The sequence below is a fragment of the Bubalus bubalis genome, chromosome 12 (assembly GCF_019923935.1).
Source record: "Bubalus bubalis isolate 160015118507 breed Murrah chromosome 12, NDDB_SH_1, whole genome shotgun sequence".
NCBI lineage: Eukaryota > Metazoa > Chordata > Mammalia > Artiodactyla > Bovidae > Bubalus > Bubalus bubalis.
The window spans coordinates 1-237,734 of NC_059168.1; the positions used below are offsets into that span (position 1 = coordinate 1).

Here is a 237,734-nt window from a genome sequence, read left to right on the forward strand (position 1 = left end):
CTCATGACATTTGTCACGAGTGGAATGTCTCTCGCTGGCTCCCGGCAATCTTCCATTGCACCAAACGCAGTGGAGTCCCGAGAGGCCCCTCCCAACACCACAGTATCAGTGTCTTCTCAGAGGCACCCTGAGCAACTCCCTGAGGTCACCGGCACAAGTCGAGGGAACACAGGGTGTCCTGCCGCAACCCGAGAAAGACCTCAAGAGTCCGTCTTCAACGCGTCTTGAGGCCGGATTCCCCTACCATGACTCGAGAGCAATGACACGCTCCCCCTCGCCATGCGCATGGACACCTGACTTCCCTGGCGCCACATGAGAGGCTCCCTGAGCTCCCCGTCATACCTCGTGAGAAACCCCACACTGGCGCCGCAGCTCGGGAAAACCCACGAGACGCCACCGTCATCGCGAGATTGGGGACTTCTTTTCCTGCCTGACCTGGAGAGCAATCCCTGGTCCTTTCTCCAAACTTCACAGGAGGCTTTACTCCCTTTAGGCCACTCAATGGGCTCCAAGAGATACCTGTCGCGACTTGAGAGGAGAGCAGAGTACTTTGTTTCCCCTCGAGATGAGGCCTTACCTCGGGTGAGTCTGGAATGCAACCCCGAGATCCCTGTTGCCCCTGGAGAGGAACATTATGTCCTGGACAAAAGCCTAGATGAGGTCTATTTTGCCCTACAGTGACTCGAGAGCAACACCCATCTCTCCCTCGCAATTCGAATGGAAGATTGGTCTTCACTGGGCCAACACAAGAGGAAGTCTGAATTTCCCGTTGTAACTCGAGAATCCCGCCGCAACTCTTAAAAACCACGTGGTTCCCCATTCATCGCAATATGAGGCCTTTGCCCGCTACAGAGTCTCAAGAGAAGTCCCATGTTTCGTCATAAAGTTCGAAATGCTACTTGGCACCCTTGATGCGACCCCAAAAGTTCCCCAATATACCGGTCTCACTCCAAGGGAACACCGAAGTTCCTGGCACCACTTCATTTGAGCCCCTTCTCCCCTCCTGATCACGGCAGGAAGGTCGATTCCCCTGCTTTGTCTAGAAGGGGTTCACAACCTTCATGGCGCACCTCAGGATGAGGCCAGTCTCACGAAGAAATTCGAGATGTAGCCTCAGTGTTGGTGCCACGTGCCGAAAGACCCCGATTTCTCGGTCTTGCTCTTGATAAGAACCCGATGCCCGGACACCTCTTCTAAGGCAACCCTGTGGATGAAGGCACTACACGAGGGGGCACTGGCAACCCTGTTCATCGTCCGGAAAATCCCACAGGATCCACATACAGCTCCACAACTGGCCTGTCACCCCTTAAACAACGAGAGAGGCAAGCGGAGTTCCCTTCCTCAGACAAGACGAGGCCTGAGTATCCAATCCCAACTCTGCAGGCACGCTTCGATCTGAGTCAGAAATGGAGAGGAAACCTGAGGTTCCTGCCTCAACCCGAGATGAGGCCCTCTTCCATTAAAACAAACCCAGTGGAGTCCCGAGAGGCCACTCCCATCTCCACAGTATCCCTGACTTCTCCTAGGCATTCTGAGAAGCTCCTTGAGGCCACCGGCAAAAGTCGAGGGAAATAAGGGTTTCCTGCCACAACCGAAGAAAGACCTCGAGAGTCCTTCTTCAATGCGTCTTGAGGTCAGATTCCCCTACCATGGCTCGAGAGCAATAACCCGCTCCCCCTCGCCACGCACATGGAGACCTGACTTCCCTGGCGCCACACGAGAGGCTCCCTGAGCTCCCTGTCGTACCTCGTGTGAAACCCCACACTGGCGCCGCAGCTCGAGAAAACCCACAAGACCCCTCCGTCATCGCGAGATGAGGGCCATCTTTTCCTGCATGGCCTGGAGAGCAGTCCCAAGTCCTCTCTCCAAACTTCACAGGAGGCTTGACTCCTTTAGGCCACAAAGTGGGTTCCAAGAGGTGCCCGTCGCGACTCGAAAGGAGAGCGGAGTCCTTTGCTTCCCTTCGACACGAGGCCTGACTCCCTGGGTGAGTCTGGAATGCAAACCTGAGATCCCTGTGGCCCTTGGAGAGGAACATTAGGTCCTGGACACAAGCCTAGATGAGGTCTCCTTTGCCCTGCAGTGACTCGAGCGCAACCCCCAGCTCTCCCTCGCAACTCGAATGGATGATTGGACTTCCCTGGCCCAACACAAGAGGAAGCCTGAAATCCCCGTCGTAACTCGAGAATCCCGCCACAACTCGAGAAAAACCACGTGGCTCCCCCGTCATCGCAAGATGAGGCCCTTGGCCGCTACAGCGTATCAAGAGAAGTCCCACGTTCCATCCTGAAGTACAAAACGGTACTTGGCACCCTTGATGCGACCCCCAAAGTTCCCTGACATACCAGTCTCACTCGAGGGAAACACCAAAGTTCACGGCACCACTTCCTGTGAGCCCCTTCACCCCTCCTGATCGCGACAGGAGGGTCGATTCCCATGCTTTGTCTGCAAGGGGTTCCCGACGTTCCCCGTGAACCTCCGGATGAGGCCGGTCTCATGAGGAAATTCGAAAAGTAGCCTCATGGTTGGTGCCACATGTTGAAAGATCCCGAATTCCCGGTCCACTCTAGATAAGAACCTGACGCCCGGACATCTCTTCGAAGGCAACCCTGTGGATGAAGGCACAACACGAAGGGACACTGACATCCCCATGCATCGTCTGGAAAAACCCGCCGATTCCACTCACAGCTCCAAATGTGGACTGTCACCCCGTGAACAACTCGAGAGGCAAGTGAAGTTGCATTCCTTCACACAAGACGAGGCCTTACCCTCCTGGCCCAACTCTTCAGGGACCCTGCGATCGGAGTCAGAAATGGAGAGGAACCCTGAGGTTCCTGCCTCAACTAGAGAAGAGGCCCTCTTCCATTGAACCAAACTCAGTGGTGTCCCGAGAGGCCCCTCCCAACACCACAGTATCCCTGAATTCTCAGAGGCTCCCTGAGAAGCTACCTGAGGTCACTGGCACAAGTCGAGGGAACCCAGAGTTTCCTGAAGTAACCCGAGAAAGACTTGGAGAGTCCTTTTTCAACGTCTCTTGATGCCCGATTCCCCTACCATGACTCCAGAGCAAGGACGCGCTCCCCTCGCCACAAGCAGGAAAACTGACTTCCCTAGTACCACACAAGAGGCTCCCTGAGTACCCCATCGTACCTCGTGAGAAAACCCACAGTGGCGCCGCAGTTCGAGAAAAACCACAAGATGCCCCCGTCAAGGAGAGATGGGGGCCTTCTTTTCCTGCCTGACCTGGAGAGCAATCCCTGGTCCTCTCTCCAAACTTCACAGGAGGATTGACTCCCTTTAGGCCACTCAGTTGGGTCCAAGAAATACCCGGTGCGACTCGAGAGGAGAGCGGAGTCCTTTGCTTCCCTCGAGACGAGGCCTGACTCCCCGGGTGAGTTTGGAATGCAACCCCGAGATCCCTGTCGCCCCTGGAGTGGAACATTATGTCCTAGACACAAGCCTAGATGAGGTCTATTTTGCCCTACAGTGACTCGAGAGCAACCTCCATCTCTCCCTCACAATTTGAATGGAAGATTGGGCTTCCCACGGTCAACACATGAGGAAGTCTGAATTTCCCATCGTAATTCGAGAATTCAGCCTCAAGTCTTAAAAACCATGTGGTTCCCCCTTCATCGCAATATGAGGCCCTTGCCAGCTAGAGTCTCAAGAGAAGTCCCACGTTCCATCTTAAAGTTCGAAATGCTACTTGGCACCCTTGATGCGACCCCAAAGTTCCCCAACATACCGGTCTCACTCCAGGGGAACACCGAAATTCCCGGCGTCTCCAGGGAAGTCCCATGTTCTGTCCTTAAGTGCGAAACGGTACTTGACACCCTTGATGCGACCGCAAAAGTTCCCGACACGCTGGGTTCCCTCGAGGGGAACACCAAGGGTCCCGGCACCACTTCATCTGAGCCCCTTCTCCCCTCCTGATCGCGACAGGAGAGTCGATTCCCCTGCTTTCTCTGGAAGGGGTTCCCGGCCTTCCTGGTGCACCTCAGGATGAGGCCGGTCTCAGGAGGAAATTCGAGACTAGCCATGTGTGAGGTGCCACGTGCCGAACGACACCGATTTTCCGGTCCGCTCTTGATAAGAACCCGATGCCCGGACACCTCTTCGAAGGCAACCCTGTGAGTGAAGGCACAACACGAAGGGGCACTGACACCCCCGTGCATCATCCGGAAAAACCCGCAGGGTCTACACACAGCTCGACAAGGGGCCTGAGACTCCCGGAACAACTCGAGAGGCAACCAGAATTCCATTCCTCAGACAAGACGAGGCATGACTCTCCTGTCCCAACACTGCAGGGACCGTGCAGTCGGAGTCAGAATCGGAGAGGAAGCCTGAGGTTCCTGCCTCCCCTCGAGATGAGGCCCTCTTCCATTGCGCCGAACCCAGCAGAGTCCCGAGAGGCCCTGCCAACTCCACAGCATTCCTCACCTCTCAGAGGCACCCTGGTAAGTTCCCTATAGTCCCCTGCAGAAGTCGAGGGAAACGAGGGTTTCCCGCCGCCACCCGAGAAAGACCTCGAGAGTCCTTCTTCAACGCGTCTTGAGGCCCTAGTCACTTCCCATGACTCGAGAGTGATGACCAGCTCCCCCTCGCCATGCGCATGGAGACATGAGTTCCCTGGCAGCCGCACGAGAGGCTCCCTGAGGTCCTCGTCGTGCCTCGTGAGAAAACCCCCACGGGCGCCGCAGCCTGAGGAAACCCATGAGATGCCCCCGTCATCGCGAGATGAGGGCCTTCTTTTCCTGCCTGGCCTGGAGAGCAATCCCGAGTCCTCTCTCCAAACTGAAGAGGAGGCTCGACACCCTTGAGTCCACTCAGTGGGCTCCAAGAGATCCGTGTCGCGACTTGAGAGGAAAGCGGAGTCCTCTGCTTCCCCTCGAGGCGAGGCCTGACTCCCCGGGGGAGTCTGGAATGGAAACCCGAGATCCCTGTCTTCCCTTGAGAGGAATATTAGGTCCTGGACACACGCCTCGATGAGGTCTCTTTGGCCCTGTAGTGACTCGAGCGCAACCCCCAGCTTTCCCTCGCAACTCGAGGGGAAGATTGGGCTTCCCAGGGCCAACCCAAGAGGAAGCCTGAGATCCCCGTCGTAACTCGAGAATCCCGCCGCAACTCGAGAAAAACCACGTGGTTCCCACCTCTTCGCAAGATGAGGCCCTTGCCCTCGACGGCGTCTCAAGGGAAGTCCCCTGTTCCGCCCTGAAGGGCGAAACGGTCCCTGACAGCCTTCATGCGACCCCCAAAAGTTCTCTCTTTTCACCCTGTTCACGGCGAAAAGAGAAGTGCCTCTCATCGTCCATACCCCGCGGTGCTTCATGCCGCCTTCTTCCTCCTTTGTCTGCTCCGGCCTCCTGATTTCCTTCTGATTTCCTCCTCCTCCCCCTGCTCCCCCTCCTCCCTCTCCTCCTCGCCGCCCTCCGTCTCTTTGAGAAAGCACACACTCTTTCCATGTCCCCTTGTTGGCGCACGGGCGAGGGCTCCGTTGTGTCTAGAACGTCCATGCTTCCTCCCTTGGCTTAGTGGAACCTCCTCCCTAACAGTAGCGGGGGTACACTGTCCGTCCCCTTTCACGGGGATCTCCAGGGCACTTGGGCTGGGGCGACGCGGGCCTCAGGCTCCACATGAAAAAGCCCCAAATGGCGTGAGCTGCCGTTCGAGACGCTGGACCTTCACGTCTCTGGCCGGAGCCTTGAGCTCCAGGCCACTCAGAGCCCTGGGGGTGGCGGTCTGGGACTGCTGCAGGGACAGGACGCCAAGAGGGCACGGAGGAGTTGGGGAGGGGCGTGGGAAACGGAGGCAAGGAAAGCGAGGGATCTAGGTCGAGGCACTGGAGAGAGCGTCCAGTGTCCCTCCATGCCTCGCAGGAGCCGGCGGGGGCAATCGAGGCCAAGGGACGTGTGGAATGTGAAAAGGCGGGAAAACCCAGAGGTTTGGAAGGCAAGGCAGGCTGGGGAAGGGGGCGTGGCCGGCCACGTCAAAGGGACCCAGGGGAATTCCCGGGCAGTTCGCTCTGTGGGCACTGCTGACGGCCCCTGGGCCCGGGGTTGATCCCACCCGCTGCGTGGGAGGGCCACAAACCAAAGCCCCCGAACTGCCCGCCCAGCCCAGCGGCGGACCTTGGGGGTCTGGGGCACGGGCCCGGCCCGTGAAAGCCCACTGGCTCCCCGGGATTCTTGTCCAGGGTCTCTCCTGGGAAAGAGGCCAGGGGCGCCCCCTCCATCGGACGCACCCGCCCCTATTTACATAAATAGGGGCGGAGCCGCCTCCCGCTCTCCAAAGTCCTGAGCCGCTGGGTCCCGGCCCACTAGGTCAGCAGTCTGCAGCGTCCGTGCGGCTCTCCCACCATGGCTTCGTCCAGCTCCTCCAGCACCTCACGCGGTACGTTTGCCCTCGGTCCCTGGGGTCGGATCCCATCTCAGGGGACCCGTGGATCGCCTCGGCCACAGGTTCACGGCAAACGGGTCGGCCCACCACCGAGAATGGCAGGGACCGATTGGCTGGGGCCACGGTTCCCAGGAGTCAGGTGTGCCCAAACGGGCATCGTTTGTTCGTCTTGCTCCTTTGGCACACACGTGGCTTCTGCCTTGTCTTTTCTGGGAAGATGGTGTTGTTTGACGGGGGTTGGGGCTGGGGGGTGTGGGGTTGCGGGGGCTGGGATGGGGCCCTTTATCCTCATCATCCTGCGGGAATGGGAGTCGGGGAGCTCTGGGGCTTTGCCTCCTTCAGTGGCTTCCTCCCCACAATGGCCTGGTGCCTTCTGCCATTGAGGGTTGGGCTTCGCTTCGCTTCCCTTTCCTTTTCCGCTCCTGGCGGCAAATATGGCCAGTGCTCCGCGTTAGCCCGGAGAAGCCAGGTCCCCTCCCGTCCGCATCGTGATGGAGGGAAATCTGGGAGAAGCCCCATCCAGACCTTTCCCGGGCATCTCCCCCAGACGGGTGGGAACATGCGGCGGGATAGTGTTGTGGTCTTCGGCGGGCGGGACTTCTTGCCGCCTCTGTGTCGGGGCTGGGTTTGGTTTCCTTTCTGCCTGCTGGCGTTTCCTGCATTCCGGCCTGGGTGGGGGTCGGGGGTACCGCCCTTGCCTCTCAGCCTGGCTGTCGGGGTGTAGCCAAGCGACTTCCAAATGCACACCCGTCCCCGGGCCCCCGGCTCTGCTCAGGCACAGGGGCAACTGCCCCTGGGCGGGGAGCATGCTTGGGCTCCTCCGCCGAGTCCTCCCCCAGGTGCTCTGGTCTGAGACGCTTCCCTTTCTTCTCTTCTTCCACAGGCCCCATCGCCACAGGATCTCGAAGGAGGAGGCTCGCTCTGAAGCCGAGCCAGAAGGACGCCCTGCAAGCGCTCTTTCAACAGAACCCCTACCCTGGGATAGCGACCAGAGAGCGACTGGCCCGAGAGCTCGGCATTGACGAAAGCAGAGTTCAGGTAGGCCCCCGCCTCTCCACCCGTTCTCCCTTTCAGGCTCTCCATGCCGATCCAAGGCAGCTGAAAGCATCTGGCGGCCTTTCTCCTGAGAAGGAATTCTCTCTGTTTGCCCCTAGGTCTGGTTTCAAAACCAACGAAGAAGATGGTCAAAGCAGAGCCGATCGCCGTCTGAACACGTGCACCAAGAAGGGGAAGGGGGGCCAACGTCGCCTCCTCGACCTCAGTCTTCCTCTCAAGGTAACTTAGCCAGCGTTCTCTCCAAAGGCAAGTCCCCCAGAGGGGGTCCCGAACCCTCCCCCTCTTGCCAGAGAATTCTCTCTGCTGGTGGATGAGCACGGGAGGCCCAGAAACACCAAGGGGGCGGGGGAGGCGGGGGGGGGGGGAGGTGCGGGAGGAGGGGGAAGGTGAGGAGGAAACAGGGCTCTGTGGTTGCTGCCCCTGTCAGTGTCCCAGATCGGGGCAAGACGCCCCCAGCCGGCGTGGGCGGGCAGCAGTGTTCCCCCTTTGCACCCCCTCCCCAGCCCCCGTCGGGAACCTTAGGCTCCGGCTGCCCTGGCAGCCTTGGCCGAGGAGCACGCTTTCAGGGCACTCGGCGGCAAGGCCGGAGGAGGGGAGAGACACACAGGGACATGCATGTGTGGGGAGTGTGCGTGTGTGCGCGTGCACACGCACGCGTCCACGATGGACCCAGGCACGCGATCCATCTGTGGGTGTATTCCTTAGAGCCCTGCCCCGGCGGCAGAGCCACCTGTAGTGATTCAGGGGTGTGGGACTCCCCCTCCCCTCCACACCATCTAGGGTATCTGTGCTGTGAACGTTCCACGGGCCTTAACGTCCTCTCCTCTCGGTGTGTTCTTTCGTGGGTAGAAGCCTCGGCCAGAGAGGCCCAGAGAAAGAGGACAGTCATCTCTCCTTCTCAGACAAGGATCCTCGTGCAAGCCTTCACGAGGAATCGCTTCCTGGGGATTGCCGCCAGGGAGGAACTGGCTCGTCAGACGGGAATCCCAGAACCTCGCATCCAGGTAAGTTCTCCAGCCAGTGCGTGGGCCCAGGACGTGGCCCAGGAGTAAGGAGGGTTCAGCCCTGCCAAGCGTCTGGAGCTGGATACACGTAGGCTGGGGCTGGGGCTGGGGCTGGGGCTGGGGGGGAGGGGGGCCGAAAGTCGGCAGGCTGAGTGGAGGGTTTGGGGCCGCTTCTGGTCGCGCGGGCACGCCTCATTTCCCAGGGCCAAAGGATTCGTTTGCAGAAAATGGGCCTGCAGAAGTCGCCCTGGGCCTGACAGCCCAGAGGCCGGGCGGCGGGGCGGGCTGTCGAATGGGCGCCGCGGAGGCGCCAGCACGGTGGGTGATCTGGACGGCCACGGCTTCTGATGTGCCTGTCTGCCCTTTGCTCCCCTAGATATGGTTTCAAAACCGAAGAGCTCGGCACCCCCAGCGGAGCCCAAGCGGGCCCGGCAACGGCCGGGCCCAGGGGCCCAGCGGCGCATCAGCCACGACGACTCCTGCTCCAGAGGACCGAAGGGCCCCACCCGCTGTCCAGAGCACCTCTCCTCCCCTTCGCCCCTCTCAGCCACAGGAGAGCATGCCACCCTTGGCTGCAGCTGCTCCTTTTGGGGCCCCCACTTTCTGGGTGCCCGGGACTGCCTCTGGGGTCTGTGTGGGCCAGCCGTTGATGATCTTCATGGTCCAGCCCAGCCCGGTGGCTCTCCAGCCAAGTGGGAGGCCACCACCTCCTCCCCGGGGAGCAGTTCCCTGGGCCGCGCGCTCCCCTGCCGTCACGGCCCCCGGGCAGCCTGGGCAAGGGGCCATCCTGCCGCCTCCACAGCCAGAGACACACATCCCGCGGTGGCCGGAGTCACCCTACGGTGAAGGCACGGCCCCTCCGCTAGAGCCACAGCCCCAGCCCCCCAGCCTTCCGAGCTCCACGAGCCTCCTAGATGAGCTCTTGGCGGCCACGGGCGCCCCGGACACGCAGGCGCCCGCCCCGGGGGCCGCTGCCGACGAAGGGGTGGACCCTGCCCTCCCAGGGCCACCCAGCTTCCTAGACGAGCTCCTGGCGGCCACGGGCATCCCGGACACGCCGGGGCCTTCCACGCGGGCCTCTGTCGTCGCAGCACAACAGCCGGCTCTCGCCGGCACGCCCAGCCTCTTAGAGGAAGTCTTGGCTGCCACGGGCATCCGCGCCACGCCGGGGCCTTCCCTGGGGCCCTCTGCCGATGAACGAGCACACCTCGCCCTCCCAGGCGAGCTCCTGGCTGCCCCGGGCCTCCCGGGCTCGCCGGGTCCTTTTCCGGGGTCCTCTCCCGCCGTCGCAGGGGCCCACCTCAATAATTGCTGTTTTACTGATGATCCCATTCAACTTATTCATTCTTTCTTTTTTGCATGTGTTTGTGTTAGTCATGCATGTGAATGCAATAAGTTGAGATTTTCCATCTTTTTTGCATTTTTCTTATTATTTTAACTATATTACTAACTTCTTTTGTTTTTCCTGTAGATCTTTTGGGGCAATACTTGGTACATCTCTTCCACTAAATGTGATTCAGTAACTTCTAGACTACATTAAAGATGAATCAATTTGATTGCTTCTTTGGAATTTCCCCCAAGGTATAAGAGCCCAGATAGCTCAGTCAGTAGAGCATCAGGCTTTTAGCCTGAGGGTCCAGGGTTCAAGTCCCTGTTCATGCAGAGGTTATTTTGGGCTTCCCTGATAGCTCAGCTGGTAAAGAATCTGCCTGCAATGCAGGAGACCCTGGTTTGGTCCCTGGGTTGGGAAGATACACGCTGGAGAAGGTATAAGCTACCCACTCCAGTATTCTTGGGCTTCCCTTGTGACTTAGCTGGTAAAGAATCTGCCCACAATGCGGGAGACCTGGGTTTGATCCCTAGGTTGGGAAGATCCCCTGGAGAAGGGAAAGGTTACCCAATCCAGTATTCTGGCCTGGAGAATTCCATGGACTGTCCATGGGGTCACAAAGAGCCAGACACAACTGAGAGATTTTCACTTCATTTCCAAAATATAAACATGGATTCCCACTGAAAATGTAAATCTCTCCTTCCTCTCTTTCCTGTTAGAGATCAAGCATACTTTTCGTGGGGCATGCATGTGTGTATATTTAGAAATTATACTCTTTTTACTCATTCTTGCAGAAGTAGTAAATTGCTTCATTGTTTTCAGCATGTTATACATGTATTTTCATATTATATGTTAACTTATTCGAAAGCCAAGAGAAAATAAATCACTGAAAATAAGATACACAACTAACTACATATTCTAAGGGTATTAAGTGAGGACAAAAGTCAAGATTTCTGCTGCAAAAATGTAGACAAACATAGGGTAGAACCAATAGTCCATGCAAAAGCAAGAATACTGGAGTGGGTTACCATTCCCTTCTCCAGGGGCTTGTCCCCACCCAGGGGTCAAACCCAGGTCTTCTGCATGGCAGGCAGATTCTTAATCATCCGAGCCATCAGGGAAGCCATATACTATTTATATATGTACCATCTACAATATCTTAAACTACACAATACAGTACTAAAGATATTCAAACTTTTCCATTATTATACAATTCTCTCAATAAAAATGTGATTGTTAGAAATGTAAAAATGCTATGAATGAGTCTTTTAAATGGTCAGAAGCTAGTGGCTGACAGATGCATTTTATATGAGTCTATACAATCATGCCACCTTTTTTCAATACCTTGTCCCAACACCTTTACCAAATTTTATTCACATACTTAAATCAATGTAGAGTCTAGTACTTGGATACTGATTAAAACTGCTTATTGAATGAATCATCAATCTTTTCAGCAAACAGCATGCACCTATATTTGATGAGCCACCCATTTCCCGCAGAAACTGTCATCTGCTTTATTCTTTTTATTGTATCTGCTGTTTATGTATGTAAGGTTTTCTCTCATTTTTTAATCCCCTTTGTAAATTATTCCTTGCTGTTCAGGTAGAATAGTACATTTGAAAAGCATACTGAAACTAAGATGTCAAGGAAAAGCCTGAAAAAGTAAGAAAGCAAAACTTAATATCAAGAATGGAGTGTTCCACATTTATTAAAATATTTTTTGTTTCAACTTTTTATTTGTCAAATGGAAACTTTTTATGAATAGTAAATGGAATTGTCAGTATAAAACCATTTCTAAAGTAAAAAATACTATAATTATTCAAATTCTATACAAACTGTACTTATATTCTAAACTCAATCTCAGGTTCAAAGATTTCCTCAAATCTTGTGACAAATTTGTTGGTTTCTATGACTTATAAAAACTGTCAATGCTTCTCTTTATACAACTCAAAGAGAAAATCACTATATCAGATCAGATCAGATCAGTCGCTCAGTCATGTCTGACTTTTTGTGACCCCATGAATCGCAGCATGCCAGGCCTCCCAGTCCATCACCATCTCCCGGAGTTCACTGAGACTCATGTCCATCGAGTCAGTGATGCCATCCAGCCATCTCATCCTCTGCCGTCCCCTTCTCCTCTTGCCCCCAATCCCTCCCAACATCAGAGTCTTTTCCAATGAGTCAACTCTTCGCAGGAGGTGGCCAAAGTACTGGAGTTTCAGCTTTAGCATCATTCCTTCCAAAGAAATCCCAGGGCTAATCTCCTTCAGAATGGACTGGTTGGATCTCCTTGCAGTCCAAGGGACTCTCAAGAGTCTTCTCCAACACCACAGTTCAAAAGCATCAATTCTTCAGCGCTCAGCCTTCTTCACAGTCCAACTCTCACATCCATACATGACCACAGGAAAAACCATAGCCTTGACTAGACGGACCTTTGTTGGAAAAGTAATGTCTCTGCTTTTCAATATGCTATCTAGGTTGGTTATAACTTTCCTTCCAAGGAGTAAGCATCTTTTAATTTCATGACTGCAGTCACCATCTGCAGTGATTTTGGAGCCCAAAAAAATAAAGTTTGACACTGTTTCCATTGTTTCCCCATCTATTTCCCATGAAGTGATGGGACCGGATGCCATGATCTTCGTTTTCTGAATGTTGAGCTTTAAGCCACCTTTTTCACTCTCCACTTTCACTTTCATCAAGAGGCTTTTGAGTTCCTCTTCACTCTCTGCCATAAGGGTGGTGTCATCTGCATATCTGAGGTTATTGATACTTCTCCCGGCAATCTTGATTCCAGCTTGTGTTTCTTCCAGTCCAGCGTTTCTCATGATGTACTCTGCATATAAGTTAAATAAACAGGGTGACAATATACAGCCTTGACATACTCCTTTTCCTATTTGGAACCAGTCTGTTGTTCCATGTCCAGTTCTAACTGTTGCTTCCTGATCTGCACACAAATTTCTCAAGAGGCAGGTCAGGTGGTCTGGTATTCCCATCTCTTTCAGGATTTCCCACAGTTTATTGTGATCCACACAGTCAAAGGCTTTGGCATAGTCAATTCAGCTAAATAGAGCCACTTTTGTTTTTTCTCAAATAATTCATGCTTATTGTTCTGGTATTTCCACTGAAATGACAATTTTCTTTGATGTAGAGATTATGATATCGTGTAAATCAGCTATATCACAATGCATTTAATACTGTTTAGAGCAAGTTTATGAAATCAATTTGAAATAGGAAATGGAAACCTAAAATTGGTGAATGCAGTTCAGAGCCTGCTTCCTTTTGGATAAAAAGGAAAACATGCCAATATTACTTTAATGTTTTCTCATTCATTTGCCATAGAATTTAATTTTAACAAACAAATGATTCCCTTGGTATTGAATGAGAACACATTTTAATAACTTCTTTTACTATCATACAACTTAGTTAAATAATTTTTAAAAATTTTTTGTGATATATCCTGATTTAATGCTACATGCAAACTACTTAAATGTATGCTTACTGTGTAGTAATCACTTAATAAATCTTAATACTGAAGATGACTGATGATAATGAGGTTGTAATCTTTGATATATTGGCCAAATATACTACAAGACATTTCCTGGTGGGTCAGTGGTAAAGAATCTGCCTGGAATGTAAGAGATGAGATAGGTGGGTTCGATCCCTGGGACAGAAAGATCTGGAGCAGGGCATGGCAGCCCACTCCAGTACTCTTGCCTGGAGAATGCATGGACAGAGGAGCCTGGTGGACTACAGTGCATAGGTTCCCAGGGACTCAGAAGACTGAAGCAACTGAACGCACATGTGTATTACACAGTACTCTGTAATTTCTCACTTGATAATATAATGGTGAGAATGAGAAAAGTAAAAAGATTATCTGAATCAGGGTTTTCTAAACTAATTAACAGTAAGGAGAAAGGACCTATTTTTAATTCTTCTGAAATGAATGCCTTTTTTGCTGATGCTAAATATACATAGATATTTGTAAAGCTAAATTTGCTATTGGAAAAAATGATTCGTGCTTACCCATTCAAATTGAAGCTAAATGCAATGCTTACCTTTACAGATAGAGTTAAAAGACATAAAAAAGTGAGACCTTTTTTGTTTTGGCAATTAGGCAATTTACATTTATTTGGAACAGAGGCTAACCACAGTCTATAATATATTCCTTGTCATAAAAAATAGTGCTCTTTAAATAGAAAATATTCTTTACCCTTGCTGCTGCTGCTGCTAAGTCACTTGAGTCGTGTCCAACTTTGTGTGACCCCATAGACGGCAGCCTATCAGGCTCCCCCGTCCCTGGGATTCTCCAGGCAAGAACACTGGAGTGGGTTGGATCAGCTTATTCCCCATGTCACTTCTTAATTAAACTAAACCTTTCTGTCTGCCACTGGAGGAGTTTGGTACGACAAGCAAAATCATATCTGTCCATTGTATTCCTTAAAATTTTCTACCTCTGTGCTTGTATTTTGTCATTATTAAGAAATGGGAGCATTGTAAAATCAGAAATTTATGATTGCATGTTACTGATGCTATAAAATAAAGATGTTCTAAAAAAAGATGTAAATGAACAATGTCTTGAAGAGAATTGTCTTTGTCATTAACAATTCAAAAGTAAGAAATCTAGAAGACTTGAGACAGCTAGATCATGTTCAACATGAATTTTCCATCTCCACATTCACACTAACCAGGTAGACCTCACCGTCTCCTAGACTACAGAAAGGGGAGTGAGGGAAAGAGGAACACACACTTATTCCTTTTCAGGTGTACGAGCTGAAAGCAAGAGCCTGGTGGGCTACAGTCCAAAGTGTCCCAGAGACAACTAAGCATGCACACACATAAGCAGGAATAAACAGACTTGTATAAGGAATAATGGAAAGAGAGTTAGAACAATACATTTTAGAAATATTTTGTCCATGCATTGAAAGCAATCACTATTGAACGGTTATATGTTATGTAACTTTTCAAGTATCTTGAGGTCTTCCTCTTATTGATCTACATTTTTACTTAATATAAATGTAACATCACAATCTATGAGATGCAGCCAAAGCAGTACTTAAATAAAATATTATAGTACTGAACACTTAGAACATTAAAATAACATCTTAAGTCAATAAATTAAATTTTCACCACAATAAATTCTAAAAGTCATAGTAAAATAAATCCAAATCAAACAGAAGGAAGAAAAACAAAAAGAGTAGAAGTCGCCAAAACTAAAAAAAAAAAAAAAATAGAGAGAAAGGCAATTGAGTAAAAAGCTGATACTTTGTAAATTTTATAAAGTAGATATGATTTTTTAAAAATAGAAAATGAAAAAAGACATATCACATGTATTAAACACAAAGAATGAGAGATGGAACATTGAAATCTATAGATATTATTAAAGGGTTAATAAAGATGCTTTTAATAACTCTGTGTCTATAAAATTGTCAATAAGATGAAATGGACTGATTCCTCAAAGCTCACAAACTATCGGGATCTTTCCGATCCAGGGATTGAACCTGCATCTTTCAGGTCTCCTGTATTGGCAGATGGATTCTTTACCATTAGCGCCACCTGGGAAGCCATAGAATAGTTCTATCTGTATCTGTATCTAGATATCTAATCTATGTCTGTATATGTTCAGTTCAGTTCAGCTCAGTCGCTCAGTCGTGTCCAACTCTTTGCGACCTCATGAATCGCAGCACCTGTCCATCACCAACTCCCGGAGTTCACTCAAACTCACGTCCATCGAGTAGGTGATGCCATCCAGCCATCTCATTCTCTGTCGTCCCCTTCTCCTCCTGCCCCCAATCCCTCCCAGAATCAGAGTCTTTTCCAATGAGTCAACTCTTTGCATGAGGTGGCCAAAGTACTGAAATTTCAGCTTTAGCATCATTCCTTCCAAAGAACATCCAGGACTGATCTCCTTTAGAATGGACTGGTTGGATCTCCTTGCAGTCCAAGGGACTCTCAAGAGTCTTCTGTATCTGTTAATATATATTAATTTTAAAATATTCAATTGTTAAATTTAATGAGAAATTACAGCAAACCAATTGGGGCAGCCTGAGGATCACAAAGAATCAGACAGGACTGAAGCAACTGAGCACACACACGTGCACACACAGCCCCCGGAATCATACATCCAGTTTCTGGAAACGCATCTGTGTGTGTGTGTGTGTGTGCATGTTTGCAAAAGACTGAGGGAAAGAGGGAAAGGGAGCAACAGAGGATGAGATGGGTGGATGGCATCACCATTTCTCTCCCTCATTCGATCAATTTTGAGTTAATTTTTAAATAAGGTTTTATGGTTTATATGGAAGTTCAGGGGTTTTGTTGTTGTTGTTGTTTGTTTCTTTGGATTTGCATGTACAATGCTTTAATAACTTTTTTAAGACAATATATTTTTTCTTAAATATATTGAATGATTTTGAACCTTTGTCAAAAATCAGTTAGTATTATTTGTGTTGGGAAATTTTTTAAATGTCTTAGATTCCATTGGTCTAGTACCTACTCCTCCATCAACATTAGATGTCCTAATTCCCCTCGGATATTTATGTGCTTGTGTACTAAGTAGCTTCAGTCATATCCGACTCTTTGTGACCCAATGGACTGTAGGCTGCCAGGTTCTCTGTCCATGGGATTCCCCAGGCAAGAATACTGGAGTGGGTTGCCATCTCCTTCTCCAGGGGATCTTCCCAACCCAGGGATCAAACTGACATACATCTGCATTGGCAGGCGGATTCTTTACCACTGAACCACCTGGGAATCCCATCAATTTTATACATAGTATCAATAGTATATATGTCAATCCAAATCTCCCAGCTCTTCCCACTCCTGTCTTCCTCTTTGATATCCATATGTTTGTTCTCTATGTCTGTGTCTCTACTTCTACTTTGTGACTAACATTATCTGTTCCATTTTTCTAGAATCCACACATATGGGTTAATATTCAATATCTGTTTTTCTCTTTCTGGCTTCCTTCACTCTGTATGATAGTCTCTAACTCCATCCACATCTCTGCAAATGACCCAACTTAGTTCCTTTTTCAGAGAAGGCAATGGCACCCCACTCCAGTACTCCTGCCTGGAAAATCCCATGGACGGAGGAGCCTGGTAGGCTGCAGTCCATGGTGTCGCTGAGGGTCGGACACGACTGAGCGACTTCACTTTCATTTTTCACTTTCATGCACTGGAGAAGGAAATGGCAACCCTCTCCAGTGTTCTTGCCTGGAGAATCCCAGGGATGGGGGAGCCTGGTGGGCTACCATCTATGGGGTCACGCAAAGTCGGACACGACTGAAGCGACTTAGCAGTAGCAGTAGCAGTTCCTTTTTAGAATCTGCCTGCAATGCAGGAGACTGGGGTTTGATTCCTGGGTCGGGAAGATCCCCTGGAGAAGGAAATGGCAACCCTCTCCAGTATTCTTGCCTGGAAAATCCCATGGACAGAGGAGCCTGGCGGGATACAATCCTTGGGGTCGCAAGAGTCGGACATGACTTAGCGACTAAACCACCACCACCAGTATTCCATTACATACATAAACCACATCTTCTTTATCCATTCCTCTGTTGTCACTAACTTCACTAATAACACATTCTGTTTCTCTGAGTTCACCTGACACAGTCCCCTTCTCATCAAAGCCTTCTGACACAAGCACTTCCCAGAACTGACCTCCCAGGTTGGCCAGTGTTCAGACAGGGAGAAGAGCAGGCTCAATCAGCCCCTGTTACTGCTCCTATCCATGGAGGGCTGTCCACTGTCCTGTTGCAGGCTGCTTTCCCCAGGGTGTAGAGTAAGGCCTCACACTTCACGGTTCCTACCACAGGGAAGCACTCTCCTTCACACACACACACAAGCTCAGTGCACTGGAGACAGGGGGATGGTGGTCCTGTCTGGAGAGCTACCCCTGTGGGATGGCAACTGGAAAAGGGAGAGTCACCATCCATAAATTTCTGCTCCACTGGCCACTCCCTAGCTGGGGTCAGAGACGCCCTCCACATGGCCCAGAATATCACTTCAAACCGTGAGCCTCTGAGGCCTTGGAAATGAGCTTGTGCATCTTCTACACACTTGTCACAACCTGGAAATTATTTTTTTTCTTTTTTAATTTATTTGGCTGTGCCAGGTCTAAGTTGAAGCATACAAGATCTTTAATGGCGGTGTGTGGAATCACAGTTCCTTGACCAGGTATCGAACCTGGGCCCCCTGCATTGGAAGTGCAGAGACTTAACCACTGGACTGCCAGCGAAGTTCCTAACCTGGAATTTCTTTATTCCAGCTGTGGGCTCTCCAACAGAGTCCTAGCCTCCTTCACTATTAAAGAGCCTGGAGACACTTCTTATTTTGGATGCTTAGGGTCCCTGAGAGTTGAATATGAGACATGAGTTGAATATTTCATTTCCTATCCCTTAGTTCAAGGCCCACCAAATCACATATTTGCCACTTTTGCCCTTGCTTTTAGTCACTGCAGTTGAGTCTTAGTCTCAGTTGCATTCTCTCCTTTCTCTTTGTGTCACCTACTCTGGGACCCCATCTGGGCAGCCTACTGGCCCTCAGTGTATAGGTCTGTCTCCAGGAAGGGCTCTGGCTTGCCCCTCCCAGCATTCAGGGGCATCCCAATCTGTCTAAAACAAGGTCAACAGTTTTCAGAGGGTGGGGAATTATTGAAGATGAAACACAAAAAAAGCCAGGTGACTCCCCAGTATGCACTAGCACAGAAAGTCTAAACTCTTAGCCGCTCAAGTTCCAGGATGTCATCTTACTCATCTTTAGAGCCTTCAGGACAAGCACAGGTGCACAGTGAGTGATTGAGATTGCTTGTTAAGATGCTAGAAAAGCTGAGAAGTGCAGACAACATTCAAATTTGGGGCAAAATGGTCATGGGAAGGATGGAGCAAATATGATCGATATGTCCTGAAAGGAGTGTGGTCTTGAGTTGAGCTTCAAAGAAAGTTGGGATTTGCATTTTCCAGGAAGGATGGGAAGGACATTCTAGGCAATAATAGCTCCAAATAGCTCCAGTTTGCAAGTGCCTATGGGTCTGGGTGGAGGGTGGGGGGAGTGGCAGGGGCAGCGGCGTGCATACCTGTACTCATCTTTGCTCCCAGTGTAGAAGTTAATACTTAATGGTTGGAGAGGAAAACAGTCTATAGTTAATCCGTCACTATGGATACCTTGCACCACCTTTAGCCATCCATCCACCTGGCTGGTTGCTGTTCTCAGCCTCTGGACAACTTCTGAGTTGAACCTGAGTGATCAGGACTCTTTGCCCATGCTTGGCAGCTGTTGCCTCTGCTTGCTCCAGGGCCAAGCTTGGGGACCCATGTCCCAGGCAGGTCACCTAGATCCCAGCCTCCATGGTCTCCTGGCCCCAGACTCACATATGTCCCCTCATCTGTCATATGGCAAATGCTTACATAAACACCCACCTGAGCTCTACAGCTACAGCCAATGGATGCAATTCACCCAACCCTTCCTCGGGTCATTGGTCTCCTGATTCTGCATTGTTAGCCCAGTGACCTTCCTGCATGCTTGGCAGTGAGAAGAGCATGACAAAGACTGAACAGAGAGGCCAACAAGGTGGGGGTGAAGGGGACATGTGCCTGGAGCAGTTACCCTTTGATTTCCACTCTCCTTCTGGTGAAATATTTGCTACATATACAGCCTCAGATCAAATGGAATCATGAATGTGTATCTCCCAATGTAAATAGAATTTGCTATCACACTAGCATTTCTCCAACAATTATATTGTGGCCCTTCTGAGGTATTAGTGTGCTACGATGGGGTCTTGTGGGAGAAGCTGGTGTACAGGAAGGCCCAGAAGTTTTTTCCACCCCTATTCTCCTTTCCATCTGCATCCAGGAGCTCAGGATCTGGTGGGTGAGGCCGAGGGATGATCAAAGCCATTGTTGCTTTTGGATTTACCTTCCCTGATGCCTCAGCAGTAAAGAATCCACATGCCAATGCAGGAGATGCAGGTTCAATCCCTGGATTGGGAAGATCCCCTGGAGGAGGGCATGGCAACCCACTCTAGTATTCTTATCTGGAGAATCCCATGGACAGAGGAGCCTGGTGGGCTACAGTTCATGGGGTCCCAAAGAGTTGGACACAACTGAGGGACTAACATTTTACCTTCAAGTGCAGAATATCTCATCTCAATTCCAGAGTCTGGAAAAGGCTTAGGGGAGGCCCCACCCAGCATCCAAAAAAGACTAACACAGCCTCTTCCACAATGGCGGAAGTTTTTCTCACTAGAAAATAACAAGCAAGTTAATGGGGAAAAATAATTATTCATATCAGAACTGTAAAATCCTATCACATAGAATAATTGATATGAAACTATCCCAAAGTTGGGACGTTCAAGGATTCCTGAATTTCTTCAAGAAGGTAGAGATTCTCCTTTCTCCCAGGTAAGGCCTGAAAATTCACTGAGGGAAAGAAAACGTGATGTTTTAACTATACTGGGATTCAGTCTGCTGGTTGGCAGTTTATGCAGATTCCAGATGCATGGAGCACAGAATTAACAGGGATTCACTGTTTCCTCTTCTCAGTATTTTCCTAAGTATTTGGAGGAGACTGCCAAGAGCCGCTGGCATGTGGGGATCAGGATACCTTCTTGATACCCACTCTTAAAAATGGTGGAGAACCAGACTTCCCTGGTGGTCCAGTGGTTAAGAATCCACCTACCAATGCAGGGGTCAAGGGTTCCACCCCTGGTCTGGGAAGATCCCGCAGGCCAAGGGGCAATTAAGTCAGTGCCCCACAACTACTGAGCCTTAGAGCCCTAGAGCCTTGGGCTCTGCACAAGAGAGACCACCACAATGAGAAGCCCCACACAGTGACTAGAGAGTAGCCCCTGCTCTTCACAAATAGAGAAAGCCTGAGCACAGCAACAAAGACCCAGCACAGCCAAAAAATAAAGTTGTTTTTTTAAATGATAAAAAGGCCATTAACACCCCCACTGCAGTCCAAAGGTCTGAGCACCTGGAATGTCATCAGTCTCACCCTGTCTTCTTCCTACAGCAGCAGCAGAGTGGCACCCCTGGCAGCCACCCCCAGCTGCCCAGCCTGGTTGCAGGCAGAAATGGACCCGCCCCTCGCAGAGGACGGCTCCAACCAATAGTGGAAACAGAATCACCCAGATTACCCAGGAGATGGCCAAGGAGGTGTTCCTGATGGCTCAGAGTCTGAGGAGGAAAGAATGCATCTTAGTACTTAACCTTCAACGGGCAATAGGAGGATGGGACACTCCTGGGGAAACAGGAATCCCAGCTGCTGCCCCACAGGAGCCAGGCCAGCCAGGCAGCTCCCAGCCATGCTCGGGGCTGTGGGGCACATAGCATTGTTAGATGCTGTCTTCTCTATCTGGGGGTATCATAGAGCTCACCTCATTTCTCTCTTCCCTCCTCCTGTGGGCTCGTTACTAAGACATTGTCTTGGTCCATCAGGGAAGATGATTTGCCAGAAGTTGCAACTTAGTAAAGTCAAGGACTCTTTCATATCCCAGAGGATGAACTGAAGGGACCATTTATAAAAATTCCCCCAACATAGCGGTAACAGGGCTGCAGGATGGCCTGCATCTGAAGGATGGCCATTCAGCCCAGCACATCCTGGAGGTCAGGGGCTGCTTTCCAACTTCAACCACAAGTCAGCTATTGTTATTCTCTGGATAATGTTAACAATGTTGTGATCGTTTCAGGTGGACAGCAAAGGGACTCAGTCATACATATACATGTATTCATTTCCCCAAAAAAAGGGCTTCTCAGGTGGCATTAGTGGTAAAGAACCCACCTGCCGATGCAGAGACACAAAAGATGCAGGTTTGATCTCTGGGTCAGGAAGACCCTCTGGAGGAGGGCATGGCACCCCACTCCCATGGATAGAAGAGCCTGGTGGGCTACAGTCCATGGGATCACAAAGAGTTAGACACGACTGAAGCGGCTTAGCATGCACACACATTCTCCCCCAAACTCCCCTCCCCTCCAGACTGCCACATAACATTGAGCAGAGCTCCCTGTGCTGTACAGTAGGTCCTTGTTGTTTATCCATCTTAAATATGGCAGTGCGTAACTGTCCATCCCAAACTCCCTAACTATCCCTTCTCTCCATCCTTTCCCACCACCTGCAATCATAAGTTCGTTCTGTAAGTCTGTGAGTCTCTTGCTGTTTTGTAAGTCAGTTCATTTGTATCATTTCTTTTTAAATTCCACGTGTAGGGGATGTCATGATACTTCTCCTTCTCAGGCTGACTTACTTCAGTGTGACAGTCTCTAGGTTCACCCATGTTGCTGCAAATGTCTTCAGCCCTTCTCTTGATTCAGTGTAAGCATCGTTTACCATCAACCCACCAACACTGAAAAAAAAAGTCCATTTACTGAATGTGAGCACTAGAAGGGATGAGATAGGATGCCATCAAGAGCCATTTAGAAAATGCCTTCCAGCACAGGTCTGCCAGGTTAACTACTGGTCCCCAAACCCATGGCTGGGCCCAAGGGGTACAGGAGGGGGCACCTCCAGACTAGGTGAGTGCAAAGGGAAACCCAGCAGCTCCCATCCCAGCCTCAGCACCACAGACACTGCCCTCATCTTTCTCCCAACTCCCGTCCACCTCAGCTAGTTTCTCATGGGACACTTATCCTGAAGGCATTAGGTCAGAAGTGACAGCTGACAGCTTCCAAGCCCCACCCACGCCTCCTTCTCCTTGAGCTCCAAAAGGGAAGTCAACAAAAAAGCCCAGGCATGGTCTCCTTTGGTGCCAGCCAGAAGTTCAGACCACACGAGCCCTGTGAGTGGAGACCCTCACCCTGGCCCCATCCCCTGCCCACAACAAAGCCAGGCCAGTCTCCTTTCCTTGTTCTCTCAAGCCTCTTCAGATGGTTAGGAGCCTGCCCTCCTCACTCTCCCCTGAAACCTTCAGCGTCTGTGTAACAAGGCTTTTTTATACCTTCATGCTTCATGTTTGGCATCATCCAAACCAAATTCTCAGAGGAAGGGTCCATCCTTGTCTTGGCAGAGTGGCTAAAACAGCAGGACCTGTGGCATTTCCTGGGTTTTCCTTTTCCAAGCTACATCTGCTTTCCTATGGCCACTTACCTGCTCATCCCAGACAAGCAGCTGAAGTTTTGGTTTGAGTTTCACATTTGCTGGAATAGCCCATCTTTTATCTGTATTAGTTGCCTCAACATTTACCATTATGTTTAAGATCTTTGTTAAAATCTTTTAAAAAGTATTTATTTTCTTATTTTATGTGGAATCTTTCGTTGCCAGAGCAGGGACTCTGTAGCTGTGGGCCGGGCCGTGGGCTCCGGAGTGCAAGGACTCAGTCATTGCTGCAGCGCATGGGCTTAGCTGCCCTGAGACATGTGGGATCTTGCTTCCCCCACCAGGGTTCAGACCTTCATCCCCTGCATTACAAAGCAGATTCTTAATCCCTGGACCACCAGGGAAGTCCCTAAGATTTTCTTTGAATAAAGTGTTCTGTTGTTTTGTTTTTTAAGATGAAGAAAGGAAACTGCTGATATTGTCCAAATTTCTATTTTCAAGTGAAGAAAAATAAGGTCCAAAATGATCAAAATTTCGAATCAGGTAAGAGGTGGCTTCTGTCACCAACACTGCTGCTGCTGCTGCTGCACATTATTCATCAATTCCCAGCTCTACGCATCACTGCTATCCTTTGCCCCTCTGGTCAAGCCAAGATCTTTGAGCTGCATTTTCACCACACCTGGCCTTTCTCAGGGGCCTCGTTTCTGCCCTGGGCCTGGTGAGAACTGTCTCTGAGCTCATGCAGGCCACAGCTCCTGTGGAGAAAGTCTAGATCAAGACCAGGGGACCCGGCCAGGCTCCCTTCAGCAGCCCCCCACGGACAGATGGGCCCAAACCGCCTTGTTCTGTGGTTTTCAGGAGAATAAGCTTCTTATTAACCCAGAGTGGCTGGACTTAAAGCCTGTGGCACAAGTTCAGGATCATGGTTTTAAACCAAATGCAATATTGGATTGGCCAAAAAGTTCGTTCAGGTTTTCCCATAACATCCCATGGATGTTCATCAATGAACAACCCAGTATGTTCATTCTGGGGCTGAAACCAGTTGTGCCAAGTGAGTTTGGGATGTTTACAATTTGTCACCGATTTCCTAGGGAAGACCTGTGAGGGTGTTGTTGACCTGCATGCGTGCTAAGTTGCTTCAGTTGTGTCCGATTCTTTGCAACCCCATGGACTGTAACCTGCCAGCCTCCTCTCTCTGTGGGTTTTTTCAGGCAAGAATACTGGAAATGGGTTGTCATTTCCTTCTCCATTTATGGAGAATATACCTCAATTTTAAAAAAAAATGTATGATAAAGATAGGTGGGGGACTGGCAGTCAGAACTCTCTGCCCATACTGTCCTCCTAGACACGTTGAAACTCATGTAGGAAGATAGCATTTGGTGGTCTCTTATCTCTGCGTGTGTGTGAGTGCTAAGTCACTTCAATCCTGTCTAACTCTGTGTGATTCCATGCACTGTAGCCCACCAGGCTCCCCTGTCTATGGGATTCTCCAGTTAAGAATACTGGAGTGAGTTGCCACAGCCTCCTCCAGGGGATCTTCCCCACCCAGGGATCAAACCCACACCTCTACCTACTTCTACTTCTTTCTCTTCTTTTGGTACAGACCAAAGATCAGTTCATTGCCTCTGCTAGAAAAATTGCAACTTTTGGGCAGACCTTCACCAAACTTATCCATATCATTGCTAAGAACTGTGTAGACCACAGATGTCCCCAGGAGCCCTTGTGTGTGGTAGAGCAGACTGAGACAATGAGCAGCCAGCTCCACATCTTCTCCAGGTAGAAAATGGCTCTGGGGGAAAACTGCCCAGGCTGATTAGGGTAAGCGAATAGTGGCCCTGGGGAGTGTAAGAGCTCCATAAAGAAGATGGTTGAGGGTGTGAGCTTGGGATCAATTGGTTTGCATGTGTAAGTGCACTTGTAGCCAAGTGGTTTACTGCTTCTGAAAGCGTTAGTTGCTCAGTCATGCCTGACTTTTTGCGACCCCATGGACTGTAGCCCGCCAGGCTCCTCTGTCCATGGGATTCTCCAGGCAAGAACACTGGCTGCTGCTGCTGCTGCTAAGTTGCTTCAGTCGTGTCTGACTCTGTGCGACCCCATAGATGGCAGTCCGCCAGGCTCCCCCGTCCCTGGGATTCTCTAGGCAAGAACACTGGAGTGGGTTGCCATTTCCTTCTCCAATGCATGAAAGTGAAAAGTGAAAGTAAAGTCACTCAGTTGTGTCTGACTCTTAGCGACCCCATGGACTGCAGCCTACCAGGCTCCTCCGTCCATGGGATTTTCCAGGCAAGAGTACTGGAGTGGGGTGGAGTGGGTAGCTATTCCCTTCTCCAGGGGATCTTCCTGACCCAGGGATTAAACCTGGGTCTCCCACATTGCAGGCAGATTCTTTACTGTCTGAGCCACCTTGGCTAACCCTGGGAATGAGCAGTCTTTCCAACATCAGATGTCCCTAATGTAGAACATCAGAAATATAGAAAATGAAAAGATGTGATTAATACAGGTATATTTATCAAGCTTTCAGTACTCTAAAGGATCCAGAAGTCCTGAGATTTTTACCAAAGTTAGTCACTTACATTTCACAGCATCTTCATTTTTTTTTTAATTTTTTTTACTGAAATACAGTTGATTTACAATTTTGTGTTAGTTTAAGGTGTACAGCAAAGTGACTCAGTTACATCCATTTATCTATCTTTGTCATATTCTTTTCCACCATTGGTTATCACAAGATATTGAGTACAGTTCCCTCTTATATAGTAGGTCCTTGTTGTTTACATATTTTATAGACAGCATCTTCATTTTCATTGCTGAAAAATAACTTGTCTCACTAAATTCAGTTACACTCAGTTTAAAGCAAATATCACTGAAATGTGTAATTCAATTAAGAAATAACAGTCTGGGACTTGCCTGGTGGTCCAACGGTTAAGAGTCCATGCTCACAATGCAGAGGACCCGGGTTCCATCCCTGGTTGGTAAGTTAGACCCTGCATGCTACAACTCAGAGCTCACCGCATCAACTAAGATCTGGCACAGTCAAATAAATTTAAAAAAAAAAACAAAAAGAACCACCAGTCTTATCTTTGATTACAACTTTTACTTTAAGTCCTGCCTGCAATTCTAACAAAATTTCTTGTTCCTTTCCATTACATATGTATGTCGGCATTTATCCTTCACGTTCTCTTCAGCTATTTTCATTAAAAATACTTCTTAGACACACAGATATAGAAAATAAACTAACGGTTACCAATGGGGAGAGGGAAGTGGGTAAGGGGAATATAAGGGTAGGGGAGTAAGAGATACAAACTATTATGTGTAAAATAAACTACAAGGATATACTGTACAACAGGGGGACTATAGCCAATGTTTTATAATAACTATAAATGGAGTATAACCTTTAAAAATTATAAATCACTCTATCGTACACCTGTAACATAATATTGTGCATCAACTATACTTAAACAAAAACAAAAAAATACTTCTTGTTAATTTCAAGATGACTCATGCTTTTTTTAGTATCAAAATTAAAATGTGATGTTAAATTATACCTTTAGAACTTTCTCTGAATAGTCCCCACAAAGGCATCCTACTTTCCTGGAAGAGGCTTACATTGTAAATTCTGGTGTTTATTTGAGATTATGCCTTTACCTGGTGTCCTGTTAACGGCTTTCCTCCTGCCAACTCCCAAGTGTAAAAGCCTCCCTGACAAGAAGCAAGTCCTCTGAAGAGCTCCTGGTGGAAAATGCACAGCAGCTCCTCCGTGCTGTCTCTAAGACTGTGAGGGCGACAGAAGCTGCACGTCTTCAGGTGGGTGGATGCCGGCATAGAGTACACACTCACAGGACCATGACTCAGGTCACAGGCTGAGAGGAACACGGGAAACTGCAGCATTCCTGAGGAAACTCTACAGCTTCCTAGCTACTAAATTCAACTTCACTTCTAACCCAGACCTGTGACCTAATTTCCTGTGTGCTTTAGATTGGCTAATTTCTATCAACCTACCTTCAGTTGCACTTTTTCTTCAGTTGTGTCCAGTCTACTGATGAGTTATCAAAGCATTGTTCCATTTGTTGCCATCTATTTTTTTTCATTTTAGCATTTCCATTCAATTATTTCTAGTAGTTTTGTGTCTCTGCTAAAATTCTCCATCTGTTTATGCATTTTGTCTACTTTTTCTGACTAAGTCATTAATATATCAATCATGTGAAAAGGACTTCCAACTTGTTCCAATAAAGTCATTAATACATTAATCATAGTTATTTTTAATTTCCTATCTGATGGTTTCAACATGTGGCTTATATCTGAGTCTCATTTTTTTTATCGCTTTGTCTCTCTTTTTGTACCAATTAAAATTAAAGAGTACATAAAATAGACAATGAAAAGCATTTGAAAAATGTGTTTTAACTACAAGTTCCAGAATTTCTCGACTATAAAGAAGGCTGGCAGAAAAGATCAGGACTGGTCCTATGGATCCATGTCTGTCCTGCCAGCATGCCGGCACGGCCACAGCCACAGACTCCCACTGATCCAGCGGCATCACCCAGGGCAGGGCCAGACCCCAAGTTCCAGTGCCCAGACCATCCGAGTGCAGGAGAACCTGAGAGTGAGGCTGAATGCTTGCAGTGTACACCTGCGTCCTGACTCTGCTTAGGCTGCTGGCCAAAGACCCACGGATTGTTTGCATAAAGCAAAACGAATAAAACAAGATCCAGAATGAGACAGAATTTGGGTCATAGAGAGAATGTTTTTTAATTGACTACTGTCCCACAACATTCTATTATGATAGACAAGATCCTTTGCTCTGTTGTGCTTCTCCTTTAAGAATGAGTGGACTCTGATTCAGAGGACCTCTCCAGTCATGATTCCTTGCTCTGCATTAAATTAGGTCTAGAATATCAGAAAACCAGCCCCAACATCACTCAGAAGAATGGCCTAGGTACTCCGATCGGCTGACACCAGGAAAGAGTACACAGCGTCTCCTAGCACTTAATCATCTTTCTCTCCTCCAGGGTTTCAGATAAACTTCCCCAGACCCAGAGGAACCGGAAGTTGCTGCCTTCTGCATGCAGTGGAGAAGAAAACTGCTAAGGCACAGACTTCAGGAAACCTCAAACCTGGTCTGTGATGAGCTGGGCCTGTGAAAAACCAGCACCAAAGGGCCCTCAACACTCACAGCCCTGCTTTAAAAAGCACTGTAAAAGCCGAGTGATATTCTCCAGCTTGTGTGCACTGTGCCCAGGACTCTGGGAGCCCCTGGGAAGTGCCTCTTAGGCCAAAGCAGCCTGTAGGGACATAGGGTGAGTGGGGGGTTGCATGGGTGCAGGGTGGCCAGGGCCAGGCCTTGAGCAGAGCCGTCCAGACAGCATTCTCAGTTAAGGGGACAGCTCTGGGTCCCTGGTGAGACTGCTATCCTCCTGGCAGGATATTTAGCTTTCTGGCTTCAAAAGGAACCTCAAATGTAGATTGTGAAAGGATGCAGGAAAAAACATCCAGGCCCCATTATCTGAAGCCTTTATTAAGATACTTCAATGTGAGAACAGCCCCAGTATGTTCTTTAGGGAGCCAGGAACTAAAAGATGTATGGATTAGCTTGGTAGGCAGTCAGAGCACACCCAGCTTGAGTAACTTGGCAGTGTTCAGATACTCAAGGTGTGGGAAAGCTGAAGATGTGTTGCTTTAGGACAGAGGGCAAGAATCTGTGAATCTGAAGGCCCTGAGCTGTGATTTGGTGAATCTGGGTTTAGCATTTGGGACAGAGAGGAAGAGCTGGGTGTTAAGGTTTTGGACAGTCAGTGGGTATTTTCCAATTCTCAGTATCTTTCACAAAACCTATTTGGTAAAGGAATGAGGAAAATGAGAGTGAGGCGACCAGTGACCTTCACCTCGGGGGTTGAACTGCATAGGCCAAGAGTGGAGAACTGAGTCTGGAGGAGGGGGCCACAGACAAGGACTGTGGGCGTGGAAGCAGGGGTGCCCTGGGGGCTGGGGTCCTGCTTGTTTGGGGGACATCATGCCAGCCTCTTAGATTCTGGTGCCGCCCACAGGAAGGAGGGCTGACACTAGTTGAGGCTGAATTTCCCATAATCCAGTGGGATCATGGCTCAGATTTACAGTTTATAAAGGGATTTCTTTCCATTAAAAAAAATACAATATGTTGAGTTTTGCCTTATATACACCCATTCAACCATCGCCACAGTCGGGATAATGAATGTATTTGTTGTTTGTTCAGTCACATCTGACTCTTTTGCAGCCCCATAGACTATAGCCCACCAGGCTCCTCTGTCCATGGGATTCTCCAGGCAAGAATACTGGAGTGGGGTGCCATTTCCTTCTCCAGGGGATCTTCCCGACCCAGGGATCGAACACATGGCTCCTGCATTGGCAGGCGGATTCTTTACCACTGAACCACCAGGGAAGCTCTAATGAATATATCCATAACCCCAGAAATGTCCTTATTCTCTCCTACCCCTCGGTTTCTCCCCGCAGTGTCCTATAATGACGGATCTGCCTTGTCACTTAAAGATGAGTTTGATTGTCCTGCGCTGTGCTAAATCACTTCAGTTGTGACTGACTCTGTGACTCCATGGACTGTAGCCCGCCAGGCTCCTCTGTCCATGAAATTCTCCAGGCAAGAATACTGGAGTGGGTAACCATTCCCTTCTCTAGGGGACATTCCCGACCCAGGGATTGAACCTGTGTTTCCTGCAGTGCAGGCAGACTCTTTACCATCTGAGCCACCAGAGAAGTCCTGGAAAATCCCAAAGACACCACCAAAAAAGTATCAGAACTGACACATGAATTCAGTAATTTGCAGAATACAAAAGTAATATAACAGAGATTTGTTGCATTTTCATACACTAACAACAATATATCTGATAAAGAGCTAATATCCAAAATCTACAAAGAACTTAAACAACTCAGCATAAAAAAAAATTAAAATGGACAGAGGACCTGAACAGACATTTTTCCAAAGACATATAGATGGCCAACAAGCACATGAAAAGATGCTCAATATCACTAATTGTCAGGCAAATTCAACTCAAAACCACAAGGATATATATCACCTCACACTTGTCAAATGGCTATTATCAAAAAAAAAAAACAAAAACAAATAAGTGTTGGTGAGGATGTGGTGAAAAGGGAACATTCATGCACTGTCGGTGGGAAGGAAAGCTGGTACAGCCACTATGGAAAACAATATAGAGGTTCTTCAAAACATTAAAAATAGAACTAGCAAATGTCCAGCAATTACACTTCTGGGTATTTTTCCAAAGAAAACGAAAACACTAATTTGAAAAGCTATATGCAGCCCTATGTTCACTGCAGTACTACTTACAATAGGCAAGATATGGAAGCAACCTAAGTGTCTATTAACAGATGAATGGATAAATATACATACACAATGGAGTATTACTCAGTCATAAAAAAGAATGAAATCTTACCATTTGCAACACAGAGGGCATTATGCTAAGGGATAGAAGTCAGATAGAGAAAGACAAACACATACAATTTCATTTATACATGGGGTTTAAAAAACAAGACAAATAAACCAAACAAAACAGGAACAGACTCTCATAGTTATGGAGAACAGATGGGTGAGAACCGGAGGGAAGGGGTGAGGAGATAAGTAAACCAGGTGAGGGGATCAAGAGGTGTAGATTTCAATTGTAAAATAAATAAACCACCGAGATTTAATGTGCATGATAAGGGATATAGTCAGGAATACTGTGATGACTTTGTACGGTGACAGGTGGACACTAGCCTTACCATGCTAATCATTTTTTAATGTAGAAAGAAATCGAATCACTACACTGTACATCTGAAACTAATACAATATTGTAAATCAATTATACTTCAATTAAAAAGATTAGTTTGCAGTATATAGGACTTGTGTAAAAATAGATTCATACAGTAGGTGTTCTTTTTCCCCCTCAGGATTCCTTCATTCAGTGTAACTTATTTTGAGATATCCATAATACTATGTATATCATAATTCATTCTTTTTCATTGCCTAGTAGTATTTCATGGAGAAGGCAATGGCACCCCACCCCAGTACTTTTGCCTAGAAAATCCCATGGACAGAGAAGCCTGGTGGGCTGCAGTCCATGGGGTCGCTAGAGTTGGACACGACTGAGCGACTTCACTTTCACTTTTCACTTTCATGCAATGGAGAAGGAAATGGCAACCCACCCCAGTGTTCTTGCCTGGAGAATCCCAGGGATGGGGGAGCCTGGTGGGCTGCAGTCCATGGGGTCGCTAAGAGTCGGACACGACTGAGCGACTTCACTTTCACTTTTCACTTTCATGCACTGGAGAAGGAAATGGCAACCCACTCCAGTGTTGTTGCCTGGAGAATCCCAGGGACGGGGGAGCCTGGTGGGCTACCGTCTATGGGCTCGCACAGAGTCGGACACGACTGAAGCGACTTAGCAGCAGCAATAGTATTTCATTATATGGATATAGGACAATTTTTTTATCCACTCACCTGTTGATGGACATTTGTATTGCTTACAGTTTGGAGCTGTAACAGATAAACCTTCTATGTTTTCATTCCTTCAGGAAAATTTCTAATAGTGGAATGGTTGGATAGTAGTATAAGTGAACGTTTAACTTTTACGGAAACTGCAGAAGTTTATTTAGGTCACTTCTCTCATTCCTGATACTGGTCATTTGTCTTCACTCTTCTTTCCCTGATAAGTCTATATAGAGATTTATCAATTTTATCTTTTTATATAACCAGTTTTTGATTTAGCTTTGTCTAAGATTTATTCTCTATTTCATGAATTCCTTCTTTTTGATATTTCTTCTGTTTCAATTTTCTCTTCTTTTTCAAGTTTATGAATGTCAATGGTAAGGTCATTATTTTGTGGCAATATTTTCTAATATAGGCTTTTACTGCTGTAGATTTCTAAGCTCTATTTTTGCTTCTTCCCACCAATTTTTTTTTCCTTTCTCATTATACAATCTAATTTTCTTTTACAATTATTTGCTGACTCATGGGTTATTTGGAACTGTACTTACTTAGTTTCAAAATATTTGTGTGGGGGGGGGGTGGAATTTCCAAAGATTTTCTGTTTTGATTTCTGATTTAATTCCTTTGCAGTCAAGAAGCATACTTTGTAGTTCATAATCCTTTTAAATTTATTGAGCCTTGTGTTGTGGTCTGGATTACAGCCTATCATGACAAATGTTCTACGTACACTAGAAAAGGAAGTACATTATTCTATTGTTAGTTGGAGTGTTCTATAAAAATCAGTTAGGTCAAGTTGACTGACACTGTTGCTCAAGTCTTTCATGTCCTTAGATTTTCCTTCTACTTGTTCTATCAATTTTTAAAATAGGATATTGAAATTTGCAACTGTATTTGTGAATTTTCTATGTTACAGTTCTATCAGAGTTGCTTCATTTATTTTTAAAGGTGTGAAAACATTTATATCACTTTGATGAATTAAATCTTTCATCATTAATAAAGCAATCTCTTCATTCCTGGCAATATTATTTGGTCTAAAATTTACTTTGGTTTTTAAAATATTTCCTAAGCCTTTACTTATGAACTTGTGGGATACAATTTTGATAATTTTTTTAAATATCTTTGTCTCTACAAATTCTTATATCTGTGTCAGTTCTCAACTGCTTTCAATAGATTCATTTGCCTCCTGACTGTGAGCAATATTTCCTGACTCTTCGCGTGCCTGGTGACTTTTTACTGTGTGCCAGACACTTGTCTTGTTGGGTTGCTGGCTATTTCTGTGTTCCTATAAATATTCTTGAATTGGTTCTGGGAGACAGTTACTTGGAAACAGTTTCCTATTTTCTGTCTTGCTTTTAAGATTTGTTAAGTGGGATGAGAGTAGGGTTCAGTCTAAGGTGAAATAGTTCCTTCTGAGGCAAGACTCTTCTGTGTACTCTGTCCAACACTTTGTGAATCATGAGGTTTTCCATTCTGTCTGGTGAGAACAGGTGCTTCTCTTGGCCCTGTACTAGCCCGAGGCACAATTATCTCCAATCTTTTCAGCTCCTGGTAGTTTCCTCACAGATATACATTCATCAGTACTCCCTGAAACCGCTGCAGATCCCCCAAAGTTTTGTGCAGCTTTCTCCTCTCTGGTACTCTATTCTGCAAAATCCTTTGGTTTCCCAGGTCTTTCAGCTTATTCTCATTTAAGGAAATTGCCAGACTCTTCCTGGGCACTTCCTGTTTCTTTGCATGTCTGGTAATTGTGATTGGATGCCAGTCATTGTGACTTTTAACTTGAATATGTGTTGGGGGGTTTAATATCCCTGTAAGTATTCTTGAAGTCTGGGATGCAGTTAATTTATCTATAAACAGTCTGGTCCTTTCAAGTCTTAATTTTAAGCCTTTTTTTTTTTTTTTTTTTTTTTTTGGATAGGATCAATGCTGTGTTTCTTCTAGAATTTATTTGCCTCACTACTGAAGCAGTGTTTTTCTGAATGCCTTTTCCAATATCACTTTGCTTACATGATTTATCCATTCTGGATGATGGCAAGAAACCTCTGTTTAAGCTCTGGGGAATGTCTCCTCTAATCCTTTTCATGACCCCAGGAAAGTTTTCTCATACACATGTGTTGATGAGTACATAGCTGAAGACGTGTGGCTTTCTGAGCTTTCTCTCTGTGTATCTCTCATCTTCTCATTCTCCACCCTACAGACTAGAGCTCCCTTGTGTTCCCTGGACTCCCAACTAGGTCTTCTCATGCTGAGACTGCTGGCTTCTCCCTGGATTCCCCCTCAGCTTACCACAGCTTGGAAACTCTCCAGGAATTAAGCTGGCTTAGTCAAGGGCTCATCTTTTTTTTTTTTTTCTGTTAAGAATTGTTGCCCTAGAGTGGGACAAATTGAGAGAGTAGCATTGACATATATACACTTCAGTTCAGTTCAGTTCAGTTCAGTTGCTCAGTCATGTCCGACTCTTTGCGACCCCATGAATCCCAGCACACCAGGCCTCCCTGTCCATCACCAACTCCCGGAGTTCACTCAAACTCATGTCCATCGAGTCGGAGATGCCATCCAGCCATCTCATCCTCTGTCATCCCCTTCTCCTCCTGCCCCCAATCCCTCCCAGCTCATCAGAGTCTTTTCCAATGAGTCAACTCTTTTCATGAGGTGGCCAAAGTATTGGAGTTTCAGCTTTATCATCAGTCCTTCCAATGAACTCCCAGGACTGATCTCCCTTAGAACGGACTGGTTGGATCTCCTTGCGGTCCAAAGGACTCTCAAAAGTCTTCTCCAACACCACAGTTCAAAAGCATCAATTCTTCAGCACTCAGCTTTCTTCACAGTCCAACTCTCACATCCATACATGACCACTGGAAAAACCAAAGCCTTGACTAGACGGACCTTTTTTGTGTAAAATAGATAGCTAGTGGGAAGCTGCTGTATAACACAGGTAGCTCAGCCTGGTGTTCTGTGACAACCTAGAGGGATGGGATGGGGTTGGGGGTGCGTCAGAGGCTCAAGATGGAGGGGATATATGTATATTTATGGCTGATTCATGTTGTTGTTCAGCAGAAATTAACACAATATTGTAAAGTGATTGTGCTTTGCTTAGTTGCTCACTCATGTCCGACTCTTTGTGACCCCATGGACTATAGCCTGCCAGGCTCCTCTGTCCATAGGGATTCCCCAGGCAAGAATACTGGAGTGGGTTACCATTCTCTTCTCCAGGGGATCTTTCTAAAACCCAAGGATTGAACCCAGGTCTCCTGCATTGCAGGTGGATTCTTTACCGTCTGAGCCCATAAAGTTATTATCCTCCAATTAAAAAAGAAGAAGAAGAATCATGGTCTTATGCTGCCTGATGTCCAATACCTGAAGACCAATGTTTTATATATTTTGATCAGTCTTGGCCAGCAGAAGTACTTACTCTCTCTTTTTGGACTACCTTCCCTTTGGTTTATGTTCAATTCTCTTTTCTTGGGTAACATTCACTGGACTTTCTCCTTCCAGTTACATTTCTATAAGTAGATTTAATCTGTCTTTGCAGTTTTTATTACCATCCATAAAGTCTTCAAAAATCTGGCTTAGTTTTTCATCTTTTTCCAACTTGTCAGATGAAATGTGATCTCAGAATTCAGTCTCTTAAGAGTTCTTGACCCATGCAACCCTAATGATTACTCCCTTCTTGACACTCTGTTCTCCACTGGCCTCCTTTCTGCAGTTTTCATCTTTGCTGTTTATGACTTTTGACTCCCTTTTGCTTCATTGCACCTGCACTGCTTATCTCTTCCATACTTTTGCCATTTTAACCACTCTGATTGGCAACTTTATTCATGCCTCCTTTTGGCTTCAAATCCTTCAGTGACCTTAACTGCATATGAGATACAGTCCAAAATCCTTTGCAGGACTTACCAGACTTGCCATGAAATATCTATGTTATCTACTCTCCATGCCTCCCAGACAGACAGACACACCATTCCACTTAATTTCCATCTGTGCTCTAGCCTTATGAGACCAGTAAGAAAAAATCACTTGTAGACATCTGAATAGATATTTCTATTTCATACTTCCATGTTTTTGCTCTCACCCTTTCCTCTTCATAAATCCCTGTTCCAATCCATCTAACAAACATATTTATTTTAAAGAAATCAGATTAACTGTATCCTTTTCTATTAGGCATGTTTTTTGAAGATACACAACATTTTAATGGGCTTCCCTGGTGTCTCAGCTGGTAAAGAATCCACATGCAATGCAGGAGACCTGGGCTCGATCCCTGGGTTGGAAGATCCCCTAGAGAAGGGAAAGGCTACCCACTCCAGTATTCTGGCCTGGAGAATTCCATGGACTGTATAGTCCCTGGGGTCACAAAGAGTCGGACATGACGGAGCGATTTCCACTTCACTTCACTTAAACATTTTAATACGGTAGTGTTAAGAATCAAAATGAACTCATAAATGCATAATGAAACAGACATCAACATTTTTAATAAAGACAGGATCAGATTCCACCCTTGCATAGCCCTGACTGCTTGCATCACTCCGATCCTGGCCCTTGTCCCAAAAAACTTTATTTACAAGACTAGGTGGCCACTGTAGCTACCAGTTTCTTTTTGATGATGGCTGCCTTTGCCAAGTGCCAACTGGGCACCCACTAAATGTAGGAGGCATTTCTCTAGCCCAGACACACATTAACAACTGTACTTGCAGCAACAAGCCCCTCTTGTATGTTTCCTTTTCTTTCACCAATTCCTCCCAATTCTCAACAAAATCTGTGAGAAGACATGTTTGACCTCATTCTGGCCTCCTTCTCCACCTTCAGCCTTTCACACCCTGTTCTCTCTTATTCTGATCCAACCACACTACCCTCACTTCACTTCCTCAGATACAGAAGTCCTGCCTCAGGGTCTTTGCACAAACTGTTACCATTCCTTAGAATGTATCTCTTTCTGGCCCACTCAAACATCAGATTTCAGTTTAAAAATCACCTTAAATATGTATATATAATTTATTTATTTGGCTGTCTTGGTGTCAGTTGTGGCATGCAGGATCTTCTGTTGATCCTGATGGGTTTTTCTCTAGTTGTACTGCATGACCCCCAGAGTGTATGGGCTCAGCAGTTGTAGTGCATGGGCTTAGCTGCCCCACAGCATGTGGGATCTTAATTACCCAACCAGGGATCAAACCCACGTTCCCTGCATTGGAAGATGGATTCTTAACCAATGGACCACCAGTTCAGTTCAGTTCAGTCACTCAGTACTGTCTCTTTGGGACCCCGTGGACTGCAGCACCCCAGGCTTCCCCGTCCATCACCAATTCTCGAAGTTTGCTCAAATTCATATCCATCAAGTCAGTGATGCCATTCAACCATCTCATCCTCTGTTATCCCCTTCTCCTGCCTTCAATCTTGCCCAGCATCAGGGTCTTTTCCAGTGAGTCAGTTCTTCACATAACGTGGCCAAAGTATTGGAGTTTCAGCTTCAGTCTCAGTCCTTCCAATGAATATTCAGGACTACTTTCCTTTAGGAATGATTGGTTTCATCTCCTTGCTGTCCAAGGGACTCTCAAGAGTCTTAACACCACAGTTCAAAAGCATCAGTTCTTTGGCATGCAGCTTTCTTTATGGTCTAGCTCTCATATTCACACATGACTACTGGAAAAAACAGAACTTTGACTAGACAGACCTTTGTCAGTAATGTCTCTGCTTTTCAATATACTGTCTAGGTTTGTCATAGCTTTCCAAAGAGCAAGCATCTTTTAATTTCATGGCTACAGTCACCAACTGCAGTAATTTTAGAGCCCAAGAAAATAAAGTCTGTCACTATTTCCATTGTTTCCCCATCTATTTGTCATGAAGTGATGAGACCAGATGCCATGACCTTCGTTTTTTGAATGTTGAATTTTAAGCCACATTTTTCACTGTCCTCTTTCATCAAGAGGCTCTTTAGTTCCTCCTCACTTTTGGCGATAAGGATGGTGTCATCTGTGTATCTGAAGTTATTGATATTTCTCCCAGGAATCTTGATTCCAGTTTGTCCTTCAGGCTCCAATTTGATCTCTGGTTCCTCTGCCTTTTCTTAAACCAGCTTGAACATCAGGAAGTTCACGTATTGCTGAAGCCTGGCTTGGAGAATTTTGAGCATTACTTTACTAGTGTGTGAGATGAGTGCAATTGTGCAGTAGTTTGAGCATTCTTTGGCATTGCCTTTCTTTGGGATTGGAATGAAAACTGACCTTTTCCTGTCCTGTGGCCACTGCTGAGTTTTCCAAATTTGCTGGCATATTGAGTGCAGCACTTTCACAACATCATCTTTTAGAATTTGAAATAGCTCAACTGGAATTCCATCACCCCCACTAGCTTTGTTCGTAGTGATGCTTCCTAAGGCCCACTTGACTTCTCATTCCAGGATGTCTGGCTCTAGGTGAGTGATCACACCATTGTGATTATCTGGGCCGAGAAGATCTTTTTTGTACAGTTCTTCTGTGTATTCTTGCCACCTCTTCTTAATACCCTCTGCTTCTGTTAGGTCCATGCCATTTCTGTCTTTTATTGTGCCCATATTTGCATGAAATGTTTCCTTGGTATCTCTAATTTTCTTGAAGAGATCGCTAGTCTTTCCCATTCTATTGCTTTCCTTTTTTTTTTTTTTTATTTATTTTATTTTTTTTTAATTTTATTTTATTTTTAAAATTTACATAACTGTATTAGTTTTGCCAAATATCAAAATGAATCCATTGCTTTCCTCTATTTCTTTGCGCTGATCACTGAGGAAGGCCTTCTTATCTCCCCATGTTATTCTTGGAACTCTGCATTCAAATGGGTATATCTTTCCTTTTCTCCTTTGCTTTTCGCTTCTCTTCTTTTCACAGCTATTTTGACCCTAAAGAGTTCTTTTTCTACTCTGAGCATTACACTTGCTAGAAATCTCTCAGATTCGGATCTTTTTAACAGAAAATTAATAAGCTAATGTAAGAGACACTTCCTTACATAGAAGAGGACCTTAAATGCTGTTTATCTGTGTGATTAAGTAAAGTACAATCTCTGTGCACTAAGAATAAACTGAAGGATGGCTTACTGCTATGTTTTTTCAGGAAGGCCTGGAGGCTTTCCATCTACAAACTCTCATGAGGACATGGATCCCTGACAGTCCAGCTTTAACTATTGAATATTTATTAATATTAAAGCAAAGCAATGCACTGTGAGACAGATATTATTAGAAATATTTTTATTTAAAGTCAGACAATAGAAAGATGTCACAGAAGAAAACTACAGAAACTTGCAACAACAGAATGCAACTTGGAAAAGTTACTAGTAAATGAGAAGGGGGAAAAAAGATATTCCTGATGTTACCAAGGAATTTGTTAGTCCTGGAGTAGAATAATTTATCAGTTCAGCAAAGTATACCCTTTGCTGGTATCTTTTGAACAGACAATAGATTAATGATTTAGTTAATCTACTAAATTAATAGCTACTGAAATCCTCCAAAGTGAAACAGTCAAGAAAGCATTTCCCCAACATTTGAGATACATGGGGAATTGAAATAATAACTGTAGGAAGTTTTTTTTTTTTTATTAAAAAACACTACTTCATACTGAATAGGTCTAATCTGGATTTCAGCTTACAGATGGTGCTTATAAATCTCATAGAAAAAGGGTGACCAGAAATCTGGACATGGCACCACCCCTTACCAAACACACACTACATCCTAGGACACAAGTGCATCAGTGCCCTTACCATGGGCAAGCACAGCAGCCTAGAAATGACAAAAAGTGAAATGACCTGGGCACTGGAACCCTGGATCGATACTGAGCCCTTTCTGAATCCTTGGTGGGGGAGCAGTGGGTTTAAGATAAGAAACACAAAAATTTGTTTTAAACTTTGGCAAGTAAGTATAGAAATGACTATTTCTCGATTGTCACTTTTAAAGGAAATATTCTACCTCAGGAAAAGATTTTCTCCTATCTTATTTGACTTCTCTCTCAAATATTTGGAGGGCAAATTCCTATAAAATAGAGGTGGACTAAAACCTCTTATCGGTAATAATTATTTGCCACCTTCTCTATTTATTTATTTTTATTTTATTTTATTTTTTAACTTTACAATATTGTATTGGTTTTGCCATATATCAAAATGAATCTGCCACAGGTATACATGTGTTCTCTATTTAAAAAGCATATAAAATGTAGAGTCTATCATTAATGACAAATCCCCAAGACCTTGCTTGTAATGGAAGTTTGGAAATGTGATTAATTTTTTAAAAATTGGGCCTCTTTGTATTTAATTCCTTTACAATAATCTATATATCAGACTCCTGACAAAATAATATTACCTAATGCAAATTTCATCACTCCTCTCAACCTTAACACCCTCACAGAGGTATTAAAATTAGTAGAGTCCTGACTACCCTGGTGGCTCAGACAGTAAAGCGTCTGCCTACAATGCAGGAGACCCGGTTTCAATCCCTGGGTAGGGAAGATCCCCTGGAGAAGACAATGGCACCCCACTCCAGTATTCTTGCCTGGAAAATCCCATGGACAGAGGAACCTGGTAGGCTACAGTCCATGGGGTTGCAAAGAGTTGGACACGACTGAACGACTTCACTTTCACTTTCACTGAGCCAAGGAACAAGGAGCTTGATAATTTACAAGGTTGATTTTTTTTCTAAAATGCTATAACTAGCTCTATAATAACCTTTTTCTCATAAATTTTAAGTTTAAAAAACAAGAGATTCAATGATAAACCAGGCTATAATATATTATTCCAAGAACTCACAGTCATTGGGACAAACAGATTTTTTTTATGCCCACAATGATTTTGCCAACTGTAACAACTGACTGTTGTATTCCAAAGGGTAATGAAGTGTGTTTAAGGACAAAACACAAGACTCAAATTTATTCATGGTGTTAGAATAAAATGCTATTGGAAATTCACTAGGTTAGGCATATCTTCATAATTCTGGTTGAATTTTGAGGAGAATCGGAAGGGGAAAATTAGAGAAACAAAGTTTAAAATGAAAACATGAGACTTTCATATGCAGTTCTTTCAAAGTACAGAAAGAATCCTTCATAGATCTATGGGAATAAATTATTGATCTAGTCAAACTTCCACAATGAAGTAGTAAAATCATCTTGTAAAGCTTGGAGAATTCTTAGAATCATGAATTATTGTAGAAACATGTTAACTCTTAAATAAAAGCTGCCTTAACCCTACGCTCACATTGTTTGGGTGGGTGGTGGGGAGAAGAGACAAGAAAAGAGAAGGCTGGTGCCCTATGTCTAATCAAAGAGGCATAATTAATGACCACACTCTTTCTAATAAAATCCTGGAGTGGCTCTACCACATCTATTCTGACAGATGGAGGCACCTGCAAAATCTAAACTCAGATGGACGTTGGGAAGCAATCAAGAAGCACTTAACAAAACACCTACTGCATGCACAGAACTAGGCTTGTTGCCGGGCGGAAACAGAAGAACAAGCAGACGCATACGGGTTCAGCCTCCAAAAGCATAAATTTTAAGACATACTTTTCATTTCTTATTTTAAAATCAATGTTATGTTGTCATTAACTTAAAGTCCTTTCTTAGGTCTGTATCCTTTTCAAGAAATCCAGGTTAAATTTGGGTTTTGTTACAACTGGTAGGTCCTGCTGATAAATAACATACTCAGAAACGTAACCCCAGCAGTACAGCAATTGGTAACCACTGACGCTGGTTCTGCAAATCACATGAAGTTACTTGGGGGAGAAGGCATTACATAAACACGAAGTCATAACACATAAGTGAGGAAAAGAACTTCAAACACTCAGACACTCTTCGGTTACATTTTGTCAAGGCTTACACCTCCTAAACTAAGCCTTATTTAAACTAAGAAAATTTACTAATGATTACTAAACTTTGAACATAATATTATCAAGTGCTCCCAAACCATTTCTGAAGAGATGATTATAACTCTTCATCCTAGAAATTCCCAGAAGGCCCGATACTGAAGGAGGCAGGGACACTATCGGTGGGCTGCTTGACTGCAGATCAGCCCTCCACGGTACAGCCTTTCACACAGACAGCCTCTGCGAGGCGCAGTCCTCAGCCCAGAAGAGTGAACTCAGGGAGGGAAAGCGTCTCTATCACAAGACTCTGTGCTGTGCAAATGGAAATACATTGACAAGCCCTAACCTCCAGGTCATTGGGAATTTCCAAACTTCAAGATGCCATTAACCAAAGAAAAATGCACCTTTTTCCAACAAGTGATCACTAAGAAAGATCTCAATGTCACATGCTTGCAGAAATACATATTAAGAGGTGGGAGTAAATATCCTCATTGTTTCTAAAAGCCAACAGCCCCCCACTGACTGAGGTGGCCACTTCACCCACACCACACATGCTATGATTTAAGCAAACATGTGAGTCACAGAACACGAAGTCATAACACGTAAGTGAGGAAAACACAACAGAGACCATCACAGGATTTTCACCTTCTGTCAATATCCAACCTGTCTAAAGTGAGCATATATGTCAGACCCTGAATAGACACTACAAGCCCAAAGAGCTCTAAAGTAGAAAAAGTCCTGTGACTTACTGATACACAAAATGTTCAAGGAAATTGCTAACTTGATGGGTTAATACTCCCTGAAACAACTTCTCAGGCAATTCTACTGTGTCTTACTATCATCTGAAACTTCACAGAATTGATGAACCACACAAACCACATTATATTATTTTTGAATCTGTACAACTTAATGTAAACCCAGTGGGAATGTAATGATTATGTGTATGAAAGTCATAAATCAATTTTATATTTACAAATATTTTAAAATAATAATTCATTCACTCCTTACATCAAATCTGTGAAGTCAAAATCATACCCATTTCACAGATAACAAACTAGACGCTGAGATAAAACACCTATAAATCAGTTCAGATAAAGAATATGAATTCCCTGTCATAAACCTCTAACCCTCATAAGTTCTTTCCTCCCTCTCTCTCTTCTAATTAATTCAGCAAGTAGCTTATATGAACATTCATAAAGGATTTTTTTACTAATCAATTATCCTTCGACTTGCTTCCAAAGGACAGCAAGTCAGAAAATACTTTCTATAATAGCTGTAAATTTCAGTTTTTAACCATAAAATGTTATCCAGAATCATTTTAGGCAACAACGTAACCAAAGTAAAAATAGTAGGAACTCACATTCCCTTGAACAACTGTCCTTCCACTTAGAACACAATGAACTTCTGAGGTAGACAGGCATTGTTCTTGTTCACTTAACTGCAACCTCATTTCAGCATGGAATCAGAGCAAAAAAAGCAAAAAGTGAAGATGGGAATAGGAAAGATATACATTAGTATTAAGCCATGTGCTGAGCTTTAGGTTCCCACACAAAAATTTGGCTGTATATTTTAAAAATCACTTCTCAAGAGCTGATTTCCTCTACTTCCATTACCTTTTACAATGAAACGCTCCTTTTAAATTACTTACTGGAGTTGTTACTAGCAAACACTGTCAGATACCTCTAGTTGAAGATATTAATATATACACTTAGCCTGAGACTTAAGTGTAATTCTTAGTTTTAGTTATAAATAATATATGTATAAAGTAAGTAGGGTTGCCATTATTTATATACTGCAATAAATATACAAGAATGAATGCAAATTATTTTTCATAAAAGTACAATTTCAAATCCATTGAGGTGGTTTCCAAACTATGAGGACATTAAATACATTAAAACACCAAGCAGTCTCCTCTGTTATAGAATGCCAGTCAGGTGAGATCTGAAAGAGTCTTTATTGATAGCCATATACAGTTGACTATACCATCTCTGTGTTTTCTCGCTATTTAAGAAAAAATATAGAACCTGCACACTTAAAACATTATCAATGCAATAAATCACTACAGACACAGTGGATCTTTTAAAATTTTGTTTAAAACTGCCAAAGTCATGATGAATACAATTATTGCAGCTACACAATTTGAAAAAGTAATATAAATTATGCTGCTAAAGACAAAGACATCAAAATGCATAAACATCATAACAGCAATAACTCATAACTATTATTATGAAAAATTAAATTTAAAAAGTTATGTTAGAGAATTTGGAAATTTTTTACTTTAGCAAAACATTCTATTTATATATCTCCAACTTCTATGATACAGTATACCATAAAATACATTTAAAAGATATGACATTCAAATGCTTCATTTACACAAATAATATTGCCAGTAATAATAAAAGTGATGCCCTTAAACATGAACTGCTCTGCTAATATTAGATTAAAAAAATGTTTTCTTTACTTCACTTTACATTTTAGCTAGCAGTTAGCATTACATATTAGTCAGTTCTGTTTGACAAATTTGAGAGGATCCTAGTCAAAATACTGTTTCTGAAAAGTAATGTACATTATATTGCTTGAAACTAACAACCATATAAAAGTGGTGATCATTTATCTAAACACTGATTATGAAAGACAAGTGGCATATATTCAGGCAAAGTGTTGAGTTCATGATGGTTTATTTACAATAAAAGTACTTTTACTGAAACTAACATGATATATAGGTTTCTATGTCAACGACTACAGTCTCTTAAAATTATAAAAATACTATATAAAATACCACAGGCTTTGGAGGATATAACTTCGTGTGGTTCTGATACTAGCAGCTGAAAAGTGTTTATAATTTAAAAATAAATAAACTATAGAGGTAAAACAGTTACAAAACAGCAGGGGACTGCCAACAGTCAGGAGAGAGAAAAGAACTGCTTGTTTATACAACAGCTAACAAAATGGTGAAGCTGTTGGGTCAAAAGTTTTGAAAACCTCCTTCAGAGATTTGTCATCTGTTTCTTTGCTGGGAGCATCACCGGGGGTGGGGCTCACCTGTCCCAGGTGTTTTGACTGCCTGGCATCGCTGTACTGGGGTCTAATTAAGCCTGTTAATGCCTGGATTGGAAGGCTGTGCACTGCCGGGACTTGAACGGTACCGGAACTCGGGCGAATGTCCGTCTGTGGGTCAGCTGGGCGGTCAACAGGGACGTCCACATTTGGAGCCATTTTCTGTGGTAGGATTGATTCTCCAGGAGGAGGCTCATTTTTGTCACTACATTTTAAACTCCCGCCTTTTTTCTGGTTCTCTGCATTTTCTGCTGCTAGCTCTGATGTAGAGGAGGAACCTTGCTCCCTGGGGTCATACAAACTAATACCGCTAAGGACTGAACCCGGAGTGCCCAGGGGAAGGCCAGTTGAAGATGAGAGTTTGGGGGCATATGGAGGTAAAACCCCAGGACCAGAACTGCTAGGTACTGCCCCTGAGGGCTGTGATGACCCCAGGTTTGACCTGGTCCCTAAAGGAGGGGCAGTCTTAGACATATGGGGGTCCTTCATAACTGCTTGATGAGGCTCTGTATTGTGCAGTCTGTGAAGTCTAGGATCAAAATTTTTTTGCAGCCTAGGATCTCCTAATTTACTTCCTGAACTATGTGAGTCTCCAAATTGGTCTGGGTAGCCTTCTCTGTTTGCTGTGTTCATTTTGGCTTTGGCTGCTAGTTTTCTATCAGTGGGCACGGTGTCTTGACGAAGATCACTTTTTGTATTCCACAACCTACTGAGCCTCTGGTCAGCTATAAGAGGGGGCAGAGGTAAATTGATTGAAGAGACTGGATCAGGTTTAGGTAAAGGAACTGGTAGTAAGTCTTCTGGAGCCCACACGATGTGTTTGGCAAAGTTGGGTTTGGTTAGGGTAATATCCATTTTAATGTGACTAAACTGTCTCAGTTGTGACCTTGGGTCCTGCAGCATCACACCAGGGGAAGAATCCAGAGGTATTAAGAAAGCCTTTTCTCTCAGTTCTCTTTCTGTATCTTCATCATCATCATCTCCTCTTTTGTGTCTAATGTTAGGGCCAGTGTTGCCATGATGTGAATCAAACTTGGCTCCACCAGCAGAAGAACTGCCATGACCGCTTCCATTCCCTCTTAATTTCCTGGGATCCCAGGCAAGTCTGAGATCCAGTGGGGCAGACTCAGAAGATTTTCTAATGTCTTGCCTTGAGATAGTCCTGAGTCTAGGGTCGACGACCTGGTTTCCTTTATTCTTCTCTCTAGCAAGTCTCGGGTCAGTAGGAGTGCCAAGCTCTGTGGAAGGCTGCTGCTGACTCCTCAAAGTCTCTGTTTGTTTCTGTAACGTTCTCAGTATTGACTTGACGCTGCTCCCTTCTTCCTCTTCACTACTGGAGTACCAGTTAACAGTTTCATCTAAATGCAGACAAAAACTATTGTAAAGAGTGAAGCATTCATATTTGGCTTTAATTAAGATTAAAAAACACATAGACTATTTCTGAAATAAGGGTAGTCTAACTTCAAGACAATGCATCATTGAAATGACAGTTTCAACACCGGAACAAGATGTGATATAACAACTAACAATTCAGTCACTGTACTCGATAAAGAAAGAAGTGTGGCATCAGAACATGTAAAATGTCCTTCCAGTCAGAGAAGACTCTGGACCTTTCATTCCAGCTGGCCAAAGGGAACTCAGAAAGGTGTGGGAAGACAGGGGTGAGGGAGAAGGGAAAACACTCTAAAAGAGAAATACCAAAATGTGTTGCTGCTGCTGCTGCTGCTTAGTCACTTCAGTCGTGTCCGACTCTGTGCGACCCCATAGACGGCAGCCCACCAGGCTCCCCCGTCCCTGGGATTCTCCAGGCAAGAACACTGGAGTGGGTTGCCATTTCCTTCTCCAATGCAGGAAAGTGAAAAGTGAAAGTAAAGACGCTCAGTCGTATCCAACTCTTAGCGACCCCATGGACTGCAACCTACCAGGCTCCTCCGTCCATGGGATTTTCCAGGCAAGAGTACTGGAGTGGGGTGCCATTGCCTTATCCAGATAATGGCTCTCTTTAATTCAAAGTGAAAGTGAAAGTGAAGTCACTCAGTCGTGTCCGACTCTTTAAGACCCCATGGACTGTAGCCTACCAGGCTCCTCCATCCATGGAATTTTCCAGGCAAGAATACTGGAGTGGGTTGCCAATTCCTTCTCCAGGGGATCTTCCCGACCCAGGGATCAAACCCAGGTCTCCCCCATTGCAGGCAGATGCCTTACCATCTGAGCCACCAGGGAAGCCCTCTTTAATTCAAGCAACCCCTTAAATTTCATACCTCTGGATTTATCAGATAACAAGGGAGAGCTATTTAAAAAAAAAAAAAATCCTGGATAGAAAACAAAACGCTAACAATGATGGTTAGGAAAGCAAAGGGAACTGAGCATATATGGGCCCCAGGCTTTTCTCTCATATATTTTTAAATGTTTGACCTTGTGAATATATTACTCAAACACTAAATTAAAAGCAAAAAATGCAACTAACACCATAAAATTTACATACTTTAACTTTATAAGAACTTTGGGCCTTACTCTTAAAGCCTATGTAAATTCAGCGTGAGCCATAATGTTAAGAAGCTTAACCATCACAGGTCTTCCCTCTAGTAGAGAAGGAAATAAAAACTGATGCCTCAGGAGGGTGGGTCTCCTTCCTCTCCATTAAAACATACATAGATTATCTCTGAATTAGCTATGTACATGTATATATGTACACACACACACTTATGTATATCATAGAACATCTTGAATCAATAGAGTAGCATATATATTCTCACTTTTATCTCACTGCTCACCAATGCATTTCTGTCGCATGGAAATTTAGCATTACACAGTTAGTTTGAACAGAAGAATGCTACAGAACAAGCACACATTTAGGGGAGGATGTGCCTTTAAAATAGTATACACTATATCACAATGGCAAAAACTTTAATTCATACCTCAGTGTCTGAAAAAAACTACTTCTAGACACTGGATCTCTCTTTTTTTTCTCTGACCTCCAGGAAGTCTAGAGCTAGACCTGTGGTTCACTTTCAACTGTTGTAGTTATTCTAAACATTTCTGTGTAGGAGTTTCACTCCTCATAGAATTTGGTACTTAATCCAGATCCAATCCAAATAGGTAAGATGCTATTTAATTTTCACTTTCATATAAACATATTTTATAAACAGTCTTAAATTCTTTTTGGAATAAGAATGAATATGGAGCAGAAAGAAAGTAGAACAGCAGAGAAGTCAGTGGAAAGCAGGTATTAGAAAATGATTAAAAGGTTCCTATCAGCTTTTTATCAAAGGACAAATAAATTCACAAAGGCAATAAAATTTGTAAGAATGAACACAAACACAAAAAAAATCTGTTTAAGATCTTTTCTGATTCCGAGAAAACAAGCCTTATAAAACATTACCAATTTTATAGTATTATATATAAAATTTTATGTCATTTAGAAAAGTTTTAATTTTTTTCTTTATGAAAATATAAGACTTTGTTACATTTTAAAGAAAGATTCACATTAAAATGATTATTTCTCAAAATTAGCACCTAAAGGAGTAAATATAAATTATACAGGAAATTAACTTATTAGAAATTCCTCATTTCCCTGTCATGTTAAATAAATGAAGGTTTAATACTATGTTTGCAAATGTAACAATGTTTATATAACTTGTGACTACTAGCGTTATCCAGTTTTACATAGTTATTCATAGATTTCATGTTTTGCTCATCTTTGGCCATGCCTCACAGCATGTGAACTTCCCTGACCCCTGCAGCAGAAGCATGGATTCTTAACCACTGGAACAAGGGAAGCCCTTAATTTCATGTTTAAGAGTGGCCAAACATATCAATTTTTTAACTCATAATAACAACTGGTTGATTTCAAGTTTTCTCCCCTTAACTGAATTAACTAATTGCTGTAGACTTATCAGTATCAAAAATACTAAGGGAAACTTAAAATATAATCTTTTATATTAAAAATAATATCCTTTAATAGTATAGCAGAACCTGAAGGAAACAGCCTCTGCCCATAAAAATCTAATAACCAAATAATTTTGAACTTGAGTTACAAGTTAAAATTCTTAAACTCAAGGCTATCCTGTTTCTGTTCTATTTCTCTTCAAAAGCAAAGCTTAATAACAAGTGTGCTTCCAAGACCTCACAGTCCAGTCTGATTTATTGCTTCAAATCAAACCCATTGCAATTAATTACTAATGCATCAGTGGCACTGGAAATGACAATCAATCCCAAGAAGATAGTAGCTGTAAGGTAGCTGGAAATAGAATATGTAGATCCAAATAGATATGATGCTATCGTGACACCTGACGCACCTTCTTCCTTGCTTGGTGCCCTCTGAGGCTGGGTGCTGCTTGGCTCTTCATCTTCTTGGTATTTCTGAGTAAGTCTAACAAAAAGAGCTCTCTGGACAGCAGGGAGGAGACCCAGTGCAGGCAGGGCACCATGGCCTGCCACCTTACTGCTGCTGTCGGACCCACTACCACGGTTAGGTGAGTCTGGAACAACTGGAGCCTGGTGCTGGGCAAAGTCACCGTGCCACACGCCGTCTATATACACAGCACAAAAAGACACAAGACACTGATTGAGTGCAAAACTCCAGGAGGCAAGTACCGCTGAGCCTTGTAAGAAACTGATTTACAACAATATCACATTTGATTATTGGATTATCATGTAACAGTAAGCACTGTTTAAAGTTATCTCAACGTCTACTGTTACAAATATTTGGTTAAATTGAAAACACATTTTAATATTTCAATTTCATCATATTTTCCTTTATTTAAAACACACATGCCTTTCTTGTTGCTAAAGAAACATAGGACTCCAGATATTTTAAGTTAGAAATGAGTTATTTAGAAAGGTAAACTTACCACCAGAGTGACTGGGTGGCTGAAAATTATGGACAGCATGCTGTGAATAGTAATGATCATAAAACTCAGCGGGATTTTGTAAGGACTCATAGCTGGTACTGAGCTGCCTTTCACCAAGTGGGTGCGATGAGCCTGGAGAGCAGTGATTCTCTCTAGGTACTTTCATCACGTGTTCTGGAAAGCCCGGGCAGTGGTAAGCACCACTCATATTTGGTGGTGTCAAAGGCGTATCCGGTTGACCAAGTACTCCGGCTTGACCGTGAGGGCCCACAGTTCCTGGGGGGCCAGGCAGCAAAGGTGGGCTCTGTGGCACTGGTAGGCCAGGACAGTGTCCGGGGGAGCCTGGGTGGATCACAGGACTGCTGTGTCCCTGAGACATGTTAGGGCCAGGACCTGGACTGGACCCAGAACTATAGACATGTTGAGGATGTGGGCTGCTTTCCTGAAATTGTGGTCCTGGTGGTGAGGCACTGTTATAAAATGCTGGTGGCCTGTGGACAAAAAAATAATATTTCTTAGTTCAAAGAACAGAAGCAAATAAGAGCATTACATCTCTAAATAGATATTGGACCTTTGCTGACAAAGGTCTGCCTAGTCAAGGCTATGGTTTTTCCAGTGGTCATGTATTGATGTGAGAGTTGGACCATAAAGCAAGCTTAGTGCTGAAGAACTGATTTTTTTGAACTGTGGTGTTGGAGAAGACTCTTGAGAGTCCCTTGAACAGCAAGGAGATCAAACCAATCAATCCTAAAGGCGATCAACCGTGAATATTCATTGGAAGGAATGACAAATTTAACTTACTTCTTTCCAATTTTATGTGCTAAATCCACAGTAGGTTTTACAACTATTTCAAAAAGAGATGGAATTTTCTTGAAATCATCAGAGAGATCTGTCTGAAAACCATCTTCAGGATCAGAAAAGGGAAAATGCTCCAGTGGGGTTGGCAGAAGTCCAACTCCTGGAGGTGGTTTGGGAAGAGGAGTTATGCCATGCTTTCTAAGTTCTTCTAATTCTCTTTCGTCTTCATTTGCAGCTTCTTCAGTATTCAACACCTAAAGATAATTGGCCAAGATTTACTATTTCCAAACAAGCTTTCTTCCTTGCATTTAAAACTGAGAAGACTTGAATAAACTAGTTTTGTTAACAGAAAAATATAGTATTAAAGTTGAAATAGATCAGAGATAGTGAACTACTTTTTTATAAAGAATATGAGGTTCAAAGAGGTAAAGGATATTTCTCAAAGTAAATTAGCTTTTTTAGAGATCACATTTTGTCGTTACCAAAGGCAGAGGAACGGGATGACGGTACTAAAAAGGTACAAACTTCGAGTTATAAGATAAGTAAGTACTAGGGATGTGAGGCAGAACACGGTGAGTATAATTAACAGCGCTGTGCCATTATACACGAAATCTGTTGAGGGTGTTAAGTCCTAACACCCTTCTCAACATGGAAAAAAATCTTTTCTTTTTCTTTAATTTCGTATTTCTTTGAGATAATGGATGTTTGCTAAGCTTGCAATAATTTCATGATGTATGTAAGTTGAATCATTATGTTGTACACCTTAAATTTATACAGTGTTGTATACCAATTATATCTAAATAAAATTGGAAAGTAAACGACATTTGAACAAGAGCTCAACCAAGAAAAATAAAATTTATGATGGACTGGTTGAAAAAATTTGTGGTGGACTGTTTTTTAATGGCAGAACAATGATAAGAACAAAAGATTTTTTTTTAAGGTTAAGGCAATTATATTATTTGCTATCATTAATAAGTAAAGAACTGTAATAGGTGCCACTAACTGAGCTTTTACTCTTTACTAGGAGTGGTACAAAGTGTTTCATGTACATCACAATTGAATCTTATAAGAACAAAATATTCTTAATTCTTAGTCCAATATTCCTGCTTTTCTAACACACTACATTAACAGAATAAAACATAAAATAGTAAGTCCTTGCTTTCTCAGCAAGAAAGTGAAGTTGCTCAGTCCTGTCTGACTCTGTGCGACCCCATGGATTGTACCCTGCCAGACTCCTCTGTCCATGGGATTCTCCAGGCATAAAATATGACTTATAAAACATGATGAAAGTCTAATGAATCTGTAATCAAGGTGCAAAAATATTACTCACTTTGTCCAAAAGTTTCTTTGTTTCTTTAGTCAGATCATCATGTGAAAATTTACAGTTGTCTCCTTGGTAACATTTTGCTCCACTATGATAGAACTTACATGGAAATTCATGTAAATAAAAATATTAAGGAACAGACCAAGTAAAATCAAACTCTCATATTTTAAAACAAAAAATACAACTGTGAAATCAATATAACTTTATTACCATATATTGTACTAAATTTTCAACAGTCACAGATTATTTAATTTTTAATTTTAAGATTAAATATTTTAAGTATGCTGTCGCAGAACATTCAAAAATTTTGTCTCTTCTACTCTATTAGAACTAGAAAACAATTTTTTAAGAGCTTAATTTTTTTGTTTTAAAAACTTGACTGTACAAACTGTATTATTTTTTCTGTCAGTGATAGATATTTATGTCTTCTATAATAGTAGAGTTAGTAATGTGGGTAATTAACACAGACTTCCTTAAAAAGAGCTCTCGATCAAGATTTACAAATCATCTCCCAAATTACCATGGTAAATAAATTACGTCTAAAATTTAGTGCAAATTCTAGCTGTTTTCACCACTGATCAAGAGAGTCATGTTAAGGTTTCAATAGTTTGTTGACAGTACCATGCTAGGAAAATGTTACATATAAATAGAGCTTGGATAGTTAGCTAACTCCACTAATACTTCTTCTAAAATGTCACTCATTTACTTACACTCATGTTTGCTGCACTGGGCCTTTACTGTGGTGTGCAGGCTCTCTCCAGCTGTGACTGGGGCTGCCCTCTAGCTGTGGGGCACCGGCTTCCCACTGCACTGGCTTCTCCTGTTGCTGAGCACGGGCTCTAGGGTGTGCAGGCTTAGGCAGTAGCAAAGCATGGGGCGCGGTGGTTTTGGCATACTGGCTTAGCTGCCCCACAGCATGTGGAATCTTCCTGGACCAGGGATTGAACCTGTGTCCCCTGCCTTGGCTGGTGGATTCTTTTTTGTTAGTTACACCAATTTTTTTTTTTAATTGGAGGATAATTGGTTTACAGAATTGTGTCAGTTTCTGCCATACATGAACATGAATCAGCCATAGGTATACATTATGTCCGCTCCCTCTTGAACCTCTCTCCCACCTCCCTCCCCATCCCACCCCTCTTGGTTGTCACAGAGCACCAGGTTTGAACTTCCTGTGTTCACACAGCAAATTCCCACTGGCTATCTATTTTACATGTCATAATGTATATGTTTCTGTGTTACTCTTTCAATTTGTCCCTCCCTCTCCTTCCCCTGCTGTGTTTACAAGTCTGTTCTCTATGTCTGTGTCTCCATTGCCTTGTAAACAGGTTCATCAGTACCATCTTTCTAGATTCCATATATATTTGTTTTTCTCTTTCTGATTTACTTTACTCTGTATTCATCCACCTCATTAGAACTGACTCAAATGAGTTCCTTTTTATGGCTGAGTAAAACTCCACTGTGTATATGTACCACAATTTCTTTATCCATTCATCTGTCAGTGGACATCTAGGTTGCCTTCATGCCCTAGCTATTGTAAGTAGAGCTGCAATGGACACTGAGCTTTCTTCAATAACCATTTTTTAAAAATTGAAGTATAGTTAATTTACAATGTCATGTAAGTTTCAGGTATACAGCAAAGTGATTCAGTTATAAATATGTATATATATATATCTACTCTCAAGAAAACAATTTTTAAAGTAAAAATGGCTATAGCTATTTATAATGGCTATGGTATAATTTAATTATGTAAACTCTGTTACTTTCCACAATAAAACAAAATACTGAACAAATAAATTTTGAGCAAATGTTTATATCTATGAAGAAAATAAAGGGGTCTGATATGTCATGTTAAAGTTAAATATCCCAACAATCAAAACCACAGGCTAATCTTAAAATTTTGGAGACAAAGATCTAAAGAAAATATTAAATCCAGAAGTATAGTGAAAAATATACCATTTCAGCTGGTATATGTTCTGGGAATTTCTGAGTAGTTTCTGGAAATTTATTACTGAAATCACCACACTGATAAGGTCAAGAAATAAAAATCATGTAATTATCTTAGCAGATACAAAAGACAACTGATAAAATTCAAGTTTTTTTAATATTAAAACCTTTTAGTAAAATAAAGATATATATTAGATGTTGTTGTTTATTCTCTAAGTCATGTTTGACTCTTTGCAACCCCATGGACTATAGCCTGCTAAACTCCTCTGTCCATGGAATTTCCCAGGCAAGAATACCGGAGTGGGTTGCCATTTCCTTCCCCAGGAGATCTTCCTGACCCAGGGATCGAACCCGAATCTCCTGCTTGGCAGGCATATTCTTTACTACTGAGACACCTAGGAAGCCGAAGGATTTACATACCTAACTCGATTTTTTAAAAAATCAATCTTAAAATTGTAGCCACAAGCCAAAGCAAAAGGGCATTACCTTTGAAACATGTTTTATGCTTCACAATACCTAGTATTTAACATTTTTTGGAAGTGTAGCCAATACTATTAAAATTGTCATGCCACAGATGGCATGACTATGGAGAAAAATATAAGAATAGATGGAAAGATTTCAGAAACAGTTCAATAAGGTGTCTGGTTTCTAAAGAAATTTTAAAAATCTTAAAAAGAATTGTTTGAATAAGACAAATTTATTATAACATTTTGATACAAAAGGAGTATTTGCCCTTAGTAAGTATCAAACATACTATTACTGAGCAGAATGGTCAGATAGCACAAGGTATAATGGTATAGTACAGAAACAAAATTATGTTCGCTGAAAACTTAGAATATGGGCAGGTGACCTTTTAAATCTGTGAAGAGGAGACAATGAACTAACCATTTGGAAAATAATAAGGTCTTTACCGAAGGAAATGTTTTATATATTTTTTTTTAATTATTTTTAACTGAAGGATAACTGCTATACAAATTGGTTTTCATACATCAACATGAATCATATATATATATGGACCATATACAGTGAAATGCCACATGGGTAGAGGCAGGAATACAATTTAAATGTATCAGAAGTAGGGAAGAATATACAGGGTAGTGCTTACCATTAGGTGGTAAGATTTGACAATACTTGAATTTTATAATTTCCAATAATGATAATTTATTACTTATGAACACAAGTAAATAATTATTAAGTCACAGAATAAATATGTTGCCAATTCCTTCAGAAAGCACAGCCTCTTGAAATACTTATAAATATTATTTAAAGTATGTTTATTTCAGGTTTTTTTTTCCAAAGGGAAGTCATTTCATTTCCCTAAAGAAAAAAACTCAGTTGACCTTCTGAAGTACAAAGCCTGAAGAGATCTGGTTTACATAATGTGCTATTTTAAATTTAAAACCAAACTAGGTCTAACACCATACACAAAAATAAACTCAAAATGGATTAAAGATCTAAACGTAAGACCAGAAACTATAAAACTCCTAGAGGAGAACAGAGGTAAAACACTCTCCGACATACATCACAGCAGGATCCTCTATGACCCACCTTCCAGAATATTGGAAATAAAAGCAAAAATAAACAAATGGGACCTAATTAAACATAAAAGCTTCTGCACAACAAAGGAAACTATAAGCAAGGTGAAAAGACAGCCCTCAGAATGGGAGAAAATAATAGCAAATAAAGCAACTGACAAACAACTAATCTCAAAAATATACAAGCAACTCCTACAGCTCAATTCCAGAAAAATAAATGACTCAATCAAAAAATGGGCCAAAGAACTAAATAGACATTTCTCCAAAGAAGACATACAGATAGCTGACAAACACATGAAAAGATGCTCAACATCACTCATTATCAGAGAAATGCAAATCAAAACCACTATGAGGTACCATTTCATGCCAGTCAGAATGGCTATGATCCAAAAGTCTACAAGCAATAAATGCTGGAGAGGGTGTGGAGAAAAGGGAACCCTCTTACACTGTTGGTGGGAATGCAAACTAATACAGCCACTATGCAGAACAGCGTGGAGATTCCTTAAAAAACTGGAAATAGAACTGCCTTATAACCCAGCAATCCCACTGCTGGGCATACACACTGAGGAAACCAGAATTGAAAGAGACACGTGTACCCCAATGTTCATCGCAGCACTGTTTATAATAGCCAGGACATGGAAGCAACTTAGATGTCCATCAGCAGATGAATGGATAAGAAAGCTGTGGTACATATACACAATGGAGTATTACTCAGCCATTAAAAAGAATACATTTGAATCAGTTCTAATGAGGTGGATGAAACTGGAGCCTATTATACAGAGTGAAGTAAGCCAGAAAGAAAAACACCAATACAGTATACTAACGCATATATATGGAATTTAGAAAGATGGTAAAGATAACCCTGTATACAAGTCAGCAAAAGAGACACTGATGTATAGAACAGTCTTTTGGACTCTGTGGGAGAGGGAGAGGGTGGGAAGATTTGGGAGAATGGCATTGAAACATGTATAATATCATATATGAAATGAGTCGCCAGTCCAGGTTCGATGCACAATACTGGATGCTTGGGGCTGGTGCACTGGGACAACCCAGAGGGGATGGTACGGGGAGGGAGGAGGGAGGAAGGTTCAGGATGGGGAACACGTGTAAATCTGTGGCAGATTCATGTTGATATATGGCAAAATCAATACAATATTGTAAAGTTAAAAAATAAAATAAATAAATAAATAAAACCAAACCAGGCTTTCCAGATTGTACTTAAGATTTTTAAAGCCTCAATGACAGTTTAAAACTGCAATATTTTGGTTAACATTTTTAATAAAGGATATTATGCATATAAATGCAGTTCTCTCCTTTGGTACAATATCCTTGTAAATAAAATTTGCAGATCTCTTTCCTCTTCTCCAACTCTGCATCATGATCAAATTTACATTGATCTCCCTGTTCACAAAAAAAGAGAAAAAAAAAGAAACCATTGAGTTGAATTTTCTCTGCGGTGTTTCATGGTAGAACCATGGTCATATCTCCAATCTTTAAATAATGAGCTCACAGTAATTCAAACAATCCCTTAGAATTCTTGCCCAGGATAGTGGAGGTGGCTTTGGGCGGAGAGGCAGAACAGTGAACATGACCTCAGACACTGCTTGGCTCCAGCACTCACCATGTCTGGCTGAGCTACCCTGGGGACTCATTTAACCTCTTGGTTTAACCATGATTAAAATGAGAATAATAACAGTAACTGAACTTTACTGCATCATTGTAAACATGAAAACATTTAATATTAGTAAGCCAATTTGAGCATTACGTGCCACATAGCATCATGTGTCAGTAAAATAAAATCTGATTTCAACAAGCTATATTATTGTCCCAGAATATAATTATATGAGTTCTTATATACAGTACTCAATGCAAGATCCATTTTGAAGAACTAGTTTTATTCCAACTATATGAGAAAACACTCACCACCCCCTAAAATGACCTTAAATTTTAAAGATTATTTCAGAAGTTAAAATGACTTATGATACCCCTATAAATTTACCTTAATACATCTCCCTTCCAGAAAGTATTTGCAGATTTGTTTTCCTTTATGTTCCACTGTATGTTGATTAATAAATTCCTGAGTCATAATCTTCCATTTTTTCCCTGGTTTACTATACTGCAAGAAAAAAAATTACTTAAATAAAACATATGAAGTATTTAAAAAGACATTAAAATTCGTACTGAAATGGATCTAGAAAGCAGTACACATTGATCATTAAAAGTGGTGAAGACTGAACATTATGATGCTATTTATTTATCTGGAGAGAGGCGATGCATGCAAGCATGCTTTTAGAAAACTGCTTACTGGTACTGGTAGTTGCAAACAACCCTGTCTCTAATTTAATGAAGACATCTAACTACATTTTTCAAAATAAAATTGTGAGAACTTTAAACTTAATAATAATACTCAGTTTGGGCAAAGACACAATAAAATATGCACTTTCATGTAAAGTTGGTTGAAAACTTAAAATATCAATATTGTTTGACACAAAATTTGTACTTTTCAGCACGAAATTCTGAAGGAATTTCCAGGAAGAAATTACCAGGAAGGCACATGAAGATTTATCCACAAAAATAACCACTGCAGAATTATTTACAAGTAAAACAAACAAAAGCAGGAAATACTCTACACATGTAAAACTAGAACACAAATAAAACACATTATGGTACATCTAGAATATTATAAAGTCATTTAAAAAAATCATGAGATGGAAAGACAATCTGGGGACACAAAATGTTCACAATACCTTACCAAGTGAAAAAGTGATCCTAGTTTATAATAATAAAGACAAAGAAAAAAACAACTAAAAGAATATACCCCTACCTTTAAGAGTGTGTATCTCTAGATGAATTTCTACAAAGTGATAGATTGCTTGCGTGTGTGGTTATTTTGTACTTTCTTTAGGGAAAATATTGAGGATATATTACCTTTAACTTTTAAATTTAAGAAAATTAAGAAAAACTAGTATATGATATGGAGAAGGCAATGGCACCCCACTCCAGTACTCTTGCCTGGAAAATCCCATGGACGGAAGAGCCTGGTGGGCTGCAGTCCATGGGGTCGCGAGGAGTCGGACACGACTGAGCAACTTCACTTTCACTTTTCACTTTCATGCAATAGACAAGGAAATGGCAACCCACTCCAGTGTTCTTGCCTGGAGAATCCCAGGGACGACGGAGCCTGTTGGGCTGCTGTTGGTCTACGGGGTCGCACAGAGTCGGACACGACTGAAGCGACTTAGCAGCAGCAGTATATGATAGGAAATCTCACAGCCCTACTTGCTTTCCTTCGTTCTCCTCAGGCCCCTATTCAACTTTTGCTGTAAGTATAAGAAGGTTGAATAACAACAATGAGCTCTATAAAAGAGCACTGCTTTTCAAGCTCCTAGCAGGCACAGTGCCTTGCACACTGTAGGAGGTTCATAACTATTTACTTTTCTGAATTGATATCAGTTTTCCTTTTTCCCTCAATTTGCTAGACGATGGAGAACAAAGCACAATCTACTGAAATCTCTCATAGCAAACACCTGAGGCAATAGATAGGTAAAGTTAAATCTGATCCTCAGAGCTCACAACTGATGAATGATATAATTCACCAGATGTCTGGGGAAAAAAAAAAAAAAGTATCAGAATACCAGGAAAACATAATCTTTGAGTTTCTTTTTAAAAAGTATATATAGATACACACATATACACATATATACATATATATACACACATACACACACGTGTGTATCCCATGAAAATGCAAAGAAACTGATTATACTCTACTCCAATAGGATTATTTTAAATGTCTTCAGTTCAATTCAGTCGCTCAGCCGTGTCCGACTCTTTGTGACCCAATGAATCACAGCACGCCAGGCCTCCCTGTCCATCACCAACTCCCGGAGTCCACCCAAACCCATATCCATTGAGTCGGTGATGCCATCCAACCATCTCATCCTCTGTCATCCCCTTCTCTTCCTGCCTTCAGTCTTTCCCAGCATCAGGGTCTTTTCAAATGAGTCAGCTCTCCACATCAGGTGGCCAAAATATTGGAGTTTCAGTCCTTCCAATAAACACCCAGAACTGATCTCCTTTAGGATGGACTGGTTGGATCTCCTTGCAGTCCAAAGGACTCTCAAGAGTCTTCTCCAACACCACAGTTCTAAAGCACTGATTCTTCAGCACTCAGCTTCTTTATAGTCCAACTCTCACATCCACTCATGACTACTGGAAAAAACATAGCCTTGACTAGACTGACCTTTATTGACAAAGTAATGTCTCTGCTTTTTAATATGCTGTCTAGGTTGGTCATAACTTTCTTTCCAAGGAATGTCTTTTAATTTCATGGCTGAAGTCACCATCTGCAGTGATTTTGGAGCCCAAAAACATAAAGTCAGCCACTGTTTCCACTGTTTCCCCATCTATTTGCCATGAAGTGATGGAACCAGATGCCATGATCTTAGGTTTCTGAATGTTGAGCTTTAGGCCAACTTTTTCACTCTCCTCTTTCACTTTCATTAAGAGGCTCTTTAGTTCTTCTTTGCTTTCTGCCATAAGGGTGGTGTCATCTGCATATCTGAGGTTATTGATATTTCTTCCAGCAATCTCGACTCCAGCTTGTGCTTCTTCCAGCCCAGCATTTCTCAGGATGTACTCTGCATATACATTAAATAAGCAGGGTGACAATATACAGCCTTGACGTACTCTTTTTCCTATTTGGAACCAGTCCATTGCTCCATGTCCAGTTCTAACTGTTGCTTCCTGACCTGCATATAGGTTTCTCAAGAGGCAGGTCAGGTGGTCTGGTATTCCCATCTCTTTCAGAATTTTCCACAGTTTATTGTGATCCACACAGTCAAAGGCTTTGGCATAGTCAATAAAGCAGAAATAAATGTCTTAAACCCACGTAAATTTTATTTACAAACATTTTCTATTTCTATGGGAAGCTTCCATAAGCCTCTTATCCTTATCCATCAGGGGGCAGATAGAATGAAAATCACAATCACAGAAACTAATCAAACTAATCACATGGACCACAGCCTTGTCTAACTCAATAAAACTATAAGCCATGCTGTGTAGGGCCTCCCAAGATGGATGGGTCATGGTGGAGAGTTCTGTCAAAACGTGGTCCACTGGAGGAGGGAATGGCAAACTATTTCAGAATTCTTGCTTGAGAACCCCATGAATAGTATGAAAAGACAAAAAGATATGACACTGAAAGATGAACTCACCAGGTAAGTAGGTGCCCAACATGCTCCTGGAGAAGAGTGGAGAAATAACTTCAGAAAAAATGAGGCAACAGAGCCAAAGCAAAATAATGGCCATTTGTGGATGTGACTGGTGATTAAAGTAAAGTCTGATTCTGTAAAGAACAACATTGCATAGGAACCTGGAATGTTAGGTTCATGAATTGGAAGTGGTTAAACAGGAGATGGCAAGAGTGAACATTGACGTTTTGGGACTCAGTGAACTAAAATGAACTGGAATGGGTGAACTTAATTGAGATGACCATTATAACTACAACTGTGGCCAAAGATCCCTTAGAAGAAATGGAGTAGCCCTTGTCATCAATGAAAGGGTCTGAAATGCAGTACTTGGATGCAATCTCAAAAACGACAGAATTATCTCTGTTCGTTTCCAAGGTAAACCATTCAATCTCACGGTAATCCAAGTCTATGTCCCAACCACTAATGCTGAAGAAGCTGAAGTTGAATGGTTCTGTGAAGACCTACAAGACCTTCTAGAACTTACACCAAAAAAAAATCTGTCCTTTTCATCATAGGGGACTGGAATGCATAAGCAGGAAGTTAGGAGATACCTGGAGTAACAGGCAAGTTTGGCCTTAGACTACAAAATGAAGCAGGGCAAAGGCAAACAGAGTTTTGCCAAGACAACGCAGTGGTCATAGCAAACACCCTCTTCCAACAAACAAGAGAAGACTCTACACGGACATCACCAGATGGTCAATACTGAAATCAGACTGATTACATTCTTTGCAGCCAAAGATGGAGAAACTCTATACAGTCAGCAAAAACAAGACCAGGAGCTGACTGTGGCTCAGATCATGAACTCCTTATTGTCAAATTCAGACTTTAATTGAAGAAAGTAAGGAAAACCACTAGACCATTCAGATATGACCTAAATCAAATCCCTAATGATTATACAGTGGAAGTGAAAAATAGATTCAAGGAATTAGATCTGATAGACAGAGTGCCTGAAGAACTATGGACAGAGGTTCATGACACTGTACAGGAGGCAGTGATCAAGACCATCCCCAAGAAAAAGAAATGCAAAAAGGCAAAATGGTTGTCTGAGGAGGTCTTACAAATACCTAAGAAAAGAAGAGAAGCTAAAGGCAAAGGAGAAAAGAAGAGATATACCCATCTGAATGCAGAGTTCCAAAGAATAGCAAGGAGAGGTAAGAAAGCCTCCCTCAGTGATCAATGCAAAGAAATAGAGGAAAACAATGGAATGGGAAAGACTAGAGATCTCTTCAAGAAAACTAGAGATACCAAGGGAACATTTCATGCAAAGATGAGCACAATAAAGGTGAGAAACGGTATGGACCTAACAGAAGCAGAAGATATGAAGAAGAGGTGGCAAGAATACACAGAAGAACTATACAAAAAAGATCTTTATGACCCAGATAACCATGATGGTGTGATCACTCACCTAGAGCCAGACATTCTGGTGTGTGAAGTCAAGTGGGCCTAAGGAAGCATCACTACAAACAAAACTAGTGGAGGTGATGGAATTCCAGTTGAGCTATTTCAAATCCTAAAAGATGACGCTGTGAAAGTGCTGCACTCAATATGCCAGCAAATTTGGAAAACTCAGAAGTGGCCACAGGACTGGAAAGGTCAGTTTTCATTCCAATACCAAAGAAGGCGAATGCCAAAAATGTTCAAACTACCACACAATTACACTCATCTAATACACTAGCAAAGTAATGCTCAAAATTCTACAAGCCATGATTCAACAGTATGTGAACCATGAACTTTCACATGTTTAACCTGCATTTAGAAAAGGCAAAGAAACCAGAGATCAAATTGTCAACATGTGTTGGATCATCAAAAAAACTAGAGAGTTCCAGGAAAACATCTACCTCTGTTTTACTGACTATGCCAAAACCTTTGACTATGCGGATCACAAGAAACTGTGGAAAATTCTTAAAGAGATGGGGATACTGGACCACCTTACCTGCCTTCTGAGAAATCTGTATACAGGTCAAGAAGCAACAGTTAGAACCAGACATGGAACAATAGACTGGTTCCAAATTGGGAAAGGAGTATGTCAAGGCTGTATATTGTCACCTTGCTTATTTAACTTCTATGTAGAGTACATCATGCGAAACACTGGGCTGGATGAAGCACAAGCTGGAATCAAGATTGTCAGGAGGAATATCAATAACCTGGAATATCAATAACCTCAGATATGCAGATGACACCACCCTTATGGCAGAAAGAGAAAAGGAACTAAAGAGTCTCATGATGAAAGTGAAAGAGGAGAGTGAAAAGTTGGCCTAAAACTCAACATTCAAAAAATGAAGATCACGGCATCCGGTCCCATCACTTCATGGCAAACAGATGGGGAAACAATGGAAATAGTGACAGACTTTATTTTTGGGCGGTGCCCAAAATCACTGCAGATGGTGACTGCAGCCATGAAATTAAAGGACGCTTGCTCCTTGAAGAAAGCTATGACCAACCTGCTACTGCTACTGCTAAGTCACTTCAGTCGTGTCCGACTCTGTGTGACCCCATAGATGGCAGCCCACCAGGCTCCCCCGTCCCTGGGATTCTCCAGGCAAGAACACTGGAGTGGGTTGCCACTTCCTTCTCCAATGCATGAAAGTGAAAAGTGAAAGTCAAGTCGCTCAGTTGTATCTGACTCTTAGCGACCCCATGGACTGCAGCCCACCAGGCTCCTCAGTCCATGGGATTTGCCAGGCGAGAGTACTGGAGTGGGGCGCCATTGCCTTCTCCGATGACCAACCTAGACAGCATATTAAAAAGCAGAGACCTTGCTTTGCCAACAAAGGTCTGTCTAGCCAAAGCTATGGTTTTTCCAGTAGTCATGTATGGATGTGGACCATAAAGAAAGATTTGGACCATAAAGAAAGCTGAGTGCCGAAGAATTGATGCTTTTGAACTGTGGTGTTAGAGAAGACTCTTGAGAGTCCCATGAACAGAAAGGAGATCCAACCAGTCAATCCTCAAGGAAAGTAGTCCTGAATAATCATTGGAAGGACTGATGCTGAAGCTTAAAGTCCCAATATTTTGGCCACCTGATGTGAAGAACTGACTCATTTGAAAAGACACTGATGCTGGGAAAGATTGAAGGTAGGAGGAAAAGGGGATGACAGAGGAGGAGATGGTTGGATGCCATCACCAACTGATGGACATGAGTTCGAGCAAGCTCCAGGAGTTGATGGACAGGGAATCCTGGCGTGCTGCAGTGGGGTCACAAAGAGTCGAACATGACTGAGCTACTGAACTGAACTAAAACTTTTTTTTATAAACATTTTCTATGTCTAGGCTCACTTAGAACAAGTAGATATAAATGACCAGTTCACATATGCCTTCTCCACAAGGATTGTGGCTGTAATAAATAGGCAGCCAAAGAGTGCACCATGAGAAGTCAAAGAGCCAACTTGAGGAATATAACTCTGAAATCAAAAAGTAAAAATATTAGGTAATGACCCCCCCCCAGTAAAACCCACTGAAAAATGCACCAAGTTGTACTATGTAGCCCATCAGGCTCCTCTGTCCATGGGATTCTCCAGGCAAGTATACTGGAGTGGGTTGCTGCGCCCTCCTTCAGGGGATCTTCCCAACCCAGGGGTCAAATCCATGTCTCTTACGTCTACCTGCACTGGCAGGTGGGTTCTTTACCAGTAGCAGCAACTGGGAACCCCTTTAGTCGCTCAATCATGTTTGACTCTTTGTGACCCATGGACTATAGTCAGCTAGGCTCCCCTGTCCATGGGATATCCCAGGCAAGAACACTGGAGTGGGTTGCCATTTCCTCCTCCAGGGATCTTCCCGACTCAGGGACAGTACCCGCGTCTCCTGCTTGACAGCCAGATTCTTCAGGAAAGGAAAAATGTCCTAAATCTGATAAATGCACAAGAAAGAATTTATTCTGATTTTCTATTACAAGATTAAGAATTTTTTTAGTTGCAAGCTAGATCTGGAAACATCTAAAATGTTAGTGCTTGAAGGGGCCATTAGAGTTAATTTAATACTGTACTCTAATATTACAGGTTAAGCAAACTGAAGCTCAGAGATAGGCAGTAAGTCCCTCAAAACCATACTTTCTTGGAAGCTAATATTTTTTCATGTATGGGGTATAAGTACTGAATATAGGAGAAGGTTTACTCAGAAAGTATTCACATGAATTTGGTCTACTGAAAGCAGCACATCCTAGACAACCACAGCTGCCTAGAAAGATGGGGAGGCAGGTTAATTTCCCAGAAATTCTAAGCTTATTTGCAAAGCTGTTATTCCACAGAATAGTGAGTTAAGAGTGAATGTTTGTAGGTGTGTGGGGAAAAAAAGAGTTCATGGTGAAGTAAATTTTAGAAATGATGGGTTGAACAAAGTCATACAGACTTCTTTCTGCCTAACCTGCTCAGAGCCTTTAAAGTTCATGTCGACTAAGAATCACCAGGAGTAGAGTAGTATGTGCTGGGTTTCACAAATTTATTTGGTCCTAAACTTTTTTTTAAGGTCATACTTGCTAGCAACTCCCTAAACAGTATACTAAGAAGTATATTAAAAAATCTTTGCCTGTTATCTTTAAACCCAGAGATTAGAAAACAGAGCATTTTCCAATTACAATGTTACTCTCCCTTTTCTATCAATCAGGGTTACAGCTATTGATAACCCACACTTGCTCTGCATAATTCAATCAAATCTTACTGGAACAATGGCAGAATACAGAAACTGGATCACTCTAATCTAGAAAGTCACTACAAGGTTGAAATGTATTTGTTCAGAGTTCAGTTCAATTCAACATACATTTATTCAGTCTCTACTGTACACATGGTTCATAAATTGACCCTTCCAAACATTAATACCTCCTTTCTTCTCTTTCAAGGATTTCAATTCTAATAAGTAAGTGAATTTACCACTGTCTCCCTTCTTGGTCCTGCCACATATTGAGCTACCAAGCATTTTACTGCCATTTGCATCTAGGGAAGATGACCCCTAGGAAGGAAAAGTACAACAGAGAACCTACAGAACAAAAACGTTTGCTTTCAGACATATCAATTTTATTTTGAAGTGCTCTCGAACTTAGCAGTTTTATTTCAATGTCACCTAAACGTGCACCTGTATACTAGCATCATAACTAAGTAAAACAAAACTTTTATTTGGAAATTCATATATATTCATTTGATCTGAACTAGAAATTTTTCATTTACTAGGAAAGTAGCATTAAAATCACAATGCTTTATTTGCAGCCAAGTAAGTTAAAAGGTAGAATCCTCGATATATATAAATTCTCATTACCTCATGATAGTCATCAGTTCCTGAAAACACATTTGGCCCTTTGTTGACCCTTCCGCCACGGTCTTTGCGTTTGATTTTTTTCAGCAAACCTCGTCCACGAGCAACATTAAAACTTTTAACCCTCTGCTCAGTACCTACAAAAGTTAAAATGTACTCTAGACATTATAAATAAAACAGCACACCAACCTACTAGTTTACAGAGAATAGCATATTTTAAATAGTCTACAATGTACAATGCATTCTTTTTTCCCTCTAGATTCAATGAAAAAACTAATTCCATCTTTACATTTTACTTATTGTTTTGTTTCTCAAGTGATGTTAGCAACATAAGGAAGGCAAGGAACAAGGATACACATGGCTGGAGAAGTCAAATCTAGTTTTATCCTTCTCATTGCTCCTTAGAATACACAATTAAGGAAGTTTTCTGTTTTTTAAGAGAATTAAATATTACATTCCTCTCTAAGGAAGACAATGAAGTATTATTAGTGATTAATTTGTAGCAAATTGTTTCTATTGATAATTCTGGATATCACATATATTGCCAAGCAAAATTCATAATTGTCTTTTACTTTTGAAAAACTTGATGTTTAAAAGTACCTTAAATTATACCTAAATTATAAAAATGCTTAAATTATAAAAATTATATATTAGGGTAGTAAGTTACAATACAAAGTGATTTCTCATCTTACCAAAGTCATATTGAACTATTAAGTTTTGCAATGATCTTAAATCTACAAAACAGCCAATAAATGCATGAAAAAAAGTTTCACTTCATTAAAAGAAATTAAAAATTAACATACCAATTTTCACCTCAAAGAATAACGGTGGTAGGGATTTGGAGAAACTGGCATTTTTGCACACTGGCAGAAGTGTTATAAATTGCTATAATACTTTTTTGAATATCAGCTTGGTATATGGCTCAAAACTCTTCAAATGTGCCTATGCCTTTTGACTCAATTCTACATTTCAGCATTTATTATTAGGAAAAAAGTTTGCCAAGATGAGATATGTATAAATATGCAGGGTTAATCACAGAATTTTTAAAAAATGGATGCAACTTAAATCTCAAATAATTACTAACAAACAAATTTAGCAATTTAATAGATAAATTATGGTGCATCTATTAGAATGTAGGCGTTAGAATCTAATCATTAATGTAAGAATGACAAATACAATTCACAGTTAAAGAGAAAAAAAAACTAGTTTTAACAGTGTATAGTTTTTTGTTAAAAATAATTCTCAAAAATTCTAGAAAAATGTTTGCCAAAAATATTAATAGTAATTGTTCCTGAGTGTAGAGATTCAAATTGTTTTTATCTTTGATCTTTGCTGTGTTATCATTTTTTACACATAGAAAAAGTTTTCTGCATTTGTCTATATATTACTTTCATAATTCTGGGGGGAAAAATGAAATTCAGAATAAATTGCAATAGTCAATTCATTAACAGAACAAAAAGAAAGAGTCTGAAAGGAGAAACCCCAGGTAGGAAGGGATGAACAAGGACTCCACATTCCCTTTATTCCGCAAGTGGAATGACCCCCAACACCACTATGTCTGACTCCAGCACAAACGTGCTAATTACAATAGCACATATATAGATAATTCCTTTCTCTTCAGTTCAACAAAGCCTCGGTTCACATTTTTCAAAAGAATTTTGTTAGGAAATCAAGAAAAAATAAAGCCATAAAAATAACCAAATTTACTCATAATGGATTCTTTTTTTCAGCGCTAATTAAAAGAAGTGAAATGAATCGCCAGTCCAGGTTCCATGCGTGATACAGGATGCTTGGGGCTGGTGCACTGGGATGACCCAGAGGGATGGGATGGGGAGAGCAGTGGGAAGGGGGTTCAGGATAGGGAACACATGTGCACCCGTGGCAGATTCATGTTGATGTATGGCAAATCCAATACAATATTGTAAAGTAATTAGCCTCCAATTAAAATAAATAAATTTATATTTTTAAAAAATAAAATAAATAAATAAAATTTTAAATTTACATTTTAAAATTAAAAAAATTTAAAAAAAAAAAGATAGTTATGTAGGGTTTGGGTTTCACCACTTCACCTCAGCCTCATCTTGCACCAGTTTTCTTGAAGCAGACATGCTAACTAGACAATTTTTAAGGCTAATTTGACCCTTATGTGATCCATAATTTCTATGGAAACTTGTCCTGGTTTCCCCAGGGATGATGTACCTCAATATAACAGATGAATAGGTTATCATTCCAAAAATTTCTTTACGTTTTGTTCTTACTTCTGATTCAGAAAAATGTGGATAGTCCTTGGTTGGGTGGATGAAACATATGCATGTATGCACTTCCATTTACCACATCACTCTGCTTGACTCCACCCCCCCCCCAAATTGTAGTTATTTTATATTGTTAAGTTAATCCATTATGTTCCCATTGTTCCCATTATGGCTTGCAATTGTAATTCTTTTATTTTTTGTATGGCTATTGATTGTGAAAACTGATAAATATCTTTTACTCTTGTGATTATGTAACTGTTACTCACTTAATACCATTATATCATGATTGGTCAACAGAAAAATAATAGAACTCCATATCACCCAAACTAGGATCTAACAAAAAGACCTGTAATCACTTTTTAAATTCCAGATGCATATCAGAGTTATCTTGAAACTTTTTGAAAAATACAAATGCTCAGGTATTGCTTTTTTTCTCCAGAGCTCCAGATTAGTTTCTAATGAGCAGTCATGTTTAAAAATGATGCTTCTGAACTGTGGTGTTGGAGAAGACTCTTGAGAGTCCCTTGGACTACAAGGCGATCCAACCAGTCAATCCTAAAGGAAGTCAGTCCTGAATACTCATTGGAAGGACGATGGTGAAGCTGAAACTCCAATACTTTGGCCACCTGATGCGAAGAACCAACTCATTGGAAAAGACCATGATGATCAGAAAGATTGAAGGTGGGAGGAGAAGGGGATGACAGAAGATGAGATGGTTGGATGGCATCACCATGCGACAGACGTGAGTTTGAGTAGGCTCTGGGAGTTGGTGATGGACAGGGAGGCCTGGCACGCTGCAGTCCTCCTCTTTGGGGTTGCAAAGAGTTGGACATAACTGAGTGACTGAACTGACTAAACTGGACTATATGATGATCTTTTATTTTTACCTAGTTTGTTTCACTTTTTGTATTTCATATTCAGTGCTCCCATTTCATTAGTTTATATTTTCCAATTTCTTGATCTCTACTTTTTTATTTTTACTTTTTGATGTTCTTTCTCAAGCCTTTATCAAGTATAGTAGAAAAGCTTTTGCATACTTATGTATAAACATGTATGATACATATAGTTTAGAAAAATTATGAATTTTTACATAACAAAAAAAATTATGACATTTTGATTTCACTTGTTTGGCTTAGTATGAGTAGAATGCTAGATTTCTAGCATTTATTTAGGTTTACTGTATAGCATAGGAAACTATAATCAGTATCTTGTAATAACCTATGATGAAAAATAATTTCAAAAATAGTATTTGTGTATTTGTATAACTGAATTATCTTGCTGTGTACCTGCAACATTTTAAGTCAACTATATTTCAATAAAATACATATATTTTTTAAAAAGTCTATAGTCTTGAGTATATTTAAACAGCAAAGATGATCACTATATTTTAAACTCTAATAAAAGAATAGCTTTCCAGGATCCTGTCTTTATAGGGTCTAAAATATAAAGTAACACAAGGTAACAGTTGAAAAGCATAGGTAATTTTTTTTTCAGTATACTGATACCATATAGAAGAGAGGGGAAAAGACATAACAGGAAAGTTGTTCTACATTTTATATACTTTAAAAATATTAGGAAATCTATTAAATGAAAATTTTAAGATATCATGCAGATTGAAATATCTATAGATTTTTGTCCTCAAGGTCTACAAAATAAAGAAAAACAAATTCAGGAACCACAGGAATAAACTGACCATAACAAAGGGCTAAGAAATTTAAGTTTTTACTTCATAGCTACCTGTTTATCTTAATAAAGTTTTCATAGTCAAAACCAGACAATTTCAAACTTACCTTGTTGAATTCCTTTCAATCTTTGTTTTTTCCCTGGTTCTTTAGAAAAAGATGATCCTAAAGAAGTATTCGAGGTTTCTTTAGCTTGCCTGTATTGTTTCAGCTGACTGGCAAAATCTTCCTCTGTTTCCTGACTGTAGCTACCAAAGTTGTCATCACTGTAGGTACTGTACTCATCATAGTCTTTACTTTTAAATTTTCTGTTATGTTGACTCTTCTTTGATGCCATGTAGCTTCCTGATATATGTCCATGCTAAGTGAAAATGAATAACCATTGTCAGGATTTTTCAGTTACATATAGAGGAGTTGATCGTAACACAGGACACCTTCCCCCACCCCTCCACCCCCAGAAAGCTGGGAGAAGAAGGGGAAAAGAGTTGTTCTGTCTTGTGGTTAGAATTTATCTATGGAACTATTTAAAACTAAGTTTAAAAAGCTAAATGCTACCCTGATGTTATTAAACACTGTAATGTTCATAAAACCTGGCTGGTGAGTGTGTCTTGTTCACTTTGTTTTCCATGCCCATGTCTTACATTTCTCATTCTCCATATCTCAATATTTGTATCCACAAGAGTACTTTAAAATCCGTATCAACATACACGAATTCCTTCTCCAAAAACCCAAAGAGATCTTTTTGAAAATAGAAACAAAAAATAGTAAAATAGCTTGGAGAAAGGGTAGAAAATATGCAGAGTCTCCTTAAGACTGAAAAATTCCCAAATGACGTGTTTAAGCATATTATATTTAATAAAAAATATGTAAGGTCAAATTTGTAAAAAGAAAATACTTGTGTATGAGATTTAATAGGAAAAAAATACAGATGTCCCTAATAATGAAAAATATCTAATGAATAAATTGCTCATTAGAAACTATTTATTGCATTTATCCATTATGAATTTTATTGCTTTTTACTAAAGCATGTAAAAATAAAAAATACATTGTAGTCCTAGAAGTTTATTTAGTGATAGTATGCAAGTACTTCTCTATTCACTGAAATATTTTTTTTCTTCTTCTATCATATCTTGTCAATTTTTTTATAAGAAAGCAAGAAAAAAAAATTGCACATAATTACAACTTGAGGATCTAGAAAAAGTCAGACCATGACTCATTTTCAGTTTAGTACATTTTAAACGTGATATAAAATACTACCCTGGCAGAATACCAAAATGAGACTGCATTTTTAATAAAATACAGAGAAATATTAAGTCCTTTCTAGTAATTATAAAATAGAGAAAAAGTACATACTAACTGAAGCAATCAAGAAAATCAATTAACATCGATTTTGAATTTTGAAGACATTGTATTAGACTTCCAACATTCTTTTTTTAATATAAATTTATTTTTTAATTTATTTATTTTAATTGGAGGCTAATTACTTTACAATATTGTATTGGTTTTGCCATACATCAACATGAATCTGCCACAGGTGTACACGTGCTCCCCATCCTGAACCCCCTTCCCTCCTCCCTCCCCATCCCATCCCTCTGGGTTATCCCAGTGCACCAGCCCCAAGCATCCTGTATCATGCATCAAACCTGGACTGGCGATTCATCTCACATATGATATTATACATGTTTCAATGCTATTCTCCCAAATCATCCCACCCTCGCCCTCTCCCACAGAGTCCGTAAGACTGTTCTATATATCTGGGTCTCTTTTGCTGTCTCGCATACAGGGTTATCGTTACCATCTTTCTAAATTCCATATATATGTATTAGTATACTCCAGTACTCTTGCCTGGAAAATCCCATGGACGGAGGAGCCTGGTGGGCTACAGTCCATGGGGTCGCGAAGAGTCAGACACGATTGAGCGACTTCACTTTCACTTTTCACTTTCATGCATTGAAGAAGGAAATGGCAACCCACTTCAGTGTTCTTGCCTGGAGAATCCCAGGGACGGCAGAGCCTTGTGGGCTGCCGTCTATGGGGTTGCACAGAGTCGGACACGACTGACGCAACTTAGCAGCATCACTGTATTGGTGTTTTTCTTTCTGGCTTACTTCACTCTGTATAATAGGCTCCAGTTTCATCCACCTTATTAGAACTGATTCAAATGTATTCTTTTTAATGGCTGAGTAATACATTGTGCATATGTACCACAGCTTTCTTATCCATTCCTCTGCTGATGGACATCTAGGTTGCTTCCATGTCCTGGCTATTATAAACTGTGCGGTGATGAACATTGGGGTACATGTGTCTCTTTCAATTCTGGTTTCCTTGGTGTGTATGCCCAGCAGTGGGATTGCTGGGTCGTATGGCAGTTCTATTTCCAGTTAACATATTGAAAAGCAGAGACATTACTTTGTCAAGGCTATGGTTTTTCCAGTGGTCATGTATGGATTCGAGTGTTGGACTGTGAAGAAAGCTGAGCGCCGAAGAATTAATGCTTTTGAGCTGTGGAGTTGAAGACTCTTGAGAGTCCCTTGGACTGCAAGGAGATCTAACCAGTCCATTCTAAAGGAGATCAGTCCTGGGTGTTCTTTGGAAGGAATGATGCTAAAGCTGAAACTGCAGTATTTTAGCCATCTCATGCAAAGAGTTGATTCATTGGAAAAGACTCTGATGCTGGGAGGGATTGGGGGCAAGAGGAAAAGGGGACAACAGAGGATGAGAAGGAAGGATGGCATCACTGATTCAATGGACATGAGTTTGAGTGAACTCCGGGAGATGGTGATGAACAGGGAGGCCTGACGTGCTGCGATTCATGGGGTCGCAAAGAGTCAGACACGACTGAGCAACTGAACTGAACTGAACTGAAGGAATCTCCACACTGTTCTCCATAGTGGCTGTACTAGTTTGCATTCCCACCAACAGTGTAAGAGGGTTCCCTTTTCTCCACACCCTCTCCAGCATTTATTGCTTATAGACTTTTGGATAGCAGCCATCCTGACTGGCGTGAAATGGTACTTCATTGTGGTTTTGATTTGCATTTCTCTGATAATGAGTGATGTTGAGCATCTTTTCATGTGTTTGTTAGCCATCTGTATGTCTTCTTTGGAGAAATATCTGTTTAGTTCTTTGGCCCATTTTTTTATTGGGTTGTTTATTTTTCTGGAATTGAGCTGTAGGAGTTGCTTGTATATTTTTGAGATTAATTCTTTGTCAGTTGCTTCATTTGCTATAATTTTCTCCCATTCTGAAGGCTGTCTTTTCACCTTGCTTATAGTTTCCTTTGTTGTGCAGAAGCTTTTAAGCTTTTAATTAGGTCCCATTTGTTTATTTTTGCTTTTAAATCCAATATTCTGGGAGGTGGGTCATAGAGGATCCTGCTGTGATGTATGTCGGAGAGTGTTTTGCCAATGTTCTCCTCTAGGAGTTTTATAGCTTCTGGTCTTATATTTAGATCTTTAATCCATTTTGAATTTATTTTTGTGTATGGTGTTAGAAAGTGTTCTAGTTTCATTCTTTTACAAGTGGTTGACCAGTTTTCCCAGCACCACTTGTTAAAGAGATTGTCCTTTCTCCATTGGGCTTCTCTGGTGGCTCAAAGGGTAAAGCAGCTGCCTGCAATGTGGGAGACCTGGGTTCGATCCCTGGGTTGGGAAGATCCTCTGGAAAAGGAAATGGCAACCCACTCCTGTACTCTTGCCTGGAAAATCCCATGGACAGAGAAGCCTGATAGGCTACAGTCCATGGGGTCACAAAGAGTTGGACACGACTGAGCAACTTCACTTCACTTTCTCCATTATATATTCTTGCCTCCTTTGTCAAAGATAAGGTGTCCATATGTGCATGGATTTATCTCTGGGCTTTCTATTTTGTTCCATTGATCTATATTTCTGTCTTTGTGCCAGTACCATACTGTCTTTACTGTGGCTTTGTAGTAGACCCTGAGGTCAGGCAGGTTGATTCCTCCAGTTCCATTCTTCTTTCTCAAGATTGCTTTGGCTATTCGAGGTTTTTTGTATTTCCATACAAATTGTGAAATTATTTGTTCTAGCTCTGTGAAAAATACCATTGGTAGCTTGATAGGGATTGCACTGAATCTATAGATTGCTTTGGGTAGTATACTCTCTTTCACTATATTGATTCTTCCGATCCATGAACACGGTATATTTCTCCATCTATTAGCATCCTCTTTGATTTCTTTCACCAGTGTTTTATAGTTTTGTATATATAGGTCTTTTGTTTATTTAGGTAGATATATTCCTAAGTATTTTATTCTTTTTGTTGCAATGGTGAATGGAATTGTTTCCTTAATTTCTCTTACATGAAGGAAATGCAGCCCCTCAGTCTCAAGAGTGGGCCGCGCAGACAGCCGATCCCATTCCGCTCCATGGCAACGAAGCCCCAGCCGCCCTGCACCGCACACGCCCAGCCCAGTCAACGCAGGCCTTTGCCTTCCAGTGGGCCCCTAGTACACATGGTGCCAGGGGCCGGCTTTCCGGCCTCCCGTGACTTCCAACATTCTTAAAGCAACATTTTTAAAGTTTATCAACTGTTCTCAGCCTAGCACTTCAGAAATTCAGAAGTGGATTTAGGATCATAGCCAAAAGGCAGTGTTTCTTACATTTTTTAAAAAGCCACTATTAAAACAAAAAAAATTGTTTTGATTAAGCTGAAGATTAATTCATTGAATGGTACTTACATTTCCTTTTATTAAAAATGTGATTATATTAATTTTTCAATGATATATTTCAATGCTTAATTACTAAAGATTACTGTTAATGGGCAACTTTGAATTTTTCTCTAGAAATTAGATGCTTTCCACAAAAGCTTTTAAGCATTAATATTAATCCAGTTCTCTTGATTTTTCACAGCCTTTACAAAAATAATCTCCATAATTCCTACTTTTTCAAGCAGAATTACCCCTAAACTTTCAATTCATCCCTCCCTTGATTTCCCAAGTGCAAATAATCCTATCCCTCTTATGATGCAAATCTCCCATCTCAGGGCTCCTTCTGCAGTGACAGACTCTAACGTGCCTGCCGCAGTGCTTAGTGTTTACATCAGGGCACCACCCAAGCTTTCCTGGAAGTGCTAAATGGACTGAGGGGTTACAGAGCAGCCCCAGAGAAGAACAGCTCCTCGTGCTTCACAAGCTCATCATCTGGAATGAACAAAATGTACTCACCAGCAAGGATCTAGCAAGTATTTTTAAAAGCCCTCCTAAAGATAAAAGAAACAAAAAAGACTATAAATTCTACCAAAAGATATAATTTCTCCAATCATTTTGCTTATTGATTATTAGGCTATATACCTGCTAGAATGTCTGTGGGGGCACATTTGGTTTCTGTAATACAGGCTATCATTATAAACATGAAATAAGACTACAGGAGACCCTGAACAAGGATGAGGAAAAAGGAAAACATATTAAGCATTTCAATTTCATAGTTAGATGCTAATACTATATTCTATTATTGCCTTTTAGAGTAAAACTTACATATAGTACCTACTTGTTATCTCATTAAATGAGATTTTTAGGACATACTTATGCTAATACTATATTCTATTATTGCCTTTTAGAGTAAAACTTACATATAGTACCTACTTGTTATCTCATTAAATGAGATTTTTAGGACATACTTTCTAATCTCAGTGAGTCAACCCTAAAGCTTATGTGAAGGAAATGATCCTGAACTTTCTTTTCTAATGCCAGATTAGGTAATTTAATTCAGATCAGCCCTTCTCCTAAAAATATGCAGAAAATGTAGACAAAATATTTTTTTTCAAACTACTGTAGACGTCAGAGAGCTAACAAATTAGTAAAGGATTTCTGGACCATTATTCATGGAGTAGCTGAAAATCCCCAGAAGTGAGCAGTACTTGGAGATGTTTTTGCTCTGAAAGCATTAGCCCATCATGAAAAATCATCTGACAGGTTCAACAATACTTTTGACTATCCTTTTAACCTTTGGGAACAAAAGGAGAAGTCCAGAGTCTGGAAAACGTGGAAACCTTAGTAATCCCCAGCTGCAAAAACTCAGAAAGTCTGTGGTTTTTAAGGTATATGCACACTGACCTGAATACTCCTCAGTACTCCTGAGAGTGCCAGGATTTTTCCAGCACAAAGTAATTATTTATATTCAAGTCTTGCTCATACAATGCAATATACTTAAGGAAGATATAAAGTATATCATATTTTACTTTTTTTTCTGTTTAAAACACAACAAATAATGTTTGCACTTGAAAAGGTAGATGGCACAAAATTCATATATTGAAGCCCTAAACCTCAATACCTCAACATGTAAGAGTGTTTGGAGAAAGGGACTTTAAAGTGGTGATTAAGTCGCAATGAAGATGTTAGGGTGAGTCCTGATCCAATTTGACTGGTCTCTGTCTAATAGGAAATTTGAACACACAGAGGAACCAAGAGTCCACGTGCACAGAGGGATGACCTTACAAGGACAAAGCAGCAAGTAGGTCTACAAGCCTACAAGTCTACAAGCCAAGGAGAAAAGCCAAACAGATCCTTCCTTTGCCCTCAGAGAAAACCAATCCTGCTGGCACCTCAATATTGGACTCAGATCTAGCCTCTGGACTGTGAGAAAAGTAAATTTCTGCTGTTTAAGCCACCAGTCTGTGGTATGTTGTTATGGCAGCCCTAGCAAATACATAATGTATTCTTTATGTTCAAAGATTTGAAATTTGTAGCATGTTTTATAGAATATTTTTTTAAATATCAGAAAGCAAAGAATGAAATTGAAAGCTTAATTCTTCTCTTTAAAAGGCAGTAATTGAAAAGATATCATTTCACACCCATTAAGAAGGCTCCTGGGCTTTCCAGGCGGCTCAGTGGTAAAGAATCCACCTGCAATGCAAGAGATGCAGATTCAGTCTCTGGGTTGAGAAGGTCCCCTGGAGGAGGAAATGGCAACCTGCTCCAGTATTCCTGCCAGAAAAATCCCATGGACAGAGGAGCCTGGTGGGCTATAGTTCATGGGGTTGCAAAGAGTCAGACACAACTTAGTGACTGCACACATACGCACAAGAAGGCTCTTATCCAAAACAAAATATAACCAAAAACAGAAAATAACAAGTTTGACAAGGATGTGGAACAATTAGAAAAGTCTCAAGCATTGTTGGCAGAAATGCAAAATGGTGCAGCCTTTGTGGGAAACAGTTGGTAGTTCCTCAGAAAGTTAAATGCAGAAATAACATATAATCAAGCAATTTCACTCCTAGGTCTACACCCCCAAAGAACTGACAGCAGAGTCTCAAAGAGATGTCTATACACCCATATTCACAAAAGCATTATTAACAACAGGCAAAAGGTGGAAGCAATCCAAATAACTATCAATAAAGGAATAAATAAACAATGTGGAATATACCTATAATGGAGTATTATCCAGCTTCAAAAAGAAAGGAAATTCTGATACATACTATACAACATAGATGGAAAAAATTTTTTCAACAAAGATGAAAAAATTATGCTAAGTAAAAAAAGTTAGACACAAAAGGACAGTGTGTGAAGTGCCTAGAGCAGACAAATTCAGAGAGATGGGAAGAATAGTGGTTACCAGGAGTGGGGAGGGGAGAAATGAGGCATTACTGTTTGGCAGATACTGCTTCTCTTTAGAATGACAAAAATGTTCTGGAAACGGATAGAAGTGATCGTTGCAAAACACGGTAAATACACTCAATGTCACTGAGTAATTGTTATTTTTAAATGGTGAAAATAGTGAGTTTTTCCAAAGAAGATATACGAGTGGTCAACAGACACATGAAAAGAGGCTCAATATCACTATCACTAATCATCAGGGAAATGCAAATCAAAACCACAAGGATATATCACCTCACACCTGGCAGAATGGCCATCATCAAAAAGATAAGAAATAACATGTACTGGTGAAAATGCGGAGGAAAGGAAACACTTGTACACCGTTGGCGGGAATGTAAATTGGTGCAGCCACTACAGAAAACAGTACGAAGGTTTCTCAAAATATTAAAAAATAGAACTATCATATGATCCAGCTTTCCACTTCTGGATATTTTCCCAGAGAAAATAAAAACATTAATTTGAAAAGATATATGCACCCCTATGTTCACTGCTGCATTATTTACAGCGGCCAAGATACAAAAACGACCTAAGTGCTCATTAATGGATGACCGGATAAAGATATGTAGCACATATACAATGGAATATTACTCGACCGTAACAAAGAATGAAACCTTGCCATGTGCAACAGCGTGGACGGACCTACAGGGCATCATGCTAAGTGAAATGACTCAGGCAGAGAAAGATAAATGCCATGTTGTTTCTCTTATATGTGGAATCTAAAAACCAAACAAATGAGCAAACAACAAAAGAGAAATAGATTCGAACAAACAGGTGGTTGCCAGAGGGGAATGCAGATAAAAGAAATAGGTCAGGGAGATTAAGAGGTAGAGCCTTCCAGTTGTAAAGTAAGTGAGTCACAGGGATGAAATGTACAGCATAGGGAAAACATAGTAATGTAATATCTGTGTAGGTGACAGCAGAGATGAATGGATAAAGATATGTAGCACATATACAATGGAATATTACTTGACCATAAAAAAGAATGAAACCCTAGAGGGCATCATGTTAAGTGAAATAAGTGAAAGTCTGGTAACCAGACTTGTGATGGTATCATTTTGTAATGTACAGAAATAATGAATGCTATTATTATAATACATTGTGTACCTGGAACTAACATAGTGTTGTAGGTCAATTCTACTTCAGTTTTTAGAGAAATAAAAATAGTTAAAACTGTAAATTCTATGCTGTGTATATTTTATGACAATAAAAATAAAGAAATACCTGAGAAAATGGAATGTCATAATCTCTGTAGAAACCAGATCTTTTTCTGTGGGAAGTTTCTGTATGTTCGACCTCTGAATCAAGGCTATAGTCTGAACTATCATCACTGGATGGAGAATTATGCTAAAAGAAGGAAAAACCAAAACTGTTACATTTACAAAAGGAAGAAAATTTAACTAGTAACTGAATAAGCTTATTTCAACCAGAGGGCCCAACCAATAGATTATATTATCCTAGTAGGTTCTGAGGTATTAACTAAAAAATTCTTGCTCCAAAGACCACCTCCACCCCAGCTTCTCCAAAATTTTCTGAAGGAAAGTACATATTCCTCTTTTCTAAGAGATTTTATGGCAGCATTTTCTCCATCATCCCTTTGGCCCAAGGACTTCAAACAGAAAATATGCTCTAAAGGTATCTTAAATTTAAGTTAATCTTAAAGGAAATAAAATTGGTTCCTCATCACCAAAAAGGTCCTAGAACATGAATTGAGTATGAATTATTTTTTTTTTACCTAAAACGGCTTTAGAGTTCTTAATCTATTGTATAAGTACCCTAAATCTAGAAGATACCAAAACATTCCAAATCATAAATATAAAATAAATCCAATCCACAAAATTGAACAAAGATGAAATGCAAACCACAAGTAATTGATAGTGATTGACAAATATCATGAGTAAGTTTTTTCAAGTATGAATGTAATTTCATTCATTCAGATCACCAAATCTCCTCCATCTAGTCAAAATAATTACCTTCCCAGGTTGAGCATCCTCTTTAAAAATATTTTTTAAAGTTCTTATCAACAAAGACACTGGCTCTGTATTTTATTGTCCTTGCATTTCCAGCATGAAGGTCTAGAACAAACTCAGTAAAAATGTGCCAAACTAAATTGAGCTCTTGATACTTTGACAGAAGGATCTGTTTTCCTCGATTTCATTCTTATATGCTCACTTAAGATGACTGTTTTCCTCTACATTGTTCTTAAATGCTCCGGGGTTTAGTTTTGTGGTACTGCTCTGTTTATTTGATAGGTGATAAGAAGATCTTTTTATAATTATGCTATGAAACACTTCAAGCTTAAGTATCTAATCTTTTTGGTTAGGATTTGAAATAAATATTATCGATTTAAAAGCCAAATTTGCTGTGTTACTAGCAGAAGTCAGCTCTGGCTCAAGACAACACTTCTCATTTGAAAAACACTAAGAAGACTCGCCTAAGAAGAAGTTCAAACAAGGGCCTTGCTTCAGGAAGAGCCATCAGAGAAGAGAAGATTCTGCTGAAAGAAGAAGATTCTTCAGGCTATCCCCCCGCAAAATGAGTCTAGAATACAGATTTAAGAACCCATTAGGTAGGCTATTATAAAAAAAAAAATACACTATGTAGTTCATATATAGTAATAAGTAAGAGTAATTATTAACCTGAAATTAGCAACTAGACTACATTAAAAATAGCTAGAAATAGAAGAGAGTAATTAAAATTATTACATTTTTAAGTGAAAAGGATAGTATACTTTTTAATTTCAGAATTTTTGTGTTTCTTTTTTTGGGGTATTGTTTAGTATCTGCTTAGTGTTTGAAAGTGTTCCTTTAATTTTGTTTTTTACTTATAATACACTGGTGGATTATTTCTTTCAATCCACTTGGTTGCTAAGTACTAAAGTTCAAGTCTAAATGATTATGTTTTCTGTAGGACACTTTAACAGCATGACACCACATCGTGGTGAGTAAAGAGGGCAAAAGACAGATAGTAGAAAGCTGATTAACAGGACAGCCACTTAGTGAACCCTTCAAATATTCAGTGCCAGAAAGACTTTAGAGACTTCAGTGACTTCCCTGAACATAGCAGACTTTTCACACTTTTTTGCTTTTGTATTCTTTGTGTCTCTTCGGTCAACCAACTAATTCCTACCTGTCCTTCAAAAATCTACCACAAATGAGGAAAATAGTTTTCTGTTTCACTGTCTATTTTTCCATGTACCAGTATCACACTGCTTTAAGGACAGAAGCATTAATGTGCTTTAATATGTTAGGGTCACCCCATATATTCCTCCTTTGGGGGTTTTCCTATCTGTTCTTGGATGGTAGTTTTAAAGGTAAAGTCCACAAATTATTACTCCTGTCCTCAAGAGGTAAAGATTAATTCTTCTCCCCTTGAGTGAGGCCTAAACTTAGAAGCTTGTTTCTAGTAAACAGATTTTGTCCAAAGTGCTTAGGTTAAGAAGAAGACTGTAGCCGTCATCGTGGGTGCTCTCACTTGCTCTCACTGTTGGCTCTCTTGCTTTGGAGGAACTGAGCCAAACCATGAGGACGCTGCTGCGACATGTAAAGAGGCTCACATGCTGAGGAGCTGAGGCTGCCAAGAGCCTCATGACTGAACTTGGACAAGGAAATGACTGCAACCTCACAAGAAGTGCTGAGCCAGAATCACAAAGTTAAGCCATACCCATGTTTCTGACCCACAGAAACAGAGAGGCAAACTTTCCTTGTTTTAAGCTTCTAAGTTTGGAGTAGCAATCTGTGCAGCAATAGTTAGCTAATACAGATTCTGGAAATGTGGTGCTGCCAGTACAAACATCTAAAGGGCAGGACTGGTTTTGGAATCAGGCAAGGAATAGATCCTGGAATGACCTTAAAGTAGCACTAGTGAGAGCCTGCTGCTGCTGCTAAGTCACTTCAGTCGTGTCCGACACTGTGTGACCCCAGAGACGTCAGCCCACGAGGCTGCCCCGTCCCTGGGATTCTCCAGGCAAGAACACTGGAGTGGGTTGCCATTTCCTTCTCCAATGCAAGAAAGTGAAGTGAGAGTGAAGTCGCTCAGTCGTGTCCGACTCTTAGCGACCCCATGGACTGCAGCCCACCAGGCTCCTTCGTCCATGGGATTTTCCAGGCAAGAGTACTGGAGTGGGTTTGCCATTGCCTTCTCCAGTGAAAGCCTAGATCACTCTTAATGATCATTAGTAAAATTTTGAAATTTGGGGTCAGGAAAGAGAGAGAGAGAGATCTTATTAAAAGTGGAGGGGTTTCCCTGGTGGCACAGTGGTTTGATCCCTGGTCTGAGAAGATTCCATATGCCATAGGGCAACTAAACCGGAGTGCTACAAGTACTAAGCCTGTGCTCTAGAGCTCGGGGACCACGCCTACTGAGACCACGCACTCTGGAGCCTGTGCTCTGCAAGAGAAGGCAGGGCAATGAGAAGCCCGTGCACTGCAGCCCCAGCCGCCACTTGCCGGAACTACAGAAAGCCCATGCAGCCACAGACCCAGCACAGTCAAAAGTAAATAAAGGAGTGGCGAAGGGAGATCTCCGTTCTATAATGCAGATACCTGACAACACTGTTACATTCAGTAAAACGGAAAGTAGGAAATAGCCTAATGAACTAGTTAAGATTTTCAAGCAAAATGTTGAAACGTACCTCTCTATGAGGGAAGATATATAACTTGAAGAACTGTTAAAAAGGAACCAGGGCATGATGGTTTTAAAAGTTCTTAGCCTCAAAATATCTAACTTTGTTTTTGCATCTCCTTTTTCTTGACTAGTTTGGCCAATAATTTATATATCTTGCTGATTTTTTAATAAAACTGACTTTATAAATTCTGCTTGTAACTTTAAGTTCTTCCTTTGTTTCTCTCTTTTCTGTTTTCTAGATTTTAATACCATAATAATTTTTATTCTGATAATTTTTTAGTTATCCTCCATATGTCAAAGTTTTATCATTATATTCCTGAAATCCTGCAGTTTTAATCTGTGTTCAAAGGCATTTCTGGTTTCTGACTTTGTTATTAATGTCTTATTTTATTGCATTGTGGTTTGAGATTGCTCTTTATATTATTTCTACCCTACTGAATTAACTGGAGTTTGTTGCCTATGACATGGTCTGTTTTTGTGAGTATTCTAAGTATACTTGAGAGGAAGCTATATTCTCAGGATTCAGAGCTTACTATATATTTATAATATTTATTTAATATCTTTATCAACTCTTCATACATTTGATTGATGTCTTTGGGATAAGAGAGGTTACTAGTGTATCTCCTTTTATTACTATTCCTATTTCTTCTCATACTTCCTATAGTTCCTACTTTATTAAAATTTATATTTAAGGGAATATAAAATATTAACAACATAGCTTCATTGTGAATTATAATCCATAACATTATAAAATGCCCTTTTTTGCTTCTTTCAATGCCTTTTTTAAAAAAAATTTGTTTTTAGTTGGAGAATAACTGCTTTACAATATTGTGTTCTCTTCTGCCATACAACGTGAATCAACCGTAAGTATACATATGTCTCCTCCCTCTTGAATCCCCTCCCCTACCTACCTCAACACGGCACTCTGTTCAATACCTTTTTGACCTAAATTTGACTCCTCTTCTGCCACACCCCTACAGCAGGCAGGATCTTAGTTTTCAGACCAGGGATTGAACCCATGCTCCCTGTATTGGAAGCATGGAGTCTTAACCACTGGACCACCAGGGAAGTTCCTTGACTTTTTCACATATCAACACTGTGACTTCTGCCTTCTTTCTTTGCATTTGCCTGGTATTTCTTTACCCATTTTTTAAAATCTTTCTCTTTTACATAGCTTAGAATTAGATTTTGCATTGTTGGGGAGTGTATCTTTTGTATTAAGAAGGTATTTGGTATTAGGTATTGGTATTTTTGTTTCAATTACTTCTTTCAGACTGCTTTTTTCCAATAACCTGAGTCCCTGTCCCTTCTTTGCATATTATTTGTTTACTAGAAGAACTAATGTTGACATTAGGTAGTAACCTCTTCTTCTCTTTCCTCTCTTTCATTCTCAGGATAATAATTTGAGGTATATTTTAAAATTCTCAGTTAATACCTATAAAGCTACCAATAAAGTTATCTTGCTTACAGTATTTTCTTCTGCTTTTCCTGACACCTTCTATAGCTGTAATGTTTCGATACATAATATTCTGCCCTGCTTATGTTCATTATTTATTTTTAGTTTTATAGACAAATATGCAGTGTATATAGATCACTCTTGCTTTATCACTCAGTCATTTTGGATATCTGAACTTGTTCTCTAGTAGATTTTATGAGAAGGCTTATGACACTGTTTCCTGATTTCTATTATATACAGTTTTTCTGAGGACATTATATTTGAAATTTGGTAAGTACCTGGATATAAAATGCTTGGCTCACATTTTATTCAAATATGTTACTCCATGATCTTCTGGCACAAAAGAGTGACATCAAAAATTTTTTAGAAATCTGATTTCCCTTTCTTAATCAGTGACTTGATCTTTTTGCCTAAATGTTCAAAGGATCCCCCTGCAAATTCTACTGATGCTGTCTGATCATAGTTTGTATTATTTTCGTAATTTTTAAAAATAATTTCGAAATATTAGGTTAAGTTTTTCATGCTTTGTGGGCACGCTTTCTTTTCTGGAAGAATGTTATTCTCTCCATTTTCCTTTTTCTTTTTAATAACAGTAACTTGTATGGAATGTGATCATGGTCCAATCTTGTTGCTCATGTATCAAAGGAAGAATGGACCAGGAAAACTGCCCCAGCTTTACTCTCACGTTGTTAACATGAAGCATGTTAACAACATATATGGCTGTATATGTTCTGAGATAAGCCACCCCTGCTCTCTAACCCATTTTTCTTTCCTTAGCCCTATTATTCTTATCCTCTCAATCTAGATTCTACTCCCAGCAGCTGTCTCTTCAGGTGGGACTCTGTTCTAGAAGAAATCTAGTTGATCAGCATTATGAGTTCATGAGACCCAGACCATCCCAGCACCGTCCAGTTTTACCCCGTCACCTTATACGTACGCAGGAATTGGAAACTAGTACAGGCCCCTCTCGGTTTCCAGTGAGGTGTCTCAGTTTGGCCAACAGGCTTTCCACATTCACTGGGGACTCTTTCATTTGAGATGAATACCTGTTGGTAATCTGTTTTCTGGGAATTTCTTTACCTTTTCTCTGCTTCATTTCACACAGCTGCTGATCCTACTCTAGTCTTGAGTCTGTGGTTTAGCTTTATCCTTTTGTATTTTTGAGGTTTGTAGAGATAACTTGTTACTTCATTTTTCGGTAGATGTTGCCAATGCATTTTTGGTTTTGCCATCCTAACTGCTCTGTTTTTGGGGGGAAATTCAGGGAGTTTAAAAAAATTACCCCACTACTACTGCCAACATTAGTTCTCTGTCAATATAAGTTCTCTCTGCTCAACCCTAATCCACATCATTCTGTATCCAGTACTCAACTATTCTCTTGATAACATTTGGCTTTCAGTTGTTTCATGCCTCTCTCCTTCTCATTTCAGTGTAACCTCTGTAAGAGCAGAGACTGTTTCATTCATGACTGTAACCCCCAGCATACAGCACAGAGATTTCCACAGCAAGCATGTAGTAATACTTATGAATGAATAAATAAATGAATGGGCAAACAAGGCCAGTGCTGACAATCTACATCTGTGGAGAATGAAATTTTCTTTCCTTAAGCTTTCAGTATTCTTGCACACAATCTTCTATCTATCTAAAAGGTTTATTCTAATTTGTATTAAAATTTACTTTGATTACTTTTAAATCTTTAAGATATTTCATATAATCTTTATATTAAGAAAATCTATTAAGCACATAAATCAAAAGATCTAATCCACATATTTTATAAGAAAATAGGCAATGATTTATACTCTCTAATTTTCAGTGCAGTGTTTTACATTTCATAAAAATTTACCAAAGAAACAAAAAATAGATTCTAACTAACCTTATGCTTCTCACGTTTTCTCCTTTTGGACTTTTTCTTCTCTTTTTCTTTCTTGTGTTTTTTCCTTGATTTTCGGTAGGCTTTCTGATTTTTCTGCTTTTCATCCTCTTTTGCTTCCTGTTCCTGTGTTTCTTCAAATCCTGCATCATCTATTTCACCATCTTCTAATTCACCATCTTCTCTGTAAAAGGCAATGAAAGTGTCAATTTTCAAATGTCAACTCTAAAGGGAATATTATAGAAACATATCCAAAAGAAAAGAAAAATGAGTCAATTTTTAAGTTATACTCAGTAAGATTAGGGATTGGCCAATTTTCTATAAAGGGTTGCTACTGCTAAGTCGCTTCAGTCATGTCCGACTCTGTGCAACCCCATAAACAGCAGCCCACCAGGCTCCCCCATCCCTGGGATTCTCCAGGCAAGAACAATGGAGTGGGTAGCCATTGCCTTCTCCGATGCATGAAAGTGAAAAGTGAAAGTGAAGTTGCTCAGTCATGTCCAACTCTTTGCAACCCCATGGACTGCAGCCCACCAGGCTCCTCCATCCATGGGATTTTCCAGGCAAGAGTACTGGAGTGGGCTATAAAGGGTTAGATAGTAAATATTTTAAATTTGCAGGCCACATATAGTTTCAGTTGCAAATCCTCCTTTTTTAAAAACACCCTTCAAGAATGTAAGCAGCAATTTCAGCAGCTATAGTTTGCCAAACTTTGATTTAGATTAAAAGTATTGAATCTCACCAAACAAATGAATGAATGCATAATGCAATACTGCCCAAAAGTAATACTGCAATAATTATTAGGTTGCTGCAAAAACAATTGTGGTTTTGCATTGTTGAAATTTGCCATTTGATACTGGAATACATTCTTAAGTAAATGTGGCTATGTTATACATAATTTTAATGTGCATTTCTCACTTTATGTTTCTTTGCTAAGGACTTATTGCTGCTTATTTTATATTTATTTCAGACTACGGAAATGATGTTAGACAAAAAGCAAATTTGAGTGATTTTCTTATTTTAGTTTAAAATGGGTCATAAAGCAGCGGAGACAACTCTCAACATCAACAATGCATTTAGACCATGAACTGCTAATAAACATACATGAAGTAGTGGTTCAAGAAGTTTTGCAGGGATGCAAGGATTCTTCAATATCCACAAATCAATCAATGTAATACACCACATTAACAAATTGAAAAATAAAAACCATATGATTATCTCAATAGATGCAGAGAAAGCCTTTGACAAAATTCAACATCCATTTACGATAAAAACTCTCCAGAAAGCAGGAATAGAAGGAACATAACTCAACATAATAAAAGCTATATATGACAAACCCAGAGCAAACATTATCCTCAATGGTGAAAAATTGAAAGCATTTCCTCTAAAGTCAGGAACAAGACAAGGGTGCCCACTTTCACCATTACTATTCAACATAGTTTTGGAAGTTTTGGCCACAGCAATCAGAGCAGAAAAAGAAATAAAAGGAATCCAAATTGGAAAAGAAGAAGTAAAACTCTCACTATTTGCAGATGACATGATCCTCTACATAGAAAACCCTAAAGACTCCACCAGAAAATTACTAGAACTAATCAATGACTATAGTAAAGTTGCAGGATATAAAATCAACACACAGAAATCCCTTGCATTCCTATACACTAATAATGAGAAAACAGAAAGAGAAATTAAGGAAACAATTCCATTCACCTTTGCAATGGAAAGAATAAAATACTTAGGAATATATCTACCTAAAGAAACTAAAGACCTATATATAGAAAACTATAAAACACTGGTGAAAGAAATCAAAGAGGACACTAATAGATGGAGAAATATACCATGTTCATGGATTGGAAGAATCAATATAGTGAAAATGAGTATACTATCCAAAGCAATTTATAGATTCAATGCAATCCCTATCAAGCTACCAACAGTATTCTTCACAGAGCTAGAACAAATAATTTTACAATTTGTATGGAAATACAAAAAACCTCGAATAGCCAAAGCTATCTTGAGAAACAAGAATGGAACTGGAGGAATCAATCTACCTGACTTCAGGCTCTACTACAAAGCCACAGTTATCAAGACAGTATGGTACTGGCACAAAGACAGAAATATAGATCAATGGAACAAAATAGAGAGCCCAGAGATAAATCCACACACATATGGACACCTTATCTTTGACAAAGGAGGCAAGAATATACAATGGATTAAAGACAATCTCTTTAACAAGTGGTGCTGGGAAATCTGGTCAACCACTTGTAAAAGAATGAAACTAGAACACTTTCTAACACCATACACAAAAATAAACTCAAAATGGATTAAATATCTAAACGTAAGACCAGAAACTATAAAACTCCTAGAGGAGAACATTGGCAAAACACTCTCCGACATACATCACAGCAGGATCCTCTATGACCCACCTCCCAGAATATTGGAAATAAAAGCAAAAATAAACAAATGGGACCTAATTAAACTTAAAAGCTTCTGCACATCAAAGGAAACTATTAGCAAGGTGAAAAGACAGCCTTCAGAATGGGAGAGAATAATAGCAAATGAAGCAACTGACAAACAACTAATCTCAAAAATATACAAGCAACTCCTACAGCTCAACTCCAGAAAAATAAATGACCCAATCAAAAAATGGGCCAAAGAACTAAATAGACATTTCTCCAAAGAAGACATACAGATGGCTAACAAACACATGAAAAGATGCTCAACATCACTCATTATCAGAGAAATGCAAATCAAAACCACTATGAGGTACCATTTCACACCAGTCAGAATGGCTGCGATCCAAAAGTCTACAAGTAATAAATGCTGGAGAGGGTGTGGAGAAAAGGGAACCCTCTTACACTGTTGGTAGGAATGCAAACTAGTACAGCCACTATGCAGAATAGTGTGGAGATTCCTTAAAAAACTGGAAATAGAACTGCCTTATGATCCAGCAATCCCACTGCTGGGCATACACACTGAGAAAACCAGAAGGGAAAGAGACACGTGTACCCCAATGTTCATCGCAGCACTGTTTATAATAGCCAGGACATGGAAGCAACCTAGATGTCCATCAGCAGATGAATGGATAAGAAAGCGGTGGTACATATACACAATGGAGTATTATTCAGCCATTAAAAAGAATACATTTGAATCAGTTCTAATGAGGTGGATGAAACTGGAGCCTATTATACAGAGTGAAGTAAGCCAGAAAGAAAAACACCAATACAGTATACTAATGCATATATATGGAGTTTAGAAAGATGGTAACAATAACCCTGAGTACGAGACAGCAAAAGAGACACTGATGTATAGAACAGTCTTATGTACTCTGTGGGAGAGGGAGAGGGTGGGAAGATTTGGGAGAATGGCATTGAAACATGTATAATATCATGTATGAAACGAGTTGCCAGTCCAGGTTCGATGCACAATACTGGATGCTTGGGGCTGGTGCACTGGGACGACCCAGAGGGATGGTATGGGGAGGGAGGAGGGAAGAGGGTTCAGGATGGGGAACACATGTATACCTGTGGCGGATTCATTTTGATATTTGGCAAAACTAATACAATTTTGTAAAGTTTAAAAATAAAATAAAAAAAAAAAAAAGTTTTGCAAAGACGAGACCCTCAAAGATGAACAGCATGGCCATTGGAAGTTGACAATGAACAACCGAGAGCAATCATCGAAGCTGATTCTCTTACAACTAATCAAGAAGTTGCCAAAGAACTCAACATAGACCATTGTATGGTCATTTGGCATTTGAAGTAAGTTGGAAAAGTGAAAAAGCTTGATAAGTGGGTGACTCAAATAAAAAAAATTATCATTTTGAAGTATCATCTTCTCTTATTGTATGCAACAACAAACCATTTAAGTGTATTTTATATTACAATCAGCAACCAGTTTCATGGCTGGATTGAGAAGAAACTCCAAAGCATTTCCCAAAGCCGAACTTGCATCCAAAATATGTGATGGTCACTGTTTGGTGGTCCACTATGAATCAGGGCTAAACCATTATATCTGAGAAGTATGCTCAGCAAATCAATGAGATGCACTGAAAACTGCAACACCTGCAGACAGCCTTGGTCAACAGAATGGGCCCAGTTCTTCTCAGTGACAATGCCCAACCTGACTGCATGTCCCACAACCAGCACTTCTGAAGTTAAATGAATTGGGCTATGAAGTTCTGCCTTATCTGCCATATTCACCTCACCTCTCACCAACTGACTACCACTTCTTCAAGCACCTAGACGACTTTTTGCAGGGAAAACACCCCCAACCAGCAGGATGCAGAAAATGCTTTCTAAGAGTTCTTTGAATGCTGAAGCATGGATTTCTATACTAAGGGAATAAACAAACTCATTTCTCATTGGCAAAAACGTGTTGATTGTATTGGTTCCCTTTTTAATAAAGATGTATTGAGTCTACTTATAATGATTTGAAATTCACAGTCCGAAACTGCAATTACATTTGCACCAACCAAATACCAACTACTAAGCTACCATAAAAAAGAAAAGAAGGAAGGACAGAAGGGAGAAATTAAAATACTTTAGGAAGCAAACATTCTAACTACTGGAAGGAATTTTTAATTTATTGGCCCACAGACAGCTATGTATATTAGTTCTCATCATAAGAGTAAACTTTAATACGAAAACAAATTTTAATAGTAGATAAGTAATAAAACCTGAACCACAAAAGCAGAATAAATACTTCAACTTGAATCTGTAAAAATGTACAGGTTTTTATATTATGACATTTTTATAGTTATAGAAACACAAATGTTCAATGACAACATTTTAAATTGCAAATTAATCAACTGGTCTACATGGAAGATGTGGGTGTGTTACTCAATCAGTCGTGTCTGACTCTTTGCAACTCCAGGGACTGTAGCCTGCCAGGCTCCTCTGTCCATGGAATTCTCCAAGGCAAGAATACTGGAGATTGCCATTTCCTTCTCCAGGGGATCTTCCTAACCTAGGAATTGAACTCACCTCTCTGTGGCTCCTGCTTGCATGCAGATTCTTTATCGCTGAGACACCGGGAACTCCTCCATCTTAAGTACTCCCCTAACAATTCTCAGTTGTTTATATCTGCACTCTCTATATATTATATATGAATGACTTGCTTATTGTTTGGTGAAGCAGAGTATGTGACTGTGTCTTTCATAGCTATATCTCTAGGTTCTGGCACAGTGCCTTGCTGTTTACTGAATGACTGAATGGAAAATATCCATAACCCTTGTCATTTTAAAACAGGCACACAATATCACCCTAAGATGATTCTGAAGTCAGTGTTATTCTTCCCCAGTTTCTATCATAAAATCAGAGGTATATGTCTAATTTAGGTTGATGTGAAAATTTTATGTGAGACAGGTTCAGCATACTGGCTATTTTAATTTAAAAAGTTTTGAGCTTTTATAATACTATAATATCTTACAGCCTAAGAAAAATGAGTGCATATACTCACCAAAGGACAAGTATAAGAAAGTTTTTAACAGTTTTAGTCATAATGGTAGAAAATTGTAAACCCGAATATCCATCAACAAGTGAATGGATAAATAGTGCTTTATTTATATAATGGAATCCATAAAGCAAAGAAAAAATTAAATATTGTACCAATAAACACAATATGATGAATCTGTGCTGCTGCTGCTGCTAAGTCACTTTCGTCGTGTCCGACTCTGTGCAACCCCAAAGATGGCAGCCCACCAGGCTCCGTCGTCCCTGGGATTCTCCAGGCAAGAACACTGGAGAGGGTTGCCATTTCCTTCTCCAATGCATGAAAGTGAAAAGTAAAAGTGAAGTCGCTCAGTCGTGTCGGACTCTTAGCGACCCCATGGACTGCAGCCTACCAGGCTCCTCCATCCATGGGATTTTCCAGGCAAGAGTACTGGAGTGGGTTGCCATTGCCTTCTCCGGATGAATCTGTAGACATAAGCAAAAGAAGCTAGACATAAGAGACTACTGTGTGATTCCATTTATAGGCACTTCAAGAACAGGGAAAACTAATCGATGGTGATGTAAGTTAGAATAGTAATTACCTCTTGGAGGTTTATAACTAACAAAAAAGACTACTAAGGAGCTGTATAGTACATTAAAATATTCTCTATAGATGGGTACAGTGATTACTACATACACACGTTTCATCAGGTCTGAAAAATTCAATTAAGAACTGTGTATTTCACTGTCTGTATGTAAAATTCTAAATGCAAATAATAAAACCTAGAGGTGTGCATCTTTTCTTTAACCACCAGTCTCGACCAGCTTAAGTTCCTTAAAGTGTAAGACCTCTTATATCTTAAAATCACTCATTCATATTTAGAATTCTGACTAGAGATACTGAAAATATTAAAGAAAGCAGGGAAGAAAGTAGGGAAAACCACTAGACCATTCAGATATGAGCTAAATCAAATCCCTTATGATTATACAGTGGAAGTGAGAAATAGTTTCAAGGAATTAGATCTGATAGACAGAGTGCCTGAAGAACTATGGACAGAGGTTAGTGACATTGTACAAGAGGCAGTGATCAAGACCATCCCCAAGAAAAAGAAATGTAAAAAGGCAAAATGGTTGTCCGAGGAGGTCTTACAAATACCTGAGAAAAGAAGAGAAGTTAAAGGCAAAGGAGAAAAGGAGAGATATACCCATCTGAATGCAGAGTTCCAAAGAATAGCAAGGAGAGGTAAGAAGGCCTTCCTCAGTGATCAATGTCAAGAAATAGAGGAAAATAATAGAATGGGAAAGACTAGAGATCTCTCCAGTTCAGCTATTTCAAATCCTAAAAGATGATGCTGTGAAAGTGCTGCCCTCAATATGCCAGCAAATTTGGAAAACTCAGCAATGGCCACAGGACTGGAAAGGTCTGTTTTCATTCCAATCCCAAAGAAGGGCAATGCCAAAAATGTTCAAACTACCATACAATAACACTCATCTTATACACTAGCAAAGAAATGCTCAAAATTGTCCAAGCCAGGCTTCAACGGTACATGAACCATGAAATTCCAGATGTTCAAGCTGGATTTAGAAAAGGCAAAGGAACCAGAGATCAAATTGCCAACATCCGCTGGATCATCGAAAAAGCTAGAGTTCCAGAAAAACATCTACTTCTGCTTTATTGACTACGCCAAAGCCTTTGTGTGGATCACAACAAACTGTGGAAAATTCTTAAAGAGATGGGAATACCAGACCACCTGACCCGTCTCCTGAGAAACCTGTATGCAGGTCAGGAAGCAACAGTTAGAACTGGACATGGAACAGACTGGTTCCAAATTGGGAAAGGAGTATATCAAGGCTATATACTGTCACCCTGCTTATTTAACTTATATGCAGAGTACATCATGAGAAATGCTGGGCTGGATGAAGCACAAGCTGGAATCAAGATTGCTGGGAGAAATATCAATAACTTCAGATATGCAGATGACACCACCCTTATGGCAGAAAGCAAAGAAGAACTAAAGAGCCTCTTGATGAAAGTGAAAGAGGAGAGTGAAAAAGTTGGCTTAAAACTCAACATTGAGAAAACTAAGATCATGGCATCTGGTCTCATCACTTCATGGCAAATAGAGAAACAGTACAAACAGTGACAAACTTTATTTTGAGGGGCTCCAAAATCACTGCAGATGGTGACTGCAGCCATGAAATTAAAAGATGCTTGCTCCTTGGAAGAAAAGTTATGACCAACCTAGACAACTTATTAAAAAGCAAAGGCATTACTTTGCCAACAAATTTCCATCTAGTCAAAGCTGTGGTTTTTCCAGTAATCATGTATGGATGTGAGAGTTGGACTATAAAGAAAGCTGAATGCCAAAGAATTGATGTTTTTAAACTGTGGTATTGGATAAGACTGGAGAGTCCCTTGGACCGCAAGGAGATCCAAGCAGTCCATCCTAAAGGAAATCAGTCCTGAATATTCATTGGGAGGACTGATGTTAAAGCTGAAACTCCAATATTTTGGCCACCTGATGTGAAGAAGTGACTCATTCGAAAAGACCCTGATGCTGGGAAAGACTGAAGGCAGAAGGAGAAGGGGATGACAGAGGATGAGATGGTTGGATGGCATCACCAACTCAATGGACATGAGTTTGAGTAATCTCCAGGAGCTAGTGATGGACTGGGAGGCCTGGTGTGCTGCAGTCCATGGGGTTGCGAAGAGTCAGACAGGCCTGAGCAACTGAACTGAACTGAAAGTCTCCTGCGAATAAGGAGACAGACACAAAGGATCCTGCTACAAGCTACAGATTAGAAACTGAGTCTTCTGGAAGAAACACAAAAGCCTCAATAAAAGAGTATATAAGTACTCTGGAGGGATGATATTACAAAGATATTACTCATGAACACAGCTTCTTGGGATAAGCTGTTCACAACAAAAAAGACATTTTTCAGAGTAGACAACAGAAGTAGACTGCTTATCCTAAAACCAAGAGAACACAAATTCTAGATGCTTGAAAACTATTGCCTGTAGCACTTTTCCTGCTTTGTTCTAATTCATTCTGTCACTTCCTCCCTCACCATGGATGATAATGCTGGGAAACTGCTCTGCACCAGCACCCCCCTGACCACCATACATGTCTCCACACAGACCACACAGGCAAGGCTTAATCACAGGCTGATGTAAGCCTGAGCAGCCGCCCTGTGATCCTCCCCATTATGAAAAGGAAAGTGCTGCTGCAAGGCTATTTCTCACCTGCCTCCTTATTTGGAAGGAGGCTGCTGTAAGGCAATTTCTCATCCACCTTCCCTGGTTTCAGTGAGGGCTTAGATTTTCCACCTTGCCCACCTCTTACCAAATAGCTGTAGACTAAGAAACTGCAAAGTTGCACTACAGAAACTGCTCCTCCGTGGCACAGTGCCCTGTCACGCACTTTGCCGACGCCTCTCTGTCTTCTTTGGTCTCAGTGTTACCCTGTCAGAGAAGGGAGGTGAGGAGCTGAGCCCGTGCTGAGCGGGCATGTCCATCTGCGTATGAGATAAGCCGTCTGAATCTTACTTGCTGAAGCTGTAGCAGGTGTCACAAAAAGCCTGCTTGAGTCTGGGATTTGCCTGTGCCTCCAACCTGTAGAGCTCACGTATGATCCTCTAATGATTAAGCTTTAACCTAAATCCCTACCCTAACCTCAAAAACTAGGTATTTTCCCTTAGAGAAAATACTGGTTGGCTATACTGGTGTCATGGAAGAGCTCCCTGACCTGAGTTTTTGTGATTTTTGTTTGTTTGTTTGTTTATAAATGGTTAAGGTCCCAAGCTGGACATTGAACATTTAAAAAATGTTTTAAACATTTAAAAAACTAGATGGTTTATCTTATGTGTTCCAGAAAAAGGTTTCTCCTTACAAATTACCAGTGGTAAAATGTTTATCTACAAGCCCTCAAATCACTTCTATGCTTATCCTTTACCCAATACATTCTTACACCCTCTAGAATGTATTTGGCTTACAGAAACTAGCTTATTCCTTTAAAAGACTATCTACAGCCATGACAATTTTCACTTGGTTTGTTTTTTTCTCCAAGTTAGTCTTAGAACTTAGTCCATCTCTAACAAAATACAAATTCCTTCAGGAATGCAACTTTATATAAACATATGGGCAAAATTACATATTTTAATTAGCCTAATATCATTCATAGTCATATGACAACCTTTGCATATTTTGTTTAGTTCTATATATGTTATCTGTACTCCGGAGATAACTGAGAATTCCTTTCCTACTTTTGTTATAAGTAACTGCTCTTTTGTTTTTAAAACTATATGTGGTCCTTCTAATCTTTATTTCCTGTATCAACAACACTCTTTATCATATTTACTTCATCAAAACCTCACTTGCAGGACTTCCCTGGTGGTCCAGAGGTTAGACTGCACTTCCTGCAGGAAGCACTGGATAGATTCCTAGTTGGGGAACTAAGATCTTGCATGTCAGAGGGACCAAAAAAAAAGAAAGAAGGAAGTAACCTAACTTGCATATATAGGTAAATATATATATATAGCAATGAAATAATTAGATATTTTCTTCTCATCTCCTTCAGGAGACCACTCTTCTCTGGGACCAATGGACATTGATCTGAAGGGGTACTAACCACCCTACAGGAAAAAAAAAAAAGTTACTCCCTTGAAGTTGGAATCATTAGGGCTCTGTCTTCAACTAAGGGGGTCATATAATTAGAAAAATTAATAAAAAGTGTGTTATTGACATTGACTGAGAAGATAATATCGTAAAGTCCTAAAAGAACAACAAACTAAAGTCACTGATCCAAGTGGTTGTAGATAACTGCATAGCCTTGGATTTCTTCCTGGCAAGCCAAGAAAAATATATAATATATAGCTAGCACTTCCTGCTTCTCATGGAATAATTCCATAGGGGAAGTTGATCAATCTATACTCAAACTAAAAGACAACTTGGCTGTCAAAAGTGGACTCAGAAGGGAGTTTTATCATCTGACCCGCTGGTCAGGAAAGGCGTCTCTGGTTGTCATTCTAAAGCGACTTTCAGTTTCTCCTTATGACAGTCATGGCTACTCTTACTGTTCCTTCAGCGCCTTGTCTCCAGAGACAGATGTGCCACTGCACAGCTGCTATTTCATCAAATGGTACAAAAATCAATTTTTATAACAGAAGGAAAACAAAGGAATTCAGTTAAACCAAGGCAGAGTTCCCACAAAGACCAAAACCTACACAGCAGTAAACATGTAACTTGCTGTTTATCTGAGTAGGAGTAAAGGGAGATTTTTGTTAAAACTTTGCCAAGCTCCCAGCGTGTATATACAGAAGAGCTAAACTGTATGCCCCTGAGCCTAACAGATACTTTCATAACCCTCCTAAGACATCTTCATAAAGTAATGCCTGTGCTTTTGTGACATAAGCAGAAAAAAAATCAAAAGAACTTCCATTTCCCAAATTAACCAATTAGAACTTAATACCCAGAATTCCTCCCAACATGTAATAAACATTTTATATCCCTCTTTATCCCTTCCACTTTCAGCATGGAGACACACTGAACTTGTTTCCTACCAGCAAGCAGATTAACAGATTAATTTTTTCTTTTTTAATAAAGTTCTAATTAAAACATAAATTTTAAAAAATAAAAAAAGAATTTTAAACACTTGGGGGAAAAAAGAGAAATTCTCCTCTGAGCCCTTACAAAGACAATATCATTGGATACAACAGGCAGTACTTGATGTAATGGACAGTATCCTCAATAGTGTCCATACAACCAATACAACCATTTATCATTTACAGTATACCCCAATTTGAACCAAGGTCATACTGCCAAAGTTCAACTGAGAAAAAGCAATTATATGAGGAAATAAAGTAATAGTGTCCAAGTGTTCAACCACAACCATCTGATGTTCTGATTTAAGCCAGGGATGAGAACCACAACTCTAGAGCAACAATTCTCAAAAGCTATATAAGAATCTTTTGTCCTCCTAGCAAAAAAAAAGAAAAAAAAAAGCACCATTCATTCATTCAACATATTTATTCACTGCTAGTTGGGGATACAATGGTAAACAAAAAAGATACGCTCTTCTTCTCTCATGAAGTTTTCAATCTAGTGATGGGGGAGCCAGACATCCATCAAAGAATCATACAAATAAATATAATAGCCATATATTAACATGAAGGAGATAAAAGTGCTACCATGGAGACACTGAACTTGTAGACAAGTAGACTTGTGTAGACACAATAGGAGGAAATCATCTGTCAGGGAAGTCTGGAAGGCTTTCCCTGAGAGAGCCGTGAATGAATTGAGAGGAAGAGTCAGCCTAGGAGGTAAGAGGTAGGGGAGGGTCTCTGGCAGACAAAGAAAACAGGATAAACAACATTTCCTTGTAGAACTGAGATAGGAAGGGAGACAAGGCCAATGTCCCTGGGTCATAGAGGAAAGGGCAGAAGTTGGCTCATCACACTGGAGTGATGGGATAGCACTAGGTCATGCAGTACTTTTACCATGTTTGGAGTGTATCCTAGAGAAATGAAAACACATTTGGAAGTATTTCTAGGAAAGGAGGTGATGTAACTAGATTTCTGGAGAAGGAAATGGCAACCCACTCCAGTACACTTGCCGAGAAAATCCCATGGACGGAGAAGCCTACAGTCCATGGGGTCGCAAAGAGTCAGACACGACTGAGCAACTTCACAACTAGATTTCTATTCTGAAATATACATTTAATTGAGAGTGAAAAACAGATCTAGAGGAAAGACAAAACAGGTGCAGGAAAAGCAGGATGCCACTGTGACAATCCAGCATGAGTCCAAAAGAAGAATGGAACATATATGGGAATTCTGACACTAGAGCACTACACTCGCGTATACTCACTATTACTAATGGGAATGTTTTTTCTCCCACAGTCTTGAGGCAAAAAACAAAAACAAAACAAAACAAACAAACAAACAAACAAAAAAACGCTGAAAACTACTCATATAGAGAAATGAATAGATTGTCCTTCAGGCAACCCTCTATGAATACTACAAACATTCCCATGAATTATACCTTTAAAATGTCATCTCATTATTGCTGAGCCCATTCCTTTGAAGAGGATCAAGATTTCCCTTAAATATAGTAAAGGATATGGATAAATATATGCTAATCTTCTCTATCACAGCAGCACATAATCCCAATCAGTTAAGCCTTAAAGTATTCAAAGAAGACATAATTATCTGATGCAGTAATTAATATATCAGTAACATAATAAAGAAACATCTAAATTCAAGCAATGTAACTTACCAGTGAACTTCCCAGTATAAATTTATACTGTGCATACTACCATTTTACAGAGCATACCACCAAGTCATTAAATTAAAAAACCTGAGCAAAGAAAAAGAGTCCTTAGAGGGAGACTTCAGAGAAGCCAATGGCAACAGCAGCAACAGAGGGAGACTTATGCTTTTATTTAAATATGTTTTCGGGAAATAATAAAGATCAAAAACAAATGGACTCTACATTCAACTAAAGAACTAAAAAAGGGGAAAACTGAAAATAAGAAGAGTGAAAATAATAAATATGAGGACAGAAATCAAAATAGAGAACAAAAACAATAGAAAATACAAATAAAGCCTTCTTTAAAAGGCTACCTTTTAAAGAAGGATTACTACAGTACCAGTTTGTTTTAGTCCTGCAATCATTCAAATCTAGATATCAAAAAGAAAATGTAAATGATTCCATTTTAGCTGTAATAAGTTAACTCTGTTTCCCCATAAAGACCAAAATATTGCTTGGAATCAGAACCTTTAAAAAGCTTGGGGCTATCAGAGTATTATGGATACATGACTTTAACAGATAAAAATATCTCTCAGCAATTTTTAGTCTACACTTTCTATCATCTAATTATTTCACTATTTGCCTATCTTCAATTCCAGCTGTGTTCATAACAAACTAGTATTAATTCTGAAGTAAAGTAACATCTCAATCCAAATTTGTAGGAAAAAATAAAAATTTTATATCATCATATATAATATGATATTTAACAATTACTGAGCACTTACAAGGCTGCCAGGCATGCTGGATCAGTTCACTTCACCTTCATGTTAACTCTATGAAATAAAGTTGACCCTTAACAATGTGTGATGTGACCCTCTGCACATAATTTACAGTTGGCCCTCTATATCAGAGGTTCTTTGAAACCTCAAGGTTCATAACTGCAGATTCAACCAACCTAGGTTTGCATAGTACATAGTCTTTATTATTGAAAAAAAAAAAAGTAAAAATGTACCCACACAGTTCAAACCAGGTTTGTTCAAGGTTCAAATATAACTATTATTATCCCCATATAACTGGTGAAGAAGGGAGACAAAGAGCTTAACTAACTCTGTTAGTATTAAGTTGGCCAAAAGGTTTGCTCGGTTTTTTCGGTATGACGGCTCTAGTAATGCTGAGTTGTCATTAACTTCATTAGAAACAATTCCCCTAGACTGCATTGTGACAGGTGACATATCAGCATGCACTGAAAAACAAATCAACACCGGTGAATTTTTGTGTAGCCATTTCAATATGGAAGGAAAAAAGCAGCATTTTTGGCATACTATGCTTTATTATTTTAAGAAAAGTAAAAATGCAAGTGAAACACACACAAAAAGATTTGTGCAGTGGACGGAGAAGGTGCTGTGACTGAGTGAACATGTCCAAAAGTGGTTTACTAAGTTTCGTGCTAGAGATTTCTTGCTGGACAATGTTTCATGGTCAAGTAGACCAGTTGAAGTTGATGGTGATCAAATCAAGATATTAACCGAATGGGGAGGGAGGAGGGAGGAGGGTTCAGGATGGGGAACACATGTATACCTGTGGCGGATTCATTTTGATATTTGGCAAAACTAATACAATTATGTAAAGTTTAAAAATAAAATAAAATTTAAAAAAAAGCAAAAAAAAAAAAAAAAAGATATTAACCGAGAACAATCAATGTTATACCATGCAGAAGATAAATTTACATACTGAAAATATCCAAATCAAGTATTGAAAATCATTTGTATCAGCTAAGTTATGCTAATCACTTTGATATTTGAGTTTCACATAAGTTAAACAAACAACACCTTTTTGACTGTATTTCTATTTGTGATTCTCTACTTAAACATAATGAAAACATTCCATTTTTAAAACAAATTGTGATGGGCGATGACAAGTGGATACTGTACAACAATATGGAACACAAGAGATCATGGGGCAAGCAAAATAAACTACTACCAACCACATCAAAGGCCAGCCTTCATTCAAAGACGATGATGGTGTATATATGGTAGGATTGGGAGCCCTCTATTATGAGCTCCTTCCAGAAAACAAATGATTCATTCCAAAAAGTACTGCTTCCAATTTGACCAACTGAAAGCAGCATTCGGCATGAAGTATCCAGAATTAGTCAACAGAAAATGCAAAATCTTCCATCAGGATACCGCAAGACCATATTTCTTTGATGACCAGGCAAAAACTGTTACAGCTTGGCTGGGAAGTTCTGATTCATCAGCCACATTTACCAGACATTGCACCTTCGAATTTCCATTTATTTTTGTCTTTACAAAATTCTCTTAATGGAAAAAATTTCAATACCCTGACTATAAAAGGCACCTGGAACAGTTCTTTGCTCAAGAAATTAAAAACTTTTGGGAAGATGGAATTATGAAGTCACCTGGAAAATGACAAGGACTCCCAAGTGGCACAGTGTAAAGAATATGCCTGCCAACCCACAAGATGCAAGAGGCGTAGGTTTGATCCCTGGGTTGGGAAGATTCTCTGGAGGTGCAAGTGACAACCCACTTCAGTATTCTTACCTGGAAAATTCCATGGACAGAAGAGCCGTGGGCTATGGTCCACCAGGTTGCAAAGAGTTGGACATGACTGAGTGACTAAGCACTGCACAGCACAGTGGAACAAAACGGTGAATACGTTGTACAATAAAGTTCTTGGTGAAAATGAAAAATGTGTCTTTTATTTTACTTAAAAACCGAAGGAGCTTTTTGGCCAGCCCAACAAATGACAGAGCTAGAATCCAGTCTAAGCCATCTGATTTCCAGATAATACCCCAGTTAATATCTTTCTTAACTTTGCTGCTCTAATAGCTACAAATGGTGCATAGCATATGAAGGTGTTTACTGTAAAATTCTTTCAACATATTTGTAAGTTTGAAAATGTTCATACTAAATTTTAGGAAAAAGAAACTTCATGATTTAGGTGGTGTTTTAAGATACGATACAGAGAAACTATTGAGGTCCAGAAGTTGCATTTCTGACATGTAAAAGTAAATGTGTTATATTCCAATAAAAATTAACTAAAAAACCAGTAAACATGAGTTGCTTCAATTCCACAGGCATTATTTTAACATTTGTCAGGAAACATGTTATACCAGTTGGAGTGACAAAACAGAGCTTGGAGTTATGAAATGCTATAGGGTTTCCTTTTTATTGAATACCATGTTTTTAAGTGCTCTAAAGGTAACAGTAAAAAAGCAAATTTATTGAAAAGATTTTTAAAAAGAGGTAAAAAGACTTGATCAAATCATGAGCGCTGGAAAATGGTCTCCCTATTTCTTTTCAGGGTCCTCAGCAAGTTGTTAAAGGTGGTGCAGTTCAGGTAACAGCCTACTAAGTGAAATTCTCTACATCAAAGTCAAAAGAGGGGAAGAAAAGAGAGGAATGCTGGAAAAAATGAAAATTGCTATGTTATTACCAAGTTTCCACATTCAATTAAAACAAGAAGGGGCCCAACACAAACATCCAGAAATGAACATGAAATACTTAAGGTAGTTGGCTTTGACCCAAACCAAAATCAAACAAACAAAAACCTTTCTTATTTAAAGAGAACCCAGGACTCTGGCAAAGTGAGATCACCTGAACCTGGAAATTAAATTAGGAGTGTTAAACAAGAAAAATAACCAACAACAGACTTCTTAAAATGATAATTTAATGCTTTAAATTTGTGTCATTTTACAACCAAATACTTAAACAAACAAACAAAAAATCATAGTAGTGTAGAAGAAAAGCTCTAAAGCCAGAAGGATGTGGGTTCAAGTTCTGCTTCTCAGTTATACACTAGGTATATGAACTTGAACAAATTATCTCAACCCCTAATATTCATTTCCTCATCATTGACTCAAAGGACCTGAGTTCAAGCAAACTCCGAGAGATACTGAAGGACAGGGAAGCCTAGCATACTGCAATCCATGGGGTCACAAAAATTAGACACCACTGAGTGACTGAACATCATCTACAAAAAGGGATTAATCAATTTACCACCAGAGTTAAGGATTAAATGAGATAAAGTTAGCTAGTGGAGGTGATGGAATTCCAGCTGAGCTATTTCAAATCCTGAAAGATGATGCTGTGAAAGTGCTGCACTCAATATGCCAGAAAATTTGGAAAATTCAGCAGTGGCCACAGGACTGGAAAAGGTCAGTTTTCATTCCAACCCCAAAGAAAGGCAATCTCAAAGAATGCTCAAACTACCGCACAACTGCACTCATCTTGCACGCTAGTAATGCTCAAAATTCTCCAAGCCAGACTTCAGCAGTACGTGAATTGTGGACTTCCAGATGTTCAAGCTGGTTTTAGAAAAGGCAGAGGAACCAGAGATCAAATTGCCAACATCCGCTGGACCATCAAAAAAGCAAAAGTTCCAGAAAAACATCTATTTCTGCCTTATTGACTATGCCAAAGCCTTTGACTGTGTGGATCACAATAAACTGTGGAAATTCTGAAAGAGATGGGAATACCAGACCTCCCGACCTGCCTCTTGAGAAACCTATATGCAGGTCAGGAAGCAACAGCTAGAACTGGACATGGAGCAATGGACTGGTTCCAAATAGGAAAAAGAGTACGTCAAGGCTGTATACTGTCACCCTGCTTATTTAACTTATATGCAGAGTACATCATGAGAAGCGCTGGGCTGGAAGAAACACAAGCTGGAATCAAGATTGCCGGGAGAAATATCAATAACCTCAGATATGCAGATGACACCACCCTTATGGCAGAAAGCAAAGAAGAACTAAAGAGCCTCTTGATGAAAGTGAAAGAGGAGAGTGATAAAGTTGGCTTAAAGCTCAACATTCAGAAAATAAAGATCATGGCATCTGGTGCCATCACTTCATGGCAAATAGACAGGGAAACAGTGGAAACAGTGGCAGACTTTATTTTGGGGGGGCTCCAAAATCACTGCAGATGGTGATTGCAGCCATGAAATTAAAAGATGCTTACTTCTTGGAAGGAAAGTTATGACCAACCTAGATAGCATATCCAAAAGCAGAGACATTACTTTGCCAACAAAGGTCTGTCTCGTCAAGGCTATGGTTTTTCCAGTGGTCATGTATGGATGTGAGAGCTGGACTGTGAAGAAAGCTGAGGGCCAAATAATTGATGCTTTTGAACTTTGGTGTTGGAGAAGACTCTTGAGAGTCCCTTGGACTGCAAGAAGGTCCAACCAATCCATCCTAAAGGAGATCAGCCCTGGGTGTTCATTGGAAGGACTGATGCTAAAGCTGAAACTCCAGTACTTGGGCCACCTCATATGAAGAGTTGACTCATTGGAAAAGACCCTGATGCTGGAAGGGATTGGGGGCAGGAGGAGAAGGGGACGACAGAGGATGAGATGGCTAGATGGCATCACCGACTCGATGGACATGGGTTTGAGTAGACTCCGGGAGATAGTGATGGACAGGGGGGCCTAGCGTGCTGCGATTCATGGGGTCGCAAGGAGTCGGACACGACTGAGCGACTGAACTGAACTGAATAACTTAGCATTGTACCTACTAGACAGCCCTCAACAAAAGTTCCATTTCTTCTGTGATCTACTTGAAATACAGGCATGTGAATAAAATGGGTATGCTAGACTGAAGGAGGAAACAGAATAGGCTCTATGTTGAAAGCAGGACTCCATCTTGGGCTGATCTGCGGACTTTGCGCTGTATGCCCAGTATCTATGGAAACCACATACCAACTGGAAAACCAGGCCCCTGCAAGGAAGAGCCCCAGGGCTCTCCATCACCTAAAAGAATACCCTAATTATCTGGGTGACCGAATAGAATCATACTTTCTATTATGCTTATTGGGTCTATTATGCTTATTGGGGAAGGACCACATACCTGTTGATAATTGTCCACTGTTAACTACCCAGGTTTAAGGCATAAGAATCACCAGTTGACTTTGATTGTATCTTTCTCTTCCTTTGTTCAGACTAGTTTCAGGGAATTTGGGGAGGTGGGTTTGGGCATGTACACTTAGGGTATATAATGTTTTCACAGAAACTGGTCAGGGTCCTTGGCTAAGAGGAGACCGCCTTGGGCCCGCCGGTGTAATAAACTGCACTCCACTATCTGCATTGTCCTTCTGAGTGAGTTTGTTTCCCGGAACGTGTGGCTACAACAAGACTACAGGAACTTCTACACAAATTGGGAAGGGTTATAAATCCCTGGAGCATGGATTCTAAGGGGAAATTTCTTTTATTTTCCTTCTGAGAATAACAATGAAACATTATCCAAAACAAGTAAAAGGGGAAAGGAATCTAAGCTAGACCAAGTTTGAAGTCTGTTCCTGAGGGTATTTCTATAATACTTATCCTATCATTAAGCAACAGGTAGCAACAACAGTCTGTGTGAAAGCTTCCGAATTTCCAAAGTCTCCTGAATTCAACAAGATGCAAGATGGAGTAGAATACCTAGTATTCAAAGAGATAATGACATCAACACATGTTCATGCTAAGCAACCAAAAAAAGGTTAAATCAGTAAGTCTATAGGGTAAGACAGGAAGGCATGCCACGCATTTTTTTAAGAGTTTCGTAAAAAAAAAAAAAAAGAAAAAAAAGGTTCCTTCAAAAAAATTCACAAATTTGGTTTCCTATAAAATCTTTGTTAATCCTTAATTCCCTGCTCACATCCAATGCCCACCAGAAAAGGTACTGCAGTGTATTAACTTATGAAATTAAAATTTTTAATCCATCCTTAAGCTTGTTTACCTAATATCCTGAGAGAAAAACACACCACTCCTCAAACATCCTTTATGCCATGAGCAGAGACTATTACATCATTAAAACTGAATTAGCTTGTCATATTTCTTTTTGGACTGCACTTTTTAAATTCCCTTTTTTTTTTTTTTTTTTTGGCCCTGTCTCGCAACTTCCAGTATCTCAGTTCCCCAACCAGGGATTGAACCCAGGCCCGTGGCCTGGGTTCCTAACCTAGAAAGCCTAGAATCCTAACCACTAGGCCTCTCCCTAAAATTTTTTTATATGTCATTTCCTATCTCGGCTACTTCACTAAGCTAAAATTCACATACTTTCATTCCCTTTCAGTTTATCCTTTCTCTGTTGTAGATCGGAGAAGCTAGACATTCAACAGAAACAAATCTCAGCAAATAAAATACCCTTAGAATCTGAAAGCCAGAAAACAATTTTCTCAGCATCATGTCAAAACAAAAAATTGAAGAAATCTTTTTGGATGAATCTGTAAGACGAGCCAGGTAAAATTGCCTATGACCCAATAATATCCAAAAAGGATATCTGCTATGTAATTGTCCAATATCCCAAATTGATTGATAACCAGATTAACTATAGTATGAGGTACCAGGGCTCTGGGATTTGGTGAGTGTGGTGGGATCAGACTTTTCTTTGATCCAAAATTAGGCTTTGCCTGAAGAAATTTTTCTTATCTCTCCTTGCTATTCTTTGGAACTCTTCATTCAGATGGGTGTATCTTTCTTTTTCTCCTTTGCTTTTAGTTTCTCTTCTTTTCATAGCTGTTTGTAAGGCCTCCTCAGACAACCATTTTGCCTTTTTGCATTTCTTTTTCTTGGGCATGGTCTTGATCACTGCCTCCTGTACAGTGTCACGAACCTCAATCCATAGTTCTTCAGCCACTCTGTCTATCATATCTAATCCCTTGAATCTATTTGTCACTTCCACTGTATAATCATAAGGGATTTGATTTAGGTCATACCTGAATGGTGTAGTGGTTTTCCCTACTTTCTTCAATTTAAGTCTGAATTTGGCAATAAGGAGTTCATAATCTGAGCCACAGTCCGTTCCCAGTCTTGTTTTTGCTGACTGTATAGATCTTTTCCAGTGCTCAATGAGGAAAGCCTTCCTCAGTGATCAATGCAAAGAAATAGAGGAAAACAATAGAATGGGAAAGACTAGAGATCTCTTCAAGAAAATCAGATACCAAGGAAATTTTTCATGCAAAGATGGGCACAATAAAGGACACAAATTGTACAGACTTAACAGAAGAAGATATTAAGAAGAGGTGGCAAGAATACACAGAAGAATTATACAAAAAAAAAAAAATCTTCATGACCCAGATAATCACGATTGTGTGATCACTCACCTAGAGCCAGACATCCTGGAGTGTGAAATCAAGTGGGCCTTAAGAAGCATCACAATGAACAAAGCTAGTGGAGGTGATGGAATTCCAATTGAGCTTTTTCAAATCCTAAAAGATAATGCTGTCAAAGTGCTGCACTCAATATGCCAGCAAATTTGGAAAACTCAGCAATGGCCACAGGACTAGAAAATGTCAGTTTTCATTCCAATCCCAAAGAAAGGCAATGCCAAAGAATGCTCAAACTACCACACAATTGCACTCATCTCATACGCTAGCAAAGTAATGCTCAAAATTGTCCAAGCCAGGCTTCAGCAGTTCATGAACCGTGAACTTCCAAATGTTTAAGCTAGATTTAGAAAAGGCAAAGGAACCAGAGATCAAATTGCCAACATCCGCTGGATCATTGAAAAAGCAAGAGAGTTCCAGAAAAACATCTACTTCTGCTTTATTGACTACACCAAAGCCTTTGACTGTGTGGATCACAACAAACTGTGGAAAATTCTTAAAGAGATGGGAATACCAGACTACCTGACCCACCTTCTGAGAAATCTGCATGCAGGTCAAGAAGCAACAGTTAGAACTGGACATGGAACAGACTGGTTCCAAATTGGGAAAGGAGTACATCAAGGCTGTATATTGTCACCCTGCTTATTTAACTTATATGCAGAGTACATCATGAGAAACGCTGGGCTGGATGAAGCACAAGCTGGAATCAAGATGGCTGTGAGAAATATCAGTAAAGTCAAATATGCAGATGACACCACCCTTATGGCAGAAAGCAAAGAAGAACTAAAGAGCCTCTTGATGAAAGTGAAAGAGGAGAGTAAAATGTTTGCTAAAACTCAATATTCAGAAAACTAAGATCATGGCATCTGGTCCCATCACTTCGTGGCAGAGATGGGAAAACAATGGTAATAGTGACAGACTTTATGTTTTTGGGCTCCAAAATCACTGCAGATGGTGAGTGACTGCAGCCATGAAATTAAAAGATGCTTGCTCCTTGGAAGAAAAGTTATGACCAACGTAGACAGCTTATTAAAAAGCAAAGGCATTACTTTGCCAACAAATTTCCATCTAGTCAAAGCTGTGGTTTTTCCAGTAATCATGTATGGATGTGAGAGTTGGACTATAAAGAAAGCTGAATGCCAAAGAATTGATGTTTTTAAACTGTGGTATTGGATAAGACTGGAGAGTCCCTTGGACCGCAAGGAGATCCAAGCAGTCCATCCTAAAGGAAATCAGTCCTGAATATTCATTGGGAGGACTGATGCTGAATCTGAAACTCCAATACTTTGGCCACCTGATGTGAAGAAGTGACTCATTCGAAAAGACCCTGATGCTGGGAAAAATTGAAGGCAGGAGGAGAAGGGGATGAAGAGGATGAGATGGCTGGATGGCATCACCAACTCAATGGACATGAGTTTGAGTGAACTCCGGGAGTTGGTGATGGACAGGGAGGCCTGGTGTGCTGTGATTCGTGGGCTTGCAAAGAGTTGGACACAACTGAGTGACTGAACTGAACTGAATTTCATGAGGAGAAAAAACTCCAGTTATATTCAGCATAATCAATCATGTTTGCCCCAGATAATTAAATATATATATATGAAAATGTTAGAGGAAAAAAAAGTTCCCTCAACTACATTGTATTCCACTAACCTCAGTGGGAAATGATCCTCCTTCACTATCGTGTGCATTGCAACAGCAGTCACAGGAGCAACCTAACAGCAGGCAGTGCTTAAAATGATTGTTACTGTACTCTCGTGTCCTATTTTAAGAGAGAGATCACCAAAATGTCTAATAACAAATTATAATAATTTGAGGGACAATATTTCAGATTTATCCACATATTCCAAAAGTTTAATCTATGGCTTCAGCCCTAGCTTTAGTCAAATACTGGTTTTCGCACTTGGACATTTAGCAACAGAAAAAAAAAATAATGTGTGTATCTGCATTTATACTGTCAAATATGTAGGTATTTCTAACTTACATGCATTATTTTACTTTTCATTTGCTTGCACAAAACATAATTTTAAAACAGATTCCCAAGTATTCCAAGAGTACAGAAATCAACCCGCAACCTCCTTTATAGGGCACAGAGGTTATAAAGAACTTAACCCCAGACACAAGCACCAGCAATCTAACATTTTACTGTCAGCTGCCAGTATTCAAGCAAAGAGGTGTTGGTTCTTCTGACCTCTTATGAATCTTCAATTAATTCCCGAATCTTCAATGAATGCCCGTAACAGTTTGAAACTTGTGTTTTCTATAGTTAAAAATGTGTAGATTTAAGTTAGTTCATTTAACTCATTTCATAACCTCTTTAAAAATAATGTGAAAAAACAGTATTCTTTATAAATTTCATTTTTAAAACATAGAAAAACCCTTAGTCATGTAAGATAAATTTATAATGAACTCAGATGAAAATTATCCATGATCAAGTAATACTTCAAAACAAAACCCTTTCAGTTGTCCCAAACCCAACCCAGTATCTGATATCAGATTTCCTAACTTTATAAGAAAATGGAGGCAACACAGAGTAGTGAACTGAAAGCTATGAGACAGGCTGTGTTTCTCAGGCAGCTGCTCAGTCACCATGGCCAAGTTCTGTATCCTCTAAATCTGTTTCCTAAATTATAAAATGAAGACACGAATATCTGTTCTGTCTATATGGTCCAAATCAGTGTTCATTATGAACAGCAATATATGTATAATATTGAGTATCATGAGTTCTAAATCTAGGCTTTTTATTTTTGTAACACTTTCATAAACAGATTGTTATTTTTATGTAGTTTTGTAATTTTAATGATTAACTTGGGACTCCTTTTATCTAATAGCTAACTGGCATTCTTTTATATATATACATATTTTCTTGTGATGAAGATGTCTACTCAACCACAAAAACTGTAGACTCTGGAGTCAAATTATTTGCGCTCCCAGTGATTTACTCTGCTTATTTTGGATATTTACTAATCTCTTGTTATCTGTTTCCTCATTTGTAAAAAGAGGGACTACTCCCCATGGTTGTTGTGAAGATTAAATTCATGAAAAGCACACAGAACAGAACCTGTCACACAGTAAGCACCAAATAAATGCTGCTGCTGCTAATTCGCTTCAGTCGTGTCCGACTCTCTGCGACCCCATAGACGGCAGCCCACCAGGCTCCCCCGTCCCTGGGATTCTCCAGGCAAGAACACTGGAGTGGGTTGCCATTTCCTTCTTCAACGCATGAAAGTGAAAAGTGAAAGTGAAGTCGCTCAGTCATGTCCGACCCTTAGCGACCCCATGGACTGCAGCCTTCCAGGCTCCTCCATCCATGGGATTTTCCAGGCAACAGTACTGGAGTGGGGTGCCATTGCCTTCTCCGAAATAAATGCTAGCCACTGTTAATATTTTTGAGCATGAATTAACATCCCCACGTCTAATCTGCTCTGAGACTGATCGATTTCTGAATCTGAAAACCTAAACCTGGGCCACGGTGTTAAACACCTCCAGGGGCATCTATGCACAAAAGAATATTCTGGCAGCCCCAGACTGAAGGACTGACCTGGCAAATTCAAAGGCACCCATCTCTTAAGTTTTGTGGTAGTTAGATCACCAGTCTTTTCTGGTGAACACTTCACTGCGTAACAAGAGGTCACAAACTCAAATCTCTTAAGTGGCCAGGCAGCTTACCAAATGAGGAAAGCAGACCTCGTGTGCCAAGTATGAGTGACAGGACTATGCAGGGTTGGAGAACAAGAGTCAAGCCTAATGGAATTTATCTCCAGTTCTGTTAACTCTAAGAAATAATCTCATGAATGTTGCCTTTTGTCTGCTTTCTCATTGCCAATTATTTTGATCAGGTCTTCATTGCCCAATTCCTGCATTTCCACATTTTCACAGTAGCTTTGCCTTCTTTCTTCTTTCATGCTACACATCCATCCATCAGCAAATCCTATTGGTTCTACCTCCAAACCATACCAAAATCCAACCATTTTCACCTCCCTGGTGTCACTGCAGCACCTTTTTTTTTTTTTTTTTAACCACTCTTTTACCACATTATTACCCTGCCCCTCTCTGCTCAAATCCTCTGCTGCTGCTGCTAAGTCGCTTCAGTCGTGTCCGACTTATGCAACCCCACAGACGGCAGCCCACCAGGCTCCCCCGTCCCTGGGATTCTCCAGGCAAGAACACTGGAGTGGGTTGCCATTTCCTTCTCCAATGCATGAAAGTGAAAAGTGAAAGTGAAGTCGCTCAGTCCTGTCCACCTCTTAGCGACCCCATGGACTGCAGCCGACCAGGCTCCTCAAATCCTCTAGTGGTCCCCAAACTATTTAGAGGAATGTCTAAGTTTCTTACAATGGCTTACAAGGCCCCACACAACTGCCCTTTTGCCCATCTAGCTTTGTCTCTTATTAGCATGTTCAAGGACTTCCCTAGTGGCTCAGTGGTAAAGAATCTGCCTGCAAGGCAGGAGACCCAGGTTCGACCCCTGGGTCAGGAAGATCCCCTGGAGGAGGGCATGGCAACTCACTCTAGTATTCTTGCCTGGAGAATCCCATGGACAGAGGAGCCTGGTAGGCTACAGTCCAAGCGGTTGCAAAGAGCTGGACACGACCAATTCAGCACGCATGCACGACGACCCTTGCTCAAAATTTCTCTAGCCACACTGCTGCTAAGTCACTTCAGTCGTGTCTGACTCTGTGCGACCGCATAGATGGCAGCCCACCAGGCTCCCCCGTTCCTGGGATTCTCCAGGCAAGAACACTGGAGTGGGTTGCCATTTCCTTCTCCAACGCATGAAAGTGAAAAGTGAAAGTGAAATCGCTCAGTCGTATCCAACTCTTAGCGACCCCATGGACTGCAGCCTACGAGGCTCCTCCGTCCATAGGATTTTCCAGGCAAGAGTACTGGAGTGCGGTGCCGTTGCCTTCTCCGTAGCCACACTGCTCCCTTGATTTTTCCTTAATTACATGAAGCTCATTCCTGGCTCCAATCTCTGTTCCCTTTATCTGGAGTGTTCTTCCCCCAGATGTACTACACTTGGATTGCTTTCATTTGAGGGCTTGGCTCAAATGCTTCTTTTTCATTAACTGCTTCCCTAAATACTCTATTTAAAATAGAAACATCCTTCCTAAATGCAAAGGACACCCCATCTCCCTTTCTGCTTATCTAACACATTTGTTTTTAATGTTTAGTGTCTTTCTCTGTCTCCAAAGAAAATGTAAGCTCCACTAGGTAAAGAATTTTTTCTTTACTGCTGCTGTCCAGAATAATACATATTAAATACAGGGTGCTTGATATTTAATAAGAATGACTGAAAGCTACCTAACTTCTTCTACTGATCTCTCCTTCCATACTTGCTTCTTTCCCCCAGGTATCGTATCATCTGATCATTTTCCTGCTTACAAAGCTTTGATGAGATCTTTACATCCTTGATCTGACTCCTAATTCATTTCATCCTCTTCCTCATTCCCCAAAGTATGTTGTACACATTTCACATACTAACACTTTTATCATCCCCTACCCTACCATGCCATTTCATTTCTTCAAGCTTCTCTTATATTTCTGCCTCCGCTTAGCCAAACTTTTACTCATCCTCCAGACCCAGTTATTTCATACCTTCCCGAGGCCCCATTTATGCCACCACTGCACGCAGTCTCTACCTCCATTCTGGTGTTAAAAATAACTATGTATTTATCAATCTGTTTATCCTACTAGATCATAAGATCCTGGAGAGCAAGATCAGTGAAATTATATTCAGATTTTTTCCCACCAATGCTTAACACTATATTTGGCATAGAAGTCTTTTCAATGAAAATTTAATGAACAAAATTTAAAAGTGAATTAAACAATTCATGAGGGGCTAGAAGAAAAACGTCTTCATAAAAGTCAAAGTGCTTTCCACATCAAACCTGAACATGAGGTATACCTTGAGTGCTTTACATTTGCTAAAGAAAAACTCACTTTGACAGTTTTGATAGTAAATTAGTAGATTCGGGAATCAAAAATAATAATAGTGTTTCAGTTTTGCAAGATGAGTTCTGGAGATTGGCTGCACCACAACGTGAATATACTTAACACTACTGAACAGTACACTTAAAAATGGGTTTATTAAAAATAAACAGAAGAGGGAGGAGGAATTGGATTAAAGCAGGTATAAAATAAATAAGTACTAAGGCTATTATGTAGGAAATGGCAACTCACTACAGTATTCCTGCCTGGGAAACCCCAGAGGAGCACAGTCCATGGGGTCATAGAGTCAGATACGACTGAATGACTGAGCATCCATGAACACGCACAGGGATGTAATGTACAATAAGATAAATGTAATTAACACTGATGGATGTTATATATGAAAGTTAAGAGTAAACTCTAAGAGTTCTCATCAGAAGGAAAAGAATATTGTTTTCTATTTCTTTAATTTTGTATTTATATGATGGATGGTCACTGAACTTACTGCCATAATAATTTCATCATGTATATACAATCAAATCATTATGCTGTACTGCTTAATCTTATAGTGTTGTATGTCAATCACACTCAATAAAACTGGAAGAATATATAAATTAATTAATTGCCTAGTGAGGGGAGACACTTACTCCAGTAAACATATTTGCAAACCAGATGATGTGTAGGGCATCAAAGTGAATTCCAATGTAAGAAAAGCCATCTGCAATTTTTTTTAATTAAAATTACTGACTTCTTAAAGTAGAAGAGTTTGGAAGTAATTTAGTTCAACCACCTTATTTCACAAACAAGAAAAATAATCATGGAAAAGAAAAGAGCATTAACCAACCTAGAGGAAAAACTAGGATCAGAACCAAGGTTTTATTCAGAATACAGGGCTGTCTTAAATATACCACATTATAATCCCAAACAATTCAAGAACTAAAGGCTAGAATTTATTGAATTAATTCCCCATGCTTAACTAATGAAGAGTTAAAAATAACATTGTAGGTAGGAGTTTGTGGTCCTGAATTCTCACCAGGGCTCTATCTGTGGGACCTCAGACAAATCACTGAGCATTGCAATACTGTATTACTTCATGGGATTAATGTGAGAATCAAAGGAAAGCCCAGTTACAAAAGAAAGTGTAACCATCTTCATCCTCATCCCTTCACACTCTGGTGTCAGGTTTCAATCACTATGTAAGGCAGGGAAAGGAACAGTTCATATAAACTAGTACAGTTCTGACTAGCTGGAGTTTTGCTATTCTGGGTTTACATGAGGAAGAAAGGAAAGCAGGGAGAGAATGGGAAGGTGGGAAGGTTGTTCCTAATGGGCAAAGAACACCCTCCTTCCAAAGGAAGGTACTGGGAATCCCTGGTGGCTCAGCAGTGAAGAAATCAGCCTGCAATGCAGGAGACACAGGTTGGATCCCTGAGTCAGGAAGATCCCCTGGAGTAGGAAATGGCAACCCACTCCAGGCTTCTTGCCTGGAGAACCCGTGGACAGAGGAGCCTGGGGGCCTACAGTTCATGGGGTCGCAGAGTCAGACACACCCAGGAGGAGCACAAAGGAAAGTACTACCCACACCTCCTATCAACTAGACTCTGAGACTCACAAACTTTCATACAATTCATGTTAAAATTATCTTTTTTCCCAGTGTAGGGCCTATAAAACTTTTTACCTTTAGCATATTTCCAAAAATTATGTAACAGTTACTTGGGTGTATATTTTATCTTTCCTTCTCAACTACAGATGTGTTCAGCAGGGACTCACAGTATCAAGCCTTTAAGAGTTATTTCTGAGTTGTTTTTATTAGGTCAACATTCCAGCTGAAATATAAAGGTAGGCACCTGGAGTTGTGCTTAAAAGAACTGGATGAAAGGGAAGACCTGAATGCAAAGAGAGACAAGAATTTTATCTCCCTTTGTCTTGCCCAACTCCTTCTCCCCTCTATGATTTAATTCTAAGCAGAAGTCCTCTACTAACAGTCTACAGAGCCACAAGTTTATTTATAGGTATTTTTATATTCATAACACTTTATAAAAATACAATGTTTTCACTCCAGGAATGAAACTATTTAAAGGAAAGTACAAATGGGTATTTTTTAATAAGTTAACTCATTGGGCAAGCAAATTTTATGCAAAATGTTCACCATATAAAACAATTTTTAAAAGAAAAAAATTGTGCATTGTCAATTTCCACTTACATGTAGAATTTCATGTAAACTATCACAGTAATATTTTAATTTGTATAATTATAGCAATTGAACATAAAAATCAGATTTAACTTTTTTCCTGCACTCACACAATATACCTTAATTTTCAAAATATCAGAAAAAGAACATCCTTGAGACAAATGCCAAGCTCCAAATACCAGAAGTCATATATCTTTCCCACCTAATTCACGGAAATTTTTACTACAGTATAAAGTAACTATAACATGGAAACAGAATATTTGGGGATTCCACAGATTAGTCCATTTTTTTCCACAAATTTCTTAAGTACTACCAAGGGAGCTTATAAAAACTACAGATTACAATCCTTCCCTAGAGATTCTGATTCAGTTGCTCTGGGCAGGACAAACATCTTTATTCCGCAAAGTGATTCTGATGGTTAGCTAAGATTAATATTGATCTCGTAGACTGGTTTTCAATTTGGTACATACTAGACCTACTGAGCGACTTGACTTTCACTTTTCACTTTCATGCATTGGAGAAAGAAATGGCAACCCACTCCAATGTTCTTGCCTGGAGAATCCCAGGGACGGAGGAGCCTGGTGGGCTGCCGTCTATGGGGTCGCACAGAGCCGGACACGACTGAAGCGAATTAGCAGCAGCAGCAGCAGCCCTACCTAAGGGCTTCCCTGGTGGCTCAGATGGTAAAGCGTCTGCCTGCAAGGTAGGAGACCGGGGTTCCATCCCTGGGTCGGGAAGATCCCCTGGAGAAGGAAATGGTAACCCACTCCAGTACTCTTGCCTGGAAAATTCCATGGACGGAGGAGCCTGGTAGGCTACAGTCCATGGGGTCGCATGGGGTCGCAAAGAGTCAGACACGACTGAGCGACTTCACTTTTCACTTTCAGACCTTCCTGAGGAGCTTTAAGAAATCTTCAGCTCAGACCAATGGAAATGACTTCAATACTTTTTAAAAAGGTCCCCAGGGAAGGATGAGAACCTCTAACCCCTCTGCACATTAAGAAACTAAGCTTGCTCAAGTTCACAAAGCTAAAAATAGCAAAGTTGGGAGTTAGAACCATTTCTCCCAACTCCTGGTTCACTTTGTTTTTAGTTATTTTTCATATAAGTTGACCAAAACAGGTGTGAAAAAGAAAAATCTATATTCTTGCCTCAGAAAAATGCTGTCATTTAACAAATGGATAAATTAAAACTGAGCTAATCCTACTGCTTCAGAAATTACCAGAAAATAGTTTTCTTAATCCTAATACAAAACAATAAAAAAAAGACTAAATACATTACTGCTTAATCTTTAGTTTCTACTACTAATCTGGTTATATATATCTTACAAAGAACTGTTTAAAATTTAATTTTTAACTTCTGACTCAGTAATTTTATTTGTATTTTAAAACAAATAATTTTTAAAGTCTGGCATCACTGGTCCTTACTAGCAAATTAAATCAAGATCTGTAAAGTTTGGCAACATGGCTTCTTCCTTATGTAGAATACATAATTCTACATACTGCTCTGTGAACTAACAGAGTTCCTTCTTCCACACAAAAGAATGAATTTTAGGCTGTATTAGCAAAACTCCCATCATTGGTTTGTCCACAGATCCTCAGAGTGCGAAACTTGTCAAAGTATTGATTAACCCCTTTCAAGAATTTTCTCATTTTAGTAACAGGATAATGGAAAATAATTATGAAAAATGTGTCAAGTGCAAGCTTACCTGCCCATAATTTTTCTAAGAGCATTTTGACTTTCTAAAAATTACATGTTTACTTGACTTGCTTTCTGGTGACCTTCATTGATTATTAGAGTACCAAAACTGTTAAAATAACATTTTTATTCCTCTCAAGGTTGTCAGATGTTTTGATATTTCAAATTTCTGGAATGTTTCTGATTTCTGCTTTTAGATTTAAAAGTGTTTGGTATACTTTACCAAAAGCAGGTCACATTACTCCACAAGTAAAATTTCAGCAATCTGTATACAGCCTAGAGTACAATGTACACTTTTGATTAATTCATTTGCAAAGGAGTAATTTGCGAAGTTCTGGATCTTTTAAATATTCTAAACAAGAATCAGATGCAATGGATTTTGTTCCAGCAGTTTAATGAATGAAAGCACACCCTTTCTTTTTTATTAAGTTGGATAGCAACAGAAATTAAAAAACTAACCAAAAGTTAAGTGCACTATTTAAAATATGTAAACACCCCCAAACCGTTCCTTGGAACCAAGAATGGGCCTCTTAAGTCACAGTAAAAACTAAAAAAAATCCCAAATCTCAGATAAATGTTTAAATGATACATAGTATTTAGAAAATCGGGCTAGACTGGACGATCCATGGAGTTCGCACAGTAGGAGAAAATTGTGCTACACTGAGCAGGTTTGCAAAATCTTAACTATTTTGTATTCAACATCTGAAACTTGCCATTTCCAATTGCGAGAGGTAAGCCTGTAACAGATACACGGCTTTGGGGATTGCTTAAAATTTTTCCTAAAAAGAGACAAAAAAAAAAAAACACGCATGTTTATTTTCAGGAGCTAGGGTCGAAGTCAAAAGAAATCACCAGTTACTGACAATTCTTGGCGGGTCCTCGTTGTGCAGGGAGGCCGGACCCCGCACCGGGTGCCGCCTCCTCCGAGCGCGGGCTGGACCGCAGCCCCGAGCCGCGCGCAGCAGCCGCCCGGCGCCGCCGCCGAGCCCGCCCGGGGGCGGGGGGCTCGCACGTGCGACCGGGGGCGGGGCCGGCCGGGAAGGCCCCCGCGCGGGAAGGCGGGCGCGGCCGGGCAGGCCTCCCCGCGGCCGCGGGCCCGGGCTTTCCGTCCGGGCGCACGTCACGGGAACGGATGGAGCCACACAGAGACGTCTAAGTCATGCAGGAGGCGCGCGGCCCCGGCCCGCTCCCGCCGCCCCAGACCCCTCCTCTCCGCCGACAGAAAGACAGACAAGAAGGGTTCCCGACCTGTCGTGCCCTGCATGTTCAGAGTCTGTCATGTTTGGTCAAGAACGGGGCGGGGCTGGAGGGCAGGTCTGCGAGGCCGGCGGCGGCGGGGCGCGGGGAGAATCCCTGCGCCGCCTGCGGGTACCTGTTCCCGGCCGCCGCCGGGAGGTGACGAAGTGGTAAAAACTCACGGTTACTAGTGAGCGACACAGACACAGACTTTCCAGTCTATTAACAACCACGCCAGAGAGGTGGGGCTCTAACTGCAAACACTGGGCCACGGCCCCGCGCTGCCGGCGCTGCCGCTTTAGTCTCTATTCGCCGCCGGTGGCTGAGGCTTGGGAGCGGGCGGGCGGCGCGCAGCGACGCGGGGATTTGGACAGTGGCCGTAACGGTGATTTCTCCTCACCAACATGGCGGCACCCGAGACAGGCGGCTCGATAAAATGGCGCCTGCCGCAACACCTAGCCCGGGACTAAAGGGCAGGAGAGATTCCTCCGCGTGCCGCGGCCCTTGCCCAGCCCGCCGGGGCCGAGCGCGCCGGCCATTGGAGGACGCGGCCCGTCAATCACCTTCGAGAGCGAACTCTCCCGCTTCCCCTGCGAAGTGGCGGAGGAGGCAGTCTCTTATGGCGGGGCCGGGCGGCGCCTGGAGTAGTCAGCATGGGGGAGGCGTCCCGGGGGATCCGCTGTCCTTCCGCGCCTCCCGGGCCGGTCCGCGGCGATTCGCGGTTTTCTCTGCGAGACTTCGCCTCCAAAAGACAGGGAGTTACAGACGTGCCCTACCGAACGGGCCCCATAAAGCCATTATCCGCGCGCTGCTGCCGAGTCGTCATTTAAAAAAAGAAAAACAAAGACCTTCGTTGCTTAAGTAATGGGAAAATGTACTTTCTCCTTAAAGGTTGTAATGAATATCTGTTCTTGTACAACAACAACGATTCCTGGGTCGGGAAGATCCCCTGGAGAAGGGCATGGCAGCCACTCCAGTGTTCTTGCCTGGAGAACCCCATGGGCAGAGGAGCCTGGCGGGAAAAGAGTCTGACACGACTGCGCGACTAACCACAACACAAACACAACAACGTTTAATATGCAGAATCAAAAGGAAAGACGACGTTTAAAAAAAAAATAATAATCATTTTTTGAGAAAAACAGCTTGACATGTAGCCTTTTCTGATATTTAATCCTAAATTTACCTCTCTGGTTAATAATGACAGAACACTCGCTAAAATAATCAAAACAATCACTATTCTATATGCAAAACACATATGAATAGTTTATAAATAAAACAGCTATCATATTTCTTTACACTTCTGGACGGATAGTTCATGAAATTCTCTAGGCCAGAATACTGGAGTGCTCAGCCTTTCCCTTCTCCAGGGAATCTTCCCGACCAGAAATCCAACTGGAATCTTCTGAATTGTAGGTGGATTCTTTACCAACTAAGCTATCGGGGAAGCCCCTGTCTTTAGAAAAGGAATTTTTAAATGACCACATTTTGGCGTAGTTAGTGTGCTACTTAGTTTTGAAGCAATGTGCTTGTTTTTTCACTAACATGATGGATTGATTATTCCTCTCAGATATCTAACTTCCTGTGGGTTAAACGTGTTTTGTAGTGTTGTAGGAGGAAACAGACAGAACAGGCTCCATCTTGAAAGCAGGACTCCATCTTGGGCTGGACTGTGGACTTTGAGCTATGTGCCCAGTATCTATGGAAACAACATATCAACTGGAAAACCAGGCCCCGTGGATGGAAGAACCCCAGGGCTCATACCTAGACTCTCCATTGTCTAAAAGAATACCCTAATTATCTGTGTAACCAAATAGAATCATAAATTCTATTATGCTTATTGGGGTATGACCACAGGCCTATTGATAATTGTCCACTGTTAACTACCTAGGCTTAAGACATATGAATCACGGGTTAACTTTGAAAGTATCTTTCTCTTCCTTTGTTCAGACTAGTTTCAGGGAATTTGGGGAGGTGGGTTTGGCCATGTACACTTAGGGTATATAAGGTTTTCACAAAAAATGGTTGGGGTCCTTGGCTAAGCGGAGACTCTGCCTTGGGCCCGCCAGTGTAATAAACTGCACTCCACTATCTGCATTGTCCTTCTGAGTGAGTTTTTCCCGGAACGCATGGCTACAACAGTGCATTTAGAAGCAATTTCAATTAGATTTTAAAATTTGAAATGTGGATATACATATTGAAAAATAAATTACATTTCTTTTTTTCTAAGTTGAATGAAGCCATGGACAGGAGTTGTACACTGGTGGATTATTCTGCAGGCACTCCCCACCTTTGGATGTGATACATTTCTAGGAATCTTTCAAAAGCAGATACATTTTGTCTGAAGTAACAATAATTAGCATTTTGGAGTTACATTAGAATTTGAGTGCTCAGTCCCTCAGTCGTGTCTGACTCTTTTGTGACCCCATGGACTGTAGCCCACCAGGCTCCTCTGTCCATGGAATCCTCCAGGCAAGAATACTGGAGTGGGTTGCCATGCCCTCCTCCAGGGGATCTTCCTGACCCAGGGATGGAACCCAGGTCTCCTGCATTGCATATGGGTTCTTTACCATCTTAGATCTTACTGTAGCTAAAGGGAGTGACCATGTGGGTGGTAGGCAGGACAGGAGGCATGCTCCTTTAAAAGCTATGTGTTTGGAATCTAGACATGCTCAGAGATGTCAGATAAAACATTTAAGGTGAAGACTAAACCAAACCCAGCTTTCTTTTTTTTTTTTTTTTTTTTAATTATTTATGGCTGTGCTGGGTCTTCATTGCTGCGCAGGCTTTTCTCTAGTTTTGGTGAGTGGGAGCTTCTTTCTGACCCCTGTTCCTTTGGTTCTCCCACAATACAAGAGTGTCTTTCTCAGGGACCTAAAAGCCATTCATTTGAAATGTAATCATCAGGAAAATAAGCCTCTGCTGCCGAGTCTCTGTAGGAAGAGGGGTCTAACTTCCGTCATGGCAAGCAGGCAGATACAGCTGGATTAAAAGAATTTACAATTAAAAGAATTGCCCTACCCAATCACTGCAGATGATGACTGCAGCCATGAAATTAAAACACGCTTACTCCTTGGAAGGAAAGTTATGACCAACCTAGACAGCATATTAAAAAGCAGAGACATTACTTTGCTAACAAAGGTCCGTCTAGTCAAGACTATGGTTTTTCCAATGGTCATGTATGGATGTGAGAGTTGGACTATAAAGAAAGCTGAGTGCCGAAAAATTGATACTTTTGAACTGTGGTGTTGGAGAAGACTCTTGACAGTCTCTTGGACGGCAAAGAGGTCCAACCAGTCGATCCTAAAGGAGATCAGTCCTGGGTGTTCATTGGAAGGACTGATGCTAAAGCTGAAACTCCAATACTTTGGCCACCTGATACGAAGAGCTGACTTATTTGAAAAGCCCCTGATGCTGGGAAAGATTGAGGGCAGGAGGAGAAGGGGACGACAGGGGATGAGATGGTTGGATGGCATCATCGACTCGATGGACATGGGTTTGGGTGGACTCTGGGAGTTGGTGATGGACAGGGAGGCCTGGCGTGCTGCAGTCCATGGGGTCGCAAAGAGTCGGACACTAGTGAGCGACTGAACTGAACTGAACCCTTTGTAATTTTGCACGTTTGCCTTGCCCCTGCCGCTGCCACTTAGTTTTGTGTTTAAAACAAAACAAAAACAGCTTTATGGGTAAAGTATATGCTATAAAATCCACCCATTCTTAAATGTACAATTAAGCGACTTTCAGTAAATTTGCCAAGTTGTGCAGCCATTTCGAGCATTCCGTTTTAGAAATTCCATCAACCCAAGTGCCTATGTCCTGTCTTGCCACCCCTGCCCCCAGGCAGACACTACTCTACTTTCTATCTATAGATTTGCTTTTTCTAAACATTCGATCTAAATTGAATTATACAATATATGTTTCTTCATCCTACATTCTTCCTTTAACGTGCCCAGTCACTTCTGCACAAGTCGAAATGGAGATCAGTTCTTTCCTCTCTGGTCAGTAGTTACCGAATAAAATATGTTTTCACTGCTTTAACTAGTATCTGGCTTTGTTTATTTTTTACAATAATGCTCATCTCCAATGCACGTGCACGCGCGCGCGCGCACACACACACACACACGAAAATGGTAATTGACGTAAAGGGGTCAGTATTTTGCCAAATAAAGACTTTAACAAACCTTATCATGGTTATTTTGTAAAAGAAAGGACATTTTAACACAACAATATGTTTAACTTTAAGAAAAAATTCACTTCTTTTTGTTTTGCCCCAGGGCAGTAAGAACAAGCTCTGTAAACCATATTCCCAATTATGGCAAAATTTTCAGTGGTCTAATGTGACCTGGGCTTCCCAGGTGCTCAGTGGTAAAGAATCTGCCTGCCAAAACAAGATACCTGGGTTTGATCCCTAGGTTTGGAAGAGTCCCTGGAGGAGGAAATGGCAACCCACTCCAGTATTCTTGCCTTGAGAATCCCGTGGATAGAGGAGCCTGGCAGGCTACAGTTCATGGGGTTGCAAAAGATTCAGATATGACTTGGATTCCATAACAAAAATGATGTGACTGAGAGAGACTGGTCAACCTTGGACAAAAACGATCTCCAAGGTGATCATTCTAAGTGGAGGATTAGGGGGCCTTTTCCTCAATCTTCCTGTGAGCTTGTAAAGTTCCTAACTGCTTGTGGGGCTCAAGGTACTGGTGGGGGGGAACCCAATACAACTATGATTTTTGCGTATCTCACAGAATGGGGACGTCAGGTTGGAGTCAATTTGTGGGTGGGGAGATTCCCTATATGGTACACTTAAAGGTTACAAATAAATATCTGTTTTATTCACATTCTTTGGAAATTTTCCCAAACCCCCCCCCCCCCCAAGCACTTGGATATCAGCCCTGGCTTTGCAAAAGTGCTTCCAAAATGTTGCTTCCAAATGAGATGAAGATACTGACATGCATGGCAGGCTCCATCTTCTCTAGTTCATGCTCTCTGACAGCCTCAGATGGTAAAGGTTGGGATCGGTCCATAGTACACTTCAGGTGTATGTCTCAAAGGTAGAATTCAGAAGTCACTGAGTCATATTAGAGGAGTTCCCTGGGGGCCCAGTGATTAGGACTCTGTGCTTTCACTGCCAAGAACAAGGGTTCAACCCCTGGTCAGGGGACTGAGATCACCAAGCCCCACAGGACGGCCCCCCCCACCACCAAAAAAAAAGGCATTTCAGAATATCAGATCTTCCTTACACCTGCTTCTTAACTATCTTTGTTGTTTAGTCACTGAGTCATGTGACCCCCATGGCCTGTAGCCCACCAGGCTCCTCTGTCCATGGATTTCCCAGGCAAGAATACTGGAGAGGGTTGCCATTTCCTTCTGCAGGGTATCTTTCTGACCCAGGGATGGAACCCTCGTCTGATGCACTGGCAGGAAGATTCTTTACTACTGAGCCACCAGGGAGGCCTGTTTCTTAAATACCTTCCTCCAAATTCTTTATTATTATTCTGCAAAGATAATGAACTCAGTGGCAGCTCTCAGCAGTTGTGAAAGCATTTTCTGATGCAAAAAAAAAAATAGTCTTTATTTTAAGATATCACTTACATTCATCTGCAGTAGAAACGTGATGTTTATTTTCCAGTAGTGAAAGTATGTACTGAGCTCTATCTATCCCCACCCCCAGCATCTTAATCTTGGGAGCATTGATTCACTCATTTGTTTATTCAGGAAAGATGTATTGATCATTATGCTTGACATATCATGCTATCTTCTGAGCAAAGTTACAGATATACTACCTGGGATTCTCATGGAGCTTAGAGTCTAATAATTTGTACTTGTGAAGCCTGCACTTATCAAAATGCTAAGTGGGGTCAAGGATACCTACTCAGTTGAAATTGAACTTGATTGCATGTAATGAAAACTCAACTACACGGCTTAACTAAAAACAGGTTTTAAGTTTCTTTAATAACGAGATAGCTGTTGGTAGGGGTCCAGGACTAAACACAGGCTCTGGTTAGGTTCTTGCTCTGCGATTCAGTCTGAAGTTTTCATCCTTCACTTCTTGTTCAACTACCGTGTGACCAAGGCCATGATCTGTATAATATCTATCTTTAAAATTTGTTGATGCTTTATGTACATGATTAATTTTTATAAATACTCCATGTGTGCTTAAGAAAATAAAATTCTCTCATTGTTGGATGCAGAACTGTTAATAGCTGTCCATTAGGTCTAGCCTATTAACTTCAAAACATTAATTAGCTATATCCTTGCCAATTTTTCTCTGTCCACTTAATAAATCAATCAAGTAAAGGATGTTAAAATCCCTCACTATGATGTTGGCATTACCAGTTCTTCTCCTTCATATATTATAAGGATATTTTATTAGGTACACAGATGTTTAAAGTTGTTTTGTTTTCCTAGTTAATTATTGAGTAACATTCCATCAAGCCATCAAATTTACTTCTTTTTCTGTGGCTACTTTAAAATTTTTCTCTGGTTTTCTGCAGTTTTATTGAGATGTGCCCAGGTGTGAATTTCATTTAGTGATCTTGCTTGGTATTTATTGAGTGATGTATACACATTTCTTGATGTGTAGATTGATGTGTTTCATCAGTTCTTAAAAATCTTAGCCTTTTCTCTTGAAATATTTCATCCACCTTTTTCTCTTTCTCTTCTCGTCTTGTGGTTAAAATTAATTATATTTAGACATTTTGACTTATTATTGTTATTTATAATAGTCTCTTTTTAGATTCCTTTCTTAAAGGGGGAGTATCTCTGGATAATTTCTTCTGACTTGTCTTCCGGTTCACCCGCTTTCCCCTTCAGTCCTGTCTAGTTTTCTATGAAAGGCCATCTTATTAATCAAGTTTCTCTCAGAGAAGCAGAATCACTAAGAGACAGATTTACAGGCAATTGGCCTTATGCAATCGTAGGAACTGTTAAAAATAATCTGTGTAAAGCTTTTCTCTGAGTCTAGAACTTAAGATCTTCAAGGCAAGGACTCAGGAAGGGGAGTTGGATGTAAAGACGGAGAGTAGAAATGAGCTAGAATCCCTAGGAGACAAATAAGAACCTATCTTCATCTCTTACCACACCCAACTTTTGTGATGTGGGTGCTCTGAAGGAAAATCTTGTGCCCTTTATCTTGAAGTTAAACATACCTTGCCCAGAATTTGGAGAAGCTGAAGGAAGATCTGTGAGAAGGTGGATCAGCTAGAGGTCTGGTTGTTGCCCCATAGCAAGAGGGTGAACTAGCAGATAAATGATAATGTGCATGTATTGCACCAACATCTGTCACCCCTGCACTGACCTTCTGAACATAAAAACAATATGACTGCTATTTCACTTCCACCTTCCGAATTTTGTGCAAAATCTCTCTTATAGCCCACTCGAACTGGAAATATGCAAGAATAGGAATCCTGCACAACATAGAGCAGCCCAGCCAAGACGACACACTGCAGAATCACCAACACACACTTTTCAACTAGGCACCCATATGTACCTCTTTCACTGGTACTTAACTTCCATCCAGATTAAAGACAATAGTGGGGACTTCCTTGGTGGTCCAGTGGTTAAGAATCCACTGCCTTCCAGTACAACAAACACAGGTTTGATCCCTGGTCGGGGAACTAGGAGCAGGGAATGGCAACCCTCTCACTCATTGGCAGCCTGAAACATGGAAGAGGAGCCTGGTGGGCTACAGTCCATGGGGTTGAATAAAGTCTGATACAACTGAGCGACTGAACATGAATGGATAGATGGGAAACTAAGATTCCCCCATGCCATGAGGCAACTAAGCCTGCCTGCCACAACCACTGAGCCCTCACATCACAACTAGAGAGACGCCCAGGCACCACAACAAAGACCCAGGATGGCCAAAAAAAGAAAAGACAATAGCAAAATCATAGTTTGGCCTATTATGGTCCTACTACACCATGTTCAACCAAAAACATGTTAACCCTCTTCCCTAAAAAAGATAAAAAGTCTCCTTTCCATTTTTGGGTTATGTTTATTCTTCTAATTTTTCTTTTATTTAAGTCACACTCCTCCTTTCATATCAAATAACTTGAGTAAAGAGAAGCAAAGTTAACTACTATTAATACATTATGTGTTAGTAGGGAAATGAGAGGGGGAAGATGTCATATATTTTTTTTATGTATCAGATCAGATCAGATCAGTTGCTCAGTCGTGTCCGACTCTTTGTGACCCCATGAATCGCAAGCACGCCAGGCCTCCCTGTCCATCACCAACTCCCGGAGTTCACTCAGACTCATGTCCATCGAGTAAGTGATGCCATCCAGCCATCTCATCCTCTGTTGTCCCCTTCTCCTCCTGCCCCCAATCCCTCCCAACATCAGAGTCTTTTCTGATGAGTCAACTCTTCGAATGAGGTGGCCAAAGTACTGGAGTTTCAGCTTCAGCATCATTCCGTCCAAAGAAATCCCAGGGCTGATCTCCTTTAGAATGGACTGGTTGGATCTCCTTGCAATTATATTTCACACACATTTATGTGTACACATACACATTTATCCCTGGAGAAGGAACTGGCAACCACTCCAATATTGTTGCCTGGAGAATCCCATGGACAGAGGAGCCTGGCGAGCTACATACAGTCCATGGTCACAAAGAGTCCAACACGACTGAGCGACTAACACTATAAACATTTATATCAAATAGAGGATGAAATATTCATAACCGTTACAATCATTTTTGCTACTGGTCACACGGTTGTGTTGTTTAATAACTGCCTCTTCCCTTTACTTTTTGTTACATTCCCTTTGCCCTGAGCTGTTTTTGGCTCCTTCTTGGTGAATAACTCAGATCTTCATCCCTAAAGGTTTTGGGCCATTAATAGTACTGCTTATGGGTTTTTGTTTTCTACTGACTTTAATAATAGGGCATAGAATTAATTAGAATACCTCCAAGAATTCTCCTGAGTTTCTTTAACCTCATTGTACAAGCAGGATGACTTGATCATTACAATTAATCACCCCAGCCAGTATAAAAAGCTCTTTCTTTATCTGTTGATTCACTGGCCTAAGAAGTTCTAAGTGGCCAAATGGCTGTCTCAAGTTTAATTAAACTATCGTCATGTCCCAAGCGTTCCTGCTTTGGGAATTAATCACTCTAGACCGGTGGTTCTCACTATGGGGATGATTTGCCTTCCAGAGGACATTGGCGATGTCTGGACACATTTTTGGTCTCACAACTGTGGAAGGAGTGCTACTGGCATCTAGTGGGGAGAGGCCAGGGATGTTGCTAAACATCTTATTATGCACAAGACTGTTCCTCACAATAAAGGATTTATTACCCAGTGCAAAATTCCCTATACGGTACATTATAAACCTGTGACTTACCTATTTTTGAACTGAAAGTTTGTACCTCTTAATATCCTTCCCTTACTTCACTCCCTTCTCCTCTGGCAACCACCGATGAGTCTGTTTCTGTTTTGTTATGTTTGTTTATTTCTTTTGTTTTTCTAGATTCCACACATAAGTAAAACCATATGGTATTTGTCTTTCTCTGTCTAACACTTCATTTAGTGTGATACTTTTAGGCCCATCTATGTTGCTGCAAATGACATTTCTTCATTCTTTTTAATGACTGAGTAGTATTCCATTGTATATGTACCGCATCTTCTTTATCCATCCATCTGTCGTTGGGCATTTAGGTTTGCTTCCCTGTCTTGGCTATTGTAAGTAGTGCCACCATGAACATAGGGGTGTGTGTATCTTTTCAAATTACAGCTTTCATCTTTTCTAAATATCTTCCCAGGAGTGGGATTTCTGGATCATAGGGTAACTCCAGTTTTCGTTTTTAAGGGACCTCAATCATGTTTTTCATAGTGTGGCATGCTATTTTCGCTGCACACTATAGTTAGTGTTAAGTCCAACTCAGATTAAGGAAGATTAAACAGGAAATGAAATACAGTCCATCTTGGATGGGAGGAGCAGCAAAGTCATATTGTAAAGGATGCAGATATAGGGAAAGGTGGAGAACGGGGGCCACTGGAGGAAATCAACCTACCACAAACATATATAGCCTTTTATAGTCTTTATATAAAAACCTAGTATCTGATGCCTTTTCAGGTCAGTTTTTCCTGCTTCCTGATTTTGCTAATTTCTTTTTGGCCATGCTCTGAGGCATGTGGGATCTTAGTTCCCCCACCAGCGATCGAACCCACACCCCCTGCACTGGAAGTTCAGAGTCTTAACCACTAGACTGCCAGAGAAGTCCCTTATCTATCATTTTAATTTCCTTTTGTAGCCTGATTATCTTTTGCTATATGATGGACATTTTATGTCAAAAAGTATGCATGGTAATACTTTGAGTTTTGTAGTAACAGCCCTTTCCTCCAATAAAAGGTTACTACCTTAATTCAATTTTCCCCCTAGTAATGCTTCATGTGTAAAAGAAGGTGACTGCCAACAGCATGAACAACAGGGGAAGATACAACTTCCCTGGGGAAAATGTCTGGCTTCAGAGAATTTCCCTTGGCTTGTCTGTGAAGTAGACCCTGATTTGGGCCAGGAGTCAAACAGTCCTTCCCTAAAAGAAGAAGCAAGTGAGGCTATCATAGGGTGGGCCAATCTACCTTTTGAGATTTCTTTTTCATGATTAACCTTATACTGGCATCATATTAAGCAAAACTAAAAAATTCCCAATTCCCTATTTTTCAAATATGTGCTTTATTTTCCTGACTTGATACATTTCTGTCTGCATATGATGCCCATTTACCTCTAACTTCATCTCTTCCAATGGAAATTACCTCAAGACAAAGCTCAAATAATATCGCTTTTCAGGAGTCTTCTCAACCAATGTGCTTTTTTCTCTTCTGTATCCTCTTGGCACTTAATACCCACCCTTTTTTCCCCCTCCAATTAACCCTGAGCATCTTCATTTCACAAAAGTCCCCTATCAACAGTCTTTTTAAAATAGACTTTGTTTTAGAGCAGTTTTAGGTGTACACAAAAACTGGGAAGTACAAATTTCCCTTGCCCCCCAACACAGTTTACCCCATTCTTTACATCTTAGGTTAGTGTGGTACATTTGTTACAACTGATGAACCAAGACCAATACATTAACATCCATAGTTTACATTGGATTCACTCTGTGTTGTATTCGGGACAAATATACAATAGCACGTGTCCCTCATCACTGTGTACAGAATAGTTTCACTACCCTAAAAATCTGCTGTGCTCTACCTAGTCATTCTTCCTTCCCTACCCCACCCCCAGCCCCACCCTTGACAACTGCTAATTCCAAATAATTGACCAAAAATCCTGGAACTAACAAGCAATTAAAGCAAAGTTGAAGCATACAAGTCATACATGACTAGTTCATACACATTAGTCATGAATAATTGAAATTTGAAATAAAAAAGTTATATGAAGACCAAAAAAAAACCCCTAGGTATAAATCTAACAAAATATGTACATGAATCGGTATGAGGAAAGCTACAACCTCTGATGAAAGAAAATTAAATGGGCATTCTTTCATTTTTTTGAATTTTAAAAGCCAACTTTCCACGTGTTGAGAATCAGTGACCAGCAGAACAGAGGGGAAACCATTCATTCTAGCCTTTGATAGACTTGGGCTGGCTACACAGGACCCACCTTTCAAATCAGAGATTCAGAAACTCCTTCCTTCTCAATGACGGTTAACAAAAAATTCTTCAAAACAAAGGTAGACCCACAGGTATGCAGTTACAAATGAAAAGCTCAGGGTCCCAACCCCTGTCTGCTGCAGCAAGAAAAGAGGCACCAAGATAAAATATAAATAAGTGTTTAGTATATGTAAGTCCTAAATATTGCATGGGATGTGCTTGAGTGCGTGCTTAGTCGCTGAGTCGTGTCTGACTGACTCTCTGCGACCCTATTGACTGTAACCCACCAGGCTCCTCAGTCCATGGGATTCTCCAGGCAAGAATACTGGAATGAGTTGCCATTCCCTTCTCCAGAGGATCTTCCTGACCCAAGGATCGAACTCAGGTGGCCTACATTGCAGGGGGATTCTTTACTGTCTGAGCCACCAAGGAAGTCCGCTGTAGAGTCTACCAGTCACAAAATCTGTCCACAGCTCTGTTTACTCAAGTGTAGAAGGTATATTCCTTAGAGGGCTGTTTTGAGGATGAGGTGAGCGAAAATGTGAACTGATGCTTGGTACAAAGTGAGCGCTCAAATAAACATCAGCTAGAAGTGCACAAGCGATTTTGCCTCTCCTACCATCTTGCTGGGGCTTCTCCTTTGCCCTTGGATGTGGGGTATCTCCTTAAAGTCGCTCCAGCGCCTCACAGCCGCAGCTCCAGCTGGGAATACCAGACCACCTGACCTGCCTCCTGAGAAGTCTGTATGCGGGTCAAGAAGCAACAGTTAGAACTGGACATGGAACAACTGGTTCCTAAGTGGGAAAGGAGTACATCAAGGCTGTATATTGTCACCCTGCTTATTTAACTTATATGCAGAGTACATCATGAGAAACACTGGGCTGGAGGAAGCACAAGCTGGAATCAAGATTACCAGGAGAAATATCAATAATCTCAGATATGCAGATAATGCCACCCTGCTGGCAGAAAGCGAGGAAGAACTAAAGAGCCTTTTGATGAAAGTGAAAGAGGAGAGTGGAAAAATTGGCTTAAAACTCAACATTCAGAAAACTAAGATCATGGCATCTGTTCCCATTGCTTCGTGGTAAACAGATGGGGAAACAATGGAAATAGTGACAGACTTTATTTTGGGGGGCTCCAAAATCACTGCAGATGGTGATTGCAGCCATGAAATTAAAAGATGTTTGCTCCTTGGAAGAAAAGTTATGACCAACCTAGATAGTATATTCAAAAGCAGAGACATTACTTTGCGAACAAAGGTCTGTCTAGTCAAAGCTATGGTTTTTCCAGTAGTCACGTACAGATGGGAGAGTTGAATTTTATTAAAGAAGGCCAAGCGCCAAAGAATTGATGCTTTTAAACTGTGGTGTTGGAGAAGACTCTTGAGAGTCCCTTGGACTGCAAGGAGATCCAACCAGTCCATCCTAAAGAAACTCAATCCTGAATATTCATTGGAAGGACTGATGCTGAAGCTGAAGCTCCAATACTTTGGCCACCTGACGGGAAGAACTGACTGGTTTGAAAAGACCCTGAGGCTGGGAAAGATTGAAGGCGGGAGGAGAAGGGGACTACGGAGGATGAGATGGTTGGATGGCTTCACCGACTCAATGGACATGAGTCTGAGTGAACTCCGGGAGTTGGTGAGGGACAGGGAGGCCTGGCGCTGCAGTCCATGGCATCGCAAAGAGTTGGACACAACTGAGCGACTGAACTGAGGAGCGCGCACGCATAATTGGTATCATTCCTTAGAAACACTGTGACTTCGGTCGAACAGTCTACACCAAAGTACAGTCTCAAGGACTAAGTTTTAAAATTCTACTAACGATTTGAGATAAAGTATTCAAAAAGTGTTGGTACATGTAACTGAACAGAAGTAGCACAGCGCCTGCGCAGAGCGGCGGGGGCGGGGAGAGCGGCGGGGGCGGGGAGAGCGCCGGCTTGCGCAGCGCAGGGATTGAACAGCGCACGCGCGGTGTGACCTACGGGCGGTGAGCTGCGTCGCGTGGGACCTCCTCGCGCAGAGCTTGTTTCTTGGTAGCTGCCCTGCGCCGGCGCCGAAGAGAATGATGGATTTTGAGAATCTTTTCTCCAAACCCCCAAACCCGGCTCTTGGCAAGAAGTCCACCACGAATTCTGACCAAAGGTGACCGCTAGTCTTTTCATGCTTTTAACGCAGGGACTGCAGCCGGGTTCCGCCTCAGTTGCTCAGGGAGTCCGCGGGGGCGGCGCCGTGAGGTCTGGCGTCCAGAGGTCGTTCGGGGGCAGGAGTTAGAAGCCGGGGTTGGGTCCCGGTTCGTAGACCGCCGCGGCCAGAGGCCCGGGGAGCGGCGGGGTTCAGGCGGCGAGCGGGGTGGGGGCGGGGGAAGTTGAGTATGCTCCCTTTTCTCCGCGCCCAGGTCCCTCTGGCTGGGAGGGAGCCCGCCTGCGGCCCCTGTAGCATTTGCCTTCCAGACCGTCAGCTCAAGGAGGACAGAGATCATTTGTGGTTCTCACTACACGTGCTGGGCGCTCTTCGGTAGAAAAGATGAGTCGTGAAGGATAAACAGCGAGTAGTCTGCCTTTAGTCTCCCGATTTACATTGAAAAAGCCTAAAGACCATAATAAAGCAGCGAACTACATTGCGGTGCATTATTTCCTTTATGTTTAAAGAGGTATTGAGACTGCCGTGGAGAAAGTGAAAGCTGGATAGTGGGTGAGGGAGGATGGGATGGTAGGGAAGATGTAGATCTTTTAAAGAAGGTAGTTAAGGAACGTTTACTAATAATATTGACGAGGAATATTTGAGTAGGGGCTCGAAGGAAGCGAAAGAGGTTGATTATCTAGTGGGAAGAATATTCCGCTGTGATGGGAGCAAAGGGGCCAGAAAGACAGCTGCAGTGGAGAGGAAGAATGGTGGGACTGGAAGAGAAGAACCTGAGAGGTATTGGAATGGGGGGTGGAAGGGAAGGGGCAGATTGTGTAGGGACTTGCAGTTACCATAATAAGGACTTTGGCTTTTACCTTGAGTGAGGTGAGGGGTAAGTATTGGAGGGTTTTTAGCTGAGACTTACACATTAGCAGGACCATCTGGTGGTTGAGAGTAGACTGTAGTGGCCGCTAGTAGTTAGGGTTAGTAGCAAGAAGTGGTCAAGTCTGGGGCTTCTCTGGTGATCCAGTGGTTAGGAGTCTGCCTTGTAATGTCTGGGAAACTGGTTCAATCCCTGGTCAGGGAAGATCCCACATGCCCCAGAGCAACTGTGTGCACCACAGTTACTGAAGCCTTTGTGTCCTGCAGCAAGAGAAGTCACTGCAGTGAGATCCCAGAGCTCCAGAACTGAAGTATATGCTGTAGCAAGGAAGACCCAGCAAAGCCAAAAATAATTAAAAATAAATACTATTTTTTTAAAGAGCGTGTTCAGTCCAACTCTTTGAAACCCCATGGACTGTAGCCCGCCAGGCTGCGCTGTCCATGGAACTTTCCAGGCAAGAATACTGGAGTGGGTTGCCGTTTCCTCTTCCAGGATCTTCCTTGACCCAGGGATTGAACCTGGTGTCTCCTGCATTTGTCAGATGAATTCTTTACTACTGAGCAATTGGGGCGAAGCTCAATGAAGAGCACATGGCTAGATTTTTTTTAAAAGGTGATCAGGTAAGGCTGTATTTTGAAAACTGGATGGGGAATATGAGAGAGGAGTTAAGGTCGACTTCAGGGTTTTTGGTTTGTGTCATTAGGTTAGAGTTGCTGTTTAAGATTGTAGGGTGATTGGATCAAGAGTTCAGTTTTGGATATAAGATTTTGTCTAGTAGATATTTGGGGCTTCCCTGGTGGCTCACATGGTAAAAAATCTGCCTGCAATGCAGGAGACCTGTGTTCAGTCCCTGGGTCGGGAAGATCCGCTGGAGAAGGGAATGGCTACCCACTCTCGTATTTTTGCCTGGAGAACCCCATAGACAGAGGAGCCTGGCGAGCTACAGTCTCTGGGGTCGCAAAGAGCCGGGCCTGACTGAGTGCCTAACACTGCTACTGCTAGTAAATATTTTAATTGCCTTTTTTTCTTTCTTTCTTTTGGCTAAGTCACATTCGAGATCTTAATTCCTCGGCCGGAGATCTTAATTCCAGGCCAGGGATGGAACCCTTGCCCCCCACAGAGGCAGTGTGAAGTTTTAACCACTGGATTGCCAGCAAAGTCCCTAGTAGGTACTTTGAATAGGAAGTTGGCTCTGCCTGCCTGAACTCAAATCTCAGTTCTGCTCTGCTAGATTTCTGACATGTTTTGTAAACATTCTGTGTTCATTTTCTCATCTGTAAAATGGGCTTTTTAACAATAGCATGTACGTGGAGGGCTGTTGTGGTGTGTCTAATGTGCATGGAGCAGCACCTGGCACAGAGTAGGCGTAAAGCACGTCAGACGCTGTTACTGTTGCTGTCGTCATTATTGCTCTGCCTAAGGAGCGTTTGCTTCCTATATAAGACAGTTCATGACTGGAAACTAGACCAGTGCTAATCCACAGTATTTGGTTTATTGGCTCTCGTAACAATGGCCTTGATCCCTCTTCTGATGGATGTGACGGAAGCTCTGACGCAGGACAGATGAGTGTAGTAACTGTTGGGTTGGATGAAACTAACGTTCCCAGCTCCTGCTGCAACTCTGAAAGAAGTGCAGAGTCACTGTTCACAGTCCTGTGCTGGCGGCACTTTCCACGTGCAGCATGTTCTTCTGAAATTGTCTAGTCCTTGCCCTTGTCTGGCGTGTAACTCAGATCTTAAGCTTTTATCACGTAATCACTACTTGTCTTCAGCCCCCTGTGTCTGTGTGTGTGAGTCGCTGGGTCGTGTCTGATTCCTTGCAACCACTAGTCTCCTCTGTCCATGGAGTTCTCCAGGCAAGAATACTGGAATGGGTTGCCATTCCCTTCTCCACCCTGTGTCTACAGCATCTACCATTATTTAGGTTTAGCTGTATATTTTACTGGCCTCTTTGTTTCTTGTAGTTGCCATTTTCATCTTTCTTAGGTTTGTTTTTAGTTTTGTTGGAATATCCTCTAGTAGTCATCTGAGACAGTCTCTGCTTGTTCAACTTCTCAGTTCTAGTGACCTTGAGAACAACTTTTCTTTCTTTTTTTAAAAAATATATTCTTAGCCACACCATGCAGCATATGGGATCATAGTTCCCCAGCCAGGGATCGAACTGCATTGAAAGCAGAGTCTTAACCACCAGACCGCTGGGGAAGTCCCAACAACATTCCTTTTTGATCTTCCCACTTGAATGTAAGTTTGGCTCTCTTCTGACCTCAGAAGGCACCCTGAATTCTACCTGAAATATTTTTCTCCCTGACATTCCTCTTTGTTTTCAATTCTTATGTATCTTTTAGGTTCAGAAAACCTTTGGTCCCCATATCTTAGGTTTAAAATGTTCCTCATATATACACCAGTTCTTATCACCCCATACCGAAATTTCTTTCTTTCTTTCTCCCAAGTAGATAGAAAGTTCTCAGAAAGTGCGAACAAGGTCTTTTTCATTGTTATATCCCAGGATTTAAGACCCAGAGCCTGGTATATGGTGGATTCTCAGTATTTGTTGAATGAATAGATGCTTTATATAGCTTCTAATAGTTGACTATTAAGGTTATGTAGAGACATTACTTTGCCATCAAAGGTCCATCTAGTCAAGGCTATGGTTTTTCCAGTGGTCATGTATGGATGTGAGAGTTGGACTGTGAAGAAGGCTGAGCGCCGAAGAATTGATGCTTTTGAACTGTGGTGTTGGAGAAGACTCTTGAGAGTCCCTTGGACTGCAAGGAGATCAGCCCTGGGATTTCTTTGGAAGGAATGATGCTAAAGCTGAAACTCCAGTACTTTGGCCACCTCATGCGAAGAGTTGACATTGGAAAAGACTCTGATGCTGGGAGGGATTGGGGGCAGGAGGAGAAGGAGACGACAGAGGATGAGATGGCTGGATGGCATCATTGACTCGATGGACATGAGTCTGAGTGAACTCCAGGAGTTGGTGCTGGACAGGGAGGCCTGGCGTGCTGGGATTCATGGGGTCGCAAAGAGTCGGACACGACTGAGCGACTGAACTGAACTGAAGGTTATGTGATTTAAAGTTTCAGCTTTGCAGTTTACTCATAAACGTATGTTGACATTTACTGCTTATCATAATTTTGTACATTTCTCTGAAATATTTGGAGGAGAATCTGATTTTGGAATTTCTTTGAGGGCAAGTTGAAGGTAAACCAAAGCAGTGGATATTAATGCTGTGATATGAACCCTTTTCAGGTTGAAAACCCTTTTGTGTTATTTGATATTTTTGCTACAGAATCGGTGGTGAAATAGATGATACAGAAGTTGAAGAAACACAAGAAGAGAAAATAAAATGGAAAGTAAAACTGGAATGTGAGCAAATGCCCAAAAAAGTAAGATTAAGTTGGTGTATTGAAAAAAACAGACAGGAAAGGGTGTGAGAAATTAATTAGAGATTCTGTTTGTCTCATTTTAGGCAGCATTTGAGACCAGGTTACTGGAAACCTGTTTATGCCTTTTAAAAAATTAATTGTTTAAGAACTTTGTTGTCGTTTAACATGAACTGATTATCTCTGTGAAGTGGTTGTAAACAATTTCAAAAACTTCTTTCTTTTCAAATTAAAGTTTTGATTTGCTACCTTAGCTAGCCTTAGTGACTAACAGCTTAAAGACTGTATTAGTTTGCTAGGACTGCCATCACAAAGTACCACATACTGAGTGGTGACTTAAACAGCAGAAATTTATTGTCTTGTGGTTCTTGAGGCTGGAAGTCCAAGAGCAAGCTGTTAGGAGGGTTGGTTCCTTCATAAGGCTGTGAGGAGGAGTCGGTTCCATGCCTCTCCCCTAGCTTCTGGTTAGCTTGCTGGTGGTCTTTGATCCCCCTTGGCTTGGCTTCCAGAAGCATCATCTTGATTTTTACCTTCATGCTCCAAAAGGCATTCTCCCTGTGTGAATAGGTCTGTGTCTAAATTCCCCCCTTTTATAAAGACACTAGACATATTGGATTAAAGCCTATCCTAATGACCTCATCTTAACTGTGGTATGATCTTAAATGTGGTATGTAATTATACATATAATGACCCTATTTCCAAATGTGGTCATGTTCTAAGGTACTGGGGGGTTATGCTAAGTCACTTCAGTCGTGTCCGACTCTGTGCGACCCCATAGACGGCAGCCCACCAGGTTCCCCCGTCCCTGAGATTCTCCAGGCAAGAACACTGGAGTGGGTTGCCATTTCCTTCTCCAATGCATGAAAGTGAAAAGTGAAGGTGAAGTCGCTCAGTCCTGTCTGACTCTTAGCGACCCCCTGGACTGCAGCCTGCCAGGATCCTCTGTCCATGGGATTTTCCAGGCAAGAGTACTGGAGTGGGGTGCCGTTGCCTTCTCCGACTGGGGGGGAAAGGACTTCAATTTGGGGAAGACACAGCCAACCCACAGCAAAGCCAATATCTGCTTCTGTCTTGCTTTTTCTCTTTTGGAACCTTTGTTATTGTGAACTTTAACACACTACAAAAGAATGAGTTCAAATTGGCAGTGAGATCTGCAAGACACACATGGCCTTTAATATGATACTGTTATACTCAGCTTTATAAAAGGATACAGGGCGGAAAGTACAGCATCTTCATCTCAGAAGGCCTCTCAGCTACCCAAGTACATAACTTCTTTTGCCCTTTGGGGCATATATGGCTGCCGTAGACGAGAGCCCTAGTTAAAACTGAGAAATGATAGCTTGAATTTCCCAGACATTTTTAATACTTAAAAAAATTTTTTTAACTTCCTTGGTGGTGCAGTGGATGAGAATCCGCCCACCAAGGCAGAGGACACGGGCTCGATCCCTCCTCAAGGAAGATTCCGTATGCTGCAGAGCAACTAAGGTTGTGCTCCACAACTGTTGAGCCTGTGCTATAGAGCCGGGGCGCTGCAGCTACTGAGCCCACGGGCCACAACAGAAGCCACTGCACTGAGAAGCCTGAAACTAGAGAAAGGCCTGGGCAGCAGCAAAGACACAGCACAGCACAGCAAACACTAACTTGTGCACCACTACTACTGCACGCATGCTCAGAGCCCACAAGCCCGTGCGTCTAGCGCCTGTGCTCTGACGAGAGGAGCCCCTGAGATGAGACGCGCATGCGCTGCAGATACCCCCCCCCCGCTGCTAGAGAAAGCCTGCGCACAGCGGTGAAGACCCAGCACAGCCCAAATAAGTAAATAATATTACTTTAAAAAATTTTAATATTAATCGCATAAGCCCCAGTCCTTTGTGCCCACTTAAAGTTCCCTGGTACATATATGACCCCATACAGGATACAGGCAGATACAACCTTCTGTGGTTATCTTAAGGAGTTGCTCAGAAACAATACTGTGAGAATGTAGACGCCTAGGTTACTTGTCAGTAGGCTTACTTCAGGCCAGGCTCTTTCCTTACAAGTGTATAAAACATAAGTGTATCACAGCTAATTAAAAAGTGAACTCAAGTGGACACTGTGCAGCTCTCCTTTTCTCAGTCGTGTTCCTTTTTCTCCTTCCGGAGGTGACTACTATCCCAACTTGTGCACGAATCGCTTGTTCTTTGCAGTTTTCCTACTAATGCTGTCCTCCTTAAGAGTGCCGTTTTCTCGTGGCTGTTTTTGCACTTGATAGAATAGTGTTGTATGTGTCCTTTTGTTTCCTTTCTCTTAACATTATATTTTTAAGACTCATAGTATGCATAATGTATACTTATAGAATATGCATAGTGCACACAAGTGGTGTATTCTTATTTGTTCATTTTCTCAACCGCATAGCCTTCCATTATTTGAGTATACTAGGTGCTGGCATTGGTAGACATTTGGCTTCACTTCCAGCTTTGGAGGTTGTGATTACATCTCAGTTGTATCCTGCCTCACATCTCCTCTGCAGTTACCTTGGAGTAGAACCACCGGGTCTTAGAGGATAAGCATCTTTCCCTTTACCATGATGCCAAGCTGTATTCCAGAGTCGTTCTACTGATTTTTATTCCCAAAGGCGGTGTAATGAGACTCTGTATTTCTACACAAATATCTCCACACTTTCTTAAATTTTGCCATCTGGTGAGATACCTTCATTGTCATTTAGTTTGCATTTTATTGATTACTTTTAAGATGGAGCATCTTTTCATATTTGTCCAATTTAGATTTCCCTTTTTTGTGTGCCAGTTTTAAGTCTTTTTACCTTTTTTCTTTTTTCTTTATTCTGGATATAGGGGATTTTTTTCCCCCGTGTGGATTTATGTCTTGCAGGTATCAGCTCATTTTGTAGCTTTTTTCCCAATAGCAATTTTTGATAAAAGGTTAATTATTTTAATGTATTCAAGTTTATTAATATTTTTTTCATAGTTAATGCTTTATGTGGCACATAAAGAGTTAAGGACTATTATGCTGCTGGACGGAGAAGGCGATGGCACCCCACTCCAGTACTCTTGCCTGGAAAACCCCATGGACAGAGGAGCCTGGAAGGCTGCAGTTCATGGGGTCTCCAAGAGTCGGATACGACTGAGTGATTTCACTTTCACTTTTCACTTTCAGGCATTGGAGAAGGAAATGGCAACCCACTCCAGTGTTCTTGCCTGGAGAATCCCAGGGACGGGGGAGCCTGGTGGGCTGCCATCTATGGGGTCACACAGAGTTGGACACAACTGAAGCGACTTAGCAGCAGCAGCAGAGGGGACAAATTTTGGATTACTTTTTTTTCCATTATCCTACCCAGTTGTTCCAACACCATTCACTGGGGGAAAAGGCTGTTCTTTTCCCCCATGAATCTTCAGTGTCACTGTTGTCAAAAATCAAGTGTTTGGGAAAAAAAAGTGTTTGTGTTCTGATGGATCTGTTTCTAGAGTCTCTGTTCTCATCCACTGATTTATGTGTCTACCCCTCCCCTCAAGACCACATTGTATTAATTAGTACAACTTAATTATGAGTTTAGATATCAAGCAACTAAGTCATCTCACGTTTTTCTTCTTTAACTGTCTTGGCTATTCTCAGCCCTTCGTATTTCCATATAAATTTTAGAAATAGTTTGTCAAGTTCCACAGAAAACCCTGCTGGGACTTTAACTTGGGAATGCATTGAAACTGTAGATCATTTGGGAGAGAATTGATATCTTTAGAATATTAGATTGTCCAGTCTTTAGGTCCTCTTTTAATTGTCTTAGTAGTGTTTTATAATTTTGTTTGTAGATACCTTACATACCTTTTGTTAGATTTAATGCTGGGTGTCTGATGAGGCTTCTGTGAATTACATCTTTTTTTTTTTTTAAGCACTATTTCTAACTTATTTTCATTTAGCTGGCATATTCTGTTATATACGAATGCATGGGATAAAGCTTTTGAGTTCTTGTAAACGTTTCTGAAAATACTGACTTTATCCTCACAGCTGGTAGGTATTTTGGCTGAAATAGACTTAAGCTTGAGGTTATTTGCCCCATTTTCTTCTGCTATCCATGTCGCTAGTGTGAGTCTTGCCAGTCTGGTTCTAGTCACTTTGTAAGCATCCTGTTCTGGGAGCTTTTAGATTCTTCTCTTTATTCTCAGTATTATTAGAGACTGTGAATCTTCTCATTCATTTTGCTTAAGTATTTGGTGAGACTATTCATACCCTTCATGCACAAGAAATGTGTTTTATTTTTATTCTTTGTCTTTTATCTTTTTATTCTAAGGAACTTACTCTTTCTGTTTATCTTCATTTCATGAGTCATAATTTAATGATTCAAGAGTTCTTTCTTGTTGTGCTGTCTTGTTATAACTTTATAGCATTAAAAAAAAAATACCATCTTGATACCTTTGTGTATTTGTTTAAAATTTTTGTATTCTTTTCTTTTTCTTGAATTGTATTTCTTCTTCTGGGTCAGGTTTTCTCTTTTTCCTGCTTTTTTGTTTTATTCTCTAGATCTTTTTTGCTTTGTTCTCAGGTTTCTCATTGCAGTGGCTTCTGTTGCAGAGCATGGGTTCTAGAACACAGGCTCAACAGTTGTGGCTACAGGCCTGGTTGCTCTGTAGCATGTAGGATCTTCCCGGATCAGGGATTCATCCTGTGTCTTCTGCATTGTCTTTACCACTGAGCCACCAGCGAAGCCCTGCTTTTGTTTTTCTTTGCTGCTAAGTCACTTCAGTCGTGTCGGCCTCTGTGCGACCCCATAGACGGCAGCCCACCAGGCTCCCCCGTCCCTGGGATTCTCCAGGCAAGAACACTGGAGTGGGTTGCCATTTCCTTCTCCAATGCCTGAAAGTGAAAAGTGAAAGTGAAATCACTCAGTCGTGTCTGACTCTTGGAGACCCCATGAACTGCAGCCTTCCAGGCGCCTCTGTCCATGGGATTTTCCAGGCAAGAGTACTGGAGTGGGGTGCCATCGCCTTCTCCGTCCAGCAGCATAATAGTTCTTAACTCTTTATGTGCCATGTATCCCCTTTGGCAGTCTGGCAAAGCTCTTGGACCCTTTCTCAGAATAATGTTTTTAAGTGAATAAAATAAAAGATGTTGGGTTATAATGGAAGTTGATTTTATTGAAACACAGTTATCAAAATATTAAGAAATGAGGTAAGAGTAATTTCTTACACAATTATTTAGTGTATCAACAAAGATACACAATTATTTAGTATATCTTTGTTGATACACTAAATAATTAGATCCAACAATAGGTTTCATTACTATGTTTTAGGTCTAAATATTATGTTGACAAAGTGATGACCATAACACATAATGTACTTTGAGATGTGCAGTAAGTATAATGTGTAAAGGTCCCTGTGATTCTGTTCGTGACAGTTGCAGCTACCGCTGGTACTACTGTGGTTTGCAGCCAGTGTTCAAAACAGAAGGAAAGGCTAAAATGTCAATTTAGAGGTTGATGAAAATTAACATGTGGTTTTTATTCTCATCCAAGTCCATTGAATTCTATCATTCTGTCCATAGACCCTTGGCCAGGGGCAGGTGGGAAGGGGGCGTGCATCTCTGGACAGCAGGTTACGAACCCCTGATACAGAATAGAGGATGGAGTGTTTTTCTGATGGAAGTTGTTCCCATATGTCAGAATGTAAAGGATTTCATTCTGGGGTCTTAGTACTCATACAAGAAGACTTGGCCTTTTTCAGACATTTTAATAAATTTCTTTAGAGACTAACCCTCATTTTTGCATGGGGTAAATTTTTGTTTGATTATATTCTGGGTTGAGAGGGGGTGGTCAGAGATAATTTGTTACAATAGCTTTGTTTTTGGTTTTTTTATATAGCATTTTAATTCATTCTCGTTTATAGCCCTATTTCTCACACTGCAACCTAAGCCCAACCTCCAAATTATAGCTTGCTTTATGTTTGTCAAAAATTTGCCAGGAATTTGTTGAACCCTTCTTAATTCCTTCCTGACAAATTGTACTTCATTTCCCCCGCTCCCTATGCACACACTCTTTTGAGACTATTAATTTCTACGTTTCTGTACTTTTATTTCTGTGGAATTTCAGGAGGCCATACTAGTTCTATAAACCATTCTGAATCAAGCACAAGAAAATCTTTCACTTAAAAGAGGAGACAAATACTTCAGACTTTCTTATGAAAGGGGGAAGTTGTAATATTGTATTCTTATAGTTTCTAAGTTATATAGAGAACAACAGACATCAGAGCAATGAGTTTATAGCAGCTGCATGAGGACATATTTAAGCAATCATTGTATTAATATCTTGTATATCTCAGTGACCTCTGAAAAGAATGTCAGTTAGAAATGCTTCTCTAATGTATGGGCTTCCCTGGTGGCTCGGATGGTAGAGAACCTGCCTGTGAATGCCAGAGATATATAAGAAATGTTGGTTCAATCCCTGGGTCAAGAAGACCCCCTGAAGGAGGGCTTGGCAACCCACTCCAGTGTTCTTGCCTGGATAATCCCACGGGCAGAGGAGCACATTGGGCTACAGTCCAGGGGGTGGCAAAGAGTCGAACACGACTGAGCGACAACACTTTAACTCTCTCTAATGTCTAATAAAGCATCATAGCTGATGATCGTCCTGGCTTTATAATGTTACCAAGTCATCTCATCTCTTCATTTAATACAAGTAAGTCACTTTTGTTACTGCTTGTAGTGAAAAGGGTCAGCTTCAGGATTGCAGGCCTGTGGGTCTTGTGGGATGGGGGTGAGGTCGGGGGACATGTGATATCACTCATCTGGATCCTTGTAATGTCTTGATTCAGATGCACTGAATAGAATCCCATGGTTGTGCTAAACTTCATATGCACTATTGCACTTGAATGATTTTTTTGGTTCTCCCTATGCCTGCTAAATAATGTGAAAGGCTGAAATGAAAGTAAACGTAGTTATCCTCACAGCCCCACCCATCAACAGAAATTTGGATTAAAGATGTACTGAGCATGGCCCCGCCCATCAGAACAAGACCCAGATTCCCCCACAGTCAGTCTCTCCCATCAGGAAGCTCCCACAAGCCTCTTGTCGTCCATCAGAGGGCAGACAGAAATGAAAACCACAGTCACAGAAAACTAACCAAACTGATCACATGGACCACAGCCTTGTCTAACTCAGTGAAACTATAAGCCATGCCGTGTGGGGCCACTCAAGACGGACGGGTCATGGTGGAGAGTTCTGACAAAACATGGTCCACTGGAGAAGGGACTGGCAAGCCACTTCAGTATTCTTGCCTTGAGAACCCCATGAACAGTATGAAAAGGCAAAAACACTGAAAGAGGAACTCCCCAGGTCGCTAGGTGCCCAATATGCTACTGGAAATGAGTGGAGAAGTAACTCCAGAAAGAATGAAGAGACGGAGCCAAAGCAAAAACAATGCCCAGTTGTGGATATGACTGGTGACAGAAGTAAAGTCTGATGGTTTAAAGAACAATATTGCATAGGAACCTGGAATGTTAGGTCCATGAATCAAAGTAAATTGGAAGTGGTCACACAGGAAATGGCAAGAGTGAATATCAACATTTTAGGAATTGGTGAATTTATTTCAGATGACCATTATAACTAGGACTGTGGGCAAGAATCCCTTAGAAGAAATGGAGTAGCCCTCGTAGTCGACAAAAGAGTCTAAAATGCAGTTCAGTACGGTGGCTCAGTCATGTCTGACTCTTTGTGTGATCCCGTGGGCTGCAGCACACCAGGCTGCCCTGTCCATCACCAACTCCCGGACTTTACTCAAATTCATGCCCCTTGAGTCGGTGATGCCATCCAACCATCTCATCCTCTGTCATCTCCTTCTCCTGCCTTCAATCTTTCCCAGTATCAGGGTCTTTTCAAATGAGTCAGCCCTTCCCATAAGGTGGCCAAAGTATTGGAGTTTCAGCTTCAACCTCAGTCCTTCCAATGAATCTTCAGGATTGATTTCCTTTAGGATGGACTGGTTGGATCTCCTTGCAGTCTCTAAAGAGTCTTCTCCAACTCCACAGTTCAAAAGTGTTAATTCTTCAGCACTCAGCTTTTTTTATAGTCCAACTCTCACATCCATACATGACTACTGGAAAAACCATAGCTTTGACTAGATGGACCTTCATTGGCAGAGTAATGTCTCTGCTTTTTAATATGCTGTCTAGGTTTATCATAACTTTCCTTCCAAGGAGTAAGTGTCTCTTAATTTCATGGCTGCAGTCACCATCTGCAGTGATTTTGAAGCCCCCCAAAATAAAGTCAGTCACTGTTTCTACTGTTTCCCCATCTGTTTGCTATGAAGTGATGGGACTGTATGCCGTGATCTTAGTTTTCTGAATGCTGAGTTTTAAACCAACTTTTTCACTCTCCTCTTTGACTTTCATCAAGAGGTTCTTTAGTTCTTCTTCACTTTCTGCCATAAAGGTGGTGTCTGCATATCTGAGGTTATTGATATTTCTCCTGGCAATCTTGATTCCAGCTTGTGCTTCCTCCAGCCCAGCATTTCTCATGATGTACTCTGCATATAAGTTAAATAAGCAGGGTGACAGTATACAGCCCGATGTACTCTTTTTCCTATTTGGAACCAGTCTGTTGTTCCATGTCTAGTTCTAACAGTTGCTTCCTGACCTGCATACATATTTCTCAAGAGGCAGGTCAGGTGGTCTGATATTCCCCATCTCTTTCAGAATTTTCCACAGTTTACTGTAATAAACTTGCAATCTCAAAAACAACAGAATGATATCTGTTAGTTTCCAAGGCAAACCATTCAATATCACAGTATTCCAAGTCTATGCCCCAACCACTAATGCCAAAGAAGCTGAAGTTGAATGGCTCTATGAAGACCTACTAGACCTTCTAGAACTAACACCCAGAAAGATGGCCTTTCATCATAGGGGACTGGAATGCAAAAGTAGGAAGTCAAGAGATACCTGGAGTAACAGGCAGGTTTGGCCTTGGAGTACAAAATGAAGCAGGGCAAAGGCTAACAGAGACTTGCTAAGACAATACACTGGTCATGACAAAAACCCTCTTCCAACAACACAAGAGACAACTCTACATATGGACATCACCACGTGGTCAATACTGAAATCAGATTGATTATATTCCTTGCAGCCAAAGATGGAGACGCTCTATACAGTCAGCAAAAACAAGACCGGGAGCTGACTGTGGCTCAGATCATGAACTCCTTGCCAAATTCACTCTTTAATTGAAGAAAGTAAGGAAAACCACTAGATGATTCAGGTATGACCTAAATCAAACCCCTTATGATTACACAGTGGAAGTGAGGAATAGATTTAAGGGACTAGATCTGATAGAGTGCCTGATGAACTATGGATGGAGGTTTGTGACAAGTATAGGAGGCTGTGATCAAGACCATCTCCAAGTAGAAGAAATGCAAAAAAAGGCAAAATGGTTGCCTGAGACCTTAAAAATAGCTGAGAAAAAAAGAAAAGTAAAAGGCAAAGCAGAAAAGGAGAGATATACCCATCTGAATGCAGAGTTCCAAAGAATAGCAAGGAGAGATAAGAAAGCCTTCATCAATGATCAGTGCAAAGAGATAGAGGAAATCAATAGAATGGGAAAGACTAGAGATCTCTTCAAGAAAATTAGAGATATCAAGGGAACATTTCATGTAAAGATGGGCACAATAAAGGACAGAAATGGTATGGACCTAACAGAATCAGAAGATTTAAGAAGAGGTGGCAAGAATACACAGAGGAACTATACAAAAAAGATCTTCATGACCCGGATAATCACGATGGTGTGATCACTCACCTAGAGCCAGACATCCTGGAATGTGAAGTCAAGTGTGCCTTAGGAAACATCACTATGAACAAAGCTAGTGGAGGTGATAGAATTCCAGTTGAGCTATTTCAAATCCTAAAAGATGATGCTGTGAAAGTGTTGCCCTCAATATGCCAGCAAATTTGGAAAACTCAGCAGTGGCCACAGGACTGGAAAAGGTAAATTTTCTTTCCAATCCCAAAGAAAGGCAATGCCAAAGAATATTCAAACTACCAAGCAATTGTACTCATCTCACACTCTAGCAAAGTAATGCTCAAAATTCTCCAAGCCAGGCTTCAACAGTACGTGAACTGTGAATTTCCACATGTTCAAGCTGGTTTTAGAAAAGGCAGGGGAATCAGAGATCAAATTGCCAACATCCATTGGAGCATAGAAAATGCAGGAGAATTTCAGAAAAACATCTATTTCTGATTTATTTACTATGCCACAGCCTTTGACTGTGTGGATCACAATAAACTGGGGGAAATTCTTAAAGAGATGGGAATACCAGACTACTTGACCTATCTCCTGAGAAATCTGTGTGCAGGTCAAGAAGCAACAGAACTGGACATGAAACAATGGACTGGTTCCAAATCGGGAAATGAGTATGTCAAGGCTGTATATTGTCACCCTGCTTGTTTAACTTACATGCAGACTAGTACGTCATGCGAAATGCTGGGCCAGGTGAAACACAAGCTGGAATCAAGTTTGCTGGAAGAAATACCAATAACCTCAGATATGCAGATGACACCACCCTTATGGCAGAAAGAGAAGAGGAACTAAAGAGCCTCCTGGTGAAAGTGAAAAAACTGGCTTAAAACTCAGCATTCAGAAAACAAAGATCGTGGCATCCTGTCTCACCACTTCATGGCAAATAAATGGGGAAACAATGGAAACAGTGAGAGACTTTATTTTCTTGGGCTCTAAAATCAGTGCAGATGGTGACTGCAGCCATGAAATTAAGACACCTGCTCCTTTTAAGAAAAGTTACGACAAACCTAGACAGCATATTAAAAAGCAGAGTCATTACTTTGCCAACAAAGTTCCGTCTAGTCAAAGCTGTGGGCTTTCCAATAGTCATGTATGGATGTGAGTGTTAGACCATAAAGAAAGCTGAACGCTGAAGAATTGACGCTTTTATACTGTGGTGTTGGAGAAGACTCTTGAGAGTCCCTTGGACTGCAAGGAGATCCAAGCAGTCCATCAGTCCTGAATATTCATTGGAAGGACTGATCGTGAAGGTGAAAGTCCAGTACTTTTGCCACTTGATGCAGAGCTGACTCATTGAAAAACATCGTGATGCTGGGCAGGATTGAAGACAGAAGGAGAAGGGGACCACAGAGGATGAGACGCTTGGATGACATCGCCGATTCGATGGACATGAGTTTAAGCAAGCTCCGGGAGTTGGTGATGGACAGGAAAGCCTGGCGTGCTGCAGTCCTTGGTGTTGCAAAGAGTCAGACACGACTGAGCGACTGAACTAGACAACTGGGCCTTTTACACATAAACTGTTTAATTGAAATGTATCGTCTGTACTGGTTGTAATAATAAATCTGGATTAACCCTGGTGTCTCCAAGTATGGACACCTGTAACCCATACTTGGGAATGTTTCTGCACCAAGTGCTGGAAGGTGTCTGCTGCTTGGGCTGCTTGGCAGTTTCTTGTCATCATTGCTGCTACATCCCCTGCCAGCAATGCTTGGAGTTAAAGGGAGGAAGTAGACTTTGGTAGCTGGTGAGGTGGATTTCCAGTTGGGCCATTTTAGTTTACTTGCTCTCGATGACAAGTTAGTGAATTAAACCATGTGAAAGGATAGTCGATGCAAAGGGAGAAATAAAATGTGGACTATATTACTGTAGTTCTTTTATAGCAAATAATTAAGTTGTGGGGCTTTAGTCTTTCAATCTAGTAAAGTACACACAGTGAACAGATTGAGTCTTCCCTCAAAGCATCTTTTAAGTATGGATGCATGTGTTTTTGCTTTTGTTTTTTTTTAATTCCAGAAAATTTCATATACATACAAGTGGAAAGAATAGCATATGAAACCCTTGTGTTCTCATCCGTCAACTTTAACAATGATCAGTTCACAGCCAGTCTTTATTTCTCCTTCATGACCAGATTGTTTCAAATCATGCTAGGTTTTTAAATTTGAAAATTTAATTTTTACTTAGTTTAGGCACTCTAGAAGCTCTACATCTCCGAAGAATTTGCAACATAGGAAATCAAGAAGTAAGGACTATGATGCATATACTGATGATGACATCTGCAATCAGGAGCCAGAGGATAATTTTGCTAAGGAGCTTCAGCAGTACATACAAGCTAAAGAGATGGCAAGTGTTACTCAGTCCTTACCGTGTCCTGAAGAATCTGTGAAGAAAGAGACAGCAAAGGGGACCAAGAAAGGTAAGAGTCAAATTGTTTGATCATTTAAAGTAACCTGGAGGAGTAGTCACCATTGTCCATGGTTGGAGTTGGGGGTGGGATCTGCATTTTATCTCATGATAAGATCAGATTTTCTTGGATCTTGACATCAAATGTGAGCTGGTCACTTGGTGTACAAATGCTCAGTTTGCAAGAGGAGTGGAGAGTGCAGCAGAGTTTTCAAAGGATGACTACTTTGGAACTCCCCTGGTGGTCCAGTAGCTAAGACTCTGAACTCCCAATACAGGGTGCCCAGGTTCGATCCCTGGTCAGGGAACTAGATCCTATATGTGGCACCTAAAAATCCTGTGTATACAGCTAAGGCCTAGTAAGGCCATATAAATAAATAAATAATTTTAAAGGACATGACAGCTTTGCAAGGGAGAATGCTAAATCCTTGGCTTCAGCATATGTGAAGGACAGGAAATACCTTTTCTGGTTGCTTTCCTTTGAAGAAGAATAGACTGGGATAAGAGTGTATGAGACTAAACTCAGGAATATATTCCTTTTTATAAATATTTATGTTTGGCTGCATCAAGTGTTAGCTGCTTCGTGGCGTGTGGGATCTTCGTTCCGTGACCGAGGGCCAAACCCATGTTCCCCACATTGCAAGGCGGGCTGTTAACCATTGGACCACCAGGGAAGTCCCCCAGGAATATATTCTTTTAGATTACTAACATTAAGCCATAGATATGACAATAAGGGACAATTGTAAGTAAAATTCTTAATCCTCTCATTTTTTTCCCCGTTGAAATGTTTTTCTATTTAAAATGGATCTATAGATCAACTTAATCTATATAAAATGTTTTCAGTGAATAATCTGACAGCCATATTTGAGATCCTTTGAAGCTTTTACTATTGCAGCGCTATAGCAGTTCATAATGAGATCCGTCGTACTTTGAACACTTAAAAAGAATCTGAGCTGGTGTCTTGCAAGAACGATTTTGTTAATTATCTTGCTTTTTTCCTGGCAGTGCCTTATATATTTTCACAAGGAATGAATTTGGGATCCAGAGTATATTAATCCCAGAGCTCCTGGAAAGACAGGTCCACATCATCCCAGTTTTCACTTTTTGAATAGTGGAGAACTTTTCCTGCATTATTATAGAATATCCCTCTTAAGAGTAAACTGCTATTGTTGTTTTATATTGTCTTTAAGTTAAATTGTTGTTGTTGTTGTTGTTTTTAGCTATTAAGCAAAAAAATAAAAACCTTAAAGCTGGTGACAAGAATGGTAAAAAGAAGAAAATGAAGCGAAAGTGTCCTGGCCCAGGAGACAAAGGAAATGCTTCCCTGAGGAGCAGTGGCTCACAGGACCAGGTATGAGAATCCATGTGTCTCGGAAGGCACTGCATCTCACACCTCAGTGGGGCCTCCTTTACCCCCAGCGGGCTCCCCACATGCTTCCTTCTCACCGTTAGGCTCCCTTCCTCACACTCAAACCTTAGTGTCGTACCTGCTGCCCCTGAATACATACGCACAAGCCCCCTGATTTCTGAGTGCTGTGCTGTCAATGGCTGTGGAAAAACAGATGTGGTAAGCAAGGAAAAGAGAAGACAGCCATGTGTGCGTGTGTGCTCAGTCACGTCCAGCTCTCTGCGACCCCATGGACTGTAGCCCGCCAGGCTCCTCTGTCCATGGGATTTCCCAGGCAGAAATACTGGAGTGGATGCCATTCCCTCCTCCAGGGGATCTTCCCGACCCAGATTGAACCCACATCTCTGTGTCTCCTACACTGACAGGTGGATTCTTTACCACCACGCCACCTGGGAACCCCAAACCACTGGACTGCCAGGAAAGTCCCTAGATAGCTGTGAGGGCATTCCAACGGCCATTGGTCTATTGGTTTTTGACTCCCTCTGGAAATTGAATATTTTTGAGACACCCCCTTCCATATACCAGATCCCCCACCCCCTCTGGTATTTTGATTTTGCTTTCTAGAAGTTTTTCCTTGGTCTGCAGATGTAATCACAGTAGAGCAGTAAGTGACTCTTTTGGACTCTACTTTTCTGAGGGCTTCTAAGCTGGATGGCAGCCATTTGTTAGGCTTGGTTCAGGAGACAAGAGTTAGGGCTTGGTAAAATATTAGAAACACAAAATATTATAGACTGAAATGTATTTACATAAAATATATTTTACAAAAGACGAATATGAAGCCATAGGGTTTAGGTAACTGTCTATAGTCCCCCAGGGCCAGGCAGGGCTGCACCCAGACAGTGTTCCCTTTCCTTTGGTTTAGATTGACTCGTGATTATTCCACCATAACTGACAGCTCTTCTACATGAGAAACAAATTGTAAACATGTTTGTCAGAATTCAATCACATGATCAAATAAAACCGAGAATTAAAACTAGCATACTTGTTAGCACATAATTTTGATAGTGCTGAGTGGAGTTTTGACATTATTACGGAGCAGCTCACATAAGTGTGCAGTCAGCTCCCTTCTTGTACCTGTGGAATTCCTAAGACCGTATGTGGGAATACCATATGTAGATGCTGTAAGTTGTACCACAAGTTAACACGCTGAAAGTGATTTGTTTCTAAAGACCTGTAATGAAAGTCCCCTTTTGTTTTCATACCTTTATCACCATCGTTGAGGGTCTGTTTTTAATTATGTTTATTAATTTGAGCTCATCAGTATACTCAGCTCACACCTAGTGGGCCTGTCATTGAAATGAAAGGTTACACTGCTTTTGGTTGCTTTACCTGTTGATTTTGAGGTTTGTCCCCAGTGTTCTAAAGAGCCTTGTTCTTAGACTTCACTGTTTATCACAATGAGTGGAACTTACCTTTTAAAATTTTTTTAATTTTTTAAGTGAAGGCAAGTTCAGATGGTGCAGTAAGAAAGAATTGGTAGGTAAAGAATCCACCTACCAATTCAGGACCTGCAGGAAACTCACGTTCGATCCCTGGGGTTGGGAAGATCCCCTGGAGGAAGAAATGGCAGCCCACTCCAGGATTCTTGCCTGAAGAATTCCATGGACAGAGGAGCCTGACGGGGTTCGGGGTTGCAAAGAGCCAGACACAGTTAGCATGCAGTCAAGATACAATAAAAATTCAGATTGCATAAACACTAATGTTCAGTGATGGAATGATACCAAAACTGACAACCATTCATTTGTTTCAAATGATATACAAAATTCCAAGTCTAACCTAAAGGGCAATTCAGAAGAGTTACTTTTTAATGTTTTAAAAGGTGGTTTAAGATAATTTTGTACAATGGAATCAAATGTTTAATCTCTTATTTTTCACATTTAGTTTTTTGTTTTTGTTTTCATAGAATGGGAAATCTAAAGAGCAGCAGCAGCCTGTGAGAATGAGTCAGGGGTTCATCAACCAACATACGGTGCAACGCCAGGGAAAGCAAATTTGTAAATACTTTCTTGAAAGGAAGTGTATTAAGGTATAGTGTAAGCAAAAATACATTAAGATGTAAGGTATAGCAAAAATGTTCTAAAACCAGCTTCTGTTAGACACTCCAAAAGCATACCTGTATAATTTTAGAACTGTTTTCTTTCTGGAAAGGTTTCAAGTAGAAAATTTTACTGAAATATTCTTTTGTATTTAAGAAAGTAGTAATGTAATTCCACCGTGATAAGAGAACAGACTCTGTATGATTTTAATATCAGTAGACCATGAAATTCTTGTACCTTGTTTTATGTCTCTGAAAATAGATAATTTTTTTAAAATGCTTTGTGTTAAAAATGTTAAGGACTTGACAAATTACAAGCCAATATATGTAATACAATGCGGTTATAATAGCTCTTTAAAAATCAGACTATACTGCTTCTAACTAAGACTTTGTTTTCTTCTGGAATCATTTGCTTATCCAGAATTAAGTAGGAATTGTAATGGCTTAACTATGAGAAATAATGGCTTTTCCTTGTTTCTTCCTTTGGCCCAGGGAGACCAATGTAAATTTGATCATGATGCAGAGATAGAGAAGAAAAAGGAAATGTGTAAGTTTTATGTACAAGGATATTGTACCAGAGGGGAAAACTGCCTATATTTGCATAATATCCTTTATCACAAGATGCAGTAACTTTACTTTTCATGAATGTTTACATGAATGTAAAATTTTGAATGAAACCAGTGTTTTAACCATGGCAAAATTTTATTATCTAAGCTCAACTAGGTATTGAAGTGATTAAATTGTTCATAGATTCCTACTCCACCCCCTTGCCCCAAGAAAGAGTCTTTAGAAATTCTCTCAAATGTACATCCTCTCTGGGTAGTGTAACAGGGTCATGAGACCTTTCATTTTAGGTCTCAGGAAAACTTTCTCAGAATTTCTGCTGTGACATCCATGAATTGAATGTGTATTCATGAAATCTACTTCGTAAAAGAGGCAGGAATTGCATAGTTTGGGACTACTTCTTTTCTGTTATACTCTGTGCTGTATAGAGATTAATTGTCCCTTAATTGAAGAGTAACCCTAACTCTTGAGTATAAATGGTCTAGACATGCTATGAAAACATGGAACATAACATTTTAGGATAACTGCACATTTGGTCACCACAAAAGTTGTTTTCCTTTAAGTCATTCAATATAAGGAATCTCAAACCTGAACTTGAGAAATTTTTCCTGGATTGGAGTTGTATATATGGATCCCATTTTAAACAAGTCTACTATATGAAGGATCCAGATTTGCAAGACACATCATTGTTATTGACTTTAATTCCCTCACCCCAAAAGAATGCTTTAAAAATAGTCAAATTTCTCAAAGTATTTAAAATGCACATCTCTTCTGTCTTATCAGTGAAACATACCTGTAGTTCAAGAATAATTATGAGGGAGAAATTTGTCCTGTGATAGCCAATAAACTTATGTATATAATCATCCTAAAGTTAATTTTCTTGTAACCCAGTTAATAATTTATTGTCTCGTACTTTATTTTATTAAGAATGGATCTTTTTATTTTTAATTCATTAATTTATTTGGCTGTCCTGGATCTTAGTTGCAGCACATGGGATCTTTAGCATGTGGGCTTTAGTTCTCTGACCAGGGATCGAACCTGGGACCCCTGCATCGGGAGTGCTGAGTCTCAGCCACTGGACCACCAGGGAAGTCCTGTTGTCTCATATTTTACATAGAGAATTTAATGTTTCTACTAGTAGAAAAGAACTTCACATAGGAAAAATAAAGTTATTAGATTAATAATAAGTTATTTTAGCAGAATTAAAAATTTTTTCTTCCTTAACACTTGAGTTACATGAATATCCTTGCAAGTTTTACCATACAGGAGCAAAATGTTATCAGGGAGAACATTGCAAGTTTTCACATGCTCCATTGACTGATGAAACACAAGAACTGTTGGCTAAAGTAAGTACAATTTTAATTTTTGTTTTTCTTTTTTAAAGAATACGTTTGAACCTAAGGGTGGGAATTTCAAAAGACACTTATTTAAGCAGAGTGCTTCATGGGTTACCATATGGGTTATATTAGGACTGATAATTTAACAACTTACTTCAGTATAGAAAATTATTATTCATTTGTATGTTTTCCCTTGTAGCTTAAAGGAAAATTTATACTGTTGCTGGTATAAATTGGAATGTTCTTAAAAACTTCAGTGTATTTAGTGACCTCAGTAGCTAAGTCAGCAAATGGAAAACAAAGCAGATAGGAGAAATAGTACTCCTGATATACTCTTAGAAGGAAAGTTAAGGATCATTGGTTGATAAATATTTTAGAGTTACATCAAAGCATACTCAAGTGATATTTCAAAGTTTTCTTCAAAAGCTCTTTCAGATTGTAAGAAAAGATAGTTGAAAAATAATGGTCGTTCATGTCCTTTCATTTCCATGTATGAGTTGGAGCTAATCTCTTCAAAATTAAATTGAAATGTGAGTGAAAAGAAAAGATTCTTTTGAAACCAAACTGTTTAATCTTGCGGCAAAAACTCCCTTGAGCATATGCAAATATTGGAAAGTCAAAGGTCCTTATTTCTGGATGCTTTTAGTTTTGAATTAGGAAGAGTTATCCTGTAATTAGAAATTATACCAAATATTTGGTTGTTTATTACCATGAAGCATATATGGAAAAAATGATGTATGTAGAATTCATTTTTCAATTCCCCTTCTAGTAAATATTATTAGGTGATTACTAGGATTAATGGTTTAGGAATCTTTAGAAAATTACAAGAAGAAAAAAAAAAAAAATTACAAGAGTATTATGATGTACCTGAATTAGATAGTACATGAAAATGATTGTGAATTTTTTTCCCTCTGTATTAGATTTTGGATCCTGAAAGGAAGTCATCATGAAAATAAAATAGATGAAAAAGGTAAAATTAAAATTTAACACTTTTTTCCCCCCCTCTGAAATGTCTCTAGAAATTGGCATGGGAATATATATTTTCTCAAATAGAAGTCTTTTTCTCGCTCCTACCCCACTTAAAAATTATATAATATTTGATACATATAGATAGATAGATATGTGGGTCTCTCTGGATCTACTTCCCACTCTGGATTTGTCACTATCTTTTTGTATTTTTATTCTCTTGTTTTATTCTTTGTAGATTTACCAAACGTGTAAGGTTAACTGAATATTGTGCTTGGGTTTAGTCGATATTTATTGGTGACTTGCTATTCTTACTCATCATTATGCTTCTAAGATTCATTCATGTATATGTGTGCAGCTGCCATTCATTTGTATTCTTGTATAAAATTTTTTTCTATGAGTATATTACAATTTATTTATACATTCTACTGTTGATGGACATTGAGGTTATTTTTAATTTTTAAAATACAAACTCTTATTATAAATAAGTGTTTTACCTGTCTTCTGAGGGAAATATGTGTGAGTTGTCCTGAGTATGAATCAGGAAATAGAATTGTTCTATCATCTTAAAACTTAAGATAATGTGTATACTTATGCTTGATTTACATTGTGGTACAGCAGAAACCAATACAACATTGTAAAGCAATTTTTTTCCAGTTAAAAAAAAAAAACTTAGGATACTGCCAGTCTTTTCTAAAGTAGTTCTTACAGTTTTTATTCCCACCAACTGTGTAAAAGAAATTCTGTAGCTCCACCTTCAGAAACGGTATGGACCTAACAGAAGCAGAAGATATTAAGAAGAGGTGGCAAGAATACACAGAAGAACTGTACAAAAAAGATCTTCACAACCCAGATAATCACGATGGTGTGATCACTCACCTAGAGCCAGACATCCTGGAATGTGAAGTCAAGTGGGCCTTAGGAAGCATCACTACAAACGAAGCTAGTGGAGGTAATAGAATTCCAGTTGAGCTACTTCAAATCCTAAAAGATGATGCTGAGAAAGTGCTGCCCTCAATATGCCAGCAAATTTGGAAAACTCAGCAGTGGCCACAGGACTGGAAAGGTCAGTTTTCATTCCAATCCCAAAGAAAGGCAATGCCTAAGAATGTTCAAACTACCGCACAATTGCACTCATCTCACACTCTAGCAAAATAATGCTCAAAATTCTCCAAGCCAGGCTTCAGCAATAGGTGAACTGTGAACTTCCAGATGTTCAAGCTGGTTTTAGAAAGCAGAAGAACCAGAGATCAAATTGCCAACATCCGCTGGATCATCAAAAAAAGCAAGAGTGTTCCAGAAAAACATCTATTTCTGTTTTATTGACTATGCCAAAGCCTTTGACTGTGTGGATCACAATAAACTGGAAAATTCTGAAAGATATGGGAATACTAGACCACCTGACCTGCCTCTTGAGAAATCTGTATGCAGGTCAAGAAGCAACAGTTAGAACTGGACTTGGAACAACAGACTGGGTCCAAATAGGAAAAGTAGTATGTCAAGGCTGTATATTGTCACTGTGCTAATTTAACTCCTATGCAGAGTACACCCTGAGAAACACTGGGCTGGAGGAAGCACAAGCTGGAATCAAGATTGCCGGGAGAAATATCAATAACCTCAGATATGCAGATGACACCACCCTTATGGCAGAAAGTAAAGAAGAACTAAAGAGCCTCTTGATGAAAGTGAAAGAGGAGAGTTAAAAAGTTGGCTTAAACCTCAACATTCAGAAAACTAAGATCATGGCATCTGGTCACATCACTTCATAGCAAATAGATGGGGAAACAGTGGCAGACTTTGTCTTTTGGGGCTCCAAAATCACTGCAGATGGTGATTGCAACCGTGAAATTAAAAGACACTTCCTCCTTGGAAGGAAAGTTATGACCAACCTAGACAGCATATTAAAAGAAGAGACATTACTTTGCCAACAAAGGTCCATCTAGTCAAGGCTATGGTTTTTCCAGTAGTCGTATATGGATGTGAGAGTTGGACTATAAAGAAAGCTGAGTGCCGAAGAATTGATGCTTTTGAACTGTGGTGTTGGAAAAGACTCTTAAGAGTCCCTTGGACTGCAAGGAGATCCAACCAGTCCATCCTAAAGAAGATCGGTCCTAGGTGTTCACTGGAAGGACTGATGCTGAAGCTGAAACTCCAATACTTTGGCCACCTGATGCAGAGAGCTGACTAATTTGAGAAGACCCCGATGCTGGGAAAGATTGAGAGCAGGAGGAGAAGGGGATGACAGAGGATGAGATGGTTGGATGGCATCACTGACTCAGTGGACATGAGTTTGGGTGGACTCTGGGAGTTGGTGATGGACAAGGAGGCCTGGCGTGCTGCAGTTCATGGGGTCACAAAGAGTCAGACATGACTGAGCGACTGAACTGAATTGACCTTCAGCAATGCTTTAATTGTCAGGATTTTAAATTTTTGACCAATTTATTGGATGTAGAAATGGTGTCACATAGCTTTATTTTCATAAAGTTGTACATCTTTGTTTATGCTTACTAGCTTTTGAGCTTCAGCTTTAGTGAAATGCTGTTAATCTCTTGCCTGTATTTGTATATTGGACTGATTTCAGGAAAAAGAGAGTGGCTATGGGTGTAGGGAAAATGGAAGAATTAAGACTAATTGATTTTTTTCTAAACAGGGTGTGCAATAAAGACTTGATTTTCTTTTTTTTTTCCCCCATATGGAAAACGAGTCTCCCAGACCATTCAACTGAAAAGACTGCTTTTCCCCACTGATTTGTAATAGCCCCTGTGTTGTATATTGAGTTTCTTCAAATGGAGGTGTATTTCTGGGATCTCTCTCTGCTCCTTTTGTCCGTTTCTCTGATACTCTACTGCTTTAATTACTGGAGCTTTACTGGATTTTGATATAGATTGATAGAGAATCTGCTGTCAATGCAGGAGATGCGAGACGTGGGCTTGATCGCTGGTTGGGAGGATGCCCTGGAGTAGGAAATGGCAACCTGCTCCAGTATTCTTGCCTGGAAAATTCCATTTACAGAGAAGTCTGGTGGGCTACAGTCCATGGAGTCGCAATGAGTCCAACATGATTGAGCAGCACACCACATAGTTTGATAATTTTTCTAATGTTGTTCTTCAGGAGCATCTTGACTATTTTGGACTCTTTTACTTGGTTAGTTTAGTATAGTTTTTTTTTGTTGTTGTTGTTTTTTTTCAGTAGTTTAGAGGTGGGGTGTGTGGCTAAGTTGATAATTTTAACCAGCTGATATTTTTTTTTGTCTTGGTCTTTTTGGCCACACTGTGTGGCATGTGGGATCTTAGTTCCCCAACCAGGGATCAAGCCTCTGCCCCCTGCATTGGAAGCACAGGGTCTTAACCACTGGACCACCAGGGAAATCCCCAGCTAATGTGTTTTTGTTTTTTCTTCTGTAGCTTTGTATGGATGAAGAGTGCTTGTGTCTGTGCCTGTTCGAGACTATTCAAGACTTGATTTGGAGTGGTTTACAAGATTCCTGATGTAGAGCGCCCCCTTGTGTCATTACAGTGAAGTGCAACTCTTCCGTGGACAGTGCAGAGGGACAGAATGTGGTGTCTAATAAGTGAAGGGTTGATCTCCACCAAGATGGTTCCAGCCATTGAAACAGGAGGAGTGTATATGACAGAGATACCAGCTGGTGGGCAGATGTTATGGTAGTAGGTTGCAGAGGTCTCTTCTGAGTGATTGCATGTTCTCAATAAAATAGGAAGCAAGGTTAGACTGAGTAAGGATGGATGAAGAGGTATAGGAGTTTGAAGAGAGAAAACCATCAGGTTTCTCATAGAAGACATCCGGATAGTAGACAGTAAATACAGTTAACTCTTTTCATGTCATTAAATACATTCACAATATGTTGTTAATGGTTGCTCATAGCTTTGTTTTAAATTATGGTTTGATGATGTTTTAAAAACCCATTTCCTGTTTTTGGACAAAAAAGTTGTTTCCATTTTCCTACCATTGTAAATAAAATGGAACAGTGTCTCTTGCTATACCGTTCTTTTTTTTTTTTAATAGAAATTCCAGTGATGACATTTCGTTCCCTGGCTGCCTCACAGCCACTCGCGCTCTGCTGCCCTGGCGCAAGGGCGCTCGGCCTGTCCCCGCCGAAGCCTGCCCCCTGCGCAGGCCGGGCGGGACGGAGCTTGGCGGGCCGGAGCTTGGCGGGCCGGGGGTGCGCGCCGACACCGTTCCCCAGCCGGCGACCGGCCGAGGGAGAGCAGAGCGGGCAAGGAGCGCGCCGCGAAGCGACGGCCGGGGCTTCTGCTATGCCATTCTTAAGCCTGGAGTTCCTAAATCTTTTGTGGATAAGATAGAAGAATGGTTATCTTTCTCATTGGTTCATAAACTGCAGTAGAATGTAAAGTTTAGGAGTGTGGTGATATCTTAATATAATATTCAAATGCAGAATTTTCCAAGCACAAATAATAAGCTTATAAGCATGTACTTTTGTTTAGTAGTACTGATTATTAGAAAAATACAGTGAAACTGAAACGATCATCATTATATATAATAGGATCACTGACGTGCTGTGTACAGTAGAGGCCAGCGTTAGTCACGCTTGTTAGCAAAGCCCTGTTTGAAAATATGAGTCAGAATTATTTTGGTTGTAACCTAACCCCATAAAAGCCAGAAAGGAAATTGAATATACTCAAGCAGAGGTGTATCGGACAAGACCTGGGAAAGGAAGAAGCAAGGATGGGTCCTGGGCCCTTAGCATGGGGAGTCTGTGCAGGTCATCTCTCAGCTCCCACTGCTGTCTGCCAGGCTCACTCCATGGCTGTGATGGGGAGGAGGGAAAGAGAATGCACTAGAATCGCCCATAGGAAGCCACATGGGAGAGATGCTGAGTCCATGCTTTAACAAGGTTCATTATAAGAACCTTCTGTAACTTAATGACATTGTTCAATGGAGTGATTATGTTACCTGTAGAATTGATATTTTATATCTTCTTTAAAGATCACACACAGTTGAATTCAAGATCTTGTCTTGGACAGTGGTAGAAGGGACGTTTTCTGGCCAGCCTGTATGTAAGCTCACACTGGCTATTGTACAGTAAGCGAACATGAGCACATACTTAGCATGTGCAGGCGCTGGGCTATTTTATTCAGTACTGTTTGACTTTTTATAATTTAAGCCTCAAAACCTTTTGAGGTGGATAATGGGATCCATTGCTTAGAAAAGAAAGAAAAATATTTAGCTTATACTTTTCTCTCTTTTCGTGAGCCTTGAAAATACTTGTATTTAATCTTATATGACAGTTTTTAACAATTTTTTCTTTATGTAATGTCTAGTTTAAATACACATATAAAGATTATGTATAAGAAAAAAGTATTTGTTTTTCAAAGAGGCAGTACCCACCTCACCTCTGAACTTAGAAGCCCAAGCGGAGGTTGGAGGGACTGAGAGTCATGGAAATTTAAATAGCTACAGCTATTATTATTATTTTGAAGAGGCAAGCATCTCTGTGTCAGGGGAATCTTAACTTGTGGCGTCAAGTCAACCTGAAGGAGAGACGTATTCGCAGGTGTGCCCTGTGCGCCTAAACCAGCCTCAGGCGGTGGGTCGCTTGCATGGGGGTTACTAGAGCCATTTTCAGCTGGTCTCCAGCCTCCAGTTTCCACTTGCTTCTCTTTTCCCCAGTTAGAGCAGGTTTTCCAAGGCACTGCTGCAGTCAGGCCTCTGCGCTGTTGTACCTTGAATCAGGGTCTGTCTGCCTGGTTTTAAGCACTCTGAAGCCTGGGCATCAGCAGGCTGAAGTGCCTGCAGCCACTGCTGCTCCGCTTGGCTTCCTCCTGTAAATTACTGATGAATCTCACTGACCCTTGAAGCACTTGCAAGCAAGTACATGTATAATAAAACCATAGCCATAGATCTTCATGACTCAGGTATCAAACCCAGGTCTCCTGCGTTGCAGGCAGATTCTTTACTATCTGAGCCACTAGGAAGGCTCATAATAAAACCATACTTTAAAAAAAATCTGAACCAGGGGAAATAATAAAAAAGTTGTAATGGGGACAACTGTACATGGATTAACACATCGTTTGGTCTGCATGGTTACGGCTGTATTAAATGTATCTCTGATTTTTTTTTTTTTTTTTTTGGCCATGTTGCACAGCATGCAGAATTTTAGTTCCCTGACCAGGAATCGAACTGGTGCCCCCTGCAGTAGGGGCATGAAATCCTACCCACTAAACCACCAGGACAACCCTATCACTGATCTTTTTTTAGAGCCCTAACAAAAACGATGAAGTGATTATCTGTTTACCTCTTATTTTCAGGAAGGAGAAAAGGCATAAAACCTAACTGTTCTAATAATAGTTTCATAAAAACAGTTCTTACAAAGGTCTTCATTATGGAAATCGCTGAGTGGAATGTCAACAGATTTCTCATTTCTAAGATTCTTTGTGATGTTTCATAGAACTTTTTTGCAGTCAGTTACTAAAAGACACACGATAGCAAAACTCAGTGTTTGTCAGTTGGTGAGACAATATAAGTCAAGTGTGTAGTCTTCCAGCCATGAAATTAAAAGACACTTGCTCCTTGGAAGAAAAGCTATGACAAACCTAGACAACATATTAAAAAGCAGCGACATCCCTTTGCTGACCAAGGTCCGTATAGTCCAAGCTGTGGTTTTTCCTGTAATCATGTACGTATGTGAGAGTTGAACCATAAAGAAGGCTAAGCACCGAAGAACTGATGCTTTCGAACTGTGGTGCTGGCAGAGACTCTTAAGAGTCCCTTGGCCAGCAAGGAGATCAAACCAGTCAGTCCTAAAGGAAATCAACCCTGAATATTCATTGGAAGGGCTGATACTGAAGCGGAAGCTTCAATACTCTGGCCGCCTGATGTGAAGAGCCGACTCATTGGAAAAGACCCTGATGCTGGGAAAGATTGAAGGCAGGAAGAGAAGGGGACGACAGAGGATGAGATGGTTGGATGGCATCACAGACTCCATGGACATGAGTTTCAACAAACTCGGGGAGATAGTAAAGGACAGGGAAACCTGACGTGCTGCGGTCTGCGGGGTTGCAAGAGTTGGACGTGGCTTAGTAACTGAACGACAGCGTAGTCTTCCAGTGTGTTAACGTGACCCAGTTGTAGAATTTAGTAATTTCAGGGGCAAGAGTGTTGGATTACCTGCCCCCGGTCTTAATAGGATTCCTGACGTCCAGCACGGTTACCTCAGTTCACCGAGTAGTTTTATTAAACACAACCATTCAGGGGTTAAAAAAATACTGATGCGTGGGGCCCACTCCAGGCAGAAATTGTGATTTTGGAGTTTTGGAGGGAAGCCTGGGATGTGTGAACCTGAGGTTTTTTCAGTAGCTCTCAGGTGACTCAACAGCACAACCAAGGTTGAATACTACTGGTGTCAACAACTAATGGAAAAGTCGTTCTTGCCATTAGTTGGCTTAAGCTCGAAATACAAATTCAGGTCCTCTGCTGCACTCCTGGAAAAGCTACCATTTCTTGATTTACTTGGTAAGGAACTAGATGTTGCCATGTCTAAACAGACACCCAGAACGGACGCAGCTGTCTTAGGATCTCAAGGGGAGCCAGCTCGCCAGTGGAAGATGACAGAGGAGAGAGTTGGGAAGAACCTGGGTCCTTAAGAACAACTGAGCCATGGCATTCACAACCCTTAGAAGAGGAGACAGCCAACATTCAGATTTCATGTCATGTCATGTGAAATCATATATTCTCTTTACTGTTTAGACCATTTTGATTTAGGCTTTATGTTACCTGCAGTCAAAGACAAGCTAATCCAAAAATAAACTATTTGTTGATCCAGAGGCCACGAGTCCTCACCCACCACTGTCCTCACCTAGACTGTTCACCACGTCAGCTCCTGTAGGCAGCACAGTGAGAAACAGTAAGAAACAAGCGTGCTTTGTTTAACAGCCAGCATCTCTGAAATCGGGATGTACTTTACAGCTGATGGAATATCACATTTTCATTGACCATTATTTTTTCTTACTGGTACATTAAAAATGGTGGCTTTTATTAAGTTACCAACATTTCAGTTTGAAAATGCGGGAGGCGGTATTCTAAGGCAGCTCCCAAAATTTTTTATCCCAGTGTAAACACCCTGCATAACCCTATCCATTAAGATCTCCGATCAGTTGGTTCTGAGTTCATCGAAAGGAAGATGATTCCAGGTGGGCTGTAACTAGTCAGATGAATCCTTAAAAAAGACTAGGACATTCCCAGGTGGCCCTAGTGGTAAAAGAACCCGCCTGCTAATACAGGAGACATAAGAGGCGTGGGTTCAACCCCTGGGTCAGGAAGATCCCCTGGAGGAGGGCATGACAGCCCACTCCAGTATTCTTGCCTGGAGAATCCCATGGACACAGGAGTCTGGCGGGCTGCAGTCCATGGGTTCAAGAGTGGAACATGACAGCATGCATGCACCATCTCTGCCTGGTCTTGAGACTGCATACTGGATTTCAGTTGTTATTTTGGGAGCTCTTGATCTTCAAGGCTGCTAGGGAGAGAAGAGTGAGATTAGGGCAAGTCATTGCCACAAGACATTTACCCAAATTCATCTGTTTTTTCTTTTTTGGCTGTGCCACATGGCATGTGGGATCTTAGTTCCCCAACCAGCGATTGAACCTATATCCCCTGCATTGGAAGCGCGGAGTCTCAACCACTGGACTCCAGGGAAGTCCTTTCAGCTGTTTTTCTTAAGTAAGATTCTCTTTGAATTGCTGTAAGCCTTTAATTTCCAGAATTCTGAAAAAAAATTTAATTTTCACAATTTTGGTCATTGTCCTCTCATACTCTTTGTGAAGCAGTAGATTTCAGAGATCCTTTGTGTGTCCTTCCAGGAGTGATGACAACGGTTCACTACTAAGTGTTGTTGACATCTTTTTCCCCCATGTCTGCACTTTAGAAATGCTGATCTTTGCCTGGTATGAAGACTGCAGGTGTCCCATCTTCTAGTCTTTTATTTCAGAATCCCCCTTTCCTGCCTGGCGGTCCAGGAACTCACCTTTCCAGCCTGATGTTCCTCATTTCTGAGTGGGTAAGGCCTTCACTCCTGCTCCAAATATTTAAACTGCCTTTTTCAGGGGTTCCACAAAAGTGGCCTTATTTACTATTCACACAAGTCTTAAGTAAATACAAGTTTTGAATCCCAGCTGTATCCTGCACAAAAATATTTTAAATTTATTTGCCTGGATGTGTTGCTTGGCAGGTAAGCTTGTTACATAATAATATAAACTGGACTTAATCTTGGACTTCCTGAACAAATTCGTGATTCAGCCCGTATCTGCTGACACACCAGCCTTTCTGTGTACCCGAGGACCGTAAGCCAATTTCAACTTCCTCATGTCGCTGGAGCTCAGTTTGGTGAATCCAGATTCAACAGAAACGCTCCTTTTTCAGCCAAAGACGTATAAAACGGTCACTTCGGTGTGAAAAGAAGGAAAACCTGGTCCCAGTGAATTCCTGATTGTCTCGGGGGCTGAATGGCTGTCCTTGTGTGGCCGTGAAGGGTTCTATGTTCTCCCCAAGCTGCGGAGGTGATGTGAGCTGCCCCTCAGGAAACAGAAAGCTGCCCAGCCTCCTGCAAGACTGCCATCAGCTCTGCTGGGCTGAATTCTTGGGGATGCGCCCTCCAGCTAAATCTGCACCAAAAAAAAAAAAAAAAAGGTAGAAGTGACCTTGACTTTTGAATGGGATATGCAGGCCCCTCCAGGTGGAGGACTAGAGGGCAAGATGGGGAAGGGAGCATCCTGGAACAGATGGGGAGGTGGCTGCTCCCCATGGCCTTGGTTCTGGTAGATCTCAGCAAGAGGGCTTCCGGTGGCTCAGTGGTAAGGACTCTGCTTCCAATGCAGGAGACATGGGTTCAATCCCTGATCCAGGAGGATCCCACATGCCCTGGAACAACTAAGCCCGTGCGCCACCGCTACTGAGCCTGTGCTCTAGAGCCTGGGAACCACAACTACTGAAGCCCAAGTGCCCTAGAGCCTGTGCTCTGCAACTAGAGAAGCCACCACAGTGAAAAATCTGCATGCCACAATTAGAGCGTAGTCCCCACTCACTGCGTCTAGAGAAAAACTCGTGCAGCAGTGGAGACCCAGCACAGCCAAAAATGAATAAATTAAAAAAAAAAAATCTCACAAGGTACTGTGGCTGTAACAAGATAGAGCTGCACGAAGGACCCTCTCTTCTGAGGCCTCACCCAAATTTTCTCTGGTGTCGGGTGCCCTCCCTGATATTCTGAAATTGGCACATACTGACTTAGCTGCCCCAAGGCATGTGGAATCCTCCCAGACCAGGGATTGAACCTGTGTCCCCCACACTTGCAGGTGGATTTGTAACCATTGGACCATCAGGGAAGCCCAGCAAGAGTTTTTGAGTCAGTCCTGGGGTGGGGCAGATTTTGTCAAGTACAGAGTTGCTGGACAAGCTGGTGGTCAGGTCTCTGGGAGTGAGCAGGTGTTGGAAGTTTATGCTTAGGCAGTTTGTGACGCTCACATCTGAATGGGTGCAGTTTCTGGGTGGTGTAAGTCCCAGAGCAGCCTGTTTGGAAAAGCCACAGAAGCTCTGGCTTCTGTTTCCATTCTCGGTTTCCCCGCAAGGCTGGCTGACAGCTGAGCAGTTTTTCCCTCTTACCAAGGAGAAACTATGGCAAATGAGAGGTGGAGCAATCCTAGGAAGTGACCTGTCTGCCTGTCAAGTAGCCAGTAGGTGCTGTGTGCAGTGATGCCCATGGACTTGGCAAGGTTGTTTCTCAGATTCCAGGAAGGCCCTGACTTTCCAGGAACCCTCTGCAGAATTCCCGTCCATTTGTCTTTTGATTCACACACACACATATATATTGGCCATGCCCCACTTTGTGGGGGATCTTAGTTCTCCGACTAGGGCTCAAACCTGTCTCCCCCACACTGGAAGCATGGAGTTGCCAAGTCTTAACCACTGGACCACTAGGGAAGTCCCTCTCACTTTTGGTCACGATTATGATTTGTGTTCCCCTTCTGTGTGTACCCGAGGAAAAGGAAATGCAGGCCTTGCAGTCATTTTTAGGGCAGAACCCAACTTTATCTTGTCCTTCACTTGCTCCATGAAGCCCCCTGATGTGAGTGACAGCAGTTTCGTTCACGTAGACCACAGAGGAGGGGCTTCCTAGGCCGCACTGTAAGGGGAAGGGCTTCTTCACCTTCTGCTGTAGGAATCTTTTTTTTTTTTTAATAATTTTATTTATTTACTTACAGCTGTGCTGGGTCTTCGTTGCTGCACAGGCTTTTCACTAGTTGTGGTGCACGGGCTTCTCTTGTTGAGCAGGAGCTCTAGGGCATGTGGGCTTCAGCAGTTGCAGCTCCTGGTCTCTAGAGCCCAGGCTCAGTCATCGTGGCCCCAGGCTTAGTTGCTCTGCGATGTCGGATCTCCCCAGATCAAGGATTGAACCCATGTTTCCTGCATTGGCAGGCAGATTCTTTACCACTGAGCCACCAGAGAGGTCCTTCTGTAGGAATCATGCTGGAGAGATGATGGGGGTTGGGGGGGGCGGCCAGGTAGGGACTGTGGGGAAGTGGGGGATGAGGGTTCGGAGAGGAAGTTTTTGGTCCTGCAGACCCTGAGGGGAGAATGGTTTTGATTTCGTGTCCAGTCTTCTAGCCTAATAATTCAGGGTTGGGATTAAGAATCCAAATTCCTTCCATATCCCTGGAGTCAATGAATTTATGAAATATTTATGAAATATGCTGATTGAGCTGCTTGTTTCAGCTCTGACTGCTGAAATAAGTAGAATTATGTCACTGCTAGTTATAAAATCAACCAACTTCTCTTTTGTAAAGAGAAAAAAGGCCACAGTGTTTGAAAATTAGCCTCCTGAATGTCCCATTTTGCATTCACTGCAAAATGGTCTTCTCTCAGTTAAGCAGGAATTTCATGAAGGAGGTGATTGTTTTTATCACTTTTTTAAAAAAATGGAATTTCATCTCGGTACATTGGACTCCAGACACCTGAGGGCCTTCTCTTTTTTTAAGATTTTAAAATTTATTTTATTTTTGACTGGTGGGTCTTCACTGCTGCATGCAGGCTTTCTCTAATTGCAGCAATCAGGGGGCTACTATCTGTTATGGTGTGCAGACTTCTCATTGCCGTTTCCTCCATGTTGCCAGGAAACCTACCCCAGACTTTGAGACCTACCATTGTAGCCCAGTTTTGCAATATAAGATATCACTTGTGCGTGTGGTTTTTCTGTTTGGTGTAAAGCAGGTATAAGGAGTTGAGTGCATGCCATCCTTCAACCCATAGCATGATCTCATTGTTACTGATGGAGGGATTCCTCCTTATTTTTTTCTCGCTTTGCATTGTCAGGATAGTTATGCTGGAGTAACAACTCTAAAATCTCTGTGGGACTTCCCTGGTGGTACAGTGGATAGGAATCCGCCGGCCAATGCAGGGGACACGGGTTTGGTTCCGGGTCTGGGAAGATCGCACATGCAGTGGAGCAACTACTGAGCTTGCGTGCCTAGAGCCTGTGATCTGCAGCAAGTGAAGCCACCGCTCGCCGCAAGTAGAGAAAACTGGCATACAGCAACGAAGACCCAATGCGACCAAAAATAAATAAATAAATTTTAAAATAAATTCTCTGTGGCTTGGGACCATATTTTGCTCATGCCGCGCACATTATGTGCCAGCAGTTCACCTGCGCTGTCAGGGGGGCCTCCACCTGAGTGGAGATGCCAGCTTGGAGGGGAAAGAACTCTGTGATACTGCGACCCAGCCACAAGGGGGCAGAAGTGCACAGAGGTGGGAGAACAGGCGCCTGCCTGTGCTTGTTGTGTGCTCGCTCAGTCGTGTCCGACTCTTTGCGACCCCAGGGACTGTGGGGCTCCTCTGTTCATGGGATTCTCCAGGCAAGAATACTGGAGTGGGTTGCCATTTCCTTCTCCAGAGGATCTTCCCGACCCAGGGATCGAATCCGTGTCTCCTGCGTTGGCAGGTGGATTCTCTACCACTGTGCCACCAGGGAAACCGGCCCTAGAGATACAAAGGCAAAAATGCACAGAGACAAGCAAGTATTGCTGCAGTGTTTAAATAGCAACAGACTAGACAGAAGCCAAATGTCAATCAAGGGTGACTGGTTGAATAAATAATAATACATCTTCATAAAGCAGCATTTTATAGAAGAACATTCTATCTGGTTCTATGGATTCATAGTCAATATATCATTAAGGGGGAAAAAACCAAGATCAGGGCAAGTGTTAAATGAATTAGTATGCTATCATTTATCATGTGTTTATATGTTTTTAAATGGAAGGGTAAAATGGAAAAAAACTTGATTACAATAGGAGGAAATAGGGTGAAGGGGACTATGATAGGATATAGACGTCTTTGATTACAGCTCATTTTGTGGATTTGACTTTATAACCATGTTACACGAGTTTTAAAAATTAAAATGAAAAAAATCTAAAAGTGGAAGCAAAACAAAGTGAATAATCCTAACCCTGATTCACGCTTGGGCCATAACCACAGAGAGAGGAACTATTCTAAGTTATTTGATTGTACATCCTCAATATCATAAACCCTAAGGACAAAAAAAAAAACTGCAAAAGAAAAATCTTAACTTTTTCAGTAATTTTTTCGTGATAATTTTGGCATTGTTATCCTGAGGGTTTAAAAAGTCCCTGATGCTGGGAAAGACTGAGGGCAGGAGGAGAAGGGTGTGTCCGAGGATGACATGGCTGGACGGCACCACCAACGCAACGGACATAAACCTGGGCAGACTCCAGGAGATGGTGAGGGACTGCGAAGCCTGCGGGCTGCAGTCCATGGGTTGCAAAAAGTCGGACAGAACTGAGTGACTGAACAACAACGGAATTATTTTGGTCATTTTTGAGAAGGAGGTCTTCAGAATGACAGAAAGAAGAGCAGATGTAAGATCAACGAAGTTACGTTAAAAACCCTGTAGTCTTGAGTTGAATTGGGAGTATCAATATAAACTAATGTAGAGTTTCTTCTTTAAAAAAATGGATAGTACCTATTTCCCAGCTGTATTCATTGAAACCAAGAAACAATGACTAAACCACTACCAACGAGCTCTCCTTACACTCAGATTTGGATCTAATGACCATGCCCCACCGAAAGAACATGGACGGATCCCGGGGCAGTGGGGGGGATGAATGACTTCAGGCTGGAGCATAAAATAAATGAGACAAGTGTGAAACATCTTGTCATGCAAGATAACTACAAAATTACCAAAGACTAGTGTGTGTTAGTCCCTCAGTCGTGTCCGACTCTTTGTGACCCCACGGACTGTAGCCCACCAGGCTCCTCTGTCCATGGGATTCTCCAGGCAAGAATACTGGAGTGGATTAGACCAGTAGAGTCATATCAAAAGGAATTAGTCAACTTGAAGTAGTTCCTAAAAGCCAAATGGGACAATTTGAGCAACAGTAAAGATAATAACATCTATGCTGCTGCTAAGTTGCTTCAGTCGTCTCCGACTCTGTGCAACCCCATAGATGGCAGCCCACCAGGCTCCGCCATCCCTGGGATTCTCCAGGCAAGAACACTGGAGTGAGTTGCCATTTCCTTCTCCAATGCATGAAAGTGAAAAGTGAAAATGAAGTTGCTTAGTCGTGTCCGACTCTTCGCGACCCCATGGACTGCAGCCTACCAGGCTCCTCCGTCCATGGGATTTTCCAGGCAAGAGTACTGGAGTGGGGTGCCATTGCCTTCTCCAATAACATCTATAGATTGAAGCATATGTCAAATATGTCTAAGCCACGAGTTCATAATGTATCCAAGAAGAAAACAACACTCACTGGAAAGCTCAGAAAGATGCCAGGGAACCACTTTGGAAACTGACAAGGGGGAAAAAGTAAAAAATTCATTGTCTTGGGCTTCCCAATGGTGCACTGTTTAAGACTCTGCTTTCCAGTGTTTAAGACTCTACTTCCACTGCAGGGGACGCAGGTTCGATTCCTGGTTGGGGAAGTTCTGCATATCTTGAAGTGCAGCCAAATAAAAAAGGAAGAAAAAGAATAGGGGGGAAAAAAATTAAGAAAATTCTATCCAATCTTTCCTGTACAAACCAAGCCTCAGGGTAGCCAAAAAACCAAAGAAAGGAAATTTCTCCTTGGAAGATATGCCACTAATGAACAATAGCACTAGAATATTATTTGCAACTCCTAAGGAAGTAGTGGATCTATGCAATAATCATCAGGAGCCGCTGGCATCAGAAAAGAGAGGCAACCGGGGATAATATGGCTCCACTGGAAATACCTGTCGTCACCAATAGAGCAGTCCTGTGAGAATTAACCTAACCGCACTCTAATTGGATTTCTAGCTATAACTACTGACATATAAAAAATAGCGAGGACAGAAAAGTGAAAGTGTAAGTCACTCAGTCATGTCTAACCTTTTGCAACCCCATGGACTGTAGCCCACCAGGCTCATCTGTCCATGGAATTCTCCAGGCAAGAATACTGGAGTCAGTAGCCATTCCCTTCTCCAGGGGGTCTTCCCAACTCAGGGATTGAACCCGGGTCTCCTACATTGCAGACAGATTCTTTACCACTGAGCCACCAGGGGAGAGAGGACAGAGGGCCATGTTAAAAGAAGCTACAGAGATGCACTCAAGAAAACCTAGACCGTGAGGAGTACTCAGGACAAAGGACCCAGTACTCGGGGTTTGTTCGGTTTTATTTAATAAAATGGGTTTTTTAGAGTTTTTGTTTGTTTTTGGCGGTGCCGTGTCTCCGCTGCTGCACTGGCTTTTCTCTAGTTGCTGTGAGTGGGAGCTGCTCTTCGTTGCAGTGTGCTGGCTTCTCATGCAAGTGGCCCCTTGTGTGCGGCACGGGCTCTGGGTGAGCGGCCTCAGTAGGTGCAGCACCCAGTCTCAGTAGCTGTGGTTCCCGGGCTCTAGAGCACAGGCTCAGTAGGTGTGACTCATGGACTTAGTTGATCTGAGGCACATGACATCTTCCTGGACCAGGGATCAAACCTGTGTCTTCTACACTGGCAGGTGGATTCTTTGCCATTGAGCCACCAGGGAAGCCCCAGTGCTCTCTCTGTCTTTTAACAAGCCTCCAAGTTATTCCAGTATATGCTAAAGTTTCAGGACCACTGCTATGGGTTAGAGTTTTAAGAAGTGAACCAGCAAATTATAGAGAATGGACCTAATTCAAACAAACAAACAAACAAAAAAGGATGAGCCACTCAGAAACGTGAACAATGAATAAATATTTAAAGGTGTTATGGAATTATTGCTGATTTTTTAGATTGGATTGTTATCCAGGTCATGGTTTTTTTTTAGGTTCTTATGGTTATACATAAGAACATTTAGATATACATGCTGAAATATTTACTGATGAAATGTGAAGTCCGGAATCTGCTTCAAAGTTGTCATGGCATGGGGTTAGAGCAGAGATGAAACAAGATTGTCTGTGAGACTATTGTTGAAGCTGCTGATTTGGGCATGGAGTTCATTCTATTATATGTACTTTTGTCTGTGTTTGCAACCATGTCTAATAAAAAGTTTTAGAAGCCCCCTGCCAAGTAATATGAAACTATATTACGTGAAAAGGGCTGCAAATTAATACCTGTTGTTAGGTTAATCACTCAGTCATGTCCAACTCTTTGTGACCCCATGGACTGTAGCCCACCACACTCCTCTGTCCATAGAATTTCCCAGGCAAGAATACTGGAGTGGATTGCCATTTCCTTCTCCAGGGGGACCATCCCCACCCAGGGATCGAACCTAGGTCTCCTACATTGCAGGCAGATTCTTTGCCATCTGAGCCACCAGGGAAGCCTCCTAGCTATTCTGACCTAGCACAGATTGGAGCAATGAATAGGCAATGGAGAAATTGGTTTCCATAGGGGAAAGTTGAGAGAGGCGAAGAACAGGACGTCATCCAGGGAGGAAGGTCCAGGCATAATCCACAAGACAGTGGGTTCAGGCAGGCATTAATAGGTAGGCGCTGGGCTCAGCATGGTATTTCAAAAATGGAAAACAGGTTTGATGATGGTGGATTGTGATGATGGAAATTTTGGGTTTTGATTTGGCCTATGTCATCATCCTACACAAATTAGGGAGGGCATCTGCTCTGTAGTCCCCCAAATCACTCCTGATCTACTTGGCACACTCGTCCTCCCCCCAGCAAGAAGGAAGGTCCACACATCTGTCACATTGCACTTTCAGGAGCATGGCCACGCCTTGGTCCCTCCCACCTGGCGTTCTCCTAGGGATCGGGTGACAGGTAGGCTTCTGACCCATCAAGCACTATTTGGAGACACAAGGCCATGGATGATAGTTTTCTTTCTTTCTTTCTTTTTTAATCTTTTTATTTTTTGGCCACATGGCACATGGAATCTTAGTTCCCCAACCAGGGATTGAACCCGTACCCCTTCATTGGAAGTGTGGAGCCTTAACCACTGGACCACCAGAGAAGTACTCTTTTGTTTTTTTTTTCCTGGAATGATAGGGTTGTTTTTTTCCTTCTGAACTTTTTATTTTGTTTTGGGGTATAGCCAATTAACAATGTTGTGATAGTTTCAGATGAACAGCAAAGGCACTCAGCCATACGTATACATGTGTTCATTCTCCCCTAAGCCCCCTCCCACCTGGATGGCAGTGTAACAATGATCTGTAACAACACGGGGAAGCAGATTTGCGGCCCTAAGCTCTGTTGCTGGAGAAGTCACAGCTGATCCCAGAAGAGTCAGAAGGAACTCTTGACTGTGTTTCACTCTTTGACGTAATACAAAGAGAGGTGTCCTAGGAACCACCTTGGTGTAGGGCTCGATCGCTAAACTGGCAACACACTCCCTCAGGCGCCACTTCACACCAAGGGCAATACAAAGAACTGTTCAACAGGACATCTGGGATGAAATCTCACCTGGATGAACGTGATTTCCCGATGACTCAGCTAGCATCTAAGTTGTCTTTTGAACCGTCACCCACCCCGCCCCCAACTCCCAGCCCCAGAGAGAGTGTTCGAAACTCCGTCACTGGAGGGTGTCAGCACTGGGCTCCTCCATCAGGAGTAGAGGGCCCTGGAATCAATGGTTTGCAACGCATGCGTGCTCCGTTGTGTCCAGCTCTGTGACCCCATGGACTGTAGCCCACCAGTCTCCTCTGTCCATGAGATTCTCCAGGCGAGAATACTGGCTGGGTGGGGGGGGCGGGGGGTGCCATTTCCTTCTCCAGGGGATCTTCCCAACCCAGGGATGGAACCCGTGTCTCTTTTGTCTCCTGCACTGGCCGGCAGATTTTTTCCCAGCTGAGCAACCGGGGAAGCCGGGACCCAATGGCGGCGTGAGCCTTTTCTTAAACTCTCCGTGGGCAGATGTTGCCTTACCAGGCTCCCACACAGCCAAGCCAAGTTCCTATTGACAGAGCAATCCTACATCACCTCTGTGTTTCCTTTCTCATTTGTTTATCCCAGTTTATTCCAGCCTAGACAGGAGAGGACTGGGTACCCCCTCCTGGGAGGAACTGGGCTAGCTCACGGTCAGGGAGAGGCCAGATGGACAGGGACAAGCAACAGACTTTATTTTTTCAGTTGTAATACCAGGTTATGTTTTGAGATATGGTTTCTCAAAAGGGAATTCATTCAGGCAGAATCTGCACATAAACTCTGGCTCCTTGGTCCGGAAGAATCTGCGTGGGGGTCCAGCCCTGCCGTGGCTCTCTGGTGAGAAGGCCAGCCGCGTGACACAAAGGGGAGTGCAGACAGAAGAACGGGCCGAGTCGTGGCAGGAACCCGCCCCCCACACCACAAGCACGGGGCATGATTCACCCTCAGTGTGCCCGGAACCTCTGCAATAACAATACAGACGCTGGGCCACCCTCTCAGACACAGGCCACAAGCTCCTCCCTCCCCAGCTTGAACCAGCTCGTAATGCTACTCGTGCAGCATTTTGACAAGCTGCCCATTCCCCTGTTAAAAAGAAACAAAGATCTGAGAAAGTGCATCATCTAATGGGAGGCCGTAAAGCAGAAGAACATACGACGGCAATAGTTTGGGCTGTGGGTTTGCACTTCAGTATCATGGGATGGCGTGCAGTGCTGTCCTGGGAGCCACGGGGACAGGCAGGCGGGGACAGATGTCTGCTGCGGCCCATGCCCACAGCTACGCCTCTGCGGAAGAGAAACGAGCCCAGGCTGCTGCACCCCGTGACCCCAGGACCCCCTCAGAAATCATAAGGGGACACAAAGATGGTGACCTTGGACACGTGGCTGGCCTGGAAAGAGCGGTCCAGGTATTCGGACATGTCAACGTCCACCTCCAGCGTCTGAGGCCCCTCCAAGGTCTGGACCAGAATCAGCTCCCCAGTCTGGCGGTCTGAGCGCTGCATCACGAAGTGGCCACGGCTGTTCCCACCCACGATCCCGAAGCGCAGGCTGTTGGGCCCCGGCCGACCAGGGGCTGAGGCTGTGGCCATGCGGAAGAGTGTGATGGGCGTCTTCAGGTTGGAGGGCAGAGACAGGTAGTGGAAGGAGATTGTCTTGGGCATGTGGCGGCAGGGCCTGCTGTCCATGGGGCAGGGGTTCCGCTCACACTGGCTGGAACAGAGAGGCAAAACATAGGGGACGCTCAGCCTTGGGGAAAGTCAGCAGGGGCTGCTCTGACCAGGCAGGTCTGTCCCACCTGCCTTCCCTAAAGAGGCTCTGGAGTGACTCCTCCAGTCATGTGTTCTTTGACACGGGCACTCCAGAACCACAGGCCAGGGAGCATGGCTGGTGTCAGGCCAGGAAAAGGTGCTTCCCTGACCCATCTGTCCATGTACGTCTGGGTGTGCGTGTATGTTTATATATGCTATTACTACCATTTACATACTATGCTATTACTACTATAATAAACTATTACTACTGTTTCGGACTCTCTGCAACCCTCTGGACTGTAGCCCACCAGGCTCCTCCATCCATGGAATTCTCCAGGCCAGAACTGGAGTGGGTTGCTGTTCCCTTCTCCAGGGGATCTTCCCAACCCAGGGATCAAACCCAAATCGCCTGCATTGCAGGTGGATTCTTTACCGTCTGAGCCACCAGGGAAGCCCTTTTGCTTTCACTGTTTCTGTAGAAAAATAAAGCCGGGAAAGATTCAATAACGATGGTGCTAGCATTCAAACCAGGTGCCCCTTCTAGCCTGCTGAGACCCCAGCGGTTAGCTGCTGACATCCTGAAGTGTGGTTCTCCACATGTGGTGAGCTTACTAAACACCCAGTGTTCGTTCTTTCTTTTTGACAGTGTCTCATGGCTTAAGGGGTCTTAGCTCCCCAACCAGGGCCTGAACCCAGGCCACAGTGGGGAGAGCACTGAGTCCACACTGCTGGGCCAACAGGGAATCCCCCAGTGTTCATGCTTAAGCAGGACACTCTGCTTTCCTTAGGTATGTGGAGTCAAGGTCCTGTGAAAGTGCTTTGATAGTTTTTTTTTTTCTTCACCTCATTCAACACAAGCGTTTGAGTGCTAAGTTGATTCAGTTGTGTCTGACTCTTTCCGACCCCAGGGACTGTGGCCTGCTGGGCTCCTATGTCCATGGAATTCTCCAGGCAAGAATACTGGAGTGGGTTGCCATGCCCTCCTCCAGGGGATCTTCCTGACCCAGGGATCAAACCCACGTCTCTTAAGTCTCCTGCACTGGCAGGCAGGTTCTTTACCACTAGCACCATCCAACACAAGAGACAGATGCAATTTAGCGATTCTGGTGACTCAGATCATCCCCGTTAAGGAGGTCAAGCAGCACTTCTGGCTGTTCATCAGGGATGCCTGCCAAGGCCTGACATGCAGGTCCCCCTGCCCCTTCACGATGTGGCACTGCAGGAAGACCCTGGTGTCTTCGCTCTCGGTGAATGACTGCCACCAACCTTCTGGCTGCTTCTAACCTGCTGCAGCCCCCACAGCTATTCGAGGAGCTGCTTCACTGGGTCAGTGCATTCTAAAGACAATGCCAAGGCTCTTGTGATCTCTCTTTCAGAGAAAATATGTGTCATTTGTGATAGTTGCAGTTATTCTCCTTAAAAGCCTGTCTTCACCTTTTGAAGAAAAAAAAAAAAGTGTGTGAGGGGCTGAGGTTACTAGAAATCAAAACTCCTAGTAGCAGCAGAAAAGAAGAGTGATATAATGCAAAGTGTACAGGTACCCTGTGAACACAGGAAGTGATCCTCTTCCGAATCTGTCCCATACATACCTTCTGGCAGCCTCACCACTGCCCTCTTCCCCCCAGTGGCCTCCCTGTCCTCAGGGGAGCGCTCAGGAACATCATTCCTACTACCCAGGGCAGCAGCACATTCAATGTAAACCCTAAAAGGAAAGAGATGGAAGCTCCAAGAAGCCAGACACAGCGCCTTGCCTTTCAACAGAAATACTTGTACCTTCTCCCGAGAACATCTAGGAAGAATGCAGCCCACCCCTGGGGAGGCCTGGGTGAAGGGTGAACGCACTCAGCTGAGGGTGGCCCTAGTCATACTCACAACGGAGATGTCTTCACATAGCTCACGTTGCTGCTGCCCTCGGGGCACTCCGGGCTGACGCACTGGAAGCCTCCGCCTGTGTTGATGCACACAGTCCCCCGGGGGCACACAGGCTGTGCGCTCACACATTCATCAACATCTGAAATACCAGGTGAGGGCAGGGTGCCGGTAAATGGAACTTGGGATGAACATATGCACAATACTCTATATACAACAGACAACTAGTAAGAGCCTACTGTGAAGCACAGGGAGCTCTACTCAATACTTGGTCATGATCCATATGGGAAAAGAATCTAAAAAAGAGCTGGTCTTCCATCACCAAGTCGTGTGACCCAAAGGACTGCAGCACGCCAGGCTTCCCTGTTCTTCACTATCTCCCTGAGTTTGCTCAAAGTCGTGTCCATTGAGTTGGTGATGCCATCCAACCATCTCATCCTCTGTCACCCCCTTCTCCTCCTGCCCTCAGTCTTTCCCAGCTTCAGGGTCTTTTCCAATGAGTCAGTTCACATCACGTGCCCACAGTATTGGAGCTTGAGCTTCAGCTTCAGCATCAGTCCTTCCAATGAATATTCAGGGTTGGTTTCCTTTAGGATGGACTGATTTGATCTCCTTGCAGTCCGAGGGACTCTCAAGTGTCTTCTCTAACACCATAGTTCAAAAGCATCAATTCTTTGGCACTCAGCCTTCTTTATGGTCCTATTCTCACATCTGTACATGACAACTGGAAAAACCATAGCTTTGACTATCTGAACCTTTGTCTGCAAAGTGATGTCTCTGTTTTTTAATATAGTGTCCAGGTTTGTCATAGCTTTTCTTCCAAGAAGCAATCGTCTTTTAATTTCATGGCTGCGGTCACGATCCGCAGTGAGTTTGGAGCCCTAGAAAATAAATCTGCCATTGTTTCCCCTTTTTCTCCTTCTATTTGCCGTGAAGTGATGGAACAGGAGGCTGTGATCCTAGTTTTTTGGATGTTGAGTTATACGTGTATGTATAACTAAATCACTTTGCTGTACAGTAGACACTAACACAACATTGTAAAGCAACTAAACTCCAATAAAAATTAAAATAAAATCCATGGAGGTAAAAAAAAAAAAAGAAGAAATAGTGGGCACCCAATGAGGAAGAAGATCTCCTGCCCCCCGGCCATCACTGATGGCCCGCATGAATGGCAGCAGCAGGCACTGCAAGAGGTGCTGCACACGCAGTGAACTTTCCAAAATGCCCAACGCTGATTCTGATAACTGGAAGCCCTGTCGCTCCTAACTATTAGAAATCCAGGTCTGATGGCAGTCCTGCGGAGCTCCCCTCCCCAGGATCCCGTCCTCCCCCTCAGGACGTGACAGGTTACAGAGGTGCTGGAGGGCACGAATGATTGCCACTGGTCACAACACTTCTCTCGGCCTGCCTCCCCCTCAGTCGGCGAGACCCGGAGTCTGCCCTCCGTGGCTAACATCATGCCCTTTATATGTCCTCTGCTCTTTACATATTCGATGAGCTTCTGGCCTGGAGGCCAGGCTTCTTTTCAAACCCCACACAATCCTACAGGGGCCTTGGGGAATACTCGTAGGATAGAAGGAAAGGTGGATAGATGATGGATAGATGGACGGATGATGGATGGGAAGATGATGGCTATCTGGATGCCTTCTTTCTCTAGTCCCAGGTTACCCACTCCTCTGAGCACAGCCATGGGGCCCCACTAGGACGTCACTGGGCAGCTCCCTGTTCGCTTGGATTCCATGTCAGTCCGTAGAGGAGCCCTCTGCCCTCCCCTCCTCCCCCAGTAGTTCCGAGCCACGGTCTGGGACCACCTTCCTCTGCCGCAGCCTCACTCACCCTCACAGCTCTTCCCATCAGCCAGAGTCCGGTATCCACTGGGGCAGACACAGCGGTAGGAGCCGGGGGTGTTCACACAGGCGTGCATGCAGAGCTGGGGGCGCCCCTCCTGTCCATAGAGCTCGCATTCGTTCACATCTGGGGACAGAAGTGCCCAGTATGACTCCAGGAGCCACCAGTGGGCGGCCACCAGCCGTGACCCAGGATGGCTGCTGCGTCACCATCGGTGGCAGCTGTGGCTAACGGGCGGGGTCTGCAGTGGCCGCCAAGGCCGATGCCCTGCAGAAGACTCGGAAGAGAAGCAGGAGTGCTCCCCGTTCTCCCAGGCCAAGGACCTGGAGGGCCGAAGGGCGGAGGTGAGGGAGCTGATACGGGCGGGGACCCTGGGCCGCTCTTCTAAGGCTGATGACTACCTGGGCAGACCCTGCGGAGGCTGCCAAGTCCAACCTGGCAAGTACCTTGCTCCCCCGGGAGCAAAGCACTGGGCGGCGGACCCAGACTTCCGCCCTGGTTCCCCGCCCCGCCTTAATCCTTCTCATCTTTGGGAACGGGTGTAAGACGGTTTCTGTCGCTGTAAAATGAGGCCGTTAGCAGCAACTATGCAACTCTTAGGTTGGAACCGCTGGTTTGAGTCGTTTTCAGATGGAAGTCTGATAATCCAGGAAGAGGTTTGCAAAGTGGGCCAGTCAGTAAGACTAAGCAGAGAGGGGCCCAGAGAATGAGCCCAAGCCCCTGCACAGCTCTGGGGACAGGGATGGGGTACGGTGAGGGGCTGTCATTCTAGCTCCGCCCTGCCACCTGCCCTGCAATCCTAGCCGGGAGGGAGGGGCACTTCTACAGGAGTGCGCATGACTAGGGGTAGACCGGGGACCCCTGGATGCTTTCTTAGAACCGCTCCCGAGGTCTCCGCGCTAGCTGTGTCCTAGCAACCATCAGGTCCACACCTACTTACCTAAGCAGCAAGGTGCGGGGCTTCTGAGACCATGTCCAGGAAGCCACCCTCCCACTCGCACCTACACCTGAGCGCGGGGGCACTCCCCGGGAGGGCTGCAGGTAGGAGCCTCTCTCCCCACGACCCCCGCGTCCCCTCCCCCCGATGGAGCCCGCGCCTACCCTGGCAGAGGCTGTCGGCGGCGGCGCCGCTCAGGTGGAATCCGGCTTCGCAGCTGCAGTGCTGCGTCCGCTCCACCTGCGCGCATCGCGGCGCGCGGCTGAAGGCGGCGTCCCCTGCCTCGCTGCCCTCGGGGGCGGCTGCGGGGAGAAGACATCCTCAGGGCCGGGCCTGGCGCACCTGGGCCTGACCTTGGGGGAGTCCCGAGATCGGGGCGCGGCCCCTTCTCAGAGCTTACTCTGGAGTAGGGAGAGGAAAGACACGGAATTAACCGAAACTCAGCCGGTGATCCAGTGCCCACCCCAAACGGGCGGAAGTCAAGGGGACGCGCCCGAAAAGAACGATGCGCGAAAAGCAGGCGACACAACTGCACCCAGAGGACCACAGTGAGGTGAGATCCGCGTTTCACTTTCAAAGGCTCAAAGCACCAGGACCCTAGCAGTGATCACTGGAGTTAAAACTATGGAGTTTATCGAAATAATGCTACTGGCAGCCACATGGATGGACCTAGAGATTGTCATTCTGAGTGAAATCAAAGACAGATATCATATGATATCACTTATTTGTGGTATCTAAAACCAATGGTACAAATGAACCTATTTACAAAACAGAAATAGAGTCACAGCTGTAGAGAACAAATTTATGCTTACCAAGGGGTAAAGAGGGGAGGGATAAATTGGGAGATTGGGATTGACTGTACACCCTACACTACTATATAGTAGTATATATGTGTGTGTATATACATATATATGTTTCCCTGGTAGCTCAGTGGTAAAGAATCCACCTGCCAATGCAAGAGATGTGGGTTCAATCCCAGGGTCAGGAAAATCCCCTAGAGAAGGAAATGGTAACCCACTCCAGTATTCTCACCTGGAGAATTCCATAGACAGAGGAGCCTGGCGGGCTACAGTCCATGGGGTCACAAAGAGTCAGACACCACTGAGCAAACAAGTCAATCCATATAATATATATATATATATTTTAGAAAAGAATCTAAATAAGAGTGGATATATGTATATGTATAACTGATTCACTTTGCTGTATAGCAGAAACTAAATCAAATATACCCCCAATGAAAATTAATTTTAAAATACTTTTTTTTTAAATCTATGGAGAGACTTCCCTGGCAGTCCAGTGGTTAAGACTCTGTACTTCCCATGCAGAGGGTGCAGATTCGAAACCACACTGCATGGCATGGCTAAAAAGTAAAAATTCAAAAAAAAAAATCTACATAGCTTAAAACACTACCTTTTTTTCTGTGTTCTTTTTTTTGTATTTTTAAAATATTTTCCTAAAGTGTCGAAGGTTTTTGTTTCAACCAAGAATATAAATCAATGTTCTAATCAGTAAAAAAAAAAAAAAAAAAAAAAAAGTGTTAATTTTTAAAAGCTTTCAAAGGATTTCGGACTCTCCATGGTTAGAGGGATTGGTGGTAAATGTTATCTGATGCACAAGAGGACACTTAGTCATCCCACTGGAGTCATCAAATTCATCCAAACAGAGAACAGAATGATTACTGGGGAGATGGGAAGAAGTTGTTTCATGGGCACAGAGTTTCAGTTTTGCAAGGTGAAAAAAGTTCTAGAGGTGGATGTTGGTGATTGGTAGTTAATGCCTCTGAACCACACACTTAAAACGGTAAATCTTGTTATGTATATTTTACAATGTGAACAAAAATGGTGAATGTGTTTTGTTTTGTTTTTAAGTAATCAAAGAGAGGCTCCCCTTGGGAGCCTGAAAGACAGGGGCAGAGCTGATGAGAAGGAAAACTGTAGGCTGGGGGACCAGGTGAGCAAAAAGCCAGGGGTGTGCCGGGCTGTTGTTCACATTGTTCACGGGGATTCTGTAAGGACATAAACTAGCTTCAGATGCGCCTGCTCATTCCCTCCTTCCACTTCCTCGCAGAGATTCCTGTCATGGGGATAATTTCTACATTAACTGTGCCCTGGACCTGAGGATCCAGGAGCCTGAGGATCTGTGCCCTGGAGCCTGAAGTTTCCAATAGCGGACGCCTAGACATGTGGGGCTTAGATCCAGTGTCCAGGATCAACACAGTTGGGCAGCTATTTCTTTTTCCTTCCTGGTACTAAGTAGGAGGAGGAGTGGGGCTGTTTCCACGCAGGGCAACTCCAGGGGACAGGCACTGTCAGGGGACCTCAGGCTCTCCCTGAGAAAGCACCCAGAAGGGTGACTCAGCTGAACGGAATCAAGACACATTAAGCAGCAAATCTGTGGGAACAAAACTTAAACTGGACCTTGAGCTGGCTCCAATGGAAAGATATCAAGTACTGACAAAGCTTGTTCTCTGCTAACCACCAATTCCTTCCCCTATACTGAGATTCCACTCAGAAGACAACCACACAGACACCCCAGGCTTTTCTGGCAAAGGAACAGGACATCTTTAGGGTTTGACTTTCTTATATGAGAAATGTTGGCTCAGGGAATCCCCTGGTGGTCCAGTGGTTAGGACTCAGCTTTCACTGCCGAGGGCATGGGTTCAATTCAATCCTTGGTCGGGGAAGTAAGATCCTACAAGCTACGCATGGGGGAACCCAAAAACAAAAAGATGGTTGCAGCATAGCATGGCACCCCCAGCCCCCATCTCCCATAGACTCCTTATCATCGGATTTTCTTGGCACCTGCAAAAACAGCCACCATGTGGCACCTAGACCTCTGGCTGAAGAAATTCTGGGACATCATAACCTCATCACCAGTTGAACATCATTTGCCCAGCTCTGAAAATACTATATCAGTAACTATGAATTTTGCATGGCACATTTGCAGAAGAAGCTGTTCTGCTGATGTGCAGAGGAAAGTCAACCACATGAAGGTCGCAGCAAGGAAGCTTCTCAGGCCAAGTTCCAAATCTGGAGGGTTTTAGGGTGGGACTCAGTCCTTCCACTTGCATCTTTCCGTGTGTGTGTGTGTGTGTGCTCAGTCATGCCTGACTCTTTGCAACACCATGGACTGTGGCCCACCAGGCTCTTCTGTCCATGGAACTCTCCAGGCGATAACACTGGAGTGGGTTGCCATTTCCTACTCCAGGGGCTCTTCCCAACCCAGGGATTGAACCCACTTCTCCTGCATTGGCGGGTAGATTCTTTACCACTGAGCCGCCTGGGAAGGACCAAAACTCTGGTTCCACAAGAGAACTAAGTGCCATCCCAAACAACCATCTCAGGGAACCAGAGGGATCTATGATGTAAACCAGAGAGAACATCCCACTGGTCTGCCTTTGGTGACCCGTGGCTAGGGACCTCCCTTCTCGATAACAGACTGTCCTCCCCGGCCCCATGGCTGCTACATACCAGTCTGGGCCTGATGCTGACAGCGGCTCCCAGTCCTCCCGGGAGGACAAATGCATTTGTACTGGTTGACACCTTCCACACATGTGCCCCCATTCTGACAAGGCTGACTGGAGCATTCACTGATATCTAGGAAAACAAGTAAATTTCAAATATAGGCATGAGTTCTCATTCCAAAACAAAACACCAAGGTGGGGTCACTTTCTTTTCATGACAGGATTACTCCAACTTGTGACCACTCCCCACCCCACTCTGTCCTTGCCTCGCCCCCTTCCAGCAACAGCAAGAGCTGGGAGGGAGCCAGTGGGCTGAGATGTAGCCTACCATGCATGCAACAAGCCACTGACCCTGGCACACACTGTGCCCACCTGGAGCTCTGCCTGCGAGAGTTGCCCATCTTTCAGCCCAGTTCCACCCAGAGGCGCCATTTTCTAATTTGCAGTGTAGACACTGCAGCTGGGCAGAAGGAACCAACGTTGTCCTGGGCCCGCACTGCCTTCAAGTAGAGTTTACTGCCTCTCAACTCCGCCCCTATCAGCCAGTGCCCAGGCAGAACCCTCTTTGAACAGGAACTCAATTCAAGGGGTTATAAGAGGGAGAGATGGCCCATAAGAGTGGTCAGAGATGGAGAACAATAACTCTTTCCAAATTCCCACCCTGTGCGAATAGGGAGGAGTTAACCAGGACCCTTAATTTTTCCTTTTCCTGAAAAGGAAAACGTTCCTTGTTTATACACAAAACAGTCCTGTGAAAAATGTATGAAAGTGAAAGTGAAACTCACTCAGTCATGTCCAGCTCTTTGCTATCCCAGGGACTATATAGTCCATGGCATTCTCCAGGCCAGAACACTGGCGTAGGTAACTTTTCCCTTCTCCAGGGGATCTTCCCAACCCAGGGATCAAACCCAGGTCTCCTGCATTGCAGGTGGATTCTTTACCAGCTGAGCCACAAGAGAAGCCCAAGAATATTGGAGTGGGTAGCCTATCCCTTCTCCAGCAGATCTTCCCAACCCAGGAAGAGAACTGGGGTCTCCCACCTTGCAAGCGGATTCTTTACCAACTGAGCTATCGGACAGATATATTAAACATGTTCAACAATTTAATAGGTTTAGTGAATTCTCTGGCAGTCCAGTGGTTAAGATTCTGTGCTTTCACTGCTGAGGGTCCAGGTTCAATTCCTGATTAGGAAACTAAGATCCTGCAAGCCACATGGAGCAGTCATGAAATAAAATAAATATGTAATAGATTTAATAGGCTTTAATAGATTTTTCTCTGTGTGATAGATTATGGGTAATTTTTCTTTGTTTACTGACAATTATTTTATTTGTTGTTGTTCAGTCGATAAGTCATGTCCAACTCTTTGAGACCCCATAGACTGCAGAATGCCAGGCTTCCCTGTCGTTCACTATCTCCCAGAGTTTGCTCAGACTCATGTCCTTTGAGTCGGTGATGCCATCAACCATCTCATTCTCTGTCACCCCCTTCTCCTCCTTTCCCAGCATCAGGGTCTTTTCCAATGAGTCAGCTCTTCCCACCAGGTTGCCAAAGCATTGGAGCTTCAGCATCAGTCCTTCCAATGAACATTCAGGGTTGATTTCCTTAGGATTGACTGGTTTGAGCTCCTTGCTGTCCAAGGGACTCTCAAGAGTCTTCTCCAGCACCACAGTTCAAAAGCACTTTTTTAACAATCTTCCATTTTTCCACAGTGAACATTTCTAAATTTTCTAATGAGGAGACAATGATTTTAAACCCTCAGGCCACATCCGCTTGCTATGAGTTCCTTAAGCCCAGATTCAGGGCACAGGCCATTTCCACCAAGAGGAGCGATTTGTCAGTTCACTGACCTGACCACCCCATCTTGGGAAAGAAATTGGAAGCACTTCCTTGTTGGCCTCAGAGCATCCTTTCCTGCTGTGTCTATCAGGAGGCAGAAAAAGGTGCTTTGCTCCTGATGAGAACAGCAGCCTTCCTGTGGGTGGGTTGGCAGGGACTCTGGCTTCCCTCAGCCTCCTTGTAATTGGGAAGTTATGCAGACAATTACATGGATTCTGTTCATTGTGAAAGGACCCAGACCATCCGAAATGCTGGTTCTCCCTGGGGAAGGAGCCATTCCAATTTCTCAGTAAACTCGGCCTGGGGAGGGAACCTCAGGTTCCTGCCCCCCGCCCACGCCCCCCCAACCCTGCCAATACGTTCTCTCTGCCAATGACCAGTTTTCAGGCATATGTCTGAAACAACACAAATGCACCAGAGCATGGAATTCCTGTTCCTGCCATCTTGCTCCCCAGCATAGTCTGAAAGTGGGCCGGCCGCTCACTAGGCTGAGCGCCAAAGAGTATGAACCTGAGAATCTTTCAGTCTGGCTCTGCAGTGGGCTGGGGACCAGCATCAGTGTGAGTCCCCCGCAGGGCCTGCGGTGGGAGGCACTGAGCCTGGCTGTACTTGGCTGGTGTGGGTGAGGATAGGGTGGGGTGGGATGGAGTTGTTGACGGGATAGAGAAATGAAGAGATGCCCCATGACCCTGTGTGCTAGCACCTGTCTGGATCTTGTCACCCAGGATTTCCATTTCATAGACGGGCTCCATTCAGACTCGCATTTCTTATCTGGATTCGCTGCCAGGCGCTGCATGGCCCAGCTGGCACCCTCTGTGTCCTGATTTAAGTGCAGCCGTCGTTACATTCGAGTCCGTCCAAGCCGTGGCACTTAGTTGAGTGCATGGCGACTTCAGAACTGTAAAGAGGACTGACCTAAGTAGACATTTCTCTGAAGAAGACACAGATGGCCTACAGGAAAGTGAAAAGATGCTTGACATCACTAGTTATTAGAGAAACGCAAATTAAAACTACAATGAGATACCACCTCACACAGGTCAGAATGGCTATCATCAAGAAGTCTACAAACAGCCAGTGCTGGAGAGGGTGTGGAGAAAAGGGAACCCTCCTACACTGTTGGTAGGAATGTAAGCTGGTACAGCCACTATGGAGACCAGTATGGAGACTCTTCAAAAAACTAAAATTAGAACTACTATATGATCCAACAAACCCACTCCTGAGCATATATCCAGAAAAGATGGAAACTCTAAATCAAAAAGATACATGCACTCCAGTGTTCATAGTGGCACTGTAGCATCCATCAACAGACGAATGGATAAAGAAGATGTGGTGCATGTATACAGTGGACTATTACTCAACTACAAAGAAGGATGCCCAATTGCAGCAGCATGGACTGACCTAGAGATTACCATGCTAAATGAAGTCAGACAGAGAAAAACACCGTATGATATCACTTACATGTGGAATCTAACAAAATAATACAGATCAACTCATTTACAAAACAGACACAGGCTCACAGACATAGAAAACAAAATTATGGTTACTAAAGGGGAAAGGAGGGATAAATTAGGAGCATGAGATTAACAGATACTAGTTAGTATATAGGGCTTCCCTGGTGGCTCAGACGGTAAAGAATCCGCCTGAGTGCAGGAGACCTGGGTTCAATCCCTGGGTCAGGAAGATTCCCTGGAGAATGAAATGGCAACCCACTCCAGCATTCTTGCCTGGAGAATCCCATGGACAGAGGAGCCTGGAGGGCTGCAGTCCAGTTAGTGTATACAAAATAGATAAACAACAATGTCCTATGGTATAGCACAGGGAACTCTACTCAATATCTTATTATAACCTATGACAGAAAAGAATCTGAAAACTTTCAGATTCCAAATTACCTTGCTGCACACCTGAAACTAAAACAATATTATAAACCAACTACCCTTCAATTTATAAAAGGAGGACACTAACAGAGGCTGTGGAGAGGCTGGCAAGCCAAAAGCATGGATTATGATTCTCTTTTAATCTGTTTACTGAGCACTTGCTATTTTCCCAGAACTGAGCTAAATGTTCCACATGCATGATCTGATTTTTTCTTTTTTCTTTTTGTTTCCTGTGTTTTGTCATCTTGCTTCAAATTTTCCATTTCTTTAATCACCTCATTTCTAAGGCTTTCTGATTTTTACTTATGTTGTCCTTTCATCGTTTTTATATTTTTTAAATTTCTTTCCACTTGTTGGGAAGTACTAGGTCATGGTTTTCATCTTTTGTATGGGCATGTCTTTCTGGGATTTCTTCATTGACTGTAGAGAGTTTACTTTGTTTTCTTATAATAATTTGGACAGCATTTGGCAAGAGTCCTTTTCTGTTACTCATATTTAGGGGAAATAAGTTTGCCCATATAGCTTTTCTAACTTTCTGACTATTCATTGGAAGGACTGATGCTGAAGCTGAAGCTCCAATATTTTGGCCACCTGATGCAAAGAACCAACTTATTGGGAAAGACTCTGATGCTGGAAAAACATTGAAGGCAGGAGAAGAAGCAGAAGACAGAGGATGAGATGGTTGGATGGCATCACTGACTCAATGGACATGAGTTTGAGCAAACTCAGGGAGATAGTAAAGGACAAGGAAGCCTGGTGTGCTGCAGTCCATGGGGTTGCAAAGAGCTGGATATGACTTAGCAACTGAACAACAAGAACTTCCTGACAGCCTCTCCCTTTAGTTGTTTTTTAAGGCAGCTCATGCCTTCTCCGCTCCACTCTGTCCTCTCCTCTCTCACTTTTATCTGGACTATCTCTTTCATTTGCACCAACTTTCCTTGTTGGACTTAATTGGATTCTCTATCCATTAGAGAATGGACCTTTAAAGGTCTTGAGAAGTTTGAGAGATCCTTGGGGCCAGACTTTTCGAGCCACTGAAACTTCCTGTTGCAAAGATAAACCCCACATCTGAGACAACCAACCCAGAAATGCTGGTACTGTTCCATGTCCCCATACAATTATTGGATTTTCATGAAAAAGAAAAAACATTCTTTGGTCAGCCTTATGATAGAAATAACAGTTAAAACAGGAGATGTGAAAGAATATATTTAAGATATTCAAGAAAAGAAAATCTGAGACAGGTGTTTTATGTCCAACTGAACAGTCATTGTTGGTAATGCTGTGTAAGTTTTGAAAGTGTAAGAACTCAGGAACTGCCCTGTGAGTTCCTCTTGAGAAGTCTTCTGGACAGAGGTCAGGGTGAGGAGGGCAGTGATGCTCACCAAGGCTCAGCATCACAAAAGGAGAGATGGACCACAGGGGCTTCCTGGCAGAAGTGTGTACTTCCATGCTGCGCAAACGATAGAAACATCTCATCAGAATCAGGTCAAGCCTCTGGAGTAAGCTACCAGTTTATAAGAAATACAGAGACCAAAAACTTATAAACTTCCAGTCATAAGTACTAGGCATGTAATGTACAATATGAAGATTATGGTTAACACTGCTATGTAGTATATTTGAAAGTTGTTAAGGGAGTAAATCCCAAGGAAAAAAAAACCTATTTTTTTTTTATATTTGTATGAGATGATGGACATTAACTGAACTTACTGTGGTCATCTTTTCACAGTATATGAAAATCAAGTCATTATGCTGTACACCTTAAACTTACACAGTGCTATATGTCATTTTATTTCAGTGAAATTGGACCCCAAAAAAGAGAAATGCAGATCATGTTAAATAACCCCACAGGGATGCAGTGAGCAAAATCAAGGTTGTGGGAGGCTTCCCTGGTGGTCCAGCAGTTAAGAATCCACCCATCAATGCAGGGCACACGGGATTGATCCTAGTCCAGGAAGATCCTACATGCCACAAGGCAGCTAAGCCTGTGCACCTAGAGCCCACACTCTGCAACAGGAGAGGCCGCTGCAATGAGAAGCCTGCTCGCTGCAACTAGAGAAAGTCTGAGTGCACCCACGAAGACCCAGTACAACTAAAAAATAAATAAATAATTTTAAAAATTCAAGGTTGTGGGAAACAAGCCATCTTCTTCAACAGATAAACTTCAAAGGAATGGCAGACAGAGAGGAAGAGCAGTCTTCTTCAAGACGACTATGGATTAAAAGGTAGGAGACACAGCAACCAACCGTAATGTGCACAACTTATCTGCATCCTGGCTCAAAGTGTTAGAAATACGAGAGACACATGCAGAAACATTTACCCTGACTACAGATTTTAAGATATTAAAGGATTTGCTGTGTTGATAATTACTGGACTATGAGTACATGACGACCATTAAACTATTCTTTCTACTTCTGTGTATTTGAATTTTTCCATAATGGAAAAGCATTAAGATTGCTTGTCTTAATGAATGGATAAAGAAGATATGGTATATGGTATATATATATATATATGCTGTACTGTGCTAAGCCACTCCAAATTGTGTCCGACTCTTTGTGACCCTATGGACTGTAGCCCACCAGGCTCCTCTGTCCATGGCAGTCTCCAGGGAAGAATACTGGAATGGGTTGCCATGCCCTCCTCCAGGGGATCTTCCCAACTCAGGGATCGAACCTGAGTTGCCTGCATCTCCTGCATTGGCAACTGGGTTCTTTACCACTACCGCCACCTGGGAAGCCCATATATATATATGATATATGTATATATGTATACACACATATACAATGGAATACTGAAAGTAAGTGAAAAGTGTGTATCTGTATATATACAATGGAATATTGTGTGTGTGTGTTCAGTTCAGTTCTGTTCAGTCGCTCAGTCGTGTCTGACTCTTTGCAACCCCATGAACTGCAGTACACCCGACCTCCCTGTCCATTACCAACTCCTAGAGTTTACTCAAACTCATGTTCATTGAGTCGGTGATGCCATCCAACCATCTCATCCTCTGTCATCCCCTTCTCCTCCTGCCCTCAATCTTTCCCAGCATCAGGGTCTTTTCAAATGAGTCAGCTCTTTGCATCAGGTGGCCAAAGTATTGGAGTTTCAGCTTCAGAATCAGTCCTTCCAATGAACACTCAACACTGATCTCCTTTAGCATGGACTGGTTGGATCTCCTTTCAATCCAAGGGACTCTCAAGAGTCTTCTCCAACACCACAGTCCAAAAGCATCAATTCTTTGGTGCTCAGCTTTCTTTATAGTACAACTCTTACATCCCTACATGACTACTGGAAAAACCATAGCCTTGACTAGATGGACCTTTGTTGGCAAAGTAATGTCTCTGCTTTTGAATATGCTGTCTAGGTTGGTCAAAACTTTCCTTCCAAGGAGTCTTTTAATTTCACAGCTGCAGTCACCATCTGCAGTGATTTTGGAGCCCCAAAAAATAAAGTCAGCCACTGTTTCCGCTGTTTCCCCATCTATTTGCCATGAACTGATGGGACTGGATGCCATGATCTTAGTTTTCTGAATATTGAGCTTTAAGCCAACTTTTTCACTCTCCTCTTTCACTTTCATCAGGAAGCTCTTTAGTTCTTCCTCACCTTCTGCCATCTGTGGTGGTGTCATCTGCATATCTGAAGTTATTGATATTTCTTCCGGCAATCTTGATTCCAGCTTGTGCTTCCTCCAGCCCAGCGTTTCTCAGGATGCAGAAGTTAAATAAGCAGGGTGACAATATACAGCCTTGATGTACTCCTTTTCTGATTTGGAACCAGTCTGTTGTTCCAAGTCCAGTTCTAACTGTTGCTTCCTGATCTGCATACAGGTTTCTCAAGAGGCAGGTCAGGTGGTCTGGTATTTCCATCTCCTTCAGAATGTTCCACAGTTTATTGTGATCCACATAGTCAAAGGCTTTGGCATAGTGAATAAAGCAGAAACAGATGTTTTTCTGGAACTCTCTTGCTTTTTCGATGATCCAGCAGATGTTGGCAATTTGATCTGTGGTTCCTCTGCCTTTTCTAAAACCAGCTTGAACATCTGGAAGTTCACGGTTCACGTATTGCTGAAGCCTGGCTTGGAGAATTTTGAGCATTACTTTACTAGCATGTGAGATGAGTGCAATTGTGTGGTAGTTTGAGCATTCTTTGCCTTTCTTAGGGATTGGAATGAAAACTGACCTTTTCCAGTCCTGTGGCCACTGCTGAGTTTTCCAGATTTGTGTGTATGTGTGTATATATATAAATATTCTATTCAGATAAAAGTCAGAAGGAAATTGTTTTAAAATATAATCCCCCATTCATTCATTCAATCATTCAAACATTTGATAAATCAGCCAGCCAGTTGGTTTCACAGTAACCAAATATCAAGGGGCTACTCTATCAAAGGCAGCTCTTTCAGATGTTGTTTAAAGGTCTCTGAGGAAAGCCTCATGATCCAAAAGTAAGAGAACCAAAGCTTTGCTCTATCTATCTCAAGATAACCTTCCAGATACCAAATCTGGTGCAACACCTCGATTTCTGCAGTCTCCCTGTAGTCTGCCTCTGCAGGCTCTGCCTGCCTCCTTCACCCTCCTTTGTCTGGTTCTGAGCTGTGTCTTTTCTCTCTCTGCCCTCTCCTCTGGGTGCTCTGATCGCTGTCCTGGATTTAAGCAGCTCGCGGCAGTGCTCAATGGCTCAGTCACGTCTGACTCTTGTGCAGCCCCTCAGGACTGTAATCCACCAGGCTCCCAGTCAGTGGGATTTCCCAGGCAAGAATATGGGGGCTGGTTGCCATTTCCTTCTCCAGTGGATCTTCCTGGACCAGGGATCCAACCCACATCTCCTGCATTGGCCCGAGGATTCTTAACCACTGAGCCACCAGGGCAGCCCATTTAAGCACCATCATCACGCTAATGTAATTACTCCGAACTGCATCTGTGCGACCCTCCTTTGCCCTTGACTCTAGACTTTACATCCAACTGTTCACTTGGCTGTATTGAGAAAGGTAGTCTCTGGCCCCCCACTGGACCTGGCACCTGCCCTCAACATGAGATGAAGCATTCCTAGGGCCTGTGCTGGGTTTACCACCTCATGCGGCCATATATTTCCCTTCTTCCTGCTCCACAAGTGCTGTTCAGTCCTGCTGAGGTTGTATGCTGATGGCTCTCAGGTTCACCTGAAGCTCCAGTGTTTCAGATTCCTTGGTGAAGTGGGGAATCCTTCCACTGCACACGAGCAAGCTGCCCTGGGCAATCGCTACTGAGAGACCTGCCCACCCTGGGGGATGGACGCCCTTGGCTGGAACTGATCTTGCACTGTCCAGAAGCATGAAGATAGCGCTGCTTCATCCAGGGCCCGACCGCCTTGTATTTTCCTGGGTGACTCCAATATTAAGATGCAGTGGGCAGAGTGCTTAAAGCCTTCCTGAGACTGGTAACCAGGGCATGATGCTGGGTGTGATGGTCCCTGTGGGTTTAATGAATGGATCTCCACTGCAATGTCACACAGACATATTAATATAACCAAAATGGTATTCTGATCAACGACCTACACACAGGTTTAAAAAAAAAACATCCCCACCATTTACATCCCCACTAACAGGAAAAAGAATGAAATAATGCCATTTGCAGCAACATGGATGCACCTAGAAATGATCATACTAAGTGAAGTCAGTCATACAAAGACAAATATTACATGGTAACCCTTAAATGTGGAATCTAACTAAATATTAATAATACAAGTCAACTCACCTACAAAACAGAAACAGACTCAGACATCGAAAACAAAATTGTGGTTACAAAGGGGAGAGGTGTGCAGGTGGTGAATGAATTTGGAATTAGCAGATACATACTACTAAATATGGGCGTCCCCAGTGGCTCAGTGATAAAGAACCACCTGCCAATGCAGGAGACGCAGGTTCAATCCCTAGGTCAAGAAGATCCCCTGGAGAAGGAAAGGGCAACCCACTCCGGAATTCTTGTCTGGGAAATCCCATGGACAGAGGAGCCTGGCAGGCTACACAGTCCATGGGGTCGCAAAGAGTCAGGCACAACTCTAGAGACTAAACAAGAACAACAACCACTACTATATATATATATATATATATATATAATAAACAACAAAAATTTACTGTGTAGCACAGGGAAGTCTATTCAGTATCTTGTAATAACCTACAATGGAAAAGAATCTGAAGCTGTACATCTGAAACTAACATACTACTATAAATCAACTATAGTGAAATAAAAACAAGAACAACCAAAAATAAACCTACATCTGTTGCTGGGTCTTCATTGTCTCTGTCCATGGCGCCATGCACCCTGTCACCCCAGATGGAGTCTGGGAACCTTGCCCTCTTTTCCTGCTCACATCCCTAGTGGGATAAGTTCCATGATGCTGTCTCCCAGCTCACTTTCAATCTTCCCTGTCCTCTGTTCAATCTGGCCCCTGGACCTGCTGCTGCTGCTAAGTCACTGCAGTCATGTCCGACTCTGTGCAACCCCACAGACGGCAGCCCACCCAGATCTCCCGTCCCTGGGATTCTCCAGGCAAGAACACTGGAGTGGGTTGCCATTTCCTTCTCCAATGCATGAAAGTGAAAAGTGAAAGTGAAATCACTCAGTCGTGTCCGACTCCTAGTGACCCGGTGGACTGAAGCCTACCAGGCTCCTCCGTCCATGGGATTTTCCAGGCAAGAGTACTGGAGTGGGTTGCGATTGCCTTCTCCGCCTGGACCGGCTAAGAGCCACCTAAGTGGTTTCCCAGTGTCCATCTCTTCCAGTCATCTCCAATTCACTTCTACACAGCAACAGTGTGCCCATCAAATTAGTATAGCCCTCTTCTGAAACCTGGCTTATTTTCCCAGAACTACAACCTCCACCACCCACCCAGTCCTCAGGACTATAAGAGCTGGCTCAGGAATCTCTCTACCCAACCTCACTCGTTCTCAGCTCACACGCTGCTCCAGCAACAAGGTTCTATGTTTTACCTTGTCCTTTCCTCAAACATGCCAAATTCTTCCTTCCCTAAGCCTGTGCACGTGTTCCTCCCTCTTTCTAGGATGGCATCCTTCCCATGCCACCCACTAATAACCATCTTCACCTGGTTGGATCCTGCTCATCCTTTCAATCCCAGCATCATTTTCACTGCCTCACAGAGGCCCTCAGCTGTCCTCACCCCGTAGGAGGTTTTACTCCCAGTCCCTTGTTGTCGCGAAGTTGTGTCTCTTTGGCTCTTTGCAACCCCATGAACTGCAGCACGCCAGGCCTCCCTGTCCATCACTGACTCCCGGAGTCCACCCAAACCCATGTCCATTGAGTCAGTGATGCCATCCAACCATCTCATCCTCTGTCATCCCCTTCTCCTCCTGCCTTCAGTCTTTCCCAGTATCAGGGTCTTTTCCAATGAGTCGGCTCTCTTCATCAGGTGGTACTGGAGCTTCGGCTTCAGCATCAGTCCCTCCAGTGAATATTCAGGGCTGATGTCAGTCCTTTCAAAGCACTGACCACAGATGCTGATTTGCTTACTTTTGTGCTCAGTGACCTGTCTTGCCTCCATCTTGGAGTGTGAGCCCTACTCACACTCCAACTTGGGCAGCATCTGTTAGATTCAGCATTGAATCCCTAACATGATGCTTGGTGCACAGCCGGTACCCAGTGAAAACTGGTTGAATGAATGAAGGTTTAAAAAGAGGAGGATGGGCATGAAAAAAGTAAATTTCTTTTCCCCACCATGGTGGACAAGGGTGTTTATTCCTCTCGTGCTGTTTTTTGGTTACCCATGTTGTCCAAGGGACAAGGTCTGTGGTTATGATTTCCTCAGTTCAGGAAGCTTCAAATCTTAAAAATATGCTCTTCTGACTAAGAAGGGAAACAGGGAACTAATCCAGGAAGCTAAATGGCTGCTTTCCATTCTGGAGTTCCGGAGCCTACCTCTGCATTTTTAATGTGTAATTATGTGTCATCTGCTCTCATGCCAAGTTGGGTTCATCACCTTCCTTCAAGCGGTTGACTGGATGGGAGGCTGGGCAATTATTAAAGCACTCCCAAATTTTTCAGCGACACCGAGGTTTGGCATCTTGAGATTAGTTCCCTGTAAACAAGAAGATGATCTCCCCACTGTAGTCACACACAGAGTGACTACAAGACTCCTGAGAAGGTAAATGAAGTGTATAAGCAGTAGCCACTCGTGGGATTCTAGGGCCACTCTGAGGTGGGGAGAAGGGCCCGTTGGATTGTTGAACTCCAGCCCATGTCCTGTCCCCCCATCAACGCTGTCCCACCAAACAGCAGGTAGAAGCACTATTTCTCCTTTTTGACAGGTTTGAGTGGCACCCTTTTGAGGCTTTTACTGGAAATAGCATCCATTAGATAAACTCCTGCTGAGAACAGAAGTGTCGATCAAGCACCGTCCACTCTCTTGGGAAAGGGTCCTGCCCAGCAGCTGATGGGGCACCTTGGTTGTGACACCAGTGTTTCTGTTCCATCACCACCCAAGGGGGAGCTCCATGTCCAGTTTACACTTAAACCATAGGATGAAAGTGTTAGTTGCTCAGTTGTGTCCGACTTGTGACCCCATGGATTGTAGCCCACCAGGCTCCTCTGTCTGTGGAATTCTCCAGGCAAGAATACTGAAGTGGGTAGCCATTCCCTTCTCCAAGGGATCTTCCTGACCCAGGGATCGAACTCCATTGCAGGTGGACTCTTTACCATCTAAACCACCAGGGAAGCACCTAAGATGAAAAACATCCCTCTAAAATTTCAGCATGGACTAGCTGCCACCTCATTCCCTGAGCCAGTTCTTCTCAGGCTTTTAGATAATAATTGTGGCCCTCACAGAAGTCCAGGATGGGCTGCTGCAAGCCGTCCTCAGGCATGGAGGTCAAGGAAGAAGGACTGATGGTTGGGGAGGAGGCTGGGAGGACAGGGGAGACCAAGAACACACGGCGACTCTGGAATGAGCTGGGACGTTCAAGGTGGAGAATGAGAAGCACCGTGTTGGACAAGGGGAAAGGCCAGTAGACTTGCTGGCCATGCTGGGCAGTGGTCCTCCAGGGAGGATGAGCTCCACATCTCAGGAGAGGGGCCTGCTTGGTGGGACTGGGTGCCCTGATGTTTGTCAGGGCTGGCTCAGCCTTCCCAAAACATCAGTGCAGATGGAGGTGAGCATGACTAGTATGTCTCACCTGGTCATACCCTACTGCTGGCTTACAGTTTGCAGTCCTGATTGGCGAGGGTCCAATTGCATCAGTGCCTCAAAATGTTCAATATCCTTCCCGCTTCTGGCAGTGGCAAAAACCAGCGTTTTTAGTGTTTCTTAAAATTCAGTTAACATCACAATCATATGAAAAATGCAGATTTCCCAAGGCCTATCCATAACGATCTCACCCAACTCAGTAAACTTGTTGGGGCATCAGGACTTATGTTTTATAAGCTTTCTGGGTGATCCTGGAGCGCCTGAAAGTTTGGGATCCACAGCACACAGGCCATGATACAGTAAGACTCCATTTTCCACTAAGAGGGTTGGTCCTGCTGCAAGGAGGTGAGGTGCTATTATATAATTAATAGGTGTAAGCTCAGGAGGGCAGCTGGCAGACATACCCAGGATCCTCTGAGAAGGCACTATTTACAACAGCTAGGCCACAGAAGCAACCTAGATGCCCATCGACAAATGAATGGATATTACTCAGCCGTAAAAAAGAATTTGAGTCAGTTCCAGTGAGGTGGATGAATCTAGAGCCTGTTATACAGATTGAAGTAAATTAGAAAACAAATTTCATATATTAATGCATATATACATTAATATACATGCATAACATATGACACATATTTACGCTATGACATTGGGCTCCTATGGGTCCCAACTTTGTCAAGCAACAATGGATTCCTTTGCTCAAGCCACTTATGACTACATTCCTGAGCCTCCAGTGTTTCTTATTTATCTGCCTAAATATGCATTTTTTCAGCTCTCTTCTCTTATGAACCCATCTTTTCATTCAAACCAGATGATGCTCTCTGTAAATGTGTATCACAACTGAGGGCCAAATATGGATAAGACCTGAGCAAGAAAGAAAAATTCACACAAGGGTAGAATGTGCTTCTGTCCACAGCACTACCAGGAGAGCAGGGACTGGCCTCGTTCTTGTGAAGAACAACACGACAGCACTTGGTCCAAAGGAAGTGAGCATACAACCAACTGCCCCAACTCCAGCCCAGAGACATGGCCCAGAGACAAAGATGTGCGGAAAAGAAGACTTCATCAGCACTGCTGGTGGTGATGGGGAGGGGACTGTCATCCAGGTGTCCACGACAAGGGAACCAAGAGGTGAGATGCCCACACACCTCATGGAAGATGGAGTGGCCATCAGAGGCACCCAGTGCTCAGAGAAAGAAACCAACTGAGGTCTGTAACTCAATGCTAGTCTGACTCTTTGTGACCCCACGGACTATACAGTCCAAAGAATTCTCCAGGCCAGAATACTGGAGTGGGTAGCCATTCCCTTCTCCAGGGGATCTTCCCAACCCAGGGATCAAACCCAGGTCTCCTGCATTGCAGGCAGATTCTTTACCAGCTGAGCCAGCAGGGAAGCCCCAAGTTAGAAGTTCAGTTCAGTTGTTCAGTCGTGTCCGACTCTTTGCAACCCCATGAACCACAGCACGCCAGGCCTCCCTGTCTATCACCAACTCCCAGAGTCCACCCAAACTCATGTCCATTGAGTCGGTGATGCCATCCAACCATCTACCCTCCATTGTACCCTTCTCCTCCTGCCTTCAATCTTTCCCAGCATCAGAGTCTTTTCTAATAAGTCAGCTCTTCACATCAGGTGGCCAAAGTACTGGAGTTTCAGCTTCAACATCAGTCCTTCCAATAAACACCCAGGACTGATCTCCTTTAGGATGGACTGGTTGGATCTCCTTGCAGTCCAAGGGACTCTCAAGAGTCTTCTCCAACACCACAGTCCAAAAGCATCAATTCTTCAGCACTCAGCTTTCTTTATAGTCCAACTCTCACATCCACACATGACTACTGGAAAAACAATAGCCTTGACTAGATGGACCTTTGTTGGCAAAGTAATGTCTCTACTTTTTAATATGCTAACTACTTTCCTTCCAAGGAGTAAGCGTCTTTTAATTTCATGGCAGCAATAACCATCTGCAGTGATTTTGGAGCCCAAAAAGATAAAGTTAGCCACTGTTTCCACTGTTTCCCCATCTATTTGCCATGAAGTGATGGGACTGGATGCCATGATCTTAGTTTTCTGAATGTTGAATTTTAAGCCAACTTTTTCACTCTCCTCTTTCACTTTCATCAAGAGTTTAGTTCTTCTTTGCTTTCTGCCATAAGGGTGGTGTCATCTGCATATCTGAGGTTATTGATATTTCTCCCAGCAATCTTGATTTCAGCTTGTACTTCCTCCAGCCCAGTGCTTCTCATGATGTACTCTGCATAGAAGTTAAATAAGCAGGGTGACAATATACAGCCTTGACGTACTCCTTTTCTGATTTGGAACCAGTCTGTTGTTCCATGTCCAGTTCTAACTGTTGCTTCCTGACCTGCATACAGGTTTCTCAGGAGACGGGTCAGGTGGTCTGGTATTTCCATCTCCTTCAGAATTTTCCACAGTTTATTGTGAACCACACAGTCAAAGGCTTTGGCATAGTGAATAAAGCAGAAACAGATGTTTTTCTGGAGCTCTCTTGCTTTTTCGATGATCCAGCAGATGTTGGCAATTTGATCTGTGGTTCCTCTGCCTTTTCTAAAACCAGCTTGAACATCTGGAAGTTCACGGTTCACGTATTGCTGAAGCCCGGCTTGGAGAATTAGAAGTTAAAAGTACAGACACCCAAAGCAATGACAATGAAATGCTGCTGCAGTCCCACATCTGCCATAGCTGAGCACACATAAGGGGCTGATCCTGGATGGAGAGCCTTCAAGGTCAAGGCTAAGTCCAGATATTGGCATTTTCAGTGTTTGCAGGTCACATGGCTTGATTTCCTGGGTGGTTCCCAGATAACTCTGAGAGCTGATACCTATCATCAACCTTCAAACCATGGTTCTTTCCAGGAGATGGGAAATGGAAGTCTAGGTCCGTGAATATGGTTCCAGTTGCCCAGGGCCTGTCATATCAACCCGCTTTTGTCTTTAGAGATGGCCTGTTTTCCTGATGTTCATTTATATTTTCAAGTTATTCATGCACTAGAAGTCCTCTCCAAGCTACTCTTCACAATAAACTTACTGATATTTTTTTTTAATATTTATTTTTATTTATTTGGCTGCATAGAGTCTTAGTTGTGGCATGTGGGAACTAGTTCCCTGACCAGGGATCAAACCCAGCCCCCCTGTATCTTGGGCACAGAGTTTTAGCCACTGGACCACCAGGGAATTCCCTAAACTTACTGATATTTATGTAACATTTGCATTTTCCCCTTCAAAGCTTGGGCAAGTCATGGACATTCTGCCCCAGCAGAAGTCCCATGAATCTTGTTCTGAAAATGACTGGTATCCATGATATTTTGACCATATACTTTTTTTCTTTGACCATGCCAGTTGACATGTAGGATCTTAGTTCCTCATCCTGGGATCAAACCTGTGCCCTCTGAGGTGCAATCATGGAGTCTCAATCACGGGATGGCCAGGGAAGTCCTTGACCACATACTTTTGAAAAGCCAACAAATTATGTGTGCCATGGCTGATTTTCCTCTACCTCAAAAAAGTACTGTTTTCCATGAAAAGGTGCTCAACATCATTCATTATTAGAGAAATTCAAATCAAAACTGCAATGAAGTATCACCTCACACCTTCAGAAAGGCCATCATCAAAAAATCTACAAGCAATAAATGCTGGAGAGGGTGTGAAGAAAAAGGCACCCTCTTGCACTGGTGGTGAGAATGTAAACTGATACAGCCACTAGGAGAACAGTATGGAAATTATTTTCAAAAACTAGGAATAAAACTACATTATGACCCAGCAACCCTGCTACTGGACATATAGGCTGAGAAAGCCATAATTGAAAAAGACACGTGTACCCCAATGTTCACAGGAGCACTATTTACAATAGCTAGGACATGGAAGCAGCCTTGATGTCCATCAGCGGATGAATGGATAAAGAAGGTGCGGTGCATATACACAATGGAATGTTACTCAGCCACAAAAAGGAATGCATTTGAGTCAGTTCCAATGAGATGGATGGCTTGTTATACAGAGTGAAGTAAATCAGAAAGAGAAAAACACAATTCATATATTAAAGCATATATATGGAATCTAGAAAATTGGTACTGATGAACCTATTTGCAGGACAGGCGTAAAAATGAAGATTTACAGAACAGACTTTGGACACAGTGGGGGAAGGAGAGGATGGGATGCATTGAGAGAGGAGCACAGACGCATATCCGCTACATGTCAAACAGAGAGCCGGTGGGGAGCTGCTGTGTAGCACAGGAGCTCAGCCTGGTGCTCTGTGACAACCGTGAGGGGTGGGAAGCCATGAGAGGCAGCGGGGAGGTTCAGGAGGGGAGGGACATATGCGTACTTGTGGCTGATTCATGTTGTTGTATGGAAGAAGCCAACACAATATTGTAAAGCAATTATCCTCCAATTAAAAAAAAAAGTACTGTTTTCAAGATTAGCACAGAGGAAAAAGAAGCCTTTTCATGCGTCCTTCTCAGCTAAATGGTTTCTCCTGCAGCCTGTCTACACCAAGCCCCAATGCAGTCACAAGGGACACCTGAGAAATTTCCTCAGCGTATCGATCACCCAGAACCTCGCCATCAAACTGCAGCCCCAGAGCAAGGCAGTCCAGATAAGGAACATCTCTCCGAAGTATCTCCCCTGGCCCCTCCCCAATCCACAGAAGGCTTCTTGCCCCAGCTCTGGGATGAGAGCATATGTCAATCAGTTCAGCTTGTCCTTTAGCTGTGTGACCTTGGGCAAATTCCTTCACCTCTCTATGCATCCATTTCCCTATAGGTAAAACAGGACTAAATCATTGAGAGGGTCTGGCAAGGGATTCTGGAGATAGAGGCCAGCCCAGGCCAGGCATGGAGTGAGTCATCAGACAGCCTGGCTGTGGCTCTGTGTTGAAAAATCAGGGAGAAAGTGTCCCCTGGAATGACCCCTCCCATCCAGCAGGCCCCTGGGAAGGAGGGACTGTACCTTTACAGCGGGGTTGCTCCCCCGTCCAGGTGCCGTTGGGAAGACACACCACACTGCTGGGCCCAACCAGCCGGAAGCCAGGATTGCAAGTAAAATGGACTTCGTGATCCACTAAGTACTTGCTTCCAAACTTTCTGCCATCCAGAGGGGCATTCAGAGCAGGGCAGGAAACTGTAAGGAAGAAACGAAGGCCCACAAGCATTTAGACATCATTCTAGATTACAATCTATAAGGAAGGCTGAGTGCAGACTGATGCTTTGGAATTACGGTGCTAGAGAAGACTCTTGAGAGTCCCTTGGACATCAAAGAGATCAAACCAGTCAGTCCTAAAGGAAATCAATCCTGAATATTCATGATGCTGAAGCTGAAGCTCCAGGTCTTTGGCCATTTGATGCGAAGAACCAACTCACTATAAAAGGCCCTGATGCTGGGAAAGATTGAGGGCAGGAGGACAAGGGGGCAACAGAGGATGAGATGGCTGGATGGCGTCACCGACTCGATGGACATGAATTTGAGCAACCTTCGGCAGATAGTGAAGGACAGGGAAGCCTGGCGTGCTGCAGACCATGGGTTTGCAAAAAGCCAGACAAGACTGAGTGACTGAAGAGCAACAACTGGATTACAGTGGGCTTCCCCAGTGGTTCAGCTGAAAGAATCTGCCTGCCAACGCAGGAGATGCGGATTTGATCCTGGGTTGGGAATATCCCCTGAAGAAGGAATTGGCAACACACTCTAGTATTCTTGCCTGGGAAATCCCACAGACAGAGGAGCCTGGAGGGCTACAGACATAGGGTCACAAAAGAATCAGACACGACTTAGTGACTAAACAACAACAAACTGGATCACAAGCTTCTCACCCTCAGCACCCTCAGGCTGAGCGCCTGCTACAAGCTGTGCACTGGGCTCCACTTCCTATTTTTTATTACATTTTTTGGCTGCACCACAAAGCTTGCAGGGTCTTAGTTCCCCGATAAATGATCTAACTCAAGCCCTTGGCAGTGACAGCTCGGAGGCCTAGCCACTGGACTGGCAGGGAAGTCCTTGGACTGCACATTCAAAATACTACCTGTCACTAAATACTCAAAGCACTCTCGGGCACAGGTAATGCATGCCCACTTGGTGACAGATGAGGAGATGGTGGCTCAGACACACTCTCGTGTGCAGGGCCTGGCACTGTGGGAGGGTGGGAGCTGGGACCCCTGCAGGGCCCACTTGCTCCTTCTGCTCTCTCAGAGCCCCAGCTCCCCAGGGTCTCCTTGGTTCTCCCAGACAGGCCATTTACAGCCCCATCTCCAGGCCCTGGTTTTTGCCCTTTTCTCTGCCTAGAATGTTTTCTCCCCCAGGACTGCCCATCTCTGGCGGCTTCTCACTATCTAGGTCTTGACTTGAATGCCCACCGCCTTCCAGGGTATTCTCTGACCATCATGATCCACTAAGATTCCTCCCCTGCCCATGACCTCATTTGACTTTCTTATAATGTTTGTAACGGTTGGCATTTCTTATCGACATGTTTGTTTGTACATTTGATGTCAGTCTACCCCTCAGAAGTTCCAGGGGGGCAGAGACCTCACCTGACCTCCTGTCCCATGTGTATCCCCGTCACCAGCGTGTAGTGAAAACCTGGTAAATAATTCTTGACCAAATGAGTGAATGAAAAATTGTTTATTGTATTCTTACTGTCTGCCAGGCACCCTGTTAGGAGTTTGAGACAATTAGTGAACAAACAGATGAAACTCAGCTCTCGGGAAGCCTCCTTCCATCAGGGAAGACACTCGACAAGCAAGATCCACAAGCAAATGGCAGAGTGTAACAAGAGGTGACAAGTGCCATGTAGAAAATAAAGTAGGGAATAGCATAGGGGAAGCCAGAGGAGGGGTGTATTTTGGGTATAGTGGTCAGGGGAGAGCTCCTTGGGACAAAGAGCTGAAGAAGCTAAAGGCATGACCATGCAGGTATCCAAGGAAGATAGAGGGATCAAGTCAGTGCAAAGGCCGTGAGATAGGCATGTGCCTGGCAAGTCTAAGGAATGTCCGGGAGACCACCACGACTGCAGTGGCATGAACAAGTGGACAGCAACTGGGCATGAAGACAGAGAGGCAATAGGGAGTGAGAGACAGCCGTGTCACGTGGCATCCCAGAGGAGACAAAAGGCCGCGTAACTTGCTCTTGGTGTGCAACGGGGCTGGAGAGGGGAGGCGGTCCCTGTTCCTCCCCAACCTGCAGCCAAGCTCCACTCATGGTCCACGCTGGTCTAAAGGAAGGCTGCCCCAAGTTAGGACAGCTTGGGTTCAGATTTGTCTGAGCTGGAAATTCGGAGTCACTTCTAACTCGTTTTTAAGGTAAGATCCAAATGGCATTTGTAAAAGTACTTTCAGGGTTTTAGACAGATGAAAACAAAGCTGTTGCTTCAGCTGTGTAGGCTGTAGTTTGTGATGGAGAACAGCTCAGCATCTACTAGGAGGACAGCATCTGCCCACACATCGCTCCAGGGGCGGGGGAGCAGCCACTTGCATCTCTGCCCCATATCCCCACCCCCGTGTCCTGGGAGAAGAGTGGGAGCTGGTTCACTCCCTGAGGACTCTCAGTGCCCTTTGGGTCCTGGAGAACGTTTGACAATTGACACGTGACCTTCTGTTAGTGAACTTCCAAGTGAGCACCCACGGTAATGACCTTGTGAGCAGAAAGCCAGGCGAACCCACATCCCAACACTTGGGCACCCCCAGCTCGCTGCTTCAGTCCCTGCAAGTCCACAACTTTATATTTCTCTTTGAAAAATCTCCTACTCTATTGTGCTGAAGAGGATTCAAAATGCTTTGGGGGAAAGGAGTAGGGTCTCTCTGGGGAAGAGACATCTTTAAAACCCTCAAAGAAAACTTAGCCGCTGGAGCAACTCACAGGCAAATGGTATGAGAATGGATGGAATCATATCTCCACATGGCTCCATAATGCAAGGATCAAACCTGAGTCTCCTGCATTGCGGCAGATTGTTTACCATTTGAGCTACCTGAGCAGGCCCCCATACATGTCATCAGACTTAGTGAATGGATGTGCATGCAAAGGTGCTGCAGTCGTGTCCGACTCTTTGTGACCCCATGGACCGTAGCACGGCAGGCTCCTCTGTCCATGGGACTCTTTTGGCAAGAATACTGCAGTGGGTTGCTGTACCCTCCTCCAGGGCATCTTCCCAATCCTGGGATCGAATCCACATCTCTTGTGCCTCCTGCATTGGCAGGTGGTTCTTTACCAAGAGCACCACCTGGGAAGTCCCAATGAATGGATACAGATTCAATAAAAATCAATTTTCAGGCATTTCCCAAATAGTAGCCAAAGGATTCTGTTGGGTGGGAAGACATGCCCCTTGGCTGGTTCATTTCATCATGATCGTCTCTTGGTGAGCCTACAGGGCCTCCACCATCCCAGAGGATGTAACGTGTAAGAAAGAGCTCAGCAGGAAATCAATCCTGGCGATCTAGGGACGTTATTGGAATGAGGCTGCGGAGATAAGTCCTAAAGCTGATGGACTGTAAAGTTTTCAGGAAAGAAAGGCTGGGAAAATAGGAGGGAGATACTCAGAAATAAACCGGAAAGAAGGCCAAGAATTCTCCGGGACTGGAAATTATTCTTCCTGACTCCCAAGCAAATGCCCTTTTAAAAAAAAGAAAAGGTAATTTTCCTTCTGCCTGCAGTGTGATCTGGGGCAAGCCTCTAGCTTCCCCTGGGCACCTGTCAGCGCCCTTTACCCTGCAAGGCGGTGCTGACAGCTGCCCGCCCCCATGTCCAACGCACGAGAAGACAAAATGCATGGCAGCGATTCTTTAAAAAGAGAATTGGCCACTTTTTTTTTTTAAGGTGTGTCCTGTGGGATCCTGGTTCCCTGATCCTGAACCCATGACCGTAGTGCAGAGTCTTAACCACTAGACCACCAGGAATGTCCCAAGAATTGGCCACTTTAAAAAGGTCTCACATAGCTCAGGAAAGAAAGACCTTGAACCCAGCAGCAAGAGGATTAGTAATTTAACCATAGCTATGTTTCTTTTTAAATATATATATATATATATATATATATATATATATATACACATATATATGTATTTATTTGGCTGTGCTGGGTCTTAGTTGCAGTACATAGGATCTTCAGTCTTGGCTACGGCATGAAGGATCTTTTTTTCAGTTGTGGGATCCAGTTCCCTGACCAGGGATCGATCCCTGGTCCCCTGCATTGGGAACACAGTCTTAGTCACTGGACTACCAGGGAAAACCCTTACCTTTTTTTTCTGTATTCATGGACAGGGACCTCAAAGATGGGCAGGGCAGTTGTAGAAATTCCCTTCTGCAGGTTTTTCTTGGAAACTCCCAGAAACCCACAGGCACTCTGATCCCATGAAAACAGGAAGGACCAGTGCGGTTGAGCCTCAGCAGTGAACAAAATCCCCAGAACAGAACCCACTATCACTAACTCACGTTTCTTGGCCTCAATTTCCACATCTGCAGCTGAAAGGAGGGATGCCACGCTGGGACAAGCCTCAGCGAAGGCCACAGCCTCTCGGCACCTTGGAAAGTGTGAGGCATTTGGCCACCAGGTCCAGCTCTGCACCCGTGCAGCCAAAGAAAACAGGAGTTGACTCAGGGCTGTGGAGACTCTAGATTTGCTACCAGAGTCTGCAAAGGTAGAAAATCCAACCCAGGAAATTCATCTCACACCACCAAGGAGGCCCTTGAGAAAGGCATCTTAAGTGAGTGAAGACGTCAGATATTCCTCAGGCTGAGGACTTAAACAAATATACGACAACCCACTGCCCCACCCAACCCCCACAACCCTGTGTGCATGTAAGCAAAAGTGTTAGTCCATCAGTCATGTCTGACTTTTGCAACCCCATGTATTGAAGCCCAACAGGCTCCTCTGTCGATGAGATTCTCCAGGCAAGAATACTGAAGTGGGTTGCCACACCTTCCTCCAGGAGATCTTCCCAACCCAGGGATCAAACCAGGTCTCCCAAATTGCAGGCAGATCCTTTACTGCCTGAGCCACCAGGGAAGGCAAGAATACTGAAGTAGGTAGCCGTTCCCTTCTCCAAGGGAATCTTCCCAACCCAGGGATTGTTCCCAGGTCTCCCATATTGCAGGCAGATTCTTCACCGCATGAGCCACCAGAGTCGTCATGACTTAAACAAACATACAACAGGCTCCCTGACCCCTGTCACCCTGAAGAGAGGCCAGAAGAAATGCAGCCTCCCATGCCAGGCCTTGACAGCGTGCAATCCATTACTGGGAGAACCGGGAAAGGCCCAGTGTCTGTCAGAGTCCTACCCCAGGGGAAGGGGTCTGGGGGCAGGGGGGAGGGCAGCAGAGACAAATGCAAATTGCCCTCAGCAGCCCCTCCAGCCCAACCCACTGCACTAACAGGGGGCTCGTGGAAAAGGAATAATTTTCACGCCTGGAAAACAGAAGCAGTGCTGGTTTGTGGGCTGTACCCGGTGGGCCACAGGAGTGCGAGATATTAATGATGGGGAAGCCATGAGTGTTCAGGGAGAGTGTATGTGGGACCCCTCTTTGCTTTTCATTCAGTTTGCTGTGAAATGACAACTGCTCTAAAAAAATAGTCTATTAAATGACAAAACAAGAAAAATGAACCAACTAGGGTCTCTCCTGATGGGGATGCAGGCTCTGAAAGTTGTGCCTTTCGACCATTCTCTGGAGAAGCTATGCGTGGGGTTCTCCAGTCAAGAACACTGGAGTGGGTTGCCATTTCCTCCTCCGGGGGATCTTTCCGACCCAGAGATCGAACCCGAGTCTCTTACATCTCCTGCATTGGCAGATGGGCTCTTTACTACTAGTGTCCCCTGGGAAGCCCCGATGATAGCGGGGAAAGTGGCAAATGCCTTCCTAGCACCCAGCCCCAGACAGAAGGCGAGGCTGGGAAGGCCTGAGAATCAATCCAGCCATGGGAGATAGGAGCAGGGAGAGGACCCCCCGGGCTCGGGGCGCTGACCTGGGGACCCACCTGGGGGCGTATCCGGGCCCGCCTTGCTCACAGAGCTCTGCAGCGCCGCCAGCCGGCTCTTCATGTGACGGACGCCCTCAGCGAAGCGTGTCTCCTGGCCTTTCAGCAACTGCTGCAGGTGGCGGATAGCCGTGAGGAACTGCTGTTTGTTGAGACAGTTCTGGGGAGAGGAAAAAATATTCATCAGCACCACTAGCATGGGGGGCCAGCGGTCACCGGGACCCTGGGCTCTAACACCCTGGGGATCCGCTGAGCACAATGCAGAAGCGGCCCCGCTGGTGTCCCGACAATGTATCTGGTGAGGTCCCCAAAAAGCACTCCCCAGCTCCTCCCTCAGCGAAAATAAAGCTCCGATTTTCAGAGTGCAGGGCAGAAGTGATGACTCTAAGTGATTGGGTGGTAGAAGAATTATCTGAACGCAGTGTGCCTTATATGAGTGGTCTTACTTCAAAGACCGCCCCCGCCCCATCCCGCTAATTCTTCACTCCAAGTTAATGCTCTGAAATCTGGGCCTTGAGGAACTTTTTCTTTCTTTATCCTTTGGCTTTTTTATTCTACCTTGGACATTTTTAAGCAGATGGATGATATAACATAAAACAGGCAAATCAGGGAAGCCCAGTGGTTCCCATTCTTTTGAAAATGTAACAGGGCACAGGACTTCCCTGGTGGTCCAGTGGTTAAGAATCTACCTTGCAGTTCAGGGGATGCAGGTTCGATCCCTGGTTGGAGAACTAAGATTCCACATGCCTTGATGCCACTAAACCCTGGAGCAACAACAGAAGACCCCATGTGACTCAAGGAAATCCCATATGCCACAACTAAACACCCGACACAGCCAAATAAATAATTAAGTATTTAAAAAAATATAACAGGGCAAGTTCAGTTCAGTTTATTCACTCAGTTGTGTCCAACTCTGTGACTCCATGAACTTCAGCATGCCAGGCTTTCCTGTCCATTACCAACTCCCCAAACTTGCTCAAACTCATGTCCATCAAGTTAGTGATGACATCCAACCATCTCATCCTCTGTCGTCCCCTTCTCCTCCTGCCTTCAATCTTTCCCAGCATTGGAAAATCTTTCCCAGCATTGGAAAATGCTGGAGAAGGAAATGGCATACCACTTCAGTATTCTTGCCTTGAGAACCCCATGAACAGTATGAAAAGGCAACAGGGCAAGTAAGAAGAATTAAAGGAGTATTCAGTTAAAGTTAATGCTGAGTTCTAACACATTTTGAAAAGCTCAAAAAACAGAAGAAGGAGGCATGTGCTTATCACGATAGAAACTAACTTTAAGCAACACTTGGTATCATGCCTGGTGATAAAAATCTCAAGGTTTCTGATCCTAATGGGGGCTTCCCAGGTGGTGCTAAGTGGTAAAGAACCCACCAGCCAATGCAGTAGATATAAGAGATGGGGGTTCGATCCCTGGGTTGGGAAGATCCCCTGGAGGAATGCATGGCAACCCACTCCAGTATTCTTGCCTGGGAAATCCCATGGATAGAGGAGCCTGGCGGGCTACAGTCTGTGGTGTTGCAGAGAGTCGGACACGACTGAGCAACTGAGTGTGCACTGATCCTAATTGCCCTTAAGAGCCAGGACGTGAACAGGAGGAAGGGAGAGGTGAGGACTCCCTGGTGGTCCCGTGATGAAGACTGTGCTTCCAGCACAGAGGGCACAGGTTCAATCGTTGATCCAGGAACTAACGTCCCCCATGCCAAGGTGGGGAGGGTGCAAAAAAATTAATAGACAAATAAGGACGTTGCCTCACTGGGAACAAAAAGAAAGAAAGAAAGGAGAGGTGAGTACAGTGGGCAGAGATAGGACAGGCCCTGGTTCACATGTTGCACATTACCTCAGCATAGCCTAGTCCAACCTGACTCACATGACCTGCACGGAACAAAGGAGAGTGGGATGATGGAAACCTCTGGGGATAGGCTTGTGAATCCGCTTTTATTTTTTTATACTTAATTTTTTTTCCTACAATGATTATTAACTTTATAATTAGAAAAAAAGGTTTCAAAGGTGGCCAGCAGCCGGCAGCTGGGAGGCACGTGGCCTCTGCAGCCTGGGTGGCTTCCAGCATCACCAGTGGAGCGCTGCCGCTGCGGCGGAGACGGAGCCGCGGCCGCTCTCCCAGGGCGGGTGCCAGGCCACCGCACCTTGGAGATCTCACCAAACACATGGCTCACTGCTCCGGGTCAATGGATGCTTTTGACAAAGCTGAATCCCCAGTTGCCCCTGGAGCTCATTAATCCATGGGGGCTCCTTGGCCTCCACCCTAAAACCAGGGCCTGACTGGGCCTGGCCCCAAACACAACTGTTGGGAAGTGAACTTTTGTTTGCTTTCCTTCTCTCTCCCTCCTTGTGGTCCTTCCCACGCAGGCCCTGGGCACCCGGCAGTGATCTCCTGCAGTCCCTGACCTGCCCAACATGGTGCACCCATCCACCCAGATCAGACTTTGCACACCCACCTTCCTTCCCTTTAAAAAAACATAATAATAATAAGAAGCTGCTTCCAGAGATGCTGCCCCATATCATGTGTGATTCACATTTGTGAAGTTCCTCATAGTGTACCAAGCTATATGCTACTCCTAAGAGGACAGAGGAGCCTGGAGGGCTACAGTCCATAGGGTCGAAAGGAATTTGACGAGACTGAAGCGACTGAGCACACTAAAGGACTACTGGCTGGCAGCAGCCCTGTGAAGAAAGCCTGGGACTGTCTCTGTTTCACAGTCAAGATACAGAAGCTGGAATTCAAGCAACTTGTCCCGAACCATGTAGCCTGTGAGCAGCAGCTCCAGGCTGGGGACCTGCTGACTCCAATCCATCGCGCCCACCAACAAGCTGTGCCTCTGTTGGTGTCTTACGCCTTAGCGTGCTCAGTTGCTCAGTCGTGTCTGATTCTGCAACCCCATGGACTGTAGCCCACCAGGCTCCTCTATCCATGGGATTCTCCAGGCCAGAACACTGGAGTGGGCTGCAATTTCCTCTTCCGGGGATCTTCCCGACCCAGGGATCAAGCTCAAGCCTCCCACATTGCAGGCAGTTTCTTTACCACTGTTTCACAAATGCCTCTGTGTGGTGAATGTTCTTGATTAGTCTGCATGAGGGATTGATCACTCTGTGACCCAAGCTAAATATCCCACAAGAGTGGATTTCTAACTCCTGTGTGGATTCCAGGTTGCGAGCATGAGCAGTGGAGACAGGAAGTGGGGTGGGTGGAGTGGAAGAGACAGCTTCATACACTGAGCCAGGCCAGCAGCTGCCTCCAGGGCATGACAGCTGGGAGAGGGCAGTCCCAGGGGACAGGGAAGGGCTAAGTTTCAAAGTAGGAGATGTTAGATCAATGCCAAGGCTTCTGCCGGGAACCTGGCATGGAGGACATGGGACTCTAGTCAGTACAGAAGGAAAGACCGCGGGAGTGGAAATAAAGGGACCTCTGGGAAGCCAAGTGAGTCGAAACTCAGTGCTCCCAGGTCCAGACACACCGTGCTCTGCTTGTGTTGGCCCTGGCCTGGAGCCCCGCCTACCTATGCACCATGAGTGGCGGGCACCACTGGCTGTGCTCGACGTGCTCGTTACAGGTGACGTGTGCTCATCTCTAGGCTTTCCAGGGGGCACTGGTGGTAAAGAACACTCCTGTCAATGCAGGAGACGTAAGAGACGTGGGTTCGATGTTTTGACCCCTAGGTTGGGAAGATCCCCTGGGGGAGAGTCCCATGGACAGAGGAGCCTCTGCGCTACAGCCCGTGGGGTCACAAAGAGTCGGACACGGCTGACGTGACTTAGGAAGCACATGCTCATCTCTCCAGTCACGATGGGAAAGCCTCCCAGATCAAGTACACTAAGGCCATGCAAAGGTGGAGACAGAGGAGGAAGGTGGTGGGCAGGCTTGATGAGGGAAAGTCAGGAAACCTTAGCCATCCCTGCCTCCAGCCTGACTAGGGTGATGCTAACAGAATTAAGTGTTAAAGATCCTGTGATCAATTAACTTACAACCAAGGAGCCAAGAACAAATAATGGCAAAAGCACAGTCTCTTCAATAAATGGTGCTAGTGAGGAATGGAGTATTTCCTGCCATACTAAACAAGGATGTCACAGTCATCAGTGATTGCAGGCCTCCAATGTGACCCTGTGAGCCCTAAGGGCACTCAGGAAGAAGAACACGGGAGATCTAGCAGCCATGAGACTATAGGCACTCCCTACGGTGAGCCCCAAGGAAGCTTAGGAAGTATAAAACACTTGATACCCGCCCCAGAGAGCTGAGGTGCATGAAAGGAACGATTTCAGTGAGCCCAGACTCTTGCATCTTCCCATACACAGAAAGCACTAAATTCCTTAACTTGGGATATCTGGTTTTCTTTAACGATAATCTTTTGATGTTTAGACGACCAGCTATTTGTTGCAAAACTTGTATATAGTCTGGTTCGTCCCCTCGCCTCCTCAGAGTCGTTCTCTCCGGGTTGCTTGAGATACTGCCTCCCAGGCTTGAAGTCCTAAGAATTCTCACCAAATAAAACATAACTCTCACCTTTTAGGTTATGAATATTTTTTAAGTTGACACTGGGAAAAACTGGACAGTAACATGCAAAAGGATGAAACTAGACCGCTGTCTCACATCCTCCACAAAATTCACTCAAGTTATACTGAAAATGTAAACAGAAGACCTGAAACCATAAAACTCCTAGAAGAAAACACAGGCAGTAAGCTCTTTGACGTCAGACTTGACAGTGACTGTTTTTTGGATTTGACACCAAAAGTAAAGGCAATGAAAGCACTCATAAACAAGTGAAGCCAAATCCAACCGGGAAGCTTCTACACATCAAAGGAAACCAGCGGCAAAATGAAAGGGCAATCTGCAGAACGGGAGGGAATACTTCCAAGTCATCTGCAAAACTTCTGACAAGGGGTTAATATCCAAATTACGCAAAGAGCTCATATAATGCAAGAGCAAAAAACAAGAAAAAAAACAAAATACTTTGGCTACCTGATGTGAAGAACCGACTCCTTAGAAAAGACCCTGATGCTGGAAACGATTAAAGGAAGGAGGAGAAGAGGGTGACAGAGAATGAGATGGTTGGATGGCATCACCGACTCAACGGACATGAGTTTGAGCAAGCTCCAACTCAAGTTGGTGAAGGACAGGGAGGCCTGGCATGCTGCAGTCCATGGGGTCTCAAGGAGTTGGACACAACTGAGTGACTGAACTGAACTGAAACAAAAACCTGATTTTAACATGGGCAAAGGTTCTGAATAGTTTTTCCAAAGAAGACATTCCAAAGACGGCCAACAGGTACATAATAAGATGCTCAACATGACTAATCATCAGAGAAATGCAAATCAAAACCGCAGTAAGTATCACCGCATTCCTGTTGAATGGCTGTTATAGAAGAAACAAGAAATAACAAGTCCTGGTGAAGATGTGGAGAAATGTGAACCCTCATTCCCTGTTTGTGGGAAAGTAAATTGGTGCAGCCACAATGGAAAACAGATTGGAGTTTACTTAAAAAATTAAAAATAGAACTACCATATGATCTAGCAAGGAAATCCAACCAGTCCATCCTAAAGGAAACCAGCCCTGAATATTCATTGGAAGCACTGATGCTGAAGTTGAAACTCCAATACTTTGGCCACCTGATGCAAAGAGCTGACTCATTTGAAAAGACCCTGATGCTGGGAAAGATTGAAGGTAGGAGGAGAAGGGGATGACGGAGGATGAGATGGTTGGATGGCATCACAGACTCCATGGACATGAGTTTGGGTAAACTGCAGGAGTTGGTGATGGACAGGGAGGCCTGGCGTGCTACAGTCCATGGGGTCACAAAGAGTCAGACACAACTGAGTGACTGAACTGAATTGATGATCTAGGAATTCCAAAGGAAACAAAGTTATATCTTGAAAAGATAATACACACCCCCATGCCCATTGCAGAGTTATTTTCAATAGCTAAGACATGGGAACAACTTTAATGTCCACTAGCAGTAAAGACCCAGCACAGCCAAAGGTAAATAAATTAATGAATTTTTTAAAAGCTGATGAGAGTAGATTTTTTTTTTTGGCCACGCAGCCTGTGGGACCTGCATTGGAAGTACAGAGTCTTAACCACCAGACTACCAGGAAAGTCTCTTAAAAGAACAGATCTCAAAAGCTCCCATCATGAGAAAAAAACTGCAACTATGTGAGGTGATGGGTGTTAATTAAATTTACTGTGGTGATCATTTCACAATACATATGTATATCAAATCATTATTTTGTATATACCTTGGACCGTGTGGTGTGCGTGTGTGCTTATTCGTGTCTGACTCTTTGCGACCCCAAGGACTGTAACCAGCCCAGTTCTTTTCATGGGATTTTCCAGACAAGAACACTGGAATGGGTTGCCATTTCGTCCTCCAGGAGATCTTCCTGACCTAGGGATCAAGCCCATATCTCTTGCGTCTCTTACACTGGCAGGCGGGTTCTCTACCACTAGAGCCACTGGGGAAGCCCCATATCTTGGACTAATACAATGCTATCACACATTTATATTATATTATGTAATTTTATCTCAATAAAACTGGGAGAGGGAGGAAAAATAAAGTTCACAAGGGGAAAAAAAGGGAGATCCTTGTCCTCTTGGCAAGCTAGCTTGGCAGGGGCAGAAGCAGGGTGCCAGAGCAGTGGAAAGAATGATTGCTTGAGGTTTAATGGGTTTATGCAGCCGCTGCTACTAACAGGCCAGCTCCTTGATCCCAAATTGCTAGAAATGGAGCCCATGGGCGCCACGCTCAGAATCTGTCACCTGTAGGGACCTCAGCAATGGCATAACTAAATTCATCTGCAGAGCAGAGGGATAGGCTAGAAACCTTCAGACCGAGTCAAGGGCTCAAGAGGTCTGCATTATATGGACATACGGGGACAAATGAAGTCACGAGGTAGGGGCTGAGAACCTAAGCATCCCCCCTTTTCAAACTGAGAAAACTTTGTCAATTTGCTTGGTCAGAAAAAGAAAGCATACTTTCTGCAAAACCACTCAAAATCCAGAAGAACACATCAGAACAAAGGACAAGTCCCGTGACCACAGACAACCACCGTTCACGTTTAGTGTGGTTTTAACATTTGGATCAGATACACACTCACACACGCAAAAGCGTCACCTGACAGTTGCTGGACCACGGATGCAGGCTCCACGTTAGTTCTTTATTCTTGGCTCCAAGTTGTTGGTTTCCACACCAACAAGCAGAGCAAAAGTCAGACCCTGCACCTCAGTCTGCTTCTGTCCCTCTGTGTTCTTTTCAGTCCACTTCCGTTTGTCTGCCCACTTCCCCTCCCATGCCCACCAATATGTGCTTTCGGCCAAGAGAAGCCACACAAGGGAACAGACCATTTCCTTCTTTGTAAACGTAGGCAACGGGGCTTTGAGGGGCTTCAAAGGCCTGCGAGGCTGCAGGACAAGAAACAGGCTGGACCATCTGGTGTCACCCACCTGCATTTCAGCCTGGCCCCGCCATGGCGACTGCTGGCTTCCCATCTCAGGGTCCCAGACCCTAACTGTAAAAAAGAACCTCCCACTTAGGTGGGAAGGCTCACCAAAGCTGTGACTGGGTGAAGGTCAAGTCTGGATGGGGCCGACAAGAAGAGGGGTCCACACCAGGGAAGGAAGGCCTATCTTAGGGCCCCCACTTTCCCAGGTCTCTTCCAGGACCTCACTTTTTAAAATTTTTACTGTTTGGCTACACCATGCACATATGGGATCTTAGTTCCCCGACCAGAGATCAAACACGCACCCCCTGCACTGGAAGCCCAGTCTTAACCACTGGACCACCAGGGAAGTCCCTAGGACCCTCACTTTTAATATTTTTCTCAAAGAGCTCCTCAAATGGCCTAAATTTGCATCCTTTCAATACTGGTCTCCATCCATGCTTGGCGTAGACTGTTGACAATAAATAATGAAAATTAGTTCTCATTTCTTTGAATTAATAACTTATTTGTAATGCGACCAAGAAAAGACATTCAGTGAAACTCTCCCATCCTTGAGGAGAAGAAAATCAAGATTTCCCATTTCTGGTATCAAAGTCTCCTTCAGAGCACTGGGCCTTCCAGTGAATTTAAACACCGAGAGTGATGTTTGCAGAGAAGACCAGAAGCAGAGAGAGGAGTAGCAACAGCAGTCATTCCACCCGCTCTTTCCGAGCTGGGGTGAAGGTGGCAGAGATGGTTCCAGAACACACCAGCCAATGTTGACAGCCAGGTGGTAAGGGGCTGGGTCTAAGGTTTCTGGGAGCAAGGAGGTCACAGAACTGTACTCTATCCACCCCACGCCACATCCAGGGAAAGTCTTGCCTATCTTCTTTCCAACTCACCCTCTTACAACATTCATTCTGATGGATCTGGTGGGGATACTTCAGAGGTTAAACACTCCTCTTCCTGGGAGACTCAGCAGCTCAGAGACCCCACCTGTTGGCCCAGGGTTGGACACAGACAAAGACAGTTTGTGTTCCCAGCTCATTGCAACCCCGTGCCAGAACTCGGTGGGTGGACCCTCCCACCCCATCCAGGCCTCCTTGCCGCCTGGGCTCAGTTTACAAATGAAGCCCAGTTCTCAAAGCACTGAAGTGCCAGGGCATGCCAGATTGGTGGGTGGAGGTGTCCTTGAGGCTCTGTTCTCACGTGACCTGGCTTGATGGCCATCCTCACATCAGTCTTGGTAAGGAGACTATTTCTAAAAGCCACCTCAGTGACAACAGAACCCCAGGCCCCTCCAGGCGGCTGCAGATGACCCCTTGGATCTCGGATGGGCTGTCTTGCATTGGTTTCCTCTAAGCCACAGCTATGCATCACATCAGCATGTTGTTAATGGGAACACAGATGTTTTGATGACTTTAGGTCTATGAAAGGATAGAGCACACTTGCCAAGCGTGTGCCTGCTAGCCAAGGCTTGAGGCCCTCTGCATGTGAGTCATGTAGAATTCACACATGTTTTTTTCCTCTGAAAGATTTTTTTTTAAACTTTAGACCAAATCAGAAGCAGGTTATAACTCCCTGACTTCTCTCATCCCCGTGACCTTGACTCAGCAACTACACCGAAGAGGAAAGAAAGGTCACTTCTGGGGGAAGTGGGGGAATTTTAGGGGGCAGCTGCCCAAGGCCATTATCTTAGGGTTCTCCAGGAAAAACAGAATCAAGGAGAACCAATTGTATTGGGTTGGCCCCAAAGTTCATTCAGATTTTTCCATAACATCTTATGGAAAAACCCTAATGAATTTTTTGAGCCAACTCAATATATGCACATCTCCTGTAGTGAAACAGTGAGAAGGAGAGAGATTTAAGGAACTGGCTCCTGCAGTGTGGGGGCTGGAGACCTGGGAAGAGCTGGTGTTGCATATCCAAAGGCTGTCTGAAGGCAGAACGCTCTCCTTCTCCCAGGACCTCAGTCTTTGGGATGAAGCCCACCCTCCTTATGGAAGGTAACCTGCTTTACTCAAAGTCTACAATTAACACTCATCACATCTAAAAAATAGCTTCATCGGGACTGGTGTTTCACCAAATATGTGGGCACCATGGCCTAGCCATTTCACAGCTTAGAGAAACTGAGGCTCAGGGTATCTGGCTGATGGATGGTGGGGCTGCCTTCCCTGCCACACCGCGTCCAGTCCACCCTCTGAAGAGCACATTGTGCCCATTTCTTAAGCCCGAAAGAACCAGGACGAGGGGCTCAGAGGAGGCCCCAGTTTGCCAGAGGACCCTCTCAGCGCCCCGGCAGCTCTCTCCCAACACACATGCACAGACCCTTCTGGGAACGTCGGCCCAGGTGTGTGCACATTCACACATGACCTCAGATTTCTGAGACCTGTGAAAGTGAATGATGTGGATCTGACCTGGTCTCCTGGGGCTTATGCAAAGAGGTGGAGGGGGACGGGCCTGGTCTTGGCCGCCAGCACAGGCAGAAGGGAAGGGAAGGATGGGCTGGCCGCAGTGGGCGTGGCCACGCTTGAGAGGAGGAGCTTCAGAAGACCCGCCCTTAGAGAAATTCATCTGCATGGTTGTGAAGGGCTGAATAACAGATGTGGTATATTTTCAGATCTTTCTACCCTCCCTAGTGAAAAATCCCAAGCATTGCTGGGTGAGCAGGTAGACGTGAGATGAAAACCATCCTGTCCTGGACCTGTGTCCCACCTGCTCCTCCCGGGCCCTCCTGCAATCTAAGCTTCCCGAAGACAGAGGTCAGAGGCCACACTGCATCACTTCCTTGTTTCCACTCGCCAGTGGCTCCCCACCCATGAAAATAAAGGCAAACTCCTCTCCACGTCACTGACAGGGTGGATTCTTTTCCTGTTGCTGCTCTAACAAATCAACATAAATCCAGCCACTTAAAACAACACATTTATTATCTTACAGTCTGGTAGGTCAGAACTCCAACATGGGTCTTGCTGGGCTAAAATCAGGGTAAGACTCTTAGATTCCCTGAATAAGAACATAGATATCTTGGAGGGGGGAGCATTATTCTGCTTCCAACGTTGTGTGATCAAGCCCTGCCACCTCCAACAGTGCCCAGATCGGACACCTTCTGGGTTCCAATATTCAGACCTCTGTGTTTCTCCACACACCTTGTGCTGCATGTGAAGTCGCTTTAGTCTTGTCTAACTCCTTGCTACCCTATGGACTGTGGCCCCCAAGGCTCCTCTGTCCATGGAATTCTCCAGGCAAGAATACTGGAGTGGGTTGCCATTTCCTTCTCCAGGGGATCTTCTCCATTGACCCAGGGATCGAACCAGTGTCTCTTATGTTTCCGACACTGGCAGGCAGGTTCTTCACCGCTAGTGCCCCCTGGGGAACCCTTAGCTTCCACAAACCTTAGCAAGTTTATTTCGACCGCAGGGCCTGTGCACTGGCCGTTTGCTCTGTCCAGATTCTGGCCCTGGTCCTTGAAAGTCAGTCTTCCCACTTTCACTAGAAGCGCCCTTCTCGGAGAGCCCTTACCTGCCTACCGAGTGTAGGGCAGCCTCCTGGCCACCCTCCAGTACACACCCCATTTCCATTGTCTGCCGCTGGATACTTCCAGGTCTGTCTGGTTTTTCTCTGCGTGCTTGGCAAGGCACGTACTGGGATCTGTTCTTTGAGTGTCACTCACGTTGTCCTTCCTATAGCCCCATGAGACAGGGATCTCAGGAGAGCACTGACTCACAGGAGGCAGGAACTTGCCCAGGTCACTCAGCCAGGAAGAGTGGGAGCCAGAACACAGAGAGGCTGCCTCCGCAGACCCAGGACATCACCTGGCAGGACAGGCTCTCCGGACATACTTGTTGAATGAGCGCATTATCTTACTAGTTAGATTCCTGCCGGGAAGGTAAAACCTCTAATTACGCAGTCAGAGAAAGAGCTCCAAGCTGATACTGACAAGTTTGTATTTTTTCACATTACAGTGTAAATGACTGAAGGTGTCTGATGTTTTTCTGAAAGTAGTTTTGTGTTTTGTCTTTTTTTGCCTGCAGGTACTCGTGTGTTACGGGCTTCCCTAGTGACTCAGATGGTAAAGAATCCGCAGGCAGTGCAGGAAACCCTGATCCCTGGGTCGGAAAGATCCCCTGGAGAAGGAAATGGCAACCCACTCCAGTATTCTTGCCTGGAAAATTCCACGGACAGAGGAGCCTGGGGGCCACAGTCCACGGGGTCGCAAAGAGTCAGACATGACTGGGCAACTAAATGACAATTTTCTTTTAAATGAAAAAGTCTGTGATATCCTTATTTTAAGTTTCAGGCAGTCCCAAAGAAGCAGGGTAGACTGGGTGGAGTCTTTGAAAGGACAAAGAAAGTCCTATCCACCCAGGGAGTCTGCCCTGTGGCCCCAGGGCTGCATAAGCCTGGGGAAAGTTTGTAGAAACCTGGCAGTCCTACCATTGTCCCTGCTGATCAGAGGCATCATCCATTCTCCGGGGCCACTCAGCAGACAGACACCCCTCCTGGGGCAGCTGACAAGGAGGCAGGTCAGGGTGGCCGTATGTAAGGAGGGGACCGGTGCCCCAGTGGCAGGGGGAGCGCTTCACAGGCACTGGCTGGTTCTGCCAAGAATCAAGGCAGGTGTCAAAAAGGACCCGCCAGGGTGAGCAGGCCTAGGAGGGCATCAGTTCCTACCTGGAAGACTCCAGCCCAGCCCAAGGACCCAGTGCACTGTCTCCTTCCCCAGGTGATCGCCTCCGGTTCACACCCTCAGCCTGCACTGACCAATGCCCCTGAGGGCTAGAAACTGCCCCAGCGGAGCAAAGGGATCTCCGCTCTTCACTGCGATCAGGGCAGTCCTTGACAGGACTGGGAAAGAGTCACACTCCTGAAGGTGCCGAGGAAAGATGGAGGCTGCTGGAGAAAGGGGAAATGCCAGGATGGCCTTCCAGTCACCCATCCTCACCCTGAGCCCACCTATTTGTCTAAACCCTGTGCCTGTGGGGAGTGAATCCCTGGATCAGTACTCATGAAGGTCTGCAGAATGGCAATCTCACCCTCCCTGCAAGAGGCTCTTCTGGTCTTCCCATCCAGGGGGTCGCCTGTTTTCCCATCTCCGGATACGGGCAGGTCTTGTGACTTGCTTTGGCCGGCAGAACACACTGGAAGCGATATACCAGTTCCAAGGCTGGCTCTGGATTAACCTTATTGTCTAGTTTCTGAATCTGATGTTTTGACATCTGGGGCTGTGTGACTTGGCACGGACTGTTCCTCAGCGGGGGGGCAGGGGGGCGCGGCTAGCAAATTCCTAGAGGCAGCAAACAACACAACACCCTCCTTGCCCATGCCCAGCACACCTTAGGTGGCAAACCAACCAAAGCTGAGCCCATCCCCCTGATTATCTGGTCTGACACTTGTGAGACACTAACACCCCACCCTAGCCACGCCCCCCCCCAACAACCCCAGGGTCCATCAACTAGGAACAAGCCCTATACTGCCATCTCGCTCACATTATTCCAACTAGCCAGTCCTAACTCGGTTAGTGTCCTTACCCTGTCTCAAGACCCCCAGTACAGGCTTTCTCAAAGTTTCCATCCCTCTCTCTGCCTGATGTTTTCTCTGTGACCCCCTACTCTCAAGAACTCTAAGTGTTAATAACATGCTATCTTTTCCCCGGCACTGCCTCTGTTGGACCCACCCTGCCTGACTGAAACCGAAATGTTAGCTTCACGGCAGACCAGAGTCTCAAGAAGTCTGGTGCATCCTGCTGGCCTTAGCCCTCAGCCGCTTTCCAAAGTGCGGAAAGCCCAGGCCAGCCTGCTGGAGGACGGGGGACTGCATGGAGCAGAGGCAACCTGGACCACCCAGCCCTGGCTAACCCAGCAGCTGTCCACAGACCAAGAGGAGCCCAGGCCTAGAGAGTGGAGCCTGGAGCCCATGAGCAGAACAGCTGAGCTGAGTCCTGCTCAAACTGGTGACCTGATCAGCCAATTCAAGACCCAGAGCAGCTTGATCAGAACCAAATGCAGGATCCTTGTCTGTTTAGTTCTCGGTGAATGGGCCATGAAAGTGAAAGTGTCAATCATTCAGTCGTGTCCGACTCTTTGCAACTCCACAGACTGTAGCCCACCATGCTCCTCTGTCCGTGGGATTTCCCAGGCAAGGATACTGGAGTGAGCAGCCATGCCCTTCTTCAGTTGGATCTTTCTGACTCAGGAATCGAACCTGGGTCTCCCACTTATCAATCACATGATTTTTTACCATGTGAGCCACCAGGGAAGCTCATGGACCGTGATAGGCACCAAATATGTGTTTTATGAAATAACTCATTTTCGATTTGAATGATTCACACATCCCGGTAGCTGTGGTTCATCTCCACGTATCCTTCTAAAACAGATCGGTCGCTCAGTTGTGTCTGGCTCTTTGTGACCCCAGGGACTGTAGCCCGCCAGGGTCCTCTGTCCATGGGATTCTTCAGGCATGAATACTGGAGTGGGTTGCCATTTCCTCCTCCAGGGGATCTTCCAGACCCAGGGATCGAACCCAAGTCTCTTGCCTGTCCTGCATTTGGCACTTGGATTCTTTACCACTAGCACCACCTAGGAAGCCCTCTAATGCAAGGACCGGTTATAAAACCGTGCAGCAGGGTTGGCAAATACTCCTGGTGCTACGAGCATGGCAGATACCTCTCTAATCAAGCATGGTGTTCTTTCACAGTGAACTCCGAAATGAACAACAATCCATCCCAACCAAGGCTCCAGGCAGCCCCAGGCTATCCGTCTAAATAGGCAACAGAATTGACATTGATAAACTGACCACAACTGAGACAGACTGGGACCTGGGACCCTGCAGTGCTGGAAACAACTCTCCTTGAGTATCCTTGAGTAGGGAAATACAAAGAAACTGTATGAGACTAAAAATAACTGCGTGCATGCACAGTTGGGGCAAATTCTGGGTATAGAGACCAAAAGGCCCGACTGCCACTTTTGAGGAGCCTGGAGCAAAAGCAGGGTACTATGCATGCCGCCTGCACTCCACGCCACCAGAGGGGTGGGCAGAGCACCTAAGCCACCGTTCCCACCTGACCCCTGGCCACACTCCTACCTACACCCCCACATAAGGAACAAGCTTCCCCATTCCCTTGGGGAGCGAGTGAGCAAGGGAACTTGTCACTTGTTCTTGATCCCACCTGCTGCAGCAGGGCCCCACAAAGCCTTGTCTGGGCTTGTCTGGTCTCTAGTCAATTTCTGTTGATTGGGGAAGGCCAAGAACGCTGCTTGATAACAACACTACACCAGGATGGAACGTGTTCAGATTCCCATGTTTCCACCCTTCTGCATCTCATTCAGGGAGTAGGCACGGAACCTACACCACCTCCTTTCCCTCTGCCTCCATCAGTGGGGTTTGGTGGGTGGGGGCATCTTTCCCCCCTCTCACTGCTCCCTCAGGCTCTGATCCTAATACAAGGATTCAGTTGCTACTGTCTCGGGTGCATCAGGCTCCCTGTCTACAGCATGAGGATAATTGTGCTGCCATTGTCTGCTTTAAAGTTTCAAAGAAGGACAAGTGTAACATCTACAGTACGAAAGTGACTCGGGAAGGACAAGGATAATGAATTAAATCATCATTTCCCTGACAATGTGTTCAAAAAAACAAGGGAAGAAGCCAAGAAAGAGGAAGGCATATGATCCAGAAAACGTAAACTCCAGTCCAGGCCAAAGTCCCTGGGTAGCCGCAGGGCTATGAGCCCAGAGAAGGTTCAGCAAAACTGGAATCCAGGGGCAAGGAGCCCAGCAGAATAGGGACCAGGAAAGAGGTTTTTGGAAACTACTGTGCTCATGTAGAGGACGGATGGGGCAAAGGAGAAAAACTTTGAGGAAAACCAAAAAGTTACACAAGAAAGAAAATTAATCATGGTAGGTTACTTGGCTCTGTAGCAAACAATGGAACAAAGTACTCATCTGTCATCACAGGAGATCAATTACTTAGAAATGTGGAATAATTTCCAGGGCATTTGAAAACAGTTGCCTCAAGAGAAAGAGAGAGAGGACTATGAGGCCATTTCTTGAAAGCCACAAACTACCAAAAATCCCCCCCAAGAAAAAAAAAAAAGCTATTCGAAGGAGTTTTGTATCTGTCAAAGAAACTGAATCCATAGTTAAGAATCTTCCAGAAAAGAAATCTCCAAGCCCACATGGTTTCATTGGTCAATTCTATCAAACACTGTGAGAGGAACTGACACCACCTCTACGTAGTCTCTTCCGGAAAACAGAAAGAAGGGACAACCCACAGTTCATTTTAGGAAGCCAGTGTTATGGTAACGCACCCAGGCAAAGACAGGAAAAGAAATACACAGACGAGGGGTCAGCAAATTGTCTGTAGAAACAGGGCCAGAGAGTCAAATTTTCCAACTTTGCAGCCCATAGTCTCTGTTGCAACTACTCACCTGTACAGTTGTACTACAAAAAGCAGCGATGCTGACGTGTAAGGGAATCAGCGTGGCCAGATTTGAGCACCATTGGGCTGGATATGTTTCATGGGCTATAGTTTGCTGACCCCTGCTATATATCAATATCCCTCATCAACAAGATACAAGAATTCTCACAAAACATTAGCAAGCAGAATCCAGAAATAGATACAGTGTTTAAGATGACATGATTCAATTAGGGTTTATCTAGGAGTGCAAGGCTGGTTTCAAAATTAGAAAATCACATGACATTGTAAATCAATTATACTACAAATAAAGTTTTTAATTCAATTTTAAAAAGTCAATCAACGTTATCCACTTTAATAACAGACTGAAGAATAACCACAAGATCATATCAGTTGAGGGAGACAAAGCATGTGATAAGATTTAGCATCCATTTATAATAAAAGATGCTGTGATGATGCTATAATATCATCACAATAATAAAAGATGATGCTGTGAAAGTGCCGCACTTAATATGCCAGCAAATTTGGAAAACTCAGCACTGGCCACAGGACTGGAAAAGGTCAGTTTTCATTCCAATCCCAAATAAAGGCAATGCCAAAGAATGCTCAAACTACTGCACAATTGCACTCATCTCACATGCTAGCAAAAACAGTACGTGAACCATGGACTTCCAGATGATCAAGCTGGATTTAGAAAAGGCAGAAGAGCCAAAGATCAAATTGCCAACATCCATTCAATTATCAAAAAAGCAAAAGAGTTCCAGAAAAATATCTACTTCTGCTTTATTGACTATGCCAAAGCCTTTGACTGTGTGGATCATAACAAACTGGAAATTCTTAAAAGAGATGGGAATACCAGACCACCTGACCTGCCTCCTGAGAAATTTGTGTACAGGTCAAGAAGCAACAGTTAGAACAGGACATGGAACAACAGACTGGTTTCAAATCAGAAAAGGAGTACATCAAGGCTGTATACTGTCACCCTGCTTATTTAATTTATATGCAGAGTACATCATGCAAAATTCTGGGCTGGGTGAAGCACAAGCTGGAATAAAGATTACCAGGAGAAATATCAATAACCTCAGATATGCAGATGACACTACCCTTATGGCAGAGAGTGAAGAAGAACTAAAGAGCCTCTTGATAAAACTGAAAGAGGAGAGTGAAAAAGTTGGCTTAAAGCTCAATGTTCAGAAAGATCATGGCATCCGGTTCCATCGCTTCATGGTAAATAGATGGGGAAACAATGGAAACAGTGTCAGATTTTATTTTTTTGGGCTCCAAAATCACTGCAGATGGTGACTTCAGCCATGAAATTAAAAGACACTTGCTCCTTGGAAGAAAAGCTATGACCAACCTAGACAGCATATTAAAAAGCAGACACATTACTTTGCCAACAAAAGTCTGTCTAGTCAAAGCTATGGTTTTTTCAGTAGTCATGTACAGATGGACCACAAAGAAAGCTGAGCACTGAAGAATTGATGCTTTTGAACTGTGGTGTTGGAGAAGACTCTTGAGAGTCTCTTGGACTGCAAGGAGTTCCAATCAGTCAATCTTAAAGGAAATCAGTCCTGAATATTCATTAGAAGGACTGATGCTGAAGCTGAAACTCCAATACTTTGGCCACCTGATGTGAAGAACTGACTCATTTGAAAAGACCCTGATGCTGGGAAAGATTGAAGGCAGGAGGAGAAGGGGACATGAGGTGGTTGGATGGCATCACCAACTCAATGGACATGAGTTTGAGTAAGCTCTGGGAGTTGGTGATGAACAGGGAAGCCTGGTGTGCTGCAGTCCATGGGGTTGCAAGGAATCGGACATGACTGAGCTACTGAACTGAACTGAACTATAATAAAAACTCTATTAAGCTATGGCTAGAAAACCTTAACCTGACAAATGGCTTCTACAAAGACCTACAGCCTAGCATCCCACTTAACATTAAAAAACTAAATGCAGGACATTCCTGGTGGTCCAGTGGCTAAGACATTCCACTCCAAAGGCAGGGGGCCTTGGTTCCATCCCTTATCAGGGAACTAGAGCCCACATGTTGCAACTGAGACCCAGTGCAGCCAAATAAATAAATAAAATAAATATTTAAAAAACAGACAAAAAAGCTGAACACATCCTTCCCACAGCAAGGATGTCCACTCTGTTACTCAACACAGTATTAGAAGTTTAATAAGTGTAATCAGGCTAAACAAATAAATAAATGGCACATGTATAAAAAAGGGAGAAATAAAATTGCCCCTGTTGGACTGTGAAGAAAGCTGAGTGCCGAAGAATTGATGCTTTTGAACTGTGGTGTTGGAGAAGACTCTTGAGAGTCCCTTGGACTGCAAGGAGATCCAACCAGTCCATTCTGAAGGAGATCAGCCCTGGGATTTCTTTGGAAGGAATGATGCTAAAGCTGAAACTCCAGTACTTGGGCCACCTCATGCAAAGAGTTGACTCATTGGAAAAGACCCTGATGCTGGGAGGGACTGGGGGCAGGAGGAGAAGGGGACGACAGAGGATGAGATGGCTGGATGGCATCACTGACTCTATGGACGTGAGTCTGAGTGAACTCCGGGAGTTGGTGATGGACAGGGAGGCCTGGCGTGCTGCAATTCATGGGGTTGCAAAGAGTCGGACATGACTGAGCGACTGAACTGACTGACTGACTGACAGATAACCTGATTGTTTATGTAAAAAAATCTGAGGGAATCTACAAAAAGAAATCCCTATAGCTAATAAGTGAGTTCCACAAAGTCATAGGATATCATGTCATCATAGAAAAGCCCGCTGAATTTCCGTAGCCTAGGAATATAGCATTGGAATTAAAAAATCTTAAAACTAATACTACTTAAAATAGCTCCAAAGATGAAATACTTAGATTTTAAATCTAACAAAGCATATTCACATTGAAAATTTTAAAATACTGATGAAAAAAATTAAGGAAGATCTAAATAAATGGAAAGACATGTAATTTTCATGTCATTGGAAAACTCAATATTAAAATGCCATATATGTACATGTGTATGTTCTTGGTCATGTCCAACTCTTTGAGACCCCAGGGACTATAGCCCACCAGGCTCCTCTGTCCATGGGATGCTCCAGGCAAGAATACTGGAGTGGGTTGCCATGCCCTCCTCCAGGGGATCTTCCAGACCCAGGGATCGAACCCACATGTCTTACATCTCCTGCATTCACAGGCAGGTTCTTTACCTCCTGGGAAACCCCTTCAATTCAGAACTGCCTTTAAAAAGAAGTATCTTGAAAAAATAAAAAAATAAATAAAAAAACAAGTATCTTGACATAAACTTCACACTTTATATAAAAATTAACTCAAAACAGATCACAGATCAAAATGTAAAGAAGCAAAACTATAAAAATTTTAGAAAAAAAACACACGAGAAAACTTTAATGATCCAAAGTCAGAGAGTTCTTATACTTAAACCAAAAGCAAAATCTATAAAAATAAAAAATTAATCAGTTGGACTTCATCAACATTAAAAACCTTTCCTCTGGAAAAGACACTGTTGAGACAAGCTGCAGTGAATGAAATAATGCCATTTGTAGCAACATGGATGGATCTAGAGATTATCATCCTAAATGAAGTGAAGTCAGAGAAATACCATATGATATTACTTACGCGTACAATCTAAAAATAAAAATGATACAAATGAACTTATTTACAAAACAGAAACAAACTCAAAGACTTAGAAAACAAATGTATGGTTACTAAAGGGGAAAGTGAGGGGAGAGGGATAAAGTAGAAGCTTGGGATTAACATACACACACTATTCTATATAAAATAGATAGCCAACAAGGACCTACTGTAGAGCATGGAGAACTACACTCAATACTCTGTTATAATCCATATGGGAAAAGAATGTGAAAAAGAACGGATAGAGGAACATGTATAATTAAATCACTTTGCTGTGTACCTGAAACTAACACAGCATTGTAAATCAACTATACTCTGATATAAAATTAAAAAATAAAAAATAATTAATAAAACTTTAAAAAGACAGGCTGCAGAAAATATTAGCAACTCACACACCTGAAAAAAGGATTTCTAATTAAAATATACAAAATATAAGAATACTTAAAACTTAACCATAAGAAAACAAACCACCCGTTTGGAAAATGGGCAGAGGGCCTGGAGAGACACTTCACCCAGTAGACTATCCAAATGTTAAATAAGCACATGAAGAGATGCCACTATTACCAATCATTAGAGAAATGGGCATTTAAACCAAAATGAGACATCATTCCATACCCATTAGAGTGACTTGGAGACACATAAACAAACCTAATAATATTAAGTGCTGGTGAAGATGCAGGGTAACTAGGCTTTTTACGCATTGCTGGTAGGAACGTAAAATGATAAAGTGAAGTCGCTCAGTAGTGTCCGACTGTTTGCGACCCCATGGACTGTCGCCTACCAGGTTCCACCATCCATGGGATTTTCCGGGCAAGAATACTGGAGTGGGTTGCCATTTCCTTCTCCAGGAGATCTTCCTGACCCAGGGATTGAACCCAGGTCTCCCACATGGTAGGCATTATAGGCAGACGCTTTACCGTCTGAGCCACCAGGGAAGATCCTGAAAATGATAAAACTGAATGGAATATAGCCTAGCTGCTTCTTACAAAGTTAAAGATACCAAATGACCCAGCAATCCCACTCTTAGACATTTACCCAAGAGAAATGAGTGTTTACATTCCACAAAAAGCTGTATGGGGAATGTTTATAGCAGCTCTAATCATAGTCACCGAAAATTGAAATTGACAGCATGGGAGTCATTAAGTTCAATGGCTGAGCTGACTGTGATATGTCCACACAGTGGAGCACTACCCAGCAATAGGAAGGAACTGTGCATTCCCAGAATGACATGGAAGAATCTTAGATACATTGCACTAAGTTAAGGAAGTCAGAATCAAAAGTCTATGTACTTTTTGCTTCCATTTATATGACATTATGAAGATGAAAAACTATAATGATGAAGAACAGATCAGTGATGCCAGGGGCTGCGGTGGGCAGACATGTGCCTACATAGGGGCATCATGACGTCATTCTGGAGTGGTGGAACCGTTCTGGCTCCTGACTGTGGTGGAGATGGCCAAGTATAGAGCATAGCTCTAAGGTTAAACTCATGGAAACATACACTAGAGACATTTTTTCCCCAATAAACTCCAAAAAGCAATGTATCCAATGGGAGTAGGCAGTCAAAAGAATGAATCTCTAACAGTGGATTTTGGAACCCTGTGACAACTGATCACAAGGAGAGGTTTGGGAGAGAGGGAACTATTCTGAATACTACACCCGCGCCCCACAGCCACTGAGGAGGGTGAGGGCCACCATGCGGGAGAAGGGTGAGGCATGGCGCTTTGTTAAGTGTCCTTCCTTTCCTGTCTCCCCCACAAGGCTGTCTCTCTTCCTAGGGCGAGACCACAGAGTGGGCAGCAGTGTTGGAAAAGGGCCCGCATTTATGGGATCCTAGCACTGCTCAACCTCCACTCCTTTCCCAGGACCACCGGTTCTCCAACAGCAGATCTCAAAAGTCTTTCAAAGTGGCTCAGGACAGATGTGATAAAAAGCCAGACAGGGACTGGGGGTGAGATTCCGCAACCTACACAGGACTTTGGGCAAAGGACAGTTTCACTAGAATTTTTAAACTAACTTCCATGGAGAATCCCTTCTGCTCCCTTTCCCTCTCACCAAGCCCAGTGAGGCAGTGCTTTTGCAGGTAAAGAAATCAAGGTTTAGAGGATAAGGAATTTGAGGAAGCCTGGACATGGCAGGGAAGGGATGGGACCCAGATCTTCCCCCAAGAACACAGCCTGAAAGAGCTTACTTCCCTATTTGAACAGCAGCTGCAAACATCTGAGAACTGCCAAGGTTTCACTTTGTCCAGGTAACCTTGAGAGAGCAAGTAACAGCAGGACAGAGCCCCCCTCCAGCATCCTGTCTACCCTGCCCCCTCTGCTGGCCCGGGGTGGGGGGCCAACTAAGAGATGCACCTCCGTGTGCTCCTGGCCTCGCACTCTGGGCCTGAGGCTCTGTTTTGTAATCTGCAATGGGCAACCTTATTGTTCTGCTTGGTGGGTTCCTTGTGGGGACCTTCTGCGGCCTGGCACCTCACCCCCTTCCACACTAAGATGGACCAAGTTTGGTCTGAACTAAATTCTCCCTTCCTGCATCCCAAGGGCTTCTAAATGGCCACCGATATGCCTGCTTGGTTCAGATATTCAGTTCATGGGTGAGAGTCTGTGGAGAAGGGGAAAGGCTTAGACCCCAAAGACAGAGGTGAGGCTGTGTGACCCTGAGTAAGTCACAGTCTCCCTGGGCCTCAGCTCCCTCGTCTGCAAAATGGGGGTGGTGACAGTTCCAACCCACAAGGCTGCTCTGAGAATAAAGAGCTGGGAGATGCTTAGCAAAGAAACAGGCGTTCATCCGTCACTCGGCAAGCTTTCCTTCCGAACGGGCAACCCACTCCAGGATTCTTGCCTGGGAAATCCCACTGACAGAGAAGCCTGGCAGGCTACAGTCCATGGGGTCGCGAAGAGTCAGACAGGACTGAGCGACTGAACACACACGCACACTGCCATTACTGTTACTGCTGTGGATGGTATTGTCAGGGTAGCTGCCCTACAACTCACAGAACACGTGGTCACAGATGGAGGGGTCTCAGGTTTTCAGAACCAGTCTGGTGATAGCTGGCTTGGAATTCAGCAGGTCGAATCTTACCTTTGAAAGAGCACTTTTCACTGAATTCTTTTTTCTTTTTCTACAGCAATGCTGCAGCATGTGGGACCTTAGTTCCCTGACCAGGGATCCAAACGGCTCCCCCTGCTTTGGAAGTGAGGAGTCTTAACCACTGGACCATCCCTTTAATCTGCATTTTTATCTTAATTTTTACTATCAATCCTTGTTGCTTAATGTAAAAGTGAATCTGTTCAAGTACATAAATCCATCAGGATTCCAATAGCCACAAGTCAGGGAGAGAAAACCTAAGGGAAAGCTGCCTGTAAGTTTGGGAAAGAAACTTAGTCCCAAATCTAAGGTCCCTTAGGCTCAGAGTGAAGCTGCTTCAGACACCTTCCCGTCCACCCCTGCCTGGGAAGTGCTATGAACTGCTAAGAAAGTTGGTGGTGGGAGCCACACGCTTAAATTGGCTATTATGATGTTAGTTGCTCAGTCCTGTCAGACTCTTTGCGATCCCATGGACTGTAGCCCACCAGGCTCCTCTGTCCATGGGATTCTCCAGGCAAGAACACTGGAGTGGAGGGTTGCCATGCCCTCCTCCAGGGGATCTTCCCCACCCAGGGATAGAGCCTGGGGCTCCCACATGGAAGAAGGCAGATTCTTTACCATCTGAGCCACCAGGGCCATACCCCCAGTACAAAATGTTTTTGGTGTTAAAAAAAAAAAAAGTGTTGTTGTTTTTTTTTTAAAGTTGGTGGGAAGAAGGATATTTCGGTTAGAAATTTAAGTGTTGGAAGTTGGAGGCAGGGGACATCCTTTACTCTAATCCGGTGAGCGGGGAGCTCTTCTGGAGACCCGAGGAGGACCAACGTCTCATGAGTTCTTCTCAGGCAGAGCCTTCTCTCTGTCTGTGTCTCTGTCTCTCTCTCCCCCAGCGGACCGAGGCTTTCGCACCAAGTGCTCAGACCAGCCCGGGTCCTCCCAGACGCCCGGCCCGCGATGCATCCGATGACAGATGCGGGAACGGAATCCCAGTCCCAGCCTGGCTCCAAGCCCCCGGCCCGAGCATTCCGGTGGAATGTGGCGAGCCAAGGTCCTTCGGCCTCGGCGTGGCCTCCCCTGCAAGCAGGATCAGGGAACTGGCGGGAGGGACACTGACCTGGGAAGCCCGCGATTCGGGGCAGGCGAGGAAGAGCAGCAGAAGGAAGAGCACCCGAGGACACTTGGGCACCATCTTTGCCAACCGGAACCTTTCCGCTTGGGAAGGGGAGATAACTTGGTCTGCCGCCCCCGCCGAGACTGTCCCAACCGATGTCGCGGCCGCCCCTGAGGGGAACCGGGCTCCGTTCGGTCCGGATCGGCTCGGGTAGGGAGGAAAGCGGGAGCCCGGGAGCGCAGCTCGGCCCGCCGCGCTCGAGAGGCGCAGTCCCGGATCCAGGTGCGCCGCGCGCGGACCTGGAGCTCCCGCGGCCACCAGCGTCCGCTGCCGCCTGCACGAGACAGTCCCGGCGAGGCGGGGAGGCGCCGGCCCCTTGGCCAAAGCCGAGGAGGAGGGGCTGCCCGGCCAGGAATGCGCCTGGGAGCGCGCCCAACCCGCGCGGCTCCCAGAGGAGGCCCGGCGCGACGCAGAGGACGAGCGCCGGCATCCTGAGCGCCCTCGCGGGGGAGGCGGCCGAGGCGGCGCACACGTGCGTGCGGAGCCCCGGAGCCCATCCCAGCGCCGGGTCGCTCCTGACCCGCCCCTTTCCAGCCCGGGGACACTGAGGCTGACCTCATCCAACTGCAAGCGAGATTCAAATCCAGGTCTGTCCAACTTCAGAGCGCGCGCGCGCGCGGACGTTTTCCTCCCCGGCACTCGGAAGTCAGAACTAGTGTGGGCGCGAGATGGACTTCATGAACTCAGACCGAGTTCCCCACCCGAGAGCTGCTATCGGAGTACAAGAACACTCAAGCACAGTGACTCAGAATCAGCAGCCCTCCTCATCTGCTGCCCTCCACTCCCCAGTGGAAGGAGAAACAGTTTGAACTGGGAAGCAGGGGAACACTGGATGTTTTGCTGAGGTTGGGTGGGACACGCCGCTGGGCAGGACAGACATTAGCAGTCTGAGTCCCCCTGCATCCAGGGACTGTGGGAGGATCCAGATGACCTCAGCTCCAAGCTCCTGGAAAACACTGTTTAAGTTCTGACTGGAAGAATGTTTCAGAAGGCAACACTGCAGATGTCATGGTGCACACCAAGTCTGGCCGAGCCTCAAATCTATTTTTCCTGTTTCCAACTTTCATTTAGCAGAGCCCATTCAGAGCTCAAGGCATGGAGCTCAGAAGGCTACGTAGCCTTAGAGCCGAACTGTTTTCTTTTGGAAGGCAGAGGGGGAAATTGGAGTCCCGTGGAAAACGAGAGGCCTGCTGCAGGCTGGCCACCTGGGCAGACACTATCCAGGAAGTCCGGCCGGGCTGCCCCGCCACCTTCCCGCCGGGGGAAGGAGAGCGCGCCTGTAAACTGTTACCTGCGCTCGTGGGGAGGCGGCTTGAAGGACACTGGACAATACACTGCTCCTCCCTGTCCAGGTGGAGGGGGCCAAGGAGCCCGGGCGGAACCCACAGCCTGTGCAAATGAGGGTATTTCTGCCTCCATCGCTCGTGTTTGCTGTCTTTGCCAAAGCCCAGTGTCCCCATCTTTGTATTCTCCCCTCCTCCACCTCTAGAAAAGAATTTCTTCTGGTCAATGAGGTTGTGTTTATTTTGTATTTTATCCCACCTGATGTTTACATGGCTACTGCCACCCCCAAAACCAAGGCTTCTCGGCCCTGTGCCTGCTTGTGCTGGAGCCAGGCAGAAGTGCCTGAGAACTTTGCTCCTGCCGTGCCCTCTGAATGGATGCACGGACGTGAAGACACTCCTGAGTTCACCAATGAAAAAATGAAAGCTGGGAGTGGCTGAGTGACTGGTCTATGGTTTGCAGACTCAAGGATCTCCAGAGCAGGGCTGTTTCCAGCATAGGCTACCTTCAACCTTCATCCCACATTTTAAATACTTAAATATTCAGTCATAGGATTTCAGAAATTTTGTTTACAGAAAGAGTTTTTCCTGGTTTCTGGCTTCCTTCATCCCTTTCTCTCTCTCACTTTTTCTCCCTTGCTCCCCACTTCTCTTTCTCTTCCTCCATCTCCTTTTCCTCTTCTCATTGCCCTTCTTCTTCCTCTACTTCTCAAGCATTCCTAAGTTTCAACACAGATTTTTTTCCCTACTTACCAATTTGTTTCCCTTGTCCTACGGCTGGCTTCTCTCCCATGCTCTAGCGTCCAGTCTGAATGACCCTGCTAAGGTCCCACTGCCCCCTCGGTACCGCCCCTGGTCTGTCCGCAACAGCCCGTGACCTGTGGTCATTGAGACAGGCCCTCCACAGCCCATACCTGCCAAGGCTACCAAGAGCAAACAGCCTGTGAAAATAAGCCACAGGCTACTCCGGGTTCCACACACTAATCTTTGCCTAAATTGACTCTGATGGTCCTGCATGGGGACAACATAAGAAGGAACCAACATTTCTTGAGCACCTGCTGTATGCCAGATCCTCTATTAAGCTTTTCATGAATATTCTAGTTTATCCCCTCACAACCCAGCAAAATGGGTCCTATTATTTCCATTTTGCAGATGGGGAAACTGAGGCTTAGCATGCTTAGTTGCCCAAGATCAAACATCAGGTTAGTAATTGGGAGAAACAGGATTTACGCTTGAATGTGTCTGGTCCCAAGGAGTACGCTTTCTGCTGCAGTTGAAACTAAACACAAGAATTTGCTCATTATTCTTGTTTGCCAGTGTTTGATATTTTCAAAGGCAAGTTTATAAAAATTAGTTTTAGGGGTAATTTTTCAGGGAAAGATTACATTTCACTGCAAAGATTACACCTATGCAAGTTAGGCCTATTTACAATAACCTCCAAGGAATTGTTGAAATTAATCACTGGGCCTATTCGTACTTAATATTGTTCAAAACAGGACAGTTCTGCCAGGTGACATTCAATTTGCCCCTCCGGATGCTTTCTGCCCCGGAGGGCAACCTGAAGGGATGGCATCAACACTCCTGCGTGCTCTCTGTCCTCTGGTTGTATTTGGAGGCTGGGAATGCACAGTGGGAGATCAGATGGAGAAGGGTGAGGCCCTGAGGCTGAGTCAAGCTGGCTGTGTCCCTTGACAGAAAATCACTGCTCTTTACAAGGCAATCTCTTCTCCATCCCTCTCTTCCCTTGGGATTCCCACAGCCCCTCCCCCTGTTCCGGGCCAAGGGATACCAACAGTGCCTTCATCAGTGGCCCTGGGATAGGCCAGTCCTCTGGTTGGCATTTGTACATCCTGTCCATATCCTGTAAATAAATCGTCCACAAATTATCCTCATTTGAGCAAGCCATTTCTTGGCTTTTGGCTGATAGAGTGACCACTGTCAATAAGTTGAAAATATTTTTTCCCTCCAGATTGTAGCTCTAACAGGAAATGAGGTGAATAGACACACGATGGAGCTTGTGCACACACACACTCGGGGCAAGGCACCAAGAGGACACTCTTAATCTTTTCCCTTGCTAATCAATGCTATCTTGGTCTAGGGCTGCGATATACCCAGGTAAAAATACCCCCAACACCACCTCTTTAGACTCCCTTGGCTGTGTGACCCAGTTTTGACTAATGAGATGTAAGTAAAGCCGAGCGGATGATGCTCCCAGGAAAGCCACTTTCTTGACAAACAGAAACAGTCTCAAAGATGTGTGTCCTTCTTCCTCTTGCTTGGAACATGGATCCAGTGCTTGGAATTGCAGCAGCAACTCCATGACCATGAGATTACAGTCCAGTGCTTAGGATGGAGGTTTAGAAAGAGAGAAGGCATATGTTCATAGCAGCACTAGTTACAACTCGCAAGTCAGGGAAACAACCTATATGTCCATTGACAGACGAATGGAAAAGGAAAAAGAAGATGTGGTACATATATGCAATGGAATACGACTCAGTCATAAAAAGAATGGAATAATGCAGCACCATGGATGGACCTAGAGGTTATCATACTAAGTGAAATCAGAAAGCAAAAGACAAATACCATGTGATATCACTTATATATGGAATCTAAAATGTGATGCAAATGAATTTATCTACAAAACAGACTCATGGACACAAAGAACAGACTTGCAGTTGCCAAGGGGGGAGGGGTATGGGGGAGGGATGGATTGAGAGTTTGGAGTTAGCAGATGCAAGTGTTACACAGAGAATGGATAAATGACAGCGTCCTACTGTAGAGCACAGAGAACAATATTCAATATCCTGTGATAATGGAAAAGAATATGAAAAATAATGCATATATACATTTGTATATATATATATATGTATGTATGGAGAAGGAAACGGCAACCCACTCCAGTGCTCTTGCCTGGTAAATCCCATGGATGGAGGAGCCTGGTAGGTTACAGTCCATGGGGTCGCAAAGAGTCAGACACGACTGAACGACTTCACTTCACTCCCTTCACTCACTTCATACTTTATCGCTGGAAAAGGAAATGGCAACCCACTCTGTGTTCTTGCATGGAGAATCCCATGGACAGAGGGGCCTGGTGGGCCATGGTCCATGGGGTCTCAGAGAGTCAGACACGACTGAAGTGACTGAGCACATGTATGTGTAACTGAGTCACATTGTTATACAGCAGAAATTAAACACAACATTATAAATCAACTATACTTCAATAATCTTTTTCAAAAAAAGCAAACAGAGGGAGCTTGCTTCCTTAATGATTTCTTTGAGACATGACAGTACTGGGCTTCTTATGGCTGTCTTGTGATCTAAGAAACATTAACCCCTGTTGGGTTAAGTCATTGGTAGCTGGGTTTCTGTTTCATGAAGTGGAACCAAATCTATGAGTCCATGGGGATCCAAATACATAGCTGAATAAAAATAAAGGGAGGAGAAACAACTCTTCTTCATAGAAAAATTACAATCAGTAAATGTAGAAAAAAAGTGTGAAAAATAGAAAAGGCGCCATTCGAGCACTATAGTAATAACTGTTGCAGGCATGATCCACCAATGAATGCTGAAATCAGTGAGTAAGGATTTAAGCAGAAACAGGAATTTTGCATAGTCTCAAAGTATCTTCCCCCAAGTATCTACATATATTAGAAAGGGAAAATTTTGAATTTACAGTAGATCAATGAGGCAATATCCTGTACCCTCTGATCTGAGGCACAAACATGTGTGGCTTCTGTGACATTCTTTTGCCAAAAATTTGTAACTTCAATCTAATCATGAGAAAAAAAATTAGATAAATCCAGATGGAGATACACACTGCAGTGCAAAATTGGCAGGATTTCATTCTTCTTTATGGCTGAGTGATATCCCATTGTATACATGTACCACATCTCTGTCCATTCACCTGTTGGTAGACACTTAGGTTGCTTCCACATCTTGGCTATTCTAAATAATGCTGCTACGAACACTGGAGTGCATGTATCTTTAAAAATTATTGTTTTCATTTTCTTCCTATATATACCCGGGAGTGGAATAGCTGGATCATATGACAGATTGAAGGCAGGAGGAGAAGGGGATGATGGAGGATGAGATGGTTGGATGGCATCACCAACTCAATGGACATGAGTTTGAGCAAGCTCCAGGAGTTGGTGATGGACAGAGAGGCCTGGCGTGCTGCAGTCCATGAGGTTGCAAGGAGCTGGACACAACTGAGTGACTGAACTGACTGACGTAACAGTTCTATTTGTAGTTTTTTGAGGAACTGCCATACTATTTCGGAGAAGGCAATGGCATCCCACTCCAGTACTTTTGCCTGGAAAATCCCATGGACGGAGGAGCCTGGTAGGCTGCGGTCCGTGGGGTCGCTAAGAGTCGGACACGACTGAGCAACTTCACTTTCACTTTTCACTTTCATGCATCAGAGAAGGAAATGGCAACCCGCTCCAGTGTTCTTGCCTGGAGAATCCCAGGGATGGTGGAGCCTGATGGGCTGCAGTCTATGGGGTCGCACAGAGTCAGACACGACTGAAGCGACTTAGCAGCAGCAGCAGCAGCCATACTGTTTTCCATGGTGGTTGTACCCATTTACATCCCCGCCAGCAGTGTGCTAATGCTCACCAACGTTTATTCGTGGCATGCTTGATGATAACCATTCTGACAGGTGTGAGGTGACATCTCATTGTGGTTTTGATTTGTATTTCTCTGATGATCAGCAATGCTGAGCATCTTTTTGTATGCCTCTTGGCCATCTGTGCTTTGGTCTTAGACTCTGTACCATACAAAGACAGTTCAGAGCAAGCCAGTGATTTGGGAAGTTTATACACAGAATGTGGGCTTCCCTGGTGGCTCAGTTGGTAAAGAATCTGCCTGCAATGCAGGAGACCTGGGTATGATCCCTGGGTTGGGAAGATCCCCTGGAGAAGGGCATGGCAACCCATTCCAGTATATTGCCTGGAGAATCCGTGTGGACAGAGGAGCCTGACAGGCTGCAGTCCCTGGGGTTGAACCAAGAATCAGACACGACTGAGCGACTAAGCACAGCTTAGCACACACAGAACGTGGTGCTTACTTTCTTTGGTTCTCTCTTTCAATAATCCTTTCCCTTTCTAGCTATTGTGATTCTTCTAATTTCTATCTTCAAATTCAACAAGGAAAATTCAGGTTTTATAATTGGGTTTGATCTGCATGTGACACACACTGTGGCCTGCTCTGAGTGTAAAAGCTGTAAATACGGGAAAGGCACCCAGTGCCATCCCCTGTATCCAACAGTATTTCCAGTATGTTCCTGTTCCTATCTCTCTCTGGTATCTTCAACGTAGTTATTTTAATTGTATGTAGAGTTGATGTCTGGGCAATCAAAAAAAGGTACTTCCCCGTTATCAGAACTTGAAATCTACACATATTTTATAATCATAAATGTATTATTTAAAAAGAAATTTCCCAGTGAAAAGTCCAGCTTCTTCATGCTCCACTTAATTTTCGTTTTTTAAAAAAGCAAACTAAAACTTAAGGATTGAGTATTTTATCAGTATGTTCAGTAGTGTTAAAAATAAAATATCCAATTAAAAATAAATTTAAATTTAAAAAACCAAAACAAAATAGACACTGTCTTTTCTGGACTGTATTATGCCTCCACTTATTAAATTAAGAAGCAGAGAATCAGAATTATGACTGTTTATGTTGAGATAAGAATTTGGAGGCTAGAGTGAAAGAAAATACAGTAATATAAAATGAAGAAGCAAGGGATAAACAAGTCATAGAAAGTATATTTTGAGTTTTGATGTGCAGTTCAACCCCCCTATAGCATTTCTCTCCCTCTGACCCTGAGGATCCAGAGCTGAGAAAAAGCAAAATCTGGCCAGAGGGACCTGGAGTCAATTGTTCATTTTCTCATCTGTAAAATGCTCACAGGCCCCTTCCAAGCTTTCAAGTTCTAATTCTGAAAGAGACTAGAAACATACCAAAATGAGAAGGGGTTTTTAGTTTTTTTGAGGGGGTTTGCTTGTTTCTTGGCTCCTTTTTTTTTTTTTTTTTTGCCGTGATGGTGGTACTCAGTGTACATTTTTTAAAACTAAAATTTTGCCTCTTAGTTGGCACTTGGTAAGTAAAAGTGAATTTACAAATTTTTTAAAGGCAAGAATTAGAGACCAAAAATGTTGAGGTTAGACCTCTTCAGAGACATAGTTTGGCACCATCTGCTGGGTAGGTTAAAAGTGTTCCTGTACAGACACTTGCATTGCAGTTTCTTATTTTATTGTTATTTAGTTGCTGAGTCATGTCCAACTCTTTGCAACCCTAGGGACTGCAGCACGCCAGGCTTCTCTGGCAGCTTCTTATTACTTTCCCAAAATGATTTAAAGGAAATGTTGTCAAAATTATTTACATCTGAATTCAGTAGCATACCAGGTTACCTTAGTAGGAATTTAGCTGTCAATCCACTATCATTGAAGGGGCATAGGACGTGCCTTGGGTAATGTCATTTTTTTTAAGTTTTAAAATTTTGACTGTGCTGGGTCTTCATTGCTGTGCCGGCTTTCCTCTGACTGTGGCAAGCGGGGGCTACTCTCTTTCTGGCTGCGGCGCGCAGGCTTCTCATCGCGGTGGCCTCTCTAGCTGTGAAACGCAGCTCTAGGTGCGCGGGCTTCAGTGGTTGTGGCTCCCGGGCTTGGTGGTTGTGGCTCCCGGGCTCTGGAGCACAGGTTCAGTAGTGGGGGCAGAGGGGCTTAGTTGTTCCACAGCATGTCGGATCTTCCTGTACGAGGGATTGAACCCAGGTCTCCCGCACTGGCAGGTAGATTCTTTACCAATGAGCCACCAAAGAAGCCCAGGGTAACTTCATTTTAACACATGTAAATAAACCTTGGAATGTGTTTGAATTTTGTACGGAGTCTGTTTGAGCTGTTTGAGCTCCGTAACGTATAAAACAATCACCGTTCACACTAACCTTAGCTGTCTTGGGCAGGCCTGGGCACTAGGCACTTTCTTTCCTCCCTCTCCCTTCCTTCATTTTGGGTCACAAAAGGTGGAATGTTTATTTACTTTTTGATACATATATGTGATGATTCAGGGCTTCCCAGGTGGCTCAGTAAATAAGAATCTGCCTGCCAATGCCGGAGACACAGGTTCCATCCTTGATTCGGGAAGATCCCACATGCCTCGAAGCAACTAAACCCGTGAGCCACAACTATTAAGTCTGCTCTGGAGGCCCTAGAGCTTGTGCCCCACGAGAAGCCGCCACAGTGAGAAAGCCAAGCGCTGCAGCCAGAGAGCGGCCCCCACTCACCGCAACTAGAGAAGAGGCCGCACAGCAACAAGGACCCATCACAGACAAAACATAAATCAATCATTACAAAGAAAAATAGCAGGCAGGCATTCTGCTCGTGCCGTTTCCCAGCCCACCTGGTGGTTTGGTGTGGCTTTGTGACTTGAGTTTTGCTAATGAAACGTGCTATTGATGGGTACCACTTTCAGGTTTTGCCCTACAAAGCCCCCCGTCTGGAGCAACCCTCCCCTTGTGCTGGCTGAATGCAGATGGCAGGCCCACAATACGAAAATACACCTCGGGCCCCTGAGGGTTCGTGTGGAGCAGGGTTGCCCTGCTCACCTCTGCAGCTATCCTACAAGTTAGGACGAATAGACTTTTTGTCTTAGCCTCTTGAAATGTAATTGAATACTTACAGCCTAGCTGAACCTCAACACTCTAAGCGCCCCTGTGATCTGTTGCCAGTCTTTTCTCTACTTGCTGTTTACATGAGTCACATGTAACTTTATATCGAATTTTCTTAATTTTTTGGCTGGGTTGGGTCTTCGTTGCTGTGCACGGGCATTCTCCAGCTGTGGTGAGCAAGGACCACTCTCCAGCTGTGGTGCCTGGCTTCCTCACAGTGGTGGCTTCTCGTCGCGGCTCACGGGCTCAGAAGTTGGGGAGCACGGGCTTAGTTGCTCCATGGCATGTGGGGTCTTCCTGGACCAGGGATAAAACTCATGTCCCTTGCATTGGCGGGCGGATTCTTAACCACTGCCATAAGGGAAGTGCCATATCTCTTGTAAGTACATTTCTATGTTATTATATAGTCTTCATAATGTAATGGTTGCAGAGTAGCTGGTTAAACTATAATTCCTTAACCATTCTACTGTGATGTTTAGTTTGCTTACTTTTTCCTCTACTTTAAATAATGCTATACTAAACATTTTTATGCAGAAGCCAGGCTTCCCTGGTGGCTCAGACCATAAAGAATCTGCCTGCAATGCAGGAGACAGGAGACATGGGTTTGATCCCTGGATCAGGAAGATCTTTTGGAGAAGGGAATGGCTA

At 43.2% G+C, this 237,734-nt stretch overlaps 5 protein-coding genes across 16 annotated transcripts; 3 read left to right on the forward strand and 2 right to left on the reverse strand.

Moving 5' to 3' along the window:
- Positions 1–5,848: 5,848 nt before the first annotated feature.
- Positions 5,849–7,803, forward strand: LOC123328689 (homeobox protein prophet of Pit-1-like). Its single transcript, XM_044926667.2, has 2 exons — positions 5,849–6,390; positions 7,280–7,803. The coding sequence occupies exons 1-2, from the start codon at positions 6,357–6,359 to the stop codon at positions 7,678–7,680; spliced, it is 435 nt and encodes a 144-aa protein (XP_044782602.1). The 5' UTR covers positions 5,849–6,356; the 3' UTR covers positions 7,681–7,803.
- Positions 7,804–8,115: 312 nt separating this feature from the next.
- LOC123328686 (double homeobox protein 4-like protein 2) lies at positions 8,116–29,350 on the forward strand. The gene is made up of 4 exons (XM_044926658.1): positions 8,116–8,140; positions 8,233–8,456; positions 8,833–9,715; positions 29,286–29,350. The coding sequence occupies exons 1-4, from the start codon at positions 8,116–8,118 to the stop codon at positions 29,348–29,350; spliced, it is 1,197 nt and encodes a 398-aa protein (XP_044782593.1).
- Positions 29,351–38,464: 9,114 nt separating this feature from the next.
- ZC3H6 (zinc finger CCCH-type containing 6) lies at positions 38,465–116,840 on the reverse strand. 7 transcript variants are annotated; one of them, XM_006065954.4, is made up of 12 exons: positions 116,416–116,840; positions 84,580–84,760; positions 77,849–77,971; positions 69,127–69,379; positions 65,088–65,221; positions 56,588–56,704; positions 55,878–55,989; positions 51,116–51,225; positions 49,789–50,039; positions 48,988–49,478; positions 48,433–48,666; positions 38,465–45,492 (listed from the first exon to the last, which is right to left on the reverse strand). In XM_006065954.4, the coding sequence occupies exons 1-12, from the start codon at positions 116,445–116,447 to the stop codon at positions 44,018–44,020; spliced, it is 3,513 nt and encodes a 1,170-aa protein (XP_006066016.2). In that variant the 5' UTR covers positions 116,448–116,840; the 3' UTR covers positions 38,465–44,017. The 7 variants fall into 7 exon arrangements, with proteins under 7 accessions (XP_006066016.2, XP_006066015.2, XP_006066014.2 ...); XM_006065953.4 differs by lacking the exon at positions 116,416–116,840 and adding an exon at positions 107,001–108,549; XM_006065952.4 differs by lacking the exon at positions 116,416–116,840 and adding an exon at positions 98,356–101,389.
- A 13,096-nt stretch (positions 116,841–129,936) lies between these two features.
- On the forward strand, positions 129,937–156,856 carry ZC3H8 (zinc finger CCCH-type containing 8). 2 transcript variants are annotated; one of them, XM_006065950.4, is made up of 9 exons: positions 129,937–130,133; positions 134,290–134,386; positions 146,330–146,561; positions 147,769–147,899; positions 149,860–149,982; positions 150,484–150,595; positions 151,792–151,901; positions 152,813–152,862; positions 156,263–156,856. In XM_006065950.4, the coding sequence occupies exons 1-8, from the start codon at positions 130,054–130,056 to the stop codon at positions 152,840–152,842; spliced, it is 915 nt and encodes a 304-aa protein (XP_006066012.3). In that variant the 5' UTR covers positions 129,937–130,053; the 3' UTR covers positions 152,843–152,862; positions 156,263–156,856. The 2 variants fall into 2 exon arrangements, with proteins under 2 accessions (XP_006066012.3, XP_006066013.3); XM_006065951.4 differs by lacking the exon at positions 134,290–134,386 and having other exon boundaries at positions 146,335–146,561.
- A 14,505-nt stretch (positions 156,857–171,361) lies between these two features.
- Positions 171,362–228,835, reverse strand: FBLN7 (fibulin 7). Of its 5 annotated transcripts, XM_044925561.2 has the most exons (9): positions 228,081–228,209; positions 204,374–204,545; positions 198,385–198,555; positions 180,561–180,686; positions 177,255–177,392; positions 176,142–176,279; positions 174,309–174,447; positions 174,026–174,138; positions 172,152–172,398 (listed from the first exon to the last, which is right to left on the reverse strand). In XM_044925561.2, the coding sequence occupies exons 1-9, from the start codon at positions 228,153–228,155 to the stop codon at positions 172,301–172,303; spliced, it is 1,170 nt and encodes a 389-aa protein (XP_044781496.2). In that variant the 5' UTR covers positions 228,156–228,209; the 3' UTR covers positions 172,152–172,300. The 5 variants fall into 5 exon arrangements, with proteins under 5 accessions (XP_044781497.1, XP_006066009.2, XP_025116356.2 ...); XM_044925562.2 differs by lacking the exons at positions 174,026–174,138; positions 228,081–228,209 and adding an exon at positions 228,693–228,835 and having other exon boundaries at positions 171,362–172,398; XM_006065947.4 differs by lacking the exon at positions 174,026–174,138 and having other exon boundaries at positions 171,362–172,398; positions 204,386–204,545.
- Between the last annotated feature and the right edge of the window lie 8,899 nt (positions 228,836–237,734).

Excerpts from the sequence above, each read along its gene's own strand:
- LOC123328689 (XM_044926667.2), top strand. The coding sequence starts at position 6,357 with ATGGCTTCGTCCAGCTCCTCCAGCACCTCACGCG. Across the intron at positions 6,391-7,279 it reads CTCCTCCAGCACCTCACGCG|GCCCCATCGCCACAGGATCT; the intron begins GTACGTTTGCCC and ends CTTCTTCCACAG.
- LOC123328686 (XM_044926658.1), top strand. The coding sequence starts at position 8,116 with ATGGACCCAGGCACGCGATCCATCT. Across the intron at positions 8,141-8,232 it reads CCCAGGCACGCGATCCATCT|GGTATCTGTGCTGTGAACGT; the intron begins GTGGGTGTATTC and ends CACACCATCTAG. Across the intron at positions 8,457-8,832 it reads TCCCAGAACCTCGCATCCAG|ATATGGTTTCAAAACCGAAG; the intron begins GTAAGTTCTCCA and ends TTGCTCCCCTAG.
- ZC3H6 (XM_006065952.4), bottom strand. The coding sequence starts at position 98,480 with ATGTCACCTGTCACAATGCAGTCTAGGGGAATTGTTTCTAATGAAGTT. Across the intron at positions 49,479-49,788 it reads GCACATAAAATTGGAAAGAA|GCCACCAGCATTTTATAACA; the intron begins GTAAGTTAAATT and ends TTTTGTCCACAG. Across the intron at positions 48,667-48,987 it reads GCCACCCAGTCACTCTGGTG|ACGGCGTGTGGCACGGTGAC; the intron begins GTAAGTTTACCT and ends CTGTGTATATAG.
- ZC3H8 (XM_006065950.4), top strand. The coding sequence starts at position 130,054 with ATGATGGATTTTGAGAATCTTTTCTCCAAACCCCCAAACCCGGCTCTT. Across the intron at positions 130,134-134,289 it reads ACCACGAATTCTGACCAAAG|AATCGGTGGTGAAATAGATG; the intron begins GTGACCGCTAGT and ends TTTTTGCTACAG. Across the intron at positions 150,596-151,791 it reads AAACTGCCTATATTTGCATA|ATGAATATCCTTGCAAGTTT; the intron begins ATATCCTTTATC and ends CACTTGAGTTAC.
- FBLN7 (XM_025260571.3), bottom strand. The coding sequence starts at position 228,155 with ATGGTGCCCAAGTGTCCTCGGGTGCTCTTCCTTCTGCTGCTCTTCCTC. Across the intron at positions 198,556-204,373 it reads GCCCCCAGGTGGGTCCCCAG|TTTCCTGCCCTGCTCTGAAT; the intron begins GTCAGCGCCCCG and ends TCTTCCTTACAG. Across the intron at positions 172,399-174,308 it reads TATGTGAAGACATCTCCGTT|CCAGTGTGAGCGGAACCCCT; the intron begins GTGAGTATGACT and ends TCTCTGTTCCAG.